Genomic DNA, 288,358 nt, shown 5'->3' on the forward strand with positions numbered 1-288,358 from the left:
GATGGGTTTGAAATATTTTGTGAAGGTAAAAAAAAAAAAAGGTATAGGCATCTATTGACATCAATTACAACGAGTATATGTATGCCAGGGTTGTATGACGTTTATAGCTGATTGTATTATATCTGCACAATATAATAGGAGAGAGAGAGAGAGAGAGAGAGAGAGAGAGAGAGAGAGAGAGAGAGAGAGAATTTTCAGAGAAAAGAATTGGACAGAACAATAAACAAATTGATTACGCTGCATGTAATTTTCTAAGAAATATAGCCATTGCAATGAAAATTGCCTTGTCAGTCATGGTCAATCATCGTGCCAGTTTACACAAATTAATGTGAATAATGTACTGGATAGAAACTATAGCCAATGCTGAGGCAGGAAAACACAGAGAAATCTTGCTGTACAACTGCTGCTCTGTTACTTTTTCATTAGCTTTGGTGTGCAATTACTACATCAGTTCATCATTCCCATGGTCCCTGAATTCCCATGATCATCTTTTTTATGACAGGATGAAGGGCAATGGCTATGACCAGCGTATGATTTATGGACACCCCGCGACCTCACAGTTCCAGCCAGAACCCATGAATTACTACATGTCCAAAATCAACCCAAAAGGGATTTGTTCCTTGTATAATTATGATGTGTTTAAGCAGTCCACACATCAGAAGCCCGACTCATTTCAGACATAAATTCAACAACAATTCTAAGAGATACTTTTTCAATAATAAATTGTATCAGTCTCTGCTAGATCATATAAAGAAAAAGATGTAAATTTAACCATTTTACAACACAACATTTTAAATTTACTTTAATTTTAAGCAAAAACTTTACAGTTTTTAGTTCCTAAGTCCTGATTAAGCTGATAACAGATTAGTCCGAAAGAGACGTGTCGATGTTTAGCCAAGCTTAGAACCAGCTCTTAACTGAAGGAAATACTGTGGAGCCTGAATTAATGGTATAGATGACAGTAATCACAGTGTGGTCTTATTTTATTAATGAAACCGTGAATCACCACTGTGCAACTAGCTTCTGCATGTAAGTTTAAGAGCTTCGGGCATGCCTAAAATGCCATTGTATCAACCTATCCTTGTTTATAATGACTAGCAAATTAAGAAATAAGGGTATTCTGAAATGAATATTAATTACAGCCTACATAACTGATTCAGTGGAATATAAAGCAAATTAATTCCTCAGGTAGTTGGACTAAAATTAGAGATTTGCTTAGTTAATAAACACACAGTATCTTCGGTAACACTTTACAATAGTACATGAATAGTCCTGCATAATAATAACAACCTGAATTTATATTACCTTAAATATGACTAATAATAAGGTAGAGAGTGTACTAATCATTAATAAAGAGAAGCTTAGCTTATCTACAAGAGTCTTAAATGCAAATCCTCATGCTCTATAAGAAAGAATATGAATTAAACATGTTCCATTTCAAATTGTTTACTTTTTAATTACTTTCATAATTTAACCCCTTACTAAACACAGAAAGATGCACTAGTAATAAATACCAGTAATTTCATTTTAATCTGTTTTGCATCATTCTACATCCATTTCTTTGCTCTAAATGCTCTGAGTGTCTTGAGCCCTTCTTCACTAAAGCATGTTCATGTTCATTAGTTTGTGATTAGTACATGCCTTAATTAATCATTAGTTCATATTTAACCCTCCAACTATCCTTGGGGTCAATTTGTCGCCCATTCATTGTTTGATGTCTCTAAATGTGTTGACATTTTTGTAAATTTAAGGATAACAGGAGAGTTAAGTAAGTATTAATTCAAATATTAGTGCAGGATTATTTATGTACTGCTATTGTTAAGTGTTATAGTGTATCTTTGCTTAGGTTAGAGTGAACAGATGTGCCCAATTAGATGGTGCCCTTCAAAAGATTAGCGTCCCATTCAGGTTGTCTTCCTGTTCCCAAAATAGGCTCAGGATCTGCCACAACCCTGACCAGGAAAAGGTGTACAGATTTTGAATAAATGAACATAGCAACATTTCCTATCTTGCTTTCTTTCTAGTCCTATCATTTCACCAGAGACTACCGTAAACAACACAAGACACTTCCATGAATAATTCATTGCAACAAAATGGCAAGTAACACTCAAGCCAGAACCTTCTTTAGATAAACACAAACGTGCTGGATACCAGCCGATAGCTTGTTACTCAGATAGGGAATTCCTGCTGAATTCTGGCCAAATCAGAGACATTATTTTGTCCTACGCACAATGTGCACCCCAGCAACCTGCACACCAGGCTGGGTCTAACTGCTACTGATCATCTCTTCTACCTCCAGTGCCATGCTGGCATGTTGAATCCAGCTGATATGGTATGCTTTTATCCTTTATAGAATATTGTCATCCTTACACATGCAATTATTTGGAAAAAACAAAAACAAAAAAAACAAACATCTGCATAAATGAAGCAAGAAGCAAACTAGCCTTGAGATGAGATTTCATAGAAATGACGATGTACCTTTTGTATGTTTGGTAAGTGGCTAGTGCTAATTATTATTATTATTATTATTATTATTATTATTATTATTATTATTATTATTATTTTCAGCTTTGATTGCTTTCCTATTGCACAATGTTAGGAAAAGCTCGAGATGTAAATAAACAAATTGAGATGCCAAGGAAGCTCATCCGACATGCTGGTGATTATGTTTGCCAGCTTTCAAATTCAGGGCTGCTGTGCTGACACTCTAAGACTTAATCAACAGAGGATGGGGTGTGCTTTGCTTGCTGGGTTTAAAATGCTGTTTAATCAAGGAGACGCATGAATCATAAATGAGAACGTTCCATAATGTGGAATAAGCCTTAATGTGGAGTGTGTTGCATAAGCCAAAAAAGGCAAAGAGTGGGTTGCTACCAATCACAAGGCTTGTATTGTAAGATATATTATTTCAACAGTATGCAAGGTCATGTCTTTGTTGTTCTCTCTAACAGTGATGATGATAAATAATGTGATATGCAGTATTAATTGATTACACAGCCATGTCAATTCTAGCTAAGCTTTTATTCAATTATCTCATTTAAAGCTAATTACGGAGGAGCTTATTCATTTATTAATCACTGCTGGAACAATCCATCTTGGTTTGCTGTTAATTTCATTACATTATTCATTTGAAAATTAGGTACAATATATTTTTAAATAAGCATGAGGTATGCACAGGGAAAAGGCTGGGATCACAGTTTTATCTGAGTTCATTACCCAGCATAGTTTTATCTCTGTGGAAGCAGTAGGAGGACATCCTGACAACTACCTGACCCACATGTGACCCCAGCCAGCTGCACACACTCAGACGCTCAGCTAAAAGTGCACTCTATTGACCACAAGTACTCTCTTCTCTTGACGATTATTCACACAGAATATTGTCAACAATTCTCCTGACAATATATGACAGTTTTATAGCGTGCGTGTTATAATTGTGTGTTGTTTATGAAAAGTTCATATGACAGAAAGGAGGCTTTCAGAAACAAGGAAAGATTGTATAGACATAAATGTTTATTCTAACAAAAGAAATAAAACACTTACAAATATAAAACTACATTACCCATCAGCATAGGCACTTCACATGCTTCACCAGTCTCACCTCTGTTTCATTATTTCTTTTGCTTGGGTTGTACATTCCACAATTAACTATAAAGAAGTTAATTTGCTGACTCCTGACCATCTCCTACTCTCAGGGCAACACTGAGGACATCACTAATCCTTGTTGCTCGGCTGAGGACGTCTCTCTAACCCTCTGCCCCACAGAGGTTGCCTTTATGGCTCACAGCATCACCAGGCTATGGATGGCACTACTCTCAAGATTTTTGTTTCAGACATTACTGGGATGTTGCTCTGCTACCTTGCTTGGCTAAGACATCACTCCTCCTCCATGCTCAACTAAGCACATCACTCCTTCCCCCTGCTTTGTGGTGTATGTTCCTACCTGCTCATGCTTCGTAGAGGATGTGGCTCCCCTGCTGCTTCACAGAGAACTTTGCTCCGTCCTCTGGTCTCAAAGAGGACATCGCTCCCTGTCTGGCATTGCAAAGGACATCATTTTGCCCTCTGGCCTTGCAGAGAACTTTGCTCCCCCCATCTGGCTTTGCAGAGGATGTAAAGCTCAAACCAACCCCCTGGACTTCACTTGAGCGGCTGGGTTCATGGTGCCCGTTGCTATGCTCTTGTGCTCTACCTTGGACATCATGACATCCTTTGCCATGCTAATGCTCTGACTCCTAATGAACCTTGGCTGGCCAGGATCAGCTCTTGAATGCAGTTCAGGAGCTAAGCTGGCAACAATGATTGATAACAGTGATACTTGCAGGAAAAGAGTTCAGAAAATTTTCACAGATCAAGTTGAAGGTAGTTCTGGTTTCCTGCAGAATTGCCCGCAGAATGCTAGATGACTACCCACTGATCCTGGTGACACCACTGATACTACCCCCTGATGTTTTGTTTTATTTATTTATTTTGTATTATTATTATTATTATTATTATTATTATTATTATTATTATTATTATTATTACTGTTCCCTTAGTTAGATTGCCAGGCAAAGAACCAACCCAGCCACTGAGGGTTTACTCTCCGTGCTAGTCCTAAGCCCAAATAACAATAGGAGGATTGCGTCAGGAAAGGCATCTGGCGTAAAATCTGTGCCAAAATCCAATATACGGCTCAGATGTGGCAACCCCTCACATGGAGTAGCCGAAGGACAAATATTTATTTATTTATGTATTTATTTATCTATTTACTTATTATACAGGGAGTAAGCAATAGTGTGTGTATAGCTGAGTTACTAAACATCAGCAATCTTAAACTTCCAGCATACTTTTGAAAATTTGCTGATATACTGCTTGCGTTGTCAGTAAACTGGTTGTTCTGGATCCGTGGGTTTTCGTTGATTGTACATTGTCTGCATCGGTATGTCCTGAAAGTGTAAAACTAATAATTCAAGCTCAAAATGGCATTCTTTTGAAAAGAAAACACAATCTGGAAGGAATGACTGATATTTTTAGCTGAATGAGAAAATATTTAGTAAATGAATGAATATCGGATATTTTCTTCATCTGTCGTAATCACTTTGTCTTGGTCAGGGTCCCAGTTTGATCATGAGCTCAAGTTTCAGTTACTGATAGCAGTCCTGTCCTACAGTGATGAGTGGGAGTGTGAACATGTGTGTACATGGCGTCCTGTGACGGCTTGGAGTTCCATGTAGAGTTCATTCATGGCTCATTCCCAATGTTCCTGGGATAGGCTAGACTCCTGGGATAGGCTCCTGACCAGAATTAAGCAGTTATTGAAGAAGAATGAACGAAAAAGGAAGAAATGTATGATAATTGCAGCTGTATGATAAAATATTTCTACAGAACAGAGCACTAATGTATTCTATCCTATCCTTTCTGTTGAGTCTCTGTCTTTTCATTATTGAAGCAAATGAAGCCACAAAGACCCTTCCAAGTCAAAGACCCTTGTGATCCAGCTTCCTGTGCTGCTCGTTCTGACAGGCTGAAATCAATGGCGAGATGTCTGATGCTGGGTGAATGAGAAACACTCATGAACTGCATCTCGCCTGAAGAAAGGAACAGAAGGAGATTCTAAAGAAGGGAGGATCAAAAGCACACCAGATATATGAGTGCAATCCTCATTGCGCTCGTGTCTGTCAGTTTTACACCAGGTGCTGGTCAAATGTACTGCCAGCACAGAGCATCTCTTTTGATTTTACAGCACTGCGTTTGTAAAATTTCACCCACCATACTCCAACTATTTATCTTCAATATTAGCAATATGAGAAACAGTTATGTTTCAATATGAGGAAAATAGAAAGCCCCATCACACTTGGGAATCATGCTGATTGATTTATGTGTGCGTTTGCATAAAATTCAGTGCAAACAAGAGAAAGTGGGAATATTAAATTAGATAATAATGCACTTTTGGACAATGCACCAGTGATTTCTACCTTAAACTTTTTTTTTTACTTTTAATGATTCATTAAACTGATTTTTTTTAGGTTGGTGACAGAAAGCAGGCAGAAGTGCATACAAATGCATTTGAAACTAGCACAGGCACACAAATCCAAATCGTAAGGCAAGGTTGTAATGATGTCACTGTCATAAGACAAACCACAAAAGCAAAATAAAGAACAAAAACCAGGCAAACTAAAGACCGAAACTAGATAAGCAATACACAAAGAATGGCAATGAAGCATCAGGTACAAACACACTGAGTGATTACTTACAACATGAGTGTGAAGCTGGACTGCTTAAATACTGTGTGAGGTGACTGTGTGTGTGATTAAAAGTCAGGCGAGTTACTACGTGACAAAGATTATTCCAAGGCAGACATATTAGTAAGCCACGTGGTGCTCTGTGGAAGTGGGAGTTGACCTGACAGTTAGTCAGAGATATTCAAGCACAAAGAAATTGGGAATAAAAAAAGTTGTGGATCTACTAAAAGTAATAATAATAATAAAAAAAAAAAGAGGTCAAATTTGTATCCAAAACCAAACATTAGTCATATATTTTCCTGTCATTTTTCCTAAAATACATTTTTAAAATGTTATGTCTATTACACAGATTATTTAAGGGTAAAATTAAGATTAAGAGTGAGAAGATCAAATCACTGGTCTTTATAAATATACAACAAAAATTAAAAACTACTTATTTGAAATTCTAAACACTGTTTCATCTACACTGTATTTCAAGGCAATTGGAGTAGTTTTGAGGGCAAGCCTTTTTTATAGTTGGATGGTATTCATCCAAATCAGGGAGCTACTGAACTTATTTCTTGTAGCACTTCTTGTAGCAAGTCTTACAACAGGCCTAGTTAAACACTGACAATAAAGGCAAGCAGAAAGTTGTCAGATAGCAGTAGAGATGGATTGTATCTGAGAATACTCTTAAAATGGGGAGACGGGAGCAATGGAAATCAGCAGTCAGATCTTAAATCTCCACTGATCGTCCTCCCCTGAGTCTGAAAGGCCAGTGGGAGGAAAAAATATGAGGACAGACATGCTGGTCGACATGATCGATGGAAGCAGGTCAGCAGGGTCAGAAAGACCCTGTCTCCAGACACGGGTATGCATGCGCTCTGCTCCCTAAGTAGTTCATGCTTAATTCTAAAATATGGCTACAGCTGGTCTAATTTCCTGTGTGCTACTTATTCTTCTTACTCGAGTAATTGCACAGTGCTTACTGGAGAGTTCAATGTTCTAAGAGAAAAAGAAAGGAGATTTGTTTAATAAAAAACTGTCACAATAGATTTTTAAGACAAGATTAATTGAGGTGTTTACATTCACACATGTACAAACATGTTCGTGTTGTACGTGTAGAGCTCACAGCAAATCTGCCTCCCTCTGGTTTGTTTGTGATTGTCTATCAATCAAGTCAAATCATGATGTGGGGGCGGCATTGCTAGCATTTCTGCCGTACAGCTCCAGGGTACTGGGTTTGTGTAGGTTTCAGCTGGGTTCTCTGGTGTCCTCCCACCTCCCAAAAACATGCCAGAAAGAAGACTGCCGACTGTACATTGGCATTAGTCCTGAATTAATGTGTGAATGAGGTGCCTTAAATTTATTACTTTGATACACAGCTTATAAAAGCATAGGGAATTAGAGTTTGATGATATCTCATTCACCTGGTTCATGTATAGAAATGAACCTGATGTCCACAGGCACTGGGTTCAACTAATACTAGCTAAAGTCAAGTTAAGAATGCTGATATAAGCAATGTGTAACATGAGAAATTATACTGGTAGGCTTTAGGTTAAAGTGTAACATATGTTCATTTTTGTTATGAAATGTGTTACTTCCATATAGTGCCCTAACTGACTGGAAATTTTTTTATATATTTTATAATCATTCATTCAATATAGTCTAAAATAACAAGTTGGGTGTCATAACTGGACAGAAAAGTCATCTTTCTCTTCAATCGCTTGGTTTAATTAATTTATTTAAAGATAAGCATATGCTTGCTCCAGATATGGAATAGAAATGAACAGAACTTTTATAGCTCAGATTATGTCAAAGCAGTTTTACAGACAGTGCCTTAACGCTCAGTTTAACCCTCAGGCCAACAACAAGACTGATCATAGTCAACGATCAGTGGAGCTTGTAGGTTTTAAAATGATAGCAGTAGGATCATCAAGGGCCTCAGAAGTAGGAACTGGACAGACGCAGAATCTTGTCTTATCAGGTCAGGAGCAGAAATGCAAGAGAGATGGTTGTGTGCTTCCAGAAAGATCCCCTGTGACTGGGGTAATAAGATGGGTAAGAGAAGGAGAGGGGAAAAGGGGTGTGACATATTCTTTTGTACTTTTATATTCACTGTTATTAAGTGTCACAAAGAATGAACAATCAGTCATGACAGGTCTCTGTAACAGGTCTGGCAACCTATATTCCATCGACAATAAATGTGTGTAATCACAGCACAAATATCTCAGTAAAAAAAAATAAAATCTCCCTGACTACGATTCATCACCCCAATTTCCCCTTTGAAATTTTTAGTGATGATGTGATGAATGAATCCCCAAATGAAAGGCTATTACATCATTTAGGAGCCATGTAATTTAGGGTTTCTCACTATTTCTCACTATGATTGATCATCTGAAATGTGTAAGATCTGATGTTCATAAAACATATGGGTGTATCCTGCCTAAATTCCAGATGTTTGACGAAGATTAAAAAAGTTAAAAACGTTGATGATCTTTCATGGCCCAAAAAGGCATAACCGTTCAGCGAGGAAAATAGAAATCACCTATGCGGTTATTATATTGCTTTTTGTTGTTGTTCCAAAGATTAAGCCTTCTAATTTACCTCAGTTCAGATAGAGAAGGTTCAAGCTATCTAACCTTCGAAATATTCCTCTACAGTCAGAACCAGTATTACTGGCATCCATTTATTCATCACATACACATTACAGCACAGTTTTCTTTTCTCACATAACCCCATCTTGATAGGAAGTTGAGGTCATTGTGCAGAATCCGCCATAATACAGCAGTCCAAGAGCTGAGATGGTTCAGGACCTTTTTCAAGGTTGCAACAGCAGCAGCTTGGCATTGCTGGAGCTTCAACCCCAGTCCTTCTGAACACTAATCCAGAGCCTTACCCTTTGAACCATACTAAAAAAATTAACATAATGCATGTGAGTATGCTAGTTTCAAAATAATCAGACCCCCCACATTTAATATTTGATAACACCTTCCCTGAAGAGAATAACAACATGAGCATCTACTTCTATAAATGGTAAATGAAGATTAAGATACTTGTAAATGGATCTTGGACTATTCCTCCATGCTCCTTGATATTTTTTTTGGTATGTGCTTCTTCTTTTTTTTTCAATTTAGACCACATGATTTCAAAATACAGAGGTTGCAAAGTTTGTTTTGTGTCATATAACCATTTTTGTGCTGAATTATACATGCGTTTGATATTATTATCCTGAAATACCTATCTTCCTCCATGTTTTAAACTTCTGTTAAAGGTCATCTGGTTTGGGGCTTAAATCTTCTGGTACTTTACAATACCATGATGCCATGAATTTTTACAGGAATGCCTCAAAACTGCTCCAAAGCATCATTGATTCATCACCTTATATATTCAGTTGCTTTTCCTTTTTCACCATTAACATGCTGTTAATGACCAGCAACATAAGGTTTCTGACAGCAACAGAATTTCAACTGTAGTTTTAAGTAAGTTTGGGAGTTGAATTTTATAAGTTGCTGTCAGGAAGAACGCCTCCTTGGCTGCCAAACAGCTTGTTATTATGGAGATGGTGTCTAAACTTGACAACCTCAAATAGCAGCTTAACTGCGAAGTTCTGAAACTGTGATCTTTGGGGTCTTCTTGCCATCCCTCAGCATCCTCTTCACTGTTTGTGGGGGCAGTGTATTCATCCATCTTAATCTTGCCAATTTCTCAAGTACTTCAGAGTTTTAAAACTTCTTGTGGACATCATTGTGCTAAATGTGATTCTTAACTGCTTTTGTAATAGTTCTATCCATTACCTGAATTGCACAGGTCATTGACTATCTGTTTCTTCTGTATTGAAAGATATACGAATTTTTTTTTTTTTCACAACAAAGGATAACAAATGTATTTTATGTCTGCAAACCTCAATTTTATTAAAAGGCAACACCAACATTTTTTTAAAGGCAATAACATTTTCCAGAGACTATATATCAAGAATCGTTTTGTATTTTATATCACTGTGTGTAAATAAAATAAAATAGAAAATGAAAGTTTTTTATTAGAAAAAACTTATTGGTTTATGAGAAAAATAACACTAAACAATATCCCTTATTCATGAAAGTTACCTAGAAATAAGCACAGACATAAACTCACAGAATGACGTAAGATTTAATCTGTAACAGGTTTTAATTGTTTATTAAAAAAAAATGATGATTATGATAATTTAAGCACAGTGATCATAGCCGTCACTGCCTAAAAGAAGCTGTCGACCAAAAGACAGTGACCAGGTAAAAGGGGCATTAATCAGAAAATCAACAAAGAACCCAAAGGTAACTCTGATGGAGCTAGAGAGATCGAAAGCTCAGATGGGTGGGAGATGTTCACAATATCACAAAGCTATGCTTTATGGAAGCATGAGAAGAAGAGAAAATATGAGCTATATGAGATGTTTTAATCAAGTTTTGTGTTTGCCATTATATTTGGCACAAATACAATACTCAATCACCATGAGAGCCATCACCATAATCATGATTGTGATATTATAATATTGTGGGAATGCTTTCCAAATTCAGGGTCTGGAAAACTGGTCAGCTGCATGTAGTCAGGGCTGCTGCCTCACAGTGTAGTGTTGCTGCTTCACAATGTCCTTGTTCAGTCCTAGCTATGTAAGCATAACAAGGCCAAGCCTTTCAACTCAGGCTTATATCCATTCAACTCAGGCAGTAGTGCTCTTACTTCTTGTTTTTTTGTCTCAGAACAAACCTAGTTAATCAGTGACAATAGAGGCCAGAGAGCAGACAAACAGGCAAAACTAACCATCTGCTATAGCTGCCTTGGCTCACTCAGGCTCCAGCATATTGAAACTGTTCCCAGACCACAAAATGTAGCCACAATGCCAGCATCTTTAATCTGAAGCTAGCAATGATAAATCACACATATTAGAAAATATTATTAAATATTAGAATGTCAGATTAGGGATGTAATATACTGTGTTCCAAAGAAACCTAGATTAGAGCTAATGAATATGCAACATTCAATGAAGCTAGTCCACCTGGATACAACTATGTATTATGCACTGTCCTCATCAAGCAGAAAGTGGAGGAGGGGTAGCAGTTATTTATGTATAATGATATTCACTGCATTATGCAAAAATCTGCTTATGAATTAACCTCATTTGAAGTCTTTTTATATTACCATAACATATGTATGTAGCCATAAAAAAACAAGTGTACTTAGTCATTTCCACTAATTAGTATGGCTCCCAGGACCTTAATCTGATTTTCTGCATGAATTTACAGATTTTATCTCAAACCTGGTTGTTTCTGTAGAAAAAAGTAGTAAATATTAGAGATCTGGATAGTTCTCCAGATTGTCTTACAACAGTTTTTGTCTCAATTCTAAACTCACTGGGGGTTAAGCAGAACATAATAGGACTCGCTTATAATTAGAGAACATAACTTTGACATTTGGATTTAATATAGAAACCGTAGTCACACTACCCCAGATCATCACTTTATGTCATTTAAGATGAGTCTTACTCATAATGTATGCATTTCTCCATGCTACTGCATCAAATGTAAAAATGTACATATGAGCTACGCTATAAAGTTTTACTGAAAATCTACCAGAGACATCAACTTTGACTGGTTCACTGTCTGACTCCACCAAACTCAATCAAGTGACTGGGTGCTTAGAGTTAACATTCCCCTATGCTCTTAGAATGTAAATGGCATCATACAGACTTCTCTGAATACTAAAGACATGTTTAGTGTTCCACAAGGGTCTGTTCTAGGTCCTCTGTTCTTTTATGTATATATGCTACTTCTGTGCACAATTGTTCCTAAAAACATGGTATTAGCAACTTAATTCTGGCCAGACACTAGTACTTCTATTAGAAGCATGAGCAGCTAGAAGTAAGCTTTATGATTATGTAGAAACCTTGGTCTGGTAGCTCAAGTGGTTAAGGCACTGGGTCATTGACCAGAAGATCGGGATTAAAGCCCCAGCGCTGCCGACGTTGGGCCCTTGAGCAAGGCCCCCAACTCACCCTGCTCCAGAGGGGCTGCATCATGGCTGACTATGTGCTCTGACTCCAACCCCCAAGGATGGGATGTGTGAAGTGAAAGACATTGTGATTACTAACTTAATAATACCTTTTTGTCTTCTACTAAAATTAGGGAACACACTGTCACTACATGATGCAGAAACGCATCCAAGTCTTTGTTATATATAGTTTGGACTGCTGTAAGGAATCGCTGTCTAAATGTTCCAATACGTACATATTGGAGTCCTTATTTAAACCAGTAATATGAGTAAAATGTTGGTCTTTTATGATCCACCAGTTTTGCTTTCTGAAAACTCACGTTTATTGATAGTGGAGTGGTTGACTGCTTTATGTCCCAGGGAGACCACATGCCCATGTCACCTTCTGGCTCTTTCTTTTAGTTATGTTGTCATAGTTAGTCTTGCTGGAGTTCCTGTTTGCACTCTGCACACAATCGGTTGTGTTCTTTATCTTTCACTCTATCTGTCTTGTTTTTCCTCTGTCTCTGCTAAGCTACACTTTACTCCTACTGCCTGATGAGACGCTGATGATCCTGACTCTATCATACAATTATGGATGAGTAATTATTTATAATTGCATTATTCGATGTTACCCAGATGAGGATAGATTCCCTTTTAAATCTTCACTGCATCTCAGTGTTTTCTTTGTGACAATGTCCACTGTTAAAAGTATTATATAAATAAACAAAATTGACATGAATCTCATGACTGTTAAGGCAGTTGATTATTTTTGAAAGGAACAGTATATGCTTGACATAGTTCTTAAACATATCTGAGTCACTAGACAAAAGTTGATAAATGTAAAAAAAAAAAAAAAAAAATGACAAAAGTGACACAACAATTTTGTATATTCTGAAGTCAAAGCATGTATAAAGCCAGTAAGATGAATTGTTGATAAAAACCTACAACATAATGCACAAAACAGTGCACAATACTTTCTCAGAGAGAGCAAAGATTAATACTGTATGAAAATTCAACATGCCCATAAATGTTCTTGAAATAAAGGGATTGCTGTTTGACGGGCAACATTTGCTTGTTTTGTTGCCTATTAAGTTCATTTAGTCTGGAACAACTTGACAGTCACATGATGTGTGTAGCAGTTTGCTTAATATAGCCAGTGTGTGCATCCATAGAACAAAACATGCCAGCTGCTAACAAAACATGTCACAAATTTTGTCACAAATCTCTGTCTTTGGCAAATGCAAAATTACTGTTAATAATATAAATATTAATAAATTAATATTTAATCTGAATGATATATTGTGTTCATTTCTGCAATGTCTTAATAATTTGAAAGCAGATTTTCCTGATTGTATTTATGATTAGATGTAAAATAATTATCAATAATAACTGATTCATTTTAACCATAAACTTCACATCCTGCTCTGTGTGATTAGCATTCCTTTTTTGTTCTTTTAAAGAGCCTTTTTCACTACCAAGTGATTATTCAGCTACTCTCTTTACAAGAATGTCTGGTTGTACAGTTCATAATCTGAAGTTAATTCTTCTTCCCTGTAACCTGTTTTGCCTTTAAAGGTGATATAATTAGGATTACATGAGCCCTCATGATCTGATGTGTGACATACACCAAAAACCCTTTAAAAATTGGAAAAGATCATTTGTCATACTTGTCAGTAAGCATGAGACTCAAAGGGGATGGGGAAACTATGGGGTTGCCATGCTGTAGTGAGATGATAGCAAGCTGGCATCCTCATGATTAAGGGTGATGAACTGCATGGTACTGCCAGTGTGGGGGGTGAGGCAGGTGAGTTACTGAGTTTTGCAAAGAAACTCCAATGGAGGTAAGCTCTCAGCACTTGCCATCTTCATATACATGACTATTTTGTATAGATATAAAAATACACTGAATACCAAAGCTACGCACAAAGGTTATTCAAGCAGAGAAAAAAAAAAGTTTCGGGCCCGAAAAGGGCAAAAGAACAAAACACAGCCTCAGATCAATTTGTCAACACAGAACAATAACAGCTAAAAAAAAAAAGTTAAGGGTCACACAAGTAATACTGATAAACAATACTAATGAAAAAGCCTTAGTCATGTAGGCTAGTATGCAAAAAAGTCTTATACAGGAGAATAATGGACAGCGTGTTGAATCAGTAATCAGATCGAATGGAATAGAAAGTGTTTGTTGCTGTCGGATTCTGGGAGTTGGAGTTCCAGTTTGGTTTTGTAGTCAAGAACAAGACAAAAAAATATATTGATCTATTTAATTGCAATAATAGCTTTAACAAAGCCAGTAGTGGTGAGAGTAAATGTGAAAAAATTTGACTGGCATTAAATCAAATTCTATTACAAATACAACAAATCCAAGGAGAACTAGCAGATTGTCTGTGTGCACAGAATGGAAAAACCCTAAACTCTGTTCATCACCTAATAGCAAATTGTAGAAAATGTACGATTTTCCTTATTTTATAGTTGTCAGGAACATCTGGGACAATTCGCTGCTGGACCACCAGAGAGGGTCCTGGCAGATGTATTGCTATAACTTGGTTATGTCACATGTGTTATAACTTGTTTCCCTTTATTCCTAATGCGTTGCCCTATTTTTATCTGACATTTTGTATCTGTCTTTGTCAAGTCATTGTTCATTGTCGTGTTTGGTTTCTAAGCTCCCTATGTTTACCCATGTTGTGACTTCTGTTTCAGTGATGCCTTCATGTCTTCGGGTATTTGTGTCTTGTTTATTTCATGTTATGTCCACGTTACATTGTGTTGTTAAGTGTTGTTTTAGGTTAATGAAATCAAGCACTGTTTTGTCCTGCACTTGGTTCCGATTGGCAGCATCTCTCTGAAATCCTCACAATAGCAGGAAGAAAGACATAGTTAGTATTTAATAGGGCAATTTGTGCTTCTTTAGATATTATGATTTACAATAGTCATTTCTATAGTTGCTACCATAACACCAATAACAAATAACCAAATAACAATAACCAATAACACTACCACAGTCCAACTGTATGTGCTGTGCACTTTACTTTATCATGATCACTTATCACTGTATTGTATATGCATTAACTACCATATTATGTTGCTAATTTATAGTACTGAATTTGTGCAGCTTCTCCCACAATGGCACTGAATGACTACACACACTCTTTGCATATTGTTAAAGAGTGCACAAATATAGCAAATGAATTAAATTGGATGTAGATGTTTAAGCACTTTTTATGCACATGCCAATAAACTAACGAACAGCAGTAATTAACCAGAAAATATTATTAAGCCCTTTGTATCAGTGCAGTAATGGGGCTGTAAAATAAGGTACGTTTGTGCATAGTAGCCTACTTAACTAATAAAAATTCTCATCTTTATGGTATTCAAACCATACCTAGACATAACTAAACAATATTATTACTTACATATATAAGTAATGCAATGAAAATGGGATCATAAAGTAAATTTCATTCATTATTATCTTTTCACTGTAATCAGTCAAGTAATTAATTATTGCCTTATTACAGAATTATCATAAGGTTAGGTTTGCATAAGTTATTATTATTATTGCAAACCCAATAGGATTGCACAAGTTATTATGCACATGAATATGCTGTAAGGATTTGTTTGATATGTCCTATCCTTGTAATTTCCACAGACTTATATATTAAATAGCAGTTATTTGCCTCACATTTCACTACTGACTTCTAGCTTCCTACCAGGTACTTACAGCCGATTGTGTTTCTTATTAGCAGACACAAAAATTGTGACATAATTCAAATGTATTTTTGTTTTCACACACACTGTCTGCCAAATTTTAAATGGAAAAGCAAAGAAGATTTGCAGTTGCATTTCCTGTGTCTTACGAGTTATGCCCCTATCATACTAAAATAGCAATAGCAAGTACTGTAGGTTTCCTACATTCTTACTTCGAATGGAAAATTCTTCCATACTGTCAAATAAATATGCTATCAACATTAAACCTGTTCAGCAAATAGAAAATATTCATTTGGACAAAGGTTTCTATCATACAGGTGCATTAATGACCTTAGCCATGTCTTATTTTTCTAAATTCTTTAATATTTCTTAATCTGGATTCCTGATGTACATTTGCCAAATTCATGTTAAAATACTGATAAATGAATATTACAGTTTTTTTTTTTGAATGACTCTAACCATAGAAGGACAACACATGCTAAAATGCAAGAATATGACCCTGAAGATGAAAGCATTTTATACAATCCAATGCTATTCATACAAAAAAGCTGGCAGAGTGAAGCACACATCTATGGCCAACTTTATTCTTGCTCTGATAGAACTCTGGGATTTTTTCATTGTGTTCACAATTACTAGTGTGCAGCACTCAATTTGGCCCTTCACCTGCAGGGCCAAGTGAATCCCTGTAGAAGAACATTTCAATATGGCAGGGACTATCTCACTCACAGGCTCTTTTTTAGCCTTACATTCTATTTTGTTCCTTACTTACTTACTCTCATACATACAAAGTATGTAGAAGATAGGCTACATAGAGAAAGTAAGTCTGAAGTTGCCTCCAACTAACACAGATGCTCTCTCTCTCTCTCTCTCTCTCTCTCTCTCTCACACACACACACGCATATCCTTCTGAGGACCTTCCATTGATCAGAATTATTAATGCATCTAATTAATGCTACTCTAACCTTAACATGAGTAAGCAAAAGGGAAACACACACACACAAACACACACAAACACAAAACAGCTCTTGATGCCTTGGAGTGCACATTATGATGGAAAATCCATATACCACCAATCCCCTCATTTAGTAGAGGAAAAGCATGACAGGGAAAGAAGAAAAACAGTGTATGATTTTGTGTGTGTGACTGTGTGTGTGTGCCTTAGTGCAAATGAAAGAGAAACAGAAAGAATGTAAATTCATATTTCCATTGTCTGAATATACAGCTCCGAGTGCACAAGTGTTCTCTGCTGTCACAGCAGTGGGGAGTATAGGCAGAAGAACGCCAAACGTAGGGACCAGAAGATGAATAAAACATTATGCTTACTTTATCTGAAAGTAGAAATAGCCTCTCTCTCACACACACACACACACACACACACCCACACACACACACAAAAAAGCACACTCAAGCATCGCTTGTAGAACCAGTGAACTGGAATCAGCTCGGCTGTTTCAGAAAACAGAAAGCACATTTCAACTGAAAGTCAGTTATATTCTCCTAGCAAATCAAGCAACCATTAAGGCTTGAACCATTAGGTCAGAGCTGGCTTCTAATGTGTGTTTTGTGTATTTTCAGCTAGGTCATAGCAAACTGCTAGCTGAGAAACAATAGAAAATATGCACTGCAAAACAAATTAGAAGCTTATAATAAGTAAATATGACTAGAAATAGTAGGATTGTACTTAGAAATATTAGCTATATTTTCCTTCACTTGCTGTCACTTTTTTTGCAGTTTGAGCCCATTATTGGAGTTTAACTCCCTGAAATACTCAAGCTCAGTATATTGGTCCACATTGAGTTCTCACAACAAAATGGAATAAAGGATTTACTGCATTCTGGGCAGGTTTTTGCAGAGCAGTCACACCCTTCCATTCAACATGTGCAAAATAGCCCACGTTATATTTTACAACCTATAAATCAATTCTGTCCATCATCTATCTATGACCTCATGGCGTTTTTATTAGGTTAGAAAGCACATTAGCACTTTATTAGCAATAACCAATATCCCCAGAAGCCCTTCAGAATAATCTTGCAAAGCATGCTTATTCCATCTGATTAAATAGCACGCAACGGTTTTGAATATATTGATCAGAGAGAGCTTAAAAATTCCACCTGCCTGACATTTCAAGTAAAGGTATATTTATTGAAGGATCTCTTGCCTGTTAAGGTGAATGAGTTTTGACACTGCCCGAGACCTCTCAGTGCTGAAACCATACCTGGTCCAAACTGAGCCAAATGTTTTATCGAGCTGTTTGCATCCATTATTCATTGAGTCATCAGTGGCTCAGGAAAATGTGCTCATTGAGAGCATACCAATGAATACAGATGAGGAGAAGAAAATATCATTCTCAAATCCATACACACTCCCAACATTATCTCCCACACACATAAAAATGGCACACATTCCTTTCTTTCTCTCTTTCTTTAGCACACATTCACACTACCTATATTTCTCAATTTGTTTGACTTTTTCCTGTCACAGCAGATTTGCACAAAAGGTAGCACCTTCTGAAGCTGCCTCCAGCAGTGCAAGAAGCCTTGGCATAAACTGTACATTTGCCAAAGCAATTCTTTTTTTCACCCTAGAAGTAACTTTGACATAAAGAACTTGAGAAGATTTCAGCAACATTCAAACCATTATGTTGAACTACTTTGCCTCTAATGAGTGCAGACTAGAAGTATATAGTAATTAAAGACTCAAAAATCTTCTCTTCTTCCTATACTTCGTCAGTTCAAATATAAGGAGTCACAGATCCAGGAGAAGAAAAGGCTTTCATTCCAGAAATCCACAGTAGGAGTGATCAGGCTACTGCACTACTTCTTTACCTTGTTAAGATTGTACATGTGGAAGAAAACAAACATAACCATTACAATTGAAATGAGAACAACAACCAATGTTGGTGGGAGAAGGAAATCCAATGTGTACATGATGAACACAAGCCAGCAACCTGAATGTTCAAAACATCCTAAGAGCCTGGAGAATTGACCTTAAAGAAGCTAAGAATGTTGTCCTTGATTAGTAAGCATGGAGATGCATTGTCCAAAATCCAGTGCTACCCATAGCAACAAACTGGATCTGAAGTTTGGCATTATATAGTTTCTGTTTACTGTGTATTCGTTCTATGATGTTGATATTATTGTTGTTGTAGCCCCCTGTTCAGGTAACCACTGCGGATCATCCACATATTCGATTTAGTTCAGGTTTTATACTCGATGTCCTTCAACCCTCCTATTTTATCCATGCTTGGGATCGGCACTGATAGTATATATTATATCCTGTTTTATTCATTTATTAGATTACTCTATAGTTTACTATATTTTATTATATGTTATTATGTGTCTGTATGTCTTTAGGTTGCTGTTGGTTTTGTTTGTTTGTTGTTGCAGTGAGTGACAAGGAACATTTAACATCACATGTATGTGATAAAGGCGACTAATCATGTCTGCCAATGTGTACATGTATGTAACAAGTAGGTGACAAATAAAGAACCTTGAACCTTAATGTCACCCTCATCCAAAATCCTTTAACCAAAATAGAAAAAAGATATTAGTTCAACATTTATATTTAAAATAATACATTAATTAAGCACTTAACCAAAATAAGTCCTCCCTGACAAGTGATATAAAACCTACATAAACATTTGTATAGGTTTATTGCCATATACAAAAGTCATTAAGACTGATCATTTTAGCTTTAATCTAAAGTTGAGGTCTTGCACAAATGAATAATAGAAATTTGTAAACATTTCACAAGGTTTGGTGTTCAAAAAGCTATGTGACATCTACATAAAATCATACTTTTATTAAGTTCAACCAATAATACCCATTCAAGTGTAGTCAAGGTCTGGTTTATATTTCTGTGACTGTGCATCTGTAAACACATCAGGGTATAATGTGTGTATGTGCTCATACAGGCATCGTCCTTCATACTTGCAAGTACTGTGAGCAAACCAAAATTTACAAGAAAAACGGAAAGCAAAAAAGAAAAGTCTTAGAAGTCTGCAAACAAATGAAGTATTCTGTGTTTCACTGCAGCAATAATGGATAGATGGCAGCAGGGGCCTAACATCGCTTTCAATAGAGTGATGACTGCGCAAAAAAAAAAAAAGAAGAAGAAAAGCAGGAGAAAACAGAAAAGACAGAAAACCAGAAACCTTGCATGGTCAAGTAATTTTGCACTAAAAGCATTTCTAAAGCATTCACACATCACTATAAAGCAGTGTCAAGCAGGTACTGAAGAACTTCGATTTAACTAGTGTTATCATCTGTTATTCTAACAATCAAGAAATTACGCTTTAGAATTCGTTTAAAATTGAGTTGCTATTGTTTATATCATCAATATTGTGTCTGTACCGGGGGAACATTAGATCCTGCAGGAGTAAATTGGCCATTATAATGACAGCTTCAGTCTGCATGAAGCCTCACTTTATATTCACATATTGCAAAATACACTGATTGTAGTTTTCTGTAAATAAACCTACCGTACAATAAGGTGACAATATCATCATGCAACATAAACATGAAATGCAGGAAAAGAAACTCACCAATGCTGTTAATTTATAGCTATATGGAAGAAAGGCAATTCATTACAGACACCTAGAAACTAAAAGTGCAAAAAGAAAGCATTTTTCATCAGTTTTTCTTGTGAGTTATTATATCTAAATTGTAATGGATGACATTGCACCTCTGAGCTCAAAACGATCCAATGCAGAAACTAAAAATATCCTTAGGAGATTTTAAAAAATATGAATCTCTAGGGCATGGAAAGTAGGAGAAGATGGAAAGGAGGCAAGCAAATGTGGCACAATGCAGAAGTATAAATCAGCTGTAAATTTCTGTTTGGAGTGGTTCCAGGGTGGCTTGGTTCTCTTTGCAGTTATATGTGCACCCTTATTTGTTTCTAGTTTGTAGCTCAGTGGTTAAGTTCAAATCCCAGCTTCAGATTAGTGCATCTGCCATATACTCTGAATGTGAATGCAATAGTAGTATGCTGTTTAAGGCATAACTCTTTTAAGAAGAGGCAGCACTATACAAGATAAGCATCATACACAATAATTATAACATTATCCATGACTGCTCTTCCTACATTCAGTGTCTTAAAATAGGACTGCAATTCAGTTTGGTTAGCACACCAAGACCATGAAGCTTCAGGCAATAGCACCCACACCATAATGCACCATTAACACTCTGCTCTCCCAGTGAGAGAGCTGGAATACCAGCAGAGTGAGAAAAATGTTAGATTGTAACACAGATATAAACCCAGTGAAGGAATGAAAGCTGCAGGTGGTGATTGTACTTTCACTGTTCCCATCAGGTCATCAATAAAATTAGGTGTAATTTGTAAGCCTACTCGCATGTATCCGAAGCTATAAAAGATTTCACATGAAACACATTATGACTCAGAAAGACCATAAGGATTTTTTTTTTCCATTCACAAAATTACACACAGTGTAATAGGATCGATTTAACTCTGTGTAATGAAACACTAAACAGGACCAAATGATTGCATGATGATTACGTGTTGCCTTCTCCTATCATTTATACAGTATATCCACATTTCTGTGAACTGTTTCACAGTTTTATTCTTTGCTTTCTTTACAATGACCTGAGCCAACCTTTTCCCTGGCCTACAAAAAAAAGACGCTGATGAAATGAAGTCCACATTCTCACCAGTTTTGTCAGAACCAGACTTCAGAATTATTCATCTCCAATTTCCACCATGAAGAACTGGTTTCAGCCTCTTTGCATATTTTGGAATTTGAAATGAAAAGTGCATGTGGAAATTCAAGAGACTTTCATCATCTTTTAAGTCCTGAAAGATCTCCAACATGTAGATCCATAATTCATGACAAATTAATAACAGGACATTATGGTTCATGGACAGCGGAGGTGGCAACATCACGAAAATCTTCTGCAGCAACAGCAGAAGCTTATCACAAAATATTTGGGCTGACTTGTGACATGATAAATGAATCATTAATAATAAAACATGTATGGGTTAACCTCAGAAATGCTTGGATTGAAGCAATCAACTGAGTATGCAAGTATAATTTGTAATTATTCTAAATGATTAATTATTACAACATTAATGTACAGTGAATTCATAAATATATCTGTATATCGTATTGCACAAGATATTTTCTGACTTACTTGCAGACATTTTTACACTTTTATTATTGATGAAAGGCAAATGTCAAACAAATCAAGCAGGATTTCCACCCTCTTTATTATTATATGATATACTCATTGATAAAGAAATGCAAAATATTTTTTAAATATTTAATATTTCATAATATTTAAGCAATTTCAATTTCTCTCAGTCAGATCCATCCAGACAATTTCGGCATGTACACTAACACGATCGGTGTGTTGGTTCTGGTGACTGTAATTTGTTTTGTTTTTTTTTGGATTTGGATTGTGTGGGTAACATTTATAACTAATTTGTTTAGAAATTATTCTTCCTTGGTTTGTGCAAGAAAGTAAGAAAATAACAAGCAACAAACTGTAATAATAACCAAACTACCACATATTCTTCTTCTATTGACTCATAAGACCGAGGTCAGTGTTCCCTATATAAAGTTTGTAAATCTTTCTGGTCGATCAAAATCTATAGTCTTCCTAGAAGAAAGATGTCTGAATCAGGAGAGTCTGAGTTTATTCATAGAGATTTTATTTACTGCATGCAAAAGACAGCTTGGGCATTCCATAGTCTAAACATCAGTTGAAAACAGTTGAGATGTACGCGCAAAGGGCACATTAAAGGGCATACAGATAATGCTCAAGGCTAAAATAAGAGAAAAACAGAAAAGTATTAACAAAAGCAAAAACAGCAAAAGTGAATAAAGGACAGACATATGTACACTTAGAGTAAGCAAATATCATGTCGAATTGATCCTAAATGATTAAATCATGCATCTTTCATCACACAATCATGGACAAATAGAGATAAATATAACAATAATAATATGGTTGTGAAGAAATTCCACAAAATTCGTTGTGAAAAAGATATCAGAAGCAAATGCATGGCTTTCATGACTGGTAAATTGGCATTTCCTTCACGAAAAAGCATCATTTTCAGTTGTCTTTCATATCATCATAGTTATGGTTAAAATAAAATATAATAAAAATCCCTGCTAAATCATTGATGGCACCTCCAGAACAGTCATAATACTGGACTTGCAGAATGTCCCAGCTGAAAAAAAAAAGAAAAATGAGACATTGCCATAGTTCATTGGTGTCTATGCACATGGGGCAATTTCACTAGCTACCTCTGCTGGCAGTCTTAGCTATGTTGGCTTCTTCTTTACAATATCAGAAGAATTAATTCTTTTTTATCCACATAGGCTGCTCAGGTGCTTGTTCAAGTGCTTGCTCTTGTTTTTAGGCTGGACTACTGCAACTCTGCTGGCAAGTCTACCTCTCTGAACGCAATTCGACCTCTGCAAATGATCCAAAATGCAGCTGTGCAACTTGTTTTCAACCTGCTTAAGTTCTCCCACACCACGCCACTGCTGCATTCCCTCCGATGGCTTCTGGTAGCTGCACTCATCAGATTCAAAACACTGATGCATGCCTACAAAGCCAAAAATGGACCAACACCCTTTTACCTTAAAACTCTTATTACTCCTTGCACTGCACCATGCTTCCTCAGATCTTTTAATACTTCTCACTTCAGTGGTGCCACTATCTCTCAGGGTACAAGGTAGGTACTTATTGAGGCTCTTTTCTGTTCTGGAACCAAAGTGGTGGAATGAACTTCCCCTAGACGTCTGAACAGCTGAGTCACTGACTGTCTTCAATGACCGGTGAAGACCTACCACTTCCTGAAATACTTAAACGAGTGCTTACTTGTTTTTTCCTGTTTGTTTTTAAAAAGAAATGCTATATATCCTCTCAATAGAGTTTTTAGACTGATGCTTTCCTTAGTCTGTGTCCTAGAGAACCAGTATCGATGTATTCATTGATGGAGAATACAAAGCACTTTTGTACCTAGCTCTGGATGAGGGTGCCTGCCAAATGCTGTAAATGTAAATGTAGTCAACACTATAACCTGTATGCGTTTGAATAGTGAAAGAGAATTGGACAAACTGGACAAAAGCCACATGTACACGAGTACAAGTGAAACACTGACATTAACCCAAGCTCAGAATTGTCATTCCCATTATAAAAAGCAATAATATTACTGATTGTTATCTCTTGCTCTTTAGTCCTTAGCTCTGTGTTGTTGTTGTTGTTGTTTTATGTAACTCTGTGCTGTCTTATGTAGCCCTGTGTTGTTTTATCTATCACCATGGTCCTGGAGAAACTTTTTTTTTTTTTATTTTACTTTCATGTTCTGCATCAATGGTTGAAATGACAATAAAAGCTTCTTGACTTGACTCTTCATTTGGATGTTATTTTGCATCTCCATGTTTTACATTTAAACACCATCTTAGCTTAGACATATTGGGATTCTTCCTGCCAAACCAACAGCGAATGATCAGTATGGTTATGTTCACTATTTGGCCAAAGGTTAAAGGACACCTGAACATCATAACCATATTTGCCTATTCCAAAACCATGGGTCTTAACATGGATTAGGTTCCTGATTTGCTGCCATAACACCTTCTACTTTTCTGGGGTAGTTTTCCAATAGATTTTGGTAAGTTGTTGTGGGAATTTCTGCTCATTCAGCCTCAAGAGCATTACTGAGGTCAGGCATTGATGACATGTGAGAAGGCCTGGTGCCCAGCTAGCGTTTCAATTCCAAAACTAGGGTTGCGGTCAGAGCTCAGTGCTCTTCTTCCGCATCAATCTTGGCAAACCATGTTTTATGATGTTCCAGTGAAGGGAAAGTGTAATAATACCATATACAAATGCATGTCAGACAGTTGTGTGCTTCCAAATTTATTGCAACAGTTTGGAGAAGACTGGTGTGTGTGTGTGTGATAGTTATGTGTGCTATTTAGGCTGATAACCTGTAACAGGCTAATTATTAGTCTGATCAGGTGCAGCACAGTTTAATCCTGAGATCAGGTTACAGTCTGTATGGGTAATTTTCTGCTTGTTAAACTGTATATCTGTGTGGGTTTTAGGCTCATCCCAAAAACATGCCAGTGGATGTGCATGGTGCCCTGCGACAGATTTCAGTCCTGTGCAGGATGTATTTCCGCCTCATGCTCAGTGTTTCTGGGGTAAATTCTGAACTCACTGAAACGGGGGTGTGGTAGCTTAGTGGTTAAGGTGTTGAATTACTGCTCAGAAGGTTATGGATTCAAATCCCAGGTCCACCAAGCTTCTGCCGCTGGGCCCCTGAGCATGGCCTTTAACCTTCAATTGCTCAGATGTATGAAATGAGATAAGATAGAAGTGACTCTGGATGATGTAAATGCTGACCAGGATACACTGAAAATGAACGAATGAATGAAGTTGATTATATAGCATTTTTCTATGCATTTTATATACTGTACATATAAAATTTCCTTTTTTGCATAAAATGTAAAAAAAAAAACCCAATAAAATGTAATGTTTTATTTGTACTGTATTTTATGTTTTTAAAAAGTATTATTTCTCATTGTAGCACATTGCTTACAAAATCAGGGAAGCCTTTAATGAGGTTTTTAGAAAGTTCGGAGAAAAGAGAAGTACGAATCCATTTTTAAAAATATTGTGGCAGTTTCTGTGAAACAAATAATGGAACAGATTGCCGCTGGTAGTGTACGTTATTAGGAGTTGTGAAGCAGACAACTGTGATACAGTATCATATTGAGTGTAGCTGTTTACTGTGAGCTGAGAAAGTGTGTGTGTGTGGGTGAGTGGGTGGGGGAGAGAGAGCTGACCCCTGAGAGAAGGCTACGGCTGGTCTTAGAGCTGACATTGCAATCAAAAACATGTCCAGCCAAACCCCAGAACAAAACCCCAGCCAGACCAAATCAAATTATTTAAACACAAGAAGAAAAATATCTAAAACACTGGACAGAAGCAGCAACTCAACAAATTAAATTAGGATGTTTTCTGTCCCTGAATACCTGAGGACAGTGACTGATCCTAAACAATGACCTGGCCATGGATAGACTCACACAACCTTGCCATAGAGATGAACAGATACAGACATACCTGGCAACCTACAAAATTAAATGGAAATACAACTGCTCTTTTTAACAACGGGACCTAATTCTACACAAATTAGGGACACATTTTCCTCCATTTCACAAAAAGACACAATCTGATGTCAAATGAAAACAAAGTTCCACACCTACTAAAAGAAACTTAGAAACAGCAAGCTTAAACCAGGTGAAGCCTGCCATGACAAAAATATGAGTAACCAGTGTATCAGGACCACCAACCATACAATAATCAATCATCTGCATCAATGTAAACATGCATAAAATGCTCAGAAAGATCTAGGTGATAAATCAAGCCTTTTGTGTACTTTTTTGCCTTTTCCTTCCTTCTTATTGCTGTTATTTTATCTAACATTTTTCATTTTGTGTCACTGTCTGCAAATATGTATATATGTAATTAACCAGTGAATTGGAGCCTTTTACCATGCCTATTAAGCTACTTGGAATTGAATGTGAATCAGCGAGAGAGAGAAAGAGAGAGAGACAGAGAGAGAGAGAGAGAGAGAGAGAGAGAGCGAGAGAGATGATCACCCAGACACTTGCAGGCAGCACATATCCTACTGATATCATCCTGTAGCCTGCTCTGTCTGTCTCCCTGTCTCCCTTTTATCTTAGCACTTTGCTTCTGTTGTGACAGGAAAAAGGGAGAGAATGAGAGAGTGACAGCTGCTGCAACCAGGCCACCTTTTCTTAGACCTAACAGCTCACACATCACCCATGTTGAACCAGCTGGACGTCTGCTGCAGCTCCTGCCCTGATGGGTGAAGTGTGTGGGATCGCAGGGGTCAGACAGATGTCTGGGGAAATAGAGACTGTGGAAAGAGCCAGGAATAATGGCGGGTGAGAGGAAATGAAGCAGAAAATGAGAGTTAAATTGGATGGAAGTTTCTTGCCTTCTGTGTTTTGGGAGGGTTCGCTGTGTGCCATGTCACTAAAACTGGAGACAGATTAGGCATCCGAGAGGAAGTGAGATAAGGATGAACTCAGAGAGACAGTCAAATAGGAATTGCACAGAATAGTCTACTTGTTGACTAATTGCATTTACTAGTCATCCTTGTGGGGAGCTGTCGACTCGTCAGCCAGTAGGTGGAAAAACCATCAAGGCAGAAGATAAAGAAAGCAGTCTGAATATAATTTGGTAGTCGGGAAATATTTCCAATTCTACTTTCTGCAAGATTATGAGTAAGATGTTAGTAGAAAGTAATCACTTTCCTGTCACTTTGTAAATGGAATGGTGCTTACGAGACTCCTGCCCACTCTCCAGCAACTATTTTTGAAAGATTAAATAAAGCCCTTGCACTTTGGCAGCGTGAATTCCATTGTCCCCCAGTGCAATGAATATAATTTGATTTGAAGTTAATTCTGAACGTTACATTTGATTTTGAGCATTTTATTTAGCAGATTTTTTTTTTTTTCACTAAATTATTTGCACCGGAGTTTGCATGTTCAGTTTGCATGTTCCAGTGCCTGCGTGGGTTTACTCCGGGTACTCTGGTTTCCTCCCACAGTCCAAAAACATGTGCATTAGGTTGATTGGTAATTCTAAATTGCCCATAGGAGTGAGTGTGTGTGGTTGTTCATCTATATGCGGCCCTGCGATGGACTGGCGACCTGTCCAGGGTGTACCCCTGCCTTTCGCCCTATGTGCGCTGGGATAGGCTCCAGCAGACCCCCGTGACCCTAATTAGGAATAAATGGGTATAGACAATGAATGAATGAATTAAATTATTTGCACCAATCAGTGTATATAGTTTAGGTCTCCCGTGTGCCACTAAAACAGCTCTGATTCATCGAGGTATGAACTCCATAAGAGCTCTGAAGGTGTGCTGTGATATCTGACACCAGGATGTTAGCAGCACATCCTATTAGACCTATAAGTTGTGAAGTGAGGACTCCATGGATCAGACGTGTTTGTCCTGCACATCCCTGAGATGCTTGATCAGATTGAGATCTGGAGAATTTGGATGGCAAGTCAATGCCTTGTTCCTCAAACTATTTCGGAGAGTGGAAGGGAGAATTATCCTGCTGAAAGAGGTAACTGTCACTGTCACTGGCATGGTCTGCAGCGATGTTTAGGTAAGTGGTACCTGTCAAAATTTACATCCCCATGAATGCCTTGAATGAAGCTCTGCCAGCTTGCCTTCTTCCCATAGTGTATGTTCTCTAATAACAATACAGCCTGTAAATCCTTTGCATAGATAATTAAATGTCTATTAACTGTTTGCATGTTGGTGTTTCTATTAAATGCTATATTATAAAACAGACTAAATGTTGTAATATCCTGAGTCCATTTTTGCTTTAACTAATGAAATGAAATGAAACAGCCTTTATTTGTCACATATACATTACAGCACAGTGAAATTCTTTCTTCGCATATCCCATCCTTGGAGGTTGGGGTCAGAGCACAGGGTCAGCCATGATATGGCACCCCTGGAGCAGAGAGGGTTAAGGGCCTTGCTCAAGGGCCCAACAGTGGCAACTTGGCAGTGCTGGGGCTTGAACCCCTGATCTTCCGGTCAACGACCCAGAGCCTTAACCACTTGAGCCACCACTGCCCCAACTATCACAAAGATGACTAGACAACTACTTTTTTTGGAGAAATTAGTCAACTAGACATACTGAATAATCACTCAAGCCCTATATTGTAACCAGCATGATCAGAGAATGTCACCACAAAGACACATAAAGGGATATATTCCCTGTCTTTTAAAGCTTTTTAAAGCAAAGATGAACAATACAGAGATGAAGTCAAAACAGGTCAAGAAAACTGCCAACAGTTTGCAACAAAGAAGTAACGATAGACTTATTTCACAACTATTTTGCACTATGAAAAGCAAGCACAGCAGTGTTTAACTAGTCACAGATGAAACCTGAGGATTGTAAACTAATCACAGAACAAGGATGGAGATATATGAACAAAACAAAATTCAAGCCACATCACACAGTTACCATGGAAACAGCAATGAACTGAAGGTGAGAAGAAGATCATGACAAATATAAAATAATGTTTTTGTGCACTCCATTCATGCCAGTTTGGGGGCCACCAAGGTGAACACAGAAAGAAGCACAAGCTTCAGCAATACTCTGTCCATGCTTTTAAATATGTGGTGGAAAAGCAGGGCAAAAGTTGTGTATATGCAATATATGTTGCAAAATAAATGGCTATATAATGGACTAAATATATTAGTTTGAAAGTTGCTCTATAGTCTCTAATACAAATGTTATTTGGCCAGAACTGGACAGAAAAAAGTATTGTGTATAAATATTAAATACAATTTCCTATCAAACACCTTCACAAAGTACTTAAAAGATACAAGCACATAAGGTTCTTTTGAAATAATACAATTTTCTCTGTTAACATATGAAGCAAATTGTCAGTTACTCATTGATGATTTTTTTTCTTTTTTCCCAGCATGACTATTATTAGAAAAGCGCAGATTACACTGAGAGAACCATGATTTTCGATCTCTTCCTGAACTGCCAAAAGAGAGAATAATGCATTGAAATTTCACTCAAAAAATAAGACAAACAAAAAAGGAAAAAAATATTGAACTACTTGGAAATGTACAGAAACAAACTTAAAACCAATATTTAAATTAGCCAGGATTAATTAAAATAACAACTTAATAAAGTTGCATAACTCAAACAATTTAAACAGCTTAATGTAAGAAAACAGACTCAGAGGTGCAGATGCAAATGCAGGTCAGTTTAATAGGTACAAGTTAAAAAGAAACAATTCAAAATACTGCGGGGAACGATCAGGTCAGAGCCAGGCACAGGTCAATCCATAGCAAACAGTTGTACTTTGCAATCAGGTAAACACTAAGCAAGGATTTTAAAATACAGGAATATCTAAGACAAAGCTCAGTTCGATAATATCACAGATCAACTGAACAGAACAGTTACTATGCAAAGAAACAGGGAAACAAAATGTACTTTTAAACAGTGCTTAATACGTGAGAACAGGTGAAAAGGACAGTGACTGGGGCCGTGGGAGCGCAGGTGTTTTCTGGGAAGGTAATTCAGCTAAGTTGTAGGCCACTGTGCACTGTGGGAGTCTTAACAGATGTGACACTTAAAGAAACATAAAGCAATGACAGTACAACATGTTTTCCTAAACCGATTTGATTAAATGTCGCTAAGCTCATGTACTCTTATACCATATAGAAACTTCAACACTAGATTCCCTAACTAAAATTTGGAATGTTTTGTATCTACTTATAAATTAGAATACATTATAAGTAATAGAGTAATAACTCTCAGTGCTGGTCCTAAGCCCGGATTAAAATGGGAGGGTTGCATCAGGAAAGGCATCCGGCGTAAAACCTATGCCAAATCGAAAATGTCGACCAAATGATCCGCTGTGGTGACCCCCAACAGGGAGCAGCTGAAAGAACAAGATAAGTAATAGTATAATGATGTGTATTATAGTATGTGATGTGTATGATGTGGATTCTGTATTTTAGAAAAATAAATAAAGCTGACCAGACTGTTGTTTTCAACAGAAAAATATACATTAACCAGTTGAAAGGTATATGTGCTATAGTGGTACCTAGGTGTCTTACTTTGCATTGTAGGGTACAGAATTAGCTACTGTTTTTATTCTAACAGAACAAAGAATTACTGATGATTGCAGAACTAAATGGCAGACAGAACATAGATGTGCTGTCACCACAAATGTCAAAGCACTGGTGTGGTGTTATTAAGGAAGGTGTTAAGTTTATGCTTGCATCATTCATAGACTGAATGAAGAATATAATCTCAAACATCCCAGCTACTTCCAAATATAGATCCCATTTCAAAATGTGCAATCCATACTGGGCTTTCCTCATACAGTCAGGGATCAATACACAAACTGCGGATCTCAGGCCAAAATAAGGATCATAATTACATTTTTGTTTCCAAACAACTAGTCTATAGATATACTGTTTAAAAATATATGGTAATTCTGAGCATTTAAGCTGTGATAATGCAAATGGTGTGTGCTTTGAGCTGTTTCAAAACCTCTGCTTTGTGAAGAGGGGTTGAAGTGGAATCAAAGCATTTAAGACTGTGTCATTCATCACTGTATCATCAAACAGAGGCAAGTGCCTGCCAGTAAAATACCAAAAATGGTGATCAATGACTGTAACTGACAAGTGAGAAGCAGCCTACATACAGTATAAACCATCTGACTGAACAGACATATGAGCACACATAAGTCAAAAGCAAAGCAATATTTCAATAGTTGTCATGCCAATAAAGCAACATGCAAATAATATAAATAGAATAGATTATAATGGCTAGCTGACAAGGAACAAGATAGTAAACGATTAGGCCAACAGTCCTTAGACAAACAAGGAAAAAAAAGAATGGGGTAGGGGTATAATGTGTACCTTAGTTCATACCATTCAATTCTATAAGATCATTTGTATGTATAGTATTTTTTAAGGGGATTTTCATTAAACTGCATTAAAAAAGGTTTAGGCTTTTTGACGAGCTAAATGAGCAGAGAAACTGATTTTGCAGCACCTGCCAAATGTCATAAATCTACATGTAAATCTAATTGGACACAGGGAGAACATACATAGTTGCTCCTCACAAGGAATTAACCTAAATTCAGGATAGAACTGGGAAGCTTGGAGCTGAGAGGCAGCAGTGCTACCCACTGCACCCCAGTGCCAACCTGCACATAAGCACCAGAACACTAAAGTACTCTGTTATCAAACTTTAAAATACTCTATAGCTTACCCTCTAAAAGTTGGTCAGCATCGGATCAACAATGGGCTGATGCACAGGGCTCAGTTTTTGATATTGTTCAGAATATATAAGTATTACAGCACTAGATGTTGTTGTAGAGTTTTAAAACCCCACACATAAGTAGTTAAAATAAACAGCTAGTTTTCAGGAACAAGACAACAGAACATTGTGTAATGCAAGTCAGAAAAGGGACAATGCAACAACTCCTGGAGCTGTCATCACCCCCTCATCCTTGATAATTATCAACCACACTTTTTGTTATAACCCATATGGAGCATCTGTTCTAAATTTTCCACCACTAATTTAACACTCACATTGCATGTAAAACAGTCTCTTGGTAATACATAGCTTTTATAAAGTCTACAGACATTAGCCTCAGCATAACCTGGACCAACCAGCCTGTTTGAAGGAGAGCATAGCAGTCAGAAACGGATGACCAGTCTTCAGTATTCAGAAAATATAAAAATATAACAAGCTGTGTGTGGACTACTGGGTTTTGGGCAGAAGTATAAAACTTACAACATTTAGGATACACAATTTCCAAACTGTTGTTTCTCTGAAACCCTTTCGTTGACTGTAAGTGAATTTCCACTACATTTAAAAAAAATCAGATAAAAAAATATTTATCTGATCTTCTTGCCTGCTGTCAGAGGTGGAATATAATTGCTTGGTTAAAATAATAGCTAATTGATTGCACATAACAAGAATATGCCTTACCTACCTCTCAGAATATCCACAAAAATAAAGCTCACATGTCACTGTTTTTGCTTGACCCTTAAAGAATGAGAGAGACAAATGGAGGCACATTAGGGTTCACTGAAAATTTAAATAAGTGTAAAAAAAGAAAAAAATAGAGAAGTCAGATCAAATGTCAATAGCAATTCTGTTGAGCATAAAGAGAGCATTTGAGACAAAGACAAAAAGAGGAGCGCCATTCTTTGTTTTTTAACTGCCTCCATTTCTGTCTAATAACAGCCTACTGTTCAAATGGCCTCATCTTGACAGCTCATTTTAAATCAATTTCTATTTGCCCCTATATTAGCTTTTTGTAGATAATAAAGCCTGTTACCAAGCTCAACAAAGCGCTTTCTCTTCCTATCAATGAATTGCAATAAGGTAAGGAATAAGAAAGTGAGGCATTTAATCAAAATGGGCTCCAGCTTAATGGGAGATATCAAACGTTGTGTCTTCTTGAAGAATGAAATGAGGCCTTCAGTGAACTATGTTGGGATTCTTTTGTTTAAAATGGTCTTTGATGGGTTTTGTCTCCTTCACCCTGAACACAGTAGTCTGTGTCCTCTGTATATGACATAACAGTAACAGCATAATCAGTCTAAACAGTCTGTGTAGTGTTGTCTTTACATAAATGTAAAATATACACATACTGTCCTTTCATGCCGCTATCTAATCATATGCAGATCATGCAGATACAGGCCAAGAGCTTTAGATAATGTTCACAACTCCAAAAGGAGAAGTGTGATCTCTGTGTCTTGAACTTTGGCATGGTTGTTGGTGACAGATGGGCTGTTTTGAGTTTTTCAGCATCATCTTCTGGGATTTTCACACACAACAGTGTCTAGAGTTTGCACAGAATGGTGTGAAAAACAAAAAACACTGAGTGAACAACAGTTCTGTTAATTAGGTGTTCCTAATGAAGTTAATGGTGAGAGTACACTCACTAAATGAATTAAAACTTAAATACTGTGCTTACCTTTTGGGGGCTTTTTAAGCTCTGACAACAGTCATGAATGAATCAGCACCTTTCCTGGAAACACTGTGCAAGGCAGGAATGTGTCCTAGATCCAGAACATCACAAGGCACCATGCAGACACATTCACACCTAGGGCCAATTTAGAGTAACTAATCAACCTAATGGCATTTTTTTTTTGAGACATGGGAAGACACTTGCGCAGAAACTTTACACATATTAACCTGAGCTCAGGATTTACTCAGAACTCTTGAACCTTGAAGCAGCAATACTATCATGTACAGCTATATTGTACAGTACATATACTATTATGTACTGTATGCTTTATCAATAAGAGCCCACAGGACAAGCCCTTATGTTGCACTCTGCTTTCCAAAGTCCTCTAACAGAAGAATCAGTCATTACTTAAAACACTGCTAAGAACCATGAAGAAAAGTGAAATCACTTATAAAGAGAGGCTGATTTGAACTAATAGGTAACTGCTATTGTTAGATGTGTGTTCATGGCATACATGGACCGTTATTTCACTCCACTCCCTGAACATCATTTATCTCTTGCACAAAAGCCCTTGTTCTGCTTCTTGAAAAGAAACTAAACAGTGATGAGGTAAAGCGAGGCTGACTGAAAGAAATGGTGAAGAAAGTTCACGAGGTTGCCATCCATCAGTGCTTTTAATCAAGCCCAACGCGTCTCCATGGGAACTTTGTCTACCAAATAGTCAAGCATGGATTCAACGATTGGGTGCCTCCAAGTGCAAGAACAAATAGAGCACAAAATCAAGTTTATTTATAGCCACCTCAAAGTATGGAGACAATTAAAGGACATAGTAAGTCACCTTTACAATTCAGGCTCTACATTATAATGTTATGTATGAAATTTTAAATGATACAAGGCTGTATTGTTATGTAAATAACTATGGGTAGCTTGTTCTTAAAATTCCACCAAAATATTCCAAAGTATTGCTTGATTATAAAATATACCAGCTGGGTTCTGTTGCATAACAGGCAACAAGGGAGCAATAGAATCTAAAAATATATGATGCATGATATCCATCCAGCATTAAACTATTCTTGTGTGACAGATATAGCAAAAAAGGAAGCTCCAGAACATAAAATTATAAAACAGAAATATTTCATCCTATTGCTTAGAGATGGTTTTATCAGCAGGGATCTGAGGTCTTAAAGGTTGCTAAGCAGCACAGTTAAAAATTAATGAATTAATTATATAATGCAGGATTGTGAGGGATTAGAGATCTAAGAACACCAACACCAAGTTTTATCAGCTAATGTCTTTCACACTACTCATTATTTTACTGCGTGTTAACAGGTGATCATTCTATTTTTCTACTTCATTTGCACCAGAAGAGAATATATCTGCTGTGCTTCTTTGACAAACGAGGTGAAATTCAAGGTGTGTGACAAGCAGTTCACAGCCACAGCTGGAAAGCTGTCTGATCGCACAGTGTCAGAGGCAAAAAAAATGTTTTTAGTACCACATATTAAAACCTTGATTTATTCCCAAATACAAACAGTGCTGCATCACTTAGCTGGGTAATGATTCTTCCTCAAGGGCAGTGGATGAGGATCTATGACCTATAGGGTCACCCATAGTCTGCGTCCCTGTCCCTGACTCTACAGACTTGGCTGTGCTGATCAAGCACACTAGCCTGCTCTGAAACTTCACCTGAAGCTGCTGAGATAGGGGGAATAAGTCAACTGAAATGCTTACGTTAAGGACAAATTTGTACAGGTGCAGTGAATGCCCCAGAACACAATCCACAGGGAATATGGTAACACAATGCCAGCTACCTTATCCCTGTTCATAAAACTACACACAACAAAAAACAATTTAGCTCTTAAGAGATGTCAAAAGTAAGGCAATTGAATATTTCTTATATTTTCTTATAAACTCATTTTATGAAGTGCTTATATCCAAAATGCTACCATTAACCGATTGTGAAGTCTGTTCAAGGGGATTTTAGTGGTAAGGTGGTGGACATATCTCACTGCACACACACACACACACACACACACACACTCTACAGAGAATTTAATTCAATTCAATTTATTTGTATAACGCTTTTAACAATGAACATTGTCACAATACAGCTTTACAGGAATATAAAAATTCAGAACACACATAATAAAGTGCACCATTTAAATTTATATTTATCGATAATGAACAAGCCACAGGCAATGCAGGCAGGGGAAAACTCCCTGAGATAATATGAGAAAGAAACTATGTGAGGATCCTGACTGAATAGGGAACTCATTCTCACCTGGGCAACACTGGATAGGGCAATTATAAAATTGATTTTCAAGTGCAATTGTAAAAGCAGGAGCTTTTGAACAACTTATGAGAATGAGCATCTGCTTAATTTTTTTATTTATTAGAGATTTAAAATGAATGCCATTCTGCTGAAGCCATCAAATGTTCAATGATGAAGTCCTGAGGGCAAAACCGGCATGACAACAGCAATCCAAAGCCAACCTAATGGTCTCCAAGTTTTACCATCCACGGCAATCTCATGTATATCCAGGCTGTCCATGTGGGGCCATCTTTGGCAGCTGTGAGTGGTCTCCAATGCATCAGAATGGTTCAGGCAGATCTGGAGAGCAGAAGTAGTCAGGACCACTGGTATCTCAGCAGAAGTAGGTGTAACTCAACAGAGAGAGAGAGAGAGAGAGGCATGTGATCACATAATGGTTAAGGACATTGAATATAATGTTCAGAAAGCAAGCAGGGACTCTGGCAAGACTAGCTATGACAGCATAATTAAAGGAGAGAGCCATAAAGTGACACAGACATGAGGGCTTCCTGGGACATGAAGTGGCCAGCAACTCCAACATCAACAAACATGAGTGAATGCATAAGAATGGGGGGCAAGAACATCCAAACATCTGAGTTTACAAAAACACTCTAAGCCCATGAATCTTACATATCTGCTCCTTTTCCAAAGAAAAGAAAATATTCATAAAAGCCTTGACTAAACAAATAGGTTTTTTAAAAAAATAGGATTGTGTCTGAGTCCCATACACAAAGAGGAAGGCTGTTCCATAACTGTGAGAAGAGCTGTGTAAAAGAAAACTCTGCCCCCTGCTGTAGCCTTCACTGCTTGAGGTACCAACAAATAGCCTGCACCTTTTGATCGATGTAGGTGTATGCAGGTCATAAAAAAAACATTTGCTCAGGTACTGGTCAGGCACATAACCATTCAAAAGGTAAGTAGTAGAATTTAATATTTAATGCAAAAATTTGTCTGTTAGCCAGTGCTCTGTGGATGAGATAGGAGTGATGTGTCCCTTGTGATCTCCCTTAAGCACCTACTGTAACATCCAGACTGTAAGGTATTGCAATAATCCAACCTAGAGATAACAAAAGCATTAACTAGTATTTCTGCATTGTGTAGTGACATTCTGTTTCTTATCTTAGCAATATTTCTTAAATGAAAGAAGTCTAGCCTAGTGATACTACTATAGTGATACCTACATGGGCTTCAAATGAAAGACTGGAGTCAATAATCACACCAGTAATCACATCATGATGAAACAGAAAAGCTATCCAGAGTTACTCTGTGAGCAGAAAGCTTACTTTTGGCTGCCTGCAGTCCTGGTACAAGTACTGGTTCTTCTGTCTTATCTGAATTGAGTAGGAGGAAGTTAATGAGCAACCACTGTCTAATATCTGTGAAACATCCTTCAACTTTATTAAGCAGGTACCTATTATTTGGCTTTGCTGAAACATAGAACTGTATTTCATCAACATAACAGTGGAAGCTAATACAAATAATTTTTCCTAGGGAAAAAACAGTGGACTTAAAACAGGACTTTGAGGAACACCAACTTTTCCTTTGGTATCAGCCTACAACAAAGTCTTTGGACTTTGGGAGGAAACTGGAGTATAAAGTGTTAAGCCCAGAAGCACAGGGAGAACATGTGTAGCAGGGTGGAGCCCCCAAGCCTGGAGGTGAGAGACGAATGTGCTTACCACTAAGCCACCATGGCCACCCCCGTCCCACACCTCCCAGCAACCCTTGTTTGTGTGCTACCTAAGATTACCAGTGGTGGCTCAGTGGTAAAGGCTTTGGGCTAGTGCTTGAAATGTTGCTTGTCTATTTGCTACTTTTGGGTTCTTTAACGAAACTCTTCACCTTCAACTGTTTGAGTGTATCCTCTCTCAGTTATAAGTCACTTTGGATAAAATAATCTGCCAAATCGTTAAGTGTCCTGCAATTTCCCAAGGAGATAACTATTAATCTATTGTCAGATCATTGCCATTTTCTCCCGCAACATGGACCTGCTTTTAAACTGTGGCATATATTTAAACTGGGGACCTACAGTAGAAGCTGTGAAGCGTGCTGTCCAAATGTGTTTTATATTTTATTAATATTGCTTGCTCACTGAGCTGACTGGAGTCTCGCCATTCTGGTCTTTCTATTACAGTATCTTTTTTTGTTACAATACAATATATCACAAGACACATTAGTAGGATATGCCTGCATATAAACACTACTATTTAAAATATATTAGAAGCTCCCAGATGGTACAGTAGAAAAGCGTTCACCCAATCAGCTGAGACTTATGGTCTTGCACATTTATTCATAGAAATCTGTTTCTTGCATTTTGTTTCCACCTCAGCCAAGCATTATGGTATTAATGCTGGTATTATTTATTCTGTTATGGTTTTAATACACATTTTTAAAATTTGCATTGTAGGGCTGAATGTAATCCCATACATTCATCCTGGATCATGGATGCCCAATTCTGAAACAAGAACTGAATTTCTCTTTTGGGTGGAACTGATTTAGGTGAACTGAGTGATGAATTCAGTGAATAATTTGCTCACAATGAAGAGGACAAAAAGCATGGTATCACTCTCTAATTGTTGAATGAGATAAACGGGTTTTAGAAGGTTCCCCTGATTCCTGACCCATTTCATGTCCATTTGATCAGCACAAAGAAGCACTTTCAGTTTTTTTTTTGTCTGATCCCAGGCAGTAAACTGCAGAGGAACTGGTATGATGGACGACCGTAATTTCTCTTGCTTTTCTCACTGCTGTGGGAGAGATAAGTGAGGTCCTCAGAGGCCTCTGTGCCGATAAAGCTCTGCCAACAGCAAACAGACAAATGCAAAACCACAGCAGCAACCGGACAGATACAGGAGCAAGACTGTAGAGAAAGATAACAGAAGTAGACTACACTTTCTCCCACATTAGATATCCAGCCACCTTTGCTGTGAAAATAGCTGAGAAAATATGAGACTAAAGCACAGAATTTCTCATCAATCGATTGTAGAAGTTCAGAACTATAAGCTAAACTGTTTTATCCAACTATTTTGAGATGATTGCCAGATTTCCTCATTGGAAGGCTTTCAGACTCAGTCTGTGTGAACAGCAGTGGTCCAACCTAAGTGTTTCACTCAGCATCTTTTGTGGCCACAAAAGCTAGTGGAAAATGGGGGAAGAAAGGTATTATAACACAAATTGTTCCTCACATGCTGGACAACAGCCAGAAGCTGCTGATTGCCTTTAAATGCCAGTCAAAGGGAGACTCGTAATCATTATAGAGGTATTGATCAGCAGTCTGAACACTCTGAAACCTCTTGCGCTTAAAGAACCCACAATGCCAGCCTTTCATATGAAATAGGGAACACAGGGGGGGGGCATTTGCCTAAAAATAAGGAATGCACAAAGTGGTGCAGAAATATATCACATTGATTTTGAAAGTAATTTTGACATTTTTTATTTTAGGCCTAACATCCTAGATAATATAAAAACAATGTTCTGAGCATATATAGCTATTACAGTGATTAATTTATCATAATTTATTTAATTTGTTTGAGTATTTCACATTAGTCTATATTGATGGCACACAAATGGAGTGTTTTAAAACACACAGTAATTAGCTGCCACTGAAAAGTGGAGCATGATCTGCTTATTCATTAGTGAGCATGGCCTCTTCACTGAAACACAGTGACCTATGGGCCAGAGGGCTTCTCTAAAAGAACCCTAGCACTGTAGTCTTAATAAATATAAATACTGTACTCCTGTTCACTTCTCTAATTATAAGAAAATCATATCGTTCAAATTAGTCATGTTCAAGTGTTTGAGGCACATGAGGACCCAATCGTCAGGAAGGTATGAGGATGAGACTGATGCAGTTATAACTGAGACTAATTTTACTACTATTTTTACAATTTCAATATGCCAGCAAAGATCAGGGTCAAAAACACAAACTAGGACAGCCAAGGCACAAGCAGGATAACCAGGGCTTAGACACAACAGTGAAGGTGTGTGTAAAAGTCCAATATACAGTGCAGGTAATAAACAGTGACAGTTGAACATGGGATAGGAAGCAGGTGAGTTGAATGTTTAGATCAGTGTAAAAAGGTTATTGATTATGGAAAAGATACTGACAATTACTTTTGTTAATAAAGCTATGAATTTGAGATTAAAATGTAGGTTGAAGGAGGGAAGGAAGGAAGAGTCTTTATTAATGTTGCCACTTAAATCTAATTTGCTCCAACCTTATAGATTTTTATTCATTCATTCTATGTTGACTGAACTTTAGTTATTAAATAGAATCAAACATTTTACAATTTCTATTGCAACTTCACCTGCTGTAAGGATGGAACAGACCTCTGCTAAATGTATGCTATGAAGTGCAGTTATATGGCATTAGGTAAGCAGAGTGGCGAAAGCTCTGATATAGAAGTTGAAATTTAATTGGTTTAGTGACCTAACCCTGTTGCATTGCAGTATTATAATCATATATGGCTAATACTTAATTGCATATTTGACAGGCATCCCAAATGTTTTGGTAGCCCTGAATGGAGTAGCATGCAAGTGTGTGTGTGGCAGAGACAGAAAAGCCATGCCCCACAGTCTCTGCATCCAGCACTAACCTTGCACAGTGGCTCTGAGCAATAACAAGTGGTGTTTTAATCTTCAAGGGTAATTTCAGTCCCAATATAGCCCACTGGTGTGATGCTGTCCTGGGGGAAAATTTGCCCTGGTTTAGTTGAACATAGATTTTTTCACCTGACAAGTAACCTAGGATGTTACATATAGGTTACAAAGCAAAAAAAAAAAAAGTATGGGGCTGTCTTGTACAAGCTAAATTACCTTGCACTGATTTCAGTTGCAAACTATAGTTCATATCAATGACGATCATTTAAAAGCTATGCTGGATAAACTGTACTTTAGTTGCAACTCACAGTTTGCCTGAAATTTAAGATGGATAGGACTGCAGAAGCAAAATAATGCACACTTTTCACATCTATCCTGACACACTCCTGTGAACACAGCTCTCTAATCAAGCTTCCAGAAAACACTGTTGCCGCTTTAGGTATTGAACAGATGACTGGAACCTCAGTTCAGTACCCAAACCAAGAAACAAGTGAAAGCTCCAATGTGTTTGCACAGTATTATGTTATTAACTAGGACAAAAGGTTGTAGTTAAGATCATTTTACAAGTATATGAACTATTACCATTTCATTTGTTATAACCAGACATTCCCCTTACATTTCAGCATCATTTGGTCTATATTCTTGTACCCTGTTCCAGTAGCACATCGAAAATACATTGTCAGCAGTCATATTATGGATAACAAAGTTTACTGCGAAATACAGCATGTACCATGCAAGCATTACAGGCTTAAAAATGAAAAATCACTAAAGCAGCTTCCATTCCATTTTAAATGTTTGTGTGTGTGTGTGTGTGTGTGTGTGTGTGATAGCTATTTAATAATTATTACATTATTGCCTTTATCATTATTATTTTTTCATCATTAAGATTAAGTATTACCTAAGCTCTAAAGAGAACAGTATAATCTTTATGGTCCTTTTTTAAGCTCTGTAGCACGTTATGATTGATAAGCCTATTACACCATGCACTTTAGTCTATTTATAATGCAGATGACTTTTTTCTGGTTTGTGTATACAAGCAACTGAAAATGGTGAATTAATTATAAGTGCAGTTCTTGAAAAATGCAAACGTGAAACAGTTCTGTGCTGGTATTTCACTGTGCTTTGAAAAGCTCAGGAGAAGCAATTCACTCCTCAGAAGTAATGCTATTGATTTCTCCTGTGTAGGCAAAGCAGCTTAAGTGTGTCTTAGGTGCCTATGCTATTAGAGAGCAATCAGGTATTAAATTCCCCTCAAGTCCTCCAATTAGGTGTAATCTTCAACATCCCCTTGAGGAAGAAAGAGCAATTCACTGTCACCTGCTATTCAAGTCCTGCAGAGTAGAGCAAAGAAGAAATTAATACTCAAAACACTAAACATTATATAATACTATTTAACATTTCACAGGAAACTGTGCAAGAACTACACAGGATGCAAGAAGGAGTTAATGAGCAGTTCTTCATTTACACTTATTCGTATTAACCTCTAATAACTGCTAGTTAAATACTCAGTAATTAATTGACTCTTCTTACCTTCTCTATTATTTAATTCAGTTATTTTAAGTAATAAGAATAAAACTTTTATATTCACAGTTCCTAGTTGTTTTCTCTATATGGATATGAATTTAAACAATAAAGCAAAAATGATTGAAGTACTGTGTTGTTCTTCAGTAGGTAATTGAGATGTGGAACAACATGGAAATTTATTACTAATGTTTCTTATTTAGGAGAACATTTTTTTTATAATAAAAATATGTTAATGGATCATTTTTTACTCCATTACATTACAACCTTGCAATTTTGTAGGTTATTGATGTTGAGTTTTCTTTTTAGGCCTTGACTGGCTAAATAGCACAACAGACTGACCATGAGCTCCTCTGACAAGACCTAAAATAACTCATATAACCATTTACATTATAGACACTGAGGCATTACAACAGGTTGTGGTATATTAAGGTAGTGGATCCTAGAAGTGGGGCAGAGTGGATGAGTGCTTAGCTTGTTTGATTCGCACTTCCTGGTTTGGAGGTTTGATTCCTGACTCTGTCCTCTGTGTGTGGAGTTTGCATGTTCTACCTATTCTTCAGCAGTTTCCTCCACCAGGCCAAAAACATTTATTTTAGGCTGATCAGCACCTATAAATTGTGTGTGTAAGTGTGTGTGTTTGTGTGCCCTGTAATGGGTTGGCACAACATCCAGGATGTCACCTGCCTTCTACCCCAAATCCTCAGGGATACACTTCAGGCTCCCCTGTAGGATAAGCACTAAAGAAAATGGATGGATGAGATGTTTGGATCCCCATGAAGAAGGTAAGGCTTAGCTATTGGGAATTAATGTTGTTGATAGTTATTATGTGTTATTAAGTGTCATAGTTACATAGTAGTTCTATAGGAGAAATGTGACAATAATTAGCTACTGCTTAAGTATCAATTACTTACTGCATAGTTAATAGTGAACGTCCACTAATATACTAATGTACTGTATATGTATCTGAATTGTTCTTTTTTTCTGGAAACATAACCTAGATAAATCTCAATGCTATTGAGATGTCATTAATGTCATGTCCATTGCTGTTGAAGAATCTTACAACAGGAAAGGGGGAAAACCTTTATTTTGATAGTATGAATGTGATCAATAAAGCAATCAGTCACTGTTTCATTAGTGGGATGATTAAAGATTCAAGATTCAAAGAACTTTATTAATCCCAAGGGGAAATTCCTTAAATGATAAGTGAGTATCAAATACTGATTGTTTTAGCAGCGAGTATTAGACCATTAATCGGTCAGTCTGCATCTGTTCTTTCAATCCACTGCTATAAAATGCACTGGATTATGCAATGGATATTTTTTTCTGCTATAATTTTATACATACATACATATATATTGAATTCTGTAGAGATAGAGAAAGAGGGAAAGAGAGAGAGAACTTATATACATCCATCAGCCATAATATTGAGACCACTGACAGGTGATGTGAATAACATCTTGTTACAATGGCACCTGTCAAGGGGTGAGATATATTAAAAATATGAGGTTTATTATTATATGCTGGCTTGCCCTCCAAATGTTCCAGATCTCAATCTGATCAGAAATCTGTGGGCTGTACTGGACAAACAAATATGATCCATGAAGGTCCTCACAACTTACAGCACTATAGAGGTCTTGCGGAGTCCATGCCAGACGAGTCAGGGCTGATTTGGTGGCACAAAGGGGCCTACACTATATTAGGCAGGTTGTTTTAATGATATGGTTGGTGTGTGTGTGTGTGTGTGTGTGTGTGTGTGTCTGGATCTAATTTAATTATATTTTATTTCTATACTGCTTTCAACAATTGATTTTTACCATTATCCCAAAACAGCTTTACAGAAAAATATAAATTCTGGTTATAAATTTTAAACGTATAAATTTATCCCTACTATCAAATGATGACAGAGCTGGTCAAAAAAGTAAGTAATTTTATCTTTATTTTTTATCACAGGAAGAAAGAAAAAAACAAAACATCAGCACTGGCGTTGTGAACAGAATTAAATTTCACAGTGGAATGATGGAATTACTCCATGTCCCATGTTAATTGAACCCCCTCCAAATCTGTTTGTTTGTTTGCTTGCTGGGTTTTGTTTGTTTGTTTGTTTGGGTTTTTGGGGGGTGTTTGGCTTTATTTTGCAGGAAATTTGGAGGCATGCAGAATTAAAACTTCAGCAAAGGCTGAAGTAAAACTGAGTAAAAACTGTGGGAAAACATCCTTCTGAGTTAGTTCTCATGCTGTTATAGATTTGAGTCTAAAGCGGCAAGAGCTCATGATGGACTGTAAAAAGTTACGGAGCCTAATGGAAATACTGAGACTCCCCGGAATGTAACACTGACACCAATAATACTGATAGATAGGGACCGCCTGTTCGCTTTACTCTCGTCCGATGGTCGCACACAGCAAGGCTTCACTTCCCACATCATTATTTATTATGAACATTACCAGTGTGAAGGGCTGATGAAGACAGATCTGCACACATTCGAGAGATAGACACCAGAAATGAGTGATATTAATGTGCCTCCTCAGCTACTTGCTGTTTCACTGATGTTCTGTATTACGACTGCTGCCATTCAGCATACAACCCAGTGTCTCACCCTACAAACTGTGGAATGACAATGTAATTTTTCAATTTCCTCTTTAGGCTTCAGAAAAGTAATGACCACTATCAACAACCATTTCAGAGCTTATAGCACAAGTTTTCAATCGGAAAGAACACGGACCTGAGGAAAGATTTGAATAATGGCTTTGTTTTAATCAGCAATTTTTTTCTTTTCAAAATTGAAAATGACAAGAACTATATCTAATCCTAATTAATTTTTCTTCACTGTTCGATCACCCTTTTGTCCCCAACCCTGTTAACATTCTACTTTCTAATGCTGAAGTTCTAGAAGTCATTTGCAAACCGCAGTCGCCGCCACCGTCTTCATCATACACACATCAGCTGATGGACAGTCTCACTACTGGATGGAACTATTTTCCTTAAACATATTAGCTTGAACTAATCACGGATATTCTTTTTACTGGCATAACTGTACAACTGTCATATAACTTCACTGCTAGCTGAAATTGCCATCTAATACTAGTCAGCCTCAATAAATAAAAATCTTTTAAACAGAATGCTCATGCTCATGGCAGTAATATTATTCGGAGAGACACACTCCCTGTTTGTAGTGGGTGTAAATAGATAGTCGTCACCTCACTCGCAATTTGAGTACTTGCTTATTTTATGTGTTTTGTATTAATAACCTATTGTGTCTGAAATGCTCACTGCTGCCTTTTTGTATTAACAGAAAGTAGCAAGAAAGAACAGAAACCCTGTTACACTAGGTCTTTTAATGTGTCTTCATGGAACTGATGAAAAATTTAAGATGCATTTGCAACAGAATTAAATCCCATCACTAAAACCACTTCAGAAGATGGGCCAAGATGCAATTAAGCTACAAGTCATAACGGAGTAAATACACTTGTCTCACCAAGCTACATTTGGCAACCAAAACTCAATGAGACTTTAAAAAGATAGAGAGAGAGCAATACCACCATGTTGTTTCTGTTCTACATCAGTGTTAAGACATGAAACAGGAAGGTCAAAAGACTGCTGTCCACTGAGCCTCAGAGCCACAGCAACACTGAAATCATTAGCTGTAAGTGCAAAGAAGAACCAGACATGACCTTCTGCCTTCCAGGAAATCCGAACTGGAGCCGTGGGATTTGCTTGAACTGGAGAGTTGTTGTTAAACATTCCCCATGATCAATCATTGCAGACAAAACAGGCAGTTCTGTACACCACATGAATTTGAATTAAGAGTTTGACAAGCAAAATGCAAACTCTAAATTTATTATCCCAGGAAGAATGCATGCCTCACTAATGCCATTTGAAAATTTTACACCAAGCAAATGACTGTAGTTGTCACAGAGTCCTTCTTCATGGCTCCCAAAAACAACAATCCTCATGCCCATTTGGTTGCCTCGTGGTTGTTTCTATTGTGTTCACTTGTTTTTCATTAGTTCAGGATTGGTTTGTTAATTTATACTCTGTTGTGTCTGTTTTTCTGTGCAAAGTGTTTCCAGTTTTAGTTAGTCTGTGCTCATGATATCCTCAGATTCCTGACAGACCAAATGTCAGAAAAGGAGTTAAACCGGATGTGCTCTTCTGCTGTTGTAGCTCATACACCTCAAGGATTAATGTTTTGTGCATGCTAAGATGCTTTTCTGCTCATCATGGTTGTAAAAAGTGAATATTTGTGTTACTATATCCTTCCTGCAAGCTTGAAACAATAATTTTCCTTCCTTCCTCCTTGTATGAAGAAAAGCATTTCCACCCACAGACTTGTTAATGTTTTTTGTTTTTTACACCATTCAGCATAAACTCTAATGTGAAAATCCTCAGAGATCATCAGCTTATGAAATACTCAAACCAGTCCATCTAGTAATAACAACCATGCCACAGTTCACAAATCACAAAAACACACATTTTCTTCTAAGGATTGAATTGATGTGAACATTAGCCGAAGCTCTGGCTTTGTATCTGCATGATTCTATGCATTGCATTGCTTTGTTGATTAAATAAATGCATGTGCAGTTATACAGTTGTTCCTCAAAGTTCCTCAGAAATGTACAATGGTTTAAAGAACCATGATGCAGAGCTACTACTAGAATGTTCTTTATCCCTTTCAATCTCATGACCAGCTGTCACTGCACACATATAATAAGAAAGAGAACATGATCTTATGAGCTGACGTACAAATCCTTCGCAGAATTTTTTGAAAATTAGAAGGATCTAGCCTTCTACAAAAAGCTTTTTAACAATTCTTTTCTTCTGCAGTGTTTTCCTTAATAATACTTCTGTCTGTCCACAGTCCACAATTTCCATCAGTTTCAGTGACAAAGCCCTATATCAGTCACTCTAGAAAGAAAGAAGAGCGTGTGCCCTATTTTCACCCTGAATATTTATGCTCATAAACCATATGAAGTGACTAGAACATTCTAAAATGGCTGACCATGTGATCTTGTTTAGCATAAACGTTTTGTTGATTACTTTAACAATTTCTAAATGACAATCACAGCCCCTTTAATGGATACATACACAGTGCTCTATGTACAACAACGAAATGTCTTAACCATGCTGCTAATAGAATAAATAATCCTATGTTTGTATTCTTTGTCTGAGTTGTTTATACTTTGGTGCCTGAAGCTAATAATTTTCCTGCCAAACTGTTCAATGGACGCATCAGGAATTTGTTTCAATTTATATGTATGTGGGAGAAAAACGACTCTCTCTGAAGACAGGCATAATGTCTCCCTGCAAGCATGAAGTCAAAACAGGATCTCACACACACAGGCAGGTGGTGAGGCAGATTTGCATTAATTGCAGTGAAAGTAAGAGAGCACAAAGGAACCTGCTTTTTCCGTAAGATGAAAACTGGCAGTTCATCCGTTTGATCTGACATTTAAGAGCACAAATTCCAAGAAGACACACACATGAAGGTTCCCATACAATCCTAAATATTATGGCTTCAGGGATCTTGTTATTTTTCCATTTTCTTAGCAATGGTATTAAAAACAGAAGGGCTTCATTGGCCACCTGTGAGGACTCGGCTGGAGGGGATTATGACACAGTACAGCGCAGGGGTGGACATATGATAAATTTATTAGCTAACCCACTGGGGAAGTGTAATTAGTTGTGTGGCGTACATGTATGGTTTATTTGCTTGGAAAATTCACTTATCTAGTCTAAATATTGGCTGTTAACTCTGTGTAATATTTAGCAAGCTACTTAGCTAGTTGTCATGTTTGTCCCTGCACATCAGCAAGCTCAGGCCAACATTTTGCCTATTAGCTGCAATGTTCTGTACTTTCTTTTCTAATGCTTTTATGTTTGACTTATTGTAGTGGACTTCTTTGGTTTCATATTCCTAATTCTGAAAAGATTTTCATCCATGCATACTGCTTAATCCGTTCTACTGACTGCAGATCAAGCCTTAACCATTGTGTGTTGTGCAGCAGATGGTGGCATTTCAAAGTGTGCTTTAGTTACAGTGCAGAAAACATGAATACTAAAGAAAACCTACATAACAAATGAAACCAATTGTTTTGAATATATGGAGGGTTTCTTTGTCTGACTGCTGAACTTGACTGTTGTGAAAAGTCTGACAAAAGAAAGCAAATAATTTGCCTGTCCTAATCACCTGGGCTACTGATCTGTTCACTATCGTAGAAATCACCATGGAAAATGCAACATTTGCATACTCCAGCGATAATACCTAGCACATTCAGAGACAACATTGCATTTTTGATCATTACTGACATTTACATAATGTTTGGCAAATGCCTTTATTCAGTGTGACTTAAATTCAACACAATTTATACAACTGGGCAGTTGAGAGTTAAAGGCTTTGCTCAGAAACCCAGCAGTGGTGGATGGGTGGTCCTAGGGTTAGTGTTAGGGAACTCACAACCTTCCCCATCTTTATAAAGTCCTCATTTGCAAGTCCATACAATTTAAATTCCATTACAATACTTTTTTCCACTTTTTAATTTTTTTATTTTTTCAATCCTGCTATGTGACAGATATAGGTCATCACCAGTTGTGATAGAGAAATGAAAAGATTAACACTACCTCAAACCTGTAAACTATGGACTAAACATACAGTTAATTTTGATAACTTACCTTCGAATGGATAAAAATCAGATGTTACGAAACAGATGCTATCATTATCCTGATTTCAGTAAAGCTGTGATTGATAAATTTGCAAATCTGAAAGATCGGTAAGTGAAACAGTGAGGTGTCAGTGTTATTTCCGTGTGATCACCTAAAGCAATCGTATTGTTTGACTTTTTGATTGTCATCTATGCTGGAGGCATGGGCTTTTAGACCAGACTACAAAGCTAGTTCAAATCTGTTCTCTTGCTGAAAATTGGTGTATATAGTTGGTTTTGTTCATTAAAATTCATTCAAGTCTTTCTGACTCTCTACTAATTCAAGTATGATTGTCTCTTGACTTAGCTTAGTATGTCATTATTAATGTCATCCAGCCCAACCAAAATCCATGGTCAACAGCTGCTGTTTTGATTGGTTATGTCCATAAACCACAAGCTAATCTCAGCTTGATTGTTCATAACCAGTTATAAATTCAATAAACAAACACACATTTGAAGGATAATTAATGGATGTTCCTCCCCAGATACACACACGTCCTGCCAACATAAGTACAATGTGCACAAATTACTCTCATTGACCACACATGCAGTTTGTTTTCCTGCAAAACTGCAAAAGTGTCTCTATAATGCTGTTTATTTTTTTAAGCTGGAATATTTCCTAGATAAAAATAAATGCCAAACAAAGCATGTTATTTTGATGAATAGCAGTGTGCGAAGAGAACATGAGCTGCATCTGCTTATCACATGGTGATGTGTGCAGATTAAATAAATGATCACCAAATACAGTTTGCTGAGCACTGACAGGTTCAAATCTTCTCAATTAGCAAAGGAGGTCATTGTAAAGCTGTCAAGATACAAATAATAATAATAATACAATTGGACAAATACTGTATGTGTTGTCTGTTTACGGATAAATAGAAGTGAGATGTTACTCAAAGTAGCAAGTAATATTAATAGACAATATGCCAGGATATCACATTCCTAATGATAATACACAATTATCTCATGATATCTAACTAATGTAAGCTGCCAATGTGTCACGTCCAGACACCCCCGCCCTGTGCGGGGCTCAAACCCGGACCTCTATGGTGCTGCATGCGCCGGCACGCTGTGGAGCCATACACAGGATTCAACTAAGCTCTGCTTTATTAACATAAACACGAGACAGGGGCAGACTAACTGCCCTACCCCTGGTCAGAGTCTCGTCGCTTGGTGGTGCCCACTGATGCTATGGATGGATCTGTGTGGACCAGGAGACAGCCATGGACAGAGCCCCTTGGGGACTTTCACACCGTCACAGATCTGCCATTTCATCTGTCAGCTTGTGACAGCAAAGAATTAGTGTCTATAATGACCTTAGAATCTATAATGACCTAATAGTTCCTCATTGGCCATTGACTGCTGTTACAGTTACATTATTTACTGTTTATTGTCACCCAAATGAGGATGGGTTCCCTTCTGAGCCTGGTTCCTCTCAAGGTTTCTTCCTCATATCATCACAGGGAGTTTTTCCTTGCCACCGTCGCCACAGGCTTGCTCATTAGGGATAAAATAAAATAGTTTCATAATTTAATTTAATAATTTATTCCTATTTCTAGTTATTTAGTTATATATTTTTCCCCTTCACTTTCTTTGTTTCTCTTCTTTTGTAAAGCTGCTTTGAGACAATGTTCGTTGTAAAAGGCGCTATACAAAATAAATTGATTTGAATTGAATTAAACACTGGACATTAATAAACCAAAACCCAAAACAAGGAACATGGAACAATAGCCGACAAAGACAGGTACAAAGGATCCCTATTTAAAGGGCACAACATTAGGGCTAATGGAGAACAGGTGATACGGTGGGAATGAGAACAATAAGATGCACACAATAAAGCAGGCTCCATAGAGTCACCTGCCAGCCCCCTCTCCAGGCCTGGCAGGTAACTGTCCAGCAGTTCCTGACACAATGTATACTTTCATGGATAAAACTCCTTTGTGTAGAGAGATACCACTAGTTTTACACCTGAATATAAGATGTAAACACTTTCTGACATTGAATTAATTAATGGTCAACAATCTGAGGCATCTAGAGATGTACCAGTTCTGTTGGATCATGAAGATTTTGGATGCCATCCCTACGAGGACTTTAGGGCTAACAACCTCTTAATCAGTACACAAAATAACATTCTATATATGCTGTCTCTCTTTCGCTGAACCTCTCAAGACTCCAGCATAGAGGAGTTAGTGTTAAATCTAAATGAAGATGTCACGCTAATTTATGACTTGCTCAGGAGCTCCTGGTTACACAACTCCAAATGTCTGTATACCACCGTAGGAAGTACATTATATGATGTGAGTTTATAATAATTCACACTCTCTACTGCTTAAATTATATTAAATCTTGGACTTTTTGTTCTAGATTTTTTATATGCTGTAAAGCTGCTTTGAGACAATATTCATTGTTATGCAAATAAAATTGAATTGAACTGAATTAATAATGTTAGCAAAAGAGCTATTTTTTATGTAAGTTCTCAATATAACTGCTGAAAAAAGCTAATTGAACCTGGTGTCATTATAAAAGACTCTGGCATTGGTTCCTGCAACAAGTATTAATCCTGATAGAGATGAAAGAGCTTCCTAGTTCTCAGGGACAACATTATTCAACAGCAGTTGAGTCATAGCAAAGACCTGAAACATCTCTGTGAGTACAACTGGTTCACTTATAGAGATAGATCGATCATTTTAATAATCCCAGATGGAAATTCACAAATGCAGATGGAAAGTTTATGTAATCTCTACTAATCGTCTCTGGACAGGTGTGTCATGCAAGGTTTCACAGACTAATGATCATGAAGGTCATTCAAAAAGAGCTTCAGGATGACCTGATTGCAGCAGGAACAACAGTTACACAATAAGCACAACAATAACCACAATGCCGTTCCTACCCCCAACAAGTCTTGGTGCATTAAAAGTACAGAGGCACAAGCTTCATAATATGGGGCTGATTCTCTGTAAATAGTGCTAGGACTTCAGACATTGAAGGAAACTCTAAAAGGCCTTGAACATATATTTATTTTGAAATCTCAAGTCCATTAGAGAGATCCTTGTATCCTTGGGGAACTGAAGACAATTTGCCAAGAGAAATGAGCCAAATTGCACCACAATGCTACAAAAAGCTAATTATTTCTTCCTGTTGTCTCCAAGCTGTAACTGCCAACAACAGCTTTGCAACAAAGTACTAATGTAGGTAATTTGTGGTGCATTATATTTTTTTACCCTATCAGTTAATCAGCTTTTTTAACATACCTTTGTTTATGCTTATGAATACAACATTTTTGTGTTAATGATTATAAGACATTGAAGACGTTGTGTGTGTACAGTATAATAACAGAAAAGTGTCCAAATTCTTATTTCCCCTAACTGTACGATTTTGTTTTCTCTCTCCTTCTGTCTGACAGTGTGAGAGACTGTGTGAGACTGCTGCTATTGATGGAACAGAGTGCAGTACAGAGAGAACCAAAAAGCTAGTAGTTTGTTTTCATTTTTGGTTCACAGTCTTGCCTGTGTGACACGCCAGAGGGGGCTGAGAGAAAATAAATTTCAAGTGCAAACATATGCGAGGTCTGATTTAAAGTCCAAGAGGATGCTTTGATCAAGTGAAGTTGGCATGATTTTTATTTTTAAATAACTCTGAATGAAGGTGTCTGATAATTGCTAAAAATGTAAATGTATTTATACAGTACATTTAGGTCCAAATGTATTAATATGTTCATATGTTCATCTAGGTACAAAATATTAGCTACATTCTTGTGTATATGTTTGCATATTGGTATGTGTCAGTGATGCTTCATTCATTGTACTCTTTTATTGTACTCTAATGATCATATATATATGAACTCACTCAGTTAGTATTGTAAAATAAAGGTGTTTATACCTTGGAACTGAGAAGGTGCTGAGAAAGTAGTGATTAATTATAACATTAGGGCTTTGTTACAACCCCAAAGTGAACCTAAGGGAGACTCAGGGTCAAGCACTGGGTGATTTACCAGTGTGAACAGAAAAATGGTCAATTGGCCTTGTAAACACTAAAGAAAAGGCCCACAACAACACTCTTGGGTAACTGAACATTACTAAACTTTCTTTTCTTCTCTATTTGTGTAAGAAACTTAGTGACATCAACATATAAAAAAGGACATATATTTTTTAAATATATGAAGTATTAACATATGGAGGAGCTGGACTGGGTGCTGCCTTCCCTTCCCTTCCCCTTTCCCTCTACTGGGGAAGCAGTAGTTTCAACTGCAAGTTTTATATTAATAGGTCCAATCTTATATGTAATTGTTTCTATAGGAACAACTTCCACATGGCAGACTATCTACATAAACAGTCTCCTGTGTTGCCACGTTGTCAACTGATACAGGAAATTTGTAAAGAAAATTCTTAAGGGTTTTGCTGTTTCTCAGTAACATGACAAGTATTTGTTATTCATTTTTTTGCTCATCAGGGAAAATAATAGAAGCATGTGAAGGAACATTATCGGAATTACATTATAACTATTAGAATGAAGGAGCCTTTATTTTTGTCACATAAACATTAAAGTATAGTGAATTTCTTTGAATATTCTATAATCACCAAAATCTTCTTCCGACATTGGGTTAAGGTCAGCTCACAGGGTCAGACATGTTACAGCACCCCTGGAGCAGGGAGGGTTAAGGGCCTTGCTCAAGTGCCCAACAGTGGCAGTGCTGGAGATTGAACACCAACAACCCAGAGCTTTAAATATGTGAGCTACTACTGCCCACTGCAAGTAATAACAAGAACCAACTTGCTTCGTGGAACCATAATCAGCTAAAAAGTATGATTTGATATTATTGAGTTAATAAAAATCATAATCAGTGATCAGCTGCTGTAGTAACAGCATGCCCACATACACTATATTGCCAAAAGTATTCGCTCACCCATCCAAATAATCAGAATCAGGTGTTCCAATCACTTCCATGGCCACAGGTGTATAAAATCAAGCACCTAGGCATGCAGACTGTTTTTACAAACATTTGTGAAAGAATGGGTCGCTCTCAGGAGCTCAGTGAATTCCAGCGTGGAACTGTGATAGGATGCCACCTGTGCAACAAATCCAGTCGTGAAATTTCCTCGCTCCTAAATATTCCACAGACAACTGTCAGCTGTATTATAAGAACGTGGAAGTGTTTGGGAACGACAGCAACTCAGCCACGAAGTGGTAGGCCACGTAAACTGACGGAGCGGGGTCAGCGGATGCTGAGGCGCATAGTGCGAAGAGGTCACCAACTTTCTGCAGAGTCAATCGCTACAGACCTCCAAACTTCATGTGGCCTTCAGATTAGCTCAAGAACAGTGCACAGAGAGTTTCATGGAATGGGTTTCCATGGCCGAGCAGCTGCATCCAAGCCATACATCACCAAGTGCAATGCAAAGCGTCGGATGCAGTGGTGTAAAGCACGCCGCCACTGGACTCTAGAGCAGTGGAGACGCGTTCTCTGGAGTGACCAATCGTGCTTCTCCATCTGGCAATCTGATGGACAAGTCAGGGTTTGGCGGTTGCCAGGAGAACGGTACTTGTCTGACTGCATTGTGCCAAGTGTAAAGTTTGGTGGAGGGGGATTATGGTGTGGGGTTGTTTTTCAGGAGCTGGGCTTGGCCCCTTAGTTCCAGTGAAAGGAACTCTGAATGCTTCAGCATACCAAGACATTTTGGACAATTCCATGCTCCCAACTTTGTGGGAACAGTTTGGAGCTGGCCCCTTCCTCTTCCAACATGACTGTGCACCAGTGCACAAAGCAAGGTCCATAAAGACATGGATGACAGAGTCTGGTGTGGAGGAACTTGACTGGCCTGCACAGAGTCCTGACCTCAACCCGATAGAACACCTTTGGGATGAATTAGAGCGGAGACTGAGAGCCAGGCCTTCTCGTCCAACATCAGTGTGTGACCTCACAAATGCGCTTCTGGAAGAATGGTCAAAAATTCCCATAAACACACTCCTAAACCTTGTGGACAGCCTTCCCAGAAGAGTTGAAGCTGTTATAGCTGCAAAGGGTGGACCGACGTCATATTGAACCCTATGGATTAGGAATGGGATGTCACTTAAGTTCATATGCGAGTCAAGGCAGGTGAGCGAATACTTTTGGCAATATAGTGTATATCAGAGTGCTCTCACTTAAGTAATGAGCAGTCCATTGCCCACTGAAGTTGTCCATCACTTCAACAAGCTGCAAAAATGTAGTACTTCACATTCACCACACATACAAACGTGCAAACAAACATGTTATGTGAATGACATTGTTCACACACATGCTCGTGTATTTATGTACATCTGGAGGATCAGTACTAACATCCAATAGATTACACATCAAAGCCAAAACATCCCTGTCCATCTGCTTTCCAAGTCCAACTGTAACATTTAGTGATTTAATGCACAGTGATGTTAAAAGGCCTGACAAGCTGTTTGTCTTTAAAACTTTCTGAAGTCAGTGTGATTGTTGTCATGATCTGTGTGTCATATTAAAAACCCTTGAAAAAGTTTTAACTGATCTAGAAACTTCTAGCAAGCAAAAACACAAGTGTTAGAAGACTAGTACACAAAAGAGTTAATGTTAGTTCTCAATAATGGTCAAGAGTCAATAGTATATAATAGTAGGTCAATAGTATATAATATGCAATTTAAGTTAATTTGTTTATTCACCTGGGTACTTGGTGTCACAAGAGTCACATTCATTTCTGAGAACAGGAAAAACTGATGCACCAAACAACCTTAGGATACACTCAGCAGCATTCTTGCATACACACACTCATAGTTAACTACATGGATAAATCAGCTTTTATAATCTTTTCTGAGTAGCAAAGCATCTACCTGATTATAAAACTAGCCCAGTTACCTTGACTTACTTCTACTAGGAAAACTCCAGTGATTAAAACTTTACTGATATGATTAGTGTGCTGTTGTTCAGTGTTTGCAGTGGGATCTGGCAGGACACCAGCAGGTCTGATGGTGCAGCAGGAGGAGGGTACACACAGGATTGAAAGAGAGTGGAGCCGAGTTCATTACAGCAGCCCCATGGAGCGTGCAGAGCTTTTAAAAGCTCATCATACCCACTAATGCTCATTAGCCAAGATGAGCGTGCCTTAAAAAAGCATTAGTAATTCTGGCAGTTCACAGGAGCAGCTTGTCCCATGACGCTCTCTGTAGTCTGCCACCTCCTGCTCTGAGCCTCAGTTATGGGCCTGTTCTGTGAGATTAATGACAGAGGTGCTGCAGGGTTTGGGGAACTCTCAGTCGTGAAAACTTTGCTGTTGACAGTCAAAGTGACCTTCACAGGAAATAATCAATGCAGAGGAAGGCAAGAGAAATAACATCTTATGTGCCTTAGGTGAAGTTTAAATGGAAAAAAGAAAAAGGGCTTCAATTGAAATGTGGATGTACCCTGCAAGAACAATCCAAATTCTTTAAGTATTTCTGTGTATTTCTCTTGATCTCCAGACTTAATTGGGCAAAGGCAATTTTAACATCTACGTCTGTAAGAAGGAGAGTGGAAGGGAAAAAATTGGTTATTACAGAATAGATACACATTCTTTGCGATAAAAATACACTTTCTTACATCATGTGTGATTGCCAGTAATTTAGCAATAACTAAAATTACTAGTCAATGTCTTTAGTTTAAAATGATATAATTTGCAGTATATAAAGCTGTAAATTACAGAATGTTACTAAAATGAACTAGCATAAAATGAACTGTAAATAAGACTATTTATTTATACATGACAGCAGCTAAATGAATGATACTAAAAGGAAAAGCAGTCTGTAAATTACTAATTTACCATCTGCACTAAATTCTGAGTGAATACCAAATGCCAGTACAGTTGAGATACAGATCCAATTGAGGGTGCAAATATGGGAACTGGGCATGTTCATGCATGCCCACACACTTACAGCCTTAACACACACTCTTTCTCTGCAGTTCTTGAACTGTGAAGAAGTTTCTGGATGGGTTGTCCATGATAACCTGCAGCAGATAGCGCAGGCAGATAGCTAGGCTGTCTCGATGAACCATGAATGAAGCTGCACTAATGATAAACTGCTCCCTCCATTCCTTCCCCCTGTCCTGAAGATGTTTCTGTGGGATAAAAACCTACTACTGCACAAATGTTTTAACAGATGTCTTCCTACAATAAGCCGTTTCATTATGAGTGATTTAAAGTTCATTCTGTTTGCTATTACTCTTAGATTACGTGGAGCATCTGCAATAATAAATCTTTGTGAATGAGCTGTTACTAAATGAAGAATAAAATAATATGAACTAGTGAATTTATACCCTGTGATTTGCTTTCAATCATGAGACATCTACACATTCTGAGCAATCAAGAATTCAATTTGGCTTACTATTAAAAAATCTAATAAATTAAATAAAAGTGTTACTCAGTCAAAGTAAAGTGTTCCACTTATATCATTTTTCATTTTTATTGGAACAATTCAGCTTAGTTCACACTCTAAGCCTTATAAACAATAATGGTATGAACTATATCTAATGCACAGTTCCTGTAATTAGTTTAGACCTGGAGACAAGTTATAAATTATTCATTAAGTTATCAACAAATCTTGCAGGGTCATCAAGTTAATGCACAGCAATTAGTAATTAGTCTGAGAAAATTATTTGACACAAGTGTCTGTGTAACGACATTCAGATATGGGCATCCGTGAGCTTTTACCGAGAGACTGGGCCAAACTGTTGCCCAACAAAGAAATAGAGAGTAATTATGCAGTAACGAAATTATGAATTCAGGTCTGAATGTTATTCAGTTTGTTCAAAGAATAATAATAATAATAATAATAATAATAATAATAATAATAATAATAATAATACACCATCAGTGTAGAAAACAGATTTGAGCCAGAGATTTTTTGAGCCAGAAGTATTTTTTGTGTACAACATGTACTGTATATTAACATAGTAATATCAATGTATGATACATTTAGGTTTTTAAACAACCAGAGATAATTTAACTGTTTAAATATGGCTTCACTTATGATATATATGCAATGGCCTGGTCAAACACACCAGAATTGGCTAAAAATCTAATCAGCTAAAACAAAAAATCATTTGCCAAATGATATTTTCTTGCTAATAACATACTCTGCAAAGCTCATTGTTACATAAATATGGAGCTGGCTATAAACCAAAGCAGGTCAGTTTGTCTAAAGCTGGTTTAATTGTTAGCTTGCTAGCTAATTGCACTTTTGTGACACACTTAGTGTCAATCCTTTGTTCAAGTATTTAGATATAAAGTATAGTGGAACAGATAAAAGCCTAACACCTTCAGTTTGGAAATGGTATAAAAAAAAAACTAAGTTATCACATAGCAAAAATGTATAATAATTCACTGAATTAATCTAGAGAGACTGACATGGATGAAGCTTATGATCAAAGTCATTGCTTGTTTTTCATTGGAAGGTCATCTTCCTTTGATGAGGTATCACTAATATCATTTTTCCATAAATAGATTAGGTTAAATGTGGAGGAAAGCTGGGTATTTGATTGCTATCACAGGATAATATCAGGATAATATTAAATCAGGTTAACACACTTTTTATTTACGGGATTTTGCAAATGCCTTTATCCAGAGCAACTTACATTTATCTCATTTACAAAACTGAGCAGTTCAGGGCTTGAGCAAAACTGAGCAGTTCACAACTTTGCAATTAATTGCCCCATGCCTTACCCAACGAGCTACCATTTCCCAACCAACGTCCCAAACACCAATTTCGAGCGGTCTCCACAAATATAGATTATAATGTGAGTGTGATGAATTCCAAACCGATCTCTTAATGTTATTTGCCATTTTAAAATGGATTAAATAGAAAATCAAACTGCATGGCTATTTTAATCTAAAAAAAAAAAAAAAAACATAATGCCATGACGTACTGTAAAATAAAAAATACTCTGAAAATATAATAAACTATACTGATCTCTAAAAGGGGGTCATTCTTAGTTAGAACTTAGTTAGAATTAAATTAATATGAAATTGATTATTGTTTGTAATTAATCACTTGACTAAGCAAACGATTATATTTTTTATAATCAGGTCATTATGCAGAAACGAAGACTGGCTCTGTACAAGCATAATATGGTATGGATCAAAAGAGGTTTCAGAGAATGTGGATCTGTCAAATAGCATACAACTGAAAAATAGTTACAAACGGATTTATAAAGTCCTCTACAAATCCACAGTATGGTGAGTGCTTTACAGATGGAAGAATTCTTTGCCATAGCTATTCCCCCTAGATGTGTGCTTCCTATAAAGATCAGTGAAACAGCAAAATCCTCACATATAATAAAGTACCCTAGTGGCACCTAAGGATCTGATGAAAACCTGCATTTTATAATATCTACATTCAGGAGTCTGCCATAAAAAAACATTGAACCAGAGAAGCATTCACAGGATGATCCAGACCACAGATGGAACAATGATCGACCATTTTTCCAACTGTGAACATGGTGGATGTGAAGGATAATGTTAGAGGACTGCAGTGCTGCCTCAGGGCCTGGATGAGCAGCAAATATATAATGGGCCAATTAATTCCAAGTCATAGTAATAGCCAACAGAAGTGCACAGTAACAAGACTGTACAAAAAGTACCATCACAACAATGATGGATTCTAGCTTTTCTTCACAAAATGATCCAGGATTTAATGCTCCACCAAACAAGTACATCCAGTTAAAGCTTCTCCATACTTACTAAGAGGTGGTTTTGAGATTTAGGTTCTCATTATTCTTCTTTTGGTTTCTAGCCAGCATCTGATTGAGGGTGAGTTCAAAACCAGGTGCTGTCGATAGCAGTGGATTTTGGGTATTACTTGAATGGTGATCGGGGTGACTTGCTGGCTTCTTTGAGAAGGAGTGTCTGATTTCTTGGATCATTTTCAACGGGTTTGGTCAATGTCCTGCTGCTGACCACTGCAGTCTGTGGGCTGTATGGTAGGCAGCTGGCGTTCATCCTGCACATATGGTTGAACCATCTCAATTTTTATCCCTGGATTTTGTCCTCACTTGTGGGTTTCATTTCAGACGAGCTCACAGAGAGAAATTTCCAGAATTTGTTGTAAATATTATTTAATGTAACATTATATATCACTAATGTAACATTATTTTGATCACCACATTCATTTTTAGGGTCTGCTGTCAGCTAGGTGCACACAGCTAATATAATTAATCATGGTTGCCAGGATTTAGCAAAATGTAAATCGCAAGTGCATCCCATGAACCTTGCAAAAGGTTTTGCAAAAAAAATTCAAAATTGTATTTATTTATTTGCTTTTAAACAAGATATATGCTCAATTTGGCATAAATAACTAAAACCTTAGGTTGTTTACTAACCTTCTAGCTGCTCCTCTCCCACTCATAATGATAAGAAATTGGGCACTGATGATACTACTGACCCTTGATAAAACATGCAGATATCAAGATATCATGTCTCATCACAACATTTCTATGTATGCAACCGGACACACATCTTCATGCCAACTGTAGCTTCAGATTCCTGTTTTTGGCAGACATGAGTGGATCCCAGTGTGGGCTGCTGCTGTAGCCCATCTGCCTTAAAGTTTGACATGTTGTGTGTCCTGAAATGTTTTTCCGCCTCCCCCGGTTGTAAAAAGTGTTTATATGGGTTGCCTTAGCCTTCCTGTCATCTTGAACCATTTTGGCCATTTTCCTCTGACTGCTCTCATCAACAAGGATCTCAAACCACCCCATCTGGTGTCAATAACCATGCCCCAGTCAATGAGATCACATTTTTTGCTCTGTTCTGATGTTTGATGTGAACTTTAACAGAAACTCTTGACCTTCATACCACATGATTGGCTGATTGGTTAATTGCATGAAAGTGCAGGTGTTACTATTAAAGTAGCCAGTGAGTGTATTTGGTGTCTCTATGGATGACTCTTTACAGTAAAACAGTACATGATACTGTATATTATGTGGCTGGTGTGTGAGTAAATGCTGAACAATCAGCTATAAAATGGAAAGACTGCATAACTTTAATTCACATTTACAACAGACATATTATATTGTGTCATTTTTACCCTTGAGATGACGTGAACAGAGCAGCCATATTACAATATTCAAGAGTGAGGTTATGCCGCAATCAGCTGTTGCAGTTAATTGCTGAAGCTCTGCATTAAAAGCAATATTTCTATTTAAGTCCTGGGAGATTTCACCATACTCTTAACACTTTGAGATACATCCATACCGTTCCTAAATGCAATTACCATACTCTATTTAAGAGTATAATATAGCATTCTAATATTTATAATAATATTTGATACAGGGCTAAACACAGGAGTAAAGCTGCTTAGTTAAATATTTCTCTGAGTGGTTTTCTGCATCCTGTCCTTAGCCTCAGATCCACATGCTAACCCAAGATCTCCACAAGTCATTAATGCAATACATACCAAAGATATACACAAACAGAAATAACGTTGTATAGACAAATTGGTGTGTTATTTCCTTACTGCTAAAGACGACTTTTTCCTCAAATAGAATTTACTGTGGACAATTTAGTGGTAATAAGCTCTTTCAAGTTAATAAAAGAGATCTATTAAATTAAAATTCTCTTAGTCTATCATTATGTCCCTGGACTATGTGTCTCAAACCTTTTTTAACAATATTTGCTGTATCAGTGTAAATGTAATTGTGAATAAACATTAAGCAATGAATGAGCAAAAATATCTTCTTATTTTTGTTTCCATTTTTGGTGATTAATTAGGCTGTTTTGTTTATGCATTTTTACTACAGCTATATAAAGCATTTATGGGGTATTGGCAGATCTTACGTTTGCATTGTGACATCAATTACACACCACTTAGGGAAGATATATAGATTTGCTTAAAAACACCAAACTAGCTTTTTTTATGCCACAAATGGCAGGCTGTTACGGACTACACCAGCAGACTTTAATACATCTACTACACACTCAGCTCACAGAATCGTGGCAGTTTTAGGTTCCTCGTTATTAAAAAATCAATAGCAGAAGCTTGGGGAAGAGACCTTTTATATCGCTTACACTCTGAGCATGAGCCAGAAGAAATTTCAGCCCCACCAGAAACCATGTCATAATATCCATAAATGATCTCGTTTTTGTAAAGACTGGATATAAAATTCATGTAAAGTATGTCCTTTAAATTGAAAATCAGTCATTGTAAGTAATGATTTATATTGCTAAAATGCTAAAGCTAAAAATAGATTCCTTACAGTCACATCACGTAACCAAAGCCATACCACACGGCTCTAGCATACTATTCACAAACACACGGAAATTAATTACACATGCATATAGACCCTACACAGAAACCCGAAAGATGGTGACATTTTAATTATTATTAAAATAATTAAAATGTACATTAATTTTTAATTGTTATTATGACATTTTAATTGCTACTACAGTAACTACACTTCTTTCTTTCTTTCTTTCTTTCTTTCTTTCTTTCATATGTTCTACATTCACTACCACATCTGTAATGTCTACTGTCACAGTAACTGTCATATCTGTTACCCCCCAACACCCACCACTCACTCATATTATCGTTTAAAATGGTATTACATTACATCCACAAATGTATATTTATTTAATAATAGCTCCTTCCTTAAGTGGCCATAGATGATCAAATATCGATCAATATCAATAAAGTCTCCACATGGTTCTCCAAATAAAGAAAGGGGTTGAGGGTGGCAGGAATCAGGGCTAACAAGTGATGGGATGAGAGGAGTACTGGAAAACTGCCATCAGTCTCGTCGATCCAGCTGGCAGTAAGGTTATTATGCTGCATCATTGTTGTATTGTTGCTCCTATAATTCCATTCTTACTGTATGTGCGATTTATGCACATAAAGCAAGCTAGGTGAGAAAAGTATAAAAAAAGGGCAGAAATTGACTTCAGAAAATGTTCTTTCTCTGCATGGACTTTTCGTTCTGTTGTATTTATTTATTATGCAAACACTAAATTATTGATCGATGAAACTTTGGTTTGTTTATATTATTTTATACACTTTTTTTCAGTAAGCAGGTGTTTGGGGACATTTTATTGTTATATACCTTTAAATAAAACTTTTTAAAATGATTATGCCATTCATAATTAAGGTGACATTGGCATTACGGTATTGATAATGTTATAGGTTGTGAAAAGTATTTTAGTCGTGCTGCATGAGAAAGAACTTTCAAGCCCGAGATAAAAAGATACGAAAAAATGTCCTTCAAACTATAAAACAATTCAGGGAACAGAATTCTTCTATCTCAAACTATCCAGTATGAGTGAATTTCTTTGTCCTGTCTAACCAATAGAGAAGAAGGTCAGCATTATTATTCAAAACTGTATAACTACAAAAAAAAAGATGGTTGGAGGGCTTTGCTGCTAATGTTTATTGTGATTTCTTGGTCTCCCAGGTCATATATAAAGAACGACTTTGCTCAGAGAATTACTTCACTTCCTTCCATTTGAACTATGATTGACTCAACACTGGTTTATCTAATAATTTAATTTGAGTTCTCACAGGAACATTGAACAAATTCACACAAACAAGGATAAGGAGTGGTTATACAAAGCCCATATTCACAATCCAGAATAAATGTATAGTATAACAGGTGGTTAAACACAAATAATGACTCATGAAGTTCTAATAATGTGCTATATATAATTACATGACAATCATGTAATGCAAGTGCCACTATATATTTATAAGTATTATTATAAGGTTATATGGTACACAGGATAATATTATATTGACTTGTGCATAACTATTAAAAGATACATGGATGGATGGATGGATTTTATTGATCCCTGATGGGAAATAAGTTTGTGACTGCAGTAAACGTAATTATAAAGCCGATTATATAACAGTTTATATTTTTATAATTGCAAAGTAACTGTAATGTTTACGAAATAGTATAAAAGCTTCGAGCATCACTCTTTATCTGTTTAGTCAGTATGACCTACATCTGATCTGAGAGCTCTCACTCGAATATATCTAACAATCAGTTCACTCAGGTACAGTGGAGCAAGTCCATGAAGGCATTGGATAAGCAAAAGTATCTTAAAGTCAGTCCTAAACACACACACACACACACACACGTGCACATGTACACACATTGCAGCTGTTTTTGAGAGAAGGTGAAATGTATTTGTTCATTAAACAATCTAACTGTTTAACTGTTCCTGTATTAGTTTACAAAAATAGTAGATAAATAGTCTTAATATTATGAGGAATAGTTAAATGCATTTAGCTTGATCTTTTTATATTTGTTAACAAATATAATTATAATTATAAAATGATTTCAGAATCATGGAGAGATCATTATTAGCTACACGGTTTGTGCACTACCCCACATAGCTTTATAATAAATAGTGACTCTAGTATTATATACACATACCATTGTAGAAGTTATTAGTCATAGCACATTATTAGGGCTTTATGGCCTTTTATTAGAATTTAATTTTAAGTGCATAAAAGGGGCTCTTGTAGGAACTTACATACAAAGAGTTATGGATTTTATAGATCATGGTACAGAATGGGGTTGGATTCCTTTCATTTTCATCTGAATGAAGCCATGAGAGAAAGCATGAACTCTAAAACCCCACCTCCAACCTTAGCCTTGACTATCGTATCTTTTCGTGCAACTTGAATCATGCGGATTATTACAAAAATCTACACAATCGAAAGTAAGAGAAGCTGAAATTGACAGAACTAAAGTTAAGACCTTTTATATTCAAGGTCTCAAAAGTCACTTCGGTTTCAGAAAGAAGTAAAGTGAAAATTCTGTAAAGGGAGACATTTCAAAGCATTGGAAAGGTGCGTGTGTCATAAGTGCACCTGAACTCTTTTTTATAAAACATATGAAAATTTGACTGATATCAAGTTGCTTTTAAGTAAAAGATAACTTTCATTTGTATCTGTCATTCAAGTATTATATAGTGTGTGTGTGTGTGTGTGTGTGAGTCTGTGTGTGTGTGTGTGTGTGTGTGAGTCTGTGTGTGTGGGAGAACAAGAGGAACTGTGTGTGCGTGTGTGACTCAGCTGTGTCTGAGCACCACTTCCTCCAGTTTGATTGTCTCCTCAGGGACCGACCTCCCTGGTGGAACATCATGCAAAGACCAATTAAATGCAGCCTCCTAGTGACAACCGAAGTCGGAACATTTCCGTTTCAGATGTCATTTGTGGCGTTTACGCTTCCACTCTTCCATCCTCCTGCCATCATCAAACATCATCTTAGCTTTGAGTGACAGCCCACCACGTCCTAACTTCTTACAGACTGCTCATTAGGAACATTCTTATTGACAGCTAGTGAGGGAGCAAGCTACAGCTGCATAAGGAGGAAGGTGATTCAGAAAAAAATATGTGTGTGTGTGTGTATATATATATACTGTATATAAACCAAGGCAAAACCATCTGCATTGTATAATTACCTTACACTTTTCCATTCCCCTTGGATTAATGGGCTTAAGTGATATTATTATCAACATTTAATTTCATCCAGATTTTAAAACCATATACTGAGCATATACTCACACCATACACATACACACTCACACACAACAACCCCCACTTCACCACCACCACTGCCCCCCCACACACATACAAATACATACTGAGTGAGGACCTACTGACAGTATAAATGTGTGTTATTACATCCATAATACAGTGGGATGTATACCACAAGTATGCAGCAATTTCAGACTTCAAGCTACTTGCTATTAACAACTGAAGTTGCCATTAACTCCTTTTAGTTTTGGGCATTCATGGATTTTGGGGCATTGATGCCTTAGTATTTAATTATGATAATGTATTATTTTTGTAATTCATTACTCTGTTATTTGACCCACACACTTTGTTGTATGTGTTTTGCTTTTGATGATCAAATCATTATAAGAGGTGCTCTACTGTTACTGATTGCGTAGAATCTGTACTTGTATCTGTTTAATGCTCCCAATATTTGTATCTGTATCTTCATTTGGAATTTTTATTTCTTTTTTCCCCCATCAGACAAAAACTTTGTATATTCTGAATACCTTATCTTTTTGCTCTGAATAATGTATTCAAATTCAGTTACATCTTTTTCTATCGACATTCCATTCTTAGTACAAGGATAGTTACAAAAATACAGACAAATCTGTGGTAAAAGCATGTACCTTCAAGAGTTTCTATAATTTGCTGGATTGTCCAGAGGGGTCAATAGTTCTACAACCCAATAATGTCTTCTTTTTAGTTTAATTGGAGGTATTTTGTTGTGTTTATTTATTTATTCATTCATTCATTCATTCATTCATTCATTCATTCATTCATTCATTCATTTATTCATTTATTTATTTATTTATTCATTCATTCATTCATTCATTCATTTATTTATTTGTTTATTTATTTATTTATTTATTTATTCATTTATTTATTTATTAGTGGCCATGCATTGTTTAAAACTGTCACATTGGCAAAACTCTTCACAGCAAAACAGAAGTCTATGCAACTGTGAATCATTTTTCATTGCTTTCACACGAAATGCATTTAATGAGCACATCTTCCAAAATCATGAGCTCTTTTGTCATTCACACTCCACCACCTGCAAAACACTATATATTTGCAGCACATTTTTCAAATGCTAACACATTCCTTTCAAAACTGTTAAAAACACATTCCAAACAAAATGATGGCAAATTCCAGAAGCTACCATATGGAAATATAAAGAAATCCTAGAAGAATATTTACAATAAAATAAAATAATATTTTTTCCCAACACTGTTAATTTCAGTTTCAACTGAAAGCCTACACTCAAGTGTCCTGTTTTTTGTCTTGATACCATCTTCTACTAAAAAGGGGTCTGCTTTGGAATGATTTTGTTGATAATGATATATTTGTAAAAATAAATGATATTGGAGCAAACTACAGCATTTCTGATTCATTCAAGTTATACTACATATAGTTTAGCAGAGTCACTAAAGTGACTCTTTCTATTATAAAATAATGATATTATGAAAAATGTAAGGAAAAGGAGATAATTGTTGCCAGTGATACAATTAAATGAGCTTATTTTCAGACATATAAAGAGTATTGCGTAAGTTTTAGATGATGTTAATTGTTTGGGCAAAATTCATTTTGCTTATACAGGCTATATGAAGAGTTTTGTTAAAGTGGCTTCAATATTAAATGAATATCTGTTTCTCTTCTCAGTCATCACACGTTGATCTAGCATAAAATACATTGGCAGATTGTGTGAGGAAGTAGCATTTTGAACTAGCATTGGCTCCAGACATCCCCATTGATAATGCTTGCATCAGTGGCAGGTAAAAGTTGAATGAAGTGAAATGTCCATATAGGTCACGTATGAGCAATCTAGAGTCAGGAGCCTAGAGTCAAATATCCCTCACAGAAGCAGTGCAGCCTGGAGCAAGGTCACACGGCTCTCAGTTACACTCCCGGTATGCATCTGTGGTCTATGAGCCATCCAGATGCCATGTAAACTACAATTATACACACTGACCAGGAGGGTAAATCTACCGCCAAAGACCATAGACTCTACTGTCTTGCTAACTATCATTTCCATAAATAAACAGCACTACAGCTCTATTGCTATATTCCCCTAGGATCTCTGCATGATCAAATTTTTTATGAGTTCCTGTTGCTTAATGAAAGGCAAAAACAGGGTCAACACAGCTCCTGTCTTGGGATTCTTGCCCTTCTAATAGACAGCCATGGTGAGATCATGTAGTGTGAGGAATAAACACATCATTATCAACTTATTTTGATTTACTCAAGTTAAACTCTTACCAAAGAGTCAGCAAAAATGACCAGAATTGCTCAAAGAGTATCCAAGAACTTTCCGTAATTAAAAATATCCAAGTAAAATAAAAATGTGTCACCTCCTGACCTCTTTATAATATTTGTGAAAAATTATTATCAGAACAGATGTGTGTGTTAAGTGCTTTTGAGACCATATGTGTTATATCAACTGAGAAAACCTGCATTAATTGACAGTGAAGCTACATCTCCCATTTAACATGCATAGTATTCTTTACATGCTAGCTAGATGGCTTGACTAATGTTAGCAGTGTAGTGATATCACAGACCAATGTATATGTTTTTTGGGGGAAATGTAGCCAAATAAAAAACAAAAAGTAGTGTGGTCTTCCCCATGATTTTCAACTAAAAGAATACACATATACTAAACTGCATCCTGTTTCGCCAAGCAAAATATTATAACCAACATTAGCAGAAAAATGGGCTAGAAATGTTACACATGAGAGAATCCTAAAGTTTAGTTCATTCAAAAGCTCTGGCTGGACAATATAAAGGCAATAGCAGGCCAAAGCAGCTCTAAATGTCTTGATGCTCTTCGTAAAATTATTTGTCTTTTTCATATTGTCATATGGGTGTGCAAACTTTTGCATTCTGCAGTATGTGGCTATAAATTCTATTTGCTGAGTTACTGCTTTCCTCTTTGAATAGATAAAATGTCATGTACTGTAAACCTACTGGCTTTGTAAAAATAAATAAATAAATAAATAAATAAATAAATAAAAAATAAAATAAAAAATAAACATGAAAATGTAGATTTGAGAAATAACCGAGCAAAACAAGAAAGTTTATTCAAGTGAGAATGAAAAATAACTTATATTAAACTACTTTCACAAGTACAACTCTTTCAAAAAAGTTTCTTATCCAAATTGAATGGATTAAAGGTACTTTATATCCTCAGTTTACCTTGGTTTACATCCTGTGCACATAAGCATGAAGTTAAGCAGTGCTTTTGAATAGTTGAAGCATTCTGTTGAACTATAGCTCTCTGCTTCTTACTCTGAGACCTGACCACAAAGGCTACCTGTTCTACAATGCCTCCCATGGACACACACACACACACAGACACACAAACAGCTACAAATTGAAATCTCTCTTATAATAGAGCTGTTGTCAACTGTTGAGAGGCTGCAGAAATGCACAATATTGTCATGCTGAATAGAGCAATCTGCTTTAATAAATGCACTGGACTGGCAAACAGCACTACTCGAGTCTTTCTGAAGTGGCCAATCTGCACACATTCACACATAGAATAGAAAATCTGCTACAGTGGAGGTGGCAAAAAAAAAAAAGCGTTGTTTACTGTCAGTGCACATGATAACCACTTGTGCTTGCCACTGAAATAAATGGAACCAATTTTCTGTCTATTGCCAACAGTCTCTTAAACTAGTCTTCAAAGAAATAGAGACCAACAGGAACCATGAAAGAAACGTCATACTCTTCAACAGTTCATACGCACACCTGGTTGTGCACACCCTTTTATAATTGAGTAAGTGGATGCTTTCAGAATGAAACGATCACCTATTCAAACTTCACAGCTAATTTTTCTACAGCTGTCATCAATGAAATTAACCCCAAATGATGTTCAGCTGTTTCTGTAGGATAATCTATGCATCTTCTTGGTTTCATCTTGACTTCTGAAGACAAGTGCTTACAAAACATGTGTGGTTAAGTATCTTTAGTTGAAAGGTATCAATCAGTAGAGGGGTATAATATAATTCCCAAAATATTAGATGTACCATGGAACAAAGGCCATCCTCAACAAAATGGAGAAGCACAGTGACATCACCAAGAACAGGATGTCCCCAAAAAAGATTACAAAAGGACAAGACAAAAATGTACCAGGGAGGCTGCTAGAAGACCTATAGCAACATTAAAAGAGCTGCCGGAATATCTGACAAGTACTGATTATTCTCTGCATGTGACAACCATCTCTGATATTCTTCACATGTCTGTGCTATGGGGTAGAGAGGCTAGATGGAAGCCCTTTCTCCAAAAAAAAAAAAAGCATCTAAGCTCAATTAAATCACCCCACACCGTGTGGCAAAATGTGTTGTGGTCTGATGAGACTCATTCAAAAACATATAATAATTCCATATTTCCAGGATAATAGAGGCAGAATATAGCTTTAGGGCTACTTTTCATCAGCCAGAACTGGGGCTATTATCAAGGTGGAGGGAATCATAAATAGCTACAAATACCAGTCGATTTTAGTGCAAAACCTTCAGGTGTCTGCTTGTAAGCTGAAGATGAAAAGGAATTTCACCTTTCATCATGACAATGACCCAAAGCATAAATTCAAATCAACAAAGCTTAACCAAAAGAAGATCAGAGTTTTTGCATGATCTAGCCAGAGCTCAGACCTGAATCCAACTAAAAGTCTGTGGGTTGACCTGAAGTGGGCTGTGCACAGGAGATGCTCTTACAACTCAATGAATCAGCATTGGAATGTTTTTGCAAGAAAGAGAAAATATGAAAAGTGAAAATATGCCAAGTCAAGATGTGCCATGCTGATAGACTGAGAAGAAAAAGGACTGAAAAGGCCTGAGCGGTGAAATAAAATCAAAAGGTGCTTCAAAAAATGTATGTTTAGCATCAGTAGAAGTTCTGATAGTTTTCCACTTCATTTTTACGTGTAATTTTACATTGCAGGAGGAAAAACCTCTGACATGATTTAACTTGGTTTCGTTGGTTTTTTTTTTATGTTATTGCTGTTGTTGTTTCTGGCATTTTAACCATGGTGTGTAGACATTTTGTATCCACTGCAATTTAAAGAGATGTCCGAATTTCTTCTTTTAATAGCAGAAATCAATTTTTTTACAGATGTAATGATGTGCTGATGTACAGTAGGCTAATAATATCTTTATTTAGGCCTGGAGGAGGAGTGCATTCTGATGTATTCAGGAACACACCTGATGTTGGCACACAGTACACCAGGGGGTTTACAGCTCATTGTAGCTTGAGAAATACAAGATCTGTCTCTTATCTCTCTTTGAAATGTGCCAGCAGCAAAAATCCAAACATGGACAAAACTTGCTAAGGAACAGCACAAGATATAGATAATTCTGCCATTTTCAGCACCTCAGCTTATAGCTGCCAAATGCACAGACCACAGACCAGCCTTCTCTACTTTTATATGGCAGTATTTCCTCTTATTAAACAACACATTTAATAAATGTAATAAATCAAAGTTAATTATTTTTTTTAATTTAAATTTTATTTTTGTTTTTATATGTTATATTTCTTCGAAACAGTGGGTTAAAACATATAGAGTAATTAAAAATAAATAAGCAATTAAAATTGACTGTGTATTTGTATATAAAAAATGTAGTAACGTCTTTGCAAAATTGTTTATATTTAAAGCCAATCCATTAAGATTAATATTAGTGTACATATACCCGGTAACGAGTAGGATTCAAACGCATTTTCTGAAATTAAAGGATTTTTATGAATAAATCAATGTTTTTGTGTATCCAGTTGAATGAAAGAGTTCTAAATAACCCCATTCATACCTAGCTTGACAAATGTTTGTACAGTGATTAAATCATAATTTTTTTGTCCTACTTTTTTAACATTAACACATACAAAGATATCTGGTTAAAACATCTGAATATTTTAGACAATTACAATGATCAGTTGTTAGAAGGGTCAGTAAAATGTGACTCATAAAGTGAACGGTTTAATGGAATGTAATCTATAGATACAGTACTGTGTGATGACTTTCATTCGACAAAAGTGGCTGCGAAAAATACTAACCATAATATTCTGTTAAATTATGAACAAAACAGAGTTATTTGTAATAACTCATTCTCTAACAGATTGTGACCCAATTTTCTTAGTAAACACGCACTGAGAGAGAGAGAGAGAGAGAGAGAGAGAGAGAGCAATATACGCTACAGAATAAGTCATTTTCATATAATATTTTTTCATATAGTAATTCTGATGCCAGCCCACACAGCTGTGTAATTGACCCTTCAGGGGGCTGAGCTGCTATTAACAAGTCAGTGTAAAAACTGTCCCTAACAATTACATGAAATCAATCAGGAAGTGAGAATGGAGCTCTGGAAAGGCAAAAAGGCAGATTGTCCTCACAAGAGCCCTTTTCTACTTGCTGTTACAGCAGGAAACAAAAAGAGCCCATCATCTCTGCTATTGTCCCATACTCATCCTTGTATCATTCAATATGCTCACTAGTGAGAGTGTTTCACTCAGATCATCAGCAAAGCTAATATGAACATCACATTTTGTGCATGTCTGTGTGTGAGAATACAAGAGACGAGCAGAAGCAGAATGTAGATGATGTAATTGTTTACAGATCTCTGAAATATGAGTCAGTCTAATCTTACCAGATCACCCAATTAAGGAGCACTGGATAACAAAAAGCATCTCAACTCAATTCAATTTAAATTGAATAGCACTGTGAACAATGGACATGGACAAGCAGCTTTACGGCAATATAGAAAAATCAGAAAACAAATGAGAAAGTTTAAAATTTTAATTCATTATCCCTAATGAGTGAGCCAGAGGCACCTGTGGCAAGGGAAAACTCCCCAAGGAAATCCTTGAGAGAAACCAGACTTAAAAGGGAATCCATCTTGATCTGAGTGACTCTAGAGAGTGTTTGTATTATAAATTATAAATCATTTCCTTTCAATAACTGTATATAGTCGAGTTGCTTTGTTGCTAATGCAGTTGCTTTTGAGCAACTTATAAGTATAAATACCTTTGAATTCATTATACATGTAACATAAATGCCTTCCTGCTGAAGCCATGAAACCTTCAGTTATTTCCAGTATCAGGGATGAGATGCACCTTACATTTCACTGCAATTTTACCTTCAGTTCTAAAAAAAGAAATTCTTGCCTCATCTCTGATTTCTATATTAGCAATGGGTTACTGGGTTACAATATTATATCCGAATTGATAAATACCCATTTCCAGCAACATTAAATGTCATATTAATGATCATTTCACTGTGGAAGTCGTGATAGCGAATGCTTAACTCACAGGTAACAATCTATAAGATGCCAAGTACAATGAAAGTTGAAGCTTTGGATGCGTATGTATTTGAGCAGAGTGTTCAGGTGAAAATATGATGTATTTCAGACAGTGTGGGAAAAATGAAAGTTTTCAAACAAATTTTAAAGGAGACCAACTTAATTTAATTGAAAATTAAAAAATCCTGACACCATTTATATTATGATTATATTAGAAATTATAAAGAGTACTATATTATTACTAACATAACATTATTTTTCTTTAAAAGTAAGTTCCCCTTCCTAATTGTGTAATTTTCCCTTTTGTTCCTTTTTAAATCCTTTTTTTAATCTTTTAATTGCTACATAAAAAAAAATAAAAGTTTTGTTCTTTATAAAATCTTCAGTTCCTTCAGGATTTTGTCATTTTGCCTCTGCAATATTTGTAAGAGTTTGCAATGTTTTCAAACTTACAGCGGATTTTCCACAGATTTGGGCCAAAACACATTGTGTAACATCATCATAACATGCACTCAGCCAAAGCCCTCTTCCAGTCATGTACATCGACATAAGTACAACTATCACATAGAGAAATTACATATGTATCTTCACTAGTAAGAGTTTATGAGAGGAATCCTGTGCTCGCAGTGTCACCAATTCAAATAAAAAAAGCAGAAAAAAAATGTCCAATTTTGACATAAAAAATGCTATAAGCATCATTGGCTGCAACAACCACAAAACAACTCTGGAAAGTCTTTGACAGACTGATTATAATGCAACAAATGAAACTTTTTACTATTAAATCTTTAACTTCTGTTGGCTGTAGTGGCACACAGTGTGTTCCACCACTTTAATATAATGTGGTATTTGTAGCATTCACATTATACTCCTAACTGCATCCAAGTGGAAATTTCAACTAATTTTGCTGATTTCACAGTCATAAAAATCACATGAAGTTTTTGGGAGACAGTATCATTCAGTGTAGTTTATGCAAACAGGAATTAGCCTGGAACAACAGCATAGCATGCAAGAGTGATCACCTGAAGAGGAAGCATGCCAGAGTGAGCGCCAGAGCGAGCACATTAGTGTTCTAATGCAAGTCGTGACTCACAGACCTGCTAGTTAAACTAACATAAACGTGCATGTTAGCCACCCTACAGGAATGAAAGTAAAAATATTTTTTTATAACATGGAATTTCATGTGAATAAAAATCTGTCATTGAAATGTTTAATAATTCTCTATACTTTTATTGTCAGTCTGTGTTATTTTATCATTTAAATAATCATTTGGTTTTTGTTTAGAATTATTATTTTTTCACTGCCTTTTAGGTTATTTCAAGTTGTAGAAGGTCTCAGAAGGTCTGGGACAGACGTTATATCTTACAGAGGAATGTGACTGAAACTTAATCTGTTTTAAACAATGTAATTGTTTTGATAAAGTGATTAACTATATGTTTTGTGCAGTAGACAAAAAACAGAGAGAGAGAGAGAGAGAAGAAGAAGAAGAAGAAGAAGAAGAAGAAGAAGAAGAAGAAGAAGAAATAGCTCAATATTCGTATTATCAAAAATTAAGTAAGGAAACTACTTTAAATTTGGCTCTAATATTTATAACTTAGTATATTATATGTGTAAAAGTCTGATGATGGCATTTTGTTTATCTGTGCAGAATTGTTCAAGAGAAAATCATGCAAATCTTTTTTGCCATCCCTATGCATGAGTGAAATTCAGTTTGTTTTGTCTAATTATTTCCAGAATAATTACAGAACTTCACATAAAGCTGAGTGTATAATGCTCCCTGTCATAGACTGACAATAATATATCTTTCTTTAAAGCTCACTGGGACAATGCACACACATCTGTGCACACACACACGAACACATAAATACACACACATAAATGCACATACACACACACACTGTAGTCTGTGCTGATGCACTGAGGAGAGATGGAGATGAATGGCTGCCATAATGTGTGCTGGCGTGGCTGCATCAGTACCAGAGGGTCACAGGGAAAGGACAAGCAGCAGGACCACAAGTGCATGCACACACACAAAGAGAGAGAGAGAGAGAGAGAGAGAGAGAGAGAATTTTCAGGCACTTCACATCCTCTATGAACGCAAGCTTCCAGGAAAGTATCTCTACTCATTTCCAAACACTGTGTTTTATTACTGCAAAAGCTTTCAGTGAGAAAGTAATATTGGATGGAATTGAATGGCGCAAGTTCAAGCAGGTAACAAATTGGTGTGCCTCTGATACATCTGTATTCAGGGATGATGGATTCTCCTGCGTTGCTGAACCAGATCGATGTTTGCTTTCCTGCTTGAAGGAAACAATAACGCTAGCTGCGGCAATCAGTCGACAGGCAGGATTGCAGCTGGATTGTTTAGTTGGACACAGTAAACAGGAACAACAGTGCCTCCTACAGGCCACAAACATATACACATTCATTTATTTGTGTGATTTTTATTTGTTTTTTTTAAAGGTTTTCAGTGGCCATGAGTTTGGGCTGGTGCCGCAGAATGATTTATGGATTGTCCTTTGCTGTATACTGCAGCACAGAAACCAGGTCACATCCATCATGTGCAACACAGGGTGATCTTATATCTTCAACCTTTGAGTTGGTTCTGTAGGTCTGCTTGACCTGCTGTTCAGTGCAGAGGCCAATGTTTGCAATCTATACAAAAAATATTCTGATAATGCTCAGTCAGTAAACCACATATATTTCCAAGAGAGGCATTTAACCAGGGCTAGAAGAATAAGCACTAAGCTGGACACTGTGATGCTTAGGCAAGTAATAATACAGTACTGATTTGGATGCTGTTCTGTCATCGTAGTGATAACACCAGCTTTCTCCAGAGAGATTAATATATCTCAGGCAGGCGGAGGAGTACAGAAATAGAGCACTGTGAATCAGACATGGGTTTAAGAGTTCAGGCAGATTTGGTTGGGTGGATTGTGTTTTCGATAAGACTTCCCTCTACTGACTAGAATCATGGGTTGCCATGGGGTGTCAATACTTTCAATACTGAGTGCACTCAGTCAAAGTAGTGCACAGAAATACCAGAACATACTGAGGAGTACCACCTGCTTTATAAGCCAGAAGGACAAAGGAAGGAAGGACAAAGTAATCACACAGGGGCAGAGAAGCACTGGCACCTGGGACGAGCCGATGTCATGTCTGAGCTATCGTTTTTTATTCATAGTTTTACCTCAAACAAAAAAGTTTAATAGTTAAGAAAATAATTCTTTCATTCTTTCATTCTTTCTTTCTTTCTTTTTCCCTTCTTTCTCTTTCCCTTCTTTCTTTCTTTCTTTCTTTTTCCCTTCTTTCTCTTTTCTTTCTTTCTTTCTTTCTTTCTTTCTTTATTTTTCTTTCCCTTCTTTCTTTCTTTCTTTCTTTCTTTCCCTTCCTTCTTTCTTCCACTTTGGACAAGAACATACTGTAAAATTCAAACGGTATCAATTTACTTGACATTGCTGTCATAAGAAAAGCATGGCTCTATGGAATACAGTATTAAACTCTGGACAGATGTGCTCTGGTCAGAAATGAATGTGTCTTGGGTTGTTTTAGAATAAGAATAAGTACAAAAACATAGTAATGACCAAATAGGTACTGAAAAGACCTTTGTTCATTTCCGAACAACTTTATATCATCAATTTATTCTCCATGATCACTGTTACTGCTGCACGAGAACTCAACACTTTCTCAGTCCACAAAAACATGAATAAAAATTCTGCTTGACCTTTTTTCTTAGAATTTGTCTCAATACCTATTATACTACCACACATAACAGGAACATATGACTAACACAGTTAGACACTTATTACTGTCAGAAAGTAAAATATCTGTTCACATTTTCAGGTTAAAGTAGAGCAGAAATTGATATGTGGGTTTCAGGTCCATCAGAATCACAAATCATCTGCTCAGAAAAAAGCTGACTTTATTCACCACTGTTTCATGTATAATTCATGTTTAATAATAAAAAAAAAAATGTTGTATAGCAATAAAAAAATCATGTATGTGCATTTGCGTACATATTTAAGATGAAATTCACTTATTGAAATTCAGTTATTGATATGAATATTTTTATTCAAAATTTTTATGAATATATATCTTTACATCACACAGATAAGATATTTTAACAGTGGTCTATTACACGCTGTTCCTTTTTAAATAACGTAAATATTGTATGTATGTTATTAAAACAATAAACTGTAACAGTTTTTTTTTTTCTGAAAAAAATTTACCTTCTCTACTTACACAGTAAAGCAGAAGACAAAAGCCTCAAAGACAATTTTACATTTATTTGTTTGTTTGTTTGTTTGTTTGTTTAGAGAGCAATCAAAGTGCTTAAGACTATTGCTCAGTACTATAAATGCCAGGAAGTGGCAGCTGTCTACATAAGGGAAGGTGGGGAAGAGCTCTGTTACACACACACACACACCTACTTACCATCCACTTTATTAGGGAGGCCTGTACACCTGCAAATGCACACAGTGTCATGCCATCAAAAGCTGGTTCACGTACACGTGTATACACAGAAGTGTGGCTAATCAATCAGACCGCTACTTTCAAGTACTTTGCAGTCGAACACTTTTGCAGTTAAATCCCCATCAGTGAACAGCAGATAACTTCAACAAGATAGACTTCATGTTATAACTATAATGAATTTCATGGCTACACAACTGTGCTTTTTGACCATACAGTACAATTATATGAAAGACTGCTTCCTCTCAAGATTTCCTCCTAGTATCCTAGTATTATTTGTACAGAATTTGTACAGTATCTGAACTTATTTCTTCTATATTACAATTTCTTTTCCTCTTCAGTTCCCTTGTAAATAGTATATATTTCTTTCTCTCTTCCACTTCTATTAGAGCAACTGTAACATGCCAAAGCAATTTCTTTGAATCTTGAATCTTGAATCATCTCAGGGAGAGTTTCCTTTCCACCATCAGTTGTTCATTGGGGATGAATTTAAATGTAAAATTTATAATTTGTTTCCTAAATTTATATATTTCTGTAAGTCTGCTTTGTGACAATAATGTCCATTGTTAGAAACACTATACAAATAAAACTGAGCTGAATTAAATAGAAGGTTGTGAGCAGAGAATTGTAAAGGTCCGTTCGTGGCTCATGGAGCATCTGAGAATGAGACTAATGTCATAATAACAGTGTGACTTCTGTTTCATTTTTGAAATGTAAGTCACACTGACATGCCTTAGTGTATTAAAATATAGAAACACTGCATGTACCAAAAAGATGATGAGAAATGTGTAAACCCTACAACACAGGTGTGAAATGACTTCCAAAACATAGTCATAAACTGTCTAACCTTTTCAAACAACATGGTTATTACTCTATCTTTCTATATACCTGCTGATGAGATACTGTGATGATCTCTCTTGAATAGCAAAAACCACTGGAATAGAAATCAATGTCTTGATTACCAGGAGACATGGAATGTCCAGAAAAAATGAATAATAAATTCGTAGAACTTACTATGCCGGTGAGTTTGCTGTTTTGAGCATTAATGAAGCATGAGGGGAATGTGATTGATTAAATTCCATGTTTTTCTACAATTTTCTTATTGAAATAGGAGATTTAGGAGGACAGCACATGTACTCATGTGCCTCAGTGCCCATGTCTGAAATCAGGAGCTGGATTTTCATTACAGATCCTTGACGCAACATGCAGTTCTGCCATGTTATTTCTGCCATACAGGTTTTCAAATTTAAAAACAACTTTATGCTAGCAACCATATAATTCAATATTAATAATTAAATGTGCAATTAAAATTCCTGATAGTGAAGCTTGCACATGTTCACACAGAAACCAGTTTGATAACTCAGATGCAAAATGGTGAAAGTGTGAGGTGTTAGGAATAATAATCACACTTTCATTTCAATCAGAAAGGAAAGGTTTTTTTTTCCTGTCCCATCTACTGTTTCTCAGTCTACACCTTTAGATAATCACCTCCGACAATCAACAACCATTTACAAACCAAGCTGAGAGTCATTTATGAGGGTGAATCAAATGAAAACATTAAAAGTGCGAAAGTGGTTCCAGTGCCACGTATTCCGATTTTCCCAGGAATCATCTACAACCCACAATCAGGTCAAAACCACATGAACTTCTGTGTATACTGGTGTCATGTTGCAGCACAACAATACACAGCCCCATGCTGTGCAACCATCAAGGACCTGCAGTTTGTGTGTACCACATCAGCCGTACTCAACAGATCTAGCGGCTTTTTTTTTTTTTTCACTATTAAAGTCGGCATTGGGTGGAAAGGCCTTCTGTTTGGAAGAAGTAGTGCAACAGATGGTGTATCAGCATCAGCAAACACAACCAAAAAAGCAGAGGATTCTGGACACTCATTATACACTGGAAAAATTTCACTGAATGAAATGGAGATAATGTAAAAGAATATATTTTGTCACTTCTATTTGCAATACATACACTTTCACCCTCATATGTTAGACCGCAATGGAATGCAGTGTACTGCATATGCAGCATCCCCAAGGAACAGAAGAGATGAGGTGAATGTGAGATGAAGAGTGACAAGAGACATAGAGAAGAAAATGGAATTAAAATGATCTCCATTCCCATACTGGACTTATTACATCTTCTTGTATTTTATTGTAGTTTATTTCATTGCATTTTTATTTTATAGTGTGTATTTTATGATACTTTACAGCATTTAATGTATGTACCACCGTACAGCTCTTTTGTATTTATTTTTTATTATTATTTATTATTACTATTGGTTTTAGTCCTCTTATCTCTTCTGCTGACTAAGAGCTTTGCACAAAAATGCCTATGCACCTGTACTGCCTGTACATGTACAGATGGCAAATAAACCTCTTGAATCTTGACTGTTTTACAGCACAGAGAATGGAGATTGTTGCAATTATTGACTAATTATTGAGCTAATACTCCTCCTTGAACTGCAACCTTATTGTGGTGGAGAATGATCCTAAGGGCCATGTTGTCGGGGGCCTAGTGCTCCTGGTAGGGTCTCCCAAGGCAAACAGGTCCAGGGTGATGGGTCAGACTAAGAGCAGGTCAAATCCCCTCATGAATAGAAGAAAATCAAGGACCGTTACATCACATGGATTGGCGTTACCAGGGCCCCACCCTGGAGCCAGGCCTGGGGTTGGGGAGTGCAGACGAGCGCCTGGTGGCTGAGTCTTTGCCTTTGGGACCCGTTCAGGCATAGCCCGAAGGAGTAACGTAGGCCTGCCTTCCCATAGGCCCACCACCCACAGGAAGTAGCATAAGGGGTTGGTGCAATGTGGTTTGGGTAGCAGTCATGGGCGGGAGCCTCGATGACCCAAACCCTGGTCAAAGAATCTGGCTCTTGGGACATAGAATGTCACCTTACTGGGTGGGAAGGAGCCTGAGCTGGTGAGGGTGGTTGAGCGGTACCGGCTAGAGATAGTTGGGCTTGCCTCCATGCACAGCCTGGGCTCTGGAACCCAACTCCTTGAGAGAGCTTGGACCCTACTCTTACTACTCTGGAGTGCCCCATGGTGAGAGGTGGCAGACTGGGGTGGGCTTGCTTATAGCCCCCCAGCTCAGCCACCATGTGTTGGAGTTTTTGAGAGTGTTGTTTCCCTGTGCATTCGGGTCAGGGATAGGTGTCTCACTGTTGTTTTGGCTTATGGGCTGAACAGCAGTGTGGAGTACCCAACCTTCTTGGAGATGCTGCTAGGGGTGCTGGAAGGTGCTCCGACTGAGGACTCCATAGTTGTACTGGGGGACTTCAATGCCCATGTGGGCAATGACAGTGATACCTGGAGGGGAGTGATTGGGAGGAATGCTCCCCCCCCCTCTAAACTTGAGTGGTGTTCTGTTTTTGAACTTCTGTGCTAATCACAGTTTGTCCATAACGAACACCATGTATTAAGCATAAGGGTGCCCATCAATACACATGGTAGCCCCTGTGGTCATGTCATCTGAACTTCAGCCGCATATCTCATATGTCCTCCATTGTTGCCACAGCCATCCAGAGCTGTGGCCTTAAGGTCTCTGGTGCCTGTCGTGGTGGCAAAAACTCAGTGGTGGACACTGGAAGTAAGGGATGCCATCAAGCTGAAGAAGGAGTCCCATCGAGCCTGGTTGGCTCATGGGACCCCGGAGGCAGCTGATGTTTACCAGCAGGCCAAGCAAGCTGCAGCCCGGGTGGTTGAAGAAGCAAAAACCCGGGTCTGGGTGGAGTTCAGTGAGGCCATGAAGAACTATTGTTCAGCCTTGGGGAAATTCTGGCAGACCATTCAGCACCTAAGAAGGGGCAAGCAGTTCTCTGCCAACTGTTTACAGTGGAGGTGGAGAGTTGCTGACCTTGACTGGTGGAAGGAATACTTCAAGGATCTCCTCAATCCCACTGACACACCTTCTGTAGAGAAAGCAGAGGCTGAGGACTCAGAGATAGATTCATCTGTCACTCAAGCTGAAGTCACTAGGTAGTTCAGCAGCTTCTCGGTGGCAAGGCATTGGGGGGGATGAGATTCGCCCTGAGTACTTTAAGTCTCTGGATGTTGTGGGGCTGTCTTGGCTGACACGTCTCTGCAACATAGTGTGGCGGTCAGGGACAGTGCCTCTGGACTGGGCAACCGGGGTGGTGGTCCCTATACTATCCCTCCTCAGCCTCCCAGGGAAAGTCTATTCCAGGGTACTGGAGAGGAGAGTCTGACCATTAGCCAAACCTTGGATTCAGGAGGAACAATGCAGTTTTCATCCTAGTCATGGAACACTGGACCAGCTCTATACCCTCCACAGGGTGCTTGAGGGTTCGTGCATGTGTTCTGTGGACTTGGAGAAGGCATTTGACTGTGTCCTTTGTGGCATTCTGTGGGAGGTGCTCTGGGAGTATGGGGTCTATGGCCCTCTGGTAAGGGCTGTTTGGTCTCTGTATGACCGGAGCAGGAGCTTGGTTCACATTGCCGGCAAACCTGTTCCCAGTTTGTGTTGGACTCCATCAGGGCTGTCCTTTGTCACCAGTTCTGTTCATTACTTTTATGGACAGAATTTCTAGGTGCAGCCAGGGGCTGAAGGGAGTCTGGTTTGGGGACCACAGGATTTCATCTCTGCTTTTTGCAGATGATGTCCTGTTGGCTCCTTCGAGCCAGGACATACAGCATGAAGTGGCTGGGATGAGAATCAGCACCTCCAAACCGCCATGGTTCTCGACGGGAAAAAGGTGGCTTGTCCCCTTCACGTTGGAGGGGTGTTCCTCCCTCAAGTAGAGGAGTTTAAGTATCTCAGGGACTTGTTTACAAGTGAGGGAAGGATGGAGCATGAGATTGACAGATGGATCAGTGCAGCGGCAGCAGTAATGTGGTCTATGTATCGGTCTGTTGTGGTGAAGATGGAGCTGAGGCGAAAGGCGAAGCTCTCGATTTACCAGTCGATTTTTGTTCCTACTCTCACCTACGGTCATGAGCTTTGGGTCATGACCAAAAGGACGAGATCCCGGACACAAGCGGCCTAAATGAGTTTCCTCCATAGGGTGGAGGGGCGCTCCCTTAGAGATAGGGTAAAGGCCTGGTCACACTACAAGACTTTAACCGTCGTCAGATCGCTTTGCTGTTCAGACTACATGACTTCACTGTATGTCTTTTTGTCCTTGTGGTGTTCACACTACGTGATGCTTCGTAAATGATCCACAAGAGGGGGTCACACACCACACGATCTGACGACAACTCTTGTCACCCAACGCCGTCCCCAAACCATGTTTTGTCACGAAAACACACGCGACAGGTGGATCCGGAAATGATGCGAGACTTTCAGTAGAGGTTTGTTTTGAAAATGGACGTCAGCAGGAGTCTCGCTCTAAATAAATGTTAATTTATTAAAATAAATGTTGTGTCCACACTATTTTTGAAGCCATGTTGCTCCTGCTGCTTTTCTTCCGGTGACCTCAACCTTGTGACTTGTTCTCTCATTGGCTGGAGGTCGTAGCTACAATTGACACCACGTGACGTCGACCGACTGTCCCAGATATTTACGGTTGGCCGACCATCCCAGATATTTAACATGCCAGATATCTGGATTTTGTCTGCAAGATGTCAGCGAAGCGTCAGCGAGCCTCTTTGATGCATCGTTGTGTAGTTCACACATAAAGATTGCCGAGCGCTGATCACCCGCTGATTTTCAGCGAGCTCGTTAATTTGCAAATCGGGCTTAAATCGGGCTTAGAATCCTGTAGTGTGAACTAGGCTTTAGGAGCTCTGTCAACCAGGAGTAATGTATTGTCACCCAGTAGTAATGTGTAATGTACATATTTTAGCAAGTTTCATTGGACATCATACTATGGGCATTGGTGGCTCAGTGGTAGGTTTCTTGCCTACCATTGGGAAGGTCTGGCCCACCCCTCACACTGAGCGAGCAGCTGAAAGATCATCAACAAAAACATTGGACATCACACTATATTTGATTTTCGCTTTCTGTATCTGTTCCAAATATTTAAATCTGTATCTAGAAAAAAAATCTAAATTGTGCAGGGCCTTAATTACAATTTTATACCCTTGCCCCTATGCACCTGAAAACATGGGGGGGGGATCTAGAAGCAGAATGCCATCATTGCCAGGATGGTCTTTTTCCTCAATCACAGCTGAATCACTCATAAACAGAATTAGCAAATTTTGTTCGATTTCATTTTATTTTGCAAAATAAAACTAAAAGAAAGAGCTTAGTAAAACCACCTCAACCCTGTCTAGGCAGTGACTAAGGATAAATTATTGCTTTGTTAATCTCCTGAGCTTTATATTTGACTGCTCAAGCTCACATTATTGTTTATTCTGAAATAACCTAACTAATTTTGAAACCTATATATACTATATTATATACTATAAAATTATATACTACATACAATATACATACTATACTACACTATGCATTACTATACATATATCAAGATTACATTATCTGAGGGACTTCTTTTTTTTATTACCATGAGATATATCATATTTATACATATTCTTGGTTTGTGACATATGCATGTTTGATGCATGTTTCCACATTCCAATGTAGAATACAAGTCTTTCACGTCAGCAGAGCTGTAGCACTTAGGATGTGCCCAAAGTGTGTGCAAACTGCCTTAGAGCCCCTGCAGCACCAGAGTCAGTGTGTACACTTTTATCAGGTTGAGTGGCTGCCATGTGAACACTCATAACAGCAGTTATTGAACTAAACAAATCCCCTGACCACCAGATCACCTGGGAAGCTGAGAATGGTCAGAAGATGAACATGATGCAACCAGGAGCTTTTTATACTACCCACCAAGGTCAAGGTCATGGATAGGAGGAAACAACTGTTATTTGTACTCAGCAAGAAAACAAGCACATAGAAAGACTGCTAGCGATGAAGGAAACTGGTGTTTTTTTTTTTGGTCTGGCTGTTCTTCACTTTTCCATTGAACCATGATTACATATGCAACCTTCCTGTACACAGTAGTAATCAGTGTTCCATATAGAAATGACACTGCATTATAAAACTTTTCACAGTGTAATTTTGTACTCCCTACTCTTGGGAAACTAACAGCCAGACTTTCATTTACTGTAAATTAACTCAAGCACTTCAAGCTTTGCACTCAGTCGAATAAATATTTTCAGCATTCATTGCGAGCACGTGATTTCTAATGTATCACATGCAGGGTGTGCAATACTTATGCATAGATTCCATTTATATTTGATGCAATATTAATATTGGGCATAGAGAGTATAAAGGTTCTGAGAATAACTATCTTAAGAGGTCTACAGTACAGAATCCACTGAGCCACTTCATTTCACTTTCAAGTCTTTTGATAGTATATACCATCTTCATGCACTAATATTTGGTGTGCAACATGACAGGAGGCAAGGCATTAACATCTTTATTGTTGTTTTGTTATTATTAGTAGTAGTAGTACTAGTAGTATTTGAACATTTGCTATAAATTAACAACACAGATTGTACTTTGCATATTAAAAAGCATTTCTCTATGGTTGTGTATGTGACAAAATTTTAATTTGATTTTATCGCCAAATTTTTGTGGATTTCTACTACTTCTACCACTACTAATATGGTGACTTTTGAGATGTAATTAACTCACAATGATGCAACTGTCATAGATCATGCTTAAATGTAGTCTTAGGTAAGAGGGTTTTTCCCTTAACTTTTATAATATATTTATACTCCCAGCTTTTTACTAACATTAACCAGTATTGGTACATTTCTAGACAAAAAGGTTAAGTAAAAATCAAAATTCGAGGTTTGGATAACAAATCTGTGCACAAAAGAAAAGAAATCGTAATTATCAGTAATTAGTGTTGAACCATTAAGTGGCCAGTGCTGTACATATTAAATGTTAGAATAGGCCACAGTGTATATGACCAGTATCAGTATCTAAAGCATATAGAATTTTCCTATAAATAAATCCAATAGAAATACAAAGACATGGCAAGTCATGGTTGCGTCCTCAAAAATTCAGAGAAGATAAATAGGAAAAAGTATTATTATTTCTTTTTAATTCAAAAGACAGTTGTCATATGAAAAGAATTATACAGCATTATGGCTCTGTATCAAAAATATGAAAAGTCATGCACTCTATACCATTATTCAGTATTCAGTCAAGGGTTTTTTCTCTCTCAGTAAGCAAAGTCCAATTGCTGCTCGAAGCCTGTGGCAATATGAACCACTCCTGAGTTATGGTGGCTATGTTATTGACCTTCAGTGCACAGTAACAAGCTGCCTGCCATTCGCTTTCATCTGCTCTACAGCTCTGTGTGAAACCACCCTCTATTTATTCAGTGTGATAAGTCACACGCAGACCTCCTCACATCAGTTCACCTAATACAGACACAGCAGCACAGTCGATACACAGTGCCCATGACTTTCCATCCAGTCCCTTCGTCCTGTTTATCCTTTGTCTTTTTAATGATATTACTGCACAACATTTTAAAGTCCTGTCACTTTCTTCAGTGAATCAAAATAACTTTTGACCTGTGATTTTAAAAATAATGGTATTCGGCCATTAGGTATGGAAAAAAAGGAAATCAGTAGAATGCTGTCAGACTTGGTAGCCTGAGGCTCTGATTTACGGTGAGACATTTTTATTGTGTTATCGATTTAATTTAAAAATAGATTAAGTTTAAGTTTTTGCCATTTATCTACTATTAAAGTAAACTCATGGCAATATCAAAGTGAAAACAAGTTATTTTTTTGTTTGTTTGTTTTTTTAGAAACGTTTGCAAATGCATTAAATATCAAAAATATTATTTAGATATGTTTTTAAACCAGATCAGACAATTATTCAATACTACAACTGTTGAAACACCTTTGTCAGCAATTACAGCTTTATTTTTTGCAATCTCTACAAGCTTTGCACACTTGGATTAGATTTTGAAAACCTGGATTTGGGTAATTTCTTCATTTCTTTCTAGCAGATCCTCTCAAGCTCAGTAAGACTGGATGAGGAACATCTGTGAAATTCCATCTTTGGTTCTGTCTACAGATGTCCTGTAGGGGTCAAGTCTGGGATTTGACTTGACCACAAAAGTACATTTAGACCTTTGTCCAAAGCTAATCCAGAAGTGTCTTGGCTGTATGCTTCAGGTTGTTGTTCTTTTGAAAGGTGATACTTTGTCCCAGTCTGAGGTTTTGTGCACTCTGTAGCAGGTTTTATTTTCAAGGACATCTCTATATTTGGCTGCATTCATCCTTCTATCAGTTATGACCAGTGTCTCTGTCCCTGCTACCGAGAAATACTTCCATAGATTGATGCTGGCAACAACATGTTATACTGTAGGAATTTTATTAGCAAGTTGATGAGCAGTATCTGGTTTTGCTAGATGTAGCACATGGAGTTCAGCCCAAAGTGTTCAATATTTGTCTTATCAAACCAGACAATCATTTTTCTTTAAATTACAGAGTGAGTGTTTCTGAGGGGTCAAAATAGTCTTTAAACCCACTGTTGTTTGAATGGTTAGCTTGATCAAGCAAGTCTGTTTCCTTAAGCACTATTCTACTTTCAGGGCCCCCACCTATCAAAGACATATTATTTCATATGCAAAACTTTTGAAAAAGAATTATTTTTTTGGATAATAAGGATTTAGCTGAGAATAAAAAGATAAACATCTAATGATTGCTGTATGAAACTTTTTTAAGTGTCTCATATTTTCACAGAACATACCATAAAGTGCTTACCATCGATAACCCATGAGTACAGACTGTCTTTCTTCACCATTTGTTTGTCTCTGAGACTCAGCTGTGGCTTTCACTATCCAGACAAACAGCAATCAATATGCAGCTATAGAAATTTAATCCAAGGTAGAATTTATTTCAGGCAAAACAATCTAAAAAAGATCACAGTCAATAGTTAATTAATAGTTATTACATATTTGTACACATTTGTTCATCTGGTAGTAGCTTTTATCCAAAACACGTCATAGAGGAGACAAGATGCAATTCAGGTATGCAGCTGATACAGCAGACGACATCAATACAAGGTTTCAATGTATTATGAAGGCAAGAAAGCTGTAAAAGAAAGGGTGATGTTCGACATTTCCGAGTAGGATAATGCTTGATGCTTGAAATAATATTATCATGGACGTTGGTCATCAATCACCTCAACATGTAATGAATTGGGAAAAGATCAAACACAGATGTAGACTTGTACAGAAAAATGCATGGAAATAGATGTGGGTGTCTTTCTATTAATATGTATGCACTTTCAGAAGAGCAGAGACTCAAACTATTCAAATACTTGCTGTAGGTGGAAAAGCTGCATACAGTACTTTACAGTATGTTGTATTTGCATTTGCAATTTTTCCAATAAAATCCAGTTTGAATTTATTTGTTTAAATTTTTATACTCCCAGTCACGGCTCCGATGGTCTTCCTCGTTCAGTAATGGTACGTAGCTCATGCCTAATGGTGCATTTCATTTTGTTATAGCAAAGCAGCAAACATTACTAGATATATTAGCATGCTAACAGCATGACGAAACATTCTCTGTTCAACAGAATTATGGACTTGTACAGTTTACTCACTTACATTTGTTTTTCTATTTTATCTTGGGAAGATTTTTAAAGGGAGTATTAAAAAGAATTAAATAAGAAGAAGATTAAATAAATTCTAGCATAATAATAATAATAAACAATGCATAAAGAAATTTGAAAGCATGAATAGCAATATAAGGATGTTTGAGAGAAGGGGACTCTGAGAGAGAAAGATACAGAAGAACTGAGACTAAACAAATAAAAGACTCAGACATACCAAATACCTCAAGGTGGTACACATGAGGCATTATCTGATCTGTAGCGAAAACAATGGAGAATGATGCAGGCACATCAGCACACACTCCCAACTGTACAGAAGTATCCACAAGCAAGAACTACTTAAACATACATTAACTTTCCGCTTTACACCTGCTCATTTATGCAGTTATCACAATAGATAAAATCATACAGAGCTTCAGTTAATGTTCACATGAAACGATGAAGAAAAAGTGTGAACTTTGTGGCTTTAACAGTGGCAAGGACACTGTTACGAGTTGGTTTGAGCATTTCAGATACTGCTGATCTCCTGGAAATTTAACACACAACAGTCTCTTCACAAAAGAGTGCGATAAATAGAAAACATCCTGTGAGTAGAAGGTCTGCAGACTGCAACCCCTTGTTTTCTGTTTTTGGAATTTGGATTGGATTGTGTTTTTGATTTGTTTGCATTGCAGACAGATCTCATGGTTATTGGGTTCTTTGCCTGTTTCTACCATTTCTGAGTTGCCTGTCGATCTGGATTGTTTGCTATTTCTTTTAATAAAACTCCACAAATGGATTCGCTGGCCACGTCTGTTTCCACTCGACAACTACAATATTTCAATTTACAATTTTCACACACAACAGTCTGTAGCGTTTACACAGAATAGGTGTGAACAAAAAACATTTAGTAAGCAAGTTGGTGAAAATGCCTTGATAATAGAAGTCAGAGAAAGGACATATAACTCATATAATCACTCTTTAAAATCATGGTGAGCAGAAAAGCATGTCAGCATGCACAAAACGTCAGCCTCGACGTGGACAACAATAGAAGAACACATTAGGTTCCATATCAGGTTCTTGTTCCTGTCAGCCAAAAACAAGAATCCGAGAATATCATGGGCACAGTCTCACCAAAACTGGTCAGTTGAAGATTAGACAGAAAAATATCACCTCTGCAATTTGTCCAGTTTAGAAGGTTTGCCTCAATTTCACTAATGTAGTGCATTCAATTCATTACATTCAAATTTTCCTTTCTTTAGCAATGATTCTTTAGCAAAAATTTCCCCAGCATCTATTTTCTCTTTTTTTCATGCCAATGTTCAAAACCAGGGGCTTTCCTAGTATTTTTTTTTTTTCAAGCTGTCCAAAATGCTGTTTACCAAAAAGTATTTCTACAGTATATTGGCTGATGCTTATGAGTGAATATCAGGACTGATTGAAGTTTAGGAACCTCATGGTTGTTAGACCCATTTTACTTGAGCATGAGCCCTAGTAAAACTTTCCTGATAAATCATTGTCTGATGAGGAATATTACATTAGATCTGAAAATACTATTTCCTATTCACTGAATGTTATCATATACATTATTTGAATTATTTAAAATATGAAGGCTGATTGTAATGCCAGCTGAAAGGAAAATATCCTGCACATCCTCTTCAATCATACACCTCGCCACCTCGCCCCCTCGCCTTGCCTCCTCTCCTCCTCTATTCACTTTTCCACATGAAAACCTTGACTTCTAGTCAGATGATATTAAAATTGTAGCTTAATACAAAATTGTAGCTGAGGACTGAGGAGAGATAACTACCAAGAGTATGATGTAAGTTTGTATTTCAATGAATGAGGACATCCTGTTTTTCAGATCTAATTTACTTGGCACAGATTTCATCAATGACATTAGCTTGTTAACTGCTAAAAGAACACTTGCTTATCTCATCTAATTTGTTATTCTTTCACAAACATATGATGTAGTCATCAGCAGTGAAAGTTTGAAGTTATTTCTTCATATAGGGTTTTCTAACTATAACATGACACATGTCAGTCACTGTGGTCTAGAGCTATTCTTCATAAATGTATATAATTCCTATTTCAGTAATTGTGCAGGCTCTTCATGCAATCACTTGCCAAGTGTACTTTTCCAGGGGTGCAGCATTAATGATGTCCAATCACCAACAACAAAACGAAAAGCATTTTACAAAAAGGGAAAACATTTTAAATGACATATCAAGATAAAATTAACACAAAGAATGTTCACACCCCCACCACCATCGGAAGCCCCCCAACACCCCCCTATGCACTGAAACACTTAATGCTTCAAAGTACCAGTGATAACTATGACTTTAATGGGTTCATTCAGAGGCACTGTTTCTCCTGTTATTACATAGGTCAGGCGGCTAGCCAGGCCAAACTCACATGCCTCTTTCAAAGAATGGGGAAAAATGTTTCTCATTAATCACTGCTGCCTTGTGTTTTAGTGAATGCTTAGACAGCAATTACATTAAATGTCACATCAAATGGCACACAAAAGAGGTACAGAAAGGCCTAGCAATAGGCAGAAAATAAATCAAAGTTAGATATGTGGTGCATTCCCAGGGATTTGCTGCATATATCATCATGATAATAGTGTTCATCATGCGATCTGCTGACACAGCCTCTGCATTTACAATGGGATGGATGGGCTACAGCTTTGTCAACCATGAACCCTATTCCTTATCCCTGGAGATGTTAATCATGTCAACCACTCCTACACTATACCAACATTCAGTCAGATTGCTAAAGGCCCTGTTAGACAAAAGAGGACTCTACACTTGTTTTATGCAAAGATGTACATATTGCAACTCCCTCTCCCACCATCATACACTCAGGTTCCTCCTTTATTTTTATAACCTTTGGCATTGAGCCAACCAGTGGCCATTAAAACAGTCAGGAAATAGTCTGTTAAGGCTATGGCTATGCAGAAGAAGAAGAAGAAGAAGACGATGACTGGTAACATGAACATGAGCTAAGGATGAGAATCAGACAGAATACAGGAAGAAGAAATGAGAGTAAGAAAGGAAGAATGGAGTAAGGAACAATTACGTACTAGGATATCATTCCCTGTCAATCAAGAAAATGAGACTATGTGGAAAGAAAACAAGATAAATTGTTTCTCCAAAGGGTTAGATGGACTATGAACTCAACAACTCAGCCATCTGCCAAGCTCTTACCATATCCCTCTCCCCAGCCTCCATTAACTCTACAGGATCATTTACATTTACTTGTTTGGCTGATGCCTTAATCCAAAACTATTTACAACCAACAGGATACAGCTGAGTAGTTGCTTTAGGACAGAATTTCACATGTTTGAAATTCTAATCATTATTACCTGCAGCTAATTAAGAACAAAAATAAACAAACAACATAATGGGAAAACACCAGTTGTGACATCTTTCTCCAGTTTTACTGATCATGATTATTTTGGTAAGATTCTGGTTTTATTCTGTACTTTGGTAAGGCTCAATCCTCCACTTTCAGCCTTTTCATTTCTTGGTTTCACTATCATGAAACACCTGCATTAATACCCTTGTCATTTCAAGACTGAACTACTACAACTCGCTCCTGGCAGGTCTGCCTCTGAGACTCATTCGACCTCTGCAAATGATCCAGAATGCAGCTTATTTTCAACCTTCTAAAGTTTTCTCACACCACCTCTTTGTTACACTCCCTCCACTAGCTTAACTTCATGCTTAACAACAAAGCACCCACTTGCCACAAAGAACTTATCATACCACATACTGCACCACGCTCCCTCTGATCCTCCAGCACTGGTCCCACTATCTGTCAGGGTACAAGGAAGGTACGCATCAAGCCTCTTCTCTGTTCTGGCACCTAGGTGATGGAATCAACTTTCCCTAGATCTCTGAACTGCTGAGTCACTTGCAGTCTTCAAACATCACATATAGATCGACCTCTTCCTGAACTACTTAAACTTTTTTAAAAAGTTGTCTGTGTGCTTTTCTTGCTGTATTACCTCCCTGCAGAGTTTTACACTGAAGGTATTCTTAGTCCATGACCTAGTGATCCAATATCGATGCATTCATTGATAGAGACTTCAAAAGCACTTCTGTAAGTCGCTCTGTATAAGGGTGTCTTCTGAATGCTGTAAACGTAAATGTAAATGTGATGCAACCCATGACACCTTTGCAGTTTGCATTTTCAGGAAGCTTTCATCAAGAGACTATCCATACGATGACATTAACCATCAGCTGCCACTATAATGGGGGGATAATTAATGGACAGTGTATAGGCAGTTTGAATTATTCATTAAGTATTTGTAAGATTTCATAAGCAGACAGACACAAACACAAGGTAATGATTAAACTCACAAACACTTTATCTCTTGCTCAAGTCATTATCTAGAGTGCAGCCATGGGCTTGTGGGAAGGCATGCCTCTGGATTTCTTGAGGCTTATAAAGGATGTTGAGTCCATTAACTCATTCCCTCTTCTCTTTCTCAGTCTCTATATCACTTTTCAATGTCTCTTTGAACATTCTACACATATAGAAACCTTTTCTGAATTTCTCACCCTCTTAATCTGTACATACAGGACTGCTCTCCACTCTCTCTCATCTAAGGTTCAGTCTTAGGACTGTCTGGCAATAGTTGATGAGTTTCAGTGGGATGTTTCAACAGCATTCTTGCGTAGACTCTGCGGAATTTGCTGTCAGTATGATTGCATGGACATTTATCATAAAGTTGGAATGAACTATTTTATTCCATGGGATTTAATATTGTTTTGTTTTTTTGTTTTGTTTTGTTTTTTTTGTAGTTTTGAAGTTGTTACATTTTTTTATTATGTATAGCTTAAAAACGAAATGTTTCTCTTTAGCTTGTATCTCACTAACCAATTAAGTTCAGTTGCTATTTATGAAAATTAAAACAGTGTATCTTAATACAAGCCTTTATTCATAGCCTACCCAACAGTCACTCAATGATATATAAAAAGGCCAATACATATATATATAAGAAGCCATTATATTTACATCAAAAACTAAGGTCATTTTAATAATATAACTATTTGGAAATTTCATCAAATGATTTCTTTCAGTGTGTGGAAATCACACTTATCGCACAGAATTAGACATCTTTAGGCAGACTGACATTTTTATCACTGCATTTGCTGAACTGGCTCCTTACTTAGTGTAATCTAGACAGAAAACCTAGATGAGATTTTTCAACCTGTCCCATTTTCAGAATATTTGGCTCTTTTCCAGATTTCAACCACAGTGACATAATAGTACCTCTGACAAAAATGCTTTCAGGGACATGTTCTGGAGTATAGAGTCCTCAAGACAACTTCACAGAGAAATGAAGAGAGCAGAAAAAGGGGGAGCAAGGGTTTGGTTTTTTTTTTTTTTTTTATTCCTTTCCTGTCTATACAGCAAGCCTGAGGGAGTGCTGCAATCCCATTGTCTAATGTAGCACATCAAATTCAACCTGAGTAATGCAAGCTAAGCAGAAAGCACTGATCCCACAAGTAATTTCTTTTCTCTCCCAATGTCAATAGGATACAGGGTAAAAAAAGAGACTTTCGGAAACCAATATAATGCTTTAGCGGTATGATGGCATCATGCCTATAGCAGAGTGTTGCAACAGAAAGTCAGTAGCGATGCTGAACTATAACTGCAGCGATCATCAGTCTGGAAATACATTTTATCTTACAGCCGTACACTGTGTTTGGCGACTGCTGTCTGACAGGGAGATGTTAGATTAATGCTGTGGTGTCAGAGAAAAAGAAGTTGGACCATTAGAAAGACATGAGAAGTGAGATATAAATTACAACACCAAAAGACAGAGACACAAAAAAACAGACAGACAGATTATCTGTAATCTAGAAGACAAAGAGCACCACAAAATCTATTTTATGATTTCTTTTTCATTTGTAATATCTACGTGACCCATCATTTCCCTTAAGGACAATCAATCCTCAAACTTCACAGACCTTATTTTACCTATACTTACAGACAAAAGTCATTCAATCCTTACACCTCAGAAACAAGAAACTAAAGTCAATATCTAGACTTACGTCTGCCCTTCATTATAGTCTGTTGCCTCAGTTCTCTGATCCCATAACTAAAAAAAAAAAAAAACGAGAGCAATATTAAGGACTTCTGTATGTCCATGTACATTTTGTTCTTAAGTTTTGTATCAGCAAGTGCTGGGTAGCTAGTATCAGGAAGATGGTAGATTAAAAATGAGTTGAAATTAAAAATGAGTGTCAAATTAACAGGGGGATGATGATAAAGGAGAAAAAAAATCTGCAGGATTTTATGATTGCTTTAATTTAGGAATATTTAAATTACCCAGCATTTTGTTCTACATGTCAATCCAAATTTTATCAGATCTTTAATATAAAAAAAAAAACTAAGAATAAGGTTCCTGAGTACACATTAAGACATTAGCCTGCTGAAAATTCTATTTGATTTATTTTATATTTTTAATCTAATTATACATATATACAGCTCTGGAAAAAAAAATAAGAGACCACTGCAAAATAATCAGTTTCTTATGTTTTATTCTTACAGTTGCATGCATTGGTGAGATGAACAGTATTGTTTCAAATCTGGAGATTGGGCAGTGGTCTCTTATTTTTTTCCAGAGCTGTATATATATATATATATATATATATATATATATATATATATATATATATATATATATATACTATATTGCCAAAAGTATTCGCTCACCCATCCAAATAATCAGAATCAGGTGTCCATGGTCACAATCATGGTCCAATCACTTCCATGGCCACAGGTGTATAAAATCAAGCACCTAGGCATGCAGACTGTTTTTACAAACATTTCTGAAAGAATGGGTCGCTCTCAGGAGCTCAGTGAATTCCAGCGTGGAACTGTGATACGATTCCACCTGTGCAACAAATCCAGTCGTGAAATTTCCTCGCTCCTAAATATTCCACAGTCAACTGTCAGCTGTATTATAAGAACATGGAAGTGTTTGGGAACGACAGCAACTCAGCCACAAAGTGGTAGGCCACGTAAACTGACGGAGCGGGGTCAGCGGATGCGTGGCCTACCACTTCGTGGCTGAGTTGCTGTCACCTTCTAATTCCATGGTCTTTCCTGATGTTTATTTCTTTCTACATTGTAAAACAATGCTGAAGGCGGCCGAAATACACAATAATGTCCTTTGAACAGTTGATATTGAGATATGTCTGCTACTGATGCTCTGTAAAGCCTTCATAACGGCTCTAATCTGAGGTGCTGTTAATTGGTGATTTCTGAGGCTGGTAACTCTAAATGAACTAAATGATGAGGCAAATTTTGGTCTTGCTTTCCTGGGATGGTCTTCATGTGAGCCAGTTTCATCATGGTGCTTGATGGGTTTTGTAAATGCACTTGACAATACTGTTCTTGCAAGAACTATTCCAGAACACCTGACCTTCGTGTCTTAAAATAACAACTGACTGTTTTTTGTTGTCATTACATATGGATTACTTAAGTCCATGTGTGTTATTTCATAGTTTTGAAATCTCCAGTATTGTTCTAGAATGTAGAAAATAAATCCCTAAACAAAAAACATTGAATTAAAAGGGGTGTCCAGGTATTGTATATATAAATATATAAATATATCTATCTATCTATAATGTGTATGTATATATATATATATATATATATATATATATATATATATATATATATATATATATATATATATATATATATATGATTTCCTTTCCCCTTTACTGTGCAACAATAAAAACAGTTTTTCTATTTTGAATTTGAAAATAATAACATTAATGAACACTACACAGACTCTGTGAGCTGCTTTGTACAGTAAATCCCAGTCATTATGCCACATTCACTTGCTGCCATCCTCCTACATTTGCTGTGTTGTTGCTTTCAGAAGACTTCTAAAGGAACAGATGCTATGAAATAAAGGATAAAACCTGGTCACATTTAAAGACATTGCAGAACAGTCCACCATCAAAAGCATCTCTCTGTTTTGGGGATTTGGCTAGAAAATCTTCAGGTATTGACTCTCAGGGTGTTTTTCACAAGCCGGAGCCAGCAAAGAAGATTGGCTCAAGCACTTGTGACATTTCAGGAGCTGCCATTAGCCCAGGAACATGCTCCACCATCCAGACATTTTAATTCCTCCTGTATTCTGTAGAATGTCTGCCTGAAAAAGTTCAGCTTCTGAGGTAGAAGTGGTTCTGCTGTCAGCCATGCCCCAAAGGATGACATCCATCAAAGGCTTTTGTGTGACATTTATTACATTTATAACATTATCAAAAGGGCATCCGACAGAGGTCCCTGGTGAAGACGACTTTATAATCGCTCTTATATCCTGCTCTATTCTGATGGGTCTAGGATTATTGCACCAGCTAAAAATTGCTGTGGCCTCATATTGCCTGACCCCAATAGGAACGAAAGCCAGGCAGTGGCACAGGAAAGGAGATGAGAAAACTATCAAGTGGAATAAAGGTTGGCCTATGTAGGACAGCCAGGGATACTCTTTTTTTCCAGGCATTTACATTGCAGATATATAAATCTAAATCTAAATCATGTTCAAGTGTATAAGATTCTAAGGCTTGTCTGACAGAGCATTTGCTTATTTAAAGGTTTCTTTCCTTTTTCTAATTTCTACACATTAACAAGAATTTCTGGAGATCTTCCTGTGTTCAGTTTCTAGTGCAGAGCCAGCATATTTACGCTGCTTGGCATTAATGTCTGTTTATACAACCTTTAGCACAGACAACTGATCCCCACAGTGCCTAAATCACATTCCTAACATCCCTGAATAAACCGATGAAATGTATGAATATTGTTTTCCCTCATACTTTATATTAAACAGATAAAAGTGGCTTCACTGAAGAGTTGGATGAAAGAGAAGAAATAATAAGCATGTAAGTGTTCCTGATAACTATATTACAGTGCTTTCTATTACACTGAGAAGCAGTATTTGAAATTCAGCATCTACCTCAGGTTTATTATGTACACCTGTTCTCCATCAATCACCTCCTTTTGGCCATATTAATATTCCCTTTCTGTCACTGGTAATGCCAGTCATTGTTAAACACTATGTTAGACACATGTGCAATCTGATTAGCAAAGAATAACAAGTACACATCTATAGACTCCTTGTTGTTTTCCTCCACCACTACAAAGACATGTGCAGTAGGCTGATTGGTATCCCTAGATTGTCCACAGTGTATTAATGGGTGTGTAAATGTGTGTTTTGTGCCCTGCATGGGTTGGCACCCTATCCAGGGTGGCTTGAGCCCTGAGTCCACTGAGATAAGTTCCAGGTTCCCGGTGACCCTGTGTCATCGATACAGAAAATTGATGGATGTATGAACAAATAAATAAATAAATAAATAATAGAAGTGTTAATTGGACTAAACCTGTGTTCAAACAGAGACTAGACCTGTGTACATTGATGGTTTTCTAAGTAAAGTTCAGTAACAGAGCTCAGTGATAGTAAGTAGTTCCTTTTGTTTTGTTTACATTTCATTTAACTGGCATTCTGATCCAGAAAGATTTACAAAATTGTGCAGTCATTTGCAGGGCAGAGATACAAAGCACAAAGCAGTAATAGAAAGCAACTTATGCATCTGGAAAGGCTGGAAAGGAAAGGCTGAAAGGCAAGAGACACATCCTAATTTCCACAATAAATGAAAAACAAGTTGCTTGTAAATAATGTTGGCGCTATGATAAATTTCCACTCAGATTTTTTTATGTGGAGTATGATGGAGTGTATTTTATAGCTAAAGTGGTGTCTGACTGCAGAAAGTTTAAGAACCCCTGGTCTAGGTTCACTATTTCAACCATTTTTGTGCACAGCAATATTAACCCTATAGTGTATATATAAAGGAAAAGAATAGCATTTAAACTAACTTAAAAATCAAGATGTAATACAAAAGCCAATAAATTCAATGCAAATGCAGAGATGTTCTTGTAGATAATGTCTGAAGAAAAAGATTTTCAGAAAGGACTTGAGATTTAACCATTGAGCACAGATAGCATTAAAGAAGCAAGCATGTTTATACGACATAGATGGGCATGACAAACAACCATGAAGAAGAAGAAGAAGAAGAAGAAGAAGAAGTAGAAGAAGAAGTAGAAGAAGAACTGAAGACATGAAGACATTGGTGTGCAGGTGTGCAGTTTTCAGCAAGGATGCATAGATAATGTTGTGAAACCTTTTAACATCTGGAATGCCAAGACCAGAGATTCTTGTTGTAACAGGAAAGCATGGAGTGACCTTAGTAAGAAGTCACATGAGAGAACTTCAGGAGATCATGATCCAGTGGGTGGCAATATTCTGAGCAATCTGTGGAGAAGAAATGCTACATGAAGAAAGATCAACAAGAAGAGAGTCTAGATATACCTAGGTCTTTAAAGTTATGCAGATTCTGTAATGGATGCATACCTGTGTTATGAAAAAGAAAACTGCCTGTTCTGGTGGTTCATTTGATGTAATCTGAGAAGTTAGTTCTACCAGCTAAGACAACACCAAGACTCCTCCTCTTCCTGCATGTACCTGCTGGACTATGTGGGTGTATATGGTGACTGAGAGGTACACTGTCAGTAGTTATATCATTAGAGTCCAGGAGGAGATATCAGCAAGGCAGTCCAAGGACTGAAGTACAATTACTAAGTCCAGTGAGTTAGCATAAACAGAGAACAACAGTGGACCCAACATTGATCTCAAGAAGGACCCAAGAAAAGCTATAAAGTAAATTATTTGCTCCTGTTGTCCAGAAAATTGTTCCACATGTGTGAATTTCCTGTCACCTTATTAAAATGGGTAAAAAACAAAGAATTTGTAACATCAACACCAGCCAAATTGAAAAAAACATGGCAAAAGATTAAAATGTCAGAATTTCACTGGTTTTGGTTGTCAAGTTGTTAGGGTTTCAAGAATCAAGCTAAATTTTTAGAAGCTAAACATAACAACAAGCTATGTCCTAAGAGCAAATGGAGCACATGAACTTCACCAAGCGTCACGGGGACTACAAGGGAAAGAGTTTGCACACCATCTGCTTGTTTGGTAAAAAAAAAAAAGGAAACTACTAACAAGAAAAAGTCCCCAAATTCTCAGTAAAATTAGTTTGTGAATCAGTGATGCTTTGAGGTTGTTTTAGGGTTGTGATTCAGAGGTTTCTTGTGAAGATGAGTTCTGCTAAGAATCATGATACTTGTCAGGAACAGCTGGACAGTTCCCTGCCAGGCCCAGAGAGGGCGCTGGCAGGTGAACCTTGGAAGCCTGCTTCTTTGTGTGTCTTTTGTTATGCCCTTCCTATTGTTCCTATCCTGATTGTCACCTGTATCCCATTAGCCCTAATGTCTACCCCTATAAATAGGGATCCTTGTGTTTGTGTCCTTGTCCATGATTGTTATCTGTACCGTGGTTTCTGTTGGGGTTTTGTTTGCTAGGGTCCATGTCCAAGCTAAGGTCTAGGTTTTGCTTTTGTTTTGTTTAGTTAACCACGCCATGTCTTGTTACGTTTGTTTCCCTATGTCGCGTCTTAAATGTAATAAAAGCAGTGCTTTGCTGAATCCTGCGCATGGGTCTCATTACACCGTGTGCTGGCGTGCGCACACGCACCACGGGTGTCTGGGGTCGAGCCCCGCATAGGGCGGGGGTCCCAGACGTTACAATACTTTTAGCCTAAAAACTGGTTACTTCTACCATGATGCTTAGACTGATCTTTCAACACAAATAAACATTCATCTAAATGCAATAAACATGAAAATTTATGCAGGAATACAAAAGGTGTTTTGCCATGAATATCGCATTCTCCAGAGCTGAATTGGTCTGAAACGGAGAAGGTAGTGGATGCATACAGTGTTACTCTCATTGTAACCTCTAGACTTGAAAAACTCCAACCCCTCCAGTGTGACTTGGATGGAATGAACTCATCAGTAATAGCCATCTTAAATGATATACCGATGTTTTATACAACAGTTAGTTCTGATCCACTTATTTGATTGGTTGAATGGCTTTCAAAAGTGCCCGTATTTCCTATAACGACACTGAGACAATTCATTGTGTGACTTGTTTCAAAAGATCAGACCAACCATTTACCTTAAAGCACTTATTACACTCCACACTGCACCACTTTCTCTCCAATCCTCCAGCACTGCTCCACTGGTCTAACCATATCTCAGGGTACAAGGAAGGCATGCATGAAGAATCTTCTCTGTTCTGGCACCTACAGTATATGGTACAATGAACTTCCCCTAGTTGTGTGCTTTTCTTGCTGTATTACCTGCCAGCAGAGCTGATAGTATTTTTAGACCATGGCCTAGTAAACCAGTATTAATGTATTCATTGATAGACTTCAAAAGCACTTCTGTAGGTCACTCTGGTTAAGGGTGTCTGCCAATTGACATGAATGTAAATGTAAAATTTGTCACTCAACTTGTCTATTTCCTAGTTCAAAACAGTTACTACAGTAGTGTTATCTACATCATCAACAATTATGGCAAGGGATATTCTTCAGGAATTGAACTTAAACATGAAAGCTCATCAGACAATGATGAAAGGATGAAGGGACACCAATTTTACCAGTAGCACCATTAACCGAAATGTACAAGCTACATAGCTAGCCGACATGTCGTAAAGAGATTTGGTTTTTCAGGATTTATTTCTGCTATCTCAGAGAAAATAAACAGAACATTTATCTATATTGTGTCCAAAATGTCAGTTACTTGATATTAATTTCATGTTTTTAGAACCTTTGCATAAAAGCAATATTGGGCTCACATTTGTGTGGTTATTATGTACAACAATCATGCCTACGGCTGAATCACAGCCATACCAATATTCGGTATAACTGCACTCTTGCTTGTGTAATATTGCTACAATATAATCCAAAGGATATGGAAAAGGAGGATTGCATGTTTTCAAGTGGCATGATTTTTGCCTCGCACCTCCTCTCAAATACTCCTGACTATTGCCTTATTAACATTCATACCCTTTTGTATGACATCTGGCTTTAAATTGACTTACTGTTCCTGCAGATTGGTGTTTAGAGGTCATTTCTCACCTGTGCCTCTGAAATTAGCCTCTGCCTCATTTCCCAGGTATGCCAATTCTCATTTCCTGTCCTTTATTTTATTTTATTTTTTTATTTGGCACTCAAGGTTATTCCTTTTTGCAATGTCATTTAGCTATCTCACCACGTTAACCTGTCAACCCATTTACATTTAGAATTTGCTTTTGTCTGTTTTTATATTCAGGCTTTTCAATTAATTTTCTATGCTGGGAATTGCTGATGTTAAGATTTATTGTCCAGTTGCATTAATTAATCAAATGAGATATTGACTTCTCACAAAGTCCTTCTACCAAAATCTGTTCTACATTGAGGCCATCCTGTCAATGCTCCTAGCCAGTTATTTAGACTCGTTCTAATCCAGGCTCCTATCTACTTAAATCACGAGAGGGTCATACGTATATCAGAAGCAGATCAACAAGATGAACACAAATATGAAAAGGCTGTTAAAATAGCATGTGTAAGTTATATTCAATAACCTTTGAAAAAAATACGTTTTGGGGGGTTACTGCATGTGCACATTGGTTATTCTTTTACTGGAGAGTCAGAAAATTAAAAATGACATAAGCAGTGAAAAATAATACAAAATGATTTACATGTCTGAAGCAGTCTTACTTGAAACTTGGAATTGAAGATGTGAGCACCATTTCCCTTATACTGTGAAGTATTAAAAAACAACAGTAGAGAAGAGAAGAGAAGAGAAGAGAAGAGAAGAGAAGAGAAGAGAAGAGAAGAGAAGAGAAGAGAAGAGAAGAGAAGAGAAGAGAAAAGATCTGCTGCATCATCTAATATGTACAAACAAATACTACAAAATATGCATGATGTACAGCATCAAATATATTGTGACAAACAAGAAAATGTTCTTGGCTGTGATGACATCCATTGGTGTGTAATAACTTCTCAAAGACGTTAAAATACTACTCTGGTTCCCTCTAGTGGTTCAGCTTGTTATTACAAGTGATGATGAAAGGGTGCTTTCACATATACTCATTCACTGACTTTCAGTAAGTGATTTATCCTGATCAGTAGATCTGGAGTCGATCCCTGGAACACTGGTTGTAAGGTGGGAATACACCCTGGATTGGAGGTGTATGGTGTGAACAATACACACAGAACTCATAACTCATATACAGTCTCCAGACTCCTTGAACAGTCCAAATCGATGGCCAGGATTTGGAAAAGATCATCCAATTTGAATACCTTTGGTCCCTGGTCTCATCAGATGGCAACACTGTTCAGTGTCAATGCAAGCGTGGTTTAAATGACAACAATCCATTATTGTATTGTGTGATAAGAAGATGCCTGAACACCTCAGGGCAAAGATATATAAGACTGTTGTGCATCCAGTGGCCCTCTGCAAAGCAGAGTGCTGGCCAGCAACCAAGAAGCATGAACAGATCCTCAATTTTGTGGAGATGAAGATGCTCAGGTGGATGGCCTGACCCGGTTCGATCGTGTGGTGAATAAAGATGTTAAATAATAAAGAAGATGAGAAAAGATTGAGGAGAAAATGAGGGAGGTATGCCTTCAGTGGTATGGCCACATAATGTGCAGCGAGGAGACCTCTGTGGTGAGACCAGCACTCCGTTTCGACCCAGGAGGTCAGCAACCATGCGGAAGATTGAAAAAGCGGCAGATGGACAACATCTAAGCAGCTGAGCAGTAGACCCCGCTAGCTCCGAAAAATGCTAGGAAAGAGAGTGATAGCGAGTTCTTTTGCCATAAAGCAAGCATGAAGCAAACTGGGACAAATTTGCTTTCAAGTGGATCACAAAAGGAACCACAAATGAGCTATGCTGAGACCTCTAGAGGTGGAGGTAGAGGTATTTGCAGGCTAGAGGGCCCTGACTTCATTTGTTTGTCATATATGTACAAAGTATTGCTCAGTCATTAATCTGAGATGACCTGGAATGCTTAAATGGATCAAGTGTGGAAAACAGCCTGTTCGGGAGATATAATGTATACATTGATAATGGTTAAAAGAATAATAGCTGATTATATCTAAACATTAAAGAATTATTAGAAATGAAAAAATACAAACTACATCTTCAACCTGATATTACATCTATTTTCCTTATAAAACCTTCTCCATTTTCTCCTGGCTGCTCAGCCACGTGCACATCAAACTATGTCCTTGACAGGGTCATGCTTCAGTCTCTTTCTCTTCCTGTGTATAAATGCTAAATATGCAGTTGTGCTCCAGCAGCTGAATCTCAATCACTACTGAATTTCTCATGCATCCAACAGCACCTTAGGATTGGGAGCGTGACCATCACTGGCTGCCTAAGTGTGATGGATGAATCTGGACCAAAGCCTTGTCACATGCCTGCTGCACTTAACCGATGTACTGAATATATATAGACAAAGTCCTGATGATTTCAGTTTACAAGGACCATAAGCACCTCATCCTGGGACTTGTTACAATGGCAGCTGTCAAAGGGTGGGATATATCTGGCAGCAATTCAACCATTTAATTCTCGAAGTTGATATGCTGGAAGCAGGAAAAATGTGCAAGCATAAGGATCTGACTGACTTTGACAAGGGCCATGTTGTGGTGGCTAGATGACGGTCAGAGAATCTCCAAAACAGCAGACCTTCCGTGATCTTTTTGATCTTGTCAAAAGAAATCAACAAAAATGAGTATTTCACCTGAGGAAAAAGTTAGGACACTCTATGCACTAATAGCTAGTTTTCCTCCATTGCCTGAAATAACCTCAATGAGATGTTTCTTGTAGCCATCCACCAGTTTCTGACATCAACGGGAAGAAAGAATTCAGAAGCAGAATTCTTTCAGCTTTGTGATGTTTGGGGGGTTTCTTGCATACACAGTCTGTTTCAAATCACCCCACAGGATCTCAATAGGATTTAGATCTGGACTTTGACTTGGCCATTTCAGAATTCTCGATTTTTTACTTTTCAGTCAGTCCTTGGTGAACTTACTGATATGTTTTGGGTCATTGTCATGTTGCAAGGTTCAGTTCCATTTTAGCTTAAATTTTCAAGCACCTCAAGCACCTTCTGATACAATGTAGAGTTCATAATGGATTCTATGATGGTGAGCTGGCCAGGTCCTGCGGCAGCAAGAATCCCTAAACCATAATACTTCCACCTCCATGTTTCACAGTTGGTATGAGGTTCATTTGCTGAAATGCTGTATTTGGTTTACGCCAAACATGTCCTGTTATGGTGTCCAAATAATTCAGTTTTAGACTCATCTGTCCAAATGATTTTCTGGACAATGGAATGACAGATTACAAATTCTTTTGAGATCTTTTTATATTCCTTTACCAGACTCATAACCATCAACAATCTTCTTTCTGAAGGCCTCAGAGAGCTCTTTGGATCTCACTATGGTGATACCTCTCACTTCAACAACTAGGAGCAGTTCAAGCTAAATGTCTGAGGTTTAAATAAGGCAAGCCTCCTTCAAAATGCTCTGTAACAATATTCTAATAATTTGCACCTGATGTGATATACCTGTAGGTAATTTTATCCATTTTAAGTACAAATAAATTTGGGGTTTTCTTACTTTTTCTTCACAAGAAATTGGATTTTTTAAAATGTACGTTTTACATACAGATCATTAAAAAATTGGTTTTATTTCTTTAGTTATATTACTTGAATCTTTCAGTATTGTTAAAATGAAAAAAAAAAAACCACAGGCTTTCATGGGGTGTCCTAATACAGTATATATTATATAAACCACAAGGCTCTCCATCTTCAAAACATGCTAGAAAACTTAAGTTACAGCTTTACCACTTTTGTAAAGCACTGACACTTGAGACTCCTTCCAAAAATTTTACAAACAGTATAGGTCTCCTCACAGAAATATTCACCATATCAAGATTTATGAACTTTATTTATTGATTTGGTTTAACTGCTAATAAACCATGTTGTTAGATAGATCAACATAATACCAAGGTTGAATGAAATTCTTTTACCGTTCCTTTGTTTAAAGTAAGCAAGAAGAAACTAAATCAGCTACAGAGATGAGATCTAAACCTTAACACAAGCAACATAACATAAAAGTATGAATTTTCAGTTGGACAGTATTAAATAAAATATTCAGTTTTAGATTATCTCCACTAGGGGGTAGTCAAAGCACATCTGTAGGCTGCAGAATGCACTGATGCACTCTATGCTATTTAAATATTGACTTTTCCGAAATTAACTTATTTTATAAATAAATAAATTAATTAATTAATTAATTGATTGATTAAAAAAAACTTGACGGAAAAGCATCTGAAAAATGTTTCATTTGTTTGTTAACATTTAGGTGTAAACTATCTTTAACTTTAATTATCAAAATTACAAAATATAGGAATATTTTTGATTTGTAAAAAATGTGTGCAGTCTAGGGCTGTTGTAAAATGCAGATGATTCCAGTGATGAAAGAGTGTAATTACATTAGAGGCTAAAGAAGTACTTATATTGTAGTAATATAAATGGATAAATTCCAGTTTCAAGTGGATTATATATTTTCCTAAAAAGCTTAATGATGGAAGATGAATTACAATTAGTCAAAAAAAAAATCATAAAAAATGCTGTAAGGTTCTGAGCGACTTTGATAAGTAAAAATATCATGATGGCTAGACAACTGGGTCATACCTTCACCAAAACAGAAGGTCTTGTGGGGTGTATCCAGTATGCAGTGGTTGCTTAGTATGCATATCAAAAGAAGGGGCAGACAAGGCTCAGTGATGCAGATGGGTAAAGAAAGCGAGCCAATCTGCTCTGATCCCAAAGAAGAGCTATTGCATCACAAATTGCTGAAAAGTTTCATGCTGCCCATGACAGAAAGATGTCAGTATACACATTGCATTGCAGCTTGCTGTGTATGGGACTGTGTAGATGCAGACCAGTCAGACTGTGCCCATGCTGACTCAGTGTGATGCTTTGAGCAATGGGGCTGCATGGGGTTACAAAAGGGCAACCTGTTTTGGCGAAACTATTGGGAACTACACAGGTGGTTTTAATGTTATATTGAAGCCATGTCATCACCTTCGCTGTGTTCCTCAAACCAGTCCTGAACATTTTTTCAGTGTGGCAGGGAGCATCATCCTGCTGAAAGAGACCACTTCCATTATGCAATACAGTTGCCATGAAGGTGTGTACTTGGTCAGCACCAATGTTTATATAGTGGTACGTGTCAAAAGCACTGAAGGATCATTGATGCACATGGGGAGAGAAAACTAGCTGACTCTTCACTTGCTGCCTAGTAAATCCCATCCCCTGTAACATTTGGTGGTTTTCATTATATACCATGTATATAAAAAGTTTTCCCTAAAATATTTCTGATTGCTTTTCACTTCGATTTTGTGTATTATAATTGCACATTGACAGTGAAAGACATTCTGACATTATTTATCTTGGTTTCACAGAACTCTGCCATTCATAACATCATAACATTGATTGTGTAGACTTAGTATATCCATTGTATATAATGAGATTCAGCAAATGTATAGGAATCACAAAATGAATTGTCTCAGTCTTTATTACTAAATAATCTATCGATTTGTCTGATATACCTTTACCTATTAAAGTGAAATGTATAATGTACTTTGCATCATATTGGTGGTTGTTCTTCAGCTGCTCCCTGATTGGGGTTACCACAGCAGGTCATATAATCTGCATATTTGATTTTTGGCACCGGTTTTATGTCGGATGCACATAAGATGAGCACAACTTAACCAGTCTTGGGCCTGGCACTGAAAGCGATAAACCCTAAATGGCTGGGTCAGTTCCCTGCCTGGAAATCAATCCCCTGCCATGGCAGTGAGAGCGTGGGATCCTGTTGCTGGACCACCAGGAAACCTTTTGCCATATATAGTAATCATAGCAAATACTCTTTTTAAAATAACTTCCTTTATAGTTTCCTAAAATAATTTATATTCTATTATTGGCTTTGAAGAAGGGGGTATTGTGGTCAAAAACAACTCTTAGAATCAGTGCAGGGCTATTCAATTATCAGCCTAGATTTTGGCCTTTCCTACTGACCTTTTCCCACTGTGGGAAATTAATCACTGTTATACCTATTTATCATGCAACAGCTCTGTTAACAGTAGGTGTAGGTCCTTCAAAAATGTGTTCAAAATGCTTAAATGGCTACATTAGTAACAGGAAAGTTGCACATTCTTTATGTTCTTGACTTTGGTAATATACTGATCTAATTTATAATATCTAGAGGGTTTTGATATTGTTGTTTTGCACTCAGTTAAACCTTCAAATGTGACAATGGAAGTGTGAGAATTTTTTACAAGTTTTTACAATATTGATAATGTTTATTGCTGTACAATATTTATTTATTGTGTGTTAGGGATTACATTACCCATGACGAACTGAACTGAAGAAGAGTTATATCTAGGTTATATGCCAGGAGAGTTTCCTGGTATATGGTTTTCCTCACACCTCATGACATATCATACAGCCCAAACTTTCCCATCATCCTAATGTGACTTTAATTAACACCACCACTAGAGTGTACTCGGAGGCACATTTACAATGGAAATTCACTTGTTCTCTGCCCAATGTGTCAGAAATGAACAGTTCCTGCTCTGGGAGTCAGTATCTGCATCTGCAGCAGCAGCAGTTTGTTGTGGTTTTTTTTGCACTGGTTGCCTTTGTAAACATTTTCATTCCCCCTGCATTCCCTCTTTTTTTCCCTCCCTGCAGACCCTGGCATCATCTTCTGGCTCCTTGCTCATGTTGAGCACATTCGTTCCCAGCATGCCGCTGTGCACTGACAGCGCTGTCATTGTCTCAGCAGTCCCCCAAGCACCCTGCACACTTCAAGAAGAAATGTGTCTGTTGGTGACCTATTAAAACTAGCAGATGGCCAGGCCTAGGCTCTCTGTGTCAAAATGGAAGAGCCCAAGTAAGAGAGATCTACATATTTTTACTCTAGCCGTGAAGAAAAAGTGTCTTTGTCATCCATGCATAAATTCTCTCACTATTGTATCCTGATAGCTTCTGTGCACAAAGAGGATATTGTGGTGCTGTGGATGGAGCCTGGATCTCTTACCCAGAGTGTGCAAAGTTATTTTTTTATTTTGTCTCTATAAAAACTATACAGAGTCACCTCCACTCGACTGGTATCCTGGCTAAATCTGGGTTTAAAAAAAAAAGTATGGGGTATGAAAAACGCATAAAAATTAACAAAATGTTGTAATTTAGCTTAATCTCACACTCAGAACATGACAGAAATGAAATATTTATTCTTATTTCCGGAAAAAAAAAATTAGTTGCTGTTCTCTAAGGATTTCCCTAATTAAGTCAATCCCCTATCATACGACAGCTACCAACCAGGGAGGATGAGGGCTATGATGTGCTTCCTACAAGTTACATTAAGCCAAACACATTTTTCCAAGCTGCTACTCAGGCTTCATTACAGGGCGGGGTAACACATGCTATGCAAATGATTGGCTTGTGTAGCTTTTGATTGACAGGGGACAGAGAGTGTGATATTCCTCCCACTAGTAAGCATGGCCAATTTTGTTCTCTTGGACTCTCCATGGAAAGTTGTGAAGTTGTTAGGATTCGACTTGTGATCTGAGGATTATAAAAGTCAAAATATTTTTCTGTATTTTTATATATAATATAAATATAATACAATAAATATAATATATATATATATTAAGTATTACTATTCTGTTATGAACAATTTTGAACTGAAGTCATTTTTTTTTTTTACATTTTACTTGGCGCTGTGGCCAAACGCCCTTCACTATTCATCAGCATGATGAGGATTATAAAATACGAAAAAGCAAGACAAAAGAGAGTTAACCGTCATTAATCAAGCATGGGTATAAAAATAGTTACGTACTTTATGGCATTTACAACAACTGGGGCTGTAATGAACCTGCCTGGGAGAGAAGTGTGTCTTGCCCCCATGCAGCATGAGGCGGCTACTGAGGCATGCATTTCTCCAAGGATCACAGTTGAAGAGTTACAGAATATGGTGGCATTTTGGGTTCACCAAGTTTCCATGCCAACAACCTATTTGGAAGGCATGCCAGACTTCAAGCTATGTGTCTGGAGTTTATATGATGTAACTGGAAGTTTAAACTGGAACTGGGTTCTGTGGTCAGATGAAACAAAAATAGAGCAAATAGTTTTATTAACAAACTCGTAGAATGCATGTAGCATAAAGAGATGGTTGATTTTATAGACAAGTAGCACGTAATCCATACTGTTAAGTATGGTGGAGGATCTGTGGTGATTGCTCTCCACAAACCCTGGAAATTACTATGAATGGCATTATGAAATCCATGAGTACCAGGAGATTTTAAATGAAAATATGTTTGCCTGTGCTGAGGCACTACAGTGGACTGGTCAATGCAAAGCATACATTCAAATCCACACTAACATATTTCAGTGAAGGCAAAATCGTGTTTTTTGACAAGGCCATTCCAGTCCCCTGAACTAAACCTCACTGAAAACCTGTGGAAAAGCTGATAAGAATGATCTGGAAATATTCTGAAAAGAGGAAAAGAAATGTAGATATTACTTTGCATTCTTCAATCTCATTAGGCATTATAGGAAAAAACTCAAAACAAAGCACATCTGAACAAAGTGCTTCATGCACATTGTTATCTTACTATTTTTTTAAGATGTCATTTCATAAATAAATTTACTTTGATTACATATTTTTATAATCTTTTCTACCAAACAATCCCCTGGATTGTGCCAACAAATCCAAAAATGGAATAGATACTCATGTACCCTTTATTTAATCAAATAAATAATACAGTATTCTTCTCTAACAAATGATCCCATAGAGCAGTTTTGTTCATCACCTTTCCTACTCTTTATACTAAAAAGTCTATATCTTTTATTTTATTGCTTTATTATACCATTTTATTTAACTGATTCACATAAAACACTTGCTTTCTAAAATCCCACAGTTTGCACACCAGTCCACTTTGGATTTGAGACTTGAGACTTTCTCTTTTTACAATCTTCAGCTGTCTAAAGCGGAACACGGTCTATTTTTGTGCATTCTGAGATGATTTTCTGCTCAGCACAGCTGTTACGAGTGATTATTTGAGTTATGGTAGCCTTCCTGTCAGCTGAAACCTGTCTGGCCATTCTCCTCTGACTCTCACCAGCAAAGCATTTCCACCCACAGAACTGCCGCTCAGTGGAGGGTTGTTTTTTATTATTGTTTTTCACACCGTTCTATGTAAACTCTAGAGACTGGCTGTGCATGAAAATCCCAGCAGATCAACAGTTTCTGAAATAGTCAGAGCAGCCAGTCTGGCACTAACAACCTTGCCAAGTCACTAAGATCAGATTTATACTCAAGAATTGGCTATTTTCTTATAGTATTTCCTTTTTTTTAAAGAATTTTTTTTTTTTAATGCAGTTATTAATTAATTATAGCAAAAAAAAATGGGCATAATGCTGTATAAAGTCAGGTACACATCCCTCCCACTAAAGAAACAAAAAGTAGCATGTTGTCCAGTCCACTCAGATCACATTCACACAGTCTGTGTGTAAAGTTCTGGTGCACAAAAATCAAACAGAAATTCTGTTTGAAAAGCGAGCTTTCAAGTTCAGAGCTTCAGGCTGAACCACAGGCCCTGAAGCCCCAGAGCCTAAGGATGAGAATGCATGAGCTGAGTCTTAGGGGTCTGGCAGAACATAAACTCACAGGGGAGGTAGCAGGGAGGTGTTAATAATAAACGGACCGCTACCCATCTTGCCTTGTTTTTTTTTTTACATTGCTTACACATAAACATAGTCTCTGCCAAGTGTATAATTACACTGTGAAAAAGTTAAGAGAGTGATGATATGCTGTGATGAGAGTGTATAGTGATAAGGAAAGGGTTAACATAGCATTAACGTTGCATTAACATTGCACCATGCTGGTACAGATCTATAGTTAATGGCACTTCAGTGGAAATATGCTAGGAGATTTTTAAAGCAAGGCCAACTTTTTAAAGTACAAACATACAACATAAAATAAAAATATGAATGCAGTGGGTTTAGCTGTATGAGTAAGTAGAAGATGATCAGGCGGTGGAATAACCTGCAGGAATGGCTCAAACGCACTGAAGCTAGGCCACTAGGACAATCAGGAGCCAAAAATATGTGTTGTGGTTGGTTGTTATTTTTATTAAATTAAGTAGAAATGTTGTATTTAAGAACTCCATGTCTGAGTCAGACAGATGCTCACAAGGGACTAACCAAGTATTTCCCATGATAGAGGTGTCCCAAAAGTCCCTTTTAGGAATGCCCCAATCAGGTGAAGCACCACTGACCTCTAACTGAGGCTCTAACACTACAAAAATTATATTTTTATCTCAGTGGGGAATTTTGTTGGTGGTGGTATTGGTGATGTTGGCTGTGGTGTGAATGTTTGAATTTCTTTTGTTTTTTAGTTTGTTTTGTTTTGTTTTTTTCTCTAGCTTGGGTGTAATATTCAGTTTGGATCTAAGCTCTTGCCACAGTTGTTATGTTGGTTAACACCACTGATGTTTTGTTTGTTACCTATGATTTAAAGAACCTGTCAAGAATGTCGGGTACTTTCAAAGGAAGCTCTATATTTATCGGTGTGTTGATTTCCTGGAATGATCTCATCGATGATTAGAAGCTAAGTTTAGGAACTGGTTCCTGAAAAGTGTCAGGTTTTGGCAGATTGTTTCAAGTCATCACTTCTCTGAAAGTTCCATTCACTGCCCACTTTATTAAGACACCATCCACTGTCCAGTTAAATATCTCTATGCTCTATTTTCATTTTTATTTGATTTGATTTTGATCTTACAGATATGATTTTATCAATATCCTACAAACGTAACATTTAAGCTGTGCTCAGATGTAATACATCTAATTTATTTAGTACTTACAGTATATCGTTTCATTTTGTTCTTTACTTACACACAGTGATGTCATCTAAAACAATTTTATGCAACAAATTCTTGTATTTGTTGACCACTAGAGGCCCCAAGTGGTTACTTAAAGCCTGGACAAATGGACTGCTTTCAAAACAGTTGTTTAGAAACTTCATAAAGCTTTGTTTTGCTATCATTAGTATACCTTTTATATAAAATTTGTGCCTTTCAGACCCTGTAAATGACACTTAAAGTTGGCTGATTCCTCTCTGTCTCTATTTTAAATGAACCTCGTGTCATCTTTTTCGTTCACGGGCCACAAAAGTAGGCTGCTGTTATTGATACACAGGTGAATACATTACACGTATTACCTGCTTGTTCTCTCAGGCTGCTCATTTTTTCTGAAGGTAGTCAAGTTTCCAAGACAAACATGAACGTGTACTGCATGCTCTTTCAAATTCTCTATCCTTAGAGTCATGATGACAGATTATATTTTGCTGAAATAACCAAAACTAATAACTGTGTGACCAGGTGGGATCGGCTAATTTTTCTGCATGAGCAAGAGGGATTACTCAGGTACTTTGGGAGTAAAAAAATGGTTTTCTTTCTTTCTTTCTTTCTTTTTTTGTTTGTTTATTTTTAAAATCTTCATCCGCCCCTCATGCCATGATTTCACCTCTACCATGTAGGAAGTCACCTGTCTTTATAACTTTTTATCTTGCTATACAACACTTTTTAAAGTAACTCAAGGGTGAGACAGGGTACAGTTTAGCAGCCTAGGATTAAATATCTTGGTCAAGGACCCAATATGATAACCTTAGGAATACCAGCCCAGAGATTTATCCACTTGACATTGCCTGTGATTAGTGCCATTAGTCTGTTGCTCATTAGACACAACTGTTATTAAATAGGCAACCAGAACCTTAAATGTCAAAACTGTTTGTCAAAAAAAAAAGTCAAAACTTTTGTATCCATTTTTTGTATAGTCTGAAACATACACATTATACATTATAAAACAATGATGCTCTTTACTCTGTCCTTGGAACAAGCCTGAAAATATAACACTGACTAAAATTCTTTTTCACCCAAGCTGTAAATAATGTAAATGTATCTTCAAAGGTACAATATTGGTTTATGTGAAATTACTTTGTGTACCTTAACGTCCAGTGGTACCACCCCAGTGACAAGGTGTACTCTGAAAGGTACAGTTTATTACTGGGTTTTGTGGTTGTTGTTTTTCACCACAGGGAATAAGCCACTACTGCTTTCAGCACGACCATTCCCATGGGCACTGTGAAGCAAAAGGAAACGTCATTTATTGAAAATATATTATGGCAGTTTCCTACAATCTAATGTCGGCATGGACGTTGTTTAAACACTTGTTATTAGAATGATTCCAAATTGATCTAGTGAGTTTAATCATCACAGAATAGTCTTAGTTTCAGTCTTCCTTTTTTTCTGTAGAGCTACTTAATTTAAAAGTAAGGGTAAATTTGTAAATGTTGTAAGCTTTGCAATATCAATCAAGTTCGCAACCGGATTCCAAAGCCTTTATATATGACTATGACTATGATTTACATTCTGTACTTGAACAAAACTCAATTCCAAATGTACAAATGTTAATAGATCAAAGTCAAGTAAGTGGTGATACAGCTGGATGAATAAATGATCCATAAGAAACTTTTAAATGACTCCTTTGTAAACAAGAATATCCATCCATCTTCTGTACTGTATATCCCACAGGGTCACAGTGAATCAGAAGTCTATCCCGGGGACCTCAGGACATAATCAAACAATTACTTTGAACAATTTAGTGATGCCTACAATCCACATCTTTAGGCAAGGAATGGAAACCAGAGGAAAACTTCCCCTAGATATCTGAACAGCTGAGTCACTGTCTGTCTACAAATGATGGGTGAAGACCCGCATCTATTTCTGAAACACTTTAACTAGAGCTTATTTTTTCCCCCTGCTTGTTTTTAGGCTAATGGTGTCCTTAGTCTGTGACCTAGTGAACCAGTTTTGAAGTATTCATTGAGACTTCTAAGCACTTTTGTATGTTGCTCTGGATAAAGGTGTCTGCCAAATGCCATAAATGTAAATGTACCGTAAATGAAAATGCACCTATGAAATGAAAACGTAAATGAAAAAGAACCTATCCCCAAAACAAAGGAAGAACAAACTCCGAATTCCATGCACCCAAAGTGAGGAATTGAACCGTTAACCATAGAGGTGCAAAGCAATTCTATAACCCAATATCCATTCTTCACATCCTTGGAAACAAGAGCTATGACAGGAGGAAGAAGAATAGAGAAGAATCTCAACTAATGGATAAGGTAAATGACATATAGTGGTACTGATTTTCATTCTAATATATTGTCATTTCCATAGTAACAATTTACACCTACTTGTAGGGAAGCTGCTAAACGGATTAAAGGTTATGTCTATGACTTGTTTACGAGATGCTTGTTACAGAGACGCTTGTCTAGCATTTTTGGAAGAAGTGTGCAGAGCCACTGTTTAACAGTCAGAGTCTTTCACATGGAGAATTTGTATTTTGCAATTTCACTAAAACTTCACAACCTGCTTTTTTTTACTTTATTAACTTCAAAATTGAGAAAAATAAATTTTATAGACAGTTTATAGCTGTTATATACATGAGTGATAACAGGAATATTTGGGGACATGTTCAGGGACATTTCACAACATTAAGTGAGTTAAAATTGAAACGTAACAAAAAATCTGTATGGCAAATTACTGTGGTGTAAAAGGAATAAAACACTTTGGGGCATGCTGTTAAAGGAAAATAATGAATTCTGAGACTAGCCGCATCACACTACCTCATCATTGGCTGTTTTTATTTATTTATTTTTATTTTTTTGTATAACAGCACACCATGACATGTTTTATTCTTTTCATGTGCAGTGTTTGTGAAAACCTTGGTCTTCATGAACAGGCATGTTTTCTGGACTGAACTGGTGCATAACCCTGATTACCAAATACAGGTAGTAAATAAATAATTTGTAATAGGTTTAGACATTTGAGCGATTTCCTTTTGGATATTGTACAATATTGGATTACGGATGAAAATTGGCCCCAAATGAGATTACGAGTATAAATATATCGTTCCTTTTTAATCAAGCATTGGTAGCTTGTTATTTGGAAAATTGTCTCTGTATCTCTCAAATTTGTCTGTTCTGTTATCATATTCATGTATGGAAACTTCATGCTTAAAAATCTACCCTCAGTTGTGCACACTTACCAAGCAGTGCACGCAGGCAGCCATGTAGACAGCCATAAAAATTCTCCGTCTTCCAAGCATTTCAAATATTTCATGTGCTGAGAGGATAGCATTTTGCACACAGAACTCTAGACCTGAGCTAAATTAGGCTTTCCATTCCCGTGGGCTAAACTCTCCATGCTCAACTTTTTCATTTCTTTTCTCTAAAGAGGATGTTGCGAATCGGCTGTGGGGCTTCGAATGCAGGAGGAGGTTAATCTGGTGTAATGTCTAATGATGGAGATTTCCAGAGGGAACACTGTGTGCTGTTTGAGCCCTGCAGCTAAAGACACCACCCCAGTTGTCCTAACTGACATGAAGAAATGAATGTTTAGAGAGTGAGCATCAGCACGGGCATTACTGTGACCATCTACCTCATTTCCAGCAGGTCCGGAGGTAATGTTAGGCTTGGGGAATGTTTTTAGATGGAGTCTGACAAGCTGTGGGACTCCTGCTGCATCACTTATGACACAGTGATGGAAACTACTGAGAACTACTGAGATTATTCTCAGTAGGCTACAGAACACACACAGGATCCTCACTCTAGGGCTCTGTGGTGTTTCTGATGTGTTGACTAAAGTAAGTAACACACATTTTCTTATTCACACTCCATCACAGTCTTGCAATGAACTTAAACGGAATAAACAGCAAAGTGTTATTTAACGCCAGGAACCGCTTTCTCTAGAGATGATGTCTCAATCCAATCTTTATTTTCTTTATATGCAGTATGGAAGCATGTGACACACTATGGCAGAGGGAGTGCTATGGTTTATGATTCAGTGATTCAGTGACAGCTCGCAGATGGTAAGGCAAGTTTTTTCTTTTAATTAGGACACATCATTGTTAGCTTATGATAGGAAGAAGTAGACAAAAATAGTATGGGCACATCGGGACATGATATGAGGATAAATTAAAAACAAAATACAACAACAAAAAAGCTTGAACAGTGGTTTATGTAGGCTACATTTTGAAAGCAGGACAAATAATGACTGCTATAAGAGGATACAGTAACTATGATCCTCTGGGTATCATCTTTTAACATAAAAAATACCTTGGATGTTTTGTTCAGGTTCAAAGGTTTCGGTATAATTTAGTGCTACCATGTGAAATGAAAGGTAAAAAAAAATAATAATAAGAGAAACAATAAAATTACAAAACAGAAAAGCAAAAGAAGGTTGGCTCTTTCATTGTGGCATGTTTTGGAAATGGTTCTATGATATTAGCTGCCTGAACAGACGAAAAAAAGTGCATTAACCTTTTTTTTTTTCCACAATTCTATATAATGTAGGATTGGGGCTTATTTTTCAGAAAAACAAGACATTGTAGAAACGCATATAAAATCACAGAGCTGAAAGCAACTCTAAAAATGCTGCAACCAAAATAAAAATAAAAAGAAATCACAATCACACATAATGTAAATAACAGGATCAAATACCAACTGGCATTGCCATAAAGACAGAAATTACGTCAGATCAGTTCACACAGAGGAAAAGCTTTTCACCTTTACGCAGTTAAACACTCCCTCCCACTTTGATAATTAAATCGATGAAAAACCCAGAGAGATGTTTTCATGCTTTATCATTGAACATATACATTAATGATGCATAGTGGTACAAGGAGACACATATACAGTAAAGATATGACATTCAAATTCATCATAATTAAGCGATCTTGTGCCATTTCAGTGTTGTCCCAATTAAGAAGTCAGAAAACATCCCAATTCCCATTTTGGATTTGAAATTTCTTGGTAATGGGAAAACAAATTATAAAATATAATATATACATATATTAAATAACAAAAATGTGTTAACCCAGGACCAGGTAGCTCATTTAAAAAACTCTCCCTTGTCAACTATAAGAATTATGTTGTAATAAATCGCACCAATTAACTTTCTCACTGTCTCCTGAAAGCTTGTGGCAGTATGATCAATTTTTCTTGACATTACTTTATTATATTATAATTGCTCCTGGAGTCAGAGGAGACAAAATCCTGTGTCAGATTCTGTTTTAGAAAGCGCCGATCATGGAAATATCAAGTGTACCCAACACCTTACTAATGCCGAATTATAACAGTCAACTTGAGTTACAATTGAGATTGTTGCCATTTGTGTACATTTTACCTAAGATTTTTTTGGGGTAAGATTTGGGGTAAGCTTTTTTTTAATACACTACTCAACGTATCTTTTACACTACTGAACTGTTATCTACTGAATGTTTCTGTTAGGTAATCCAGGCCTTGACCTCATTCGTCAAACTCAACAAATGACAATTCCTCCTGATCCGGAGTTTTTATACGATCACACAAAGGCTGTGTGAGTCTTTACACCCTTCCTGCTGAGTGATGCTTACAGAGTGGGGAGATTTCACTACAGCCCCCCCCCACCAGTGGCAGTTTTTGCTGTATCGTAAAGCAGCATCGCATGGTGTCTAAATAACAAGGATGTTACATTGCTGAGAGCTACACATCTTATTAGCAGCTATTAAAATACATGATGTTACAGTGCGAGCCTTCAACTCTCTCCCGTAAGATACTCATAAGAGACACGATCAACATGATGCTTTCGCATTCATAGCAGAAGTTCAACATTGCATTATGTCCGCGTTTTTGTACCTTTACAAACATGAAACATGAGTTCCGCCATTAAATTCGATTGACTCTTCGGTGACATGCATTCTGGAGACAAAACTCCATCACTTCGGCCTTTACGTATTAAAATAAATGGTTACACCACTTAGATGAGATTAAATGACAGTAAAACATTAACAAGTAAACATATCATCTTACTATACCATGATTGTCAAAGATTCCACCGCTAGGGAAAAAACCATAGCTCCCAAGCTGAATATGACAAACAGAGGTCTCAATGCCCTACAAATCCGCTGCAAAGAGAGCACTGAGATATCTGATACCGCTTAGGTTCTGTTCAGGATGAAAGCAGCAGCAGAAACACACAAGTTCAGGTTGTCTGGTTTCAAGCGAACTCCTTCAGCACAGGAGCATTCAGGGATCCAACACTACTAAGGTGGTTCTTCAGTGGCGCAATAGTAATTCAGCAGTCATGGTTGTGTATTTGTCGACTTGAAGGTCCAGAAGGTTGATGGTTCAAACTCAAGGTCAGGCTTTGTGGGGTCATTAGTCCAACACTGGGTAACCTCACCTTGTCCAGGGGTGCCACAAAATGCCTGACTTTGTAATAATGTGAAAATAAAATGGACAAAATAAAATATAGAGCTGATAGTTATAGTTATTTATTATTATTATTATTATTTTTCACTTTCTTCTATGTCTTTCTGGAGCTTCTATTCCCTGGATGCCCGTTGTGCCAGGCTGAATGAAGTCTCTGCTGCCAGCTGGAGTCCCTCCGCTGTACCTCACCTAAACCCTTCCCCATCCCCCTAACCCCCTCCCTGCCACACCTGGCTGACCCCAGCTGCCCTGCTTTATCTCTGGTTGCTGTAATGGGCCGAGAGATACCCACCTTTTCTGTGGCTAAGCTCTAAGCTCTCTCTCAACACATTCTACTTATAATCACACACACACACACACAATCACAAACACACACACACACACTTACATCTCTTTAATAGGGTCCTGCTGCCTTTCTGGTACTACACCTTCAATAACCTATATGTTTTCAGCCTTTCCTCTCCTTTTTTTTTTTTTTTTTTTTATAAAAAGGACACAAAATAAAAGCAGAGTGACACCAGATGAGATGAGAAAGGTTAAATGTCTCTAGAGTCACACCACACACAGAGACACATATTATACATTCAGGTGTGGTATACCTCAGAACACAACGTTTTTAAGCTGTTGAAAGCAAGTGAAGTGAATGCTTAGCGGTTAACCGGCAAGGACAAAACTCAGAGATTCGCCCGCCAATCAAACAGACGAGCATGCCTAATGAGGGATGAGCAGCATCTGCTGCTTTTGAGAGGTATGCTGAGAAACATTTGAGAAGGAGAAAGACAGATAAAAAAAAAAAAAAAAGAAAGAAAGAAAGAAAGAAAGAAAGAAAGAAAGAAAGAAAGAAAAAATAACACCCAGAAATGTGCTACATAATGTGGTGCTTTTCTTTTCCATGCTGAAAAGGCCATCATGCAAAAAAGTAGCTTGCCACTATGCATGCAGACAGTGGAGCATTCATAGCTGTCTCTTGTTTCGTTCTCTTTTTTTTCTTCTTTCCAACTCCTACATTATACATACATCATTCCATGCTACACACAAGGTAATAAAAACATAATAAGTGAACCTCTGGATTTGCAGGTTCATAGAAGTTCAAATGTAAGTAATGTTTGCAATAAAAAGAATTTATTGTCATTTGTGTGTGCTTATGTGGTCCATGAATTTTGGAGTTGTATGGTTGCTGTGTGTGTGTGTGTGTGTGTGTGTGTGTGTGTGTGTGTGTAAATATGTTTTTGTATCTAGATCTAACATGGCAGTGATAGTTTTAGTAAATGTGTTAGAGCAACTTTTTTTTTTTGTTTTGTTTTGTTTGTTTTTTTTTTTTGTTTTTTTTTGTTTTTGTTTTCATTGCATTTCTCCTACTCCAGTTTCAAGAACAGCTCCATAACATGGATGGAACAGCAGGGCAGTGCTATGCTGATAAACCAAGTGCCTTCATAAGCCAGGGGAGTGAAAAAGATGAGGAAGGACAGGTGTCAATGATCCAGGTGATCACTTCTGAGAAAAAAGGGCACCGATGGTGACTCCTGCCGCTCCCAGTGCTGCCAGGCCAAAGACTGTCTTTAAATAGGGCCAGGGGTGGAATATGGATGCTCTCTGATGACTGTAGAGCTCCACGAAGGCATCCTGGAAGACAGAGAAGGAAAAATGAAAAGCGGTCGAAACAGTGTTTAAAGTGCAAGTCCTTCCAAAAACCTTTCCAGTTCCTATGACAGCATAGAATTGTAGGAAAGTAATGATTTCTATATATAAGCCAAGTGTCCAGTATTATCCAGAAGAGGATGGGTTCCCTTTTAAAACTTGTTATTTTAGTGAGTTTTTCTTGCTGCTATCAGCTCAGGCATGTTTATTAGAAATCTGCATCTACATCCGGATTCCTGTGAAGCTGCTTTGTGACAATGTCTATTGTTTTACAGAGCGCATTATTTTCAAATAAAATGAAATGAAATGTAATTAACACTGAGTCACATCCTATTCTCCAGCATTTACTATAGATAACAATGGCATGACGATCCTGTACGGGACTTAATGATCTTAATTTTATAAACTCCACACTTTATGTCTGCGCAGGAAACCAGTCCAACAACCATACAATGAGAGAAGAATGAAAACAGATAAAGACTTCTTGAATGTGTCATATGCAATAAATTTACCAGGATTTAAACAGAACAAATGTCGTGCATGCCATATATTGTGATTACTATTTGATTTATTTTTTTTTTACTGCTATGCTTTTTCACAATGGGGGAGACACAATTTGAGTTAAAGAATATGTGTTCTTATTCCATAGTCTGTCCAGTGTCTCCTCCCTCCTACCCACAGTGCATCTGTTGCTTCCCTGTCCTATAGCATTTCAGACAGCAGGCTTGAAAAGCCACAAGGTAAAAGCCAGCACATTGCCGCCAAAACCCACAGCGTGTGTTGCTCTACAGGCTGCTGTCGCTCGCCACCCAAAATATCACCACTTATCTGAGCGTTTGGCACAAGGAAATAGCCGAGTTCATCGTCCCTTCCTGCTCGATGAACCATTTATAAGGAAATAATGAGCTCTTTTCCCCAGAGAGGTGACTGAGAATTAATAGTGGGACAACCCCTATTAAACACCATTCGCAGAAATAAAATAAATTATGCTTGGTCTGAGACAAAATGGCACGATTGCAGCGATATATTATCATAGATTTAGAGGATATAGAGGACATGGCTCCCAGCAGTGAAGATGAGCTCAAGAGCCTCATTGACATTCTCTTTGTTAGGGTAAATGTGCAGACAGTATTTTTTTTTTTAATAATTGGTCCACGTATATATTGAGATGCCTGCAATATATGCAGATCATTTGTGAGATAGTATCTCTAGTGTCAGATATAAACTGCTCAGTAATAAGTCATCCATGCATGGATAGTGGCAAAATAAACGAGTTTGTTTATGCAAATGTGGAAGAAGATTATTAACTGCTTATGCATATATATGCATGTCTGTTTATGCATGAGCATGTGTTCATCCCCTCCTGTGAGAGCCCAGTGCATTATAACGCATGCTGCCTCAATACGAAAAGCAGAGGTTTTATGAGAGCTGTCACCAGAGCATCCTCCTCCCGCCGGCCTCTAGGTGGCACACTGAGGTGCCGCCCTGTGCGCTACTGTTTTATTTGGATGTAAAAGTGTCTCATGGGCACTGGAATGGCCCATGGGGAGAGAAAGAGAAAGCTCAGAAGAGAAAGAAACAAAGCAGACATGGGGTGAGAGAGACAGAGAGAGCAAGAGAGAACAGAGATAGCAAAGGATCAAGAAGAGTCAAGATGGAGGGAGACAGAGAACAGCGAAGGAAGGGGAAGAGACGAAACGAAGCGGAGTGAGAACAAGACAAAGTGACAGACAGAAAGAAAGAGGCAGAGAAAGAGAGACTGCACAAAGGAACAAATAGATAAGAGAGAAACAGTGTAGAGAGATAGAGAGGGAGGGAGTGGGCGGAGGGAGAAAGACTGCATTGCAGGCGTTCTGCACTTCATGTTGGTAGAAGGCTCAGGTACACACCCAATGGATCAAACTGTGCATGGGAGGATGAGACAGGTGGTCAGCTTTCGGTGCGTGTAGGTGTACAGAAGCATCTCTATTTCTCTTGCACAAAAGGGTTTCGTGTATTCTCTTCAACAGCTTCTCCAAATGTGCTGATGCAATATTAACTAGTTGGCGCCTTGTGAAAGACAGAGCGCTCGGCTTCTGTTTGCACTTGGCACAAAGCTCTGGGCGAGGAAAAGGTCTAATGTATGAAGGAGCCATTTCACAAGACTGACCACAACAAGGCAGAAGTACTCGGAGCACTTTTTGAACTTTTCCATTCTTTGTAGTGTTGGAACTGAAATGCACTTTACTGTGATTACGGATCACAAATATATTTTTGAAAAAAAAAACAACATAATATTGATTTGGGAAGAAAAAAAATCTATGTATTTTGCTGATGGCAACTGGTTATATTAGGTTTCACACCAATGGGTGTGAATACATGCAATCACGATTTTTACCAATTTCATTTCTAAATAATTTATAATTATTACCAAATTATGGGATATTTTAAATAAATTCATGACATTAATTAAGTTCATTTCACCTCCAGAATAGTTCAAAGGGGGTGAATAGGTGCTATTTTATCAGTGTTCTTTAATCACATTTGGCACACAGACACACACATATACACGTCATGCCGCAGTATATTGAAGGCAGGTAGTACGGCAGGTTTTACCAACTGATCCAACTGAACTTCCATTGACACCTAGCGCCATCATCCAATTGAGTCATTATACAGACCAGCAGGTCATCATCTGTGTCAATCAACAACATCACCAACAGTTAGCTAGGTCACACCCAAGTCATCTAATGACTTGCTACCAGCCCAGATGGACTGAGATCACAGTTTCTTCCACCATGTGCTGCTGAGCCAGCAGAACGTATTTAACGATGACACAAGAGCCAGGCCTACAGTGTGTTTACACCACTAACAATGGCCACCAGCCTTGTTACACAGACAAAAAACCACGCAGCAATCTCCCAAGATGCTTCCGTTACCGTTTTCTATTTATGCCTCGCTGTTATCTGCGTTGTCTCTCTCTTGACTGGTCACCTCGCTTTCCTGCAGGTTATCAGCATCTCATTTACTCCATACACCTGGCTCTAAGCAATAAGCTGAGCTTGAAGGACAATTTTTTTTGTAGAGAAAAAGACTATGAGATAAGCACAAAATTGCACACTAACAAGAGATGGGGCACTCTGGACCATTTGAGATGTCATCCAGTGGCAACCTTGCAGTGCTATGTGCCTTTTTTTTTTTTTTTTTTTACAGGCATTTCTGCCTGCCGGTGTGATTAGGGCCTGTGGCAGGCCCCAGAGCAGAAGAGGTGACAGGAATGAAGTGTCGATGTGTGTCCACATCCCTGTTTGCTCATGCCGTTTTTTCCACCTCAGTAAACATCCTCATTAGAGCTGCTTCCGCCCTGTGTTTGAACAGAGTGCCTATGTTTGCCCAAGGCCGCTGCTAATGGCCTCGGTAACACAGCCTTGTCTCTGACCCCAGCTTTCAGCAACAGTGGAAGGTAGGGTAGGTGGGGCAGAGAGCACAGAGGGCTTGTTAGTCAGACTTCCATCACACACTGTTCATCAGGTTGACCTTATTGCTCCAAAGATCCAAATATTATCTATTAAATGAACTGTGCAAAGTGCAACTCAAGAAAGGTATTGGCAGATTGTGGGCTTGATTTCAAAACGTGCCATGAAGCAGAGGCGGCTCTAGCAGGGATGGATTTCGGATATGAAACTCCTTGTAATATTTTTAGTACCAAATGCTTACATGTGTGTGGTTAATATAACGCATGTATAGCGCCACTGTTTATATACATATGCATCAAATGACATTAATTTGTGCAGTAATTGCGCTATAATGATGTTCATAAATACATTCATTACAGTTTCTCCAGATTTCCATCAGCCAAGATGTCAAATAAGTGTTACTTCTGAATGTCAATCTAATGAATAATAACATATAAATGCTAGCAAATGCTAGGATAAAATTACTAACTAGATATCAAGGTGCCACCCAGTGAGGTGCTGGAGGTTGAATTGTAGATATGGTTGCTTTTAAGAGATAAGATGTAGCTTACCTCTTATAAGAGGTGTTTACATTGATGTGTAATCACAATCACATGATGTGATGTCACCCAAATGAGGATGGATTTCCTTCTGAGTCTGGTTCCTCTCAAGGTTTCTTCCTCATATCATCTAAGAGAGATTTTCCTTGCCACTGTGGCCTCAGGCTTGCTCATTGGTTTTGCTCATAATTACAAATAAACTTAAATATTAGTCTAATATTAATCTTGAACTTTTTGTTTTGCCTTTCTTAGGTTCTTTAAAGCTGCTTTGAGACAATGTCCATTGTTAAAAGCACTATACAAATAAAATAAAATTGAATTGAATAGATGTACTATTTTCCCTTTTACTAGCATGTTATTGGAATCCTTTTCAGTGGCTTTATCATAAAGGTGTTTTGTTTCATATGCCTGTTTATACATGACAGTTACAAAATTGGCTAGGTTGGTTGACAGCAGATTGTGCCTTAAGTAATAAAAGGACAAACTCTGAATACCACCACCAATTCTGGCATCCACCCAGAAACAGTTAAACACTTATCATGTTAATTGTACAGATAAAGCGTGATATTATTTAGCATATGTTCTCATTCTTCCCTGTAATGAATTCCTGACTACACCACTGGCATGAGGAATAGTGTTTTTCGGGAATGTAGTAAAAGCGCAAGGGAGAGCTACTGAACTAAAATGAAACAAAAAAGGATCATTCAGCAGTGCGAGCAAGCCTCAGCCAAGCCAGCACCGCTTGTAGGCAAGATGATTTTCCAAGAGTTAAATTACAGTCGTATATCGAGACTCAAAAGCAGTCATGCTCCCTTAGCTGAGACTTTTTCTCAGAAATAGCAGGATGTAGGAAAGTTCCCAGAAATCTCAATGAATGACAAAACAGGGGGCTTTAATATAAAGTCATTTTGGATCTCTTTCCAGTATATTATGGAGCACAGAAACAAATCAGTGACCCCACATTGTGATGGTTTTTTCTATGCCAAGTGTCCCACACCATGGTTTCCTATTTCCAGTGACACATGAATTTTAGCTAGAAAAAGTGAAGACCGTTCATTTGTCAAATGCAACTGCCACAGAGTCGACCTTGCTTGATTTGCTTACCAGTCAGCAACCTAAATTCAGCCCTCCTCAAGCCTGGTTGAATCCCAAATGGCTTCCTATTTTACTATTTGCTTTCTGCACAGGCTGAAATATGATGGTGTAGATTATATGTATATGTAACCGGAACTATGTTCAAATATTAGCACACTTTGCTTCATTTGGGTGTGTGTGCTGCCATTAAAATTTAATTGGTGTGCCTATATTGAGCTCAATATTTGTCTTTGTGAAGACAGAAGGCCCAATGTTTTTTAAGATATTTAACAGGACTTTTACTTTATGTTCTGTGTTAGAATATTCTCTGAGAGTCTGACACAACATATAGTCACCTGTATTTGCACCTTGATCCAAATCTCCCAGGACTGTTGTAACAAACTGCATTCAGTTGAATACAGGAAGACTTTGATTCACCAAGCTGACTTTGTGAATGGCCAGTTGACTTACAGATGCTTAGTGCTGTGCCTTTATAAGAAAAGCAGAAGTAGAGTGGCAGGTTTCAGTGTCACTGTGACTGACATCACATCCCCCATATTTCCTCACTGGGCACATGGCCAGGACATGACCTCACACCCCCTCTGTCAGCCAATCACATTCACCCTGGGGGTACAACTTCTTCGATCTTCTCTTTTACAAATGAGTGCATGCTCAAAAAGCCAATCTGAAGTGTATTTTGGCGCAATTCACTAAAGAACATCTGCGACCTGATTCGTATGACTGGAACGGATGCTTCGTCTCATGAATCTCTTGAATCTCACAAAAATATCATGCCAACTTACTTCCTCATTCCTTCACTTTAAGGAGCATATTTATGTTACCCAGTTAAGCAGGTCAATACACCAGAAGTAGAGGAAGAGATTTGTATACTATGACACATAGTCGTTATGTGTTAATACACCTACTTTGTGTCTTATATTTAGAATACAGTTATTGACAATATGTATGGTATGTTAATATGTTTATGGCATAACACAAACACAACATTCTGAATGTCTCCATATGCATTATGTGAACAAAAAATCAGTGGTGGGTTTAGTGTGTTACACATGGCATTGGTCTTTGTTCCCTAAGACACAATGAAGCAGGGGTAAGCTTAGGAGGCCACAGCTGGACACAGGCATAATTGCATTTCCGTTACCCCCCACACCAAGCATAATAGGTCATTCAGGATATCCACTGTCAAAACACTGAATGAAATAAGATCACCACTGGCTGGGAATGGTGCTCACTTGCACCCTCGTTTCTCATTCCAAAATTATGTATAGGGCATCTGTTGGTCACTTGGTCAACAAATGCAAAAGAGCTGAATAATGGAACATAGCCAGCAACACAGCTGGTTGATAAAACTATCCCATATGCACAGCAACACATGTACACACACTTCATGAGAGTCACACAATCTAAAATTTTTAACATGACTTTCTTTTTCTTTAGAAACATAATCCACATTTCCACAACATTCTACATATCTCCTAACAAGTATAAAGTAATGCAAAAGTAAAACAATAGAAAAATAACTTATCTCACTTAATACTAATGATTGTCAAAGACAGCTGTAAAAATGACCTGAAGGCTAGTCATAATGATTGGCGACAGCAATTAATTTCATATAATCTTAAGAATATAATAATAATAATAATAATAATAATAATAATAATAATAATAATAGTAATAATAATAGTAATAATATTACACACATCTTAGTATTAATATATGTGTTTAAATTAAGGCTGAGGGGTATGACTAAATTATATCATGATTATATCACAATTGTCTGGTATAATATTGACATATGGTATAACATTGTTCATAACACAAACTCTGATGTAAAGTAATTGTTAAAATTATTTAATAGAATTTTAAAAAATCACAATATTACAATTTGTACAAAATTATGTCCTTGTTTTTTTTTTCTGTTGAATCATTCACATCTGTAAACATTCATACAAATTCATCAAGCTTAAAATCCAGCAGTATTGTTTAAATATTACAGAAATCTATTTAAGTATCTTGAAATAATATTTGTAATATTTCCCTCCCCAAATTTAAATGCTTGCTTGCCAGACTGTGGTTTAGGATATTTCCTTCCCCAAATCTGCAGAAATACATTCACCGGCTGTGATGCTCGGCATATCCACACCTCTGCATATTCATTACAAATGAGGCTCTAATTATGTATGACACTATCACCATGGCCTTGCTCTTTGAACAGAATCTCATGTCTCACCAGGTTGGTGGTAAAGGAAACAGCTGACCCCTGTCTCTAATCAAGGTGACATGAGTAAGTGAACCAACAAGCTTAGCAGCAAGTCGAGTGTCACCCTAAACCCACGTAATGTCCGGAGTAAAGTTAAAACCGAGTCCAAGATAGCCGTCTGTGTCGACGCCAAAAGCTCCTAAACACTTCAACAAACTGTCTTTCAAAGCTGGTATAAAAAAAGCAGAAATGCAACTGTAGATAGGAACACCTGAAGGAGAGGACCTGCACCTTGACCTTTTACTCTAATATATCCTTAAAAAGTAATTACTCTGTGGCATAATACAGTGCAGCACAGACAAAAGGCAGAGCCCTCAGCCTTCAGGCTTCCTTCATTGAACAACATTATTCATCCCACTCTCGGTCCCCTCACAGCCACTATACACACTCTTTCATGCTCAGAGCCTGCAGCACATCTCAGTATTCAATTACCAAGTCATATCTGCCTAAATCCCCCACAACCAGAATAAACAGAACTCTGGTGTTCAGCTGTATCTCTGAAGGCAATGTAAAAAAAAAAAAATAGGTTATGGGCTCAATGAGGGGTGAAGCTGTCAAATTCCTTTAAAATAATGCATTCTATTTTAATTACTGGAAAGATTGAATGGGTTTAGAGAGTAGTGTTGCAGCTTCACAGCTCCTGAGCTCATGTTACTGTCTGTGCAGGGTTTTGAATGCTCTCCCTGCATCCTTGTGGGCTGTCTTCAGGTTTTCCAAGTTCCTCCCACCTCCAAGAAACATTCTGGTAAGTGGAGAGGCTCTTCCCTCTAAGTGTGACAAAGTGTATAAGTGTGTGCATGTTGCCCTGCAAAGGACTGGCATCCCATCCAGGGTGTATTCCCATCCCACACCCTGTGACCCTGACCAGGATAAAGCAGGTACTAAAGATGAATAAATCTTTAAAAGTTTTAAAATGTATATACTACACTTGTGAACAGTTCAGTATAGACTGTAAACCATTGAACATGACAACTGTTTTGCTTTCTTAAAATAGCACAATGAGGAATTTGACAATTATACATATTTACCTATAGATTTAGCTACAGATGTTACTACTGCTTTAAAGCTAAACTACATGCTGAACAGAATATGATATTCAGACTTTTGCAAAATTTGAGTTTTTTGTGCTTTTTCTGTGTAACACTATGTGAATTGCAAGCCCAGGATTCTTTTTCTGAACTACTACTAGTGAAGACACATATTCATTACCTACTGTATTACTGTATTTATGTTTGACATAGGTGTCTCAAAGAGGGCTTTGTCTGAATGCATGTCAACATGTCTCAGCCCAAATCTGTGGAAAACATTTTTTGGAAACTCGCAGGCTCCTACAAATATGTACACTCCTGCGAATCATGAAATTTGCTTGATTTTTGCGATCATAAAATCTCCAAATTTTAGAGTCTGTTTAGCCAGAGCTTCAGTCCACCTATCAATCATCCCAAGCCCTTAAACTATTTAATCAATCTTGCATTAAATACAACTTTAAAAAAAAAAAAATCTGTTATTCAAAGCAAGACAGTTTTCGTATCACGTTTTCCTGGTTTGAACCAAATCAAACCTCTTATAATCATCTTTGCTCAAGTCTTGAACCTGTTCGATGTTTGCTGCCACTTGATCTCTTTACAGTTTCGCTGAATTTTTGAGGCCACACGGCGAACCAGAAGAACTACAGGGAGTTATAGGTGGAGTTAGTTGTAAACTAGCTAGCAAAGATCTGTTCTTAAAGTTAACAGAAGTCTTGACTGACAATGCTGTGTTCATTTCTAATATTGTATTTCTGCAGCACACCCACACACAAAAAGCCTACCTTCCACCTTAGCTAACATCATGATTACTTAGTTTCTTAGCTGCATTATCAGGTGAGAAGATGAACAGGCCAAAACAAGAGCCAGAGCTAGTGATTTGATCAGTGTATAAATTTAGCACCTGCCTATATGTCAGTATTGAAAATAACTGCTACTGCATGAGGATATAGTGAAGGGCAGGGTGCAAAACAGCTTCTATCTCAGCCATTCATTTGGGGTTTTTCCCTCTAAAAATCATTCAATTTAAAAAAAACAAAAAAACAAAAAAGATGTCTGTTTGCTTGCGATAGCACAAATGCAGAGCAGAGGGAGCGGCTGAAATGTGAGAGAGCAGGATGGATGAGGAGGCCACAAACGCACAGAGAGAAAACAAAAACACAAAGAAAAGACACCCAACCAAGCTCCAGGTGAGAGATAGTGAGGAAAAAATATCCAGAACTCCAAGCAGGGGATTGTAAATAGAGAGGTCTGGCTTGATAAATACCAGCAGTGTACTATTTTTAGTAAAACTACCTCCAAGAACAGGTTTAAAACACATTTGATCTCCGTTTTATTGCAGACTGAGAGTACTTTGTAGTTTGAGCGAAACCACCCCATGTAGTGCTTTTGTTTTGGAGAACTGCAATTTATGTTAATCAATTTAAACCTCTGTACCAAACCATCTGACAGTGCATATTTCCTGAGGAAAAGAGATGTGATATACTGCGCAAGCACGCACAGAAACACACACATAAAACTGGCCTTGCCATTTTATAAACGCAGAAATATTACTGTTTGCACAGAATACGTTTGCGTTAGGACTTTAGCCTGCAATGAAATTCTAGAATTGCCCTCGAGATTTAATCATTCGTTCATTTTCAGTAAGCGCTATTTCATCATCAAGGTTGCTGATCCAGAGCATATCCTGGGAATACTGGGCGTGAGGCTGCAATCCAACTGGGATGGGGCACCATGATTTTGGGAGGAGGTAGAAAACCAGACACGCCAGAGGCATGGAATCCTACACAGACACAGAGGAAGATCATGTGAAACTCCAGACAGTAACTCTGAAGCTTTGAGGTGGCAATCCTACCTGCTTCACTGCTCTTCACGACTGTTTACTATGTGCCTGCAAAAAATGCATCAATTTCTGGATATAAACTGTACATTGTTTATTTTCATATAAGGAAACGTACGTGGGTTTAACATTTTAAAAAAGGTCTGCCATAAAGAGCCTCAGGGGACTAAAAGCAGAACAAGAGATTTGCATTCAAATGAGGATTTTTTTTTTATATGAAAATATTGTGTAGTCAGAAATACTTGTGTAGAATTCGTTTTAAATAGATATTCAATCAGAACAGAAGTCTGAATAAATATGCATCACACACACACACACACACACCTCTAAAACAGTTTTAGTTTTTTTCTCATTGACAAAAACAATGATGATACAACCCCAGATTAGGCATTACGTGAATTGCGCACACACACACTTTTCCTTGATCATATTTTGGCTTTAAAATATTTTGGCATATTAAGGCTTTCTCCTTCCCCCTCTCTCAGGAAATATCAAATCGATTTTTATTCAGTTCCTCTGAGCACCGATGCTTTCCCCATGGCACAGAGCACTTCCTACTGAGGCACCATACAAACATGCAGCTATGACACGCTATCCATTACAAACTGCTTAACAGGGAAAAAACACACTTCCTGCCTCATCCCATGGACCAAAGAGGACTCAATCCCACTGCAGGGCCTGTGGGTGTTCTGCAGAACAGCAGACTCCTTGGCTTCTACATCAAAGTGGGACCCAAGTTCTGCAGAAACACAGCCAAGAGTAGAGATATTGCTTGGGGTACGATTCATAATTTGTAATACAATTGCATGTGTGTGATGAGACAAGGGCCTTTGAGGCTAGCATGAGTTAAAAGAACCACAGAAATTCATGTAAAGAGTCTTGGACACTCACTTCCTCTCTTCTTAAAAATTAGCTTTAGCTTTAGATACACAAGCGAAATGATTACGTGATTCCTATTTTTTGTATGTTTAGACAGTCTTGAAGATGCAAGCTGATTGGCTATTTGCGTTCCATGTACATATACACAAGGTGTTAGTTTACGGTATGACAACTTTGCCAAAATTAGCCTTTTCAAGCAAGATATAACCGACGAACTAAAAAAACAGCATTCACACAATCCAGTCATTAAAAGTTATTAAAGAGATTTGTGTGAGCCGTGAGCAAACAAGATAACTCCATGTTTACTGATGGGCTCGCAGAATAATTTTGTGGTTGCTCATCTGGCATGTCAATCAGTTTGCCTCTTTCTGCCAACGTAGGCGGTTCTTGGCCACATTTATTCACTAAATGTAGCAGACTCATTAGTGAAGCTAGAGGTCTTCCTTGCGAGACTGGATTTTTATATCTAAAACAGCCTCAATGCCTCTAAATCTGTAGGATCCAGAGTTTGGCAATATACCCTATAGGATTCTTTAATTTTTTCTTGCTTGACTGCATTTGTTTAAATGACACACATAGTAGACTTGTCGGATAGTCTAGAGATTCTTCCTTTCTGTGTTCACGGTAATTCTCTGAATCGACTCTTTCTGATGAAACCCAGTTATGTCTCTTGACAAATCTTCATGCCCTCTAGGCAGACTTTAGGCTCTAAAGTTTTGTGATAATTAGACTCTACGTTCTTCTCTTCTTAAAAGTTTCGGATATCTTCTCATTGTCGAAGAACAAAATGTCACCATTTAGAAAAAAAAACTGTTATTTCACAAGCACCTATGCTGACTTCAGCTACTGTGATGTCCTGTTTTTATTTAAGTTGTGCCCCCATGCCCTAGTTGTAAACACTTTAGTTCTCAGCTCTCAGTGTGAACCAAGTGAACTTCACTTTCCCAGGGTGCATTTATATCTGTGGTCTGCTAATTCAACCCTTCTGATGCTTCCAAACCCAACTGAATTAAAAAGGGGAAATAGCTTTTTGGCATTTTGACCTCTGTTTGAGTAGAGGTCTCTGACACAAAATCCATAAAACTGGAGCTGGAGTAAACTCATGTGTTGTTGAAAGGTACCTAGTGTTTGGCTGCGAGTGCTGTTCTGGAAAATCACATCATAATCAACATCAATATTCAAATCCGAAGAGCGCAGAACAGAACAAATGTCCATCAAGCATCCTAAAGTGTCTTCAGTTAGTTACTCTGCAACTCAATAACCGGAGGTTCCCTTAGAAACGTTTCACAGTAGGCGCTCTTCAGTGGGACTACACTGGTACTGATCATGATATAGACCCTGGGTGCCCAATTTGGTCTGGATTTCATTCCAACCGAGCAGAAGCCACGCCTAAGTCTATTGAAAGCCAAAACCAACTGATTAAACAGGTGAAATCAGGTGTGTCTCTTGCTTGACTGGAATGAAAACCTGTATCCACTCTGACCCCTAAGATTGGACACCCCTGGGTGTAGACTATGGATGTAACCCTTTGCTTATCTACTCATTATTACATTTGACACAAGCCTTGCGTTTGCAGTCGAACTAATTAACTAATTAAACAAATTTTCAATGTTGAACATGCAGAGTAGCCTAAATGCATGAACGGACATGTGTTCAAGCAAATAAAGCTGAATGATTAATACTAGGTTTACGGTTGGTAGGTAGGTAAGTTGGTTATAAAGATCAACAAGTAGCAAAACACATGCGCTCGTATCTGTACGCAGTCTGAATAAAATGGTATCGGTGCAACCCTACTCTCTAGAATGCTAGAATCTTCACCTTTACTGGTTCTCATAAACGTTCTCCTTTATCCTTTCAGTACAGTGTCTAAGCGGTCCACAACATCACTTAACTGAGGTGGATGTTCAGCTTGAAGGTAAATAATGGACAACGGTAGCACTAACTACCGGTTGTTCGTTTTCAGTTGCGTTCGCGCAAGCTCTGAATTCACAAAAAGTTTGCCATGACCCTACGCATTGAGGGGTGAGACTCTTTGTGTTGCTAAACTATGAAAGTGTTCTGCTTGTGACTGTGATAAGTGGAAGCTCAACTGCCATGCCACAGGGTGGGTTGCTTTGATAAGTGTAGCCTTATTTTCCCCTCACTCGTCTTTCTGTTGCAACACGTTTCGAATACTCCAAAAACCGTTGAGCCGTTCTTGAAAGCTTGCCAGAAAAAAAAATCTGTTGTAGTAGTATGTCTGGGTGAAGGGTTGGGGGAGGAAGCTAACCTAAGAATTGCCAGGTGCCCTTGGGTATGACAGTATAACTGCCTGCTCTCCCCCTCCTACAAAAACTACCACCACTTCCTCCTGCCATTCTTCCTCAGACTAAATGGGCTTTAGGAGATTTTCTTTTCTCATGAACTGGGCCTGTGTCCAAGGACCATGAAACACCATATGTATCTTCAGAAGTGTACTGCAGATGCGAGATATGAAAGCTATTAGGATCTTTGGCGCTACAAATTAAGTGGACGTCCAAGATCATTTCAATCAAACCGAATGCTAAATGGGTGGTCGAGACAATATAAGAGGAAGAACAAGAAAACATTTTCGGAGGTGTTGCCAAGTGCTAGTGTTTAGTCACTGATGAGCTTGGGGAGACACCCCGACACAGTGCAGTTACTGAGGGGGATTTCCAAGGGTGGCATAAACAAACAAGAGAGTCTGGGAGTATTATTTAATAAGAGATAATGAGATGAAAGACGGGTGTCTAAACATAGCAAATAGAAAAAAAAGCAGCAGGGAAACCCAACGGTAAAGTGATATAAATGCAGAAGTGGGAACACGGCCAAGATGAGCTTTCTCCATCAGAGGGAAATTAATAGAGAGAGCCAGAAACAGAGGGAGTGCTCTTGAGTGTATTATGGTCCAGGCTGACCCAAAGCTGAACTGAAAAAAATTCCCTTGATGAGCATTTTCCCCTCTTACAGCTCCATAGAGTAATCAGCGCCTCATGCAAATTACCTTAATGCACGCGGATTAACCAAATGAACGGGATTAGCAAGATAATCAAAATGTTATTAGCTATTGTGGAAGGAGTGCCTGCTCCTGAATAATCACCCATTGCAGTTGCTTTATTGCCACTGCTCTTGCCACTGGGAGACGTCAGGATGGATTGGGTTGTGGAAGACTACTGATTTTTTTTTTTTAAATATATATATATAACAGGTTTTAAGCTTCACTGCTGATAATTAGCTATAAAAATAATGTACAATGCACTTTAGTTGATTCATGTGTAGACTTGTTTTACCATGCTGAAGGAATCTGAAAGATCAGCTCTTGGTCTGTTATCTTCAAAAAAGCAATGATGTGCATCAGAATGACCAGCTGTACATAATGAAGCCTAAGCAAGACCAAGTCTAAAATAATGTGCATGTCAGCAAACAAGAAGTTTGACTTGGATTCCAGCTTGTCAGTATTTTTGAGAAGTTCATGTATGTATGTGTGTATATATAAATGTGCATGTGTGTTTGGGGTGTGGGCGTTTCAGTGGAGATTCTGAGTCACCCCGTGGATCAGCGGACCGGCGGTGAAATTTGCATTAGGTGAAATCCCTGCACAGACGGCCGTGCGCACTCAGCAAGACGAGCGCTAGCAAAAGGCTTCTCAAAACCAACATACGCACTTAAGCAACATGCTTGCTGCCAGCCTCATCGTCTGGGCGAGGTGTTAAATGGAGCCTGTTTGTCTTTAATGATGCTCAAGACTCATTTCTGGAGGAAGGCCAAAAAAATCTGTGTTTAGATGTTTATGCTGTTTTTTTTCAGGGAATGGATCAATCGCCTTGTCGCTAATTCTCCTCTCAGTCCATATTTTCTCTTCTGTTTCTATTTATTCTGCTCCCTCTCTCCATCTCTGTCTCTCCCTCTCTCTGAACTTATTCACTCCATCTGTCTCCTTTTGCAGACTGCTTCAAATGTTAGCCACACACACACTCAGCTGGGCTTTGACGACCGGTCATTGTCAGCTTGGCAGGGCAACAGATGGGAAGGCTGGACACCGAGAAGGCATGTGAGGTCTGGCACAATGGCACAATGGCATGCTGGGCAATTTAGGTTATAGCATTGGATTCGAGGGTCTCGTTCTGCTCAGGTTCTTCCACTCCCTGCTCGAACAATCGACGACCGAATTGGGCTTGAAGCACGACAGTGAAACAAAACAAAACTGAAAATACTTTTTTAGAACACTCGCAAAATGCTGAAACACAATGGCTCGTGAAATAGCAGGGAGGGGAATTTTGGAGTTCATTGAGCAGATGACTTGCTTGTTTCTTTGCAAGAAGCAGTGCCATAAGAAACACCTGGAAGAGAATTATGCAAACGTCAAAAAATATCTCATACATACAAATATCTGCTAATATGAAGCGTGCACTTGCATTTCAACGGTTTCATCAGAAGATACAATTAATGAAGGCCTCACTGGAATATGACTTTGTGTATAATTCAGGAAAACCCTTTCTTTTCATATTCCATTATCATTTTTGTTTGAAATCAAATCCTTCCTCAGCCAAGTGAACTGAGACATTTGCAATAAAACGATAGGCTGCTTCAATTATTTCTCCTATTTGCCTATACATTATTCCATTTTCATTAAAAAGATTTAACACAGGAATCCTAATCAAGCTACTATGGATGTAAAAATTAATAAATAACTGTTGACATAGTAGATTATCATAAGAATGAAATGCATAGAAATATAAAGTAATCCTGTCTTCTAAACTTCTCTAATTGCTAAAAGCTCTCAATCGATTTTTATCAGAGATTAATTTATATGTTTTTTTCCCAGCATACACTTTTGTTTTAGCCACCCAAAGCGGACAACAGCCATGAAACCCAACCTGATGTGCATCAGTGTGGCTTATGCATAATTTAATAGCTCAATGGCTTCTGTAAATACATACTCTCTTATTACTACTACAAATGCATAAAATATTCATCTGCCAAGGGATTAAGATGGTGTTACATACAATATATCAAATATGTTGAGAATAAACCCTGGAGGCTAAGCTTCCGGTAAACAGAGCACCCATTTCCTGAATTTTAGACACCTCTGCAATCGACTAGGCACCTAAACATCCATCCAAGGTGAAGTATGGATGTTTTCTGACAGACAGACCACAAAAGGTGGTAGGACTGAAAGAAGTGTCAGTGTTAGTGAGTCATGTTCAGCTGTAGATGATTTGCCTGTAGATATGGCAAAAAAAAAATTATATTACCTAAAAAAACCTGTTGTAAATATACATGTAAAGGTAGATTAGTATCCTAGGGCCTACGTTCAATGCTTTAGTGTATCATTTGCTATAGTTTTCCCTAAGCTTTGCTAATTGGAATGACATGGTAAAATATGGATGGCGCCAGAGATTCTGGAAGGGAGCAGGTGGTTCTGACTAAGACTCTTTTATCTGTCCGGAAAGCTGAGAGTAGCCAGAGATGACAGGCTTAAGGAGACGAAGCCTGCAGAAACCAGCTTGACACAGACATCAGCCCCCAGACGGCCATTCCATTTACAAGATAGTGCTAAACCCTATAGTCCTTGCTCAAGGTGGAGGCCCCAGTTACATTAATGTGCCATTAGTGGACTTCCGCTCAGCAGCAGGCATGTGATGGGATCAGGTGGCTGGTGTGAGGCTCAGGTCCCTGGGAGTCTGATGGGTTATATTAGGGGGCCTCATTTATCAATCATTTATTAACATTATGTGTAAATGTTTTCGCAGGCGAAAACCCAAACCTGTAAAAATCCAGCCAGAGCCAGAAAAGTTTCAACACTGGTTTCCGTCCTCATGTGTGTATGTTGATAAATGCCAATCAGCCATCATATACCAAGAAATGTACATGGCACAGATGATTTACATTTAGCGTTGGCAAAAAAACTAAAAAAAAAAAGAAAACTCTGAAAACAACTAAATGACAACTAACTCTTACTCCTATTAGAGGGTGCCATTAATTTTGTCCTCTTTGAATAGCTTAACTTATTTCTCAATTTAAATATTTGTTTTTCATGGTTTCATTCAATTTGTTTGCATACTTGAAAGAAATCAAAAAGTTAAAGTTAAAGTGGGGAAGGAAATCTGTGTTAAAAGTCAGGATTTATGATACTATCAGGCGGCTATCAGTCGAGGTTAGCATTAATAAGTGTCCGTTAACATACTGTAGATTACTTTTTTTTTTTGAATACCATATGTCTTCTGTACTGTAAATGTTCTTCTGAATAATTTATCATTACACTTTATCTAAATTAGTTTGTACCAGCTTGATAAATGGGGATCATTATGGGTCAGAATTACATTTCTTTTTTTTTTTTTTATAATGAAATAAATAATAACGAATCCACATTTCAATAGAATCAAACTTATGCATTTCTTTCACTTCTTGATTTCAAATTTCGTAACCCTTAAAGGTTACATCAGAGACATGAGAGAAATGATGCAAACAGTATAAATTGATAGTTGATGATCATTTCCAAGAACAGATGACTCATTGATAATCACCATGTCCTTCTGAGAACTAGCCAGAAGACCAGATCATACAAGGCCAGAGTTACTGGAACAGTCAGTCATCCAACACACATGCACCCCCCCCCACACACACACATACATACACACACACGTTTGTCTCCTTATGAGGACATCCAAATGACATAATAATTCATTCTAAGCCTAAACGCTAATCGTAAATGTAACCCTAAATATTTTTTAATTTGTTTACTGAGATGGGGGTTTTTTCTGTTTAAAATAAAAAAAGTTTTTTCCAAAAAAAGTCCCTGCAAGGTCAAAACTATCAAACAGTTCTATCCATATACACACACATACACAGACACTCAGCAAGCATGTGCACACACATGCGCAGACACACACACACACACAGAAACAAAGGCCAGTAAGATGCAGCTTGCACTGACTGACACACACACACACACATAAACAAAGGCCACTGAGAGGCAGCTTGCACACACACACACGCACTCATCACAACTGATAGTGAATGGACAAAAACAGCAGCAGCTGGCTATTGACACCCAATCCCTGTGCACTCAGTCACTCTGCTGTTTTTCAGGAAAATTAAAACATTATACATGCATTTTTTTTCTTGCTGTTTCCAAACTCAGCTGTTGGTCAATCCATGTCAACAACTTTCACAGTCGAATCACACAAAAACCATGACGTGATGTTCAGTAGTCAGAATGAGTCAAGTCGTGTGCGTCAGCTCTTGGGTTTATCAATACTGCTTCCACTGCGTGCTGCTGGCTGATCGATCCCCGGCTGTTGTGTCTGATACTGCATCGATGTGTCTCAGGTGAGCACATCTGTCTGCATAGCAACAAAACGGAACAAAGACAGACAAATTAAAAACAAAAATGAAAAAAAAGCTTGTAATGCAACACTGACTGCACAACTCCTGCACATTTATGGCATAGAGGGCAGAAAGTGGTACAGCCTGGCTGCTCTCCCGACACCTCAGGAATGGAGCTAGCTGTGGGTGCAGCATTTTTGGCGTGTAGGAATGTGCAGTGGTGGCTGTAGAAGGAGAGGCGGGGGTGATGTTTTGGCCAAGGAATGGGATTGGCCGTGGGACAGATCTCAAACAGTGTGGGAACAGAGTGGGATAGATGTGTAGAACCTTGACAGGCATGATGCGCCGTGTCGAAAGGCATTCCTCCCCCACTACACATCGCAGCACCTATAAAGGCACCGTGGCAGCCGTAGTTTCTATGCTAATGGCATTAGTCAGTGCTCCTGATTTCCAGCAATCAGGAGAAGACACAAGACATACAGCACTAAAGAAAGAAATGAGTAAAACAGCCTAATTTATGATTAACGCAAATGTTATACTTCAACTATGAAGCATCAAGGTCAACAACTGACACCAAATTAAATGTAATATACAACGGGCAATTAAACTGGATCTCTCCTTATCAGGTCATGGCCACAATACTCAACCTAAATCATCATCTAAATGCAGAAGCCTCACGTAACGAATGCCAAATGTACTGCAGGCAAACGAAGCAAGGCCACAAAAGCAGACATTTCCAAACAAGTAAAGCCATTGCACCATGGTTGCAAAGATTAGCAAACGACCAAATATCCCAACCCCCTAAGCATGTGCTGAAAGAACTAAATGCTAAAAACTAGCACTTAACTTTCATGTAGGTCCAGATGTGCTCGTTCTGTGTGGAAACAGCTGGTAACAGGCTCAGCGTGTGGCTGTGTTGGGACACATTGTGAATCCGCTTACTGCACTGCACTGTCAGAACCTCAGTCTGCTTAACTGCTACAAAACTGGACTTTACTGGACTTTTTTCATTAAACTTCAGGAGTCAGGGGTCCAGTTTCATACTCCTATATATTGTGACATGGGGGTGGTTGCTTTCTTTATCCTTAGTAGCCAACATTTTGTCTCACATCCAGTTTGTTTCATAAGTTCAACCAATAAAGTAATATGGCAAGAGTGGACAACGCATGAATTCATCAGCTAGCACAGCACGTATGTTTCTGGAAACCTAATTGTCTAGTCTACAATGGAACATATAAAAACACACTAGCCAATTAGCTAGTTATAAGTGCATTAATGCAAACTAAGTGAAATGATATCTTCTTGACAAACAGAGAGCAAGGTGTTGACCAGAGTATTGGCTATGGGCTGTGGTGTACAATCCTCAAAATCTGCTCACACAACTATATCTGTTTCAGTATGTTTTCTCTCAGTATGAATAATGTATTGTGCTAGTGAGAGAGTTTTGAGCTGAAATTTATAATGGTTACTTTCAACGCTATTTCTACATACCTACATGTTCCTGATTCTGAAAGATTGTCTGTTATCTGTGCAGAAGAATTAATTAATTATATATATAACTAATTAGAAATAACTAATTCTACTGACATCCGGATTGAACATCGATGGAGGAGTGTGGATGTAGTAGAGCTGGTGAGAAAAAAAATGTAGTTAATACACAAAAAAAATGAAGCAATTTGTTTTTGATGAAGCAATTTGTTCCATGTCATTTCTGTTCTTTTTAAAAAAAGAAATTTTTGCTCACGCTATTGGCTATATATGGTGTTTAGTGAACCCTTAGTGAACCCTTCATTCTTGACAGGATAAATGAAGACCATGTCTTTCATAAAATGCAATGCCACCGCAACTGAGAAGTCAACTTGGGGTCGTCTTCTCAGCTCAAATTTCCTTCCCCATTTATGGAGTGACATCAGATCAACACTGGTGTGTGCAGCATCAGAAATAAACAAAGTAGCACTTATTAGAGATACTCTATTTGCATGTCTAATCTAAAACATTAACCATACAGTTTGCTGTTTGATGCATCACCTCATCACATTTCGCTTGCTATCTGCTTGTTAATGAAAACAGAGGTGTCCATTTCTTCGAGTTCATTGGTTTCAAATTCGGAGAAATCCTACTTAGGAGGTAAGTCGAATGCAGCATTATATTTTACATGAACTTGTAAATCTGTCTTTTCAACTTTTTGGACCAATTTCATATCTCTTAAGTGATATTTCCATCATTTGAGCTCAGTCCTCAGTGAAGTGCTGCCTGTTTATCTTGGTCTGTCTGGGGTTTTTTGGGGTGTATAGGCTACAGGAAGTAGAATTTCTATATTAACATTTTAAACATGTATATATACACATATACACAGACATCTCTTGGAACAGCAAGGCCAATTCATTTGTTCTTTCTGCAGACTGAAGACCTTCAATTTATTTTGTATCAGACCATCCAATTCCTAGGCAAACATATTGGAACTGACAGGTGGTTCTTGTTACCCAGGTGTGTAAATAACTCTGAATATCTACTCTTGGTTTTAGCCTTCAGTTTTACCTGCATTTGTTGTTAACACGGATAAATCATCATGCAGATCAGAGAGCTGTATATAGGAGAATGGTAAGCCATTCTGAAGCTGAGAAAAGAGTGAAAATCAATCAGAGACATTGCACAAACATTGGGTTTTGCCAATACAAGAATCTGGTATTTCCTGAAAAAGAAAGAAACCACTGTTGTACTAAGCAACAGACAACGAACAGGGCAGCCAAGGAAAACTACACCAGCTGATAACAGAAACATTGTGAGAGCTGTGAAGAAAAACCCAAAAACAACAGTCACTAGCATCACCAACAACCTCCACTAGGCAGGAGTGAATGGTGGTATCACAATCCACCATGCAAAAAAGCACTTTGTGAGCAGCAATATAGAGGACATACAACAAAAACAAACCACTCATCAGCTGTAAGAGTCAGAAGACCAGATTGAAAACCACAAAATACAGAGATGAGTCAAATTCTTTTCCTAAGTTTAACCTTTACCAAAACTGAGAAGTTTAAAGGAACTGCAAACTTTGTCTGTCAATTCACAGAGATATGCATGCTAATTAATTAAGAGGAACTTCACCTTGGAGCTATGATCCAAAACACACTGCTAATACAACACAGGAATTTATCGAGGGGGGAAAAGTGGAAGGTTTTAAACTGGCCAAGAAAGTGAGCAGCCTCCTAAAGTAGAGACTGAAGGATGAAACCACCTGAACAAGAAAAATAGAGGAAAGAGACCGCTGGAAAAATGAGAAAGCATAGTTAAAAAAAGAAAGCAACAGTTGGGTTGATGGGTTGCCAGCTTGATGCAGTTTATTGCAAGCAAGGTACTGTATATTCAACCAAATGTTGTATGTTATTTACTTTAGGATTTATTTGTTCCTATACTTTTGCTTGCCTAAATATTAAGTGCTCTAAAGCTAAAGGTCCTATGTTTTAACTTGCTCTTAAAGATTTCTGGATGTAAAGACGAGCAAATAAAAGCAGAAATCCTATATTTCAGAATATATCCTAGAATATAAGACTCTGGAATTGTATTTACCTTTTAATCTCAAACAAATATCTTTGATGTGTAGCATTATAGCCAATGGTTTTGAAGGGGACTGAACATTTAATAGAACATTTTGAAGATTATTGTGTAGAATCTTTTGAATATTGCATTAAAAGACAAGCTTGAAGAAACACATGCTATTGTTACAGTATCACGGTGGGTCACATCAGCATGAGATCTACATACCAAATAAAAGTATTGGCTTCCCTGAAATGGATATTGTTGAGAAATTTTAGTTTGTTTTTTTTAACCTATTAGCTCAGTGCTCAAATAAGAACTAAACAAACGAATAGCCTAAACTGGAACCATACTTATTTTAGGCATTAGGGTTGGTAACTTGTCCACTTCTGTATAAAGATGGATGACATCAGTTGTCAAGGCATGTGATCAGTGCTTGAACTCGTTATCAGCTGGCCACTTGTAGTGTAACTCAGAAAAGAAAGCATGATTCGGATGCTGCGGTTGCTGAACCTCAGGGATGTGTGGACGATATACATAAATGAGCGCTTGCATATTTAGCAGGCAATTCATCACACTCTATAGAGAATATTCTTTAAAGAATTTGCAGAATTTTTTTTTATACATGGGCATGGCTCCTTTTTTCAAAGTGCTGCTTATTGTCTGTTTTAGAGAGCTGCCTGTGTAAGTACATCAAATACACACATTTGTTTTAGTTTTGTTTTTTAACTCTGGTCCGCTGCCGTGCACTTTAATCTCCATAAATGCTACAAATAAGATACGAGTACCCTTGAGTGGCTGTGTGTGTGTGTTCATTATACACCCTGCTGAGACCCCTCACTCACATGGGCATTTATTTCTCTTGCAGGTAATTGCAAAGTTTTTGCGTTTTCTGCGTTAGAAAGGTGTTTAGAGCCAAAGTATTGAAGTATTGTATTCAATCACAGGGCTGCATATGAAGCAAACTTAACATCATTGTATGCACGTGGATTATTACAAACTGCGTTCAGGAGAGATGACAGATGACATTCTCTGACTTGTTCCACAAAGATATAAGCCCATTATTAAATCATTATACAACCTCATAGCTTCTGGAAAGAAAAATCTATAAATTTAAAAGGGCTTTAAAGTGATAAATAGAGTGAAGGGCTTTTTTTTTTATTTATTTCCCCAGTTTATTCTCCTGTGAAACAGCAATAACAGACTCCAGAGCTTTTCACTCAGCCCTGTCTTTGCCTCTAGTGACATTTGTCCCAGTTTAAGTCAGCTTGAACAGAGACAAAGCAAATGAGCAGCTTAGGGTTTGGGCTAGAAACATGCAGTGAGAGCAGTAAGGAAATGTTTTAGATAGATAGATAGATAGATAGATAGATAGATAGATAGATAGATAGATAGATAGATAGATAGATAGATAGATAGATAGATAGATTATATTGCCAAAAGTTTTGGGACACTCCCCCAAATCACAGAATTCAGGGTTGGGCTCAGCCCCTTAGTTCCAGTGAAAGGAACTCTTAATGCTTCAGCATACCAAGACATTTTGGACAATTTCACACTCCCAACTTTGTGGGAACAGTTTGGGGATGGCCCCTTCCTGTTCCAACATGCCTGCACACCAGTGTACAAAGCAAGATCCATAAAGACATGGACTTGACTGGCCTGCACTTGAGTCCTGACCTCAACCCGATAGAACACCTTTAGGATGAGTCAGAGCAGACACTGCAAGCCATACCAAAACTGGGACATTTGCCTTTACATGCACATGAATGTAATATGACGTCGGTCCACCCTTTGCAACTATAACAGCCTCAACACTTCTGGGAAGGCTTTCCACAAGGTTTAGGAGTGTGTTTATGGGAATTTTTGACCATTTCTCTAGAAGTGCATTTGTGAGGTCAGGCACTGATGTTGGACAAGAAGGCCTGGCTCTCAGTCTTGAATCTAATTCATCCCAAAGGTGTTCTATCAGATTCAGGTCAGGACTGTGCAGGCCAGTCAAGTTCCTCCACACCAAACTCGCTCAACCATGTCTTTATGGACCTTGCATTGTGCACTGGTGTGCAGGAACAGGAAGGGGCCATCCCCAAACTGTTCCCACAAAGTTGGGAGCATGAAATTGTCCAAAATTTCTTGGTATGCAGAAACATTAAGAGTTCCTTTGACTGGAACTAAGCCCAACCCCTGAAAAACAACAACTCCCGAATTCAATGATTTGTCCCAAAACTTTTGGCAATGTAGCGTATATATACAGTGAAATAAAAATTAATCTACATTTGAAATTACATCAAATATTATTTTCAACTTTACTAAAGAATTTGGTCTTTTAGAGGCTTTAAGAGGCTTTAGAAAAGTGCTGTGTTTAAACTCCTCTGCAAGCACGGATTGTCCACTCAGCAAAAAAAAAAGATATGCAAGAGGAAACATGAAACCACTGACCTCAGCAATCACTCAAGTGTTTATATTCATTCATTTAGCAAATAGCATAAGAGAACATTTTCATTGATAGAGCAACATGCAGTAACTGCAGAACTAGATGAACTCCAACTACATGCTTGTGCAATAAAGAAAGGTTTCCACAGCAGCATCTGAACCTAACATCTGGATGATGCAGACGACAGTTTGCTTGGTTTACTGCCCTGCTTTTTCTCTGGCAGTAATGTCAGTATGTATCTTTGTTTGCTTTTGATTTCCCTTTAATCTTGTGAAATGTCATAGGCTTGATTCTCTGGAAACCTCAGCCTAGTTCTTAGAACGTGTCTCACCACAACCGGTATTCTTAGAGTTAGGGCTGAGGCACGAAGCTCTAAAATTGTTTCTAAATACAGAAATTGTGTAAGCACACTGTCATTTTGAAACATATTCTCTCGATCCTTTTTCTCATTTTCTATTAAGTACTTCCTTATATCACTCATTTACTTGCTGCACACTTTATGACAAAGAACTTTTAATCTTTTCAGAGCCTGAAATATACATGAACTGAAGATTAACTGAACACGAACACAGACGTATTGTTAAAGAATGTGCGATGTTGGGAGATTTCTATAAACAAAATTCAGCACCATTAGTCACATGACTGATATTAGTCACAGGGTTGTTTGCTAAGAGAGTTTCAGTTTATTTGTTAACTCGTCAATCTTCCAACTGTGGTTCTGGGTAACATGGTACGAGGATACAGCAAGTAAGTGGATGACACTGTGCATCAGATGATATGAAGCTTCAACACATGATAAAAGTGTGAGTACAAGGACAGCATAACGTAACGGCTTCTTCAGAAACGCTCCTGCTTGGTTTGGTTAAGAGTGGGGCTAAGGAAGATTGCACACATGCATGCATGCTCGCTCGCACTCGCTAACATACACACGCACACATACACACACACACACACACACACACACGCAGCTATGTAGGATTTTAGCTCAACTCATGCGCTTTAGTTTCAATACCATTCTTCCTGAGTTTATCTTTGCTTGCGTGTGATCATGTGATCTGTCTCAAAACATTACCAAACCCTCCCCTTCCTTCAAACTCTGCCCATTTCTATTCTTACCCCATCCTATTTCCTCTTTGTACATATTCCAAGTTCTATGAATGACGAGAGCTGCTTCATTCAACGGTCAAACACACCACTGGTCTCCATAAACAGTGCACGCATTGCTGCGTGCACATGGTGTCTCAGTCAGTAACAGTTCCAGCTGTTTGTGGCGCTTAAACAGACAGAAGCCTCAAATCAGCTGAGTGCACGCTGCCGGAAGCCTGCCTCAGTACTTGGAAAGGCTTTTCTTCATAACTTGACGTTATGCGCAATTCTAATTAAGTGCTAGATAAAAGTGATGCTAAACCACCAAAACCCAAAAAAGAATGAAAGCAAAAGTCTTTGCTTCACAAACCAAGAATAGTCTGGTGATGTGATGTGAATTCTCTAAACTGCATTGCTTATGATTTAGCACAGTATAATGTACTCTGATCAAAAAAAACAGAAACACAAATGAAAACTACGTGCATAATTTTGGACACCATTCCATATTTTTTCTTAAAGTCCAGCTTATTTTGCTTCTGTAATCTTTGCTAAAATAGCATTTAAGACTTAAAAAGCTGTTACGAGAAAACCAGCTCAATGCTTTTGTTCTTTCTAGTGTAGATTATTCTAACACCTTGATAAAAGTTCATCCTTTATTGACTTCCAGAGGAACTGTTATAAAATACTAATTAATACATTTAATGGTTTCACCCCAAAGGACCTGTTTGATAGATATTGATCTGCAGATTTATGAGATCTACAGCTGCAGGTTTTTCATCAGTCCTTAAAATAATGATGACTAGAGAAAAGGGCAGAGCTTTCTCCTCCAAAGCCCCACAGCTATGGAACAGCCATGTGATTTGTGTTAAGGATGCGGACTAGACGATCTGAAAATCTGTTCAGTCTGGCAGTGTGTTGAATAGATTTTCACTTAGGTAAAGGTGCGGATCAGGGGGTTCATGGGTTATATAATGAGCTTTGGTAAACTGGGACGATTTATGTCCCATGGTGCACACGTTTCTTTCTGGCCCTTTTAGTTATGCTTTCAAAGCTAGTCTTTCTTTGTACTCTGTTCACAATGTACACAGTTATAAACCACTGACAGAGAATAGCGTATCTAATAATCCCTTCTCTGTCTATTGAGGTGTATGTGTACTCCTGCTACCTGGTGTGATGTTGGTACCTGATTCTGGCACGCTTCTGTTGCTGTGGTTTCTCTGCCTGATTTATTCTGATGCTCTACTTCTGATTAGAGATTTCTCCTGCTGTGCCATGTCTCACATGGATACCCTACCGATCTACACTTATCATAAACACATTATGCTCATGTCTCACCCCTGCTTTAGTTAAATAATCTAACCTTGATCTTGCTCGTCGCTGTAACCATAAAGACTGTTGTGTGCTCATTCCCGGACTCACAAACACCAATTCTTCTATAATATTTACTTTTCTATGCTGTATTCTGTAGTTCTGTTTACATTTATAATTGCATGCTCCCTGCGGTAGTGGATAGGTCAAATTTGCTTCTCAAGGTTTCTTCCTCGTGTCTTTTACCTTGCCACCCTTTCACCTGCCTTGCTCATTAGGGATCTAAATCCACATTCAGATTTCCCTAAAGCTGTGACAGTGTCAAGTGTTAAAAGTGTTATAGAAGTAAAACTAAATTATATATTATATATTTATATACTTAACTTATACTTAATTGATATACTTAAAACTTAACTGAATAGTTAACAAAACTAATCGTGTGGTGGAATCTTCAAAATGATTCTGGCAACTTTAGTCTCTTAACAGAAAGCCAGAAAGCCACCAATGGATTTTTTTAAAGTAGTGTGTGCTGCTGTGCTTCTGAAAATATATTCATATTCAGTGAATATCTGAGAGTATCTCCTCGCCAACCGGACAGAGAGAACTGTCTCTGCAGTCTCTCTTTTACTCATAAATAAATGCAATTAAGTGCATACATATAGACACATACATAAAAACACATACACATTATTAGGAACACCTGTACACTTGCACGTTAATGCAGACAGTCATGTGGCAGCAGCACCATGCAGATACAAGACAAGTGCCTCAGTTAATGTTGATGTCAAACATTGTGGAAAAATGTCATCTCTGGGACTGTAACCATAGGATTTCTGGCACCAGATGAGAGAGGTTTTTTTGTATTGTGCTGAATGTGCAGGTGGTGTTCCTTATTAAGTGGTTGGTGAGTGTATATTATATATATATATATATATATATATATATATATATAAACCTTGAGGTAACAATAGCAACATACACCATGTAAAAGCTTTATTTCTGTTATTGATTTCTCTCACCGTCATCACCTCTCGCTCATGGTCCTTCAGTAATAATAGGAAAGTCAACATTAGTCACAGTCTGTGTTTTCTCGCATGTCAAACGGCTCTGGTTTTGAAGCATTCGAAAACATCCTCAGAACGCACAAGGTTTCATATCGAAGGTGTCAGTACTGTAACTCCTAGGGGGACGTGTAATCATCATGTAAAAGTGCAAATGATGGGATGCTTAGTAATATAGAAATAACTGAATTCATATATCAGAACACAGTAGCGGGCAAGGCAAAAGTGAAACAATGCACTTGTGGTTATCACCAAGACATGTTGCAAGGTTGTTGTTTTTTTTTTTTGTTTTTTTTTTTCAAAAACGCAATATATCTAATAGGGTCAGTACAGACTGCAGGGCTATGTGTATATGAGTAATCCTGTGCAAATTAGGGAAATGTCCCTGTAGAAAAGGGTTCTTATTTTGGTGCTACGAATGAATCACCAGTAGCTGCAGCCAAGCAGAGAATGTTAACCCTTGTCATACCAGTAGTGTTGCCTTTCTTGATATTCAGGGTTCCAGTTGCCTTAAACACATGAGGGGGAAAACACGCTGTCTGAAGATTTATGAGAACCCAAACGCTCCCCAGCCTATGCTGCAAACTAGTCAGTTCCTTTTGTTGTAGGGGAAAGTGCAGACAACATAAAATGATTTAAAGTGATCACATAGGTAAAGCAGGGGGGGACCAATAAGATCTAATGTACTTGTGGGTAGATTTTTTTTTTCAAGGCTAGAAATCCCAGTTGGCAGAAATAGCTTTAATTGGTGTTTATACGGAAACCTCTATTTTCCAGTGAAGAAGCAAAGTGCGGGAAAAGTGAGTTGAAAATGCCAAGCAGGGTGAGAGGCATCACCAAGTGCCAGGGGGCGGCTTACAAAAACCCAGAGAGAATTCTAGCAGATTTTGACTGGCAAAAATAAAGAAAGAAAGCCTGAGCTACAGCAGCAGGGAAGGCCTGCTTCCTGACAGCTCTGTCGCCACCATAAGCCATTCCAGTAGGGGTTACATTCTTTCACTCTTACAACCAAGCTCACATGCCAGTGCAGGGAAAAGGAAGGGGGCGAGAGCGAGGGACTGAAAATCTCCGATAAACGACTGACTGAGACAAAAGCAGCCACATTAAGTGCTGCAGGACTGAGGAAATGTTGGCCGTTGAAATGGGGGATAAGTGGCAAGACAGTTAGAGAAAGAAAAGGGAAGGAAGACAGAAAGAGAAAGTTGAGCCCCTGCTCAGCTCTGCGTGGGTGGTGACCATGCGGCGGCAGAGATGCAAAGATCCACCCCCCTCCTTCCACCCGCCTTCCCGATTCGGCCCCACAAATGGATAGGGGGAAAAGAGAAGGAAAACATTTTTCCAACATTAGCTCACAGACTGGAAGAGAAGGAGCCCTTCTGGAAGTGCTTTTGCCAAAACGCCCTCTCTTTCTCTCCTAACCCTGCTGCTCTGTAATCAGCTCCCTTCTTCTCCACCCCCAGCTTCCCCCAACACCCACGCCACCCCAATACCACACACACACACACACACACACACACTCCCACTTCTTTTTCCCCTCATGTGACAGTGGAGACAACAGAAAGGGTTCATTGACCTTTCTTTTCTCTCTCTTTCCTCCTCCTCGTTCTCTTTATCAGCTGATCTCACCCTGGTCTCAGGAAGAACTATGTGAGGAATGTGGTAATGTGGGCGTGTAACAATCTTAGTTTGTTGTCCTCATGGAAACATGTAGGTAAAAGTCTTGCACAAAAGCCTGGGAAAAAGTGTGACATAATAGTGATGGGTCCTCCGTGTGGACAAATGCAGCAGTCACCTCGAGCAGGTATCACGAATTATTAAGTAGTGTTACTCGACTGCCCCGCCCACTGCGACCACAGCTGATTCTGCCATGCTGTGATCGGGGAATTTAAAGACAACACTCTCAGGTGAAATCCACATAACTAACTGGTATGTCATAACAGCACTGTAACTGTAACAACACTGGCTCAGTGTTATGCTCACAATTATCTGGAGGCTCTAACAAGCTGTCCACATGCCAGAGAAGCCAATTAGTAAGAAATCCAGTACTTTCCCCCCAAAAGTTATCTCCTGCTAAACTGAAGAATAACACCAACATGCTTCAAGGTCCTGGTTCTTTTCCATACTCTAGCTACAATTAAATCGTATTCCTTACTAAAGCAGCAATGTACAATGAGCCGTGGCAATACACATGACTTTATAACCATATTAAAATTCAAGAATGAACAATTTATTCTAACATGCTTTCCTTTATTCGTAGTCCTTTTCCAATTCGCTGAGCAAAGGAAAAAAAGTCATGCAGCGTAGACACGGCACAATCCACCACTGTCAATAAGGAGAGGAACAAAAATAGGCATAAAATAGGAATAAAAATATGTAAGGAATACAACACAAAAGAATATAGAACGTTATTTAAAAAAATGTTGTTACCCTAAATTTGATCATTTTCCAATAACAGAATGTTTCTTATTCTTCAGTTTCTATTAATCTGTCAATGCTTGCAATTTTTCTTTTATTAAAGAATGATATACTGTGCTTTTTAACCATTTATAATTGCATCTAATGTTGTGGAACATCCACAGGACAGGATCCTGTTATCAGTTACAGCACATTATAGCAGCTGTAAACAACCATTCCATCACATCTCTCTTTAAGTTAACAAGACAAATGCAGCGTTTCATTTTTTAGAGAGTCCAGAAAAGGCAAGGCTCTCTGTCCTGAAGAAAACGTACAGACTTTTACATAGTGCTGACACCCAAGTCTCCTTTTGTAAATGATTTGTAAATGTCTTCTACTGGAAACTTCACCATACAAACGACTATAATTTTTTTTTCTTTGTTAAATAACATGTTTTTTTCTTCATTTATTGTAAGCCTTGAATTTTGTGGAATGTCCAGCAAACAAGGCCCTGCATTTGCATTATAGATGGCTTTACTGTCCGAAAATTAACACCTTTAAACCTTTAAAACATTTTTCATTAACTGGGCATTGCGGCAGAAAAACAGCCTTCGTTGCATGTTTTATTGTGAAAGTGTTTTTATCAGAAAGGTATCTTGCTCAGTTCCGTGCCGGTGTAATTCTGGTCAACAGAAAGACGACAACAACTTTAAACTTTAAGACATTTTTTTAAGCTGAGGACACTTACAGAAAGCTGCTGATTAGGTTGGGTGGGTCAAGATTTTCCACGAAACCTTTACAGTCCATTGCAGCAGTCATTCGAAGAAGAGCATTTTTGCATTTTTTCCATACTAAACAATCACATGATACGAATAAAAACATTTCTTTTGCTTTGAATGATAACTACGCTCAGAGGTTTGTTTTCAGTTAACCATAGGTTCCAGTTGTTGGGTGTTTTGGCATGCCCTGTGAGGCCCTGCCTGCTGGGCTGGATCTCTGACTTGGTTCTCCTTTTGTAGGGGGAATACCAAAGGGGACTTTTGGCTAGCTGCAAAACATGGCACTAACTACAATGGGGACTTTTACCTTTGCATTCATTTGCATTCTCGTCAAAACAGTATTTTTGGCCCCGTTTTCTGTTTGGTTCAAAATCTAGTTTTGAAACCTTCAAATGAATATCGAAAAAAGGCATGCAGACATGGTAGGAGTTGATTTAAACTTTCAGGATGAGTGTCAAGCACTGCAAAGTCTTCATGCAGAAAAATCCTGAGCATTCTTTATAGAATTACTGTAGGTTGGTTAATGATAAATGTGGTAGATGAATAGCATTAACCAGGAAACGCATTCCATTCTTGTTAAATTAAATCTAAAAGTTCATGCAGCAATCAGCAGTTCAGCAATACAATGGAAACATAATAAAAAAATTTTTTTTAAAAACCTCAGTTATAGGGATTGAGGTGTCTTTTATCTTGTAATTGTCTTTAAAAAAAAAAGGTTAAGATGTGAATGAACATGATACTCAAAGACCACACCCTCAGCAACAAAACTTTCTTTGCTGGAGGCAATAGGAAGAAGCAGAATAAGAAAAAAGCATGGGAGATTGCTTGGTTTGAATTTGATGTGACATCAGGGTCTTTAAGGTCATGCGCTCAAATTGTCATGCACATGGCAGCTGGGTGAAATGCTACCAAACCAGTAACTGGTTGTTGCAAACAAGCCATGCCCAAGCATCATACTGGTTTCACACCATCTGCAACCCTTGTTTTATTTAATGGTCCACCTGTGTATTATTTTTCTTTTCCTATTTCTATTCCTCAAGTTCTGTGATTTGTGATATGTACTTGCAACAACAACCTGCAGTGCCATAGTTTATGCTGTCAGGTCTATGCAGTGGGCAATCTTCTTCCTGTGGTCATGGAAATTGTCATGAAATTTTAATAGTACCACCAGCAGTACCGGAGCACTTGTACTGAATGGCCAGTGTGAACCTGCAGAGAGTATGCAAGCTTGGAAACTCAAAAGGTGGTTTCATTCTTCACGTAACCCTTGCAGATGTCATCTGTGCATTGCGTGGCTGAGACTCAGCAGAGTTCCCAAGTATAATGTCCTGAGAAAACTAATAGCTGGTTCATGAATTTTAATTAAGAATGAAAAGAAATATGATACATCTTTGCCAGTACTTTCTGACTGTAAGTCAATAGAGCCTGGATAACTTGTGTATTTGCACAGAATATAACATGATGCCTTGAATATAAACTTCATACAACCATGACAGATAAAACACCAACTATGCCTATAGACAGTGAGTACAGAGCACAGGATGTCTGTTTCTTTCTCTCTCTCTCTCTCTCTCTCTCTCTCTCATTGTCTTACCCTGACTCTTCAGCCCTCTGCCTCTGATCAGCATGCAGACTGGGGATTGGGTTTGGGGGCTGTGAAAGAAGAAAAAGTTGAAGACGTGAGGGAGGGTGCGGAAAGTGAAGGAGGGAAGAACTCCTTCAGGCTGCTTGCATTCTAAATCAGCCATATGCTACATCCGACCTTCATCTTCACTCTCCAGCCTTACTTTTCATTCCTCTGCTTCTACTGTATGTGTCCGAGTAGATTTTGGTGCACGTCTGCTAAAATTCTGGGTATTCACAGGCCTCTGTTATATATACATCGCTTCATAAAAGAGAGTGCATGCATCACACTGGTAATTTTGGCCAGGGGTTTTTGAGCCAGTGCAGCAGAGCGAGAGCATCCCAAACTGGTATGTGCTCGGCCACTCCCAACCTCCAGCCACATCAGTGACTCCAGGGACTGGTTCAGCACCAAGCCAGTGCCCGCAAAGCATTCTGGGCCTCGTTTGTAGCTGGCTGTCATTGTATGATCACATTAACCACAAAACCACTAATATCAAGCAGGAACAGCTTAGCCATTTGGCATCTGGCACTGACCAGACCTTGAGCGCCACGGCTTAATGCCTGCTTCATTTCCTTAAGTAAATCCAACCCTTCATGTTTTAGTTACCACTATTACGTTACCTAGTGACCAAAAACATGAGACAAGGCAATGATTGTCTTTTTTTTTTTTTTAGCTTGTTCTTAAACCACCTTAAATATTTCCACCATTGCACATGCCTCAGAAATGTGCCTTCAGCATGAAAAGGAATAAGAGAATTTACTGGCCTTACTTAAAACAACTTGGATTAACTCCAGGAATTTGTGCAAGTTGTTTATTGCTGCTGTTATCCATGTCTAGACGTTGAATTTCTCTTAACAACAAGGGAAACAAAAAGTTAGGCTTTTACACCAAAGTCCAACCACATCACCAGTTTGAATCCTGCTCAGGATAACAATCCGGAAAATGGCCAGTGGACAAGGAAAGTTCCCCTCAGTTACAAGACAGACAATGAAGTGGAATCTCAGTGTAAAGGCTCTGACTAAGATGGATGACATGTTTGACGCTGAACTGAAACAGTAGAGGAGCCGACAGCAGAAATGTGACGCCGCTCTGTCAAACCTTCCCAGCCTTCTTAAATGTCTTTAAATAATGTGTACCATCACAATGGAAGGTGGTTGGGAGTGTATGACACACCCCTTCCTCTTGCTTGAAGAGCAGATTGTGCGAGTCATTGGTTTGGCCTGTATGTCACAGGGAAACTCTGAGCTCGTCTCCAGACTCCCAAACATCCTGCTACAGAGGAATGTGACAGTTTGCCTCTTTCATCTTCTCTCATTACACAGGTGAGACCCGTGCACATCAATCCCCATCTGCCATCATCAAAGAGCCCAGTTGAGCCAAGGGAGGAGGTGCCATGAGCCAACTGAGATGCCTGAGCTCACACTGTCACCTATTTACATGCTGAAGAGGTTTGGCCTGTTGACAATGTGTCCATGGCACAAAGTTTCCGGAGTCATGAGTATAGCATCCCACTTCTTCACCGCAGAATCCAAACTCCAGGGCATGGAGCTAGACTTGATACCGCTCATCCTATAACACCTAAGCCCTAACCCTTACCCACACCGTGTTCTACAACACACTTAACAAAAGCATTTATCCAGTCTAAACATGCTAATTTGTCTTGACACCTGCACTTTTGGTTTGACTCTTCCCAAGTAGGAGGAACTGGATCAGGTCCAACCCCAGCCTCCAGACTTTTGGTTCTGCAGTGAGGCATTCTTGCCCAACACAAACTTATTGTTATCGTACAGTTTCAGAATGATTGTTAGAGTAAAGCATACGAGCCAAGATGAACAACTGGCTGCCTTTGTGATAATCCAATCTTATCTTATTCTTTCCCTGTATTAACTTTTCAGGAAATTCCTGTTGTACCGATCAGACCCCAGGATTTTCACTCAAGCCCATCAGTTTCCTGCTTATCAATGAAGACTTTTTATTTATCTTAGAACTATGGTATGTGGTGCACTGGCACAGCAGATGTGACTGAGTAATTCTTTTTGTTAGTCTCACAGTTTTACATGGCCTTCCTGTTTCTGCATATGTTTCCTCCAAATTTCTTCTCCAAATTACCCCAGAAAGACAGCTCAGTAAAGTGGAATGGCTGCTTCAAATTGGTGCCATACAATGAACTGGATTCCTATTTCAAATATGTTACTGCCTCGTGTCCAGTGTTTAGAACTATCTCAAATCTGCTGCAACCCTAACCTGGGTAAAGTGCTTACTGAAGATGGCCACTGACATGCTTCAGTTCAGATGTGCAATCAAAATATTTTAAACATGAAATACTTCACCGTTGCAAATGAAGAGGCCAGAAAAAGTGTCATAGCCAATATATCTTATCAAATGAGAAGAACATAACCCTACATAACATAAACTTCTTACTTCATTTAGCCACCTACTACTACCTTTGGCGTGTAAAAAACTAAACTGTTCTGCTTTCATGCACGCTCCAAGTCATTTGTTTTGGATAATGTGTTTTGGGTAAAAGAGGATTGGTTGCAGCTGAACTCAGAAGTTACAGATCTCAGCAGAAGGCACATAGCAAGTGTTGGTATTAACAAAGTTACATTCTTCCACCATGACCTAAGTAATGCCCATAGAGCACTGATGATTCCACCTGACTCAGTAAAGGGACTGTCGATTGGTTCTTCTACCAGATTTTCAAGTACTGCTTTAGCTCACACATTACAAGTCAGGCCCAGTTCTCAATTCAGTCAGAATGTGTGTACATAATGTTTTTACTTTCCTCACACTCAACCAAGCCTGTGAATAATTCTTCTTGCAAAGAATTAACCTAAAGCATAGTCTAACATAATTAGATTTATCCATGCTGAGTTCTCCCATATCTGGCATCGGCACAGTGCAGGCTTTGCATTATCGTGAAATGACGGGTTATTAGCATTCGTTGGAGGTTCCTGAGCTTGATCGCTGTTCATCTGATTCAGTATGTTAATCAGAGTACAAGCCCACAGACAAACAGCAGGCTGACAATAAAAAACCCCAAATCTGCATCTGAGCCTAGCCTTGGTTGAAGGGAATAACCATAATAACGCATTTTGCCCCCAGCAGAATCATGTCTTGAGGAAACAGCTTGTTGTGACCATATAAAAGAAGGACAGACATGCCTTTCTAGTATGGACAGATAGTTGTTTTGGAGAGAAGATGAGATTGCAGGGCCTGCAGTGCCAGGTGCAAAAGGCACGGCAGATGGCAAACGAAACAGCCAGGGTCAACACAGAGGTACTGAAAAGAGGGACGTTTGGCTCCAACCCCTTAATGCTTTAAGGTCTCAATGGATCTGCTTTCACATGACAAAGCAGCACCAGCAGTGGTGGAAAGCTGAACACGATCTTCCCCAATCCACAAACAGAAGACTTCATTTTTTATGTGTTTTATAATCAGTGTAGTTAAAACTTGAGCAGAAGTGTAAATGGAAACTGTGGTTGTACTTTCCTTATTTCTAAAATGTGCTTGAGAGTTCAGGAGTTCATCTGTAATTGACAAAGCCAAAGATCACTGAACAGGTTATGGAAAAACAGCATTTTTTTTTTTTCTTTTAAAAAACTCCCACGTTAATGAATAGCAGCGCAAGCTTCCCTATCTGAACCAGTTCAATTTTAATGTTTTTTTTTTTGGCCTTTATAGACCTGTAATGAAAAAAAACTGTAGCTCATGTATTTCAGTACCAAATTTCTTGGGCTGAGGTTCCTCAGTGGAAAGGCGGCTATTAAAATTGCCCTTGTGGCATCTCTTACTAATGTGATTATTGGCTTCACAGAGCACCTGATGTATAATAGTCAGTGTATTCGTGCTTGGCTTCACAATTTGCCTGACAGTGGTGTGAGAGTCTTATTGGTGTTTTAGTTTGTCTATTATTTCCAATGTCACAAAGGCCACTGCCTTTATTTTACAGACATACCCGCACATGCTCTTTTACTCCACAGGTCTGTTGAATGCTTGATTCTGATTGGTTGGTAGGTGTGTGCAAAATTTTTTTATAAGATTAGCAGTAATTAAAGCTGTAAGGTTTATATGAATGTACTGCTTCTAGTACATTATCTTTTCTAGTAAACAAATTACACAGATGGATCCTCTACATCATCTGTTTTTTTTATTGTTTTTTTGAAATATGTTTAAATTGTTGTTATAGTGAAAATTGCTGTGAGGAGACATTTATTCAGCATTTTTGAAAGGAGTCAGTGTCAGCATTTTGTAACCTGTTAAGAGGTAAAGCAGTAACTTGCAGCTTTCAGACAGGAAAGTCCTCGGGACAGATCTTCACGCTTCCTGGTTTCTCGAAACCTGACAAGCTTACATTGTCTTATTAACTTTAGAAGAGAGAAAAAAATAGAAGCCAGTGAAAGAACAATTGTAAAACTGCAGCAAACTGTAGCTGTTTATGAGACGTTAGAAATGTCTTTTGCTCACATTCCACATGATTAAATATAAACTATAAATGGATGAAAGGTATGATATTAATAAATAAAAAATTGTTAGCTTATGCAAAATGCCAGGTGCACTCTTACTTGGTTGGATATATTCAAACATTTTCTGGCTTTGTGCAGAGAAGACCCTGGTTAACAATCCACTGGAAGGGAAAGAAGGATTAAAAAAAAAGAAAATAGACTCTGTTCGGCAAAATGCATCTAAAAGAGAGGAAGAAATCCATAAACTGCTCCCAGGCTAATTCCATTAGCAATCCCCCAACGTGCCTACACAAAATCCCAAATCTTAAGACTCAAAAAAGACACCAAGGCCTAGTCGTGTATTTAAACAGCTATATGGTTCTATTGCCACTCTGATCCATCAGTCTGCTTTTCTTTGAGTGACTTTTTGCAAGAGTGTTACATCTGTTACTTCCTTTGTATCATGGTGTATTTTTCATTCTCTCTCTCTTTCTTTTTCTCTCTCTCTCTTTGTGTGTGTGTGCGCGCAATGAAGGAATGTGGATTTACTGTAAAACGCTTCTATGAGCCAACTGTCAAGGCTGACAACATTTGAGTAGGAGGTTGAATTGGCCATCTCAAAGTAGCACCATTCTATGAGGAATTTTTCAAATAATCCGGATTTCCCTTTGTCTGTCCGACAGCTGACTCCAAAGCTGCATGAGAGAGGGAGTCCCTTTTTCATAAAGGTACCAGAAATGTTTTTTGTTCCAGGCTGTCTTATTCAGGATGTATCAGGAGACTTAGCTCCAAGATAAACACTGTCACTTGCTAACTGGCACACACAAGAAAAAAAAAAAAAAAAATCAAAAAAAACAATAAGACGCTGAACAGGATGTGTATAAGCTGCCAGGAGAGAGCTACTTGTTGATGTTTGCCGTGGAAACTTTGGCACAGTGTATCCTTGTGTCCATGTGAACAAACCTCAGTTCTGCGGAGAGATCGTGATTATGTCATTAACCTAAAACATTTCGCCTGAGAGCCACTTGCCGCAATTCTCTAAGCCAAATTGAATTCCCTCTGCTCTAGGAATCAGGACCACAGAAATGTGTTGCTTTGCCCCTCTTCTGTTGCTAGTGTCAGTGCTTCACATTGAGATTCTGACGGAAAAGAACAGAGAGTACAGTCATTAAGCACAGATCAGAACCCGTACATGGCTGTGGCATCGAAATGGAACGAGGCTCAAAACTAATACAAAGCCCTTCTGATCAACACAGCAAGTCACTTTGGACAATCATCAGCAATTAATTTTTTTCATCACTCATACACATTTAATTAGGATGTACATCAAGCAACTATGAAGAGCTTGCGGATGGTCAAATCTGCTGCTTCACAGGAAGAAAGCAGTACCAGAGCTTTTACATTACATGTGCAACTGAATTATAACTTTCCTACAATATATGAAGCACTTTGTTCAAGAACTCTTACCAAAACCTGAAATCTGCATTTACTGCATGCATCCAAAATATTTCTGTACAAATATGTGCTTTAAAAATCAAAGTTTCGATGATGGTAATGCACATTATTCGCTAACTACTCTAAATTGTTCGGTTATTTCAATAAAAACAACAGAAAAAGTTACGAGGACAAGGAATGCGAGTATGTTGAGTGTTTAAGGCGTTGGACAGTATAACAGTCAGAATAATGTTTCATCAAGGCAGGATTACTCAACAACAAACAGCAACAACGGTATTCTAACATTATCAGATATGAATATTACATTCTAAATAATATCACAACTGTGTATGGAGAGGAGGGGGCATTCCCTGCCACTTTCTCCCCATTGCTTTGACCTGTTCAGAGAAATGGATGACTAACATGAAAAGACCCAAGACATTTCATTTTTACTCAGGTTATTTTTTTCCTGATTAATCGCTAGTTTCACTGACTTAAACTGAGAGACAGATAAACTATAAAGCATGAACATATGGTGGTTTTTTTTGGGGTGTTTTGGTACATGCTGGGTCATTTCTGTAGTTTGTGGGTGTGTTTTTTTCCCTGCACTCAGCTCTCACTTTTTGCTCAGCCTGTCTCTCACATCCAATTTGTCCTTTTCGCATCTGTCTCTGATCCACAGCAACATATGTGGAAATTATAGGTGCTTTCTCACATCCGGCGCTTAGTCCGTTTGAACCTGACCCTTCGTGGGTTTTCCCCTCTCCTGGTGCGGTTTGTTTAGGCAGATACACACATCGGTGTCACACTCAGAAGCGGACCAAAACAACCGTATCAATTTCTCTCTGTTTTAGATCGTGTGAAAGCACCCTAATAAATCACTTAGGCAGGTTCTGTTAAACTGGAGGAATTCATGGATGAAATGAAATTATGTTCAGCAAAGAAATGTCTGACTTGCACACGTTAGAATTCTAGAAAGATTCTGCACCTAGGAGGGAATCCCCCCCCCACTTGTATTAACACATCAGCTAATCCTGCACAACACACCTTCTCTAAATCAAGGCAACTACAACACTATGCAGATCTTTGATAACCAATCAGCTTTCACATCTCTCAGTGCTGTACCTTGCCCCCTGGAGAAACTGGCACTCCCTGTGAGCATCTGGGCAGGAAAAGGCAAAAACAAACATCCCTCTTTTATCATGGATCCTGTCTATCTCTCATATCTTGGCTGATTTTTCCTTTTTTTTGTCTCAATCCACTCTCATTTTCCCGTCCTGTACCATGTTCAATCGGCCTTCACAGCCAGTGGCAACTATCTGAACATGCAGCGGGTTTGTTTGCAGCGATTACTATCAAACTGTCAGAAAAGACAAAAAGACCAAAAAAAAAAGACCCCCCCCCCCCTTCTTTCTCTCATTTTCTTTGACTCTTTTTTCCAACATACAGGCTTTGGTGTCTATATGGCTTTCACAAACAATGTCACTTGAAAGGAGCGAGTGAAACACACGTTCTGGAAAATGAATAGCTATACAGCGGCAGCGCTTCTGAAGTGTTTCGTTGTCTTTTGGTAAACACTCCAACACAACACCCACCCAAATAAAAAAAGGTGCAGGTGAGGTCAAATGTGCCTCAAAGGCGAAGAGCCACCAGCTCTACTGTACAGAGATACACACAAGCACGCACACACGCACACACGCATACACATACACAGGAACACAGGAACCACAGGTGTGCTGTGTGTGGGCTGAGCACCTACACATTTGTAGTCTGACTAAACAAACTTCAGTACAGAAGGCACTGCTGTGTTTTTGTCTGAATGGCTGAAGTAGAGATTTGTGAATTACAGCTGATTTGGTAAACAGCATCAGGGAAATGATTCTTTTTTGACGTTCAGAGTTATCATGTCTTGGTACTTTGATTGTTTTTCCCCCTTTATTGCACTGATTTTACTGGGGAATTTATTTCAGGGATCCAAATCAGTGACATCAAACATATGAGTCGCGTCCTGGGAAAACCCTTTACATAGTGAATTTTTTGACATTTTACTACTTTCTACTGAACTGACGTTTCTGCTTTTTCTGCACCTCAACCACAAATATAGTTGAAGCATTTGAAAATCGGGTTATTCCCAAAAGTGAAGAGGGTGATGAGTTTTCACGCTGGTGCTGACACCAATTCACTTCTGTTTACTGATTTACTTCAAGTTAAGTTGTGTCATTTTTTCAGGTCATTTATACAATTTGAAATTTTCTGTTGGTATCTGTACAGAGTATGTAAGATCTCTCCTGTTCTGATGGTGTGACGGTACAGAAGCATCATTTACATTTTGCCAGTTTCTATCTCGGGGTTAGACTGAAATGAGGCTCATGAACATTCAATCCAACTTCATCAATCATGACGTTTGATGGATAGCAACGTTTAGACAGCTTTAATCATACTGACTGCATTTTTTAAACATATTTGCAGGCAAAAATCAAAGGCAAGGTTAGGAGGTTAGAATGTTAATATTGGCAGAAAAACTCAATTTTGATCAAAACAATTTTGAATATTTACTAGAATTTTCCCCAGCAACATGCTATGGGTTTTCCCACATATTTTCTATACACTGTATCTTCCTATATTATGGATTTTTATCTCCACAGAAACAGTTTAATACACTAATGCATGGTATTAACATGGGGAGAAGGAAAGCCTGAAGGTAAATCTATAATCATGGACAGAATGGAAACACACTTTAATCTCTGCTTAACTCCAGGGGGCATGGAATAAACAGAGCTGCTAATTCTTATTGCTGACTATGTGGGTAGAATGAGTTACAGTGGAACAAACCACCCACCGAATGGCCCGTGGACCCCCCAACACGCAGTTTAACGACCTGGCAATTACAACAACAGTAACCGGTCATTTGTTGAAAGGGGAAACAAAGTAGAGCAAAATAACTAGCACAAAGCAGCAAGTGTACTAATGAGAACCCAAGTAAAGACCATTACAGTAGCTGAGTGGTGTTTACTCAGGTTTATGAGACATACGTTTTTGGTTATAGCTCAAACCCTGTATTAAACTCTTTATTAAACTGCTCAAATACTTAGTGATTACGGATTTTATGGAGAAAGGACAAAGAAAGAGACGACTTAAAAAAAAGATGCTGTCATTCTTTGCTCAAAGAATCAACAGTAAGGACTGCGAGAACCTTTTCTCATGAACAATCAGGAAAAAATCTGGTTTGAAGAACTGCTGCTTCAATGTAACTAAACATTTATTGCTGAATAAAACTTAGAAAATCTTACAGCAGCATGAATTTCATACTGGTTCCTCCATGCAGGTTTATATTGGATAGTGCTGGTGCTGGTTTTGCGGGCATGGTCTTGCACAGCAATGGACTAGAAAAATCTGACATGGTTCCACTGGTGCATTATGCTGGTCATGCTCATGAACAGCTATGCTTGTCTAAGCTGTTTTTTCAGCATGGTCAGGAGTCTATATCCCTCTTTGAACTCGAGCTTTGTTAAACAGAGATGTGGCCTAAATGCAGAGTTTCAAAGCAAAGCCTTCTATTAAGGCCTTTTGTGGCCAAAGTGGACCACATGGGAAACTTGTTATACAAGTATCTAACGATCCAAATCTCATCTTGTTCAAAAAGAAAGTAGAGACACACACTCTTTGATACCTAGGGTCAGTTCAGAGTAGCTGATCTACCTACCAGCATGATTTTTAGGAAGAAACCAAAGAATCCTGAAGGACATCCATAGGGATATGAGGAGGAAATGCAAAAGACTCATACAGAAAGCAACTAAGCACACTGGAGACCCTGAAACTGTGAAATAATAAGACTACCCTCTGCTCCACCAGGCCACATTTACATGAATCATATTTTTAACAATTCAACCAATGATAGTCAATTCAGTTCAATTATTCAGCTCAAAACTCACATGATTCACAGTTACAGTTAGAATGCATGCGTCTAGCTTCAGATAAATTACAGGTTTTTCAAAGTCTTCTGAAACTCAACTGCATGCCGAATTCAATTGGAAAAAGAACCAAAATAAGATGAAGGTCTCGATCACGTGTTGAGTAGAAAGGGAGCCTCAGCGGGGTGTCAGAAAGAAGAGCAATGAAAAAGCAGCAGAATCCTGTGCAGTTTTCTCCACATACTGAGCAATTATTCCATAGGATTTAGCCTCGTATTTAAAAGTCACATTCATGCAAATGAGAGCCAGTTTAGGGATGTATACAAAGTCCTATTTACACTTTTACAGAAAATAAATAATCAATCAAGATCATTTAGGTTTTAATCCATTTTTATATATTCAAATCATGATGTAAACACTGTGTTGGAAATGATTCTTAGTCATCTTATTTTTTGCCTCTCTACACTCTACAAGTACACGTTTTTTGATTACATAGTCTCTGTCTCTGTTTCTGTTTGTTAGCAAGGACACGTGATATTCATTGCTTAAACTAAAGCTGTGTAAACGATTGGAATTACTAAAGCCACCAGTTTATTGATTCAATAGTGGTGGCTGGGAGAGTGACAGGGGTTGAGTGATGTCTTAAGACTAATTAATATTTATGGCCTAATATCTTACAATAAATAAATAAATAAATAAATGTAGCACACTTTATATGGATCATAGATGGAGTGCACTGACAGGAAACAATAAAGACTCCTATTTAAGAATTCCAGTATCACAGAGAAAGAATACAGAAATGTAAATGACTGGGTCTTGGTGCAAGATCCCAGAATAAAAAACAACTTAGACCTAAAACCGTAATATACAATCTTTGTGCACACTAATTCTCTCTGCAATAGCTAAGGTGAACCTTAAGCATGCTTTTCTTGACAAAATGAACTAAATTAGCCATTGATTGTTGATTGCCTCTGGCTAAGAGAGTAGCTGCTTTGTGAATAATGCAAACATGAGTTAAAACATCATTAACGTAGTGCCAAGCTAATTGCCTCCTAAGTGCACACTGTCTCATCACTCGAAACATCATCACTTGCTGGCATAAACACACCCTAAACACACCCCTCAATACACACATAAGTGCACATATACATTCCAGCACACGTAATAAGAGTTTTTCAACATTTATCATTTGGAAATGCTATTTGAGTCTGTTGAGCTTGACAATGAGAAGTACAGTAGGTGACGTGGCATGGCTGAGTGTGCCATTTCTCTCAGCTCTGACTCTCTAGTCAACCCATCCTGTCAGAAAGGCTTTTTACTCCATCTCAAAGTAACCTGCAGCAGATGTGTTAAGTAATGACCGCCATTAATTTGCCCTAGTCCATCTACAGACCAGACAGGAATAATGGTCCCACTGGGCCACTGCCCTCCCACCTGATGGCTCTTAGCCAAAAATAAAAACAAAAACTAGGCTAACCTGAGTGGAATCTAGACTCTACTATCCCTGATGCTCATGTCATATTGATAAAAAGACATGAAGGGATAAACATCCCAAAAAACAGTGTAATTTCTAAAGCTGAATTCAAGATTTTCTATAAAATAGGCAGTGAGCAGTGAATTTCTAGGGGATGCTAGAATGGGCAGCCAAAAATTGGTTTGAAAAAATCATGTAAAAGGGCACAAAGCTGTGATGGGCTGCTTCAATTTGAGCTGTAAATTATTCAGCACACAAGCACTGCAGTGCAGGAACCAACATGTCTGTAGAAAACTCTCCGCAAACCCCCATATTCCTACTTATTGGAGAAGAAGAAGAAGAAGAAGAAGAAGAAGAAGAAGAGGAAGAAGAAACACTTTTATTCCTTGCATATTTAACTACAACACTAATGCAATTCCACAATACAACACACAGCAGTAGCTTAGTGTGGTGAAGATCGCAATATAACATCGCTAGGTTAGCTCAGTTAGGTAAGACAACTTGATTTCAGGTAAATTCAGCAATCTCCCTCAAACATCTAGTTAACAATTATGCAAAAATAAATATGCCTTTATAGATGATGTGTAGGTGGGGTTGACACCTCACATGTCCAGGACACTGGTTTGAACCTGTTTCAGTGTTTCAGTCTGTTTGGAGTTTCACAATTTCTCCCCATGTCTGTGGGTTTTCTCCAGGTTTGCCAGTTTCTCCAGCTTCCCAAAAACATGCATGTAGATGGACTGGCTATTATAACTGGCCCCTAGATGCAAATGAGTTTGTGAGTGTGTGTGCATAAGTACCTGAGAATGAATGAATGAATGAATGAATGAATGAATGAATGAATGAATGAATGAATGGATTGGATTTCTGAAAGCAAAGCAAAACAGAAGACATATTTTTTCTAAATAAAAGCTTACTAGAACAGTGAAGCATAAGTAGCAAATGATTCAATCATAGTGGGCGAATCGAAAGAGCACTCCTCACGGAACATGTGTGGAAGGAGCACGTGGAACTGAAAGCGAGATTTCCCATTTTTTCCACAGGGAGGCTATGAGTGCGCATGCGCAAAAGGCATAGGCGCGCACACACCGTTTCTAAGACACTATTACTACAACATTGTAAAGACACCCGAGTATTATATTGAAGCATTGTGTATTTAAAAAGAAACTGTGCCTGTTTCGGTTTGCACGCACTTACCCAGCCTCCATTCTCCCGAATCCAGTTCTGCAATGGCCCGTTCAGGTAATCTGTCATCCAACTTGCTATGTTGTCCACCTGGGACGCCATCTCTTGGTTCACGCTCTGTACGCAAAGGGTGCTACCGAACTCGAAGAAGACCACGATGCGGCCCCAGTTCACGCCGTCCCGAAACAGCTCCTCAATGACGGCGGTGAAGCGGCGCTGCGCCGTGCTGGGAGTAAAGTGCAGCTGGTCCGACATGGCCGCGAAGTCGCGCTGGTACGTCCGCTCGATCTCATCGCCGGCCTCGCGCAGAACGCGGTGCAGCGGTAATAAGGCGCGCGGCCTGCGATCCACAACTTCCGCCGGCGGCGGCTCCCTCAATCCGTCGTCTTCCTCAGCTCCAGCGCGGAACTCCCACACGTAGCCTCGCTTCAAAAGTTTGTGATAAAGATACTTCTCAACGATATCCCGATTGTCATAGGGACTTTGGTTTGCCATTTTTAGACACCGTGAATTGAGCTGACGCGCGGGAGGAATGCGTAATTTCGGAGGAGTCACTCGGAACGCATCTCAGAAACAACCTGAAAACAGTCTGTCGCGGAGTATAACCTCAAAACCAACACGAGATCCATTTTCACGCCGGTCACATCTGTCTCGCGCGTCGATTTTCTTACGATCCCGACGGGGATTGGCGATGACTGCATGGAGCATCAGGCTGAATATTAGGCGAACGTGAACGACAGATCCCGAAGTTGTGTTGCGCAAAGCTGCAGCTGATGAGAGGCGCGCGTTGCGGCGGGACCACCGCGAGCTTCTGTGCGCGAGCGTCCGCCTTCGATCGCAGGCTATGGAGAACGCCCCTTTTTCACCGAGCAAAGTTACAGCTCATTCACAGGCGCTGCTCCAACGCGCTGCTCGTCCGTCTGCGCAAATGCGCAATGATATTTTTTTTTCCCTTAAGGATTTTCAGCTATAAATACGATCCTCAGTTTGATTATAACGAATAATGCGCGCACGGCGAAAATTATTTCTGCTGCATTAGAATTTCACGCTCATTCGGCGTCCCTCTTTAAAAAAAAAAAAAGACGGAAGAGAAATCAGTATGAAGTGAGCGTCACACTACACTAACATCTAGCCGGTATTACATTATAGCATTTGCAGAATTTCTCGGTTAAAACGGTAACGTCAATCGTTGAAGATCCCGACAATGTTGCGGAATTGAAGCTCCGCAGCTTCGCTCATTCACTCTGCTCTCTCTCTCTCTCTCTCTCTCTCTCCCCGTGTGTGTGTAATTGGAGACGCTGTGAACGCGCAGGCTGTTGCTCCTGAGGGCCGGCACTTCCTCTACGTCACCCATTCAATCTTTCGCAGTGGTTACTAGCTGCGGCCAAATCCCTAACGGCCCCTTACTCCTTCAAAGTGCACTAGAAATAGTATGAAATGCTTACATTTTGCAACCTTACACAGCACACTACCTAGTGCTATCCAGCCCTCAAAGGACAATGGTTTACTATTTGCATAGCTTGACCCATCAGTGGACTTGACAGTAGGCCTGTTTGTTTGAGTGTTGTGTTTTTTTCTTTCTTTCTGTCTATTTATAACCCTGGTGTTTATAGTCACGTTTTAATGTGCGGTGCCCAAATTTGAATCGCATAGCCCCGAGTAGTTTAACTTGCAAATAGAGCAGGCTAAACATATTGTGCACACAGAAATACTGCTCCCAGAGCTCTACATACAGTAAAGAGTGAAGAAGCTTATAATAGGAATTCAATAAAGTATGAAGGTTTGAGACTGAACCACTAACAGTTTAGCTGGAAATCAATCAAATGAATTTTATTTAAGGGTGCGGTTCGGCAACACTGTTTGTTTTTTTTTTTGTTTTGTTTTGTTTTTTTATTGTCCATGGTTTATTTTGGTTTACAGAATTGTATTCAAAATAATGTGTCCTCATGCTTTTGCCTGTTTTTTATAGGTTATCTAATATTCTAATAGTTTAATAGTCTTGATGGTCAGGCCACAGACATGTAAATGATTCCTCATGACCTGGATCACATACAGGATTTTCATTCGTGTGTGATACACCCTAATAACACACAGACACACTCCCTAGATAATGGTCCAGATATTTGTATGGTTATGAACAACAAAGGCTTTTTTAAACAACAAAACATTGTGAATGTGCTATCTAAATTATTCACTAAGTACATTTACCATGCTGACCTAATGCTCAAGTGGACAAACCTTGACAGGTATTTTAATTTGAACTGACAAATGGTTTGTGCATTTCCTTCAAAGCAGAAAAATCAAACACACACTCACGTTCCAGTCAGTGTTTATTTGATGTATATTGTTGAATATATTTTAAAGTGGTTAAGATTTCAACCTCAGGTTAATGAAAGAGGGATTTTACTTCCACTGTTTCTTCTCATAGTCCCAGTTCACAGAGAAACCATGCACAGGGTTAACCCTCATGTCGATCATCCTTTGGGTTTGTTTCTCCACCCATTCTGGAGAAAGAGTGTGTGGCACATCACCATACACTGCAGAACAGAGAATGCAGAAGTTAGCTGACCACAGGCAAGTACAATGAGTTAAATAAGGAATAATACAGTCTGTACTGTTATAGGAAAATCATGAATGACAGGGTGGTGTGATACGGCCTGTTACTGTTGTGGTGAAATAGTTTTCCTGTTATAGCACAGTTATTTGCCAACAATTACTTTTTCACAAGAACTGTAACACTGTGGACCACCCACAAGCTAGTTCCTGTTATATCTTTATAACCATTATAAACATTTATTTCCTCAACCCCCCCCCAAACTTAATAAAACAGGGTGCGGCAGAGGAAACGCATGTTTTTCGGACGAGCCAATAAGCAGTAACTAGGGGGGCATATAAGCTCCACCCCTTATTATCAGGTAGTGTAGATGACATGGACTTGTTTGTCACTGAAAATTATTTCAAAAGTGATGATCTGTCTTTCTCTGCCGAGCTATACACCCCACTCCTGAGCTCCCACTGTTTGCCAGTTCCATTGTGACCACTGCCCTACCCCTGGTCGGAGTCTCGTCGCTTGTTGGTGCCCACTGATGCTGTGGATGGATCTGTGTGGACCAGGAGACAGCTATGGACAGAGCCACTTGGGGACTTTCACACCGTCACAGATCTGCCATTACAGCCGTCAGCTTGTGACAGCAAAGAATTAGTGTCTATAATGACCTTAGAAACTACACTGACCTAATAGTTCCTCATGGGCCATTGATTTCTGTTGTAAAAAGGACATTAATCAGTTACAGTTACATTATTTACTGTTTAGTGTCACCCAAATGAGGATGGGTTCCCTTCTGAGCCTGGTTCCTCTCAAGGTTTCTTCCTTTTCCATCCCAGGGAGTTTTTCCTTGCCAGAGGCTTGCTCATTAGGGATAAAATAGTTATTATTTAGTTATTTTTATTTATTTATTTTATTTTATTTTTATTTATTTTTTCCCCTCCCCTTTCTCTGTTTTTCTTCTTTTGTAAAGCTGCTTTGAGACAATGTTCATTTTAAAAATCGCTATACAAAATAAAATTGAATTGAATTGAATCTATAATTGCTGTTCAGCGACTTTTCCAAGCGGGAAGGCCAGATGATTTCTCATCTGTTGTTCTGAACACTTCAACCTTCAGGAATGTTTCCATGATGCCCCAACGACTACGGAAAAAGTGCTAAACAGCAGTTACCACATTTAAAATCATTTTCAACAACAAACACTCGAAGCCTAGCTATTGAAATTGCATCATCTATGCTGCCTGTTAACAAGAGGCGGAGCTTACACACCCTCCTCATTGCTACGTATTGACTGTTTAAAAAACATGCATTTCCTCTGCGGCACACTGTACATTACAAAGAAACTGCAAACCCTTCTGCCTTGAAGACTTAAAAAAACCTACAGGTTACGGGTTAACTCTACCTCTGACAGTTACAAAGCACTGACACTGGAGACTCAGCTATATAGATGATGTGTTAGCAGTTTAGATAACAGCCTGAACGCTAAGACTTTTTTGTTAGAAAATTAATCGTCTGACCAATCCGAATCGAACATTCAACAGCACTGTCGAACATAAAACATGTCTCATTTTTACCAAAACTACAAAACATACAAATGTGTGAAAATAAAACACTGAGAGAAACACAGTACTGCTGATTTCTCAAATCTAATTGGTCGAAATGTGCTGATTAATTTTCTATAGCAGCATCTCTGACAGTAGTGCCAGCTGTAACTCAAGTTTTATTTCAAGTGGATTCCTAATGTATTAGCGTTTCTATAGTAACAGCTTATTCACAGGGACTGGTATGTCAGATGCTGAAATGATCTAAGGCTCATGAAAAGAGGACCAGAAAATATCTTACTTAACAAAGAGAAGCTTGTAATAGTTGATCTGAGCTATAAAGCTTTCTGTAAGGAGACATTTATTTAACATTTATGGAAGGTGGCAGACAGTAAGGTGTTGATCACAGGGAAGCTTTCAAGACAGCACTTTGCACTCACAGTAACATGAAAAGCTGCATTTTCTCTCCGACTCCAGGAGAGAGGTAAAAATCTGGTGAGGTAATGACTTTATAACATACGATGCTTTAACACTGATCAACCATAACATAATTCCACTCACAGGTGACATAATTAACATATTCTCATTACAATGGCACCTGTCATTGAAGTATATATTAGACAGCAAGTCAGTTGTGGAAGTTGACATGTTGGAAGGAGGACAAATGGGTACGCATAAGCATCTGAGGCCAAATTGTGATGGCTAGACAACCGAGTTAGAGCATCAGGTCTTATGGGGTGTTAAAACTTAAGATAAAACTTTATTAATGCAGAAGGAGATTCTTTAAGGACAATCAGTGACAGGGTCATGGGCACCCTGATCACCCAAGACTCAGTGATGCGTACAGGAAGGGAAGGTTAGCCTGTCTGGTTTAATATCACAGAAGAGCCACAGTAGCACATTGCATTACTGTGCTCATTACTGTGCTCATTACTGTGCTCATGCTAACTCCTGTCTAAATACCACAGCACAACTGCAGAGGTCTTGTGGAGTCCATGACATGATGGGTCAAAGCTGTTTGGTACAAGGGGAACTTAAAAAGGTCGTTTTATTGTTATGGTTGATCAGGAACTAACTAGACATTAGTGGAGATTTCAGAACATTAAATGTAAGTATAAATGTTTAACAAGCATGACATGTCATTTATTAATAATAAAAATTGCAACTGGTGTCAAATTGATGTGGTATATGAGAAATATAACTTGCTTGTCATAAGATAAACTTTGTCATAGAAAGAAATTAATGAGCTCCAGGGAAATAAGAAGTTTTTGTCAGGCTGCATTGCTTCACACCACACCACCTCTGCATTAATTAATTGCTATAATAGCATGCCCCGTTGTGTTTAATTCCTTACTTAGAATAAACTATAAAAGTAAATATGATTATCAAAGCAAGAAGCAGAAAACACCCAGAGACAAAATAAGATTCAATGATAATTACAGTTTCCTCATAATGGTTCTTAATTTACATGGAAGTTCAGAACTTCACAAAATGGCTGTTTTGTTTTGTTGTGTGTGTGTCCGTGTGTGTGTGTGTGTGTGTGCGTGTGTGTGTGTGTTTTTAGACAGGAGGCTTTTATATTCTGACAGGTTGGATCAGTGAAAAAGAAATAAAAAGGATTAGACGTCTTCAGCAACTGATATAGACAAACCTACATGGCATTATAATTAGGTAATTCACTTTGATCACTTTTATACTGGAAGTCATTTCTATCACAGTCTTGGTTTAATAAAGGCAAGTTTGTCTAGGATTAATTGTTACAGCGTTCAAAAAATACTTTTTTTATGAAAGGTGTCAGTTGCATCCACATTAAAATATATTTTCTGCATTAAAAATGTCTTCTGTATTCTCATTATATACCATGTGCTTAGTTAATAAGCAGCACCTCAGTCTCATTTTTATTCTCATTTTAATTAAGGAAAACCCAATGGTAAATTATAAAGTAAATTTCCAATTTAAAACAAGTGGCATTCATTAAGCATGCTATTGTGTGCCACATGGCACTAAAATGTTAATTAAGGTGAGCTCACTTAATATGCTAATCATTTTGACATTGCACAGACAAAACGGTCACAAAGAACGGCTTATCCAGCACCGAGTCCAAGTAATAGCTCTGTGAAGGCTATATATATATATTACACTTTGAAAATATCACGCATTTTTGGTGCCTTCTAGAAAGCTGGAGCTAATAATATCTTTGTTATAATTAATCTGGTTCCAGTTCACAGATATTCAAAAGTGTAGGACTCAAAACAAACTCAAAGCCAGTGGAAAAGTGTGTTAGGTGCAGAAAAAAACCTCCACTAAGCAAGAAACATCAACGATAGTGCAATCAAGCTTGGCCTCTAAAGTTTCTATACACAAATTTCAGCAAGCTTCTCTGGATTGGTGACTTGAAGGACACTTTGTATGGACCTGATGGTTGAGTCTGTGGTTGCAGTTGTTTCTTTGACTGATGTGGGTGTGTCATGATAAGGACAGGAATCATTAAAGATTAAATTATAAGCCCTTTTCAAGTGCTTTCTGAAATGAACAAAGATACCGTGATTTTCTGGACAAAAACCTATTGAGAAGTCGAGTGCATTCAGGAACCAGGTGATGTCTCTTGAATGAGAGAAGCAAAACAACACACCATCATATTTAGGTGTTCGATGAAAGTGTTCGTTGGATAGGTAAGGGTTCTTAAAACCCATACGTTTCAACTTTGACCCCTATCTGAAAGGGGATAAACTGGTGGGATGAACTGATTAATCATTCTATATTAAACCTTTTTGTTGTAAGCATGCAATGACATTTCCCGCATTCCGGTTTTCCTTTTAATGTTCCATTCTTCAGAATTCCTCCCCATTCATTTAGGGTCCAGGTGGATTTAGAGATTGTGTCAGGAACATGGGACGTGAGGCGGAAATACACCCTAAGTGAGATGCCAGTACATTGCAAGGCACCATACACGCAAACACACATTCATATACAGCTAAAAATTTATGCCACATTTGGGGCAAAGTTGCGACTTCTAATTCCCCAATTAAAACCGGTAAAAGCCACTGAAACCGCCCCCTCAACTCGCAATTTCAACTCGTCAACTTGGTAGTCTTCTCAACTACCAGTTCCTTCCCCGTGTACAGATCAAACCTGCCATGCACACTGTGTTACATTCAACGTAAAGTCCCCTTCTCTATTTTTAAATTTGTTTATAAGAGCATTTGCTTTGGATCACTTAATACACAGACACAGTAACTCGGGTCATATTAATCACTATTTTGAGAAGGTAAGCAGGAGTTATCACTAACTTTAGCCTTGCTTGTCTGGTCCTAAGCAGCTTGCAGTTGTTGCTATGCTGCAATTTAAGTCCAATATAAGTCCGCTATAATGGAACAGTACCAGTAGCCACCCAGTCCTGTAACTGTAAAAGAGTGGTTAAAGCAGCTGTTTATGAGTTTTATGATTTCTGACATAGCAAATAAAAGACATGTTTACATGGAGGCATCAGCGTTTCAGTTTTTTTCGCACAGCAATAGTCTCAAAGTGGGAAATTACATTATTAAAACTTGAATATTACCACTTCACAAGGCATTACGAATGCAGCATTAGAGTGGATAAACCACCACATGTTTTTGGGAGGAGGAAGACAACCAAATAACCTGTAAGAAATCTACACAGACTCAGAGAAAATATCAGACTCAGCACAAACAATATAAACAGACCTTTGAACCCTGGGGTTGTGAGGCAGCAAAGCTTCCCACTATATCCACTTCCCACTGCCAGGTATTGAAAATGCATTTAAAAAATTATTATTCAGATATGTTTTTAAAAATGCATGTGAGAATAAAGTTGCACTAAACACTAAATCTTTCTTTCTGTTCTGAAAGTAAATACTGAAAATGGTCTCAAAATGAATATATGTTTTGTTTTGAAATGTTGTTTTCCATACTTTGTATTTGGAATATTAGAGAAAAAAAAAACAGCCTTGAATATGTATATTAATATATGGAGCTCAGAAAGCAATTAGTAACAAAGTTGTCACATCATCTAGAAAGGAAATAAAACGAGGAATAAAAGAAACTGTGTGAAATCCCCTAAATACCCCACCACATACACATACACACCACAACACATGCATCACACATCAGCTCTGTCAGCAAAACAGAGATAAAGAGCTATTAATTTGTCCTAACAGATGCTGCACCTGATGAAGTATCTAATCCATCTTCTCTTCTGAACAGAAAACAGGAATGGAATAAACAAATGAGGAAGAGTGCAGCCAAAGGGAAGAACACCACCACCGCTACAGTACCATGATATAGAATCTATATACACACACACACACACACACACACACACACAGCCAAACGTTATGTAAAACTGAAACTGAGCCACATACTTTTATCACTGAGTCAGGTATTATTTTGAGCCAATTGGAACCCATTCTTCAACATTTCTTTCATCTGAGCGCAAGCCTTCAAGTCTGCATGTCTAAGTCAACACGAGACGAGTGCTTAATGCCTAATGAGGTGCATTCCTTCGCTTTTCAAGTTCCAACATGAAGTAGACAGCGTGGGAAATACCCCATTCTTAACTGACTTTTGGACTGAATGTTTTCCCTTCTCTTCTTTTCCTCCCCTTTAACTCTGACTCAAAACGTATCTATAATGCTCTTCTGTTTAGCAATTTTCTTCTTCATGTTCTCTCACTCTCTCTCTCTCTCTCTCTCTAATAGGGTTGTATTGCAGAGCCATAATCTGTGTCTGTATAGTGCTCCAAATAACAGTGCTCCAAGTAACCGTGAAGTGGGCGTGCCTTGAACCAGAAAGGTTGTCTTTCTTTATTTTGATTTTTGAGCCTATTACTATACCCTAAGAAACACACTGGGGATAAAAGGAAATGTAGGAATGCTACCACTCTCAGTGAAGATTGATTTTAACAGATCCTCCACCTCATCCACATCACTTGAAGTCATAAACAGTCTCAAATAAAGAAAGTTTTTTTTTTTTAAATTACCGCTCACACAGTTATGTCTGTACAGTATCTGCCCAGGATATTTTATAAAGAATTTACTCTAGACAAACCTGTAGCTTTATTTAAAGACATATTTAAGCACAACCATGGTCTGGTAGTTACTAAGGATGAGTAAATGAACACAGTATGTTTATGTTACTTAGCATGGTCTTTATTTCTGGCGTAAGCTTCATTACACTGCTCATGCCTGCTTGAAAGAAAATTTCTCACCACCATTTTATGTCGCATCCCAGTCCTGACGCACTTCGAGTATCAGTTCATTCAGTATAATGTACTCGTATTCAGTTACAACCCGACTCTCTACACTCCTGTTCTTTTCCACTGCAGTGTTCTTTTCTCTCCTGACTTCCTTCCTCAAAGAGCCTAGGCCTACGAGACCTACGAGAGGTGGGAGATGCAAGTCTCAGCTGCATCCGACGGTGGCTCTAAATCACATGCACCCCCGATTTCTTTCTTACTCCCAGCACATACACAAAAGCTTTTTGCTCCGACATGCTCATTATCAACTGCTCACCATCAATCAAGCACAAGATAGCCTTAGAAAGAGTGGAGGTGCCAGTTCGGGGGTCTGGGGATTTTCTTAAATGAAGTCTGAGTTCAAACACCTAAATCTTTAGCTTTCTCAGTCCCATTCTGTTTCTGGAAGCAATAGCCAGCAACCCAGCACTGTCCAATTACTGAGTCTGAGCACAAAGGACTGGCTGCCAGACACAGAGACTCTACTGCAGGTGAAAAAGCTTACATGATTCCCCCTTCTCCAACCTCTTTCACAGTTTACTTGCTAGATTAACTGAAAAAGTCTATATATATTTATATATATATATATATATATATATATGAAGAAAAATCCAGGAAGTAACTGCAGTTGAATACAGTAACAATAGAGGATGTAGTTTAAAAAAGAGCATACACCTGGTTTCCAGAGAAACAGGACGTTTCAGAGAAAAGTCGTTCATTGTCTGTGCAAGCAAACTGATTCTGAGGCTGTAGGATATGAAACAAGACAGTCTATGAGACCTAGTACAGATTTAGCAATGAACAAACTGCAACTTCCAGGAAATCTCTGGAATATCAGCTGCTTAACAAAGTAGGTCAGGGTACAACAACAAAAATTAAAGGACAGTGACTTCAGTAAGGCAATGGAAAAAAGGAAAACATACCTGTATTTTATAACTAATCTACAAATATAAAGAATTCCAGGAACTTTTCAAACAGCTTTTCTTCTAAAAAGCACATAAGATTCCATTAACCTTTTATTGCAATGGTTTAATTTATAGTTTACTAATAGTCACATTTAATGGATTTACAGTTTGCTCCAGAATTATTTTGCCTTCATAAAGGGGAAAAAAGATTAATAACAATTAAAGAGGCAACAATTTCTCCAGGGACCACATTTGGAGATTTGCAGAAGATTTAGTGGTCCCAAAGTCTCCAAGTTAGACACCAAATCCACGCCAACAAATTGCTTGGACAGTGTTCCAGAGGAAAAGTTTCTTTCATCAGAAATGTATGTGCCTGGAGTTCAGGATTTAATGCTCAATGTGAAAGCTATTATTTTTTGCCAACATTCAAGGTGGCTATGATGTTACAGAATAGGTTACAGAATAGTAGAAGAGGTTACAGAATAGTAACTAATCCATACTGTTAAATATGGTGGAATATCTGTTTATATATATATATATATATATATATATATATATATATACATATACATATACATTTGATTCAATATAAACTTTCATGTTTATTTTTTATTGTATATTATTATGTTCTAAGAATTTATAATCTATAACCTCTATTTTCCTGTAAAGCTGCATTCTGACATGTGCATTGTAAAAGTGTAATACAAATAAAATTGATATTGAATGATATATATTAAAACCTAGATAATATTATTATTATCATTTGTCCCGCCGCCACCATATGTGGGTGAAGTTTGCATGTTCTCCCTGTGCCTCGGGGGTTTCATCCTGGTACTTCGGTTTCCTTCCCCAGTCCAAAGACATGCACTGTAGGCTGATAGGCATCCCTATATTGTTAGTAGTGTGTGAATGGGCGTGTGAGTGTGTGTGATTGTGTCCTGCAATAGACTGGCATCCTCTCGAGGGTGTACCATACCTACGTGCCCAGAGTCTCCTAGCATAGGCTCCAGGTTCCCATAGACCCAGTCGGATAAGTGGTGTAGAGAATGGATGGGTGTATGTATTATTATTTGTAGATTTTTAAAAATATTTTATATTCACAGCATTTAGCAAATGCCTTGTTCCAGAGTGGAAAAGCTCTGGAGTCTCCATCAAACACACATTCTAATATTAGTTTATGAGGTCAGGGACTAAAAATACAATCAGGCCAAAAAAAAACCCTTTTGGGGAGTTTAGTGCAGTATGAAAAGAAAACAGAAACACAAAATAATGATTTTTGTAGAAACTAGATGAACAAATTGAAGTAATTTGAAGTGCTTCATAGTACTAATGAGGTACGATCCTCTTCTTTATTGTTTTTACAATATTATTTCTACCTCACTTTATATCCTCACAAGTTCAAGTGGAGTCTGATGTCGCTGAATCATATGAAACGTAAATTAGGCGAGAAGGATGTATTATACCCACCATAAAAACGCTGCCACAATACCACCAGGCCTGTGAAGCCAAGGAAAAAGAAGACCCCTCCCATCACTGTCTTCCACTCATCAGATCCCTGCCTCATCTCTGCATAGCTCAGCTCATATGTGAGTCTATACACTGTGCAAAAAATACAAGAACACTTGTACATTAATAACATCTATTCAATTTCAAACATCAACCAGAAAAATCACACAAATTTTATTATCCTACAGCATAGTGTATGCTAAACAGAACGTAAACAGCTATTCTAGGGAGTGTTATGATTGCTATCAGGAATGTGGGTAATACTGCCACGTGGTGGTTAATGTAGTGCAACACAACTCTTTATTGGTTTGTTTTATCCAATCAAATTGGACTCTGATGGATTAAAATGTGTTTACATCAGCATACTGCTCCACAGACAATGCTCAATATCATCAATATGATTAACGAAATTAAAATTTTAAGGTTATTGTTTATTGATCCCGGTGACCCCATCTTGACGTGTCTCCAACTTGCTTCAATGGAAAATTCGACTTGCAAGTGAGTTCCAGTTTCATTTACTTTTATACAAATTAAGTTCAGTCAATTTTCCCAAAAGCACCATTAATACAAGACACTACAGGAAAATAGGGTTTACTGACTGATATCACAATGAATGTTTCCTCAGTTGATTCTCAGCTAATGCTTTATGAGTTCTTTTAGTATTTGAGGTTTATTTTTCTACAAATCTTTACAAAATAGTTTGCTGGAATTTCTTTATTAATTGTTTGTCATCCAGCAACAGAGACTTTAAGATTTTAAATATCAAAAATGTTGAAATATTGTATATCATAAAGCAAGTTTTTCAGGATTATACCACATGACTGTGACTGTGTTAAGTGGGCGGAGCTGAAAGCGTTCACTAAATGATCAGTCCTGGGTGTATAGGATTTCTGTTGACATTTTCTTATTACGACACTGAAAGTGAAGATATTTTTCGATATGTTTGCTCCTTAACTAAGCAGTTTATCCAAAAATTGACCGAAATTAAGTTCTTAACTTTTATAGAATGTGTTTAATACAGGAGTGTCCAGTCTTATCCGGAATGGGCCGGTGTGAATGCAGGTTTTCATTCCAGCCAAGCAGAAGCCACACCTGAATTCTACTGAAAGCCAAGATCAACTGATTAAACAGCTGGAATCAGAGGTGTCTCCTGCTTGCTTGGAATTAAAACCTGCACACACTCTTAAACACATTCTTTCCGGATAAAACCAGGCACCACTGATTTAATGGAGCATGCGTGCTCTTGATTAACAATTATCATTGGCTTTTAGAAAATAATACACAAATTCAAGACTACAGCTCAAACATTTTTGAGCACTTTCTTATATTTTCTTACATTTTAATTCACTATTATTACCACAGGTCAAAGAAACTGGTACAGAATAGCAGTTTTTGTGGAATTTATTAGCTGGTCTCTCTTAAAAATTAAATAAACTATAGGAGTAGAACACTTGGAGGGAAAACTCAAGCCTAGATATGAAATACTGTTTGCTAAGTTGTGTAAGTTTTGTTTTTCATTGTCAAGCAAACTATTTCTCAGCCCACTATATGTAATAAATAATTTCACTTAACTATTCTTTTAGCAATTAAAATGATTTCATTTATAAAAAAAAAAAAAAACTAAAATATACAGTGTATATTTTATACAGCACACATGACTAGAGCAAGTCATTTTAAGTGATTCCTCTGAATATTCTGAACATTTTATGTGAAACATAAAGGCTTTGCTTTACTACAAAACTTTATTTAGATATAAGGCGTTAAAGCATTAAGCATTAAAGCCGCACCATATTATCTTTGTAGCAAAGCAAAATATATCTCTAGCATCTCTTCATCAGAGCAGGCCCCAAGGTCGAATGCACTGCCTGTGCTGTCAACCAGCTTAAACAAACCGTCGGATTTGAGTTATTTTAATCACACACAAACAGAGACAGGTCATATTTACGTGCTAGTTTCTCCTCCTTGGTGAGGTTCGTCCATGACTCCTTCTCTTTCTCCTTCAGCTTCTTCTGCTCAGGAGTGAGATTTCTGACGAATGGAATATCAGGCAGTGGTGTATCCAGACGGTTATTGTACTGAGGAACACTGCAGTCAATCACATCCACACCTACGAGTGAAGAATCACACAGACAGTAACTCATCAGCAGGCTGATCATTTCAATCAAACATGGATGGCAAAAATCTGTGGCTAAGCAGTGCCCCCTACTGGGGAAAGTGTGTGTAAATACCTGGATTACACGATTGTATTGTTACTTAATTTACAGTTTACAAGATTTTAATAAAGGTCACTGAGCCATTTTAATGGTCACGAAATACTTAATTCATGACGAGTATAGTATTTTCAAATGTGTGACGCAGAGAAATCAACTGAACTAGACCAGAGGAACAAAAGCTTTGAAATGATCGATAATATTATTATTTCAGTCTAATGATAGAATGATGATGTGATTCTCAATGAGAATAGATTTTGCCTGGGAATTAACTGGAGGCTATGTGTTTAGTATAATGTTCCACAACATTATGCAATGAGTTGCCACGACTTTGATATTTAGCTTGTGGCTTTAAAAATATTAAACCACGACCTCAGCATAGTAATTTGTGGCCGTGCCTTCTGTGAGAAGTAGAGCACTCTGAGACATGCTGCTACATGTAAATAAGCCGTGCTTAGATTATTTTCCAACCACAGCGAAGTTTGCCATCTATTACAATTTTTTATTTGTTAAGGAATGACGTGTTTCCCTGTGAATGAGATGTTACTACTGATACTATAGCATTAGAGCAGATTAATATAAAGCTGAGATTTGAATTACATCAGAGCTGCTGTTCTGGGAAATTAATCAACACTTTTTGACCAATCAGAAATGAGAATACAACAGTGTTGTGATGTAATAAAAATAACCATTTTATCACCTGAGAGGCTATGTATTAATGTACGTAATAGCAATTATGCATAATGATGTCAGGCTTGCAGGAGTGCAAAAGAGTGAACTTAAATAGGGGGGAAAAAATGAAAAGCTTGGAAAGGGAAAAATTGGGGAAACATTCTCTGTCAGGAATCAGCTGTAAACACAAGAGAAGGTACATCTGCACATGTCAAGGTAAACAAGACTAAGACATAATCAAAAACTAGTTGAAAAACTGGCAAGGGTCAGGCGATGAATATACAGTATGAACTAGGGTGTTTATATGTGTCACATTAACACACACAACTCAGACAGCCATACTGTACCTGCACCTCTATCTTACCTTCCGACCTCAAACTGTGAGTTTTTGTGCTTATATACAATTAATGTATAGTTTCCATCTGCACTGACTGTAGCATTGGTTATTTATTTATCATTTGTTTGCATCAATACACCAAGGCAAATTTCTTATATATGTAAAAACCCACAGTACTGGCAATACAGCTGATTCTGATTCTGATCCAGCAAGTGAATACAAAAAGAGTCAAACCTGAGAGACTAACAGTAATTCAAAGGCTGGGTGATGACTGGAACACAAAGACACATAGCATGTACTAATGTGTGTGTGTGTGTTCAGAGTCCTTATAAGCTATGGAAATGTGCTGTGAAGGTGACCGAGTCCAGGTTTGTGTAATCAGTAGTCTGGTGAGTGTGAACGTGAGAGAGTCTGAGTGTTGCAGTCCATGTTTGTAGGCCGCACTACATTCTGGAAAGTGTAGTCGAATGTCAGTTCCACCATCGACATGTAATACTGTCTACCTTCAACAGTAATGGTGAAATGGCATGACATGTTAATGCAGACTGTTATTTATACAAAGTTTACTTAAAAATCATTTTCATGAACAAATACTGTACAACAACAACAAAAAAGCAATATACCTACATACCACTAATAATTTTTATACACTTTATATTTTTAAACACTAATAATAATAATAGTTCCAGAAGACTACATTATAATAGAAATTGTCTGGAAGATCCTGCACTTATTATTTTTAAAGGATACTGAGATATTTGTACCACTGTATGTACACTGTGGGATGATTTTACTTTGACATTTGAGAGCTTAGTAAAAGTAAAACTTATAAAAGTAAGTCATAGAGAGAAGATATCTTTGGATCTAACGCTCTGAAACACAGCAGGTGTGTATATATAAAGTGTGAGTGTGTGTATAAATGACTCTCACTGTGGCCGTGTGAAGCCAGAGCTCTAGTCGAGGTGGACAGGCTCCTCCATAACGCGTTCTCAGCCCGCAAACCACGAAGCAGCACACGGGAGGAGAGCATCTAGAGCACAATATTAACAATGAGTTTTGTTTATTTAAAAAAAAAAAGACAATTCATATTAAATTGTGTACAGTATGAATGAACACGAGAGACTAGAGAAGTAACTGCTATTTGATTTTAATACCTTATAACCTTTAATTTAACTTTAAATGACTGATAAATATTCTTGAACCCCATAACACATTTTTACAAATATTAGTTTAAAAAAGGTCCAAAAAAAGAAACTTTTTTCATGCTTTATTATAGTGTCAGGTAAGCAAACCCTGGAGGCAGGATGCAAGTACAAGACAATTTAATAAACAACACGTAACAATCCACTATGCAGAAACAAACAGAGCAGAAACACACACAAATACCAAAAAAAGTGACACAAAAAACAAAAAATATAGTCACAAAAATAATGATATGCAAAAAAAACAGGAACTGCAAAAATACAGAAACATACAAAATCACAGAAACCAGAAAAGTCCGAACCGTAACCCAAGCATCGTCGATTAGTGTCATATAGTGTAGAGTACTGCTACTGAAAATTGCAATTTATAAAACTGTATAGCATATATAGATCAAAAAATCCTGCTATTCAGAGTCTTCCAAAAGAGTCTAGTTCCTCTGAAAGCTTTTCCTTAGCGTTTCTCTTCACCAGTGGCTGCATTATTATGGAATTAATTCTACAGCCAGATTTCTGTAAAGCTTGTTGTAACTATTTCTACTGTTAGAATCACTATACAACTAAATTTAACTGAAATCCAAGAAAAACTGAAATGAAGTGAGCACATGTTGAAGATTATGGTGTTGTGCTAGTAAACAAAGACATTTATTTATTTATTTATTTATTTACTTACTTACTTACGTGCTTATTTATTTATTTATTTATTTATTTATTTATTTATTTATTTATTTATTTAAAAATCAATTCGAAATTTAGCTCTTTTGGTCTCTGACTTTAGCAGCCATAAAATTCTCCATTCATAAGTGTTCAGAAGCCTGTGATTATATATTGTATATATTAATACTAGTCGTAGTAGTAGTAGTAGAAGTAGTAGTAGTCATAGTAGTAGCAGTAGTAGTAGTAGAAGTAGTAGTAGTTGTAGTAGTAGTAGAAGTAGTAGTCATAGTAGTAGTAGTAGCAGTAGTAGTAGTCATAGTAGTAGTAGAAGTAGTAGTAGTCATAGTAGTAGTAGTAGTAGTAGTAGTAGTAGTAGTAGTAGTAGTAGTCATAGTAGTAGTAGAAGTAGTAGTAGTCATAGTAGTAGTAGTAGTGGTTAGTCAGTGAAGTAGTGGTAGTAGGTAGTCTGGTGCTAGTAGTGGTAAGGTTGGTAGTAGTGAGTCATGGTAGTGGTCATGGTAGTGGTCATGGTGGCATAGTGGTGGTAGAAGTGAGTAGTGGTCATGCAGTGATGTGGTAGAAGTAGTAGTGGTTGCTGGTGGTGGTGAGAGTGGTGGTCATGGTGGTGGTGGTGGTCTGGTATGGTGGTGGCGGTGGTAGTGGTCATGGTGGTAGTGGTGGTGGTGGTGGTGGTAGAGTGAGTGGTGGTAGTGTAGTGGTCATGGTGGTGGTGAGTGTAGTGGTCAAGGTGTGGGTGTGGTGGTGGTAGTGGTAAGGTGGTGGTGATGGTGGTGGTAGTGGTGGTAGTGGTGGTAGTCAGTCATGGTGGTGGTAGTGGTGGTGGTGGTGGTAGTGGTAGAGTGGTGGTAGTGCCAGTAGTGTGGCAGTTGGTGGTGGTGGTGAGAGTACTGGTAGTGGGTCATGGTGGTTGGTAGTGAGTAGAGTATTAGTGGTCGCCAGTAGTCTAAGAGTATTGGTGTTAGTAGTAGTAGTCATAGTATTAGTCATGGTGAGTGAGTCCGTAGTAGGTGCTAGTAGTAGTCATGGTAGTAGTGGAAGTAGTGGTTGTGGTGGGTAGAGTAGTGGTAGTGGTAGTGGTAGAGTGGTAGTGGTGGTCATGGTTGTGGTAGAGTGGTAGCGTCATGGTAGTGGTAGTGGTAGTCATCATGGTAGAGTAGTAGTCAGTGGTAGTAGTAGGTAGTGGTGGTAGTGGGTAGTAGTAGTGGTACAGTAAATAGTCATAGTAGTAGTAGTAGTCATAGTAGTAGTAGTAGTAGTAGTAGTCATAGTAGTAGTAGAAGTAGTAGTAGTCATAGTAGTAGTAGTAGTAGTCATAGTAGTAGTAGAAGTAGTAGTAGTCATAGTAGTAGTCATAGTAGTAGTAGTAGTAGTAGTAGTAGTAGTAGTAGAAGTAGTAGTAGTCATAGTAGTAGTAGTAGCAGTAGTAGTAGTAGAAGTAGTAGTAGTCATAGTAGTAGTAGTAGTAGTAGAAACCATATTTATGTCAGGCAACAAAAACGGCAACAGTATCAGTGAATGTTTTTATTAAAAACAAGGACAAAACATCAGGTGATATACAAACAGGTATTCAGAGAACTAGACTATGATCAGGAAAGGAGAAAAATAACAAGGGTCAAAACCAGAATGAGCAAATAGGAGGCAAAGGTTTGGTATGTCAGATGTGTGAACAGAATCAAACTAATACTTCACATAGTTTCGCAGATTGGGAATCATATCATGGTACTGAACCTGAGACTAACTGTAGGAGGTGGTGTGAGTTCTGTTGCACTGAAACGTTGGCACGCTTCCTGTGAATGTGAACACAATTTGTATTCGGGTTCACACTTGTTCAGGAAGTGCATCGTCAGATTTATCATTAGACAGCATCACTGGATTCCACAACACACGTGTAGAAACACAAAATACAGTGGGTGGCATTGTGTTCTCCATGTATGTTTGTAATGACATAAGATGAAGGCAAATAGGGTTAGACAGAATCAAGTGAGTCTGCATCCAAAGCAGCTCTGCACCAGGAACAATCGCATTCAGATATGGACCAGAGCAAACATGCAACAGGTGAACACCACCTGAGTGCTGTGAGCCTGGTTATATATGTGTAGAAGTGAGTGGTCCAGTTGTGTGCAATCACTAATCGGGTGAACTAGTGCTGCGTCCCAATTAGCCTACTAGCCGACCTAAATAGTGACCGAGATTAGTGTCCCAAATCATATGTTGAAATGAGTATCCCAAAGGTAAGCAGATGGTCTACTATTTCTGGGAAAGTGTGGACAATTTTTCATTTAATGTTACCCACAACTCCTTACATGAGTGAGGAGGAGTTTTGTTATTGTTTACTCTGCAGAATTCAACCTACAAACGTCTGCAATGCATCTTCATGAGTATATTTTAGACGGGTGTAAATTATATTTGGAAAAATGAATCAAAGGAATGGTAAATTAAGTTATATAGTATAAATTACACCGACCAGGCATAACATTATGACCACCTGCATAATATTGTGTTGGTCCCCCTTTCGCTGACCCATCATGCACTGTGTATTCTGACACCTTTCTATCAGAACCAGCATTAACTTCTTCAGCAATTTGAGCAACAGTAGCTCGTCTGTTGGATCGGATCACACGGGTCAGCCTTTGTTCCCCACATGCATCAGTGAGCCTTGACCACCCATGACCCTGTCGCCGGTTCACCACTGTTCCTTTTTTGGACCACTTTTGAAAGATACTGACCACTGCAGACCGGGAACACCCCACAAGAGCTGCAGTTTTGGAGATGCTCTGATCCAGTCGTCTAGCCATCACAATCTGGCCCTTGTCAAATCATTACGCTTGCCCATTTTTCCTGCTTTTAGCACATTGACAAGATCCACAAGAAGAGTAAACACTTTTAGAACATAGTATACGTAGGTGAATTGGGAAGCAATGTGAGTCCATGGTGGCTATGTTTGTAGTCAGAGGTGCGTTCTGGAAAATGGAGTCAGATTCAGAATTCAGTGTTGCCATGACACGTATGTATTATTTATATTTTAACATATAGCCTAATTAGTTTCTATGCAATGGTTTTGCTTTTACCTGACAAAATATCTCAAACAGTTTGGCACAGTGTCACATGTCACATTAAAGCTACTGACGATTGTTGAGCTACTTTTATACACCACTGTACTTTTTATTTTTATTTTTAAATAAGGACAAAGGATAGATCATGCAGCTGGATCATGTTTCCAGGGCGCAGTTTATTTTTGATATACACAATGCTGACCACGTGGTTTACTCTGGAATGGGCACAGGTCTATAACAAAATGCTCCACTCTTACAGTGTAGAAGTAACACAAGATTAAATCAGATAAATAAATAAAGAACTGAATAAATAATACTGAATGAACACCTACAGTGCCCAAATAACTGCTAGAGTTTAACTAAAATTTATGTCATAAGGGTCACAATGTGAGTCACAATTTGTCACAATACACTTTTCATGGATATCAGGATATGTTTTCACGTATTTTTGAAGGGTTTTTTTTTTTTACAAACTTAATAAAAGCACTAGCTTGATATTAAGATGTTATAATTTATGTTTATAACTGTAAAATGTACAATTTTAGATTTTTAACCTTTTTTTTCATTTCAGTGACAAACCTATTGTTTCCATAAATAGATCAATAAAAATAATATATTTAGATAAAGATATAGATAAATAAAAAATATTTTTTTACACATTAAATAAAGCCTGCACATTATAATTTATATTGAATAACTTGATAAATCTCACTAGAATATCTCTGAAAAATCTGAAATATCATTTCATCATTGTCCAATGGAGAGGAACTGCGAAAGTGTAATGTTGTGCAGGAACAATCCAGTTTAGCAAACTATCACAAAAAGTTAATTATTTCCTGGCCCCACTGACCATAGTACCCCATATTACTATACCATATTAGATATATGTAAACATAGCTGCATCTTAATCTTCCTAGTTCAGTAATCAGTGCACTAAACATAGAGTCGGCCATTTTAACCAACGGAACATTTGCTCCCTAAAAAATCCCACAATACACTGCAAAAAAAACAGTGAACATTGATGTTTACTATGTCCTCTCGAAATGACTTCATATTTTCTGAAGCTTCTCGGTTTAAAAAATGGCAGCTGAACTCTCAGCCAACTTCGCCTCCAAATGTAAGTAGATTGTTGTCATTATTGTAGCTCTCAAATAATTACTTACCTTAACAATTTTTTTTACTGTATTTGAGATTCTATATACAGGATTTGAGTCTAACTTAAGTTTTTAATGATTTTAAAAAAATCACTAGCTAGCCTACGATCCTGCTTGAAGTACCAGGACAGAAATGATTTTCATAAAAAATAAAAAATGTCCTGCTTGTTGATATTAAATGTGATGTTTTACAATGCGAGTACACAGTCATGTCACCTGACAATTAAATTATCAGTGTCATAGGGTCTAGTGGTCCTTACCAGTGCCCCAAACTTGCCAAGCTAAGGAGCTGATTGAGACACATCCATATTGTTCATTTTTCAGAGGCGTAACATTATTTTTCTGCAGTTCATTATTAGCTAATGATAGCTATTGATATCACATTTTTACCACTCGCATGCTTTATAAGACATAGCCTAATGGTAGCTGCGATTTTCCGTAGCTTGCTACACAACAGACAACTGTTATTGTAAAGACATCCGTGTCTTTTATGCCAGATGGGGATTCTCTTCAGTTCTTACACAGATCCCTCTTATACAGTCACTGCAATAAAGTCATAGGGTGTAACCTGACCTGATCTCATTCGGACAGTCTGGATATGACTTAAATTGGTAGCATGTTCTCTTAATATCCCTGTGGGTTTTATCTGGGTTCTCCGGTTTTCCTCCAACATCCCAAAAATATGTCTGTAGGTGGACTGTTTATGCTCAGTTACCCTTAGATAGTGTGTGAGTGAGTGTAGCGTAGTGAATGTCGTCTCATCAAGGATCCACTGCAATCGGCTGATCAGGATAAAGCTGTCACTGAAGATGAATGAATGAATGAGTGAATAAATGAATGAATGAATGAATGAATATATATTTAATAACCATATTTCCTGATTCAGAACTAAGACTAACACATCAGAAGAATTTGGGGGGAAAGGTCAAAGATTTTACTATAGGCTTGTTTGCAGCACAATGAATGTTGTCCCTGGTACAAATAATCGTGATGAAAATGCACCTTGCTTTTTCACATTTTTATTTCACATTTTACATTGCAAAGCCAAAATCAAATACGTGCCAAAACTGTAGTGTACTCGAGTTATCATATTCATTCAGCACTGAAGGAGTTCGTTGTTGTTCTTGTTATTCGTGCCACATTCCGTAAATTGCTGGTGCATCACATCACACCATATAGTTTGTTGTTTATTATCATACTTGTTCCAAGTCCTGACTTGTTGCCTTACTAGTATTGTCTTTTAAAACACTTGTCGGTGTTCATGACGAGAACGCGCACGATGCTCGTGCCCTGCATCACATGCTCAGAGACAGGAGAGTGTCTGGCAGTTCAAACGCGAGTCGACTCTTTTTGGAGAACTCTTTTAAACGAGTCAGGTGAGTCGATTCGCAGCCAGGACTCGATATGTAAGTACGAGGTGTAAAATCAACGCATGTAGCCTAACCTACTAATTAAATTGGAAACTGGAAAATGAAATGGTAGTTTAGGACAGACATAAATAAATGCCATTTTTAGACAAAACGACATAAATGAGTGCCATTTTTAGACAAAACGACAGTATAAAATAGCTAGTGTCAGTTACAGTCTCTGTCTACTCCAGAGGAGAACCTACTCGACACGAACGGCTCATTAAAGGAAGAACGTAATGATCACGCGCAACAAAACAACCCAGTGCGCAACATTATAGATTTGTAGCTTCAATGTCCCCAGAATGACCCTAAAAACCCCAGATGACCCTTTAAGACGATCAAAACCGACGTGAATTAGATAAGGTTAATTATCAAGAGGTGACACACACCCAGCTCACTGCGTAGTAACATAAATCATAAACTAGGTCATGCATTGAATAGAACAGGTCGTTTTTAAATATGTTATTTAGGATGATCTCGTTAAGAAAAAACATGTTTATAGAGCTTCCTCGTTTTAAATCGTCTGTTAGTAGAGCAGTTAAAAAAAAGTGGGTGACGCATCAGGTGAACTAATACTCAGACACAATAATAATAATAATAATCATCATCATCATCAGTTCTGCAGTTTCACCCTGCGATTACAAATACCATTAATATGCAAGAATTACTCTACAGGGTGTACATTTACTACCATTAAAGAGGATGCATTCAATGGCAGGTTACAGATAACTGAATACTGATTATTAGTTACCTTTATTAGAGAAGATGAGCGCTTGCTGAACTTGTCTACGTGCTGTAAGTGCAGGCGCGCATGGGTCTCTACTCGCACGCGCCTGTTAGAATAGAGCAGGTGCTGTCCGCTAGAGCCTCTGTCAGCCAATCAGAGGCGATGAAACGGCTGGCGCGCGCCCCGCTAAACCGACTGCTCGCGCATTTCCTCCTTCAGCTCAATGTCATAAGTCGGGGTGTGAGCTTTATCACGTATTCAATGACTTCCAAAAAGAACCAACAGATGCATATTTTTTTTTATCGGTAATATATATATATTTTTTTTCTTACCGCATTTATTTATCAACTTTTTTATTATTTATATTATGGTAAATTCAATGTCGCTTTTTTTTTTAACGTAGACGTACATGTAAATTGCGTCCAAAGAGATCAAATATATTTACCTTTATAATATTTAGTCCGCAAACTACTAGAATTTATGTTTAACACAAAGGAAAAATAAATAGCTCTCTCAACGACGCCTTGACACTAACAGTAGTGTTACTTCCGGTTTATTTGCCTGCTGCATGAGCAGTGTGAAATGTTTAACAGTTTATGAGATGCAGTGTAACAGGGCGAGCAAAGGTCATATAACTCAGGGGACATGCTTAATACTGGATGAATATCTGCCAAATCGCCATTGTGGCTCTAATGTTGTTCAATACCTGTGTATCTTTCAGTCTGGATTCTTTTCTGTTTTCTTGAACCCAGTCCAATCTACCTCAATGAAAAAAAATGTGGCATGGTTTTAACATTAAGCAGCTGCCAAACAGGAAGTATGTTTTATTTTTCAACTTCCTTATTAGTTCACTCAAGTTTCTATTTGTCATTCTGCAATTCTGTTATTTTCTTTAAAATCTAAAATCTAAGTGTAGACATTAGTAATCAGTGTTGTGTTGAAAATGGGGGCAAATTTGTGTAATTCTTATGTAGAGTGTTTTCTGTGGTGTTGTTTCATTAAGGAAGTGCAGCAGTGACAGATTCGTTTCATGCACATAAGTTAAGAAGTCTTTATTTGTCACATATACTGTACATTACTGCACAGTGAAATTCTTTCTTTGCATATGCCATCCTTGGGGTCAAAGTGCAGGGTTAGCCATGATGCAGCACCCCAGGAGCAGGTGGGGTTAAGGGCTTTGCTCAAGGGCCCAACAGTGGCAGCTTGGCAGTGCTGGGGTTTGAACCCTGATCTTCTGGTCAATGCCCCAAACCCTTAACTCCTTGAGCTACCACTGCCACTGTTGATGGTGCATTCTGATGATGCAACATTTCATGTCACCAGAGGATTTTCGAGGAGAGCTTGACTCTGCCAATGTTTCTCTGACTCTGCTTGTTGATAGCAGGTTCCCTCCTCTGTGCTGGTTAGCATTCTCTTTATTTGACCTGGGCACCTGTTTACTTCATCAGAACCATTCAGTCATCCACAGGTGGTGAATCAGTTGGGATACTGTTCCAAGGAAATAGAGGAAGCTGGAATCCAGGCATGCACCAAAAGGATGTTAGTGTTGCAGTAAATGTTTAACGTACTCTGCCCATGGTAGAAACTGGACCCAATTTTTTTCCCAGTATGTCCTTTAGCACATCGTTGATGAAGACTGAGAGGGCACATAAGAGCCCATGGCCGCAACTGGTGCTAAAAGTATCTGTTATCTGTTACACGATGGAGTGTGGATGGATCCTGTTGCAGGGAGGAGTGATTCCAGGCAAGAGTGCATTTGCGCAATTGTATGGGTGATGAAGCCGGTAAACTGCTGGCTTTGGGCTTACTGATGATTGGAGGGAAGAACTATGGGTGCATAATGCTCTGGGCTGTCCACAGAGGTCAAGACCATGCAAAGTTGAAGTGTTAGGAGGCAGTAATGTTAACAGTCAACAGATCAGTGGATGATTTCTTTGTCTGTTTGGGGTATTTGGAGATTGTGTTGTTACAGCCAGGGAATTCCTAGGTTAATCTTTAATTGTGACCATCACAAAGAACAAATTTTGCTCCTGATTGAGCATGGTGACAAAGATGAGCCATTGTGGGAGTATTTTTGAAACCTAAAATTCTAAAATGTATTTATGTTTGTGTTTGTATGAAAAGACAAAAAAAACGAGAAGACATGAGTAGTATCAGACATCTCTGTTTAATGGTTTAACAATGTAAGGTTTAACACGACAAGAGGGACCTGAAGTTTGGGTACGTTTATTAACCTTGTACAAGCTTTGAACGGCCTGTGTAGCAGTAATAACAGTTTCAGCAGCCTTAGTCAGACAGGCCTTTTCAGAAGTACCTGGAACTTGAACTGCTGCATCAACTTTGGTGCAGCTCGAGTTGGGGTTGTGGTCAAGGCCATCCTGTCCAATTGTAGGACTGCTGGTACCTTGGGAAGACTGGAACTGAGCTTCAAGAAAATTTATGTTGCGTTGAAGGACATCAAGGGAGGATTGGATGTAATTCAGGACACAAGAGGGCTATAGGAAATAGCCATAGATTTAAAAATGAATAAAATGGCCATAAATTTAAAATTAATTAACAGAAGGAAGAGCGGTGGCTCTGAATAACTTACCCATGTTATCTTCCATACTCAAATGAGCCTTGTTTGACAAAATCAAGCTGGAAAAACCCCACAGATAGGGACTAAAGACGCCCATTTTTTATATATGGTTGACTTTAAGGTTTGATTATAATGGAAAGTGGAAGTGTCAAAAAGTAAAATATAATGGTGTCTGGAAAAGGCCTAAAATTCTAAAAAGAAAAACAGGTGGGGCATTTCAGTTGAGGAGTTAGGGACATCATGTAATGATAAGAGGAAAGAATAAAAGGACTAGGTATTGGAGAGTTTATTCCAGAGGTTTTTGCGAAGTTCATTAGAGCAACTCAATTCTTGTAACCAGCGCTGTTTGGAAATAACCTTGTATCTGCATGATTTGTCTTCAATAGCTTGAGTCTTGCTCAACTGAGCTAGTCAGGTCAATGTGGAGTTGGGAGTCAGAATATAGCAGTGTTAGAAGATTAGCATTAGGAAAAAACATTTTCCACACCATGTGCAGTGGTTGATGGTGTCTCTTCCAGTGGCCTTTCCAACAATGGCATGGATGTGATGGTGGCTATTTCAGCAGGTTCTGGTCAATAAAAAAATGGAGTTGTATTGAAACCTGAAACTTTAGGAATTGGCAAAACTGGAATGAACTCGACACACAGTGAACTGCTGCTGCTCCCTCTCTCTAATGCTGAGCTTGGTGTGACCCAGTTGCGAGGTTCAGGAGAGGGGGAAGCTGTGAAGCAGGCAAGGTTGATAAAGTCTAAAGTAAGTGGCTTTGCTACAGACCGTCTCTGTAAGCACTTCTGGTTTGAGACCTCGGTGAAACACAGCTTTCACAGCCCCATTCCCTCTACTGCGAGCTGGTTCACTACAGGTCCCTTACCTTCAAGGAAGGAATCCTTTAAGGATCTTTAAAGGGGTGTGTCCCTTTTAGAAAAAATAGATCTTTTAGCATTGATTATATGTGGAATTTTAGACTGGCCTCTTGCTTACAACATCAATATGGACTCCTTTAAAGATCATTGACTTCATTGAGTTCATTTTTGTTAGCCTCATGTGCTTTATGCTTATAAAAACTTTCAGTTTCTGCAGGTCAACTTAAACCTAATTATACACACACACCCTTCTCTACCAAAATATAAAAAATAAAGCACAATGCACATCATTCAAAGATTCAGTAGCATGATTTATTGTTTTCCAAACTGCAAAATGGAAAAATAAAATCAACCCACAATGTTTAACCATTGTAGTATAATCTTCATGCCAGTGATATACATTTTTTCAGTGGACATGATGTTTTTATCAGTGACCTTTACCATCAACACAGCCACAAAAAAAAAAAAAGAAAAAAAAAAAGACAGGACCTGCAAATGAAAATCTGTAATATTACAAACATACATTGAATGCACAGAAAAATAGACCTTTCTCTGGCACTTTGTATCTCACAAGCTCTTCCTATGTACAGTACAACTGATACGGAGTATGAGGGGTTTCGTTGCATGCCTCCGGTTTTCCTGGAGAGAAATAAAATGACTGCTTGTAGGCAGCGGCTGCGTTTTAAAATTGCACTCGTAAGTCATAACGTTATTTTAATGCATAGGGGCTGAACATATTTTTCCATCCCACATGACGTTTAAAAAAAAAAAATTTAAACAAATTAAAGTACAAATAAATAAAACGTTTAATCTATGTTTACAGCATCATTCCAAAAACATCTTAATGAAATAAAACCTTTCAAAAGAAGAAAAAAATATATAGATATATAAACTTAAAACTATTAAAATCACTGACAACATTCTGGACATTTTGGTTTTCAGATACTCTGACATTCATTTTGTTTCATTTAAACATTCTAGCTTTCTCTTGGCCATCCATAATGGGCGACAACTGGTGGACAGAAGGCACCATTTAAAGAAAGAGGGGGAGATGAATATCAATAAAGTGGGATAAAAATAGTACCGAACAAAAAGGACAGTTTTAAATGTGCACGTAAACCCAAAAGCCAAAGCTGTGCTATAAACAAAGAACATGGAAATGAAAAAAATATATATATATACCTCTAAATAAAGCCAGTTCTAAACTGCTTGTCACTAGAAGGAATCCCCTCAGGATGATAACCATGGGACAGTCCATAGTGAGTGTAGTACAAAGAACAGACACCAGATGGCGATGTTTCATATGTCGTAATAGTGAGCGTGCAGTAAGAGCTTTAGACACCGAACTCAGCAGAATCCCTATGAGGAGGAGATCCTTGATGGTCCACCTTGTCGCCCCTTTAGCCCATCCATCTTTTCCTCCATCAATCCGTTTCCTCGTCTGGCCTTCAGCAGCATTCAGTTTCCACCCCTGTACCATTTTCCTCCTTCTGCCAGCCCTCAGTGGGCAGCAAAATCATAACAAACTCCAGCTTCAAATCTACGTCCCGCTTCCTCTTCCAGCAGCATGACAGAATTTAGCAGTCCTGAAGTGCATCACTCAGCTTCCTCACTCTCCTTCCTGGTCAGACCTAGACAGCAAAAGAAGAGGAAGGATCAGTGCATGTAAGCATTACTGTACCTAAGCAGTGTATGACTTGCTATAGCAGAGCAAATGTAAGAAAGCTTGGGCACCTGGCAACTTTTGCATGTGTGCAGCTTTTAAAGTTGGGTTTTTACATTTGTGCAACTATTTCATTATTTATTTTCATAAGCTCCTAATAAAAGAATGTATTTGTTGTCTCTACTTGTATACCACATATGTCCTGGGAGATCTGCGTCATCCTATACTGCCCTCTTTTGGCGGCTGTTAAACGAGAGATATAGCGGTTTAATCGAAAAATTCAGACACTGCCACACCTTTCTCGGTTTTAGTTGACTATGGTACTAAATCTGGTACAAATCCTGGTGAACAAGTCACATGACACCCGAGTCATCCTAAGCAGTTTTGGTCAGTGACAGAGTAATCACGCAGTCTAAACCAGGCTTAAGCTAATTTACAAAAGTTTACAGGAGGTGGAAATTGGGAAAGAAATTCCCCCCATTTCAATAGGATATAAGAGGAGGGGTGTAACATCCCAATTAAACAATAGTGAAAAGCACAGTAGCAGAATAAACCTGTATATTTTAATATACTTCTTAAAATGCATATATACACACACACATTTACCTATGCATCAGTGTGAGGAATAAAACGGTGCTCTAATTTATTCTCTGACTAGGATCTGGCTCAACCTTGAACTGTTTATGACGTATGTTGTTAATATGGCAAAACACTGAGATGTCTACTTGTCTCAGACACACTGTTTGAAATAAAAAACACTCCACATCCGACATGCTGGGGTGAAAAGAAACAGCTGTAGGAACAGAAACCATGTGAGCCGGGGTTTAGGAAAGGGTCTATTGCACCGTGCTGTGGTGAGGGAGGAGGTATCACAGCATAAAAGGAGGCGAGTATGTAAGTATTGTACTCCTGATACTGATATGATTACATTTCAACATTAATGTATCGTAGCTGTACATGAATCATAGCAAATTTCTTGTAATGTTCTTATATGTTAATGATTTATAGGGCACTTAGTGTTCCCCAGTGGCAGAAATGTGCATTTTTAATCATCTACACTTAACCCTAATAGACACGCTAATTTCAAGACCATAACATCTTAAATCCTGCCACCTGTGCTTGGCTGAAAATTAACCCACCGTGACTGCTTTGTTGACTTAATGGTTAATAAACTATTTAAGAAAAAGGAAAGAAAAAAAGCTTTTAACCAGACATTCACTTTACACTAGAATGTAATCCATGCAGATCACCAGCAAAATTCACAGCCATCCATCTGCTGGTTAATATTCATGACACTTGTTGATTTGTATTCAGTGCAAGATATTCACACTCGACATCTCGTGCTTGTAATCATCCCACAATGTACAGGGTGTCGTATTTGTGAAGTTAACGGTGTAGCGTGATACGAGAGATGTCTAATCTGAACAGTACAGAAAATAAAACACGAAGGTACTTGAAGATGTCTGTCACTATACAAGATACTCGTCAAAGAAGCATTTTGTTTGCAGTATTAGATTTAAAAATACCTATGAAATCCTAAATATTTTTATTCTCTAATTCTCTAGTCAAAATCCAGGAGGAAGTAATTTAGGATTCAGCAAAACTAACAGTCACAACATGGACAACCTGTATAGCATACAAAGCTATGGCTGCTTCAAAATATCATTTTTATTATCAAATTGTTTTATTCGTCAACTAGTCTAATGATTATTCTCGGTTCTCATTACAAAAAGCACTTTTAAACAAAATGAAATCATGACAAGAGAAAGGTTGTCTCTTTATATCTCTATCTAAGCAGTACAAAGAGTAGCTTTTAAATACATGCTGCCTCGCGGCTGAACATAATGGACGTCCATCTGTATTACACACAGTATATTACAGAATATTTACACAGATTCACAGAAACTAATTTAATCAGCCTAGTTCCATTACTTAATACTAACATCGACGGGATATTGTCTATATCACTTTCGAGTGTTTTCTTTTGAAATGTGGTGTTTGTACATCTCCAAAAAGCATCTGTGTAATATGCCATTTCCTCTACTGTACTGAACAAATCTACTGATACTATTGAGTGATCATAAATTAAATCCGTCAGTCAATCTGAAAGCCATTCAGTAATAGCATTTACCTCATTTATTTTTTATAAAGAAAGAAAGAGCTCTTAAAGAGTCTAGTTCAGCTAAACTCGATTCAAAGCCCCCCTTTTCCCCATGTTTGGTCCGACCTCTCGACTTCCACTGATCACTTTATTAGCAACAGATTTGTGCAATCATCCAATCAGCCGAGTTCACCTCAAAGGTAAACTCAAGTTCAGCTAAACTGCATGTAAATAAATTTGGGGTTCCTGTCTCCACTGTAGGCTCAAATTCCTATTTTTGGCTGCCAGGAGTCTAACCGAATGTGCTCTCCATCTGTTGTAGCCCATCCACCTCAAGGTTCTACACCCTGTACATTCTGAGATGCTTTTCTGCTCACCATGTTACTGAATTCCTTCACTGACCATTCTCCTCTGACCTCTCTCATGACCTCTCTCATCTCTTATCAAAGCATTTCTGCCCAAAGATCTACATCTCATAGATGTTTTTTTGTTTTCCTGTGTAAACTCTAGAGACTGTTGTATGGAAAGTTTCTAAAATACTCATACCCAGCCCATCTGGCACTAACAATCATGCCACAGTCACCAAACAAAGTCACCAAGATCACGTCGTTCACAGATGTGAACATTAACTGATTTTTTTCATTCTGCTGTGACATGATTAGCTGACTGGATAACTGCACAAATGAGAATATTTACATGTTGCCAGGTGAGTGCATAATCTAACCATTTGTGTTGTAAGTGAAACCTGTCAAAATGTTTCTTCAGTTCATTAAAAAAAAAAAAACTCAGACTCATATTGCTTACTAGTGCTTTAAGAACACATTTATATTTGTGAATGGTGCCACCGCTGCCCCGATAACAGCTTCATTGGTGAAATACCCTCTATCCAGACCTAGAGGCCTACAACGATCAGGCATAACGTTATGACCACCTGCCTGATATTGTGTTGGCCCCCCCTTTCACTGCCAAAACAGCCCTGACCCATCATGCACTGTGTATTCTGAGACCTTTCTATCAGAACCAGCATTAACTTCTTCAGCAATTTGAGCAACAGTAGCTTGTCTCTTGGATCGGATCACACGGGCCAGCCTTCATTCCCCACGTGCATCAATGAGCCTCGGCCACCCATGACCCTGTCGCCGGTTCACCACTGTTCCTTTTTTGGACCACTTTTGATAGATAATGACCACTGCAGACCGGGAACACCCCACAAGAGCTGCAGTTTTGGAGATGCTCTGATCCTGTCGTCTAGCTATCACAATTTGGCCCTTATCAAACTCGCTCAAATCCTTACACTTACCCATTTTTGCTGCTTCTAACACATCAACTTTGAGGACAAAATGTTCACTTGCTGCTTAATATATCCCACTCACTAACAGGTGCCATGATGATGAGATCTCTCAGTGCTCATAATGTTATGCCTGATCAGTGTATGTGCTAGTATTAGATGACATTAAATGCATACAGGGAGAAGTGGTTTCTCTTTGAGAAGAGCAAAAAGCATCTGTAACCTTTATTTATTTATTCTCAGAAGTGAGCAGACACTCCACTGCAAATTACATCAGCCTACATTTTCTTAAAAGTTTCTTAAAATATTCATTATCACACTGTTTAGAACATGCAGTTGTCACCTTCTCTGCACTCTCAATCAGTGTCTAACTGTGCTTCTAATAACACTGTATAACCGTCAGAGGAGCTGAATATCACCTGGATACCTTCATGTGCACGTGTCGAGACCTGCTAACGTCGTCACAAAGAACACACAAAAGAAATAGACAGTGTGTCCACAACAGGTTCTCCATTTGCTGCCACAATTCATGCTTTCGGTTTTTTAAAACAAGAGCTTTTAAACAAAAGAAGATATAATAAACCTGAAGATACAAATAATAGACTGGTTGTTTGCCTAAACATTACATAACTCCCTACAACAGCTAGAGGTCTGGCTCAAAAAGCTATAAACTTTCTGGAGAGAAGAGAGGACACACACACACAAACACCCCCCCCCATATATATAAGGTAGGCACTTCTACAAGAAGAGAAGCTTCAGCACATGGCAAATGTCTGGAGAAACGTCTGGCTTGGCTGCTCGTGTCAATCACACACACACACCCGCATGCACACACACTTGCATCCAAAAAATCTCCCCTGAAATTCTGTCAGTGTCACACTGTGTGAAGGATAAACTGTAAAAACTCATGCGCTCAAACAAACAGAGCAGCAGCTTGCAGTGACAGCAGTGCAGCAGTCCTGTGCTTGACAAGGCCAGGGTGGCATGAAGGCGATACCTGTGTGTGTGTGTTGGGGTGGGAAGAGAGAGGAGTCCGCGAACAGAGAGGAGCTTTAGCAGTGAAGAGCGTCTATACCTGCTGGTGTGAGGACCAGGGCCTGCAGGATGTCTGATAGAGACACAATACCCACGATGCAGCCGGCCTCGTCTACCACCACCAGCCTGTGCACCTGGGACGAGACAGAAAACGATAAATAGCTGCAGTACTCAAGCCATCTTGCAGTCCACCTCTCCTCAGTGCCTCATCCTTATCACGATCCACTATTAGCAAAGTGCTTATATGTATTACTGAGTTCTCAGTGTTATTAGCCTATCTGACTGATCACTTGAATTAAATGGCTTTAAACATCAGTAACGGAAAAACAAGTAGCTTGTAAATAATATCTGTGTGAAAATGTAGAATGTTCAGAAATATAAAACTCTAAGGCTAAAATTAAATAACTAATAATGTTCATGAAATAAATCTGTACTTTTTACTAGTAATATATTAGAATTAATTAAGCAGTTAATGTTACTTACAGCGATATTTATAATTTAATCATTGCTCTAGTATGGTTTCAAGTAACTTCTCTTTTCTAATAAAATACAGTACATTATATAACGTGGAAAATACTTCTTTTTTCAATCCAGAAAGCAAGGTGGAGAAAAACTTTAACTCAACATTAAACCTGTCATTCTGAGAATAATGCCTAGGAGCTGTGCTTTGAATATTCTGTAAACTATTACGTGTGTGTGTGTTGGCCAGAAGCAAATTCGCCTTATATTTGACTATGTGAAGGTGTGTAAAGCTTCATTACCCTGTATACTACGTGTGCATATATGCATGTCTCCTAGAAACTCACCTCAGCTTTGACTATCCTGTCCACTATAGTCTCCAGAGTCTCCAGTCTGTTGCACTTCATGACACCCTCAAAGTACTGGGAGCGGTGCATCAAAGCCTGAGTCACGCTAATGTCCAGGTTATTGTAGGTCTTTTCAGCAGCAAGATTCTGCACAAACGACAGGGACATACAGAGCATGAGATCCTTTATACTTGAGTTCAATAATTAGAAATGAGTAGGGAAAAAATGACTTACAATGACATCAAACTTGGAATAAATATCTACAACCTTTCCTGTAAAGAAAGCAGACAGTGAGGACAGTGAGGTGAGCCGTTAGTATGTGATTAGGACTGTTGATGAGAATAGAGGACATGCTGTGTGTCGTTACCGGACTCGTCTACCACAGGCAGAGCTGAAACCCTCCTCTCCACGAAGATGCTCAGTGCTTTGATTATCGGCGTGTTAGGGTGAATGAAGGCGATGTTGCTGTACGTCCCGATGCCCAGTTCTTCCAGGGTCTTTTTCATAAAGGCAGGCTTTGGCATCTCACACACCTGACCAGAACAAAAAGAACCGTAACGTGAGGTGCAGGTTTTAGGACTGAGGCTCAGTATCTGCACGGGCAGTTAAAAAAAAGGAAAAGACGTGCAGGTGTGGACAAATAATTAATTCACTAGCTAGACCATTGCTCCAGTAAAATCTCCATTTAGTATTGCGAGCTACTTAACTTAAATGCATTAATCTAAATGAAAATATATTTAAAAAATAGGTCTCTGAAATGTTGTACGTCACCTACAGCATATCTGACATTTTTTTAAAGGGCTTGAACTACAGGTGGAGCCTAAAAGAGGTTTTATACAAGTCCAAACAAACAAAATGGCCATTTATAGTGTTCTGTGCTCCACGATGGTCCTACAATGGAATTATACCCTAAGTAGTTATTTGTGTCCTGTAAAGCTACTACTACTACTAATAATAATGATAATAAAGTAGCATACATTTAACAAATATTTGGCTACATAAATCTTCCAACAAGAAAACAGTTCTGTAGCTAAAAGCATATATTATTGTTTTCACCTTTGATAAAGAAAGAATATAATTTTCACTCTCTACAAACTGCTAATCTATGTTCTGCTTGCAGAAGTAAAATCACACATAAATGTTTTTTTAAACAAACACTAACGAATCTCTTAGTTCATCTTGTACTAATAGAAAACAAAATGCAAATACAATTAGCGACTCGTGCCATCTATAATGAACAAAACCTTAATTGTGTTGGTGTGTGTGAAACTGTGCAAAGAGATTAGTGTGAACATGGCCAATCAGATAGATAACATTAATCCCTTCCAGATTTGTCTAGGGATAAGCCTAAGGATAAATCCTAGGATAAATGTGTTTTGACAGACCTTACTTCCCAGCACTGGGCTCTCAACCTCGCTGCTTCTTCTCATCTCTTCTACAGAAAAGATACTGGATGCTTCCAGTTAATATATGTTTTCAATTTTATTCAACAAAGCAACCAATAAATAGGTGAGGTGAGGAGAGGAGAGGAGAGGTGATTGTGAGGGTGATGTGAGTTCAGAGGGAGCGTACAGTTGCCTGAGTGACGTTTTTCCCCCTCGAGATTGAGCGATTAGTGATGTTGATGATACGTTCAAACCTAGACTGAACTTCATTCACTTTCAATGTGTGTCCAGTGATGTGACAAAGTTGAGAAAAGTTTAACTTTATACTATGGTGCAGCGACTACCATTGGGAGTCAGCAGTGATGATCCGTGGCAAAGACCACACGCTGCTTCTCCTTCATCTCCTCTATGATGCATATACATCCTGATGAATTTTATACACAAACGCTCTCTCTCTTTCATTTTAGCAGCAGGAAAAATTTGCTACCCAATGATAGAGATTGTTACCATGGCAACCAGTAATAGGAACGGCTACTGGTGAATTCATAGTACAGCGTTTGGCGATTTGCAGCCATAAAATCACCGTATACCTGAACGCAGCTTAAGAATATGACTTGCATATGTTTTCTGGCTTCAATTTCTTTTCCAGTCAGCCCTCTTGCTTTCTCCTGGCACATGCTTTACTGGTCTGGTGACTTGATAAAATTGCTCAGTTCAGTGCATTTAGTGCCAGAAAGTAACAGTAACAGAGAAAAATCTTATACTAGTGCTTCCCAAATGTTATAACAGTGTTTGCCAAATCATGTCTGAGCTCTCAACACTAGTACAGATGATAAGGAAGCTGGGAGAAAGACCAGCTTTGAGAAAATGGTTTGGTCTAAACCAGTGGTTTTCAGCTGGTGGGTTAAGACCCCAAAATGGTTTGCGGGCTCTTTATGAGTGGGCCCCGGTCTTCTGGAAAGAAAGAAAAATAATACAATATACAAATGGATTACATAAACACTGGCTGTACTTAAGCAGAAGACAGTCATGGTTTATGCAGACCACAGCATGTTCTGTGCAGTAAATTACTGGCTGCAGAAAGCATGAAACCATTGACATTCAAATGGCATTTAGAGACAAAACACCAAAGCCATAAAAAACAAGCCTGTTGGGTTTCAAAAGAAAGAAAGAGAATCTCAAAAAATGATCAAAAACATGTGCAGTGCTCAGGAGCAAGCATTTACATTTACGACATTCAGCAGATGCTCTTATCCAGAGCGACTTACATTTATCTCATACAACTGAGCAATTAAGGGTTAAGGGCCTTGCTAACGGCCCAGCAGCGGCAGCTTGGTGGTCCTGGGATTCAAATTCACAACCTTACAATGAGTAGTCCAACACCTGACACACTGAGCTTGATCACAAAGTGCCTCGGCCAATCTGCTGCAAATTACTCTATCATAATACAAGATATGTCCAAGGCCATAAAACAGCAGAGTGTAAGAATTAAGGCAAATGATTATTATTCCCTCCTACTAGACTTTACATTAGAGGAGGTATGCATGGGATGAAGATTTTCAAGAAACTAGAGACATGCATAAATGTCAGATTTAACACACTGGATCTTTTCCTAGGATTGATTAGACTTAATTCGGATATATTTTGAACTTCCAACCAAATGACGGAAAAGAAGTCAAGAAAAGAAGGCAGAGGATCCAGGGCATCAGGTGCTACATGGAACTGTTTCCTGTACAAAGTTCTCACAGCCAAAGACCTTGTACCACCGTTCTCCACAGGACGCTGAGTGATGCGATCAAAGAGGACGTCCCTCACGTCTGGTGTAGTGTTACTGAGAGATATCCAGAACCTGCCTGTAAGGTCATTAGTGTAACATCACCTTTCACTTCATTCTACCTTTTGAAAATAGATTCTTTGCAATGACAACTGAAAAGCGAATACGATGACTGACCGGACATTTAACATGATCCGAGTGTTTAAAAGAGTGTTGTGTGAAAGTCACCCCAGATTTTGAAACACTTATCAAAGCTTGGGACTTCACAGCCCTGTGCTTGTTAGCTACATCTCATTCTTCACTGTTTAATCAATTTATAATCAAAAAACATTTGGCTCAGTGTTTATTTGTTAAGTCTAGGTTGTTGAGTCTTGCTCCTTTGACTGCTCCCTGTTTGGGGTCGCCACTTTTTCCAGGCTTGGGACATGCACCCTTAAGTGGCTGGGTTGGTTCTCTGCCCAGGAATCGAGCCGTGGGATCCTGGCTCATGGATCACCAGGGACAATTATTTAGTCTAGGTAACCTCTAATTATTGGGGATTATGTTTATGCATTTGTATCAGCCTCCTGGCGGTCCAGTGGCAGGATCCCGTACACTCACTGCCACGGCCTGGGTTCACGCTGTTGGGTTGGCGCTAACCCAGCCACTGAAGAGTTAACTCTCAGTGCCGGTCCCAAGCCCGGATTAAATGGGAGGGTTGCATCAGGAAAGGGATCCGGCGTAAAAGCTGTGTCAAAATCGAAACATGCGGACTAAAATGATTCCCTGTGGCAACCCCGAACAGGGAGCAGCCAAAAGATCAACAAACATGTTTATGCATTTGTATAAGGGTCTATTTTCATTTTAATGTCATTAAGCATATGCCTTGCATTAAAAAAAATTATATTCTCCATTATAATGATAATGATTATAAATTATAATGTCTATTATTAACAACTCAGTATGTATTTCTCATTATGTATCTCTGGTGGTGAGTGATTATTTTTCTCCTTTTAAGTGTTAATAACATTAACATGCAGGATGAATATGCATTTCTTTACTTAATTCCATATAATAACTTTAGTGTAGAGCGTTTGAGTCACGACTTGATGTCCAACACTAAATGTGAGTCCTTAAGCAAAACTGCTAGGAAAATCACTGGTCTGAACAACACTAGAAAAACCATTTTTTTTCCAAAAAAATGTACAAAATGAACATGACACTTACGAAGAGCTGCAGGAACTTGAGGATCCTCTTGTGTGTGAGGATATAAAGTGCATTCCCGCTGACGGGGTCGATAACGGGCAAGCGGTGTATCTTGTTCTTGATTAGTGAATACACGGCGTCGAATATGCTGCCAAATACACAGAAATGATCAGATTAGCTCTTCTTTTCTGTCTAGAATCTGGGCGCTGAGACTGTTTTCATATTAAGGCTGAAACACAGATGCAGGTGGAAAAGTTTCCCCATTAACAACTGATCCAGCATGTGCAGCTCTGACCTGAACACTTAATAAAAAGAAAAGTACAGCGCTGAGTTCAGCTGAACATCAAACAACAACCTGAACTGAAGAGTGTTCAGAACCTTGGCCAATATTCTCTTTATAGAGGACACTCGCTGAATTATTTACTGCACTCAAATATCAGAAAGCTTCATTGCAGGGGAGAAGAGAGAAGAAAATATGGAAAATATGGAGTCCTGAGGGAAAAGCAACACACACACACACACTTTCTCTCTCGTGTTTTGTAAGAGAATCTGTCTTCAACATCTTGAAATACATCATCTGTTTATCAATTAATGGGCCTCATTTATCAAACTGCAAATGAACCGAATTTATTCATAATTCATTCAAAAAAGCACAGAGCATGTAGAAATGTTTTCTAGAACTTCCTGGAAGTTCGCACTTCTTTTACTTTGCACAGTAACTATTGAGTTTGTGTAAAATGACATAAGGAGACTCGAGCGTAGATTCCATAAAGACATGGATGAGCGAGTTTGGTGTAGAGGAACTTGACTGGTCCTGACCTCAACCTGATAGTACACCTTTGAGATGAATAAGAGCGGAGACACCAACATCAGTGCCTGACCTCACAAATGCGCTTCTAGAGAAATGATCAAAAAATTTCCATAAACACACTTCGAAACCTTGTGGAAAGCCTTCCCAGAAGAGTTATAGCTGTTATAGCTTCAAAGGGCGGACCAACTCCATATTAAATTCATGTGCATGTAAAGACAGACGTCCTAGTTTTGAAATGGCTCGCAGTCTCCGCTCTGATTCATCCCAAAGGTGTTCTATCGGGTTGAGGTCAGGACTCTGAAGTTCCTCCACACCAAACTCGCTCATTCGTGTCTTTATGGACCTTGCTTTGTGCACTGGTGTACATGTTGGAACAGGAAGGGGTCATCCCCAAACTGTCTTGGTAAGCTGAAGCATTAAGATTTCCTTTCACTGGAACCAAGCCCAACCCCTAAAAAACAACAGCTGAATTCAATGATTTGGAGGGGTGTCCCAAAACGTTTGGCAATAGTGTGTTCACATGTTCAAAAGTACAAAGAAAATTAGCATTAAAGAATCTTGCATAAATCCGTCAGGAGTTCGGTTTGGCCTACAGAATCATTCACTCACAACTCAGACAAAATTACAGACTCTACATCTAACCCACAAGGTACTTTCAGGTATCCCTTTGCCTGCAATAAAGGCCATTAAGAAAGCGTATAAAATCAATGATAAAAATCAAGAAATTATGTTCACTGCACACACACACACACCTTACCTTGCATCTGGTGATATGTTGACTAATGGTTTAAAGGTTTCTTGTAAATAGAGCTCTGTTAAAAGAAAAAACAAAAGAACCCTTCAGTCACAATGGAAGACAGCCTTCACTCTCAAGAGGCTGAAAAGGATTTAGAAGTGATTGGTGACTGATACCTCTCCAAGTCTCAATCTTATGCTCCTCCAGCTCATAGATTTGCACCTGAAACATGACAAACACTCATGAGCAGTTGAATGATAAGACAGCAGTGTGTACGCCGGCCTCAACGAGCACTCTGATGTCTGATGTTTGTACGAGACGTCTCATGTCTCTGAAAGCTTTGTGTACTCCACTGAATTCACAAACTAATGATGTGAGGTGATTTGGGAATCTGATAACTGCTCTGGAGGTCATACACATCATTTCCTGGGACTGTGAAAGTAGGTGTGACCTTCTCCGCAGAGAAAAGAAGGAAAATGACTGATGAGGGAAAAGCAAGGAACAGATCCTCTAACGAGAAGCTCTCTCCGCAGAGACTCCAATTAAGATCCACACAGAGCATGGTGACGCAATCGCAGGTCTAATAGTACAGCTCTAAACATGGATCAGGTTTGAGCAGGGGCTCTGGTTGCGCAGACTGCTAATGATGAAAGTGAACGTGTACGTGAGTGTACTTATTTAGGTGTGAGGTATGTCTCTAAGCCCTGTTGTGATAATGAGAGGAAACAAAAAGGCTCGTCGGCGTCGTGAGTAACCTGCTGAGTGGCTGAAACCACGGTGTATCGCCTGGTTCAATACACGAGATGACACAAACAAACATGACTAATCAAGCTCATAGGTGATTTTTTACCTCGTCTTACTAAACTACTTCCTGTCTCCACAGGAAGACGCCGGGCCTGCTTTCCTTTGCTCGTGAATACTTAGAGACCTAGTCAGCATTTGCTACTTGTTTTTTTCCTTATTTTAATCATCCCAGATGAAAATGAAAAGGACTTCAGAGCTTGTTTAAATGCTGACGAGAAAGTAGAGCAGAAGTTACAGTGAAAGGAGGAAGCAGTGAGGGTGGCCTTGATGAAATCTTCCTCAGGCCATTAACTGAAGCCACTGAAACCTGAAGAGCAATGCCTCTTAAATCTCAATGCTTTAATCTTCATGGCAATAAAACTTAGAGGGATTAAAAAGTAACCTCTGTGAACTGAGCCATAATGAGAGAAAGGCTAGTGCGTTCCTGACCCTTCTCTGCATTAATTCCTGGGTAGAAGCCATAAAAGCAGGGCTCAGACACAGCAAGGCCATTTTTATCTGCTGAATGTGCTGCATCTGCTGGGTACAGAGTCAGTGCTATAAAAGAGTGTCTAGAAGCCTGGAAATGGACCAGACTGCACTGCATTATTTATAAATCATATATGTGGATACACACACACACACACACACACACTAGCAGCCCTAAACATCAACACACTGTATCAGAAAAGGCACATGATGACACACACCAAATGGAACATAAAGCAGAAAAAGAGTAGATGTAAAGAGAGTAAATGTACAGATCACATACCATGGGTGACTTGTAGTATCTGTGAAGTATATTGATGAAGTCTGTGATTGTTAGCATTCCTGTGGAAAAAAAAATGGAAAAAGGAGATTCAAGATATTTTAATCTCACATCCACATAGATAGCAGACACATGGACAACCACACAAAGAGAGATACACACACACACACACACACACACACACACACAACACACAAAGATAGAGACACAGATGCATACACACACACAGATACACGGGGAGACACGTGCACACATGTACAGACACACACACGCACACTCAGGTGCACACACAAACACGCACACTCAGGGGCATACACGCCCAGACACACACACACACAGACACGCCCAGACACACACACACACGCCCAGACACACACACACATCCAGACACACACACACACACACACACACACCCACACGTCCAGATACACACATGCCCAGACACACAGACACCAAAACACCCAGATACACGCACAGACACACACGGACATACCCATGCGCAGACACAGATGCACACACACGCTCACACACACAACCAGGGACACAGACGCGCATAGATAGAGACACAAACATTATAGCATGCTGCAATGAAACAGGAATGAGACTTTGATGATCATAGCTCAGTGTGTGTGTGTGTGTGTGTGTGTGCATGCTTAGAAGAGATGCTGATGCAATGTGTGCAAATAAAACTGCTGATGTCTCAAATGTACACAGGAGGGCAGATCAGTAAGAATTCTGCACAGTGTTACAGTACTATGAAGCAGCCATAATCACACAGAAATGTTTACTGCTGACCCTAGCAACACAAATCAGCTGCCTGGATGCTGGGGACAATGCATGTCTGCGCTATATTAGGCTCGACAGTCAGGTTTCTGGGCAACGAAACCAAATCTGGAAACACTCTCACACACACACACACCCCGGTGCTTTCACTTGCCTAGTGGGCTACATAAGCGTGTCCAAATCCGTGTGAGATTGTTCCCGGCGCCACAAATGATGTCATCATCGGCTACAACACACATACAGGTTACTTTATGTCCTGAACACTAGCAGAGCAGAGCAACTGAACTCAGAGCAGCTCCTACAGGAAGTCTCATGGTGTGCTTCCAGGTCCACATGACAGCTTTTACCTGACCAATTTTTCATACAAAACCTCACTGTTTCAGACTGCCAGTGTTAAAGCCTCCTAAAACACAAATCACATACTTTTCCACCTGCAAGAAGGGCCCCCCCCCATTTCCTCCCCAGTTTGGTTTTATCAGTTCCTACCCAGCAATTCCCACTCCCTGTTACACAACAACTACAGTGCAGGGAGGCTGATGCATACACACTCTTCCTCTGAGACAGCTTCTGCTGCTCATGCAGCTTCACAGGGCAGTGAACACTCCCGGAGGTAATGCTATCTGATCTCTTCCGCATATTTACAGCTTGCACATGCCCACCACTGGCTAGTGTCACTGCGACTGACGGGGCAGATAGAATAATTCCATCTGCTCCATCCAGAGAAGACAGCATATTTTGTTCCCTTAGCTCCAGAGCCATGGAAGGCATGTGAAGTGTAGACAGATTGAACTCGGATATATAACCTGCACAAGCTTGATAATGAGCATCAATAAGACAGGTCCATTATCATGTATTATCAAGTGACCAATATTTAAAATTAAGATATATATTTTTTTTACTGTTATAACATGAACAGAACTCTCTTCGACTCTCCAGATCTACAAGAGATGCTAAAAGTTTTTATTTTTTTCATTTTTTTTTTTGCAGAAACCCCATATATATATATATATATATAGAGTGACAATAGTACAGTCTTATATAAATTATAAATTCAAATCAAAACATTTATATACAGACAGATGTGGGCAATTATTGCTTTGCTGTTTTCACAACTGGGCCTTTCCATGGTAAGGTTGATATTTGCATAGAACTGCGTATTTACATGTGACTGCCACCTTAACACCTCAAAGGCTCTGAAATGCAGAGTATTTTTGTCTGTTTTCAACAGAGCTGTAAAGCTTCCAAAGCAGCAGGGAAAAAAGGTGTGTGTGTGTGTGAGAGAGAGAGAGAGACAGTGAGAGAGAGAGAGAGAGAGAGAGAGAGAGAGCATGAAAGAGAGAAAGAGAGGGAGGGAAAGTCCAAGTGAGAGAGTGAGCAAACAAAAGTGAGTGAGAGAGAGAGAGAGAGAGAGAGACAGAGAAAGAGAGAAAAGGCTGCAGTCATCTCCGCTCAAACCCGTCCATAAGGCAGTTCATAAAGCAGTGTACAAATATGGAATCTCTTGAGCATCACTCAGCCTTAAGCTCCAGGAATGCTGTGGCGCAGCTACGCCTTAGTGCTTCAGCCGTCAGAGTCTGACAGGTCCAGCATTAAAACCTGTGCTACAGCTCGCAGATGCTTACGAGGAGCTGCTTTGTGGCATGAACTGACCGCTCCTTTAATTATAAATTGCTGTCTATACCCGGCTCTACAAAACGCTTCTGGCAATTTTTCACTCTGAACCTAAACAGCAGTCCCACCGAGATGAACACACACACGTTCACTGCCAGATCTTCAGGCTCAGACTGGGACAGCATAAACACCCATCACTCATTACAGACTAGAGCTGAATTTCATGTGTCACACAACTGGGCCGAATACATTCGCATACCCTCCATAAAAGACTAGCAAATAAGAATTATCAATAACGTACAAATATACGAGGATATATGCCTGGCGCTGCTCGTCTGTGCCTCTGTCCGACCTTCTGCTGCCTCGTTCGGATGGTCAGTCAATAGGTAAGCCTGAAGATTTGTTGTCGTTGAGGTATAACACAACTATGTATTACAAAGTCGACAAACAGCCTTATCTTTGACCGTTACTCTGCCATCTATGGTATAGAACCCCAAATACTTCCACACACTGCTTTTTAGATGATTTGGGCCATAATTGTCCGCTCAAGGCTGCTCTGTTATCTGCCTTTATCTTCCATTTTCATGTCACTGGTTTAATTTACTGATAGATCAAGAGGGATCTGCTGGATCAGACACTAAACAACCAAATTAAAAGCTGTCTAATCCGCTTAGGCTACACGTTAATATTCGTCTGGGCAAATTCTAGAATATAGATTTTTCACTTCATGTTTGAACAGATGTTCGCTTGTCGGTTAAAAAGTGAAACACATACAAACAGAAGCGCCAAACCAAACACATTAACAGCCATAGTTACTGCATCATAAATGACTACACTTGTGTTTTACTATTGTGGGTGGAGCCGAATTAAGACACTGGTAACAAAGTACTAATTGAAGGCTGTGTCTTAATCTGCACTATGCACACTAAGTAGTATATTTAACAGGAATGGCACCAGTTCAGTTTTTCGTATAGCTGTACGCTGTTTGGGATGCGCTTGTGTCTTTGTGATATTACAGAAGTACTAGAATAAAGAAAAACCTCTAAGAGCTTGTACTTTATCTACCATTCAACATACTGTGACTTCCTGATTAAACTATAGGGGTTCCAGTAGCATCCCACTAGACCAAAGGGGAAGTTCACATTTTTCCACATTTGACTAACTATTTCTAAGCACTTACAAGATGATTTCTAGGCACCTTGGGGTGCTTTTATATCAACTGCTTAAGTAAGGGCCACTTCCCGAGTGAGTGGTCCTGCCCGTGTTGCTACTCAGCAAGTTGCTAAGCGACCGATATTTACACAAATATGCCTGTTGTTTCGCTTATAGCCATAATTTGCATAATGCTATGCAACCGAGAAGAAACGAACGCTGATTCGTGCCCTTGATGAACTGTTCCCACAGCCTACACTGCCACATCTCATGTTGCTTAAACTGAGAGAGATAACCAGCTACTATAACCAAGAGAAAAATTGGCTTTGAGCAAGTTCCACTGATGCAGGTTTCCTTTGCGGTTTGTCCAGCCTCCAGCACCCTGAAACTACAGACCACACCGCAAATACCATGGCAAAGATACTGTTTCATATACTGACCATTTTATTAGCATACTGTTTGATCTGATTGTAATTTATTTTGCATATAAGTCTTTAGGGAAGAAGAAAATTCTAAATGTGTTGAAGTAAAAACTGACTCCCAAACGTTGTGGCAAAACGGCACAACCGTAAAATAAGTTGAACTTCCCGTTTAATGGCTTACCAGTTCAAAAAGAAAAAAAAAATCTTCCACAGAGCCTCAATCAGTCCTGAATAGACTTCTAGCAAAATACTGAAAAACTCTTTCCCCTTTGTGCTTACAGTCTCCCCTGACTGGCTGCCATTCTAACCAATTACCTTGATTTCCATGAGAATGTGTGATGTACATGATATTGCCAAAGGTTTTGGGACGTCTGCCTTTACATGCACATTCATGTAATATGGAGTTGGCTCATCCTTTGCAGCTATAACAGCCTCAACTGTTCTGGGAAGGCTTTCCATAAGGTTTAGGAGTGTGTTTATGGGATGTTGGATGAGAAGGCCTGGCTCACAGTCTCTGCTCTAATTCATCCCAAGGGTGTTCTATCAGGTTGAGGGCAGGACTCTGTGAAGTTCCTCCACACCAAACTCACTCATCCATGTCTTTATGGAGCTTGCTTTGTGCACTGGTGTGCAGTCATGTTGAAACAAGAAGGGGTCATCCGCAAACTGTTCCCACAAAGTTGGGAGCATAAAAATTGTCCAAAATGTCTTGTTATGCTGAAGCATTAAGAGTTCCTTTCACTGGAACTAAGAGGCCAAGCCCAAGCCCTGAACTCAATGATTTGGAGGGATGTCCCAAAACTTTTGGCAATATAGTGTACATGAGCTGGTGAATGTAGTTAAAAAATATATATATTCTGTTTCATGTCTCGCTTCATTCGGGACAGACAGCTTGTGGTTCATTATGATGATTTATTTTCAGTTACACTAATAATAAATGAAACAATAATATTGTATATAAATAAACATCTGCAGTGCTGCGGCTCCTCATCGCCATGCTGCCTCATTAGCTACTGCTAGCCTCATCAACAACTCCGCTACAAAAGTTAGTCAGATGACTTAGAAAAGGAGTTTTTTCTATTGCTGATGAAACACCCTTGGATCTTATCCCTATAGATTGTAGGCTTTTGTGCTCTGAAATGCTTTTAACCACTTTCCAGAAAAGGCAGAGAGGTCATTTTTCTGCGATTTTAATAGGAATCATCAGTTCAGATGAAAGCTCATAAGGATCATCGTCTATTTTATTGAATTTACTTAAGTACTCTTCAGAAGAATGATGAGTATTTTAGAGATTTTTCCACCGCTAATTATGTTCAGGTTGTGCAGCAAAGACAAATAACGTCCCAAATATAGCAACCAGTGGAAAAACTATTTTGGATGCTTATATTTGGATACTACTTTGATTTACTTCACTACAGTATATGACTTGGGAGATAAATCTGTGTCTTTCAGAGACAAAAAAAAAAAAATCTGGCTAGCATTCAGCCACTGAATCTCAACAGCATCTGACAGCTGACGGTCAGTTTAATCTGCCAGGTCCAGCGAATGTTTCAGCATTCAGAGGTTCACTTCCAGTGTAGAATTATGAAACAGTGATGTAGATGCTATTCTTGTTTAAGCGTGGGTTGGCAGGTTCGTCGAGTACGCTGGGTGGTATAGGGAGAGAGATCCAAAACCTGCTGCTCTCATCATCCACGTAACTCTTCTTTGTGAGGTTGTGAGGTTAACATGATTAACTTTGAATCATACGCGATGTACGAGTCCTCATCTTCAGATTTCTCACCAGGAGTCGGACAGTAGGAGTTTTGAACCTGGATACGCCGCAGGCTGCTGCATTAAAATAAAAACCTGCAGAATTTTCATAGGAACAAAAAGCACAGCAACAAAGTAGAGGATTTCGCTGCATTCTGCACTTTCATTAAAATATGTAATGCATTTTTTAGGCCTGAGGCTGGAGTTAAAGCTTATTTTTCAGGCTTCTGAGCACAAAGTTCGAGTTAAAGCCATAATATTCCTAGAAGTGCAGGTTCCCGGACATTTATGCCCAAATCCTCTTTAAAAAGCTGCTTAGAATTACGCCTGGAGCATTCTCATACTGGTTATATCTGGGACAAAAATCTCAGCAAGGGGACAGGCATGGGCGCACCGAGGGCATGCCAACTATTTGTGATTAGAATCTGAAAATCAAGTGAGCGACCTAAAAAGAAAACATTTGCAGAGTATGAATCTGAGTGAAATGGCTGGTTTGGGTTTGTGCATTAATTAATGAACCAAACCAAAAAGACAAAAAAAATGTTGTCTGAGAGGTCCATGAGGCTGAAAACGAATGAATGAAAGCTCTTTAGTGAGGAATACAGTGAAGTGAAAACTTACACAAGACATGGGCCAAGGACTCACAGAAATAATCACCCAAGCAAAGAGATCATGGAGCTGGCTCTCAGTAAATTACATTACATGGCTAAATGTATGTACACACCCATGTGTGCGGAATCTACAATCTGCCACAAAGCACACAATTATCTATCTATTTATTTCTATGCTGCAGCATAACAGTTTCTTTTCACTGGAACTAGACATCCAGCATGACAATGCCCCTGTGCACAAAGCGAGCTCCACATAGACATGGTCTGAGGTTTGCCAAAAACCTGGAGTGGCCTGCATCCTGAACTCAACCCCACTGAGCACCTCTGAGATTAAAAGGAACGTTAACTTAATGCCAGGTCTCCGTGCCCAACATCAGTGCCTGACCCCTTGTGCTTTTAAAAGTGAATCGGCACAAATCCTCACAGCCATCCTCCAACATCTAGTGGAAATCCTTCTCAGAAGAGTGGACGCTGTTATAGCAGCAAAAAGACCAGCTCTCTGTTAATGCCCAGGGTTTTGGATAAGGATGTTCAATAGCCAGGTGTCCACATCCTTCTGGTTGTATCATGTAGTAGTTAATTAACCATTTTAAAGGTTCTGCTCATCAGCTCAACCAGAGTGTTTATTTTTGGTCCAGATATTCACAACACTGCAAACACTGCATAATTAAGCGGGCTGACAGCATTTTCCTTTGGGCTCCTCTAATATTTTTAAATCTATATTAATTTAGCAGCCCAAACCTAAAAAAAAAAATGCTGCCTGCAAGCTATGATACTCAACATGTGTGGTCCTGCAGTTTCAGGAGTCAGGGCCGAATCTCTTTCCGACAGCAGCTGAACTGCATTAGATTTCATTTGGAACCAGACTAAATCCACCTCACTCCAGAGGTCTGGGACCAGCTGTTGTGATTTGCACACGAGTGCAATTAATGCGTCCTCATCTGCCTTAAACTAACCACACCCTAACCCTAGTAAACAAACCAGGGTTCATTTCAAAAACAGACGGCAAAACCGAAAGCTCCCTCAGATTTGTACATTACTTGCAGATGATGGTTTTCCTGTATCGTGCTGGAACTTGCGGTGTAAATTTGACACCTCATTTCAGTGTGTCATCCTGACTTACACCCATAATGCATTAGGGATACAAAACCTGTGAAGATTGTGTGAAATCTCACGACAGACATTGAGTACTCACCTACGAAACTCTGCTTCTTCGTCTCCCACAGCGGCGCAGCTCGAACTCCATTAGCCACCAAGGCGAAAAAGGCCTTCTTAACCTGAAACAAAGAGCATGAACAAACAGTCACAGCACTCTCTCAGAAATATCAAGCTGTAATATTCCTTGTCCCCCGGGAAAGCATCAGTGGGACAATTTCCATGTCCGTTTCAGCCGAAAACCTTGATATAAGGGACTTTATGGACCACTAATCTAAAAGATAATTAAATGTACACTGCATGGATTTTTTACATAAAACACACCTAGCACTAAAGGTATAAAACGTACACATTTGATGGTACCACTGTAGTGACAAGGAAAGGTCCAGATTGGAACCTTTATTTCTGAGAGTCTGCTGATGTAGCAGTGTTGTGTCATGACAGGCAGAGAGCGCTGTATCCAGCTCGAGACTCAAAATCTTGTCTGTTCTGTGTCTGTACTGGCTGACTACATGATCACATCTTCTACATTAGAGGAACACAGTGTCGGAGTTTAAACACTGCATCTTAAGTGGTGGCTTTCAATCTCCTATAAAATGCTATGACCATTAAGATGTGATAAAAAAAATCTATTTGTAGTGCATAGCTGATACTAAAGCATTGCTAAACTGAAAAACATCTTCTCGTTTCCCCTTAGACATCTTTCAGCTGCAGCAAACAGAGAAACGAGACCCTCGTAATATCCGGCTCTCAATCCATAACGATACAGAACATTTCACGCTCTATATATATGCAGTGTGTACTTTGATGGCTTAACCCTCATTAAACCTTCGCGTACGATAAATGCAGTGACGATTTGGTTCAAAAGCCAGCGGAATCAGTACAAAGCAGCCTCAGACAAAGCGTTATCACTGCAGCTCAAGGCTCTCCTGTATAAATCACCAGAACATCTCTTCTCTCTCCTGGGTTGCTGCTCACAGCGTAGTCTGAAACTATTAAACTTTAATTGAGCCACAGTGAGAGGACGTAATGAGACGAGCCCCTAGGCCTCCGCCTCAGATAAATGGAAACTCCTGGATGGAGGAGGGGGGCGTGATCCTTTTCCGTGCCCCTGCTGCCAGCGAGCATAGCACTGCAGTGAGTCACGTATTCGCTGTGCTGCTGCACTTAAAACAATCAGCACTGCAGTGCTTTGGTGGGGTGATACTAAAAAGAGCCTGGCTCAGGTCTGAGCCTCCGATCGCACCATCAAGTCACACGTCACTTTCAGTTTGGCACCTGTGTGTCTGGCAAGTTGCTTTCGGTTCTGTGGAGCCAAAACATACACTCTCCTGTAAACCATATCACTTATTATTATATTACTTTTGTATAATATGCATTTTGTACTGCAGCTGAACCTAAAAAAAAAAAAAAAAAAAAATACAAGACTAAAGCTGTGTCCCAAATGACATACTATACACTATGCACTCTACCGTCTAGTGAACGAGTTTTAGAAGTCTCAAATAGAACATAATCGGAAGTTAAAGCCGTTTTCCAATCAAATGTAAATGACGTCAAATACACATGTAACTAGATTTAATTTCTAGCAAAACATGACATCACACATCGTGGGACAATTTAAAATATTTCTAACATGTCTTGTCCACCCGAGAGTTGACGGCTGGCTTAAAATTACTCTCTCATCCGGCAACAGTGCCGGTTAGCCCCGCCCCTCTTCTACCACATAAGCAAAGGTGCGAGTGTTGAGTGTATGAAGTGTCAAGTTCGCATCATCGGGTACCTGAAGTGTACTTCTTGCTGGAATTCTCACTGTGATCACGCTACTATAAAATGGTGGACAACAGTGCATAAGAATGGGATTCAGGAGGGAGTTTTTGAGTACAAGTTTGGTTTCACTATACTGCTGTTTGCACCTCACGTGTCAGTGAAATGGCAGTGTGATGAGCCACATGGCTCCTTGAGGACTGATTTTAAATAATTATAAGCTTACAGTGAAACATTTCCAAAGCCATAAGTCACATGCTTGTGTGTTCACTTGACCCATTTCTGTTTACACTAACAGAAATAACTGCTAATGAACTGCTTTTTCTTTCATCATTAAACAATTCCCAGCTTTTCTTTGTTTTGATGATGATCGTGCAGGAGCATCACAGATATTTTGACAGCTGGAACCTGATACCAGAGATACCACTCTTATGGCATCTGACTGTCCAACAACTTGATTGCCAGAAAAGCATGATTTCTTCATCCTGTGGCAATGTTTTAGACACCTGTATGCAGTCTGAAAAACAGTTCAGTAAAATTTTGGCCATTTTTGATTTTAGCTGCAGGCAAAATTGCCTACACTGAATGTGAGCATGTCAAAGCCCTAAGCAATGGGTTATGTACAAACTCCAGCACCAGCTTTCAGACATAGCACATCACACACCCTCAACCTCCTGGCTAAACTGCATACCGTGAAACAATAAAGATTGCAATTTGAGCAGGACAACCTGGAAATGAAGAAGAGCAGCATTTTGTGTATATTTGCCTGATAAATCCTGCTTCAGCGCAGAAAGGTGCTACCGAGAGAGTGAGGAGTGTTGGATCACTGTGACTGTCAAGGGCACTGGAGGCTTAAGATGATGGCTAAAGTCTTGCTGTTGAAGAGAAGGAAAGCAAACAAAGTGCTCTCATCTCCCTCATTACATTTGGATCTTGATAATTGACTATCCTTTTGAGTCTCACTGAAAACGCTGACGAGACTTGAGAGTATGTCTTGAGGGAAGAGAGTTGCAGGATTTCTATGGCTTTATACGTTTTAGCTGAGTCAAGTGTCTCTATAATAACAGATAAATCAGAACTTTTTTTTTTTGGCCAAATGTAAGATGTTTAAACAACTTACTGATTCTAGCTGTGTAATGGATTTTTAAGCACAGAAATCAGCTGTACAACAAACATCATAAACACACAGATCAGCCGTTACATCAAAACCATCTGCTTAATATAGTGCAGGCCCTCTTGTGCCACACAAAGCAGCTCTGATCAGTTGAGGCATGGACTCCACAAGCTGTGCTGTGGTATCTGGCACCAAGATGTTAGCAGCAGATCCTTTAAGTTGATTAAGCTGTAAGGTGGAGCCTCCGTGGATCGGATATGTTTGTACAGCACATCCCACAGATGTTTGATGGGATTGAGATCTGGGAAATTTGGAGGAACTCATTGTCTTGTTCCTCAGACCATTTCTGAACAATTTTTGCAGAGCATTTTCCTGCTGAAAGAGGAAATAACATTGATATGAATGGGTGTACTTGGTCAGCAACAATGTTTAGGTAGGTGATACGTGCCGGGGTACAACATCCACATGAACCTGAGGACACCAGGTCTTTGGCCTCTGTCAGAGCTGCTCAGATTTCCCGCATCCAACACATCAACATTGAGTAAAGCCATTTTAACAAGATAATCAATTCACCCGTCAGTGGTTTTAACGTTATATAGCTGATCAGTGAGAGGTGAAGTGAATAACACTGATGATCTCCTCATCATGGCACCTGTTAGTGGGTGGGATACATCAGGCAGCAAGTGAACATTTTGTCCTCAAAGTCGATGTGTTAGAAGCAGGAAAAATGGACAAGCGTAAGGATTTGAGCGAGTTTGACGAAGGGCCAGATTGTGATGGCTAGACGACTGGATCAGAGCATCTCCAAAACTGCAGCTCTTGTGGGGTGTTTCCTCTGCAGCATGACTGTCTCAGAGTTGAGAGTGAGTCAGTCCTGTGCTATAAATGCAAATCGATGGGAGTTCTTTAAAACAGCCGTATTTTATTTGAGCATTCAATCCGAGTCAACATGCTTTCCCGTAATTATTTATTCTTTCATCCCGACAAAGATGTTCTGAGCCTGTGAACTTTGTAATAGTTTCTGACGTTATGTTCCAGGTGTACTTATTTGTTTGATGAGAGAATAAACAAAAGGTTTCTGATTGACAGAATGTGAGGAAGGTGAGCCAAGCAGGTCATTATGGACATGTCTGATGTGCAGTATAAGAGCACTTACTTGTAGCGTTGTGTCAAACACCACCAGCTTGGAACTAGTGGGGACAATGTCATAGCACTTGTGGGACTTCATAAAGCGCATGTAAATATCACTTTCAGACTCTTCGACAACTGCAATGAAAAGAGACAAAAAAAAAAAAAAAAAAAGAAAGAGTGAGTTTCATGTATATAAAGAAAGGGGCTACACATTTAACTCCATAAATAGTGCATAAATCAAGGAGAAGAAAACACTCACAAAATTTATGAATGAATAAATTAACTAACTATCTACTTAATAAATAAAAGCTTTGTCCATAGTCCAGCTTAAATTCTCTCACAGGCTGTTCTCTACCTCTGAGGATTTTTTGTTTTCTCTTTGAACAGTAACTTTCATTTCAAAGCATTTGGAATTGGACATTCAGCAAAATATCCCTAGTATAAAAAAAAAAGAAAAGAAGAAAAAGCAGCACAGCCAGGCAGTCTGAAACCGTCTGAAAAGAAGCAGCCCATCTGTATCTGCCATCTTACTCCATCCAGGCTTTCTGATTTCAGTTGCCTTGGCAGTTTCTACAGTAGCACTCACACAACACTGGACCGGTTTCCTAGGATGAGTCTTTTGCTGGACGGGGCATTTATAGAGGCCATTCAGGCATTTTCCTGCTCAGACCAGATTAAAAAAAGCCCAGGCACCTTCCAGGCGCCACTTGATTTTCTGAGTCCTGTGCCATGAAGTGATCTTTATCTTTTGCCATGTTGCCAGTTCCTATCCGTCAGCAAGTCCTGCTGTCATGGCCTGGACCGAGTGACACTTCTGCTTAGCTTCACTGATCAAATGAGTGAGGTGGACAAGCGTCGACTTGTTGAGTTTGTAAGTTTCTTCTCGCCTCTGTCTGAGGATGCAGGAGTTTACATTTACACATTCATCATTAGCCTGAGCGTCTGGGGGGGAGCGGATTACGTGTCCATGTTTATCAGTTTTTCATTCAGTTGTCTCACCTACATGTCCACTAAAACTATTTCCCACGGATCCAAAGAAATCGATTCATTTGCTAAGTCTGTTTAAGCAGAATACGCTACTATTCCTGCTACTAAACAAAGCGAGGATGGTGTTCGCTTGTTGGTGTGTTGTCTTTTCTATACAAGCTAAAATGATTCTATTTAGTGTAGAAATGGAAAACAAACTAAAAACACAACGCAGTGCAACATAAAGTGTAACGCAGCACTAAGGCTAGCACACTCGGTTACCTCACATTTAAATCAAGCACAAATGTAGACTCTAGTCAAATGCAAATTACGTCTCTACGTCTGAAGAGAGAACAGTGAAGTGCGAACACGGCCAAGAGACCTACAGGAACATTGAAAGAGCTGAAGGAATGCCTAGTACGCACTGGTCACTTGCTGCTGTGGACGGACAATCTTATGCCCCTTTCTCATGGAAAAAGAAAAAAGAAAAAAATCCAGGGCTGCGTAAATTTAGTCAAAGATAAATGTGTCACCTCCAAACCATGTGGCAATAACTCAAGATATGTATCATGGAAAAAAAACAAAAACAAGACAGCTCATCGTGCAAAGACGACCAAAACCACAGAGAAGCATGGTGGTGGGAGCATCACTCATTGACAGCTGAAGCTGAAGAACAATTTCACCTTTCCAGCAGGATAATGACAAAGCACAAATCCAAGTTAACAAAGGAAAGGCTTCAGAAAATGATAAGTGTTCCAACCAGAGCGCAAATCGTAATCCTTCTAAAAACCTGTGGAATGAAGAGGGCTGTGCACATTAGATCCCCTTGCAATCTGACAGATCTGGAGCATTTCTGCAAGAAAAAGTGGAGTGAAAATGCCTAATCAAGTTGGTGGACTCTTCGGAAAAAACAACTGTATTACAATCCTAAAACATGAATGCAAAGACACGTTTTCTTGAGTTTCTCCATTTTTATAATCAGATATTTTTTGTATTATTATTATTATTATTATCCACTGTATATTTTTGGATATACGTTATAACATTAAATTATTATTAAAATATCATCATCATCATCATCTTCTTCTTCTTCTGTATATTTTTGTGTATTTTTTAATTGTGTATATTTTAAAATAAGTTTTTAAGTCTTTTTAAATTTCTCTATAACTCTATAATTTCTGTGGGACGAATAAAGGATTATCTTATCTATTTGTTTTTTACTTTAATTTTCTATGTTGCAATATACCATTACAGGGTTTAAACCTCAGAAAAAGCTATTTTAACCAAGAAAATAAAAAACATTTACTACGCTAAAAATGCAGTTTAAGAAAATTCTCCCTCTTCATGTACAGGACAGCACCTTGCTCACAAACTTGAACTTGTTCAAGATTAGCTCATGGAAACAAAGCCAATTAACAGAGGCAGCTCCTGGCTGCTGCTCTTAGGTAAACACATAGCGAGTGCGTAAAACACAGCCTGACTACACAAAGTAGACTTCATCTTATTAACTGCTGGGGGAAATAATAATAGAATAATTAAAAAAAAACAGATCATTAAATCCTGCCCTTGAAAAAACAAGGTCTAGTGCTTTTCGATTCTTTTAAACAAACTCATGAGGAGCTTCAAACGAGACCAAACCATCACCCAAAGGATTTACAGCAGACGCATGATGCTTTGGCGAACAGCCATCGCACTATTCAAAGCTAAACTGCAGAATGGTCATCTTTGTTGTTCGGTACAGAGCTTTTAAAAGCATTTGAAAGGGGGAAAAAAAAAAAAAAAAAACAGTCTGTCCATCACCACTTTGAGCCTCCCTTTAACCACACATCCATCCACCCACCACACATCTGTGACAGAGCTTTTGTAAGCAGAGGTCGGATTATAAAAGTTTGAATGTTTCCAAAGTGTGCGTGCCTCTACACATTTGCACAATGGATTTCATTGAGACGTCAGAGTGTATTGTCCTGACTAATACAAGCTAAAAACTGAAAAGCTTTTCCGTTCCGGTGGCCGTGCTTTTTTACAGGTTGCGGCTCATTGGCTAATCCTCATCTCCACCAATCCCCAGATAAACCCTTAAGACTTGGTGTATTGTGCTGCACACGCTGCAGTCAGTGATATGGTCTCTGGTCATTTATCCACACTAGTGATGCTAGGCATGTGCGATAATTATTACAGTTTTCCTCTTAAAAACAATATGATGAGCAAAGTCATCGTCCAGAACAGGTATTCAAATAAAATGGCAGGAAACTAACACGATTTCTGGACAGTGTGAGCTGTGTAGTAAACAATTAAAAAATAAATAACGTTTTAACATAACACTTTTACAAACCTGGTTTCTAAGGTTCATGTGCCTGACATCACCACCGATGAACTAAATGAAAACAGTGCATTTTAATCACCATTAACATTATTTATAAAGTTACATCTGATGCCTCATCTATTTACTCTTCGAGTCAAAATCTTTTTTTCCTACTTCCCAAGAAGCCAAAATAACCGCTTTGTCCATTTCCGACTAAAGTTTTTCAGCAGCATCCCCAATAAATGTTGTTAAATATACATACACTAAATGATAATCATTCCCAGAGCGCTCCAGGGCCAGATTATAGAAGTTATACTCTCTGTGAAAGCGTTTCTTTTGCTCTAAGACACCATGGATCAGTGAGACGCTATTTAAATGTGGGTGCCATGTCTGCACTTGCCGAACACTGAAGCTGAATAGTGCTTTATCACTCGGTTCACCTTGTTAGCACTGAGATAGTCATGCCATTTCAGTAGCATGTCATTTAAGCATCCTGATCCAAAATAGCCAATAAAAAAAAATTCATAAATCTTGTGTAAAATATAGAATACACCAATCAGGCATAACATTATGACCACCTGCCAAATATTGTGTTGGTCTCCCATCTGCTGCCAAAACAGCCCGTCATGCACTGTGTATTCTGACACCTTTCTATCAGAACCAGCATCAACTTCTTCAGCAATTTGAGCAACAGTAGCTCGTCTGTTGGATCGGATCACACGGGCCAGCTTTCGCTCCCCACGTGCATCAATGAGCCTTGGCCGCCCATGACCCTGTCGCCGGTTCACCACTGTTCCTTCCTTGGACCACTTTTGATAGATACTGACCACTGCAGACTGGGAACATCCCACGAGAGCTGCAGTTTTGGAGATGCTCTGATCCAGTCATCTAGCCATCACGATTTGGTCCTTCATCAAACCCACTCAAATCCTTATACTTGTCCATTTTTCCTGCTTCTAACACATCAACTTTGAGGACAAAATGTTCACTTGCTGCCTGATATATCCCACCCACTAACAGGTGCCATGACAAGGAGATAATCAGTCTTATTCACGGCACCATTAAGTGGTCATAATTTTATGCCTGATTTAGTGTGCAAAGAAAACGTTGTTTTCTTCTAATTAAGTGGCCCAAGAGATAAAAATCTGAACCAATTACTCAAATTTTGGATCATTTGTTTAATAGTTAAAACATACATTTGTCAACTAGTTCTAAGATTTTTGCCACACGTTCACAAAATTGCCATTAAACCTAAATAATTATTAAAAACAGGTTGAGATTTGTAAACGGTGCCGGCATCATGCCAATCAATTCTCGAGCTCTTCCTTGATGTCTAGAGGAAGTGTAACCCTTTAGAAGTCATTAGAACCAGCAGCTGTGTTTGTTCTCATCCTTTTCCAAATCAGACATTTCTCTTTTTACCTCGTCGCTGGTTGAGATTCATGAGAAAAGCCCCAGGAAACTTCTCATTAAAGACAATGACCATGTTTGCACTCATCTTGGTTCTCACGAAGATTAAAGCACTGTCACAACTGACTGAACTGCTCATCTTCATTAGTGCAGGCCTACATACACTTCATGCCTTTTTGTCAACAGGAAGCAAGCGAAAACACCACGAAAGGAAAAAAGAAAATATTTTTTATAAGGCAATATTTTACATTGGCCAGTTAGATAATAAGTACTTGATAAGTCAGCTGTTTGTGCTTATTGATATTTTCCACTCCAAACTGCTTCAAACTTACAATTAAGGAGCCGCCAATACCATTTTTCCCCTAAGTACAAATAATTTCTTCATCAATAAGAATATCAATACTTTTTAAAAACTATTTAGTAATAAACAACAAGGGGCATCATGGGACATTTGCTTGAGCCTAGCATGTTGCTTCAGTCTGCTGCTTGCATTGAACTTACATGTTTAAGATATTGTTCAAAACAGTATAATGGCAGCCTATCTGAGTTCACAGAGCCTGGTCATTAAAATGAGTAATGTATTGTACTGTCCAGACAGCAGCGTGGAAAAAGGAAGTGTACTTGTCTCAGTGCACGCTGACCTGAAGCACTCTCACGCATCAGAGCTTCTACATACACACTCGTTTCACATTCGCATATACCTTTGTGTGTACAATCAACAGCACCTTATGAATTTTTAATGATGGTGCTCACCGATACTCTTCCTTTCCTTCATATCAGTCACCTTTGTGTTCTGTTTAAATGGTGAAAATATTTTTCAGCAACACATAGCTGATATACAAGTAAATATCAGTGAATCCCTAGTCACAGGTATGCAAAATCCTCTCTCATCACCACTTATACCTGTATATATATTTTGGAACAGAACAAATTGTCTAATGAGGCTTGAGCTGAACTAAACAAACCAAAAACTTACATTTCCAAATCCTTCATGTTATCAATCAAGCAGAATGGGGAGCAGCACTATTCCATACATGCCATGTCAAATGCCATCATCACGGTCATTTAGGAGTTCCAATCAAATGAAAGGTTTTGCTTTTGGGAAATGTAATAGAAAGTGCAGTGCATCCTCAGACTAGTATAGAAAAAAAAATTTTTTGGCCATTATATCGATCAAAAGTTTTGGGACACCCCTCCAATTCACTGAATTCAGGCGTTGTTTTTCAGGGGTTGGGCTCGGCCCATTAGTTCCAGTGAAAAGAACTCTTAATGCTTCAGCATACCAAGACATTTTGGACAATTTCATGCTTCCAACTTTGTGGGAACAGTTTGGGGATGACCCCTTCCTGTTCAACATGACTGCACACCAGTATACAAAGGTCCATAAAGACATGGATGAGTGAGTTTGGTGTGGAGGAACTTCACAGAGTCCTGCCCTCAACCTGATAGAACACCTTTGGGATGAATCAGAGCAGAGACTGTGAGCCAGGCCTTCTCATCCAACATCAGTGCCTGACCTCACAAATGTGCTTCTAGAGAAATGGTCAAAAAATCCCATAAACACACTCCTAAACCTTGTGGAAAGCCTTCCCAGAACAGTTGAGGCTGTTATAACTTAAATTCATGTAGATGTAAAGGCAGACGTCCCAGTTTTGGCCTGGCTTGCAGTCTCTGCTCAAATTCATCCCAAAGGTGTTCTATCAGGTTGAGGTCAGGACTCTGTGCAGGCCAGTCAAGTACCTCCACACCAAACTCACTCATCCATGTCTTTATGGACCTTGCTTTGTGCACTGGTGTGCAGGCATGTTGGAACAGGAAGTGACCATCCCTAAACAGTTCCCACAAAGTTGGGAGCATGAAATTGTCCAAAACATCTTGTTATGCTGAAGCATTAAGAGTTCCTTTCACTGGAACCAAGAGGCCAAGCCCAACCCCTGAATTCAATGATTTGGAAGGGTGTCCCAAAACTTTTGGCAATATAGTGTACTTGTCTGCTGGGCATTTCTGAAAGAAAAACTGGATCCATACTCTGCAAGTTCCTGATCACAGAGGCTAGCGATTTGTTGTTTACAGCCCGATATCCAATACAATTAGTTACCAAGGAAGAAATGGTTTATTTGTTGTTATGGTTGCAGTAAATGTAACAGGTCATTATTATTTATTTCTCTGCCCAATAGCCTTCAACCACCCATACCACAAAACATCTAGTCTTAGAAATCCAAAATCAATGCTCATAGACACAGATACAACCTTCATTTTGTTTGTAAGAGCATAACAAAAATGTATGATTGCACAGAGAATATAGTGCAAGTCATGTCTAAAATTATGAATTTATAAAAAAAAAAAAGCTTCAATTTTTAATGTCACTGTCAAAAGGACGGTCAGGGGAATTAATAGGAATCGATCACACACAGTGCACATGTGTAGTGACAGGCTTTTCACACATAACAGACACTTCTGTATGATTTAGTTAAGAATTACAACTGTACACTGACAGAGTTCCTGCTACTATCAAGTCCTACTTTTACAAACAATGTAAAATGTTGTATGTGTATTTACTGTGACCACAGATTTTGGAATCGAACCCTTACAGTTTTATAGAGTTATGAACAGAATCCATCACCTTATCCGTTTGCGTATGTGTGTCCTGCTTAACATTCAGGTTGCTTGTATTACAGTGCTAATGTGATTGTCTATGCGAAGTGACATTTGCTTTCGAAAGGCACAACATAATTTAAATGATGGACATTACAGCGCACACCCTGCTGAAAAGACATCCATGTCGATCTTACGATCCATACGCAGTCTCCTATAAATAGATTTGGGAGTCTTCCTAGAACTGTTTTCTGTTGAACTAAGGAAGCATTTTGTTTTGTTTTTTTGTCAAGCAGGACAAAGCAGGTTTGCTGAACTGTATATATAGAGGTCGAAAAAAAAAATCCTAGGTGAGTTTAGTAATAGATCAAATCTGTAAATAGAGAGAGATGTTATCGTTCCTGGGGAACCATTAGCTAATGTTACTGTTTACAGTGTACACATATGGAAACAACCGGCAGTTAGCAAGTTTAAGATGACTTCTTTCAGGAATTTTCTCGTGGTGCTAGTACATAAAGAGGAGATATCAAAACGAGTCTAATGATGAACCGCCAGGTTTTGAGATCTTCTGTCAAGAACTGAATTAACATGCCATTTATCACAAGAAACTTATTTAAGTTTATAAACTTCAAATATTTTTTTTATCAAACCCAGAGGCTTTTCTTTCTTCTTGATCTCCTCCTTATATAACAATTTTTTTAATTGTTATATAAGGATAATTTTTTTTAACTCACAAACTGCTTAGCTACGCTTCGTATCAGCACGACTTATCCATAACCATGACATTAGAATGTTCAGATTTTATTTTTTTTCCCCACTAGCTTAACACTTCCCAAACATCCTGAGACCAACTTTAAAGGAGAAGTTCACTTCCAGAACAGAAATCTACAATTAATTTACTCACCCCCTCGTCATCCAAGATGTTCACGTCTTTCTTTCTTCGGTCGTAAAGAAATGATGTTTTTTGAGGAAAACATTTCAGGATTTTTCTCCACACAGTGGACTTCAGTGGTGCCCACGAGTTCCATAATGCAGTTTAAATGCAGCTTGAAAGAGGTCTAAACGATCCCAGCCGAGGAAGAAGGCTCTTATCTAGCGAAACGATCGGTCATTTTCTTAGAAAAATTTAAAATTGTATACTTTTTAACCACAAAAGCTCGTCTAGCACTAGCTCTGGGATGCGTGTCCGAGACGCTACGTACTACGCAATCACGTCATAAGGACACGTGACGTAGGCGAAACCACAGACCCAGTGTTTACTAGTGTGGAGAAGGATGACCGCTCCGAAGCTGTTGCGTGTGGAATGACCAAAGTTATACAAAGTTAAACAAAAAACGACAACAAAGACACAACTTTGTGCCATTCCACACGCAACAACTTTGGAGCGGTCCTCCTTCTCCAGAAAATCCGGAAATGTTTTCCTCAAAAAACATAATTTCTTTACGACTGAAGAAAGAAAGACATGAAGGTCTCGGATGACAAGGTAAATTATTTGTATATTTTTGTTCTGGAAACTCCTTTAAAAAGTGCACTAAGGAGGCAGCAGAGTGTATAAACCAGAAAACCCTGTTAAATAACAGGCGTGCCAGGCCGACACACCCACTCTTGGAAAGAAGGAAAAAATAAATAAATCCAGGACTCTCAAGGAACATGTCTACTCAAAACCAACCCCAGGGGAGATTTGACCAGCTCCCCCCTTTACACAAACACTCTCTGAGCAGTCATGTCTGAAAGCTGGACAATTTCGACTGGCACTGTATGCGCTGTTTGTTTAGTTAGGATTATTTGCATGTGTAGGTGTTTGATTCAACTATTTGTTTAACCAGTATAAATACTTTATACTTTAAGGCAAAACAGTAGTCATTACATCAGGTTTGGAGTAAACTGGGTTTAGGGGATTCCTCAAACTGGAAGTGATGGAATCAGAAGCAATGTGTTAACTCATATACTACAGTAGCTGTGTTCTTATCAGCCACATGACATGTATTAGTGTTGAATTCACACATTGCTCATTTAATGATATGGCACTATGTCTGAGATGCATGACGCCAAGCTATGTGACAAGAGGGAAATTCTCATCTGCAGCTCTCCGGCTTGTGGTGCATATACTACATAGTATACTGTACAGCATTATAAATACACAAGTCTCACTGCTTTGCACCGCTGTAAGGAAGGAGGTCATATTAATGCTCTGGAAGAAGACATAAATAGATGAGGACCTATGCAACATGGCACGCGCTGAAAAGCTGTGAACGACCGAAAACATACTCATTCATATAAGCACTCTTAAAAACAACCACTATGTAAGATTCAGGTTTAAAAGGCTTACCTTCATCTTCGAGATCGAGTTTCTCCAGCATGCCTTCAGACAAACCGCGAGCCTGTGGGCGAAAAAGAAGGAGGACCGAGTGAAGAAACGGGTTTAGTGCACGCGGCGCGCCTGTCACTCGTCTCCCCGCCGCCTCGTCGCCGTATCCCCGGTGCGAAACGATACCGCCTTCGGTTAGCACAAGGAAACGTGTCAACAGTCAGCTATTTATGCATTTTACTGCGCGTTTGTTCAGTCCCCTTGCGCAGATACAGTTCGACTTGTCCTGGAGTAGACTCGCTCTGCTCGTGTACTCGTGCGTTTCAAGTGAATTATCATCACCGACCCCCCCTCTCTAGCCGGAATAAAATGGACTATTCCAGTTTGCTGCAGTGGTTGGAGCGAACTATTGGCTTGTTCATGGGTGGGTCAAATGATCCTAGTTCTCTCCGTTTGTCACATGCAGATTTAGCTGCTTAAAGATGGGATTGCATTTTGATGAATCTGCTAGAAATATTTATTTTTGGACCGATAGTTTGCAAAATCACTCCACAAAAATCAGGAGTTGCCATGAACTAAGCATTTATTTGAACATAATAAACCATTTAGTAGTTTCCACAGAGATCTCAGTGGTATAGATGAAATATCTTTGGGGTTCCCAATCCAAGATAACTTTTTTTTTTTATAAATATAATATATTACAAAGTTACAAAACACGTAACTAAAAGTGTTTCTGGACCATGTTGAAAAGTGACTAAAGGCTTTTAGCTGGCAAAACACTGCTTTCAGTCAACTTCCAGCTTCCTTATTACTTGATAAGTGTTTAAACTGCACTACTGTTGTGTTAATTTCTTTGTCCTTAAAGGTCATTCAAAAATGGTCTCTTTCCTACCAGCTGGTAAGGATGTTCTACCAGTTTGATCAGCTTATCTGTCTTCGGTAGGCAACTGGTAGCTGGTATGACAAGATAGATAGAGACTAGATGGGTAGATGTTTTGTTTTTTTCCCAGCTGGCTATAATCCTCACAGAATAAACAAGAATAATCACGTCCAAAGATACCTTGATTTGCAATATAACCCTGCAACATACACTATATTGCCAAACGTTTTGGGACACCCCTCCAAATCATTGAATTCAGGTGTTGTTTTTCAGGGGTTGGGCTTAGCCCCTTGGTTCCAGTGAAAGGAACTCTTAATACTTCAGCATACCAAGACATTTTGGACAATTTCATGCTCCCAACTTTGTGGGAACAGTTTAGGGATGACCCCTTCCTGTTCCAACATGACTGCACACAGTACACAAAGCAAGGTCCATAAAGGCATGGATGAGCGAGTTTGGTGTGGAGGTACTTGACTGTCCTCCTCAACCTGATAGAACACCTTTGGGTTGAATTAGAGCGGAGACTGTGAGCCAGGTCAAAAGTAGGATGTCTGCCTTTACATGCACATGAATTTAATATGGAGTTGGCCGACCCTTTGTAACTATGACAGCTTCAACAGTCTGGCTCGTGGCCTTCGCTCTAATTCATTCCAAAGGTGTTCTATCGGGTTGAGGTCAAGACTCTGTGAAGTTCCTCCACACCAAACTCGCTCATCCATGTCTTTATGGACCTTGCTTTGTACACTGGTGTGCAGGCATGTTGAAGCAGGAAGGGGTCATCCCCAAACTGTTACCACAAAGTTAGGAGCATGAAATTGTCCAAAATGTCTTGGTATGCTAAAGCATTAAGAGTTCCTTTCACTGGAACTAATAGGCCAAGCCCAACCCCAATGATTTGGAGGGGTGTCCCAAAACTTTTGGCAATAAAGTGTATCTGGCTCATTTACTGTAAGCTAAACATAATTCGCACAGGAACGTAAAAGTCTCTCTAAATGCAAAATTATTATTATTATATTTTGGGATAGAAAGGCCTATCACTATATTCCGTGAAACTGAAGTTGCTCTGGCACCAAAGGCAGCAGATAAATTTAAAACTACTCCTTTTAATATTTTATGAGCCTGTCTTTGTGTGTATGTTGATTATGTATGGTAGTCTCTGAAATGATTTGGGTCACATAAATCCTTCATTCATTATAGTCTTTAACATCAAACATTCAACAATGTGGCATTGCTTTACTGCAATGCAACAGTAATAAAGTGTTTTGCTCATAATCAACCTAGTCGGGAGAGATGCACAGGACAACGTGCAACTGGACTGTAGCAACATGTAATTTGCACAGAAATTGAGCTTAGTTTTCTGGACTTTCTGCATATGAAATGTGTCTCAAGTCTAAATGATGATACTGGCTCTTATTACCCAAGTTGCTAAAAGAAGAACATCAAAGAGTCCTGGAAAGCTATGCTCAAGAGTAAGCAGGCCTATTTTTACCCCAGATGAAGTCTACATGAAGTTAAAAAAAAAAAAAAAAAAGTAGGCTAGTTAAAAAAGTACTTCAGTTTATTATTCTAGATTAAGTTTTATGCGATTAATATTAGCAAGACATAATGACAGTCACAGTGTGTCACATAAAACAGTAATTAAAGATTTACAAGTGCAGAGCAAACTAAATTGTAATGGCAGTAAGAGAGGAAGGAAAGAAACTAATATCTTGGGCTGTAGTTCTGGATGGAATGGCTGGGGAGATAGTTAACCTCTGACAGAGTTGTGCATACATACACATAGAAAGGAGGATGTTGAGCTTCATATGTCAAGATGTGGTCTTTCTCCAAAACTTCACTTATTATATAACTCTTAATTGTCACATTAACTGTGGTACTTTTTAGCACAAGCAATGTTAAAAGGGGGGAAAAAAAACATCTACATATCTGAATTTAGAGCCAATGGAAATTCTACCCAGTGAATGGTGGATCTGTAACTTTGAACCAGTGGAACCTCAGTTCCCATATGCATTCAGTTCTTCCAGCTCTGGGACAAAAGAGTATGATTTACATACAGAGGGGCCCAAAAAAATTCAACAGTTGTTATCTATGCCCTTTTTTAAAACTCTAATTGAATTATGGTAGCAATGTGTAGTATGTTTTCTCTAAAGATGTCAGTAGTCATCATTGGCATTGTGAAGGTCGATGGAGCCAAAGAAAATGGCAGAGACACGCTTGACTTTCGAGCAACGCAAGATCATTTTGAAATGGTATTGTATTGTATTGTGCGACAATGGTGACCTGTGTTTGGAACAGAACCACCAATATGACTAACAAATCACAAATTTGTGATGTAATTCATGCAGTAGTTCGCCAAAGTGTCTGGACACTAATGGTGACCACTTTGAGAACCTAATGTGTTCAAACCCTTTGATGTTTATATAAATTTAGTAATAAAATTTTCATGCATATACAGCTCTGGAAAAAAAAATAAGAGACTACTGCCCAATCTCTAGATATGAACCCTATTGAAAACCTCTGGACTGTCATCAAGAGGAAGATGGATGGTCACAAACCATCAAGCAAAGCTGAGCTGTTGAATGTGAAAGACTGGTGGAGGGCATGGAGCCAAAACCCATGCAAATCGGGGTTATTCCACCAAATACTGATTTCTTAATGTTATTTAGCCAAAGCATTAACACAGTTTGTTTACAAATTATTTGCATTTTGTTTTATTTGAGTTATTAAAGCTCTGCATGATCTTGGGTTATTTTGATGTGTTGTCATTTCTTTTAAATAATACACTCTAAATAATACAGTAGTTATATTTTGAATTTAGGAGAAATATTGTCAGCAGTTCATAAAAAATGAAACAGAACTGTTCATCTCAGCAAGACATGCACCTGTAAGAAAACAAACATAAGAAAGTGATTATTTGCAGTGGTGTCTTATTTTTTTCCAGAGCTGTATATTTCATGTTGAAGTGTCTATACATTTTTTGGGCTGCTCTGTATAAACTAGTCAGTTGACAAACTTGTCATATCAAATCCATTAACCACAGGGCCATGACAAATGTTGGATGTTTTTTTTTTTCCAAAGCCAAGTATTATTAGGCTTTGTTTACATCGATCAGGCGTAACATTATAAGCAGTGAGAGGTGAAGTAAATAACACTGATTATCTCCTCATCATGGCACCTGTTAGTGGGTGGGATATATTAGGCAGCAAGTGAACATTTTGTCCTCAAAGTTGATGTGTTAGAAGCAGGAAAAATGGGCAAGCGTAAGGATTTGAGCGAGTTTGACAAAGGGCCAAATTGTGATGGCTAGACGACTGGATCAGAGCATCTCCAAAGCTCTTGTGGGGTGTTCCCAGTCTGCAGTGGTCAGTATCTATCAAAAGTGGTCCAAGGAAGGAACAGTGGTGAACTGGTGACAGGGTCATGGATCAGCCGAGGCTCACTGATGCACATGGAGAGTGAAGGCTGGCCCATGTGATCCGATCCAATAGATGAGCTACTGTTGCTCAAACTGCTAAGAAGTTAATGCTGGTTCTGATAGAAAGGTGTCAGAAAATACAGCATGATGGGTCAGGGCTGTTTTGGCAGCAAAAGGGGGATCAACAGAATATTAGGCACATGGTCATAATGTTATGCCTGGTCAGTGTATTTCCACAGGTCATTATACATATTACAGCTGACAGCCAATTGCAAGCAAAACTAAGATAAGCCCAAAACCCCAAAGTGATTTTCTTTAAATGATGTTAGAGAACATTTAGTTCTTTCCTATTTGTAGTATTTTCAACTCAGTAATGTGTGTCTATACTTCAAATATTCTATCTGTGATATAAATACAAGATACCATGGTCATTACACTAATTTTATATGAATACACTGGCCACCATTTCAACCAAAATAGCTAATGTTTTTTTTATTTCAGCATTTGCTTTAATAGAATATATGTAACCTGTTTTTTTTCTTTTTATTCCTAAAACTTAGTAGTAGATTAGTGCTCTATACATTTATGCAATCAGGTTATTGTAAAAGTTTTTCTTTTCTTTTTTCCCCTAAATTTTTTCCCTATAATTTTACCTGATGATTGCTACATCACATTAAAGGTGGAAAAAGATTATTATTTATTATTAATTATTATTTATAATTATTAAAGGTTATTATTAGAAATTATATATCTTGGTTTCTTTCTTTTTTATATGAAAATGAAAAAATGATTTCTCTTTTGTTCATCTTAGTCTCCATCTCTGGTTTTATTTTTGTCCTTGTCTCCTTGTGTTATACCCTATGTGATTTGTGTAACAGTGCTATATAAATAATATTTTTATTATCCTATTTTAATCTTAATTAATTAATTTCAAGGAACATGTTATCTGACCCAGAGCTATGGTATGTCAAGGCAATGACATCTCCTGAGAGAAGACCTGGATCCCTGCTTAAATTATCAAGCAGGAGGAATGAATAACAGCATCCCACATGGTGTCCTCTGTATTGATTTTGGCCAGAGAATGACCACAGGCCTGAGGCTTAAGAAACATACGGGCTCTAGCAGCAGTGCAGAAGTGTAGCAGATAAGACGCTGCAGCTTTCTAAATACAGATTTCCTTTGTTAACCATAAACAGCAAAAAATACCTTACACCATGTCTGACTTTTCAGGTCAGTGTAGAATGAACAGATATGACATGTTTGCAAAAGGGGTGTGATGGCTTAGAAGCCTGTGGGGAAAGTAAAGAAAATTCTAGAATATAAGCTTAAGCAAAATGTAAGATATAGTTACCAGATTATGTTGTTGTTTTTTTTAATCTCCCTGAAAAATCAATTTATATAAAAAAAATTAGGAAGGTTAAGGCTTGAAGTTGGGTAAGGAACTACTTTGTTGCTTTTGTTTCTAAATAATTTTAATAAACTACTATATGCTAGAAATAATACCCTTAACAGATCCATTTAAAAATATTTTAGCTGTTTGATATGGAGTAGTTATATTGTTTATATTGGTACTATGAGTGAAGTTTAATACATTGTTTATAATTACATCTTTGTAGATGGGAAGTAGTATTTAGAGGTCATGACTCTGAAAATGTTGTGCTATTAGGATGTGGTAAGAGGTTTATTTGCATACAGTTTCACACTCGTATCCATTTTTTCATTATCACATTATTAGTGTTAGCATTATTTTACTGAGTGAGGCAGTGACCCTTCCTGTTTGCATACAGCAACTAGCATCTCGGAGCAAGCGAAGAAGCACCAAGAACAGGTTGTATTAATGCATGCCATGCTGATCTGTGGTGCATTTTCTTAAATGTCCCCAGATTCTCATTATATCATAGCACTCATCCTTACACTATCCCTGTGGTAACCTCTCATCCTTTATTTTCTGCTTGAAACCAAACTCAGCATCTCAACGTAAACTTGTGTAGATAAACATCGTGGAGCACTCACCATGCGTGAGGTAGCAATGGGTGCCGAGAAAGTGGTGTGAGGTGGCTTGGCTGAGGGCATGCTGAAATGCTGGCCCGTGTCTGGGGGAGAGGACAGAGAGCGCAAGCGTTCCTCCTGATGCATAGGGAGACTGCGGTTTTCCTCCAGAGGAAATGGTGAGGGTTTGGTCAGCTGTGTAGGAGTGGTGGGCGGGGAAGAGATCGCAGATGCTGTGTGGAAAGAAAGAAAGAAAGAAAGTGATAATGCTGGCTTGTGTTCAGATAAAATTTTATAGCCTATCCAACCCTAGGCTTCCTTCCTTTAGCAATATCACCTTAATCTATTTCTGTAACACATAATCAGCATAACACAGCGTACCGAAATATGCTAGCAAGTATGCTCAAGAGCTAGTATTTTACCTAGTAGCAATAACAATAAAACTCGACACATATTAACTAACCTATTTGTGTGTTTGCTAAATATTAAAGTTAACTTAGGTCTATATTTAGGATTTTATGTGATTAATGTTTAATCCAGTGTACAGAATGAAACTATCACCATGCTTTTGTGTCAAGTAGTTTGAATTCAGGCTTCAGGTCAGTTTGAGTTTATTATGCAGCACTTCTTTAACCCTATTAAACAAGTATACTGGTGTCCCATTCTGCCGGTGGGATGGAAATCGACATTTTCAGTCAGTATAAACAAACGAATTATTTAATCACCTCAAGTCTGATATAAAATGAGTCAGGACACATAGGCTTTCAGAGATGTTTTCACCTCTGTTGGGATAACCTTACACAGAATCTTTGTGGTTGAAAATAACGCCTTTGGATTTTAGCGGCTTATGAACAAGCACTTCCGAGAGCAGAAATGGGTTTAATATCACAATTTACTTTGAGTATAAAAACATTTAGATGAAAAAAAGAATAGTTTGGGGTTTTTTTCTATGCATATATTGCCACTAGAAGGCTCGATACAAACAGAAATTCTTATGAAACACTACAAATACTTAAATACGTATCTACTTTGCATTAGTTTTTTGGTGTATGGACAAAAGTGTTAAATGTGCCATGTAAAAGATGAATAAAAGTCAAAATAATGGCTTGTTGTAAAATGTAATGGAATGATGGTTTGCAGTGGTACATTGATGAAGGATTCAGCCAGGGGTCAGGAGACTGGGTTTGATCAACTACCAGTTGCACCATTGTGAAGATGCTCGTCGTGAAGATGCTCGATGCTCTGATTTATTTGCTTTATAAATCATCTTAATTTTAGCATAAAATGTACTTTCAGGTGAACTTAGACATTTTATGTCCATTAGTTCACTTTAAATACAGTCAAATATATATGTCTGATACTTACAGTGCTGCATCTTTAAAATAATTCTAAACTATAATAACTGTATTAGTCATTTTTTGTCCCAATGCCACAAAATAGTCCAAAAGCAAGTACATGGATGGTAAAATACTAAAAATGAATTTATTAAATTATAAAATACTAAAAATGAATTTATTAAATTATTAAGAAATAAATTATAGTTGGTCTATAAATAGACCCTAATGACAAGTTGAATTAAAATGATGTACATGAAGTACCTCAAATGTTATTGTACACATATAAATATTGAAAAAGTTGGATTATATTCAGAAAATCAATCTGTGTTAAAGGATATGGGTCCCAGGATGCCAAGAAGTAATATTGTTGTATATGTGCTCAATGAACTTACAGTACAATAAAAAATAGTAATAAGGGATGTAATTATATGCTCCCATTGTTACCCGACAAGACATTTATATATGACCTCTCTGTCTAAAGCTTCTGCAACATGACACCGCATTGCAACGTCACTGTCAACGTTGAAAGATTGCCCATACTGTGACATCTCCTTCCTGATCCCACTGTATGCTGAATCCATGCCAGGAAAGTGGCCTGAGAAGCATGCCTCCCTGTTGAACAGCTCCATTACAGGCACAAAGCAGGGAGCATGTGCAGCTCATCATCTTTATCACACGTATTTCACACGTCACCAGATCCCAAGGCCAACGGGATTCACGCTGCCTTTCCATCCACCTGCTAATAAAGTAAGCTCAAACGGGAATGAACAGGAAAAGGAGCATCAATTGATATATTTTGCATTTATCTTGGCACGCTCTGTGCTGATTTCGTGATGTCTTTTTATTATGACCTTATCTTATGACCATGATATCCTTTGTTTAAGACCAAAGAATTCTTTGTTTCGATTGAATAAACAATGTGTCCAGCACAGATACTCCGTTGTCAGCCCACCTGTGGAGATATCCATCACCACCTCTGTTGACACATTTGGTGTCCATCGTTAATGCCTCATGTTACCTATGGACAATGCCTTTTGTCATTAGCCCACTTGTAGTGACCTCTGTTGAACTCCTTTTGTTACCCATGGATATTGCACATACAGTAGATGATGACAAAGACCACGTCTTCGGTTTATATGAATACTTCCTGTGTGTCTAAATAAACTCTGAAGGGGATTGCTACTCGAACCCTGACTCTGTGTGGTTCTTCTGGCACTGTCTTTCCCCGATATATCGGCTTGGAGAGGCAGACAGCGCAAACCAGACTTCTTATCAAAAAAGTGAAGCCAAAAGAAAATTCTAACATATTCCCACAACTCATACATCATAATATACAGGTTTATTCTCTTACCATGACAAGACTAAGCAAAAAAAATGGTCAAGGATAAAACTAATAGATAATTGAATTACATGGCAGCCTTTAATCTCAAAGGATTAGCCTTAATATAAATTAATAATGTGCCTCGTGCTGTACCTTGCCACATTTCCCACATGATACTGGTTACTGGTCAAATATCAACAATCAATAGGTTTAAACTTCCCCTCAGAGCTCACTAAAGTACATCTTCTCTATCTGTATAAAATCAACACAATGGCTTCCCCATAACTGGATCTGGAGATTGATTTGGCTTTGTTATGTTTGAACATGACGCCTACTGGCCATACCTTCTTTTATTGTGGTCAGATCCAGTTCCAGAAATATTCTCCCCCTTGTCTCGGATCATCTTTATTTGTGTTGAGTCTAAAGCTGAGCAGCGCTCGCGTTTCCATTTTGAGTATCTGCTCAGGGGAGAGTGAAACATAGCCTCGCCTGCACGGTGGAAGACTTGACCCGAGAGCTCAAAAGTGCTGTGTGCTTTGTTAACAGTTGTGCTGACGCCGGGAAAAATCAGCATCGCTGTCCACCATGTATAAACACACACAGAATAAATGTGGAGAGCAGAATAAGAATAGACTTGTCTGATCACTAATAGGCCACATAGAGAGTCAGAGGCAGTGTCAGGAATGCAGATGTAGCAAAAAATAGATTTTAAAAAGATTAACAAGTGCCTTAGCTTTTCCACAGATACCAAACACAGCAATTATTTTCTTTTAGACTAGCTCTTCATCAGCCAAGAAGACACTGGAGAAATTGGAAGAGATGAAAAGAGCAAGGATGATGTCATCTGGAAGACTGCCTGCCCCCCTACTCCCCCCTCTCCCTCTCTCTCTCCCTTTTTCTCTTTATATAAATTCCAGCCATGCTGTCATTCAAGCACAATCCACTCTTCACTCATTAGCATCTTCTTCACAAGCGTGGTCTAGCATCTCCAAACACTGACAATCACACATCCTGGCACAAACAAGATGAAAAGAAATAATGTGCGACACTGTGTTGGATCACACCCAATTCATCATAGCAGAGCGAGCAGTCTAGCGAAACCCTGCCACAGGAATATTTTTTACCTTCCCCAAAACGTAATCACTCACTATAATGTACGGCAGTCTCTGCTGACCCATTAAGTTGATTTGGGATTTGGATGAAACACCATGATGGTGCAGATTTGAAGCTAGAACTGCATTGTGGATGATTTATTGTCTGATGGTGACAGAAAGTCAGAGATGAAACTCTTTAATCTATTACACCCTGGAGTGAAATCAACCCCAGCATAAGCTGCAGTTTCAGGCTTTTATTCGTAACATTTGATGTTGTGTTATAAATGATGCTGATCAATCTATAGAAAAATGTTCTCGTATGTAAGCAAACTGAAACTGACTGTATCGTGTTGCCTTCTTGAGCAGGGGTTCCCCAACCTTTTTTTTGTACCACAGGTGGTTTGATACCGGACCATATTACCACGACCCAGGGGTCAGGGGGGTCCAGGGTGGGGTGGGGGGTTGACATTTGTTTTGGGTCATTTTAGCATGAGTTAGCTTGCAGACTTATGGAAAAACCCGTGACTGTGTCAAATGCGGGAGTGTGGTGTAGCTGGGAGTGGCATTTTTTGTAAATAAAATACACACAAGTTATATATATAAAATAAGATTATTGTTTCTTTGTGGCCTGGTACAAAATAATCCACAACCCGGTACTGGTCTACGGCCCGGTGGTTGAGGACCCCTGTTTTGGAGCATCAGTGAATGTTTGCACCATCTGTAGCAACTGTGTACGAATTTTTCATTGAAGGAAAGTGGGTAGTTTAACTGTCTTATTAACTTCAATAAAGAGAAAATAGAGAAGCTGGTGAGGGAACAAATGTCTATAGTTCCTACAACATAACTGATAACGGGAACTAATTTGTCTGCTAGATATTTAACAACAACATCAACACAATGTGTCATCCATCCCTCTATTTTCTATAGCACTAATCCTCCACATGGTCATGAGGCACCTCAGGGGACCCAGGGGACAAAAAAAAAAAAGAGACACTCTGGATGTGGAAGTTCCAATCCTTTGCAGGGCACAATCCCACACAGACTCACACAACCACTTACACACTACAGAATATTTAGAGATGTCTATCAGTCTACAAGCCATGTCTTTGGCCTAGGGGAGGAGAAATGAGGACCAGGAAATGAGCCACGCAGAGGTGGGAATTAAACCACCAACCACAGAGGTGCAATGTGCCATTGATTAAATCTTGATTAACAGCCGAATAAAACACTTCAGGATGTGCTGTTACGGGAAAGTAATCAACTTTGTAGTGTTAACGGCATCACACTACCCTGTTATTGATCATTTAATATAACTAAAGTCCCTGTTAACCTTTTTACTAACACTGATTTAAATGAATGACTTCTGAATTGATTAAATTTATGTACTAAAATAATTCACACATACAATACATGCTGTACATCACCTGTACTTTTAAGCTAATGTTTTTAGTCAAGTTTACTTATAAAATGTAAACTAAAATTTGAAAACAGAATCTCCAGCATCACAGAGCATTTACTGTATAAATGTTGGCCATAACATGGACTGGCATTCAGACAAATCATTTTGACCACATTGATCTGGCTAAATCTTGCAAGAAGTCCATCATAAATAAATGCTGAGGCAGTTATATTGAGTCAGAGAAGATTTACTGTCGGTGAATATATGCTTTGAATCATGCTAGCTTTCCTAAGCTCTTCTAAATGCCCTGAAAGCCATTGATGATCACTACTTGGTCACCATTTATTTTGCTCAGTGATCCAGAACGTTTGAGCTTTAGATCTGTTGATGCTTAACACTCAGTGGTCTAAATCATAATCTACATAGCAATCTTTCCAATTCTAATCATTTTCTAGCTACAGTACAGTGTTACATTCCTGACGTTATTATTTTCTGGGAATCTTTGAAATATCTGATGTAGCTTCTTACGAAGAAGCGGTACTAAATGAAAATAGATCTTTTAATTTACACCAGACATCCTGTTCAAAAGTTTATATCCCTCAGGCCCCTAATATGGTGTGTTGCCTTCTGGACCCATTTCCAATCCAATCATTGTCTAGTTAAAGTACAGTGTTACATTCCTGAAGCACAGAAACAGGACAACAGTTATAGATCACTGTACTTCACTGCACTCAGCTGGCTCAAACTCAAGTTTGGCTCTGAATGGTAAGTTTGACAAAGGGCAAACAGGTGTGTCAGAGTGTCCACTCTCTGGAGCCTAATTATGGAGCAGATGGGTGTCCCTGACTGCAGCTTCTGTCTCATGAAACCTGCAGGGAAGAGACAGCCAGAACACACACACACAGAGAAAAGTAGAACACAATGACCTTTACCGTTCTACCACACATTCATCTACGGCATGTGTATCTAACGGCAGTAAAAGAATAAATACTTGCAGAGAGCATGTCCATGTGTTTTTACTAATTAATACATAATGTATTTCTCTGTCTTTTCTTGAAATTGTCTTAATTATGTCTTGTTGAATGTAGATATAATGTGATATATGCTTGCAAATGCAATCTCAGGAGTGTTTAAAAAGGGCATGCGAATTGTTTTCTTTACACATCCTCTCTAAATGGAACACACACTCATACCCACACTATTTGTGTGTGTGTGTATGTTCATATTATATTTTCTCCACGGGTCAGCTTGACCCGACACACAATTCGGACTATACCAAATTTCAGTTTTATTCTTCCAAGAGTCTGTTTTAAAATCAGAACTTACAAGTGATTTTAAACATAATTTACACACACCAAAACCTTTGTTATGCTAAAATTACAGAATGCAAAATTGCACCTTGGTTATGTGGGCCATACAAATGCTTCCCAAGTATAAATAGCACAAACAAATTCAGAAATTTAGAACTATTTTTATTTTTCTGCCCCTAAATAGTTACAGTGCTTATATTACTAAAGCAATGTCCGTGTACACACACCAGCAGACTTCATCCTCTATTTATGTGTATGTAGTTAAAGTTGGTTAATGTTGCTGTATCAAGTGCTCTTAAGCTATTTAATGGATGTGAGTAAAAGCTCAGCGTTGAATATAGCCAGATATGTGACAAGTCTGACAGGATAAACTGTTTTATAGGGTGTAAAATAACTCAGATCCTTGTGTAGGAATCACAGCAGGATATAGAGGTTACCCAATGCAGCTCTGGAGTCCATTCATAGAGATGCTATTAGAAACCCAGTGATGCTAAAATGATAACTGTAATGCCATTTAAAGGCTATAAAAAAAGACAAAATCCTGGTCACAGGATTATTTTTCTGCCTCTAACATACCTTGGAATCTAAACTTTAATCATCCTAATTTTTATTTATTTATTTATTTTTTTAAATAAAAGAAAAATATGGAGCAACCATGATTCTGTTTAGAGGAGGCCAACTCGTCAGTGACCGGAAGATCGGGGTTCAAGCCCCAGCACCTTAAACAAGGCCCCCAAATCAACCTGCTTGAAGGGTCGCTGCATCATGGCTGAACCTGCACTCTGACCCCAACCCCCAAGGATTTTTAAGGCAGCAGGAGAGAAGTGACATCATTACACTCTTCAACTACATAGAAGTTCACCAAACTTCATCTAGTTTTTAAATGCGTTTAAAGAGTTAAATACAGTATCAAATGCAAGGAATTAAAAACCAAAGAGAACTGTGATTCTTTGACGTACATTTGAGGAACTTGGTGGCCTCGGTGCCCTCAGTTGTTCAGTAGTGGTGCTTATATTTCTGCTGAACTGGATGAACTGGCAATTTCTGGAAAGGATCTGACAAAGTGTGCAAGAGTTTATGATGGTATTATTTTCATGTTGTACCACCCTCAAAAAGGTAATCAAAATGTGTCTGGGTTTAAAGTTCAGTAAGAATTAGTCAAAAGGTTAAGTATCTTCTTTGAGTTTAAGTAGTATGCAAAATTTCTTTGGCATTTGATAGTAAAAATATGACAATATCTAAACTATATGGCTGAAAGTATGGTTACCTGACTATCCAGCCAATCAGGGGTGGACTTAGTGATTTGGGGGCCCTAAGCGATTCCAGGTATGGGAATCTTGCGCATGTGCAGTACGATAGGAACATTCCACTATTCATGAATCATGGGGGGGGCCCGCATCTGAAAAGATGTAATAATAACGTTAAAATCTTGACAATATATGATAGAAAAGTAATAAGTACTATATGATTTATATAGGCTTCTTGGTATTGGTCGGGACCCCCTAATTCTCCGGGGTCCTAAGCAGCTGCTTACCTCACTTATTGGTTAAGTCCACCCCTGCAGCCAATATAGTATGTGGACCTTCCCCAAACTGGTGACACAAGCACACAACTGTCAAGAATGTATAAATGCTGTAAGCATTGGTATTTCCCTTCACTGGAACTAAAGGGATCTACATGAAATATATTCCTGTGAAAAGCGATCTTCAAAAAAAAAACATTGATTGCCAAGAAAGGTGTGGAGCAAATCAAATGGCCCGAGTGCTGTCCTCAACCTCCACTGAACCCCAGATCCCAGGCCACCCTGACCAGACATCAGTGCCTGACCTCACTAATGTTCTTGTGGCTGAATGACCATAAATCCCCACAGCCATGCTCCAAATTCTAGTTGAAAGCCTTCACAGAAGAGAGCAGGCTGTTACAGCAGCAAAGAGTGAAACACCTCCATGTTAATGCTTCTAGTTTTGGAATGGGCAGATATGGTTATGGTGGTGTCCACAGACTTTAGGCCAAATAATGTATAGTCACATCTACACAAGATCCATTAACTCACTTTATTAATGAAACACTAGAACTCATCACCAGTGGCACTGACGTAGATGCCTCCACCACTATACCCTTAACATACACATCAAACAGGAAGGAAGCCACTGAAAAAAAAAAAGTATTTCAGACTTTTAAACGTTCTGTGACTTTGTGATCTTGATCAATTCTAAAACTGAATGAAAATCAGATCAGATCAGAACAGATCGCCTTGGGCACCCATGACCCTGTTGCCGGTTCGCCGGTCGTCCTTCCTTGGACCACTTTTGCAAGAAACTAAGCGCTGCATACCAGGAACACTTCACAAGACCTGATGTTTGTAGATGCTCTTCCCCAGTGATCTAGTCACAAGATGACCACAGACCCAAAAACAAACTTACATAATGAGAATTATTCTGTGAAACCATCATAGGTTAATATGGCGTTATTGTCTTTAGAGGTTGTGATAATATTGTAGCATGCTTTGTTGCAGTAATTAGACTATCACTAGAGCCACTTATATTAATGTAGAACTATAATTCACTACCGAGTAAAGACGCCGTCCCTGCACCTTTTATTATATGTAGAAACCATTACCCAAAAGGTTAACACCTTTGATACAGTTCACTTTAGGGACAAATTTAGGATTGTGTGAACAACATTACTTCCTGGCCCAGATTAATTTTATTTTCTAGGCTACAAATTGCCCTTTAGCTCTTAGCAAAATTTAGCCTTAGCTTTCAGTTCAGTAAAGCTTTGAGTGGTTTTAGAAGGACATTTATCCTCATGGTCATCAGGATAAGAGTACAAATAACCCATTACATTGCATTTTTGATCTTTCTATAATAGATACTTTTTTTTGTCTTCATCTGATGATTGACTTATGACTGGCCATCTTATGATTTCACTGGTTGTCTACATAGACTGCTACTGCTAAGCCTAAAGACTAAAGAAATGCCCATAGGTGGAGAAGAATACTGAGGAATTAGATGACCAGATACTGACCTTTGTGTTGTGGAATGATTCAGAAAGAATGAATCATTACTGGGATGGGAGAAACAATGTTTTTTAACACAATAGTAATGTAACGCAACGTACCCAAATATAAATACATTATTCAGAACGAACGGATAAAGTGTTTCAAAACAGATACACACACATGAACAGGAGGTGCATTCTTCTGGGAGTTTTGCTTCTTTTTAGAAAGTTTGTGGATGAGGATGTGGTTGAGACAAGTGGGAGGTTTTTACTTTCTTGTGGTGCTAATGTGCAGGAAGCTTGAGGGGCAGAGAAAGACTAATGTCATTAACCAGAACATACACCAACGTACAATTTACAGAATTTACAGATTTCCTTCGTTCATAGCATCATGGTGAAGAAACTGTCAAAGCCAGAAGAAAAAAAAAGATATGTAAAAGAAATATCTGGAGAATCATGCTTAATTACACAATTAAATAGTCTACCTGTCTAGCTGTGTGTGTGTGTGTGTGTGTGTGTGTGTGTGTGTGTGTGTGTAACAGACTGGAACAAATGTGATCTCAGTGACTCTGACTGTGCCATGGTTGTTGGTGCTAGATCAGCTGGATTGAGTATTCCAGAAACTGCTGATGATCTTCTGGGATTTTCACACACAGCAGTTTTTAGAGTTTATAGAGAGAGCTTCAAATACCAAACAAAAACATCCAGTGTGCAACTGCAGACTGAAATGCCTCGTCAATACGAGAGGTCAAGGGTAGAACAGCTTGACTGGTTCAAACTGACAGGAAGGCTATGTTAACTTCAAGTAACCACACTTTATATCCATGTTGAGTAGAAAAACATCTCAGAAAAACACAGCATAACACATGAGCGTCCTATAAGAACAGGAAACTGAGGCTACGGTGGACACAGGCTCATAAAAAGATGGTAGATGAAGAAATATATACGGAGATATACCCCAATCAGGCATAACATTATGAGCACTGACAGGTGAAATGAATAACACTGATGATCTCATCATGGCACCTGTTAGTGGGTGGGATATATCAGGCAGCAAGTGAACATTTTGTCCTCAAAGTTGATGTGTTAGAAGCAGGAAAAATGGGCAAGTGTAAGGATTTGAGCGAGTTTGACAAAGGGCCAAATTGTGATGGCTAGACGACTGGATCAGAGCATCTCCAAAACTGCAGCTCTTGTGGGGTGTTCCCGGTCTGCAGTGGTCAGTATCTATCAAAAGTGGTCCAAACAAGGAACAGTGGTGAACCGGCAAAGTCTGGCCTGTCTGGTCCAGTCCAAAAGACGAGCTACTGTTGTTCAAATTGCTGAAGAAGTTAATGCTGGTTCTGATTGAAAGGTGTCAGAATACACAGTGCATTGCAGTTTGCTGCGTATGGAGCTGCATAGCTGCAGACAAGTCAGGGGGTCATAATGTTATGCCTGGTCAGTGTATAAGGACATATGGCCTTTTTTCATCAATTTTAGCAGACGTCTCTCTTTAGTAATACTTCATATGTAACCTACTGCTATTTTACTATTTAACGTCCTGAAATGCATCAACGGTAATACACAAAAACAAATGAATGTACACTGTACCACATTTTAACGTGGTTAAACCTAGACATGAAAGTTGATCTGCTGCCTAAAGAACATGAGTACAATCAACTTGAAGATAAGCTTTGTTTCAACTCACAAGTAGTCAAGACAATGGATTAGTTTCATCTTTCAAAACTTTATAAACTTGAGTTCAATACCCCAAACAGGCCATGACAATTTGACTTAAACAGAAGAAATGAGTTTACATAATTGCGCTTTCATGTTTTACAGTGTATTTACCACACAACATTTTCAGTCATCATTTAATTCCTTTTTTTTCCCCCAGAAATTCATAGTTGAGTATCTATGAGTTACAGTATCATATCTACTTACAACTAAAAACATTAAAAGTCTTAGATAAAGTATATAGATCTTTGAAAAGTTATGGACTTGAGACAAATAGAAATATGTAGCGTTTAATATTTACAAATACTGGTATCCACTTGCATGTAAATTAAAAATCTACCCCGAAACGCTTGCATATCAATATGTATTATCAGTATGTAATATTTTGTTATTGGGTTAACAGATCCTTAACAGAAGTGACACCAAGGGCGAGAGATATCCTAGAGATTGCTCTATCGCTTGACATTTCAGATGCTTAATCAGTGCCATCCAATGGATTAAATTCCTGCTTGCTAGCTTCTTAATTTAGCCCTTGCCGCTGACACCTATTCCTGTGGATAAGATTGAAGCATGAATCTCGATCTCTGCTTTTCTTTTTTCTTTCTTAGGCAGAGTGAACTGTATAGCACAGAAGGTAAATAGACAATGTGTGTAGGTATAGTATAGTCATTTGTAGTCTCAGACTTATTTTAACTAGCCTCAAGCTGCATAATCTTACACTATATTGACAAATGTTTTGGGACACCACTCCAAATCACTGAATTCAGGTGTTTTTTTTTTTTCAGGGGTCCCTTGGCCCCTTAGTTCCAGTAAAAAATGGACCTTGCTTTGTGCACTGGTGTGCAGTCATGTTGGAACAGGAAGGAGCCATCTCCAAACTGTTCCCACAAAGTTGGTAACATGAAATTATCCAAAATGTCTTGGTATGCTTTGCTTTCACTGGAACTAAGGGGCCAAGCCCAACCCATGAATTCAATGATTTGGAGGGGTGTCCCAAAACTTTTGGGAATATAGGGTATATAAGGTCGTAGTATGCTTAGCTGAAATTTTGGACTGTAAGTTTACTCAAAAAATCCATTTGGGTCCAATATTAAATACATAAATAAGACACTAAAGTAATCAATAAATTGTATTATCCCAAAAGTCTTTCAGGGAGACATTGGAGGAGAGAGCATCCTAATCAGAGACACTATTTACCTTGAGAAATGATTTTAACCCTTGTGTTACGTTCACTCTTTGGATCCTTCGGTTCTGTTCAGGTCAAATTGACTCTAGACATTATTGGGATTTTGAAAGCAGTACAGAAATTGAAAAAAATATATATATTTCCACATAAAATAAATATAGTCATAACTGTCTTTCTCAATACCAAGTGCCAGTTTGACCTGCACACTACACAAAGGTTAAATAAAGACGAACTAATTGAGCTATAAGTGTAGCAGTGTTTGATTAGCTTATCCTTCAAACTGTGGCCATGTTTTCTTTACAGAAGTGCATACTGAATTAACAAAAACATCAGCACTATTATATTAAGTTGTCTTTATTTGTCACATATGCATTACTGCACAGTGAAATTCTTTCTTCACATATCCCATCCCTGGGTGTTGGGGTCAGAGAGCAGGGTCAGTCATGATGCAGCACCCCTGGAGCAGGGTGGATTGGGGGCCTTGCTCAAGGGCCCAACGGTGGTAGCTTGGTGGTGCTGGGGCTTGAACTCCGATCTCCTGGTCAACAACCCAGAGCCTTAACCACTTGAGCTACCACCGCTCCATTATTAATGGAATTAATGGAACAAATCCAAAATCGGTTATTGTCTTGGGAAAGACCCATGTATAAATATAGGCAAAATATATCCTGCTGTGTCTACAAATATATCTAATTTTAATTTTCTTCTTTTGGTTTTTCCCTTCAGGGGTCGCCACAGTGAATCATCTCTCTCCACCTATCCCTGTCTTCTGCATCCTCAACACTTGCACCCACTAGCTTCATATCCTCATTTATTATATCCATATACCTCCTCTTTGGCCTTCCTCTTTGCCTCCTTCCTGGCAGCTTCATGTCCAACATTCTCCTACCAATATACTCACTCTCCCTCCTCATGTCCAAACCATCTTAATCTGGCCTCCCTGACCTCCTAATCCTGTCCAACCTTGTCACTCCCAAAGAGAACTTCAACATCTTATCTAATTTTAATCTTAATCTATTAAAATTCATCTTAATATATAACTTTCCTCTTTGACCCAGTAGTCTTACATTCCCACAGTGTACCACAGTCTGTTATCAACAGAAGGTTTTGTCCTCAAAAAGTACAAAAACAAAAAAAAATAAATCTAAGCTCCAAGTTTCCTCTAACAAAAACTACTAAGGACACCTAAAAATCCTTCATGCCTGCATCTTTGCAACTTCAAGTTTCTGTATGGAAAACTTTGAAATCCAAATCAGTTTCTATACATTTAGCATGTCATTAAAGGCCTACAGTTTAGAGGATAATCTGTTTTAATGTCAGTTTCTCTAAATCCAAACATACTACAGGGTTGGATTAGTGTTCTGACTGCTTGGGAATACTCTATAAAAAGAGAAAAACATTTCCAGAAAAGCCGAAGAAGAAAGACGGCCTGTTGTGTATGTATTTAGCAAAATGGCTGGCATATTTGTTTTCACTCCACTAGAATAACCAGGTTTCAGTCACCTTGTTAAAGAATCCTGGACCACTCCCTCATGCACAACATTTCAAGTTCCTTTTTATTCCTATACTTGGGTTTGTAAACTTTCCCCGTTCCATTCATATGTGTACTCACACAAGCGCACACACAAACTCACACACCTAGACAAAAGTCAATGAGTATAGTTACCCACCTATTTTTTCCCTTCAATATTGGTTTCTATAAATGCAAAATTGGATATAAAAAGTCAGCTCAAGCAAAAGCAATTGTTTATTTCTGTTACAGTTCAATTAAAAATCGCTTTCCATGACCTTTATTACACCCTTAAGTCATTTCCAATTTCCTCCAAGTAAAAATACTACTTTATAGCCTCTTATCATTTGAATCCCTGCCTTTTTTATTCAGGTTTTCTGTTTAATGTCAGATATTGATATTGTACCAGTCCACCACTGCTATGCCACTGTTATCATTAAAAAGTATAGTTCAATAACAGTTCACACAAGTAATTGAACAGAGTTGTTTACATTTAGAGCAATGAATGAACAGTATAGTAGCTGTTCCTAGAAGTAGTAAGAGTCAAGGTTGAAGTTTGAACTGAAGGTCACAGGAGCAGGTTTTTCTGTGTGAATCAGTACAGGAAAAAATGAAGCAGAACTTAATAATAGTGCAGACTTGAACAATTAGCATAAAGGTTAGTACCACAAGTCTCTGCAGGAGGGTGAAATGAAGGACAGTTGAAAACGGTGAAGGAACAAGACGAAGAGGACATGAATAAGTTATTGATGTAAGCAGATTGTGAATCTGCATGCCAAATTTGCTGACTCATAGGCTGACTCAGAGGATTATGGTGATAAAACCAAGTGAAGGGAAAGGATACCATGTGATGAGTCCAGCTGGCAGTGAGACGCTATATACGAAGAAATGAAACAAAGAACTAGAACGAGGAGCAGTTTAGAACGAGACTAGAAACAAAGCAGATAAAAGTGATATAAAACCCGGTAATTACGTTTCTAAAACCTTTGGTTTATTGTGCGGAGTTTGTCAAACCTGTGTATCCATGTCAAAATAAATAATATAAGCATGTAATTCACAGCAAGTCAGTAGCACACTTCCTGATCAGTGTGTTTTCTCATAGCACCCAGATGACAATCTACAATGATTTAGTGGTATGAATGAAAGCTGCAAAAAAGCAGTAATTAATAAAAGCAGTAAGCATAAATGTCATAATTATGAAAATTAACCATTTTCTACTACACTTTATGGTTAACACCTGACCATCACACCACATATATATGCCCCAAACCTCTGCCACAAATTTGGAAGCAAGCAATTCTATACAATGCTTTGTTTGCTGTAGCATTACAATTCTCCTTCACTGCAACTAAATGCCCCAGTGATCAAAGCAAGGCCCATAAAGACCCAAGGCACGAAGTTGGTGTGAAAAAACTTGAGTGTCCTCCACAGAGTCCTGACCTCAACCCCACTGAATGCCTTCAGGATGAACTGGAATGCTGAGTGCACCTCAGGCCCCCCCTCACCCACCGACATTAGTAACTGACCTTACTAATGTTCTTGTGGTTGAATGAACACAAATCCCCACAGCCACGCTCCAGAATTTAGTGGAAAGCCTTCCTAGAAAAGTGGAGGATATAATAACAGCAAAGGGAGGGTTAAATCTGGGTGTCCCTAACCCTTCACCCATAAAGTGTATATTGTGTATTGCTAATGATATAAATGATGTAGTGTTTAGCAAACTGAAAGTAAAAAATGAATGGCAATGCGATCCATAGACATGGTCAAGTTATTTTCAGTTCCTGCTTGTTGAGGCACTTTTCTCCTTTCGTCATGTCATAGGGAAAGAAAAAGCCAAGTTTATCAGATTCATCCTTGCCTTGCTACAGGTTTTTAATTCAGTAATCTGCATTATAGGTCATATTTGTTCCCTAAAACATCTACAGAGCTCTCTAGAATCTAAGGAAGTCCTTGATTTGCAATTTCCTACAATGACATTTGTTTTTTTTCCAGACTCTTGTTAATTGATATGTTTAAAGGTAAATTAGTGGTGAAGTACACAAACACAAGATCATGACTCGTCCAGTGCACATCTGCAATCGAAGAGGAGGCAACACAGGCTTCACTACACATTATACAAGCTTCAGTATAACTAGACACCTTTGAACAAATTAACGTATTTTTACGGTGACCACAGACATCTGTCCTATTACACTTTGATCTGGCTCCTAGATAGACATCTTTATTAGTCCATATTATGTTCAACATCATTTATAAGACCACAGTACCCGCCTTTAGTACATCCTCAAAAAATGTGACCCACTGGCCAGAATCTAGACAACCTAAAAACATTGAACAAAGACGTCTTTTTTTCTCCTCAGGGAGTTTAAAAGTGCTGCTAAAGAAAAAGTTAAAGACTCTTGGCTTACAAAAGTTTTCACTTGGAACTCTTTCTAATGGAGAAATCCTACAGTGTTTTTCATAGACCTTTTAAGGGTTCTCCCAGAGGAAGAAACCCAAATACACCTTAAGGATTATACAATAAAGGTTTTAAAGATGATATAAAGCCTCAAGTAATCCTGGAATCAGGCACAGTTGTAAAAAACCTGGCATGGCTACAGGATTTCATTCTAAACTGTCATCTTACTTGTTCCAAGGAGGCCATGGGGCTCTGACTGGCGTCTCCCCGTCCTGCTGTCATGTTCCTTGCGCTTCTTGCTTCCTCTCAGGCTGCTGAACCTCTTCATGGCTGTCCGAGGAATGCTGAATGCCTGAGCAGTGCAGAGGTGAGCATACCTGGCCTAGTCAGGAGCATGAGCAGTTACACAGCTCAGAGCAGCTTGACCATGACGTTCCGATTTGCTAGCCACGTCTAGCTCAGAACACACAGCAAGACACCACAAAGCCAGCAGCTTCACGTGGATAGAGACAGGAACTAGCAACTGATGCTAATAGCAGGTACAGGAATCTCTCTTCCAGCTGACAGAGCAAATGAGGGTTACAATGGCAACGAGCTGTTAGGACTTGCAGGCTTGTAGCCAAGCACTAATCCCAGTAGGAGAGAATGTTCTAAGCCCCCTTGAAGAAAGAACAGCCATTCAGTATTTCTGGATATTACACCATCTTCCTCTGTCTTACACTCTCACAACCTGGGATTAATGGCTGGCCTCTCTTCAGCAGATTGTCAGGTGCAGCTGTGTGTATGTGTCTTTAAAATAGCCCAAGTTGCAGAGACACTGTAAAAGGAAACCAACACACACTCAAAGAGCCTTTGTCAATGATTGGTTACAAGGCAGCTTCCCTCCCACTTTTAGACACTTCATCCAAGTACTTTGTGTGTGTGTGTGTGTGTGTGTGTGTGTGTGTTTATATCTTATTAGGGACCAAATGGATAGAAATAACTGACATTTTGAACTTGTAGGAACATTGGCTTGTCCCTGTAAGGGATTTTTTCCCCAGATCTGCAGCATTTATTTAACAAAAATAAATAAAATGGATAATTTTTTAAGGTTTAGGGTTAAGGTTAAGGTGTGATTTAAGATGAGGAATTAGCTGCGTCAATGGAAGGTCCTCACAATGATAGTAAGACAGAGGTCTATGTGTGTGTGTGTGTGTGTGTGTGTGTGCGCGCACATTACGCTGTTGTATCGATTAAACCACTTTCCTGGACTAATAGGTCTACTGCAGACATTTTAATCAGGAATATGAACTGAATTCAGTAATGATGTCATGCAAACTACAAAATATAACTAGAAAAAGCCACACTTAACTATATATTACAGATGCACATGCTTTCTCTCTGACAACAGAGTACAAATCACATACAGAGTATGACCTGTTATGAAATCATACTTAAATTATGTCTATAAAGTCTATGGTACATATAATTAAAAACCCTCAAAAATACCACCACCAGCACACATTCCTTGTATACAACCTCTTTTTCTTTTTAGCAAACAAAAACACCCATCAACTAGACAGAAGGCCACACACAGCTTTTTGTCTTCCCTGCAATCCTGGAGTCAGTAAATACTTTCAATTATGTTTCTTCACGTAGGACAAAAAAAAAAAAAACACAATGTTTTGCACAGCTTAGTACTACTACAGAAGCAGCATGGGAGGCCGTTCCTGTTTACTACAATATCAGTTGCAAAACAACAATCTGGCCCACTTAAAAAAAAAGGAAAAAAGAAGAAAAAAAGAGCAGGCCACTGCCATTGTCATAATGGTCAAACACTACATTCGTAGCTACATGTAGCTACATACAAGGCAAGAGAAGGCTTGTGAATGACACTTCATTAACTTTTTAGATGGTTGCTGCATTATTTATGTGTTGTATTATTCATGTGCAGTGCCTTGATAGCTGATTTCCTCAATGGAGGAGAACCTGAGAGATCTGATTGCTTTAAAGAGTGAAATTAAAACCTTATTTATTTATTCGTTCCATTGTTTTTTTGCACATACTCTTTTTTTTTTTTTTTTTTTACATTAGATCCATTCACTCATACTCACTCATGTTGTAGTATTCTATATCTGTTACTGCCATATTGGGAAGCCTTAAGCATTAGGCTAAAAGTTGCCTAGGTTGGAAGATTGCAAGTTGCCTTATTAGGGACTTTCTAAGGGAGTCAACGTCAAAACGGCCAAAACCGTCCAACAAACAAGATACAAGGCAGGCAAAGATAAAGAAAATAAAGTAGGAACTCTGAGAATAAGGCTAAATATAGAAATCTACAAACTGCAAGACAAAGCTGAGGGAAAGAATATCTGAAGATGCTCAGGGCTAAGAAATGGGACACAGAGATGAAGGACAGGTACAGAGGTCATCGTCAGCATATAACTGCAGCAGGATGAAAGCAAGGCTGCCAGCCTGCTGTGAACCTTCTGGTACAGGGATACTGGCACACCAATTAGGGTGGGATTTTTAAACGCAGAGCCCAAGGGAACGGAGATATTAATCAAGGAAGGACATGAAGCACAGAGACAGAAAAAGAGAGGATATGGTCAATTCCAAACCCCTTACCACCCAAAGAGTTTGTCCCAAAGAACTCATCACTCAGGTGATTAAATGTTATGTATAGACATAAAGGTCCATTTCTGAGAAATCACTGTGCCTTAGTTCAAATTTAGTGTTCATGTGATTATAAGTTTGGAGTCAAGGAGAGAGAGAGAGAGAGAGAGAGAGAGAGAGAGAAAGAGAGAGAGAGAGAGAGAGAGATAGGGGAGGGGGAAGGGGAAGGGGAAGGGTGTTCCTGTGACTTCTTGATCCATCATTTTCCATGCCCTTTGCAGCAACAGCAAAACACATGATTATGACAAACCACAACCAACAAATAGGACAGTGCCTGAATGAATACATTGCCATAATGATAGTGGTCTGATCCTCTCCTATGTTTACTGGAAAATGAATTCTATAATGACCTCTGTGCCTTCTACATTGACCCCACCTTCACCTGACGCACTGTGCAGTCCACTTTACCTGATTAATAAGCTCAGCTAATCAGGGGCTCTTTAAAAACACTTAGATGTATTTTTTTCCATGTTTCATTAAGCTCTGTTTTCCCAAAACATTTCTGTAACTGTATATCAAATGACAAACACTGGTGGATGAGGCAAACATTACAGCTTGAGTAGAGCCTCGATGTAAGACTTAAAACATTCAGTGGAACGTAATGTTTTCCCTGATATAAAGTGAGGAAGTGGGAAGGACAAATAAACTGTTTGTGACATAAAAAGTATATAGTATAAGGGATATATAAACGGAAGGTGACCGCAACTGTATGACTATTTGGAATAAATTGTGCAGTTTTTTGTGTAATATAATGCTGGACGGCATCAGGCTGAGGTACATGAAATAGCAAATAGTGTAAATAGCAAATAGTGTAACGGCAGGATAATCCACAATCAAAACAAGAAAAGTAGCAAGGTTTAAAACTAGGAAGTATTATCGGAGACAAAGAACAGGAAACAGTGAACAATTTGGACCAAAAGCAGGAGAAGACTTTGTGATAAGGAACAGAAACAATGGAGCAAAACTAATCAAGGTGAGACATAAAACAGGTGAAGACATCAAGATAAACAACCAATGCCCTAACAGGGACAAAGATAGAGCCAGGACCAAAACAATGTAATTTCTTTATCTTTTTAAACTGTCCCCAACAAAGCCTCAAAATATAACAAAATACATTTATTTACTTTAATACTAACATGATCTGCTAGTTTTGTGCATCAATTAAACTGTAAGTGCTGCGTCTTACAATACATATGAACGGAAGCTCTAGTATACACTTTAGGGTTAAGAGAAAAAGTTAAGACTGTCTGTTTAGCTTCTCTTTCCTCACAGTTTTCTTCTGGCAGTACATAGAATTCAGGAAGATAAATAAAATGCCTTTAGTGAATTAAAGTTGACCGCTATTAATAACTTTTAATCCCCTGTTAATGAAGCCAATTATCCATAGAATACGCACTTGGACCACGAAATGAATCAAAATCATTTATTTTAAAGAAAAAGTGGACTGCCACTGAACCAGCAAGAGAGACGCTTATGTAAGCAGTATTAATATAGGCTTGGTCTAATTACCCTTCTTTCTCTCTCGTCTTCTTAATTCCAAGGCCTAAAGCGTTCAGAAACTTTCATCCAAAATGTCCTTGTGGTTTATGGGGGACAGCCATTAGTCCAAAAGCGTCCCTCAACTTTTCAAAGCAGCAAAGAAGAGAAGGACAGTGATTTCTTTCTTTTTTTTATGAAAGTGCAGGTCAGATCACAGATGCAATGAGATGTCCTTTCCTTTCTCTAGCTACTGTTCATAATATGCACCATAGGATATCAGGACTTGCTAAATATTTACTAAAGGCAGATCTTTGAGTGCCGATGCTCCAGTTCACCTGTTTCTCATGAGTTCAACGCCTCTGCTCTGCTTCATGTTGTTTGTCTCTATTTTCCAGCACTAAGCATGACTTTCATTTCAGAGGGTGATATGCCAAGAACAAGGAAATCTAAGAGCTGCACTGTTCAATACTGAAGGTCACTTTGTCCTGCTGGAGTGAGGCCAGGTACAGTCTGCTGGCCCACCATTCATTTAGTCACTTTTATTAATGCTTAAAAGAGAGCTCAGAGCACGGAATGAACTTTACTGATTGTAGTACAGAGGTATGATGTGATAAAAGCCAAGGTTATGCAACATGATGCATACCTGCGATAAAACAAGCAAAGTCAAGCATTTTGTTTTAGGACAGAGCAGATACTGATGTGAAACAGGATCGGTATCAGATCTAGGTGAATATCAAATGCGCATTATGAAAGGGTGCACAAGATAAATAATTCATTCCTAAGGCATGGTATTGCTTTTAAATGTTAACATTTTCACTGTAATGTAAAGGTTTCCTGTTATTTAGATGAGGTAGCTTAATGCCTGACAAAATATTTATGAGCCATGCTCTTTCATTTGTAATGAAACCTATTTTTATAGCATAACCTGGATGAATGAACAGATGATGTGCTCTTAATAAATACAAACATACACTCACTGAGCACTTTATTAGAAACACTATACAGACACTGGTAGTGCCTCAACATTTGCTCTCAACATTTGCCTCAATGCTTCATGGCATGAATTCTACAAGGTGTAGGAAACATTCCTTTAAGAGCAGTGGTGACATGTATGTATCACGCAATTCCTGCACATTTTTCAGGTACACTTTTATGCTGTGAATCCCTCGTTCTACCACGCGGTCCTTGACTAGATTCAGATCTGGTGACTGGGAAGGCCACTGAAGAACACTGAACACATTGTCATGTTCATGAAACCAGGTAACTGTTAGTAGGTGTTAAATTGTGGCCATGAAGGGATGCACATGGTCAGCAATAATACTCAAACTGGCTGTAGCATTAAAGTGATGATCGGTTGGTTTTAATGGGCTCAAAGTGTGCCAAGAATACATCCCCCACACCATTACACCACCTCCACCAGCCTGAACTGTTAGGTCCATAGAGGTCATACTCTGGCACCTTCCATCTGTGTGCCTCAAATGAAACTGAATCAAAAACAGACTGTGTTTTGCCAGTTTTGTTGAGCCTGTGTCCTCAGACCCCTGAAATGATCTTCTGAAGTAGCCGATCTGCCTCAAGGTTCAGCGTTTTGTGCATTCTGAGATGCTTGTACAGTTGTACAGAATGGTTATCTGAGTTCCTGTAACCTTTTAGCTTAAAACAGTTTAGTCATTTTCCATTGATCTCCCTCATCAACAAGGCATTTCTATTCACAGAACTCCCACTTCCTGGATGTTTTTTCTTTATTGAACCAGCCTGGGTGAACTCTAGAGACTACTGTATGTGAAAATCCTAAGAGCTCAGCAGTTATAGAAAAACACAAACCAGCCCATTTGCCACCAACATTCGTGCCATGGTCAAAATCACTGGTTAAGGTGTACAAAGTGGACAGTGATCTCAATCATGTGGTTGTGGTGCACTGCATAAAATCATACAGATACAGGTGAAGAGCTTCAGTTAGCTTTAGCACAAAAGGGAATGAAGAAAAAACTGTGATCTCTGAGTTTAACCGTGACATGGATGTTGGTACTAGATGGGCTTGTTTGAGTGTTTTAGAAAAACTGTTGATGTCCTTGAGGTTCAACACACAACAAACTCCACCTGGTCTTTGGTCAGTCTTTAATTGTTCAATTTGGTTGAGACTGGAACCATGATTTAATTTTCCAGTTTGTCCAGTTTGGTTGAGTCTAATTTTGACCATGGCATGAATGTTGGCTGACAGGAGTGGAATTCCACTGCAAGTTTATATATAGTGTGTGTTTTGAGCTGCTCACCATGATTGTAAAGAGTGATTATTTGTGTTACTATAGACTTCCTGTCAGCTCAGGCCAGTCTGGTCATCCTCCGCTGATCTCTCTCATCAACAAGGAGTTTCATCATACAGATCCACTTACAGGATATTTTTTGTTTTGTGCACCATTTTGTGTAAACTCTAGAGAGTGTTGTGTGTGAAGTTCCCAGAATATCAGCAGTTTCAGAAATTTTAAAAAAAGCTGATCTGGTATCAACATCCATGCCAAAATTAACAACACAGAGATCACACTTTTTCTCCGTTCTGATGTTTTGTAGTGAACACTAACTGAAGCTGCTGCCCCACACCATTGGCTGATTACATAGGTTCCTGAATGTGTAGGTCTACAGGTGTTCCTAATAAAGTGCCCAAGTAGTGCAGATTCAAATAAAAAGGCCGACTATTCACTTTATTTTTATTTTTTATAAAGAAAAGCTTCTAAGGATTTTTTTCAAGGACTTCTTTTTGAGAGTCTGTGAGATGTGGTGCTTGCTGGACAAAGAAAGACCATATATTTAATTATTTGTAGATCAAACCCAGACCCATTAAGGCGACGTGTGCATTTTTTATGAGATGCACTTGTCAAACATGCCAGTTCCTTCTTTGTGAGTACAGACAGGTTCCTTAGAGTCTCTATTGTTGTCCATAAAAATAGCATTCCCTGATAAGGTCTGGCTTAGTGCAAGAATGCATGGCATGATGAGCTATTAATGTTATTTAGACAGTAAAAGAGACATGTTCTACAAATGTTGGCTCAGTAAGTGAAAACAGAAACCCAGAGTGGATGTTAGGGTTTCAGTACTGATCTCAGCTATCCAAATGTGAGAAGTTCTACTGCTTTCCGTTTAGCCCCAGAATCAAAACGTTATCTGGTCTCCCTTCATTCTCAGGAACCTGCATGCCTCTCAAATATTGAAAAATTTACAAACATGCATTTCCCAAGGGAGCTCTCTCTCTCTCTCTCTGTGTGTGTGTGTGTGTGTGGTTTATAAGAGGTCTCCATATTTCAGCAGGGGAAGATGAGTGGTGAGTGCCCTTATCTATTACTCTGTGTAAAGTGGAACACACACCACAAGGGCAAATATTAGCTAAAGGCCATCTGTCTCACATTTAGATTAGTAAGAACAAATCCACTAGTAACTTAGGCACTATAATATAGTTTAAATACAGTCTAATGATAAATTGAAATCACTGAGTCACAACTACCAAGCTCAATGAGGATAACATTCCAGTGAAAATGCAAAGACGCACAGACATTATTTTTCCAAAGATGGGGACGTGAAGGGAACACATGATGAAGCCTAGGCCATGAGTGTTGAGTGTGACAGTCACGCTACAGAGACAAACCCTTCATTCCGAAAGTAACTACATGACTGCTTATGTTTTCCAATCAGCTGTTTATTTAGCTATTGCCTGGTAACCAGGATTGTAAGTGGAAAGGATCACAAGCTCACAAGCTGCTGGAAGGCCAGAGTTTTTCAGAGTTACGCGTTACAACTCCACTCACTGTCTTTCTCTTACATAGGCATGTGCATTGAACCAACCCCACCCCCACCACCCACACCTTTAATTTAATCTTGTAGTTGACAAATATTAATGGGGTTAATAATTCAGCTCTACACCTTAATCAACCCCTAAAGGAAACTTTTTGGTCTTTTATTTAAAAACAAAAATGTCCCCATAAATGATGCCCACACACATACCAGATCACTATCAGTCATCATTGCCTCTCTGTCTCCGGCTCTGTCTGTCTCACACACACACCCACAGAGTGCAACAGATGAACTGCTACAGGAAAACTGGGGCTGCTTAAATATCACCATGAAAAAAAAAAAAAAAAACATCAGTGCAGGTTATTACACCATTACACTAACAGCATAATAAATAAAGTTTAGAGTTATAGGCTGATTAATTTGATCTTTGTGTTAAACCATTACTTTAATTCTAGCTGTGAGCACAAATTAATTAATTACAAAGAAATTTAATCCATAATAAAATCAGATTGTCCTTAAAGTGGATTTGCCAAGAAAACAAACGTCACGTACGAGACCAATTATTTGACTTCCCTACTGTTTTGAGTCCTAAAAGAGATTTTCTCTGAAGGACATTTTCCATAGTCCATCTAACTTAACTGTGCTGCCGTTGCAGAAATCTGATTTTATATTATATATACATATATATACACACACACCGATCAGGCATAACATTATGAGCAGTGGCAGGTGGCGTGAATAACACTGATTATCTCCTCATCATGGCGTACAAGCGTAAGGATTTGAGTGAGTTTGACAAAGGGCCAAATTGTGATGGTTAGACCACTGGATCAGAGCATCTCCAAAACTGCAGCTCTTGTGGGATGTTCCCGGTCTGCAGTGGTCAGTATCTATCAAAAGTGGTCCAAGGAAGGAACAGTGGTGAACCGGCGACAGGGTCATGGGTTCATTGATGCACATGGGGAGTGAAGGCTGGCCCGTGTGATCCGATCCAACAGACGAGCTACTGTTGCTCAAATTGCTGAAGAAGTTAATGCTGGTTCTGATAGAAAGGTGTCAGAATACACCGTACCTGACGGGTCAGGACTGTTTTGGCAGGAAAAGGGGGACCAACACAATATTAGGCAGGTGGTCATTATGTTATGCCTGGCCAGTGTGCGTGTATGGGGAGGATCAGGATCATATAAAAAATATGTATATATAAAATTATATATTATAAAATTATATATATAATTTTTTTCTCCTTGTTTTTCGTCAAGTCACTTTAAGACCTTTTTCTGCATCTTTGGTATCTTGTGCCTCCTGCAGTTTTATGTACTTTATTTCCCTCTAGTGGCCTAAATATGAAAGAGAAAAAAGTAACGGCTTAGAAGTAAATGTGGCTCATTTTTCTAATCAGTGAAAGCCATGATTTGTATCAAACAGGAACTTTTCAGACAGACTCTGAACCACTTGGTGGCTCTGTGGGCCTGAAAAATCTAAGACTAAGCATACAAATAGTTTGTTTCCCTTCCTTGCAACTTTTGGAAAAGAACAACAAAAGCAAGGAAAAGAACATAAAACTGAGCAAGAGAAACTAAAAGGAAACAAAGACGCGAAAACTACTTGTATGCTTAAGTATTCTTAGGCCACATGACACAAGAAGCAAGGACAAGAAGCATCAAGGACAGACGTATTGATTAATGAGACATCACCTGCTCTCTGAAACGTGACTTCCCATATTTATACCATGCACTGGCTATAATGAATATGCTTATACAGTGTGATTACACAAATTACATCTTGCATCACACTTAAATGGGGTTTTATTCAGTACATACATACTGTTCTTTATCCCTGATCTAGAATCTCTTCTAGTGTCTCCCCTCTTCTGCTTCTGCTCCTCTGAGCGAATTTGAAAGATGAATCCTCACGATGGTAAGCTACAATCGATTTCCGGGTCACCGGACAAAGGACACAGGATCAATAAATCAATTAAAGGACATTGCTTTAACTGTAAAATAGATTTAACGGACCCTCTCAGTACAGTTTTCTGAACATAACTGAAATATACACATAGTAGGATCATCTTATTCTGTTTGTTGCTGCCACAGAGCTTTTTATTAATGAATATTCCACCTACAGAACACATTTGGTCCAAGTTATCATTTAATGTCACATTTATTTATAGGCATACATGTTTAAGATATTTAGGATTAGACTAAAACCATTTAAATCAAGGTGAGCAGTCAAATATATATAAATAAATAAATAAATAAATAAATAAATAAATAAATAAATAAATAAATAAATTTAAAAAATGATGATTTCCACCACTTGTGGGGGAAAAAAAACAACAAAAATATGTCAACACCACAGACTTCCTGGCTATGGTTCAGATATAGTGGGGTCAAAAAATTCCCAGTAAAATCTTCCTTAATGCCCAACCTCTTCTAGTGAAGCACTCAGACAGATTTGATCTAAAGTGGATCATAGGTTTTTGCACAAACCTCTGGAATCTTTGCCAGCTCGAGTGCATACTGTTATTAAAGCAAAAAAAGGAACATATTAAAATACTAAGAAACTGAAATTCTTGTGAATATTTTAAAGACTTTTCATTCAAGCTGTTGTCAGTATGATTTGTAATAAAATTAGTTGTATAAAATTATACAAGCATTTTCACCAGTGCTCCCAGACCTCACTGTAGCTCGCTCATGCACACGGTCATACATGCACTTTCTTTGCACCTCCTTGTGGCTCTGACATGGAAATCAGAGGATGACATGGCATCGACGCTTTCACAAAGCCTGAGGTGCAATTACTCAGGACCATATGGCTGAATCCACCCGGCCATGCATAAGGAAGAACACAAAGCTTTCTTTGCTCTCTTGCTCCTCCTTGTGCCTCTGACGTGAGACATGGAAGATGACACAGCATAATGGTATTTTTGCAAAACTTCATGTTTTGGAACAAAATTTCTGGCCTTAGTAGCAATTACTGAGGCCCACATAGCTTAAATCCAAATCTTTTATTTGAAAATGGACAGCTTTTTGACTTCTACAGGGATTTTTAAAAAAATAAAGTCTAAACATGTCCTTCTGTATGAGTGTGTGAACGAAGGGAACATAAACAGCTCGTCAAGGACATTTCAAGTGACTGAATAACCCCTATAATAACAAGTAACACAGGCAAAGGTTTCCACATATTGATGTGTATCAGCCTTAGACTCAGTGGGAGAAATGCATCCATCTGAGAAAACATGTGAAAACACAGCACTCTCAAACATACACTCACTGTCCATTTTATTAGGAATACCTTTACATATTAATGCAGTTATCTAATCAGCCAACGATGTGGAAGCAGCACAATACAAACAAAATCATACAAATAAAGGTCAAGAGTCACACTTTTTATTCATTCTGAAGTTTGATCCGAACATTACCTGGAGCTCTTGACAAGTATCTGCACAATTTTTTGCATTGCCCTGCTACACAATTTGTAAAAGGTCAAGGTGTACCTAATAACGTGAGTATATATCTGTTGATTCTCAAACTCTTAACTTCATATAAGCTGTTACTGTCTGATGTTTTACATGAAATATCTAACAGCAATGCATCTTGCCATCTGTCAGCTCTTCCTCCATGAACACATTCAGAAGTAACTCATAGTATAGTGTTGAATATACACAAATATACTGCAATCACAGATGAGAAATCCTTCCTCTTAGCAACTTTCTCTGTAGATGGTTTTTCAACCGAGGTTGTAAATACACAAGCAATGAGTTACAGTTAAGTGACAAATTAATGGAAGAAAATGACATTAAATGTCTTAGTACGTTGTGAGGCCACCAGGAGCCAGCAAAGCTGCTTCAGGCATGAATTCTAGAAGTTTCTGAAACTGTACTACGTGGAGAAACATTCTTCAGCTGATGTTTTGATGATTTGAAGAGTGCTAACACAGCAGCCTGGAACTTCCTGTGCATGAATATGTAGGCCAGAGATTATGTAGCTTATGATTTAGATCAGCTCACATCATTCTGTGAAGAGACCACTCCCTTCAATATGTCATCAAGGGTAAAGATATTGGACATTTACAAAATGTAAAATGCTCACAGCTACTGGCTTTGTTAAAATGCCCCATAATAAGGAACTGGTTTTGTTAAAATACCCATAATAAGAACCTGATTCTGTTAAAATGCACAAGAGCAACTGTTTTTTTCCTGTTTGCCATTCAGTCTGTGCTGTACCTGTGCTGTTTATCCTGCTTCTACTTATGCTCCCTGTTCTTAAATGAAAAGGTTTAGAACAGTGAACTAATATGTGATGCAAGAGCCAAAATATCGGTTTTATAACCACCCCAAATCTTCTAAAATGTGCCTCTTAAGATATTTAGCTTCCTATGAGTAGATTTACCAATCCTTATTCTTTTTCTCCAGCCGACCGGGGACAGCCTGTTCTGCTCTTCCTTAGGAAGGATTAATAGCTTCAAGTTTTCTGCAAGCAGAGTCTATGCCCCATGAAGGCCTGGGAATGGTCCAGCTTGGTTGAGCACTGCCATAAGGGTGTGTGTGGATGCTTGTTTCCTATCCAGGAAAAGCAGCATGTGGGGAGGTTGTTGTTCGCCCACACAGCCACCTACATACTCCACACTGCTACTGGATGGGCTGACACAGAGTACACATACTGACACATGATTTGATTCAGTATTCAGGAAGCTGATGATATTTGATGCATTAAAAAGCTGCAGTTTATGTTGCAGATTTTATAATAGCAACATGTATGCCATGTCAAACATCTTTTCAATTCTAGACACAATCAGGTCCTGTTAATCCCAAGCATCTCACAAACTGATACAGGAAAAAGAAAAACAGAATTGACTACATTCCTGAAAACAAGTGTGTACCTTACTTTGGCGATTACTGCAAGTAAGAAAACAATTACCAAGGCCATCATGAGCTGAACATCAGGTTTTTAATAGCTTTATTATGTGAGCTAGGGCTGGAAAATTGCACACTGCGCTAGAGACACACTACTTCATCTACAATCTTTACTGGTTCTTTGGAGAACCCTTAAAAGGGTCTGTCTCAGGGTTATTCAAGTAAAATTGAATTCTGGTTAAAATAACTTGCATGCAAAGATCTGGTTAAGTGACCACCATGACTAAACGGTGAAACATTGAACTGATTAATCATGAATGCTTAGTTTAAGGCTGTAAATATTCTGGCACGATTTCTTTCACAGTTGCACTTCATATTATCACTTTTGAATATTTCCATACACTATGAGCAGATCGGGCATCTGTTTTGAATTTTGCAAAGAGAAAACGACACTGTTTTCGTCATCGACTTTTCTTTAAACATGCCACTTTAACAGATACTACTGCAAGTAAATATCCGGTCCCTGGAGTTTGCTTGAAATCATGGGATCATGGGAGATCAGGGAACAAATATGTATCAAAAGAAACCTGGGAAGTTGTATCTGGGAGCCTGGGAAAGTAGCTCTCATTGCTTGTTTATAACAACATATCCCAACGAGTTCAAAGTTTGCCATGTAAAGCAGGCATGTCTGAAAAGGTTCTCTGGTCTGATGAAACCAAAATGAAATTTTCTAGCCTTCTTATAAAGCAATTTTTTCTCTCTACAGTAAAGCATGGTGGTGGTAGCATCATGGTAAGGGATACCTTTGGCTTCTTGTATTAATGCCCTCGATTACTCTTGCTGAAAGACCTCCTGTCATTGCAATTGCGCCATAGTTACCATGGATTTAATGCTGTTCCACTGGATGTTTAAAATTTCTGTTTTATTTGTTTCATGGAACAAGCCATGTCGCCACTTCACAGATCACAGGAGAGAAGGTTTGCTACATCTATTACTGATACTACTGCATCTCTAGTATTCAGTGTCTGTGATTCAAAATTCAGTTATAACTGGACTCAGTAGGCTTGTCAAAGATTGTGTTTTCTAATCCAAAAACTGACAGAGTGCTTCTACTGACCCCTTGACCATGACTACTAAAATTCATCTGGCACTGCTCACTTGACCCCGCCTCCTTTCTAGGGCATGAAATAAAATCCGGAGAAACGGTCTTTGCTGAACTTTACATAAGCAGAAACAGCACCAGAGGGTTTAAAAGTTTGTCTCAGCGAATCTAACTCTCAGCTCTTCGTAAATGATTCCCACTGATTCAGTGTGATATTCTTCTCTGCAACATACCTTGTAAGTCAGAATGGCAGGGCTTTTGGCAGTCCCAGAACAGCATCCCAACATATTGCACTGGTACTGGACAAATCCCAGCCCAATGTCAGCGATGGCATTAATCTGTGACCTCTGGTCTAAATTTGTACATACTTTACTAGAGAGTGACCAGCCCACTGCTGAGGGCCATTGCAACACTCCAGCCTCTGACAATGCATCAATAACTCCATTTTCTAATTATGGGTCACTCTATTCAGATGATAACGGTGTCTAAAATATATCTTCTATTTAAAAACAAAAAGGCTTGCATAATTTTCTGTGTGGCATACAAGTAAACTGAATGGAGTCGTCGTATAGACTAAACAAATTAAAGCAGCAGGAACTTTGTGGGCATTGTTCTACTCTTAATTGGATAATTATATAATTATAAAATAGCTACAAATAACAGGGTCAGCTACATTCTTGTTTAGATCTCGGTTGCCAGATCACCATTTTTGTCGATGCTTTGTTTAACCACATTCTACAAAGGAGGTCATCAGGAACCACAAACTCTTTTCAGAGATGCTCCGGTCTATGAAAGCCAACTTTTTCTTGGTTCCTTGGATAACATAATAGTATCTGCGTGTCTTTAAAGCGATCAACTCAAAAGAGTAACCACTGAGAACATCCATGAGTTCCAGAGTGATTTTAATATAAAATATTATATTATGCTACCTAGATCAAGAATTATAGGCATAACACTTCCTGTGCTGAAGAGAAATATGTAACAACCATCTCCTGTAATTTCCTCTGGTTTCAGGCAGTATCACTCTGCCGAGAGGTCATATCAGGGAGTGCCAGAATTCATTTACTGGAATTCGCTGTGCTGAAAAACACCCATGCACCAATTAAATCAGCACGACACATAATTATCCAAATCACCAAGTGCTCCATGGTGATTTGGGGTTAAAAACATTCTGTCTAGAGATGCTGGGGGATGGACATGCCGCTCGGATTTAAGCAGTGAATGTTAACAGTCTGATAAGAAGTTTCTCAACAAATTGTTGAATTTATTCCTTATACTAAATGTAATTTAAACAAGTCTCTTAATTACTAAGTTGAATTAGTTAGAGTGAGTGATCAGCTCACATAGTATTAACATACACCATTTACAGTGTGAAATAACACGAGGATGTCGGTGCTGGCTGAAACTATAACTATAGTATTAAATTTAGGCAATTAAAACATGCATAATAAAAATAATGTCTGCTACCAAAAAAAAGAAAGCAAGCAAAAGACCAGCCTCATGGGTTTCATTCTCAGTTCCGACATGCAGTCTTTGAAAACTTCAAGGCTCTAAAAAAAATACTCCATCAAGGTGGATAAACAAGAACGTATTGTGTTAAACGCTACTCAATTCAATCACGTGGAAGTGATGTACACGTTTGAATTCAATTCAATAAGCTTTTTTTTAATGGTGTAAACTGATATTTAGAGTGCTCAAAACTGCCCAAAGAATTAAACTGCCCAATTAAATAAAATCCAAATCCAAATAAATAATCACCAAATACAATACAATAACAGCTGAGATTTGCTGCCATGTGACTAGATTTCTTTTCTTTGCCTTTGGGTGTAACACGTCTAATATAAAATCAATATTAAGAATGCAGTGAAGCTCACATTTATATTTTGTATATCCTCAATTCAAGCATAGATTGTAATGTAAATATTTTTTTAATTTATTTTATTATTATTATTTTATTATTATTATTATTATTATTATTATTATTAATGTTATTACTATTATTATTAATGTTATTATTATTATTATTATTATTATTATTATTATTATCTGACATACTTTATTAAAAGCAAACCAATAATCATTATCATAATAATAACAAACAATCATAAGGACAATCCATAATTCAAAAAACAGATTTGAATGGGAATTTAAAATACGGCTGAATAAAGCATTATGAGACCTCAGGAAATGACAAAAGAAAACAAGGGATACAAAAAGACAAACTAATAAAAGGCTAGAGAACAGGCCAATGAAAGAACAGACCAAAAAAACAAACAAAAGCACATCATGAAGTGCTCAGTGCACTGGGAAAATACAGGGAGAAGTCATGACAGGATAAACATGGGAAGTGAATATGAATTAGATGAACCACAATCTATTCACGCTGTCCTTCACTGTTTCTATGCAACACAAAACTTTGACAGCTCTGACTAGCAATGAAAAGTAACAATGCAGAATCGAGAACACAGACTTCTCCAAAGCCTGTCAATCACTCACCAAATCTCTCCAATCTCCAAAGCTTTTTTGAAACTGCCACCCTTGTCATTTTTTAGTAGATACAGTAAGTTGTGTTTTATCTTTCTACCAAAGCATGCAAGACAAAGAGAGGTAAATGAGTATACCTACCTTTCCTGGCACGGGAGAAGAGTTTAATACTGACAGGAGAGGCAGAAGAGGAAGTGGACAAGGAGGTACAAGAGGATTCCTTGGAGGATGAGCGGAAGATTCCAGAAAAGCTGAGGCGGCGGGGTGATTTAGGTGGAGACTCTTGATGTAAGGGGTAAGGGAAGATGGTTCTTGGTGACCCCGGGCTGGTTTTGGACCTCGCTGGAGCAGACATAGGGCTAGAAGGCCGGCTAAATGGACCCCTGCTGAAAAATCCTTTAGTTGGGCTAGCTGAGTGGCAGCTGATCTCCCCCTGCAGATAAAACCCAATACAGAAAAGTCAACTACAAATTTTCATTTCAAAATAGAGTTGAGAATTTGCTAGATAGCATGGACACATAGGAGAACAGGGATCAAATAGCTAGCAAAAGAAGTCTTAGAAATAACAGAAAATATCAATCATTTGGTTGATATAAAATATCCTGAACCCTTTAGTTTGCCAAAAGGTATGTCAGAGACTAAGCAAAAACATGTAAAATCAGTTTCTCTGGGTTGATCAGACCAAAATAGAAATTTCACAGAGCTAGCTTTGTAAATATTATACTATCTGTAACGTAAAGTATGATGGTGGTAGCATCATGTTGAAGGTTACCCTTGGCTTCTTGGATGATTCTCTGACTAATGCACATTGCTTAGAAGACCTCCTTTAATTGCATTTGTACCACTTTTTAATAAAGGATTTAATGCTGTTCCACTGGACATTCAAAGTTAGAAATATTTTTACAACCAAATCTCAACTGATTCTTTTCCAGAACTTTGTCACCGTTTGTTTTGATAGCTCGCTGGTCTTCATGATGCTGTTCAAATGTTCTCCAACAAACTATGGAGCTTTCTCCATAGAAACAAGTGTATTTACTGATATAATATAAAAGTGACACTTGATATCAATTGTTTTTGCACCCTACTGCAATATTATGGGCTGTTTGGGGGAGATTCAGGACAAGTCAAGTAGCTTTATTTATTTCTTTTGGTCATTTCGATATACAGCTGGAACAACAATGTTCCTCAAGGTGCTACACTAGTACACTAAGACAGTACTATATGAATTGCATATGCTCAATGTGTGCAAACAGTGCAAGACAGAGTATAAATAAAAATACAATAAAATAGTTAAGATATCATTTCAGTTCAAGGTTTTAACACAACAAAATATGGAAAAGGGAAAGAGTACAAAGAGCATACGAAAGAGAGAAGTGGACCTGCTAGATAAATGTGCTTCTTCCATATTAATGCTTGGATGCTAACTGCTCTACGAGATACTATCTAATAACAATTATAAACAATCTAGCAACCTGTGATGTGTTAGCCATTCGCTCATGCACATTCACAGTGCAATAACTTTGATAACAACAAATGATTATGTCCAGTGCTATAACTATATATAAATTAATTATAATATAAACACTTTCCGAAGCATTACTTTGCAGCATATGGGCAACAGAGGGCAGAACACAGTGATGTTGCTTAAAAAATTAACATGCACTGATTTGCTGTTTTTGCTAAATATTTTTTGCCTCACTTGTTTGTAGTTACTGACCACCGTTCAAGGAGGAAAAAAAAAACAAAAAAAAAAACCCACCACTAAATGTAGTTATTCTGTACATTTTCAAGAGTTAAAATGCGGCGGACGCTGTAATGTGCTTCAGATCACTAGATAATTCTTCTGGTCAGTGATGCTGCATGTGGAGGCACTTTAACATTAAACTGTTTATAACTGAGATGTACTGGAGCAATTAGACAGGAAGAAAGCTCGGGGACATGAAGCTCACAGCTTATACATATTCATTATTTATTTATTTTTGGCTTTGTTTTTACTCCTGCGTGAGAGCCAGGATTGCTTACAGCGACATGTGTTTAGAATTTCACCGTGAGCAGCTCGGCCTCTCTGTCATCAGAGAGTGGTCCCAAGCAACCTTATAAATACAGTCAGAGGAGGAGGATAAAATGGAGGAGGATTTTCATAAATGATTAAATAAACCAGTTCTTTTTATTCATTAAACAAGAGGTGGGTGGTAGAATTCATTACATTTGTGTTTGTCCTTCACATTGCTAAAGGGACAAGCTGAAGAGATGAATAACTAAAGCAGCTTTTTTTTTTTTTTTTATTAATTTTCCTTTCAGGCTTTTTAGAAGCCGCTTTTCTTTGTTTTGCTGGAACATTTTAATCGGTGTGTTTTTCACCCGCAGCAGTGTTTAGTGTTTTCCGCGTTGTTCATCCACGTAAACAGTCAAAAAGCCACTGAAAACTGTTTAGGCATGCAAAAGCACAGGGTCACCTTGTGTTGCTCAGGGCCTTCTGTTTTAAGAAAAAAACAACAACAAAAAAAAACAGAACAGAACATCTCACAGCCATGTAACTGCATTAAATGAGTTATAATGAGTTACAAATAGCTACATAATCCCTTACGCACTGATCAGGTTCATTTGAGGTGAACGTGAGCAATCGTTGATAACGTTATTACGTGCTTCCATAATAATATACAGTATGTCGCAGGTAAACACACTATTCTCAATTAGCTTCTTGGTGAAATCAAATAATCACAGCACCAGCATACTCAAATCATTATTCTCGATCAGTTTTATCGTCTATTTGTAACTGTTTTGTCATGGAATGTAAGCTGATTTAATGTTGTAGCTAGGCAGCTATATAAAAGCGTTAGAAGAGTGGCAACAAAGTAGAACAAAGACAAGTAAACTATTATTCGCAATTATGTGTCGAATCTAGGATGCCATTTAGGATGTAATGAGATCTTTTAAAGGAGGATTAGTTAGGAAATAGAGTCCATTTTATTTCCATTTTGGTAATTTAATATCAGGTAACACTGCCTGCCCTCATTTACTGTGGTGCCAAGTTACAGAAGACTAAAATCTTAACTTGGAAAACATTAGAAAGCGAAATTAATTTTTTTTGAGACGTTTCCAATTTTCAGTGTGTTCAGAGAGAGGTCTGTGCATTTGACTAATTGCTGAGCTGAACTTTAACACATGATACCGCGTGAAGAGCTCGGACTCGGACCTATTTTTAAATACTGATGGAAAAAATCCTGACAGCTGACTGACATTTGTGGATTCTGCAGCATTGAATGAGATGCTGACACATGCTTAAACACTTGTTTCAGCCCACATCCAGAACCTGAGCATTTCCCATGGCTAAGGTTTTAGCGACAATGCAGAGTTCATGAGTTATGTAGAAGTTCAAAGATGCATGTAGCTACACTGTGAACCTGAGCCATAATGGAGACTACTGCAAGAGGTTACACAGGTACAAATGTTCTCCTTTCCTTATTCGGGGTCGCCACAGCGGATCATTCGGTCTGCATGTTTCGATTTGGCACAGGTTTTACGCCGGATGCCCTTCCTGACGCAACCTTCCCATTTAATCTGGGCTTGGGACCGGCACTGAGAGTTAACTCTTCAGTGGCTGGGGTAGCTTCCTGCCTGGGAATTGAACCTGGGCCACGACAATGAGAGCGTGGGATCCTGCTGCTGTACCACCAGGAGGCTAATGTTACACAGGTACATATAACGTCAAAAAAATATTTAGTTAATAAAATAACAGACGAACAATTGAAAATGAGAAGGGATTTTGTTTTGTTGCAAAGTTTCTCTAACCAAATCTTCTAAAAAAAAAAAATTGCTTTTGCAACACAATCACTTGCAGTTTCTCAGGACTTATCAGCTCATCTACTTATCTTGTCTCTGGGCTTGGGGAACTTGACTGGCAGTGAAATAAGAAACCAAGCTAAAACTACACAGACATATTCTCTCAACTATAATAGAGAGCTCATGACTGTGTTTCTGCACTATTGTGTGTTTTGTCAGTGGCTCTGGAGAATAGCTAAATGTTTTGTACTGATATGTTCTTTTGTTTTTCAGAAAATTGTTCCAAGCATTTGTCTATATACTACATTCTAGCATACTTCTGTCACTGTTGCATCGTGTCCCTTTTGCTTTACGTGTAACTATACTGTGCATGTCTTTTGTAAATGAGCCCATGGGGGAGGTTTAATGGAGATAGATATGGGGTGGGGGATTTACAGAAGGTAGGTGTCTTATTTTGGTTATACCTAAAATATGTTTGCATTCTGTTGTATGGGTCTGAATTATTAAAAGAAAAAAAAAAAAACCCTAAATGCAATCTAAAATTAAAATTCATAAATATTTAGAGAACCCCAGCATTCATAATATTCATCTTATTAAAGGTCTTCTCAGTGAAGGGAGAGACATTTTGCACATCTTTTGGAACTTGTTTTCCTGAGATAAAGCTTGCTGATTTATCATGTGATGAATAAATATTTAATTATTACAGTAATTCAAAATCAGCGCTATATCAAGGGTGGTGGATTGGAATTGGGGAGAAATTTACACAAATTTACTGAGGATTTTTTTAAAAACTGAGTAGTCTTATAATAATGACACGGTACAAATAATACTGCCTTCATGCACTACTGGAATTATCATAAACACAAGTGCCACATGAATGACCCTTCACGTCGTAATTACGACTGGGAAACTGGGATAATTTTGCTACCTGAGTTTCTGGGAGGAACATCTAAACCTTCGACATGGTCGAGGAGAGTTCATTTTCTGTACTTGATTGCTTAGAAACTTTGTTACTTTTGTTATGAATGCAAATGAATCTTAATGCTTTTTTAAACAGTGAAAAGAGCTTATATGTTTGACCAAAATCTCATTTATCATCAGACAGCTAGCTAGAGGAGTAATGTGTTAGGGTGTCAAAAATAAAAGAAAAATGTATATGAATGAATTGGCCATGCTTCAAGCATAGGAACATGACATACTCGTGATTTCCACTTCAGAAGTGGGAAGTAGGATCATTCCAATAGAACATGAAGGCATCATGACTAGCTGCACACACTAATCTATACTACAGGAAATATATATTTATTTGTTATCAAAAAACTCTAATGAAAATCTGTCTTCAATTAGACTCCAGCATTTGGGTCACACTCCAGATTTCATGCTCATATCCAGGTATATACTATACATGACAGGCTAGGGCAATTCATCTAATCCTAAAGCACACAGTCAGGCATAAAATGCACACTTGCATGCCAAGAAGGTAGACACATGATTACAAACAGGGTTTCAAGGTTGTATACATGCACTGGTACATTTCCTCATTTCTGTGTTGTCTTGTAGCTCTGTGTCTTTATGTAGCATCATGCTCCTGAAGGAATGTAGTTTCATTTCACTATCTACTGCATCAGCTATATAGTCAAAATGACAATAAAACCTCTTGACTCCTTTATAATGACTAATTAGTGCAGAAACAGGGCACAGCACCAGGAAGCTTAATGGCAAGTTGTGAGTACACAGAAAACACATTTTTGAAAACACTGTGAGCTTCGCACTGATTTTTTTTTTTTTTTTTTTTACAAGCTGAACTTCTAACACATGCACAGCTCCAGGCACATCACAGGAACATCCTCACATCAAGCTGATGAAGAATATGACTAAGCATATTCTACTCACACAGCCCACTTAAAATGTGACAGCTTTTTGCTCCGAGGACCATTACAAGAGTATTAATAATGTTTAATCTTCTCTGAAAGCAAGACGGGATATTTTAATCACAGATTATGACATTTTGGTGACATTACCTTACGTGTACCATCCTTGCTATTGTGCTCATCATCTCCCTCTAGAAAGGGCATGGCAAACAAGCTCAGGTCCTGCAAAAGGAGGGAGTAATAGTGTTAGAATAATTAAGCAGCTCAATAAAACAGCTCATATGCTCAGGCTATCTATCACAGCTACCATGGATAATTTCCCCCCCAGACCACCGCAGGGCACTGTTTGGGTTTCTTCTGTTGTGTGCTTCATTTCCTCCCTTGATTGTGCTCACCTGTTTTGTATTCGCTCATTAGTCAACCCTATTCAAGTTCTTGGTTAAGCTGTTTGGGCCTCTTACACAAATGTTGATCTGTGTTGCTGTTTGTGCTGTGGGTTTTTATGTTCATGTTTTCCTAGCTTTTTGTGTTCTGGTTTGTGTGTTCTTTCCCAGTCTCTGTTTGTTCTTTTTATTATCTGACATTAAAACCTTTTCCACTTGCATCTCCCTTTCCCTCCATTCATCCATCCATTACATGACATCTATTAAACAAATAAAACAGGTAAAGCATTTCAGGACAAATGGGAGACAGATGCAAATGCATTTCAATGCTGAAGGTCCGAAAAAAAATGATTTGTACGTCCAATGTGCATCACTCATCTGGGAGCCTAGCTACAGTTTACCTTTAAAAATGACTTAAGATACATAGAGAAAGTTTTTAGAGTACAGATTTGTTGGTAGACTATATGCACTGGTCTAGGTAAAAGGTGTTTTAAATCTCTCTGAATGTGTTTAGTGCCCAGTGTGCACGCGCTTCATAAATGTAGACTTTTTTAAAGAAGATGAGTATTAGTACCTCCTACACAATTCATCTGAACCCACTGCGCACAGACGAACCCTGTGTGAGTATCTTTCATTATATTGACCCTACTGACTTTATTTAGTAAGAAATATTATATTACTACTGGAATTATTTGAAAAGTGATATTCACTGGTCAGTAAAAAAAACCTATGATCATATTTTAACTATTTTAAGATTTCAAGTTCAAACACATTGGCCAAATGCCCTGCTGTTTATTGGCTGTATCGGGTTTTGAGTTCAGCAGCAGTTAGTGAGGATTGAATACTGAAATTGTGCATATTTGTATACCTCAGTCTTAACAACAGACTTAAGAACTATTCAGTTATGCCTTCAGGATGCAATTTGCCCGAAACAGAGAGATGTTTTAATTATCCACAATTTTGACCTTAAAGACATAAGCCTGTTATCTTCAGCAATATTGGTTTAAGTAAGGAGCAGTATTATTTTAACAACAGACACTATCAAAAAGCTGCATTTCTAATGAAATACCATGTTCTTTAAGTCTATTTGATTCAAGAAATCATATGAGACATCTACATGCTCTGCTCACACTGCCGGACACCTTCCCCATAATTTATTATTCCTCAAGTTCTGTGGATTTATGGAATAATCTATGAATAAAATATGATTTAATATACAGTAACTGTGCATTAATAAGATGCTTGTTTGGTTTTTGGAAGAATTATTTATTCTCGCTTCAGAAGGCAACAGAGGGCTTATTTGAATCAGGGGTGCCAAAACTTTTGCATACAAACACAAAGACAATGAAAGTGAACAATACTTTTCAGAGACCATACTTGAGGACTCAGAAACAGCAACAAAACAAATGTAATGATTAATTTAGAGTATAAAATGCACAGAGGGCCTCGATACCCAAGGATATAAAACGGTCACAAATCATTTGAGACTATGCAGCCGGAAATTTCTGGTCATACAGATGGAGAACCCAGTGGGAGCATAATACAATCTGTAAAACTGCCAAACTGCTGATCCAGAAATAAACAGGATGAACCAATATCCACTTGACTACCCGTCTCGGTATTAGGATGAGCAATGGATCAGTCTTACTGGACAAATCACTCTAGCAATGTCAGAGCAGGAGACATTTACTAAATCTGACACTGTAAACAGTTTCTAAGAGCAACTTTAATCTCATGATCAAGGCACTGCATAATGCTTTGAGCTTGTTAGAGCTTTAGAGATTATTAATATAAACAGGGTACCATATTGTGACTACACTAGAGACTAAATGTGTTTACATACAGGACATTGGGGAACATGTGACTTGGCACTATTCAGCAATATACTGATCAAAATGAATGGCATTGTATATTATTAAAATGCCTAATTAATAATCATTGAATGTAAAAAGACCAAGATCCATAGCTTGGTTGGGAATATGGATGTTTTGATATGACACAAATATCATGTGATGATATATATAATACACACTCATCCTCCACTTTATTAGGAACACCTGTACACCTGCAAGGTGTCATGAAATTATCCAATCAGCCAATCACGTGACAGCAGGGCAATACATGAAGCCATGAAGATACAGGGCAAGAGTGTCAGTTAATGATCACATTAAATATGAAAAATATTAGAATGTGGAAAAATACTCATGGTTGTTGGCGTCAGATGGGCCTGGAATTAGATACATCTACATGTCAAATTTCTCATTTGTTTACAACAGCAATGTCTATTGATGAAAGGGTTAAACAAATTAAACTGGAGAAGATAAAGTGTATTCCTAAACTTGCTGATCTCCTGAGATTAGTGTAAATAGTGAAGAAATAAAACAAAAGTTCTGTTTTTATAAAAATGGAGAAGATGAAGGTGTGAGCTGACAGAAAGGCTACAGTAACTCAAATGATCACTCTTTACAACCATGTTGAGCAGAAAAGTATCTCAGAATACACAACACATTGTACCTTGAGGTGGGTGGACTACAGAAAGACCAGGAGACCAGAAGATCTCTGGACATACATGAATCTGAGGCTACAGTGGACAGGCTTATTCAAACTGGACAGTAAAAGATTGACTGAAGACTAGGTGATGTTTGTCCTGTGCATCACAGTGAGTAACTGTAGACTTGGTAAATGTTATATAACTGCTCATACAATCTGAAATAAGTTTATTTTGAGACCAAAACAAGTGTTAAGTGATTAGAACTACAGGAAGCTTGGTAATGAGCAACTTCCTATAAAACCACAATACCTTGCTAATGACCAAACAGGTCAAGTTGCCAGAAGCAAAGCCAAAATTATTTGAGCGGCCGATGTGATACTTACAAGCAAATTGTCCTGGAAATCAGCCTCTATTGTTCTGCCAAACGGGGCTCTAATGTACTGTAATTTACAGCTGGATTTACTTTGGCTAAAAGTACTGGATTTACTGGACGCCGCACTTCATTCACTTGCCACTCAATGCAACCACCCACATACTGTTAAAAGACAGCTAAAAGTGCATGAGCACACACACACACACACACACACACTTGTTTGATCCAAACGGAGCCTATATAATCTCTTATCACAGATAATGATAGATATTAGCACTATTATCTGTATATATGCCTCGTTCTCCCCTGCAGATATCGCTTACCATGAAAATCCCTTCCAGTCCTTCAACAAGTGTCCATGGCAACAAGCCGGACCTACGCTGTGCTTTTCATCTTCTAGCATACAAAACCCAACTGACCTGTTCAAAGTCTGTTACAAATCAATGGTTTGCACAAAGTCAAAGGGACCAGTGATCTAATTCCCTCCGCACTGATAGCACGGTCCAGCAAAGATGAAAGCAAACCTGTTGAAGGGTTTATTGACAAGACCTGCAGAACAACCACCCAAATCAATAAAGCCCTCTCCGTACTTCCTTACCTATAATCAAATAAAGACGATGGTGAAAAAAGATAAGCATGCAGCTCCAGCCAGCCAGTCTGCACACTCCAGCGTCACAATCTGCTCTCCATCTTTTCGGCGTAAGTACTAGTGCAAAATGCAGCCTCCTAAAAAAGAAAGCCTCCTCAGTTAAAAAAAAACAGTTACAAAAAAGTGTCCAATGTAAAGGGAAGCTGTACCCACAGCCAGTCCAGTCTGCTAGAGCAGTACTTAAACATAAGGGTGACACTGTAATGAGATATGAGACAAAACTGCTGCCTCAAGCGCTTGCAAATCCTATTTGATGAACTCATGGCCACTCTTGCTAAGCAAGGCCAGACAGGCATGACTGACAAGACCACACCTCTGCTCATCAAGTGCTCTGACCCTTTTGGAAGTTTGTGTTTGTGAATTATAAGAATCAAACGGTCCTGGGTAGAAAAACCAGAAAAAGCAGGTATAGCCTACATTGTCAAGATCAGCAAGATAGTCCTGATTAAAACCAATACTTTGTATAACTAAGGTTAAGGATAGGGTTAAAAACAACTTCTGCTGAGGATTGCCCCATTCCCACTCAAAATGATTGGTGTGTACTTTTAGTAGTTATTTATCTCTTTTCAATTCTGTGTAAATGAAGTGATATGGTAAGGTGACACATTCATACAAATGGCTCAAATGATTCCTCTGCCAAAGTCTATGGTATAGCATATGGCACAGGTTTGTTAACTACCCCACTCATGACATTAGCTCCTACCTGCAATTAGTGCCCTGTGATCTCAGTTCTATGTGAACTAACGTCCAGCCCTACCTCGAGGGACTGGATAAATTGATTACTGAAAATGAATACATGATAAATATAGCTAGCAAAATTAGGTAAAGTAAAATCATCTTGCAGATCACTAACTATCTGAGACAAGTCTAACTACTGCTGCATTGCAATGCGGGACACAGAGTCTAGCATGTGTTGCCTCCACCATGTCTGGATTCCTGATTATTATGACATTGAACTTTGCTAGAGAATGGTTTTAAAATTGAGAAAGCAAAGCATTTGCTCTGTTTTTCTATGGTGCTAGCATTGTCTCCTGTGATGTTAGCATGACACACAACTGCCAACGTTCACGAGAATACTAAACAGACTGCACCATCCAACAACCTACGATTCAGACCACGAAGCATAGAACAAATACTTCACCATAAACATATTTATTTTGTTTCGGTGTGGACGTTCCTTTCAAGCACTTCTACCAAATATTCTGAGGTAAAATCTGAGCTGAAAGAGTTCAGACATTAGCAGGGAAAGGGAAAGTAAAGGCAGAAGCAAACCATTTACATCCTCATATATAGCCACTCAATTTTATCTCCTTTTTCTTTTGATACAACTGAGCAGTTCAGGGTTAATAACCTTGCTCAAGGGCCCATTAGTGGTAGGTAGGTGGTGCTGGGATTTGAACAAACAACCGTCTGATAAAATAGCCAAATAGTCTTATCCACTGAGCTACCATTATCCCATACACCACACACAATCTCTCCCTCTACTGATCAACAACATTTCCCTATGAACTCCACCTCTGCTTTATCCACCAGTTACATTATAATTATTGTGATGGTGCTGATTGTTGTGATTTTACCTCATTATCTTGTTAAAACTACCATAAAAAGAATGACTCATTTTTAAATAACCCATCACTACTGATAGCTCAAATTAACATCCTGTTGATGCTGTTGAGCATTACACAAACCTTCGTAAAACACATCCAGCTTGTTTACAGAAGCGGGAGTAGATTATGTAACAGCACTGACCTCATGACCTCTCACTCCTGAATCAACATTCCCCAAACCACACAGCGAACGCCGAGACATGGCATAGGGGCTCAAAGAAACAAGCAGCCTATGTTGTTATGACAAAGCAGATGCTTACACTGTTTATTCAGCTCTTTTGGTATTAGAGTAAGTAACACAATGGCACACACAAGCAGATACACACATGTCCAGGCTTAGATGCGGGACGGTGGCCAAAGGAAGTGATGAAGACACAAAAAACAAATATGTGTGGATGAGTTGGCTGAATATCAAGAGGAATGATTGCAGCGATCAAACAGAGGGAAGAGTGTTCAGTCTTTAACTGTTGCTCACTCTCCCACTACAGGATCTGACACCGAGACATCAGTGCCATCCCGAGACTGGAGCAGTCATGACAGATGAAAAACAAAAGACTCACATGACTCATTCTGCTCCTTTCACGCCCATGTTTTCAACACTCTGGATCATCTGTATATGTTCTATATTACATTTGCATCTATATTACACTACCATTCAAAAATTTGGGATCACTTGGTCCTTGTTTTCCAGTTGTACATCAGGGCCGCCCACACCTTTTCTGTTCTGGTTAAAACCAGTTTGTGCTGTTCTTTAAAGGGAGTGGTTCACAGCATAGTAATAGAAGTTTTTACCACGAAAAGAAAGCTCGATCACTCTTTCTGGCCATTTTGAGCCTGTAAACAACCCCACAACTACTGATGCTCCAGATACAAAACTAACCTACAGAAGGACACCTTTTTTGCTTATTTAATTAGTATAAGAGTTTTTGGCTGTGCTAGCATAACTGCAGTAATCAATAGGTCTTATAAAACGATTAACTTTTTTAATTAGCAAACATAACATGAGACTGATGGTTGCTGATAATGGGCCTCTGTGCAACAATGTTGTGCAAGAGCTTTCTTTAAAAAAAATCACCTGATTAATTTTATGCTTTTGAAATAGATAAAAATGGGTCTTTATTTGGAAAACAAGGTCATTTCTAAGTGACAGCTCCAAATGACCAATACCACTTTGCATTCAGTACACTCTGAAAATACTGGTATGGAATTCTAAAAATGCATCTTTGTAAGAGAACGTCCCTCTATTTTGCTTTCATTTTTTATTTATTTTAAGATTTTATTTTATTATTATGATCATTGTTTATTACAAATTACATCAGTATCCTTTATCCTCAAATAGTGGGAGACTGAATGCTACGACAGACAGACAGACAGACAGACAGACAGACAGACAGACAGATAAGCTCTTTTTGTTTTGTTTTTATACCAGCTAAAATTTACTGTATAAATAAATAATTTATAAAATGTTATGATTAAATCCTTTCCGCAGAATTCAGACTGGTCAAAATTGCCACTGCAGCATTTCTTCCTCTTTGGAAAATACTGGAAGCTCCGAAACTTTATTGGAAAATCTGAGTCGGCATTGAGCTAACAATTACAGGAAAAGACAGAAATGACAGGACAGCAGAAGTGGGGAAGTATAAAAAACAAAAAAGCCTTCACCTAAAATATTAAAGCTGTTGCAGAATATTCTTATTTTGAATAATCAACTGGTTTCACATTTCTCTGGAAACTACAGGTACAGAAACAGCATATTTCTACCACTCTGTTTCTGCACTCACAAGGTCAGATGTACATTCAAATATACACACACCAACCTATGCCACACAAGAATCAAGTAATAAATCACATTCTGCGAGTAATGTGTATGAATTTAGGCTTAACTACAGCTTATAAATCAGTCCATTGCTTTAACAGGTGCTTAAACAGGGTGGTGCTTAGAGGGTTGGTGCAGTTTCCAATTTTCAGTCGGGATTTATTTTTTATTTACTTATATAATATTTTTTATTTACTTTAGTTATTATATAATGAGACCGCTGCATAAAGCAATTTGTTGCTTTTAATTGTTCATTAAACAGAAAAAATAATAATAATTTTTGGCAAATAGCCATCATTTGGCTTCTAGCTAAAGTTCCTTAAAAACAAATATATTAAGCTGTAAATAATCATAAAGGTGTTTCAGTTGTAGTAGTAGTAGTTTGTATAGTATTCAGAAATAAATCACATTTAAACTTCAAATATTAACTGCTGCAGTCAGGCTCTTTTCACATTTTTAAGCGGATTTCATAACAATATTTTTTTTCCTGTAGTCTGACCTCTGACATAAATAGACATGTTGATCTAATACTAAGATCATCTGAGCACTAAAAAGAAACAGCTTTCAACAAACCGGCGATATAGACACGCTTGATAATGTGCAGTAAGACATCTTACATCCTTTTGCCCGTATTATTGCCTGTATTGAGTTTGTTTCAATGAATGTTTTCCTCTTGCTACAGAAGATAATTTCATTTATCACCAGCATGCAATGAGATAATGAGGTTCATTTCTGTAACAGAACACTGAAGCATGATGACAAGTCACTGAGCCAGAGGAAAGACACTGATCTTCAGTCCACCACATACAAGGCAAGAAAGCATTTAGTTAGTTTATGTTATCTAAGCAAAAATGTCCACATTTCCCATTTAAGCTCAATAAAATTCATCTATCCATCATTCAACCATCCATTCTTCCAACCCAAACACCAAACCATCCACCAGCCCACCAACCCACCTAACTGCCCATCCAGTCACCCATCCATCCATCCATCCATCCAACATTTCTTTAGCCATTAAGCCCTTCATCTATCCATTCATCAATCAATCCATCTAACCACCAATTTATATACAACTCAAGTTCAAATTTGGGGTCATCCTTGTAATAGCAGAATCTCAGTGTCCTGCATGGAGGAAAACAAGGGAAATAAGCTACAGTATGTGTGGTGACAGTGTGATCAAATGGCTTCAGATTTTCCCAAAAAAAGCCATAATAACAACTCAATAGCTAAAATCATAGCAAGTATTTCTCCCATTATACAATTATCAAAGCTTTGCTATTTTTTATAATCAAGTTTAATATTCATTCTTTTGCTAGAAAATTATATATTATGTAAGGGGAGATTCATCAGGATAATAGCCTTAATTCATAAAGAAGTCAAAGAAGTCTTAAATTGGACTGGTTTTCTAAAATCACGTACGGTATTCTTTCTGTATCTTTTTCCATGCAACGTTATCTCACACAACCTAAACAAATTGGTCACATTATTTGCTCAAACAGCTCTTGTTTGCAGAATAGTGGATCAATACCACAGTGAAGCATGGCATGAGGCCCGTTTTTAATTAATGAGGGAATCTTCACTTCATATCCATCTATCTGAATATATTTACTTTATTAGGCACATCTGTTCAGCTACACATACCTAATCAGCCACGTTATCATCATGTGGCATCAGGAAAATGAAATGCCAAAGTAGGTCAAGAGCTTCAGTTAATGTCAGACAGCAGAATGCAGAGGACATTGATCGAAGGTGTCTTATGGGCTAGTTTGTGTATTTCAGAAACTGCTGGAAGTTCCACACACACATCAGTAAGAGTTTACAAAGATGGTGTGAAAAGCAAAAAAACAGAGTGTGGGTGGAGACATCTTGTTTGTAAGAGAGGTCAGAGGAAAATTGCCAAATTCCCTGAAATTTCCTCAAATTTCCCATTTTTTAAACTGTGGCCTTCGGCTGTTTTACTCCATCCACCTCAGGGCTGATGTGTTGTGCCTATTCTGAGATGATTACAGCTGTGAAGAGTGATTATCTGAGTTACTATAGACTTCCTGTCAGCTCAGACCAGTCTAGTCATTCTCCTCTAATCTCTCTAATCGAAAGGGTGTTTCAGCCTGAAGACTCTTTTTTTTTTATTTCGTTTTTCACAAGATTTTGTGTAAACTCTACAGACTGTTCCCAGGATACTCCATCACAAACAAGCATGCAATGATTAAAGTTACAGAGATCACATTTTTCCCCTCCTTATGTTTGATGTGTACATTAACGTGATGATTTTATGCACTGTGCTGATGCCACAAGATTGGCAACCATCTGTCAATCATTAAAGTTTCTGTTACATTTTCTAAAAAACATTATTATTGTTGAAGGATCATTTGTCAGGCTGTGAATCTAAAGGAAAATAAAGACCAACAAGCATCACACAGAAGTTAGAGAAAAATGAATACAAATGCATAAGAAAAGGGTAAAATGGTACTACAAAATAATATTAAAGTGTATGGATATCCCAGTGAGCAAAACTGGATCAATAATCAGGAAGTGGAAGCTGCATCACACCACCTAGACACTGCCAAGAAAAGGCCGCCCCTTAAAAGTGAGACCTCAAACAAGAAGACTTCTGAGAGAAGCCACAGAGAGGCCAAGAATCACTGAAGGAGTTACAGAGTTTAGTGGCTGAGAGGGGTAATGGTACACCAGTCAACCTTATTAAGAGCACTGCATAGCACTGGCCTGTATGGGAGGGTAGCAAGTACCATCTGAGAGTATGCCTGAAAGCATGTGAGTGACCTAGCTGTAATGTGGGAAACAGTTTTGTGGTCAGACAAGACCAAGATAGAGCTTTTTGGCCAAAACTCAAAGCACTTTGTGTGGCACAATCATAAAACTTCCCATGCCTCATGCCTACCATCATTAAAGTGAAATATGGTGGTGGCTGCATTATATTGCCCAGATGCTTCTCATCAGCAAAGACTGGGCATCTTATTTAATAAATGAATGAAGAATAGAGCAAAATAAAGGGAAATAATGTAAGAGAACCTGCTTCAGTCTTCTAAGAAACTGAGGCTTGGGAGGAAATTCACCTTTCAGAAGGACAATGATCCCAAGCACAAGGCCAACATTAAGGTGTGGGGGGTTTATTACATAAGCTGGCAAATAACTTCAGTCTTTTATTTTTCATACAAATATTTTCCATCTAATGTCACGTTACAATACATTACTTTGAGTTTCAGGCCCTAAATTATGTTGACATGGAGGAACATGGGCGTGTCTAAGTGACATAGTGTAGTAGCCATGATCATTCATTACAATATCTAGTGGAGCTGCTACAGTCAGATTGTTGGCTTTTCGCTATTGAACCGTCAGCTTTTTCACCCTATACAGCATTTTATGATAGTGATAAAGAAAGAAAGCTATAAATCAAACATGACACAGTTTTGAGAGCATGATGTAATTGAGTTGATGATGTGATTGATGTAATTGAGAATTTGTAATTCAGTATGAGAGAATTAGTTAGGGGTCTGAATAATTTAGCAAGGCTAACACACACTCACATACACACACACACACACACACACACACACACTACATTTAAACAGGAATATCTGTTTACATCTGTGCATGTTGGAGTATTTAAGAAACTAATGATCTCCTGACACTCATTTAATTTAAAAAATATATTTACTAATATATTAGGTGGAGCTGTCTATATGTGTGGCCCTGTGATGGACTGGCGACCTGTCCAGAGTGTACCCCTTTCCATTTCGCCCAATGTGCGCTGGGATAGGCTCCAGCAGATCCCTGTGACCCTAATTAGGAATAAAGCAGGTATAGAAAATGGATGGATGGATGGATATTAGGTGGAGATGAACTCTAAAAAACAGCTGTGGTGCTCCAGCAGCAGCCAGAATAGACAGAATAAAATCTGAAAGCCTGAACAAATCGCTGATCAAAACACTTACATTCTCCTTAAAGATGCCCAGGGCCTAAAGGATTAAAATGTTTAAAATGACCTAATAAAAAACATAAATACAAGAATTTTAACCAACAGAAGAGGACTGAATTAATCAGTGAATATTTTCACACTGTTGGTGTGAACATATATTAGTCAAGTGGAGTGACGTTGGTGACACGGATGTTAACATTTTTTACGTCCGTTGAGGATACAGAAACTGACAACTGAAATGATTCTGATAATTTAAGTAATAATTTATTTCTCATTCTAAACTATTTAGAGTTATTTAAAATTTAACAGGAAATGGAATAAAATCTTTAAATGCAGTTGTCTCCCTGTCTTGGAGGTAACTTGACATGAAAATAATATAACTGCAAAAAAAAAAACCCAATATGAATAGATATTTATAAAATAAAAAATAATAAAATAATATAGATATTTAATCAAATAAAAACTGCAGTGTTAAGTAGCCTTTGTTTATCACATATACATTACTGCACAGTAAAATTCTTTCTTTGCATATCCTATACTTGGGGGTTGGGGTTAGAGCTCAGGGTCAGCCATGATGCAGCACCCCTGGAGCAGGTGGGGTTAAGGGCCTTGCTCAAGGACACAACAGTGGCAGCTTGGTGGTGTTGGGGGCTTGAACCCCGATCTACAAACCACTTGAGATATAGTACCACTGCCCCCATATTTCATAAATATATTCATAATATTTCATGAATTCAGTGTGTAGAATTATGTAGCAGAAAAATTCCAAATTTTGAACTTAAAGGCCCCCAAATTACGCTGACATGAAGGAACATGGGGCGTGTCTAAATGACGTTGTGAAGAGGGCGTGGTCATGACCTGGCAATCATAATATGTGGCGGAGTTGCTACAGTCTGATGTTAAAAACTCTGTTGGATAAAACGGCCAGCTTTCTCGCCTTATCCAGCAGGCTGTGACAGCGAATTAGTAAATTAAGCATGAGACAGTTCTGAGAGCACGAGGATGTAAAGGAGATGAGAATCGGGACGGTGCGATTAAGTGTAAAACCGCAGCATCCTGCTGTAAGAATGCGGTCTTGAATGCAGCTCGTGATTCATGTTTTGATCAAGTTCTGTCATGCATGTTTCCCTGCTGGACAACATCGCCCTATGTAGCAGTGATCATTAATAAAAATATGAGAAATATCAGCACAACTTACCGGCATGTTTAACCTAAGCGTTGTCCTCTTTCTTGTCCATTTCTTCTTACCATCCGTCTTCTTTGACTCCATCACAGTGCTTCCCATTTTCTTCCAGATACCCTACTCTTACAATAAGACTTCTCTCCCTCACCAGTATGCGGATTAAAGTGTCAAAGCCTAAGTGCAATTCCTTATGTTTGCCTGATCATTAGAATTACATTAGAACACACACACCACCAAATAAGCGATTTTATCGAGGATAATGAAGGCACCTCATTTTTCAATAATCGTAAGAAACAACTCGAAGAGAGACATCAGGGAAAATGCGCTCTTTCTTTTTGCAGCGGATTTGTTAAACGCTACATTTTGTTAACTATAGAAATCAAATGTGAAAGGTACCACACTGGTAAGTGTTTTAGCTTAATCTGCAGCCTACAGCAAGCCCTCCACACTTATAAAAAGCGCGCCGCATCCGCGTCCACACTGAACCAAGAGTAGGGTTTAAATGCCTACAAGGTCGTGTGGAAGGCCATAAGGGCCAAAATATGTGCACTCAAGCACCGCTACAGTGCACGGCATCTTCACCTTCTGCAGCTGCAGTGGGTTTGGGGGATTTTACTACGATGGCCGAGAAGTGCAAACAAAATAACAAATCTAAAAATAAAACAACAAACCTGCAAACAAAATAACAAATCAGCAAACAAAATAACAAATCCAAAAATAAAACAACAAACCTGCAAACAAAATAACAAATCTGCAAACAGAATAACAAATCTGCAAACAGGATAACAAATCTGGAAACAAAATAACAAATCCAAAAATAAAACAACAAACCTGCAAACAAATTAACAAATCAGCAAACAAAATAACAAATCTGCAAACAAATTAACAAATCCAAAAATAAAACAACAAACCTGCAAACAAAATAACAAATCTGCAAACAGAATAACAAATCTAAAAAAACATAACTAATCTGGAAACAAAGTAACAAATCCAAAAACAAAATAACAAATCTGCAAACAGAATAACAAATCTAAAAAAACATAACTAATCTGGAAACAAAGTAACAAATCCAAAAACAAAATAACAAATCTGCAAACAGAATAACAAATCTGCAAACAGAATAACAAATCTGGAAACAAAATAACAAATCCAAAAATAAAACAACAAACCTGCAAACAAAATAACAAATCCAAAAACACAACGACAATTTGGACGAAACGGAAAAGGTAGGTATAGTTTGCAAATGGAATTCTTAACGCTGACATCAAGACATCTGTTACTCAAGATATACAGGAAGGACAGATGGCTGTGGCAGTAGAAAGTTGATTTGCGTGTATATGAACGCAGCTCTGCTCTTATAATGCTCCTTACATCGTTTAATCTAGAATAGTTTGGTCTTTGAAACATACCTGCATTCTTTAGTTGTGTTATTAGAAATCGCAAACTAAACTTTATGCCATGGTACACTACCAGTATATCCAAAATCACGGCATATGAACGTCCATCCTCACAGTAGCCTTGAATGAATTCCATTTTCTTATAACCATAAATATATATTTTTGTTATTTTTTTTAAAAGATTCGAAGTTGCACTATCAAAAGAAATATTTAAAGTGAACACAGAACTCCACATGTACAAGAAATTAGAAAGATAGGATAAGAGTAAGAAAGTTAGATACACAACTTCCTATTTCTTGTATATCTTGAGTGACAGATTTCTCATCCAATCAGTGGTAAGAATTCCATTCGCAAACTATACCTACTTTTTCTGATTTGTCTGAATTGTCGTTGTGTTTCTGAATTTGTTATTTTGTTTTCAGATTTGTTATTTTGTTTTGCACTTCACGGCCACTGTATTTTACTCTGGCAGTTTAATCCAAAACAAATAACAGTTTGGATGAACAACTGGTAATGTGAAAGCTGTGATGTGGACCAGAAAGCAAAGCATGGTACTGGACCCACACTACCTGTAGTTGCACTGAAATGGTGCCACAAATTCCTGTGAATGTGTATGTTCTCCAGGAAGGGAAATAACTTGTGCATGTGTTTTAGCCAATGACAACATAATTTGTTTTCACAGCCCCATGAGTGGAATGTACCATTAGTATCAAGGGAATGTTTTGGGGGACAGAAGAGGGTTGGCACTTTTGGCCTTCCACAAGCTCACATGCATACTAGTGATGAGTCGTTGCATTAAGGCATACTTAATTTAGACCACACCTTGAGCTGGAGCTGGTGGCTGAAATTCTCAGTAAATAAAACTTGACTTTTGTTCCATGTTTCTTGTTAGGAAGCACTTTATCGAGTGCCATGATGTGTACAAGGAGGGTGGATGTGTCCCAAATGACCTGCATGAAGTCTGCAACAGTGTAGTTATTTCAGCTCCATGAGTCCTTTTAGGGATGGTGTTGCTGTTTAGGTGCCTGGAGGTGTCGCTTTAATATCTTTAGGCCTCTTATGAGCCAGACAATAATTTTGTAGACATTAAACATGCACACTTCTCAATGTGGCACAGTAAATTCCTTTGCAACATAGTACTGTATGAAAGAGACTTGGTGCTGTGCTGTGAACAGTACATCACCACCCAGTCCAGTTCAATCTGCCATCATTCTGAGGGTGGATGTGACAGCTAGTTTAGGGCCTTCCAGTTGCACATGCAAGCTAAACATAGCATCTCCACTCTGTGGACGAGGAACGAGAAAGAAGACCAGTTCTGGGGCTATAAAGATGGCTCTGTCTGTGTGGTTTGGTTCTAGTAATGTGGTTTGAGCTGAGTCATGCCTGATGCCATTTGTCCATAGATCTAGAGTAACTCAGATAACTGTCTGGGCACTGTACTATGCTTATTAGTCATCATCTCTAATGGGTGTTTGTATCTTACATCTTGGTTCATATTCAACTCTAAATTAGGTTTTAACTCTGCCAGTAAGCTTGCTTTGCATTATTGACCTTGCTGAGCAGTGCAGGGATGCCTAAACCAGAGGCTGCTTCCTTAAAATGGTCAATCCTGAGACAACAAACATTGTTGGAGGTCAATTTTAGTTCCCAAACTTTTTGTTGCAAATACTATACCATACATTTCTTCATGACAAGAAGGTATCTAGATGATAATCACCAGCCCTTACACTTAGAAGAGGTGTAAGAGGACTTGTCTTCCCTGTACTGGGGATGGAACTGAAAATGAATCCAACATTAAGAATAATGTATTCCAGATACAAAAACAGATAGGAATAGGATTTGCAGTGTTCAGTGTTTCAGTCTATCTGCATTGGTTTGCTCCAGTACCCCGATCAGCCCTAACATTATGAGCACTGAGAGGTGAAGTGAATAAGACTGATTATCTCCTCATCATGGCACCTGTTAGTGGGTGGGATATATTAGGCAGCAAGTGAACATTTTGTCCACAAAGAAGCAAGGAAAATGAGCAAGCGAAAGGATTTGAGCGAGTTTGACAAAGGGACAAATTGTGATGGCTAGATGACTGGATCACAGCATCTCCAAAACACAGCTCTTGTGGGGTGTTCCCGGTCTGCAGTGGTCAGTATCTATCAGAAGGTTGGCCCGTGTGATCCGATTTAACAGACAAGCTACTGTTGCTCAAATTGCTGAAGAAGTTAATGCTGGCTCTGATAGAAAGGTATCAGAATACACAGTGCATGAAGGACCAGGTCTGTTCTGGCAGCAAAAGGGGGATCAACACAATATTAGGCAGGTGGTCATAATATTATGCCTGTTCAGTGTACTTAACCCAGTTGAACCTTTAGCAGCAGGAAATGTGTGTTAGTAAGGTTTCGAATCATCTGGGTTGAACATTGGGAGATGGGAGCCTTTGGGAGTTTTTGGAGTGACGTAAAATCATAAATTTATGTAATATTTTTTGGAAGAGCAGTATTCATCTTTCCACTAGAATTCCAGAGTCATGGATTTCTGGTACCTGGTGAAGGTAATGTTGTTGTGTTGGTTTATCCTTTAATTTGTCACCTGTATGTGATCAAGTTGGTGCACACTCAGCAGCTGTTAGGCGGTGTTAGAAGAGAAATAGTCGCTGATGATGATGATGATGATGATGAATATGAAGCTGGACCTTCTGTTGATTACGCTGGAGATGACTTCACTCAGAGCAGTGAGGATGAGGAAGATGATTGATGATGATGCCATGACTTCAGCCTACGTTCTCCTGTACTTTTTCAGCTTTGTATTCTGTTGTGACTGTTCAATCAATTTGTCACTTTGTCTTTAAAGTTAAAAACAGATTTCAAAGAATAAAGATGGAAAGAATGGGTTTGTATTTATCCAGACGCATGTCAAGTTTCTGAAGAACAGTAAATCTAATCTTTTAATAAGAAGTCTCATCTTTTGCCATTTCTCAGCACGTGGTGACTGTAATCATGATCATTTTGTAGTCATAATTATACATATTTTCATGGTGGGCTTTATGTATTGAGTCAGAAATGGCATCAGGGAATAGAAAGTTGCTTTTTAAATCAAATGCTAGCCTTGTGTTATTCTTTTCTGAAGAGTGTATTATGCGAATAATGACAGCAGCCTCAACTACTAGTTAAATGTATTAATAATACAAGCATTTATCTGATGATAATGCATCTGTATTCTAAAATATCATAAACAAATATCAGGGTAAAAAATGATTTGCTGCCAAATGAATACTGTCTTTGTGAAGTGGAGAAAAACACAAATTCAGTTAGAACATTTAATGGACATTGTCACAAAACAGCTTTGCAGAAATCTGCTTGCAGATTTAGATCCCTAATAAGAAGATGACCCTAAAGACAAGACCCTTGTTGTTTGGTCACAACAA

The 288,358-nt window shown here is 38.3% G+C and overlaps 3 protein-coding genes and 1 long non-coding RNA gene across 9 annotated transcripts; all 4 read right to left on the reverse strand.

Annotated features, from left to right (window-relative positions):
* Nucleotides 1–35,567: 35,567 nt before the first annotated feature.
* Nucleotides 35,568–165,891, reverse strand: bcl2a (BCL2 apoptosis regulator a). 3 transcript variants are annotated; one of them, XR_009203293.1, is made up of 3 exons: nucleotides 164,508–165,841; nucleotides 130,248–130,357; nucleotides 119,270–119,389 (listed from the first exon to the last, which is right to left on the reverse strand). XR_009203293.1 is itself a non-coding variant. In XM_058376146.1 (2 exons), exons 1-2 carry the CDS (start codon nucleotides 164,988–164,990, stop codon nucleotides 35,898–35,900), a joined length of 657 nt encoding a protein of 218 aa, XP_058232129.1. In that variant the 5' UTR covers nucleotides 164,991–165,891; the 3' UTR covers nucleotides 35,568–35,897. The 3 variants fall into 3 exon arrangements, 2 of the variants coding, with proteins under 2 accessions (XP_058232129.1, XP_058232130.1); XM_058376146.1 differs by lacking the exons at nucleotides 119,270–119,389; nucleotides 130,248–130,357 and adding an exon at nucleotides 35,568–36,071 and having other exon boundaries at nucleotides 164,508–165,891; XM_058376147.1 differs by lacking the exon at nucleotides 130,248–130,357 and having other exon boundaries at nucleotides 115,268–119,389; nucleotides 164,508–165,799.
* A 916-nt stretch (nucleotides 165,892–166,807) lies between these two features.
* LOC131344136 (cytochrome c oxidase subunit 4 isoform 1, mitochondrial) lies at nucleotides 166,808–187,868 on the reverse strand. The gene is made up of 5 exons (XM_058376148.1): nucleotides 187,709–187,868; nucleotides 180,395–180,494; nucleotides 178,191–178,352; nucleotides 176,207–176,338; nucleotides 166,808–167,032 (listed from the first exon to the last, which is right to left on the reverse strand). Exons 2-5 carry the CDS (start codon nucleotides 180,492–180,494, stop codon nucleotides 166,899–166,901), a joined length of 528 nt encoding a protein of 175 aa, XP_058232131.1. The 5' UTR covers nucleotides 187,709–187,868; the 3' UTR covers nucleotides 166,808–166,898.
* A 3,556-nt stretch (nucleotides 187,869–191,424) lies between these two features.
* Nucleotides 191,425–284,011, reverse strand: prkag2a (protein kinase, AMP-activated, gamma 2 non-catalytic subunit a). Of its 4 annotated transcripts, none has more exons than XR_009203306.1 (16): nucleotides 283,559–284,011; nucleotides 271,255–271,326; nucleotides 265,592–265,883; nucleotides 232,846–233,054; nucleotides 226,559–226,610; nucleotides 216,982–217,091; nucleotides 212,988–213,069; nucleotides 205,465–205,523; nucleotides 204,086–204,131; nucleotides 203,931–203,985; nucleotides 202,384–202,510; nucleotides 198,386–198,551; nucleotides 198,253–198,290; nucleotides 198,019–198,165; nucleotides 197,175–197,346; nucleotides 191,425–192,756 (listed from the first exon to the last, which is right to left on the reverse strand). XR_009203306.1 is itself a non-coding variant. In XM_058376425.1 (16 exons), the coding sequence occupies exons 1-16, from the start codon at nucleotides 283,643–283,645 to the stop codon at nucleotides 192,722–192,724; spliced, it is 1,671 nt and encodes a 556-aa protein (XP_058232408.1). In that variant the 5' UTR covers nucleotides 283,646–284,009; the 3' UTR covers nucleotides 191,430–192,721. The 4 variants fall into 4 exon arrangements, 3 of the variants coding, with proteins under 3 accessions (XP_058232408.1, XP_058232409.1, XP_058232410.1); XM_058376425.1 differs by having other exon boundaries at nucleotides 191,430–192,756; nucleotides 197,253–197,346; nucleotides 283,559–284,009; XM_058376426.1 differs by lacking the exon at nucleotides 283,559–284,011 and adding an exon at nucleotides 274,675–274,735 and having other exon boundaries at nucleotides 191,431–192,756; nucleotides 197,253–197,346.
* LOC131344281 (uncharacterized) lies at nucleotides 240,246–241,671 on the reverse strand. The gene is made up of 3 exons (XR_009203307.1): nucleotides 240,817–241,671; nucleotides 240,550–240,681; nucleotides 240,246–240,337 (listed from the first exon to the last, which is right to left on the reverse strand). It is a non-coding gene; the product is annotated as an uncharacterized LOC131344281 (long non-coding RNA).
* Nucleotides 284,012–288,358: the final 4,347 nt, after the last annotated feature.

This window comes from Hemibagrus wyckioides, linkage group LG23 (assembly GCF_019097595.1).
Source record: "Hemibagrus wyckioides isolate EC202008001 linkage group LG23, SWU_Hwy_1.0, whole genome shotgun sequence".
Taxonomy (NCBI): Eukaryota; Metazoa; Chordata; class Actinopteri; order Siluriformes; family Bagridae; genus Hemibagrus; species Hemibagrus wyckioides.

What these genes read in the sequence shown, in the direction of transcription:
- bcl2a (XM_058376146.1), bottom strand. Translation starts at nt 164,990, where the DNA reads ATGGCAAACCAAAGTCCCTATGACAATCGGGATATCGTTGAGAAGTAT. An exon ending in TTCGGGAGAATGGAGGCTGG is followed by an intron (nt 36,072 to 164,507) that starts GTAAGTGCGTGC and finishes TCTGCTCTCCAG; the next exon opens with ATCTGCCTGAACCATTCTGA.
- LOC131344136 (XM_058376148.1), bottom strand. Translation starts at nt 180,494, where the DNA reads ATGCTCTCCTCCCGTGTGCTGCTTCGTGGTTTGCGGGCTGAGAACGCG. An exon ending in CAAGGAGGAGAAACTAGCAC is followed by an intron (nt 176,339 to 178,190) that starts GTAAATATGACC and finishes TTTTTTGCACAG; the next exon opens with TGTATAGACTCACATATGAG. An exon ending in ATTGTGGCAGCGTTTTTATG is followed by an intron (nt 167,033 to 176,206) that starts GTGGGTATAATA and finishes TCTGTTCTGCAG; the next exon opens with TGTATGGTGATGTGCCACAC.
- prkag2a (XM_058376425.1), bottom strand. Translation starts at nt 283,645, where the DNA reads ATGGGAAGCACTGTGATGGAGTCAAAGAAGACGGATGGTAAGAAGAAA. An exon ending in TGTTTGACACAACGCTACAA is followed by an intron (nt 213,070 to 216,981) that starts GTAAGTGCTCTT and finishes TCTTTGTTTCAG; the next exon opens with GTTAAGAAGGCCTTTTTCGC. An exon ending in GCCTGTGGTAGACGAGTCCG is followed by an intron (nt 198,291 to 198,385) that starts GTAACGACACAC and finishes CTTTCTTTACAG; the next exon opens with GAAAGGTTGTAGATATTTAT.